This window comes from Amblyomma maculatum, chromosome 8, assembly GCF_055883805.1.
Source record: "Amblyomma maculatum isolate TAMU_Amacu chromosome 8, ASM5588380v1, whole genome shotgun sequence".
Classification (NCBI taxonomy): Eukaryota; Metazoa; Arthropoda; class Arachnida; order Ixodida; family Ixodidae; genus Amblyomma; species Amblyomma maculatum.
The window spans coordinates 111,018,593-111,306,950 of record NC_139351.1 but is presented as its reverse complement, the minus strand read 5'-3'; the positions used below and the strand labels follow the sequence as shown (position 1 = coordinate 111,306,950).

General features: G+C 45.8%; 8 protein-coding genes across 17 annotated transcripts; 4 read left to right on the top strand and 4 right to left on the bottom strand.

The window, feature by feature from the left end:
* Positions 1-13,895: 13,895 nt before the first annotated feature.
* Positions 13,896-34,816, bottom strand: LOC146182207 (F-box only protein 30-like). Its single transcript, XM_084577240.1, has 8 exons — positions 34,542-34,816; positions 34,010-34,199; positions 29,477-29,767; positions 27,715-27,996; positions 22,914-23,167; positions 21,679-21,790; positions 16,611-16,775; positions 13,896-15,043 (listed from the first exon to the last, which is right to left on the bottom strand). Exons 2-8 carry the CDS (start codon positions 34,193-34,195, stop codon positions 14,858-14,860), a joined length of 1,476 nt encoding a protein of 491 aa, XP_084433366.1. The 5' UTR covers positions 34,196-34,199; positions 34,542-34,816; the 3' UTR covers positions 13,896-14,857.
* A 3,951-nt stretch (positions 34,817-38,767) lies between these two features.
* LOC146182206 (uromodulin-like) lies at positions 38,768-51,626 on the top strand. 2 transcript variants are annotated; one of them, XM_084575976.1, is made up of 6 exons: positions 38,768-39,026; positions 42,286-42,395; positions 44,219-44,239; positions 47,796-48,005; positions 48,770-48,934; positions 51,127-51,626. In XM_084575976.1, exons 2-6 carry the CDS (start codon positions 42,338-42,340, stop codon positions 51,216-51,218), a joined length of 546 nt encoding a protein of 181 aa, XP_084432102.1. In that variant the 5' UTR covers positions 38,768-39,026; positions 42,286-42,337; the 3' UTR covers positions 51,219-51,626. The 2 variants fall into 2 exon arrangements, with proteins under 2 accessions (XP_084432102.1, XP_084432103.1); XM_084575977.1 differs by lacking the exon at positions 44,219-44,239.
* Positions 51,627-58,878: 7,252 nt separating this feature from the next.
* LOC146182205 (uncharacterized) lies at positions 58,879-71,005 on the top strand. The gene is made up of 6 exons (XM_084575912.1): positions 58,879-59,032; positions 62,353-62,405; positions 63,168-63,263; positions 65,731-65,778; positions 69,719-69,772; positions 70,865-71,005. The coding sequence occupies exons 1-6, from the start codon at positions 58,879-58,881 to the stop codon at positions 71,003-71,005; spliced, it is 546 nt and encodes a 181-aa protein (XP_084432038.1).
* A 15,237-nt stretch (positions 71,006-86,242) lies between these two features.
* Positions 86,243-116,442, bottom strand: LOC146182204 (CAP-Gly domain-containing linker protein 4-like). Of its 6 annotated transcripts, none has more exons than XM_084577232.1 (13): positions 116,246-116,442; positions 104,541-104,856; positions 102,873-103,128; positions 101,551-101,694; positions 100,243-100,463; positions 99,093-99,228; positions 97,622-97,768; positions 96,014-96,145; positions 93,331-93,487; positions 91,948-92,030; positions 90,559-90,619; positions 90,309-90,403; positions 86,243-87,140 (listed from the first exon to the last, which is right to left on the bottom strand). In XM_084577232.1, the coding sequence occupies exons 2-13, from the start codon at positions 104,802-104,804 to the stop codon at positions 86,929-86,931; spliced, it is 1,908 nt and encodes a 635-aa protein (XP_084433358.1). In that variant the 5' UTR covers positions 104,805-104,856; positions 116,246-116,442; the 3' UTR covers positions 86,243-86,928. The 6 variants fall into 6 exon arrangements, with proteins under 6 accessions (XP_084433358.1, XP_084433356.1, XP_084433359.1 ...); XM_084577230.1 differs by lacking the exon at positions 116,246-116,442 and adding an exon at positions 107,870-108,084; XM_084577233.1 differs by lacking the exon at positions 116,246-116,442 and adding an exon at positions 107,870-108,083 and having other exon boundaries at positions 93,331-93,454.
* Positions 116,443-116,926: 484 nt separating this feature from the next.
* On the top strand, positions 116,927-126,505 carry LOC146182203 (uncharacterized). Its single transcript, XM_084577226.1, has 4 exons — positions 116,927-117,776; positions 118,512-118,635; positions 120,480-120,638; positions 123,151-126,505. The coding sequence occupies exons 1-4, from the start codon at positions 117,585-117,587 to the stop codon at positions 125,556-125,558; spliced, it is 2,883 nt and encodes a 960-aa protein (XP_084433352.1). The 5' UTR covers positions 116,927-117,584; the 3' UTR covers positions 125,559-126,505.
* Positions 126,506-126,896: 391 nt separating this feature from the next.
* LOC146182202 (WD repeat-containing protein 76-like) lies at positions 126,897-158,401 on the bottom strand. 2 transcript variants are annotated; one of them, XM_084577237.1, is made up of 14 exons: positions 158,233-158,401; positions 158,056-158,166; positions 155,314-155,394; positions 152,513-152,596; positions 152,062-152,120; positions 147,243-147,339; positions 143,525-143,688; positions 141,125-141,278; positions 139,465-139,617; positions 138,037-138,152; positions 135,751-135,849; positions 133,937-134,086; positions 131,800-131,853; positions 126,897-127,817 (listed from the first exon to the last, which is right to left on the bottom strand). In XM_084577237.1, exons 1-14 carry the CDS (start codon positions 158,275-158,277, stop codon positions 127,562-127,564), a joined length of 1,623 nt encoding a protein of 540 aa, XP_084433363.1. In that variant the 5' UTR covers positions 158,278-158,401; the 3' UTR covers positions 126,897-127,561. The 2 variants fall into 2 exon arrangements, with proteins under 2 accessions (XP_084433363.1, XP_084433362.1); XM_084577236.1 differs by having other exon boundaries at positions 143,525-143,691; positions 158,233-158,400.
* A 188-nt stretch (positions 158,402-158,589) lies between these two features.
* LOC146182201 (trafficking protein particle complex subunit 13) lies at positions 158,590-161,193 on the top strand. The gene is made up of 2 exons (XM_084577239.1): positions 158,590-159,249; positions 160,124-161,193. The coding sequence occupies exons 1-2, from the start codon at positions 158,752-158,754 to the stop codon at positions 160,874-160,876; spliced, it is 1,251 nt and encodes a 416-aa protein (XP_084433365.1). The 5' UTR covers positions 158,590-158,751; the 3' UTR covers positions 160,877-161,193.
* A 1,766-nt stretch (positions 161,194-162,959) lies between these two features.
* Positions 162,960-287,644, bottom strand: LOC146182200 (tetratricopeptide repeat protein 39B-like). Of its 3 annotated transcripts, none has more exons than XM_084577228.1 (20): positions 287,508-287,644; positions 285,823-285,999; positions 281,887-282,438; positions 183,966-184,000; positions 179,646-179,765; positions 179,470-179,545; positions 178,481-178,604; positions 176,999-177,131; positions 173,966-174,065; positions 173,730-173,795; positions 172,885-172,996; positions 171,735-171,802; positions 171,535-171,594; positions 170,069-170,160; positions 169,421-169,582; positions 166,610-166,727; positions 165,970-166,081; positions 165,755-165,872; positions 164,799-164,915; positions 162,960-163,239 (listed from the first exon to the last, which is right to left on the bottom strand). In XM_084577228.1, exons 3-20 carry the CDS (start codon positions 281,962-281,964, stop codon positions 162,960-162,962), a joined length of 1,971 nt encoding a protein of 656 aa, XP_084433354.1. In that variant the 5' UTR covers positions 281,965-282,438; positions 285,823-285,999; positions 287,508-287,644. The 3 variants fall into 3 exon arrangements, with proteins under 3 accessions (XP_084433354.1, XP_084433353.1, XP_084433355.1); XM_084577227.1 differs by having other exon boundaries at positions 285,823-285,983; positions 287,508-287,641; XM_084577229.1 differs by lacking the exons at positions 281,887-282,438; positions 285,823-285,999; positions 287,508-287,644 and adding an exon at positions 232,803-233,299.
* Between the last annotated feature and the right edge of the window lie 714 nt (positions 287,645-288,358).

Sequence of the window (288,358 nt, the reverse complement as noted above, 5' to 3'; positions counted from 1 at the left end):
AAAGGACTGACTGTAAACCTGTCTCACTGTAATGTTTAGTACGACTAGAAACAGTCGCTCCTAGAGTGTGGCTGCCATTGCACTTTTGGCATGTTAAAAATACACTATGCAATACAGACAGTAACTGGCACGATTACAGACAGTCTGGCACAGTTCAAGCAAAATATAGACAGGCCTCGCCAGACACAAGGCCACTGCTGATAGCAGTTATCTCTTATCTTACATCTGGTTGAGGGAAAGGAAAGCTGTTGTCAGAAGTGGTTCATGCAACATTATGTGTGAGTAGGAACAGTAGTGAACATTATACATCAAAGCCTGAGTACAAGTTACACAACATTATTACCACTGCACATAGATACAGTGCAAATTGCTGGTTGCAAGGCTTCTTTATGTTAAGAAAAGCAGAAAAAATTGTTCCCCCTTTTCCCCAAAGAAAGCCTATAAAAATATACTCACAAATTTCAATGAACTACACATTCCGACCAACCACAAACCACAGAGAGAATTAAACTTACCAGCTCAGAGCATGAATCAGTGAAAGTCATCATAAATTTGGTTTAGTCATATAGCTCTGTATTCCGCAGTGGAACCGTCCCTGTCATAACCTCTCAAGCCACCATTTCCAACTCTCTCCCTGTCTTTCTTCTCACATTTTCTCTCCCCTAAAACTGTACAGGAGATCAAGTTTAGCAATACTGACAATTGGGCAAGTTGACTAAAGTTCATGATGAAGAATAATGCAAAGGAACATGAAGACTGAAAGAGACAACAAGGAAAAGCGCCAGACTTGCTTGTCCTCGTTGTCTCTGTCCAGCTAGTCTTCATCATGAACTGGAGAGAGTTTCACTCCCTCACACTGCAGGAAGCAATAGACCCTTTTTCAGTAATGTCCATGCGCATGCACCAAACCTCCGCAGCTATTTTTTCCAACCATGCCAGGCGAAAACAGGACAGTTTGCTTGATGTGCTCCTCCATAACCGACAGTTTCCTCAATAGACGAGAAGACGACCTGCTGGTAAACAATTAGGCACAGTGCTAACATCTTGTTCACTCGTTTTACAAGTTGTCATAGTACTACAAAAAGAAAGGGTGATTCAAGCATATCAACGCGACACGCATTGCATGACTGTACTACTAGGTTCATATTCCAATGGTAGCAAAGACAAGTAGTGCAATGAAAGGACCAGGTTGTCGTAAGCTTTCGTATCACTGCAAGTGGCTTACGAAACAGAGTACAGACCCTCACAAATGCACGCATGGTCCCCAACTACTTAAGCCTCAAGCAAGAATAAAAGGCCAGGTTAGCCAGCATCCTTTTGTTACAAAACAAAAAAAATTAAGTGTGGCACGAAAGTTGAGTCCAAAAATGGCTCGCATCTTTCTGCACTGGCTAGGCAAAGCCAGCATTTCTCTGAAAGGGATTCTGGAAAGTTATCTATTTGCATATTCTAGTGCAAAAAATCTGTAGATGTGGTCCTCAGGAGTATTCAGGTCAAATTTAAAAACTTTGCATAGGCCCTATAATTTAATAATAAATTTTAAGTATTCCTCCTGGCACCCGTTCACCACTGATTAGGATGGCACCTCACTGTGCATTGTTCTTAGCCACCTCTGCACATTAACGTGAACTGAGCCTTTGTGGGTGATGCAGGTAGAACGGGGCATTGTGGGATGACGTTGTGACCTGTTTTGGTTATTTTTCTTGTAAGTTGGTGTGTGCTGAGTTGAGTGGAGAGAGAAGGGGCATCATTTTTTTATCACTGACATCTACGATGCTATTGAAGCTAGCTTAAATATTTTTGTAGTGTAGAAATGATTGAGTAAACATCAATATTTCGGGTCCGCCTCCTATCTTTAGTAAATATCTTTCATGGTCTGTTTAACTACTGCTTTAAGAAAAAGCTCATGCCAACATGGTAAATTAACTTTGACGGGAAAAATAGCAAACACATTTTGCCTGGCAACAGCAAGAAGGGCACGCAACTAGAAGAATGCCCACTTAATTTATTTTAACCTTCGTCAATATCATTGAACTGCCATCATCTTATCGTTAGAAGTGACAATTAAGATAACTCAATTAGCGTTTCCTCCCCATTGTTGTAGGCTTTAATGAAAGAAGATCAATCACCATCTCCCCACTGTGGCAGATGTCAAATTTTTGAAATAAACTAATTCAATTGCCCCCTGCTTGCCGCAGTAAGTGGTAGGTGGCAGTTAAATTAATTCGCTAAGTAACTGAGGTTTTATGCTTGAAGCTGTAGGTTCCACTGTAGAATGTAGAGCTATAACGGCTATACCAATCCTATAAGTGCTTTCCCTGTAAAACACTGCCAAGTCCTGACTGAATGTGAAACAACAACAATACATCATAGTATGACATGCGCAAGGTACCAACCAGAGCAGTTTTACGACAAATTCGAAATACTACCACAGATAGGAGCAGGTCTTATCACAACTGGAGCCACAGTGTAACACCAAGTGAGCACTACACTTATGATACATAGACAATAAATAAAAACAGAACAAGAAAGTTGAAGTGAAGAGCTTACATCAAGCACAGCTCCACTAGATGTCCTCGCCCCACAATCCATACCCAGTAAAATATTTCATACTTATGATGATGCAAGCCTTCTGTGACTAACCACCAGACCAGAGTCACTCGACATGTTTTCACATCTGTTCCACACCTGCACCATCTCAACAGTTCAATGATAGATGACTGCCAGAAACTATCTCGACACACTCAATGCTTTCCTGCAAAAGATGTCAACAGGACGAAGCAATAAATGCTTACAGCAGTGCCCATACCCTCACTCATGAGCATTGATTGAGATTATGGAAATGTACACACAACTTGTGTTTGAAATGATGCACAAGATCTGATGCCTCATGACATTTTCCTTAATAAGCATCAGCTATCACATCAAGAAGCTCTAGACTGCCTACACTCACTCCACACCACACTCCGGCCTTCTTAAGGCACAAAGACAGTGATCAGGAGGGCAACATCAGAATTAGTGTACTGCAATAGCCTGTAAAAACAGTGAGCTTCACTGCTGTTCCATCCACACCAACGAGTCCTATGGCCAAAGCCACAATAGCTGCAAGCATTGCCCCTTAGCGAACCATAAGGAGCTAGCACTGAGCAAAAACCAAACCTGAATTTACGTCTACTGTGACATCTCACAAAAGGCTCAACAAAGGCAAAATGGTGGGCTTTGTTCTACCGCAGTGCTGCCTTATTCATGACACATATGTTTTTGTGAAAGTTCGCAGCCCACCATGACAGTGACTGGAGCAGGGGAGATGCCACACTCATCAGAACTGAAGTCACAGTCTCCCAAGGCCTCACCATCAGTAAGAGCACGAGAGACATGCCTCATCCGCCTATGCAACCTAGGTATACCAGCGAGCAGAGCTACTAACAGTGCTCCTGCGGAGCATTTTATGCCCAAAGACTTGTCAGTACGAAAGGAAAACAAAACATAGGCAGTGTTCGATGGTAGTAAATGCTAATCTGACCCCAGTACATGGCAGGAGACGAGGTATAGCTGTAAAGGCCTGCCAAATTTGGTACAAGTTTTAAAATAGACTAAATACGAATCAGAGGATTGAGCACGTTCTAAGTGGTGAAATAAAGATTGTCAAAAACGCAAATACAAAGGCATGAAAAAATATTGACAGCTTTAAACATGCAGCTATCATAATGCAACAAAGGCACTGCATTGCTAACATATGGTTATTTTCATACACAGCGATAAAAGCTCAATAAAAAATCAGGCAGCATTTTTGTGGAAGAAGTCAGAGTTACCTTGCTCATTTAAACGACTTTTTCAGTTACTGAAGCCAACTTTTGTTATGTAAAGCACACCAGTCTTTCATAATCCTCGTATAGTTGCTGGCTTGCCACACTGACCCACTCGTGATAATGCTTCAACATCAACACAAGGCCATGGCAGAGAAAAACCCTTACCTATTCTTCTAGAAATGCTCCACAGCACTGAAATGCCATCACCGTCACAGAACAGCTAAACAGGTACACATGATGCCTTCAGGAACAGGTTCTCAAATGTATAGAAACAGCTAGTAAGGATGCAGCTCAAAGTCGGTGTTTTTAGCTCAACAAACACAATGCTGTCCCTCTGCGAACACACTTTCTCCTTCGTTTCTGTTTCCATCAAAAGTAGAATCTCTTTCTCGAACCATGCCTGAAGGAGAAATAGCAAGGTAGCCACAGTTCGTTCATTGTAAAACAACTACCGTAAAACATCCACATTCATCTGTAAAATGAGAGGATAGTATCGGTTTTCAAGGTATACCAAGTCATTTACAGCACCAGATATATATCTCAGACACTAGGCTACACGATTGACAGCAGCGCAACCAACTGAAGTAGAGGGGTTCAAAAATTATGCGACCTATAAATTCAATTTTCTTCCAAGGCTATATGAATCCAGTGAATTTGATAAGAGGAATGTAAAAAAATAGCACCGGTGTTAAAACACACTTTGTCCACGTGGACACGCATACGCTGCTCCAAAAAACCGGAGCTACTGCAAACATCACATTGTTCTGGAAGCTACTATAAATAAAAGCACTAGCATAGCACAACTACACAAGAAAGAAGAACAAGAACAAATAAATAGGCAACACCTTACACATAATAACGATGAGATTCATAAGCATTTTGATTTCAGATGTTCCTGCTGGATTAGTTACAAGCAGAAAACAACAGAGGGGTATAGACTGCCCTCAAAAGACATTTTCAGGCATCCTTCAAAACTGCTAGTGTATACAGAGGAATCTCTTTGATATGATTCTCAGGAAGATTGAAAACTAAAATGTGTAGTCCAAAAATCACATTATCAAAAACGGGGCCTAAGAGGTTGTGAATGAAACGTACTTGGCACAGAACATACTTCTCTAACCGTGCTTTGAATATTTGGTCATTTTGCCATTTTGCACTGGACTTTTTGTCCAGAAGCAAGCTTTTCTGAAACTCCGTATTAAAAAGGAGTTGGTTTGATTGCTTAGCTCTGCACTCTAAAAAAAGCCCCCCAAGAGCATCTAAAACTTGGCAATTTGCCCAAGAGTGTCACCTCTACAGATCTCCTCAAAAGATAAACACATGGAGGTGTCATCGAATGCACCTTCTTGGCAGGCTACCAAGGCTGCCTTGGACTGCAATAAGGGAGAGTAATATTCTCCACTACAAAAGTAGGAGGAGGTCCATTAAGAGAGTAAATAGGACTCAAACATGACCCACAAGCACTACATTTACTGCGGCACTTTTTCGCACCTTCTAGGATGAAAATTTTTCCCACCACACAATTCGATCGTATCAGCCGTACAAAAATAGACTGCTTCTATATAGGGCGTTAGCCAGGAATGAAAAAAAAATTGTGCTAAAAAAATATCCAATGAAAAAAACGAGATTTCACTGTATACTCACACAATGAATGCAAGTGCTGCTTCGTCTGCCAAAATCAAACTTGTTGCTAGATACAAGAGAGCATGGTTTAGGCAAGTCATACCCTGTATTCATCTTGTTCATGTCTGTATGGCTCAGTCCTCCTCTTAACCCTTTCAGGCACTTTGTACACAGGGGTGGAAGCAGGCTCTAGCCTTTCAGAGCCTTTCAGAGCCTGGAGCATGTTTGGAGCAATTTACGGGCTATTTCAAAGCACTTTGGAGCAGGCAATGGCATTAAATGCTACTAAGCGCATTTTCTCCTCACACCCAAAGAAAGCTCTATTTAATTTGGCCTCCAATAGAGCAGAAAGAAATGTTCGAATTAGCCTAAAGTTTGAATTACTAAATGAAATAAAAAAAAAATGTCGAAAACTGTTTGTGTTACAGAAATTTCACCTGCCTGACAGCTGTCTGCATTTCAGATGAAACGCAAGTAAAAACGACAGTTATTCTGAGTTTCATCAAACACTTTGCTTTGCAAACGCACGCTGCTGGGAAGGTTGAAGGATTGCTTCAAAATCGTAAAAGCCTCCATATCCTTTCGCAGTGCTACTCAGTTGTATTGATGCCTCTGCACAAAGCGGCCCCTTCGCATTTTGAGGATGCTTCACCGCAGAGTTGCATGGTGAAGCACTGCGGCGAAGCGCGCAGTGTGGAGAAACTGCATGTGATCTGCTGGAAGCAGAATGTGGACGCATGCACGATACATATGTGTACGCATCAGAACAGCATGATGCGTACACATATGTGTATGCATCATGAATATGTATCACTTCGTATACTTAATTTTAACAATACCGGCCGCGCATGAAATTTTCGAGCTTGTATTGAATTCCTATTCTTTTGTTTTTACCATATTGTGTTCGCCGGTTTTGCCTCTTTTGACTGCTTTTGCTGTACCAATAATATTTTTCATAAGTTTATACATCCATCCACAGGAGGTCCCGATACAGCCTTGAGCTCTGGGACCTCCTTCTGTATTATTTATGTAATACCTGTTTCATGAATAAACAAACTTCTTCTTCTTCTTCTTAAAAAAAACAAAAATAAAAGAAAGTGTCGCCCCGAGCAGGTTCCGATGCATGCGCCCAATGGTAGCCACGGGATAGCACAAAGTCAAAGCGAATCCAAAATTATGCGATTGAGCTTTATTTGGGAAATGGCAAGCTTCCAATTGTCGTCATACCTGCCACAGGACACGCAATGTGCGTGGGCACGACAGTTACATGCAATTCAGGAAGGGGGAGGGTGATCACTGGCAGAGCATGTCGTATCTCAATGTGTCGCCGGACGCCGGTGCGTTTGCCGCACGCCGCCTGTTGTTGACATCTACCCTGCTGGACGCATCTATACTCGTGAACGCAGGCGATGAGCTACGATCGGTCGTCGAGCCGCAGCTAATCACACTCGCCTTTAGCACATGTGGCACTTATAAATGGGCATCAGCTGTGACCTCGCTACTAGTTCAAATTATCTGAACTTCCGAATTAACGAGGGTCAAAACAAAAAGAATTTGCTTGAGTCCAAAAACTGCATGAAAGCACAATTATTTAGGAGTGCAATGATTCCAAGATTTTTGCTCAAGTTCATGAAAGAAAAATAGACAAATGACATCTACTGCAAGCAGCAGTGGAATTGATTAGCTGCTATTAAATTCAATTCAGAAAAGTTTGTGCCAACTGCCTTTTGTGAAAGTCGTGGCTGGCATGGCAACAACAGCTTTATGACAAACGGTGAACCAACCAATGCGAATGCGAATGCGGCTGCAGCTGCATGCTTTTGTATGGCGAGCACCAGTGTTGCTCCATTGATGATAATAATCGGCTACATTTGGCGTTTTACACTTGCGATGGTCCATTATCATGTAAATTGCCTATTTGGCGCGTCGCTTAGCACAACAGATAAGATTGGCACAGAATGGTGCGATTGGTACAGCACTTCCACCCTTGTATAGCCAATTGTACCAATTGTGAATTCACTGCTATTTTTTTTTTTTTTTTTTTTTTTTTTTGCGAAGTTTATTGCCTCAGGGCATAAAAGGAATGTTATGATGGATGAAGGGTGTGGTCAAATAAATGAAAAAAGGTTGGCTGATGCAATGAAATCGAGGAGTGAACGATGATGCGGTCCCAGTGTCCAAACAGCATATGACTGCGGATTATGGGGGGAGAGGCCAGCTGCCACCAGGTGCCGGATCCGCGTTGGCTTCAACGCTGGACAATCCCACAGTAGGTGATGGATATCAGCTTCTATATTTCTTGACTTGCAGATGGGGCACCCAGGGTGTGGATATAAATACCGAAATTGTGGCCACTTTCGGATCACTGCTGGTGTTAGGGCCACCCCAACTCGAATCCTCCGAAGCGCCACCTCCTCTGCACGGGTTAGACCGCGGGGGAGGCTTACCGTACACGGAGGTATAAGAGCACGTGTACGGCGCCGGAGGTGCTCCTTTCTTGTTAAAAGCAGGGTGGCAATGTCCAATTTTATGAGGTTTGGCGATGTCGATGTTGAGTTTGAAAGGCGGGTAGCAGAATCTACTTGGCTTTGAGCACTTAAAAGGTCACGTGGGGTCCATTCAATACGAATTGGATTTGGTATGCGAGCCGCTAGACTGTGTGTGTTCTGGCAGATTTCCGGGCTACTACTAACTCGTCTAAGTAGCTTTGTCACCTGGAGAGCATCTGTACGTATGATAATATGGGCCGTGGGAAGCATGGGAATGGCGGTCACAGAGCGAAGCGCCTCTTGCACTGCAAGCAGTTCCGCACAAAAAGAAGATGGAGGTTCCGGTAATTGAAATGTTGACGTCTTGTTCAATGAAGATTTGCTAGGACAGTAAACTGCTGTTATCACTTCACAGGCTTTGATGCTTGCGTCGACGTAAATTATAATGGAACCATGTGGCAAGCGGGCGTCTTGTTCCATAATTCGGTCGCGAAGTGACGACGCCGTTTCCTGTGTTCTTGGTCGGCGTAAATCAGTTGGCTTGTTATTGCTCAGCTGTACAAAACGCCAAGGAGGAAGAACTGGCAGTGGCGGTGGTAGTATTGAATGTTTCGAAGCATAAGCCTTCAGAGCGCATGTTGCGTGAGAGAGTGTGACCTTAAGCTTGCGTGCATCACGTCGTTGTTGTACCAGTTCATCTATTGTGTTTAGTTGTGCGTTTTCTTGCAGCGCCACGACAGGTGTTATGCGAGGGAGGCAGGTGATGACCCTCATTGCCTCTCGATTTATAGCCTCAAGTCGATCCCATTGTGCCCTTGTCAAATGCTGAAATAGGGCTTGATAAACAAGGCGCGGTTGCACAACTGCCCTCACCAACTGTCTCGCAACATCTGAGCGAGCGCCGCCCATTTTTGGAGCAATGCGTCTAATTAAACCCAGTGTTTGTAACGCCTGTTTTTTAGCGCCAGACAGCCATGTAGTTCCAGTTCCTGACTCATGAATTGTTAAGCCCAATATTTTTACTGTTGGACTTTCCTGAAGTGGGGTTCCGGATAGATGTAGACGAATAGGAGTTGCCGATAGTTTACGGCGGCCCCAGCGGTTGGCGACTGATATGAACGTAGTTTTACTGGCGGAAAGTTCAAGGCCAATGGAAGATGCATATGTGCACGTAATATCTAAAGCTGATTGCAGGGCCGATGATTGAGTCAGTAGGTCATTGTGTGTGCTCCACACCGTGATGTCATCAACGTATATTAAGAATTTAACATCAGAAATTTCATGTAACCGCCATGCAAGTGAGATAAACGCAATATTAAATAATGTTGGTGACAACACCGATCCCTGGGGCACGCCGCGAAGAGGGACAAATGATCCTATAGCCTCGTTGTTGAGGCGTATTGCAAATTGTCTACTTTCAAGGAAAGATTTTACAAAATTGCGTACTCTAAGTGGTAAATGAAGCATGTCAATTGAATCCAGAATGGCAGCATGACTGATATTATCGTAAGCCTTTTCTACATCCATGGCGAGGACGGTGCGTACATTGTGGCTGCGTGTTGATGATAATACGGATGACGCCAAGACAGCCAATCCATCTTCTGTGCCTATAGATGGTCGAAAGCCAATCTGGGCCGGGTGGTAGAAACCGTGATGTTCAAGCCACCACGAGATTCGTGTGGCGAGCATTTTCTCAGCAATCTTGCAAATTGTTACCGTTAAGGAAATAGGTCGAAAGTTGCTTAGGTCTGTTGGGGCTTTCCCCGGCTTTGGAATAGGGATCACAATAGCCGATTTCCAGCTGTCTGGTACATCGCCGTCTAGCCATACCTTGTTAATGGTGTCAAGGAGTTGAGGAAGTGCATCACCACTGAGGTTCTTGTAAACCTCGTATGTAATGGAGTCCGGACCGGGCGCTGTCTTTCGGTTGGCTTCATCTATAGCTGCAAGCAATTCGGGCATGGAGAATGGGCTCGCGATTCCCTCGGTGTCGGCAGCAGATGGCAGCTTATCGACATGGGATGGCATGCCCCACAAATGAGGTCTTGTAACTGGTGCAGGCAACACGTCGTACTTGGGGAAAAACTTGCTTGTCTTGCGAAATCATTCGGAGACAAGTTTGCTGCAAAGCATGCTGTGGCCGCTGCATCAGGACGACGACAACCGTGCTGCATGGCATGGAAAGTTCGCCAAAGATGGGCATTCGATGACTGTGTGGAGAACTGCTCGCACCACAGGTACCATTGTCGTCGAGAGAGATCACGCTCATACCTTCGAGCCTTATCAGTAATGTAATTTAGTCTTGTACGTGCATGCGCAGAAGTTGGGTCTCTGGTTGCAGTCAATTCCGCTTGTCGACGAGCAGCCCACAAGTTGAGCAGAGGCACATCCGGTGTTGGTCGACCAACCTCCACCCAGGTAATGGTTGTAGCCTCATTTAGTGCTCTTTTTATGCGGTCTAGAAGCGATGGTGCCGACTCCACAGAGTGGTTTTGAAGAATGGAGCGGAAATTGTCCCAATGGACAACTGTACACTTGCGGCGTAATCGTCGGGCCTGTGATGGATAGAGACCGATGACAATAGGATGATGGTCACTGCCCCAGCAGTCCGGCTCTAAGTGCCACGAGGGGGTGCCGATTCCTGACCACCACGTAAGATCTGGAGCGTATGTTCCACTCCTAGTATGAAGCACAGTCCTTGTTGGTGTATCTGGATGGTTCAGGAGAATAAACAGCGCATCCGTAAAGGCGTCTCGCACTCGCCTGCCGCGAGGACTTAAGGTGGGGTATCCCCAGTACGGGTGAGGCGCATTGAAGTCACCCCCAACTAAAACTGGACATCCCGGGTATTGTTGCCTAACATTCAGTAACCATCCCAGGTTTATGCGGGAGGGAGAGCCACCACCAGGTCTTACATAGACTGACACAACTACAACAGTTGCCTTACCAAATTTGACTGCCACTGCAACAACCTCCTGATATGAAGTACACCAATTTTCCAGAGCAAGGCGTACCTGAGGAAACCGTGTGTCAACATACACAGCCACCTTTCCCGGAGGAGTATCCGTGTGCACACGTCGGTCGTCCATGGAAGGAGACACGTATCCACTGAAACCAGGAATGGGTGGCAACGCGTTCGTCTCCTGCAGTAGCATGGCCCATACATGAAGTTTGTTCATGCGAAGACGGGATTTGAGCTCTCCAACCTTTGTGGAGAGCCCTCTACAGTTCCACTGAAGCACACCGCGATATCTTGTAGTCGCCATCTTGATTATGAGTCCAGATGTCGCAAAAGCACAGATGTCAGGTTAGATAATTGAGTGACCATAAACCTCAGTAACGATTTCGAAGAGTTATCAAGCAGGGCAGCAGAAGACTTTTGGGAATCAGTGAACGGCATGGGAGTGTGGGACATAATCGTTGGCGAGGCAGCCTTGATATTCGCGGTCTGAGATTCCGTTGCTCGCCTACGACGAGCAAGCAGTTCACGATGTTTGCGGAGCTTATAGACCTCCGCTAAAAGCCTTTCAATTTGGTCGTCAACTGCTGTCACATCGTCCTGCGGAGGTTTCGGCATGTCCTTCCCGTTTGTACTCTGTTTGTGACGACGTTGTGCACTCACATTAGCGCTGTAAGCATGTGGTGTACAGATTTCCGGTGGCTCTGTCTCAGATAGCTGTGGCCATTCATCGTCATCTAATTGGAGAGCCTCGAATCTATTGAATGTCTGAATCGGTGGTGAAGTACCCTGTTGAGACCATTGCCTTTGTATTCCACGACGGACCTTTTGAGTTGCTTTCTGCTTTGTTGGGCAAGTTGGAGAGGTGATGTCATGGTCATTAGCTTTGCAAAATCCGCATCGGTAAAATACTGTTTCTTCTGGCATAGCGTCATCTGGTGTTGTAAAAGGACAGGACCTATGCATATGTCCAGGAAACTGCTATTTTTATGACCATATAGTGCTATTTTCCTATTTTCAGGCAAATTTAGCACAGTTAATCTCGCCATTAGGGCAATTTTTATGCCTACTACAGCACGCAGCAAACATTATTTCACAAAACCGCTAGGTTGGTAGCATGTCTCCTGCCATTTTATTCTATTTTTTAGCTTTTTCCATCTCTACCAATGTCTTAATTTTAGGATTTCCTCACATGTGCACTTCCGGAACACAAAACAATTAGACAATCTCGAAAGTGTTCATATGATAGACCCTAAGTGTTAATATTAAGGCTTCCCACTGATTCGACAGTTTGCAGCAAACTTCATACACTCTTTTAAAAAGTTATCTACTGCTAATTTTTATTCAGAAACTAACCAATTGATTTTGGTGAGCCTAGCAAAAGCTATTTAGGCAAAATATCACTTGTTTGCTGTCGAAATGCCTGAAAAGGTTAAAAGGTTTACTGATTCAAGTAATTTCCTTGAAAAGAAAATGCACCTATTATACAAATAAACACGACATTCTGAAAGTCGTGCATGAACCAGCCTAGAAAAACCCTATGCAAGGTTTCCAGTACACCAAGTGGACATTATTCCATGAAACCGGCAATGAACTCTTTAGAGATGACCCCTGCAGAAGATAAGCAACAAAGCCATGCAGGTAAGGAGAGGAAGAACTAGAGCAAAGAAAAAATGCCTTGTGCTTCAGGTGCGAAGGGTTCTGAAAGACAGCTGGCACTGTTCATATTGTACATTGTCAAAAGAATTTTGTAACGTAGTCACCGGAGGTAATAAAAAAAATATGCAAGATATCTTGGCACACAACACTCGAAGACTTACAGGCTGCAAAGCTCAGCCATTATCAGGTGCTTTCCTGTCTGCAATGCCATTAGCACGCACCTGAACATGTGGCAAACTGACTAATGCAAAAGTATTCCGCAAAACTGATTTGCTGTTACAGTCGAACCCGGTTATATCGAACCCGGATATATCGAATTTTGGTTATATCGAACTCGCGGAATATCCCCTTGAAAATCCCATGTAAAAGTATAGGAAAGCCGCGTCATATATCGAACTCAATTTCACCGGTCGTTCGGTATATCGAACTCCGCACCACGCACTGGAAAGTGGGCCTTCCCCAAAGACGATCGCATCACCCTTGGCCGTTTGCCAGTTGACGTTTTCAAGCCACGCGCGGAAGGAATGAGGGGACAGTTCGGCGACGGCTGCTCAGGGCAGCGCCGCGCCCATTCCTCAAAGGCGCGCGCATCTGCAGTTATCGTTTCCCGCGCGCCAGCACATGACGTTTGCAAGCCATGTGCGTGGGTGTGCCCATTCTTTTGCTGAGCTATCTCTTTCCTTCAGCACGCACTACGCATGCGCCAAGCCAGCTCAGCCCGTTTTCAGACAGACGTCGGACGCTTTAGCGTGTGTTGCGAACCCCCTGCGCGCGGCGGCTGACGTGGCTCTCTCTCTCCTTTTTTTTTTTCTTTTTTTGCGAGAGTCATCCATTTTTATCGGCGTGCTATACGCGTGGCGTAGCGTAAGATATGGCGGTTGCGGACGTTGAAAAGCGACAGGGCTTTCTTTTTTCTTTTTTTGCGGGAGTTGTTTATCCTTGCATGCATGAATCAATGACAGCACACGGTCAGCTGCTGCGATCATGATGCCCGCTCCAAACGCGGCGTGATAAATCGAACCAGGCTTGTGCAATCAAGCCATCAGCTGCCAAGTTCGCTCCCCGTCATCGCAGGAGCTAGCAAAAGATAAACACGCCCTGGCGTTATCGCTGCGCAGCATCTTGGCACGCTGCCAAGAAATGAAATGTGGATGAGAGGACCGATACGGAGTGACGCGCGCCATCGACATGCAAGCGAAAATGCTCGCGCTGCCGCGGCGACACAGAAACCTTGTTTTGAGCTGCCGCGGTGGCTCGAGCAGCGAGAGGGACGCAGTTCCAAGTTTGAAAATTTTCGCTCTATCGCTGCCGCATCGTCGCTGAGGTCGCTCAATCGCTCGCATGTGAGCGAGCTGGCCTTAACGCATTTTTTTTTTTTTAAATTCTCGGGTGCAAAAGTGGAGGGTGGGTATATTATGAGAGTGGGTTGATTACGCGACAAATGCGGTATCGTTTTTTCGCATCGCAAGTGCCGCCACAAGCCGATTTCTGCATATTGAATTATCGATATATCGAACTATTTCGCGATCCCCTTCGAGTTCGATATATCTGGGTTCGACTGTATTATCAGATTAGCAGAGCTGTACGAGCTTAAATGATTCATCTAGTGCTCAGAGCTATTAACTATACAACACTCTCAACGCATAGAATCGCATAAGTTTATCAAAGGGTATGTTCGTTTCCTGCCATTAGAAAATTCTATCATAGCTAGACGGCCATACACTTCTTTGCAATACACACCTGCATTTTTCCCTACCTTCTATTTCTGCCTTCACCAAGTTCTCTTCAGGCAAACAAAACAGAGATGCATAATGATGCATCTCTTCCTGATCATCAACTGACAAAGCTTGCTAATCAAACACTTTAACTGGAATATCTGAAAATCACTGCTGAACGAAAAGCAATGCCACATATCTCAGCTCTACCTCATTTGTTTCAAAAACACAATGTGCAACGATCCTTGGCATTCAGATCGCCAAGCACGTGAAACAATGACTGCAGTCTCCTACTAGGAACCACACAGCAATATTTTACTGTTTTCATTCACACACCTGAAAAGGCAGAATTATGCCGCAAGTCCCCACGTGTTCCCGCTTCGTTCACATACAACAGAACAGAAATCCCTGGAAAAGCCAAAGCGGCAGCTCACGAAATCATGCCTCCATTTGACCACAGACAACAAAATCACATTCCCAGCACTACAGCCTACTAGTATGTGCTGCAGTTTCTCTCAACGTGAGCCTACAACTTGCCGCCACTATTGTACCTTCATGGCTTCACAGAACCGGAACCTGAACCAAGCCTGGCAATACAGCCTTCTACAGGGCCAAGTGGAGTAGTGTCTTGGGTTTTGGAGAGTTCCCAATGCCAAAGCAGACAGCCGTGGGCATTGTTTTGACATTGCGGTCGAAGAAGCTACACTCCCTGAGGTGGTTGGACATGTGTTCCTCGTCCGAGAATGCCCATTTCCTAACTGGAGTGAATCCGTTGCTGAAGTACCAGCTCTGAAAATGATGGCAAAGTCAGCTCAATCAACTCCATTTACCATACCAATCAATACAATGGCCAACCGATTTTTTGAACACCCAATTTTCCACACATGTCCAATCATTCGGACTCTGCTGTGGCACCAGCACGCGCTCCATAGAGTCGATGTATAACACCAACCAAAATTTGAGACGTTTGAAACTTCTCTTGTTCAATTTTCTGGACTTTTTCTCTCTAATGCAGGCCAAAAGCTATGAAAAACTACCAAAACATATTTGCCATCTTGCTTTTCTGCAACCTCAAATCCGCGTTGCATGTACCCCACATACCCACTGCACTCTCAACAGCAAGGCGCCGCTAGCTGCACACTCCTGCAACTTGCAAGTTGCTGCAAACCATCACACCAGTCACACGCCCATCAGGTCTCATTCTCAAAGCCAACTTTTTCCCTCCATCCTCCGTCGCACTGGAATCTGATGGAGGTGGGGAGTTAAATGACGGTTAATTCCCAGAATCAGCCAGCCTGCACTGTGGGCCCCTGTACCACAGTTCCGTTCACCGGGGAAGACTGAGCTTCACCCCATGGAAGACAAGCCAGTCAGCATGAGTGTGCTTCTATCACGTGACTACAGATCATGGCTTGCATGTATTAGTCAACTATGGACCAAATCTGACAGATTGAAGTTCCTATTTCAAATTATTCATGACCAGGTTAAAATTAATTTATATGAACCCTACATAATATCAACAGATCCGGCACAGTTTGTAATATACCCACCCACAATGATGCATTCAAATACAGCTTTTTTCCATGAGCAATTAGTGAATGGAATTCATTACTAGATTCTGCCATCACAGCCCTCCTCCATACGCAATTTTAAAAAATGGTTGGAAAATCTGATCTTTTCTGATGATCCACATCCTAAGCTGTATTTTCTTTATGAAGGGAATGAAACGAGTTTTTCAGTGCATGGCAATTTTTAATGATGCATATAAACCATTGAACTGTTTTGTTGTTTTTTTCAGTTTCATGATATGACCAGCCCAATTTTGTACCTTTTGTTCATCCACTCCTGTATTGGTCCCTTTTAGGGCTTACAATATAATAAGTAAACAAACAAAAACGTAGACTATATGGGTGATACAAAACACATGAGACAAAATGTGACCAAGGAATCCCAGTAGCCTTTACGAAAGTATGCCACTTCCGCCATATTTTTTGCTATGCAGCTCGGATAGCAATGGCCTCTCCTATGCTTTCCTTCCTCCATGCTCTTTGCCATACGCACATGGAGAAAAATGATGCATTTGCATCTGTTTGCTGTCACTCATTATGATCCTGACATACAAAAGGGCAGCCAATGCCCTTGTTAGCACTTTTACTTATGCAGCTTTCCGCTTTCTTTCCTGAATAACATTACTTACAAGTTCCTATTTACTAAGGTTGTTCCATGAACCTGTAGCTTTATTCAGACTGCTAAGTCATCAAAACCTGGATGAAACGAAAATCATGACTTTACGAAATTTTTTCCTGCTAGTGAGACTTTGTTATGTTGAGCTTCGACTGTATGAGGAAATACTTACCTTTGAGCAAACGGTCCAGCCGTCAGTTCCACATTTCTCCCATTGGAAGTCCACCATTCCTCGACTTTTGAGAAGGGAGCATGAGACGTCCCTCAGACGCTTTGAGACCAGCGAGAAATTGTTCAGGCTAAAGGCATCCAAGTAGGCAGCTATGTGCTGCAGCACCTAGAATGAAAGCAAAAAAGAAATGCTGCCACAACATCACTTCCACATACCCACTGTACTTTCAATAGCAGGCACCGCTAGCTGCACGCTCCTGCAACATGCAACTTGCAACAAGCCATCACACCAGCCATACGCCCGTCACTGTGTGAGCACACAGTGGTTGCTTCAAGAAGCAGGCCTACTTTACAACCTGAAGATTTAGAAACTTAGATTTAGAACTCTCATCGTGCCGATGAGAGGAGAAGGAGGGCACATACCTACTTTTCAAGTCTCCACGAATTTACCTTTTGCGACAAGCTTGCTCACGTTTTCACAATCACAAGTGAAATTCATGTCCAGGAGAGTAATGAGCTAAAACTGCACTGGATCACAACTTATTTTTGTTATTATCTTGCTGTTGCTGATATTTCCCGTTTTAGAAACTTCTGTCAGTTAGCTCAATGCAAGCCCTTTCACCACCAGCAGACTTTCGAGAGTTTTCTCAAAAACAGATGGGCAAAACTCCCAAGTTCCTTTTTTTTGACAAAGAGCAATATCCTCTCAGATACAGCACTACTGTGGGGAATGGAGAGGATGCAAAGCATAACCAATGAAATTCTCTAGAAGCTGAGCGATTCAGTGACACCTCAAATGCTTCCCAATTGTGACCACTGCATGTCACACCTTGGCTCATTCAACAGATCTGCTGGAACCTGGTATGCTTGCAAGATAGCATACTCCACTCACTCGAAGTGCATCTATTTCTTCTTTTAATTCACCACTCTGCTGAGGCAGAACAGCTAACAACACCATAATAAAATGATGTCCACTGCTGAATGAAGCAGTTTCCAGTGCCTGCACTTAGACAATTTCAGCCATCTTGAGGGTAACGTCTTCTAGCGGCAACTTGTGGTGAATGTGATCACATGCTGCTGTGAAGCAGAAACAAACAGCAGAGAGGAACTATTCTTTCATGTGCTCAGCATCTCAACCACAGCGTATTTTGTGTTGTCCTAATGTCTTCATTATCTGTTTGGTTTTCTGCAGCTCCGCAGGCAATTTCCAGCTACGGATGGCATCCCTTGAGAAAACCTGGCCGCACAAATCTAGTCAAGAGATCCTCAAAAGGGTGGCTCAAGAGACCCCTCAGTATATGCACCTAAGAAACCTGCACCCGAAGAAGGCAGTATGTTTTCTTCAAAAGAGGTTTTAACATTTAGCAGAAAAAGACAGCATGCTTCGCTTAAACCTCACGACGGAAAAAAAAAATATAAGTGCTCTTCACGGGTCACATTGCTGGCTTCTCCAGATCTCTTGGTATGAAATTTCAGTTTTTTTTCATTGCGGCACAGAATGAAGTCCTTTTCTTTTTAACCAGAGTCCATCATCATCAGTGCTTTTTTCTTTTTTTACGATGCCTGCAGCAGTCTTGGGATGGCTAGCAGCAGATTTGGACGCTGCCAGGTCCTTGGCGGTTCGTGAAGAAGTGTTTGGAATCTGGTACGACTCCAAAAACAAACTCTGCTAGCTGCATTGTTTTGTTTCAGCAGAAAGATAAGATGTGGTTTTCACTGCTCTAGAAGACTCTTCAAACAGCTTCCTCAAAGACAGCCAAAATGTCAACAGATGCTTCAACGTCTTCCTGAACTCAATATCATGCAACCTTTGAAACTCTTTAAGTCAATCTTTCCATTCCGAGCTTTTCTCTAGGTAAAAGAAGGATATCAACCAAAGCTTCATCATTCTTTACAGGAAGACATGAAGCTCATTTCTGGGCGGCCAAGCTGCTGAGGTGGTCAAGGTAATCAGCCCCAATAAAGCCTGGTTGGGCCTCTCTCAATACTGTAGCAACGGTTTCTTGCCAACCATGACATTGGCATCATCAGAAGATATAGCCAACAGGCTTTCAAGAGGCAAACTACAGGGCTTCACCTCGTCCAGTATTAGATTTCCAATCTTGTGACCGATCACTTCCCCTTGTATTGTTCCGAGGTGAAGAGGGTGGCTTTCAACTCGACTGATCTTCTAAACGAAATATGTCGCAACTATAGGGTAAAGCTGAGTATTCCTATTGCTACCCCTCCACAGAAATAAAATATACCTGCTATTTATTTTAAGGCATCAAGAAAAAATGTGTCCACACTCACGGACATTGACATCGGCTTAATTCATCCACAAGCGTAGCGCTTGCTTTTTTTGCACTTAGGGAACAATTTTCAGAAAAGTAATCTAGAATGATCGCTGACACTCAGCAGGATGTTGGGTTCAACTAAAAGTGCAGTGAACAGGTATTCTACACGAATAGTGCGTCAACCTGCCTTCCTCTCTTGTGTCTGTCCTTTGCACTAACTTATTTCGCACGAATCACACCGAGGTCACTACCACTGCATGCGAAACTTGATAGGCTTGGCTGGCTCTCTGTGGCTCGCAGGTATCACTGGTGCTTCTTCGAAGTGGTGCGGACCTTGATGTCAGACTTGCTGCCATGCAAGATGTTCACATTACACGTGGTGCACACATTACACACAGTGGTTCACATTACAAACTTGTCTCCTTTCTTAGAAGGCACAAAGCATAGAAATTTGTATGCGTACAATTTCAAAAACCCGTGGAAGTACTGCCATGACTTCGAGCCCATCATTGCACTGCAAAGCCGCTAAACCTAAAACATCACATTCACACTATCAGATGCAGCAGCTGGTCACACAAGAAACCGAAGACAACATTGAAATCCAAATGCATGCACAAAGGTTTGCGGAGGGCTCATAGAAGTCTGGCAAAGGTGGTATTGAGTTCTGGATATGGATTTGTGTCCCCCTAAATAAACGACAGAAGTCACTACAATGTTGCAGCTGCTGATGATGACATCGCAAGTAAGTATTGACCTCACGGGGCGGTGGTGAAAGGAGCCACTGTGTAGTGTTAATAGATTTCCGTCTTTTTTTTTTTGTCAAATAAAATATTTTTCATACAATTTCATGCAAGATTCGTAAAATCCTAAGACTGATAAAAATTCGTGCATTTTAAAGAAAATCCGGAAGAGTTGGCATGTAGGTCCATACCATATTGGGCCATTTAGGCTTAGCAAGCGACGCCCAAGTGAGAGTAAGAACTTTCTGTGAGAGAATTTTACTTTTCCCGAACAGTGCACTTTCAATGTAACTCGCCCTTTCAATGTAAAGGGGGAGCTGCGTCTCACCCGATCATCCATAATCTCTGACGGGTGCAAATAAAGAGCTTTCTCTCTCTCTCTCGCCTGCAAATGAACTCAAAAGATTTTTCAATAATTTTTCAACAGTAAACTGGCTACATTAACTAACTAAGAGGAAACAAGATGCATATTCTCTTCCAACTCCCGAATAACTGTTTGCACTTGCCTAGCACCTCTCAGGTCTCTGCTCTTGTGCTAACTGTGGGGTGCACATGCCAAAACCGGGCATGGATCAAACCGAGAGGCTTTCACGGCATGAGTCTGAGCTGATTGTAGAGCTTCCCTCCTCCGCATAAAATTGCTAATCAAGCATGACCATGGGCCACATGAAGATGCGTGCCCCTTTCCGATATGTATGATGCAGGATGACGCAGGGCGCAAAAGCATGTAAGGTGCATCTAGGTGTCTTTTCAACAATAACAGCTGAACAGCGACACAAATACAATTAAGACCAGGAGTTGGGGGTCTGACCTTCCCCATGAACACATCCTGTGTGCGTGCATCTGGGTTTGCTGTGCTGCATGCATCAGCAGTTTTAAAGACCTAGCTAGATGTCACAAAATCGGCGCACATTTCTATTAAGTCAGTGCAGCGTGAAAAAAGCACACGCGCAGCGTCGCATAGGGAGTTCGAGAATGTTGGAGAAACGTCTCCTCCTCTGCACGAGGAGAGACCATAGCCTTGCACGTATCAGCGTCACCCCTGCCTCCTATACACTCGGCGGAGAAGGTTACTCACTCGGCTGCAAAATGCGGATCGTCTCGAAAATGTTCTACAGCACCTAAACGATGATGCGTGGCTCAGCGAGAGGAAGAGAGGACGCTAAGAGCGAAAGTTATGTGTATGTGCGCGTCAGTCTTGACGCTTTGTAACAGGCAGATGCGGCGCACCCTATTTATTCAGGTCGCGTTGCTTCAGCACCCAGCCATTGTTAGTGAGTGTTGCAGCAGTTTCTGTGGTGCTACTGCTCAGCTCCCGAGATCAACCCGCTGTTCGGCAAGCCTGAGAGATCTGCGAGGGAGCGGCACTCGTCTGCAGGATGGCCACGTAGTGACTCTCCAGACGTCAGTCTGCAACAGTGCCCGGTGAATAATTTGGTGTTTATTTGCTCTGTACCATCTCTTGCTGTGTATAAAGTTTGTTTTTGTTTGTTATTTCTGACTCCGACCCTCACTCTGGCTTGAACCGGTGAAAGCTGGGCACCAAACGGCCACCCCCTTCTGTCAATACAGGTAATTGACTTCTGGTTGAGCTTGCCACGCAAGTCGAGGGCATCTTCTTTGAGACCGAAGCAGCTACACCCCCTCACTCTAAGGGTGTTTGGGAGTGTGTGCACCAATAGTGGTGCATAGGTAATAACATTAGAATAAGCCAGACTGTTTACATGACGACTTCTCACAAAAACCAGTCAAAGGAAATAAAACTGTAATCTTGAACCCAGAGTTCAATCATAATATCAACATAACAAGATCTTGTTATGTTGTGAAAGTGCATAAATGAGATTGAGAAAGTGAAATTTTTTTTTGCAAAACCTGGACATGTTTCATCCCAGTGGATAATATTCGCAGCTGAAGGACACATGCATGCACGCAAGTAAGAACATATGGCTTTGCATGCCACATACAAGTTGCAACACCTTTCTTCATTTTATAATTTCATTTTTAGTGGACGAATAAATTAGCCGGTAACTTGCACTGACATGCTGGGTCTCACCTCAAAGGGAAAATCAGAGAAAGCTGGGCCATTGGGAGCTGGGGAGGCAGTAGAGGATTCGTCGAGTGCACCATTGGAGTGTAAGTGCCCATTGGCTAGGTGGTCTCCTGCCCTAAAAGAAAGAAATGCAGAAATCTTTTGTCACCACCTGTCTGACAACACTCACAGCAGGGTAAAGGCCTCTCCCATATCCCTCCCATCAACCCGGTCCTATCCCAGCTGCATCTACTTTATTCCGGCAATCCTCCTAATCTCCTTCGTCCACCTAAATTTGTGCCAAGCCCTGCTACACTAATCTTCTCTTGGAATCCAGTCTGACACCCTTCGCGACCAGCATGTCTTCGCATTACCAGCCCTGCCCATGCCCGTTTTTATTTTTGATGGGGCGCTCGCACAAGATTTTATGGTAAGTCAATACTGAAAGAATAGAAAAAATCTCACAACTAATGGCAGTGACCAACAAGACCAAGGTGTCGCAAAACCCTAAATTACGATTATCAGTTAGGTGCACTGAGGCTTTCCTCAACACCTGTTCATTTTACTTCTAATTCTGTAAGAATCCCATCTCTCTACCCTCTATCAAATGAGTTATCAAAGACAATTTGTATAGTACCCTTGACTCAATTTAGACAGGCATCAATGGCCACATAAGTTTCAAGCTTAGATACTAGAGGGTCTGCTTAGAAGGCATGTAGAGGCACTCCTTTAGCACTAGTAGAAGTTCTTCCCATCGAAAAGGGTAGGACAAAAATTAGTTGTGGTTTAGTTCTGGTTAACCTAAGTTGAATTGCGAAAGCTTTTTTTGCCTGCTACATTATTCCTTTACGTGCCTGCGTGTTGTAGGGGTAACGAGAATGCAAACGGTTCTGGCAAGCCGATTCTGATATCACCCTCCCGTATGAAAGGAGCGACCAGAATTGGCAGCTCCTGCCCGTGGCATAGGGGTAACATGAATTCAAACTTCATGGCAGGCTGATTTTTTTATGAGGAACCCCGCACACGGCACACAGCAACGAGCAGTTTGACCTGGCGTAGTATTGCTTTTGCAATAAAAATCCCTCCGACTTCCTACAGATTTAGAACTCTGGGAATGCATCACAAGCCACATGATGTGGCTTCGAAAAGAACACTCTGAGCTCTTAACTTTTGACAAAGACTGCACACCAGTTGCATTTTTAATGTAATGCATGCTTGAAGGTCTTGGTGTAGTTTCACAGAAAAACGCCACTGCTTACTCTTCCTGAGAGCCGCTTTTTAAAGCCACTTCTCCTCCATGTAGGGGTTCCACAGGAAAAGCCAGCCCAAAGCTTTCCAACACCTCACTGAAGACGAGCTGAGAGCCCGGAGGTACCGGGTGAAAACGCCGCCTCGAGAAACTGCAGCCGTACTGCGCCAGTGGGCACCGGTGCTCCAGCCAGCCGTTGAGGCCACAGTGGATGTCCCTGTGCACATTCTGGTAATGCCAGGCATATTCGTCCCGCCGAAAGACCTGCAACGTCCAACGTCCAACAAAAGCCTATATAAAGCTCCAAATTCAGGCCCTGGCCAGATCTAACAATTCGTACACGAAAACACTGTGAGGGTTCTACAAAGAAAGGGCACCTTTTCTTTAGAGGAATGATGGAATGCTCAGCACTTGCACAAAAAGATACCTGCTTAAATCTAGCCCCCAAATTTTGCCCATGAAAAAAATTAAAAGGATCAAGGTGTACTCAACCTAGAGTCTTTTTGAAAAAGCAGATCCCCAAGCTCTATTTTTGCATCCACTTTTAAGATGCGCTACTCACAATAATTCAACCTCTAATACTAATTTGAAATTTTGTTCAATTCAAACAAATTTCTAAACTTCACTGCCTATATTTTCCATGCATTTCAAAGGCACCTAACGCTGGGCGTGGATTCAATTATTTAAAGGGAAGCTGAAGAGTTTTTCGAATTCATTAAGATGCTCACGTGTGGATGTGGGGTCCTCATAAATCATGCGGGTGAAATTTTTTTGCAGATTCATTGCTTGGGAGCGACGTAATCGCCGTTTAAATTTGCGCGGTAGCTCCGCCCCCCGCCGTCCGCCGAGCGCTGCTGATGACCCTGACGATGCGAGCCGAAACCGGAAACCGTGGAGTGATGACGTCAAAACTGGTGATCGTCGCTTCGCAGCCTCCGCGACCGTACTTCTTTCTGCGTGTGTGCCTGCATAAGCTGCTTGGAGCTGCACTGTGTTTCTGTATTTGTGCGTTTTAGTTGTAAGGTACAGAAACGTGTACAATATCGAGTGACGCGGTGGACCCATCATGCCGGCGTTCTGCGCAGCCTTCGACTGCACGAACACCGGCGCCCGCGACGATGTGATCTTTCACTATTTCCTGCAAAATAAGAAGCTTTCCGCGAAGTGGGTCACTGCAGTTAAGCGAAAGGATTTCAAGCCGTCAAAGACAACAGTGCTATGCTACGTGGATCAGTGTTATACTACATTTACTCGCCTCAAAATTCACTCATTACCAAAGGACGTTTCCAATACGTGGAGGTGCTGACACTTCACTTTCGTTCGAGTCAAAATCACCGCTTGAGCCAGCATCGTTTCTTTCTTGGGGAGGTTTGCTCTGCATAGACCGATCCCACCGACCGATTTGCGCATGCGCCGGGTTTCCGCTTGTTGTAGTCGGCTGCTCAGCGCGAGCACATACGACTACACTCTCCGCAATCTCCGCTTCACATGAACTCAACGCATACTTCCCATACCTCACTGCCGAGAAAAATTCGTTGTCATTATTACAGTGACTGTTGATGTTACAGTGACTGTTGATGCAAAGCAAGCGCTCTAGGGGCCTTAATTTTTGTTCAACCAGTAGCCTCCGATTCAGTTGTGAGGAGCTTGTCGGAAATAAATGAGGGCTGCGTACAAAACATCGTATCACGGTAATTTATGGTTCTGGTAATTGATGGTTGATTGGTGTATGATAGGTGATGGCGAAATAAAGAAATTATTGTAATTATTTGATGAATTAAAGAAAGAAATGAATAAATTGGATAAAGAGGGGTTCAACGGTGTCAAAATGCTAAGGATTAAAAGCCGATGCATGATGATGCTAACAGAAATTTTAGATTATGTAATTAATCAATTATTTAGTGACCTAATTGAAAAAATGAGAAATTAGAAAAAGGGGTTTCAATACTAACAAAATGGTCGTAATCAAAAGCCAGTGTTTGATGATCTAATAAAGAAAATTGAAAGTGTGTATTTGCTCAAATATCTGAAGTAATAAAAACAAAAAAAAAAACAATAAATGGGGTTCAAATGTGCTAAATTTCATAAAACGAAAAGTCAATGATTGATAGACTAATCAAGAAAATTTAGAAGGGGGAACTGACCAATCATTTATTCAAAATAGTGGAAAAACTGAGATTATGAAGATGGGTCAAATACACAAAATAAAAGTAACTGCTTGATGACGATAATGAAAAAATTAAAGCATAAAAGTGACCAAATAAATATCTCAATGATTGTATGAAATGAAAAAGTACACTTAACGATGTCAAACTAATTTTGACACCTTTGAACTACCTTTTTTAATAACTCAGGATTTTCAATCACTTCAGTTATTTTTGATCAATTACGCACTCTAAATTTTGTCATTTAGTGCCCTCTAGCATTGACTTTTTATCCTGGGCATTTTGACACCTTTGAACCCCCCTAATTTTTTTAATGTTGACTTCTTTCAAGTATTTCAGTTAATTAACCAATTACATACTTTAAATTTTCTTTTTTAGTATCATCACGCGTTGGCTTTTTATTTTGAGTATTTGACACATGTCAACCCAGATTTTCTAATTCTTCATTTTTGAAATATTTCAATACTTAATAGATCAATTAATGGCATGATCAAGCATTGGCTTTAAAGTACAAATAATTTTGACACCATTGAGGCCCTGTTTTTATTTTTAATTTTTTTCCATTTAATTACACTTTGTAAATTTTCATAAACAGAACCATCTAGCACAGGCCTTTTATTCGGATAATAGAACACACAAGTTTTCATTTTTCAATTATTTCAACTAATTAAGTGGCAAATTACACTAAATTTTCTAAGCATCATCAAATTGTCTTTTCATCTGAGCGTTTTGAGACTATCGAACCATCCATTTTCCAATTTCTTTTTTTCTTATTTAATCAATTAATCACATTGATTCCATTAGCTCATCGTCACCTATCAAATACCAATCAATTATCAGTCAGTAGAAGGACAAATTACCAGTGTAAGGATTTTACGCAGTACTCCTTATTTCCGACATGCGGTGCCAACAACTATTACTTCTACTACTACAACAGCGCCGACGGCTATTCGGCCGAACGAGCTGTATAAGCTATTGCATAAATACATAACACTAGAGTAATATATGTGCTATGTGCTGTTACAGCACCCAGGAACGAGACAGATGAATTTTCCCAATGCACTAAGGCATACACACGAACTAAAAATTGTTCGGAAACACGGCGCGCAGGCTGTCCGGGCGACTGGAGCAACCGGTTGACTACATGTACCAGCATGCACCGCGACAGCGGCAGAATCGTGAAACTGGCCGGTGGGATCAGTCTATTGGTTCGAACATATAAGCCATGACACCAAGATCCTCTGGGTAATCGTCCATGTGTTTCATCGTCATATAAGAAGCAAACCAGCAGCATCAAACCACCGTGCGCCGCGCTTAATATGCAGCGGCGCGACCGCGCCGGGGCCCACCAAGCAAATACCTTTGTTGACGTCACAAGAGGCCCAACCAATCACAGGAGGCAGCGCGGCGCGCGAAGTGGCCCGCCGCTGCTGCTGGACTTTTCACCAAAATAAAATAGGTTTGCGCTTTCCTTTGCCTGATTTCGATGAGAAATTCGAATTCCGAGGGTGGAAAATAGTAAAGTGCACCTCTTCACTCACTTTTTCTGGGAAACCTTTCAGCATCCCTTTAAAACCTTTAGTAAGCTGGCACTAGATGAATAACTAGTGATAAACCCATTATGTATACTGAAGAAGCCTATGGCAGTTGGCAAATGGCATAATCGGCCATTGATTGGTGGGCTGGTTGTGTGACATCGCAGGACCACATTAGGTGGCAGAGCTGCCAAATCGGGTAGCTGCTTCGAGATGGGAAGGTGAGGAGTATCAAACCCTCAGGACACTTGGATCCCAAATCAGACACTACCTCTAGGCCATACAGGCACACTTGTACTGCTTGTGTGAAGTGAAGCCAAAGTCCATCACCTGGTTGCGTTATTCAGGACCAAATTAATGCGAAAACCGATTGCCAACGACATCAACTAAGACAGTTCACTTGAAAGGACATTTAAACATCAAGTTTAATTGAAACTACTGAGTACAAAACAAAGAAAGAATAAAAGTTGCACTTAATGAGCTCAAGTTTTAACTTTCTAAAGACAGGATGCGGCATATTTATTTTCCAGCAATTATGCTTCAACTTGCTTTTAAGCAGCCTCTCTTGCACGGGCTTGCCTGTGTATCTCACTAGTGATAGCATGCCTGTAGTAAAAAAGGAAGGAAACCAATGCTTGCAATCATGTTAGAGGCCCTCAAAAACCAAACTGTGCAACAGAAATATCTCCTAGCAAACATGCACCAGGTGTGATGGTAAAGAAGCATGAAAGAACTAGCAAACAGGCAGGCAATACACGAATACAGAAGGCTTCAAACATTCACACACAAGAATGTGAAAACAACAAAAAGGCAAACAGTCACACGTCACGCAGCTGCTGATTACCCTAACATGGCTTTTGCACAATTTTGCTTTATTCTGCAGCATAAAAGCTCGAAGCTATTACAAAAAATGATAAAATAAATTACTTCTGCTCTTAAAGCACCACTCACACACAGCATGTTAACTGTTGAGGTTAATAGAATAAGCAAGGTAGTAAAGCAGAGTCCTTGCTGCCCCAGGATCCCGTTAAGAACTACGCACGACCATCATGCACTATACACCAAAATAACAGCAAGGGTGAAGAAGAAGCAGTCATGCACATCCACACACCTGGCCGCAGGAAAAGGTGTAGACCTTGTCAGGCTTCAGCTGATACCGCGTCAGGAACTCGACACACAATTCAACGTTGAGGGCGACTCCGGGCTTTGACGCATAGCAAGCACCAGCCACGTGCATGAGTCGGTAGTCCACATCACTTGCGCCTTCCTCGATGACATGGCTGGTGTATCCATTCAGGGTGCCCTCCAAAGAGCTGGGGCTATCGAGGGCATCGCCTTCATCACAACTGCCGTTACACGGGCAGGGAACACTGTGGGAAATGCCGATGTCCCTCTGCAAGAGAACCCTGGTCTTCTCACACATTTTTTCCCACCTTTGTGGTAGCCACATAATTATGATGCACACAATCTGAATAGCAAAAATTACTTCCACGAAGCATGCTAGTGGAAAGTCAGTTGAAATACATGCTAGTCGAAGCTCTGCACTGTGGCATAAATTTCAACATGCCCATTTTTAAGCATGTGAAAACGCTTGCCCTAAAACACACCTAATCATTATTAAAGCAAAGTGCAGCGTAGATAGCTTGTAAGCAAACTGCTGCCAGCACAGCATGCTAACTGTTCGAAACACTATAGCAGGATACAACTTAAAAAACATCAGTTGCTAACTATTGGCTATCGTACACGTCGTGTGTATTACTTCATTGAACAAAAAACAAAATCAGTCTTTAATATTTGACTATATGAAACATGCCAGAGGTTCCATTTCCACATGCCAAAGCTGCACATGCCAAAGCTGCATGTTTCCAGCACAGTTGGCGACCACAAAGTCACCTATGTGCAGACCCCCCGTCAATGCACGTCAGTGCATACAACACATGACTGGCGATCTCAATGACAACCATGTGTAGGCAATGCATAGAGCTCAGGGCTGCACCATGGCTGGCACATTCTTATCGCCCACAATGGCGTAGCAAAGTGTTCAGAACGCCCTACGTTCTGCACACTGCAAAGAATGCACACTGGACAGGGAATTTCAGGAACTGCATCATCCCAAAATTTGTGGCAACTGGGTTTGCATAAACAAGATTCTACTGTGGGTGCATGCAACCAATGACAAAGCAGCAAATCTGTCCCTGCTCTGTAAGCGGCCAGTGACAGTTCTGTGTGCTGGCTTCTAACGTCACAGCACTGAACCAGGGAAAAGGCAGTGCTGACAACTGGGGCTTCTCTTCTTTGGTTGCCGTAAGGCTGTGCATACCACTCAGCCTGAAAACTTGGCATCTTTAAGCAAACACAGACCTAACTCTCTTCAAGAAGGTGATTTGCCACTTTTACGGCGTCTAAAATGCACAAAGTGAGAAGTTGTGACTGCTATCTGTATAAAATGCTATGTAGGCGAAACCGCAATGCAGTGTGGCCTAATAGTTAGCCATTTTGTTGATGGAGAGCAATGTCAGAAAAAATGTAGAAAAGGGTACTTTCTACATATCTACTTGCCTTTCATGCCTGTGTTTATTAACTGGTTAGTTAATTTTTGAGGAAACGAAAAGTTCAGTACCTGCCACACTTCCTGGTGGACACCTAAGAAGATAGAGAGAAAGAGATGCCGCAGTGGAGAGCTACAGAATAATTTCTACCTCCTAGGGATCTTTTAATATGCACCAACATCACACAGTGCACAGACGCTTTTTGTATTTCGCCTCCATCGAAATGCAGCTGCTGCAGTCGTGCCACTATGTTTTCAATGTATAGTTTGTGATAATGAAACGAGGAGAAGCCGGAGATTCAAAGGCAATGTCTTGCATGCTTACAGGTGCCGTGGCCACTGGCATTCTGTCCTCCCTGCTGCCTCTGCAGAGCTTTCCAAAGTGTCTGTCGTTTCTCAATGAACGCAAGTCCCGCATGGCCAGCGCAAAGTCGAGCTGCAGCTTGCCTGACCGGTCCACACAGTGCGGTTTGCCACTTGCATCCCCCAGCCAGCCCCAGCGGTTCCACTCGGCTGTGCAGTACACAAGGCTCGCTGGGCAGTGCTGTAGGTGGCTGCCCACCTGACTTCGCAGCAGCCACACTGGGCAGCCGTTGATGGCATTGGCACATGGCACCTGCAGTCAGAACAAGCCATTTCACATTCTTGGCCATGTAAGAAACTAAAAGAAGGCACTTCATTGGGCACACTTTTAAAGCCTGTTACATCACCAAATAGGCTAAATCATTTACTATCTCTCTCTGTAGCAGCCAGAAAAGTTGCACATTTCAATGTCATGGTAAAAGCACTTCTATCACTCGTAAGAGACAGTAGTACACTCTCAGAGACAAACACATCAGAGAAACAAAGGCTAGAATTTTGTTTTGTGCCTCGGATATGTCACAATTTCCATTGCACTGTGTATTTTCTAGTACAAAATAAATCATCTGAAATTTAACAAACGACACTGGAAAACCAGTCTTCTGTACTCTAATTGTGATACCTTAAACATAAGAAAAGAGAACTAGAGGGCATCTGCCACTTTTTCTTTTTTAGTTGTATCCAATTATAGAGTTTATCCTCAACTAATGAAGCGTGCTACCATCTCCCAAATCAAGAGATCTCTTATTTTAAACAGTTACTTTCATTCCAGTGAGGGTGAATTCCGTAAATATTCATTGTGTGGTACACTTGCACTTTTCACAGACTACTTCTAACAAAACTTCTAACAAAACTTTGCCCAACTTGCAGATTCAGTTCTTTAAGACTCCAAGAAAGCTTTTCATAAGGTTCCCCATGCATAGTCAGCTTTTCTTGAAACTTTCATGGATAAACCTTAAGCCCTTATTATTGGGTTGAATTACGTATATATTTTTACTAGATGGCATCAGCCCGTTTTTCCGAAAAACCACTGTGCCTTCTGTCTCCAGTGATTCCTTGAAGTACCAAAGGTTTCATTCTGAGCTACCTTCCATCTTTACCTAGATTAATGACCTTCTTTAATGAAATCCCTTCAAATATGTCTATTTTCTGGTGACTGCATTATTTACCTCATTCTACAACCCAATTTAAAATCAACAGAAAAAATGTGGTTAATGTACTTAAATGTCAATGAAACCTCAATCACTTTCCACTGCCACTAATATTTTGCAAAACATTAAGTAATTCTGTATGTGGCTGGGAAATATCAGCTGCGATGTCTCACAAAAATAAAAAATGTAGTATAGCACAATATGTTTAGTGGTCCTCTCCCAAAGTGAAAATGACAAGTATAAGGGCATCCATGGCTGTCTGCGGCGCAATCTGAAATTAGTCTTCTGTAAAGACCCTTCCTTCTGCAAGGCCCAAGCTAGGATATGTACGTTCAGTTCAAGACCCTCATTATACTAATCTTAATCTTTCTAACATCCTTGAATCTATCCAAACTATGCAACTCCATTTGTTTTCCCCAACTAATATTCCTATATCGCTGTCACAGAGCTAATTCTCATACATGTCTTCCCAAGCTAGAAACAAGGCCTAAAGTACCCAGGCTATTCGCATGTTTCAGGCCTATACAGGGCACCACCAGATGCGCAATATAGTAGGCAACTCGATGAATGCGGTTGCCGCACAGCTCCCATGCATCCATTTTTAAAATTTCTTATATTTCAGTCTTTCATCATGAACCTTGAAATTAGATCACTTACCCTAAAGATAAAAAAGGAAAGGAAACAGACGCAAATCGATGAGGTTAATACAAACGCTCATTCACAAACACCACACATAACTAGAGAACAGAACACCGAAAGCTATCGCCGCTCGCCCATAGAGAAACATACGTAAAGAGCGGACACTCGAGCCGTTTCGCGGCTGAGCAAGTAAGGGTCTGACCACCCGACAGGCGGCATAGCAATTCAATGTGTGCTGCCACTTCCTTTCAAAGATAGACAGCTCATCATACGCCCCGGATTGCATCCAAGCGTCCCATTTCTGTATAGACATGGGTATTGCGCCGGTCATATGCTGCCGGTGCCGCCCACCTCAATGTGCTTTTTAACGCGTTGCCTCATCTTTTCCGCAAGTTGTTTTCTTTTGCTCGTATACAATCAATTTTGGTGTTTCTTAAGCTAAGAACATGCTAGCAGATTGTTTACAGCACATGTATTTTGCACATGTAACATAAAATATGAGCCCATGAAGAAGATTTACCATGCATCCATCCGTTTGTTCTTGAGCCGTCTTCTACGGAAGAGCATGTGCATTACTTACAAAGCATAATTTTCGAAAAGTCATTTACAACACCTTCCATTTAAAACCCAATTTGTTATCTACACTGATTCGTACCGTAACAGAATCGTTTTATTTGACGGTGCTCGAACAGTGTAATGCGCATTTGAAGTCGTGTTGTGAAGGCTGTTTACCCCGATGTATATGAAAGATGCATGCGCCTTGGCTAGTTCGCGAGCACCTGTTTTAACTTTATGTGTTGCTAGTAATTTCTAAATCATTCTTGTACAGGTGGCTCTTGGTAATAATGACGCAAACTATTGTAATCTTTATTATTTGCTGCGAACAGCCGCAGTCATATGGCCTTATCACTTTGTTTGTAACATGCAGAATGATCTAAGCAATGCATGCTGAAGCCATCGAACAAGGGTCTATAATTTTCCCCGTTGCGCTAAGTGCCCAAGAAATATATAGAATGATTGCAGCCACTCGCGTCTGTTTTTTTTACATTGTTTCAGGTTGTTCCAGGCTTCCAGCTTCCAGATCCAGGCTTTGCTGTGATTTCTTTCTTTCTGATCTTTGTAATATGATGCATTTCATAATTTGGTTCAGTGTTTTTTTTATGCAATTCAAAGTATAAACAAGAAAAATAAACTTTTTGTATAGAACCACTGCCTCTTATTCTGTGCAAGTGAGAAAAGCGGCTAAATAATGTCAAAAGTTACAAAGAGAACAGCTCTGACCGCATTATTCCAACTTGCATGAACTAATTCAGCCTTGCTTAGGTCCTCCGAGAAGCTTGGTGGCATTTCCAGTTAAAAAGGTTGCGATCTGCGATTTCATTACATCTATTTATGGCGTGCTTAGAAATTAAATATTAAAGCCCTTGCGCTCTACTTCAGACGATGATGTTGAATATTTTAATAGCCAAATGTAAATCAGTTTCAAAAGCATTGCTATCGAAACCGAGACAGAGCGAAAGCACGAGCCTAAAATCTCGGAGGACGAAATCAGTGGTCTGACCAGTGCTTAGCGCTGGCGGCAGTGCAGTAGCTCGGTCGCAGGGCCCTACGGGAGTATCCACTCTTTACGTAAGTATGTTTCTCCATGGCTCGCCGCCACTACAGCCGATCATCATGGAGAGAGGAACACTTTTTGCCACGTGGTGGCGCATTGGTCTGTGAAACACGTGAATAAGTTTCATCCTTTTTCCATTGGCAACAATATCATATCGCCCAACCACCACCATTCATTCAAATTCAGTAAGCCCTCCATAAGGCACAAATGATCACACCAAGGCACACAGCATCCACAAACAACAAAAGACATAAATGAGCTGCCTGAAAATCGCCACACTCTCAGGACTGTCACTGAACACCTTGAAATCGGCCACTATTCATGTAAAATACCTCCACTGCGGGGTATTTGAAGAAGGACAAAAAAAAAAATAAGCTTAAAAAATTTTCTGCTCCCACCAACTATGCACTTCAACTATAACAAAATATGGCGTAGATACAATACTAAAATCTGGCTGAGCCCAATATACAGGAAATTATGCACAGTTAACAGCACTGAGGTCTTAGCCCCTGTCTTCGCTAAATTTCCTACAGAATACCTTCATAAACAAAGTCAGCTACTCCATTCAGGATCCCCTTGCTTGAAAATAGCTACTCTCAAGATATGTGGCGCTAAAGGATAACTGGAATCACAGCTTTTAAAACATCTATACTCAAGGCAAAAGATGCCAGAGGTATAGTTCTCTTGCAAGTATTCTACAGAAGCAATATTGACTCCTATTGATAAAAAGTTAATTCAAAATTTGAGGAGAAGCTCTCCAAGGAGGTTGGTATGTTGGCTAATGCATGCATGATGCAGTGTCTAAGTGAAATCTCACAAATGAAAGAACGAAAAGATGTGTCTCGGACCCTATATAACAAATCTATATGTGATGTGGCGCAGGTAATCAAATCTACAATGACAGTTACTGCAGTGCTGTGTTAAGATCAACATAACGCAGCTCTATGTGATGGTGATCTGCTCCGATACACAATAACACACGCTGTTCGACATAGGCGCTCGCAGTCGCGACTCAGAACCTTTACTATTGAGAGACAAATCGCTAGCGTGAAAAAAAGAAAAAAGCGAAAAGAAGCGCCCAAGCAGGCCTTACCTTCACGTTGGGACACAGCAACTGATGTTCTTGGCACTTGCACGCGTGGAAACTGGCTCCGCAGTCGAGTTTACAGTGCACGATTTGGCAGCTCGTCCTCTTCTCCAGCCGCGCCGTACATTTCGCAATGCTCACACAGTTGAGGCAGTGAGAGTGTATGGGATCACCGTCTTCGTCCACTGCCATAGACCTGTACAGCCGCGCAAACGCCATTTCAGGCAGCACGACCACAAAAGATCACGAACACATACACAGCCCGGACAATGAAGCGGCAGTTACCGCTTTGTCACGCCGGACTCATTCATAACGCAACACGGAACGCAAAGGAACACAGTAAATGGCCAGCAGGGAATAACCCAGCAACCGGCCAACGCCTTATCAGTTGTCAGTCAAGACAGAAAATCGTTATCACGGACTATGCGCGAAACTTGATGTCGAGAAGTGACATTCGCGAGCAGTGAATGCTGGAGAAACACTGTGTAGTATGCTTCAAAGTGATGGCTACAAAGAAAGACAACAAACTGCCACATACTTTTTTTAAGGGGGAGGTTGTTGGTCACAAGAAGTAAAGGCGACACTTCCGTTTGAAACAATCTCCCGGCGAGTGAGTGCTAAAGTGAAGCGAATTTATCGCATCGCAAGCCGACAACAAAACCAAGAGAAGTTTGACAAAGGGATTAAAACACCACACACACAGCTGATGGTGCATCGTTGCCAAGCGCACAAAAGCATTTGACTAATTTCGGCGCAAGTAATTTTAGAGACATGATGCTGATCCAGCTGCAATGTGAAACACATTTTTTTGCCAAAGTTAAAGCAGGGTGGCTAGTTAAAGTGAGAAAGAAAAATTACACTTGGCTTGGATTCCGCTAGAGTTTAAAGTTTTATGCTAATGACTACCACACATCCTTCATGCGGCGCGATGTTTGAAATTGCGTTTCAGAAGGAAATTTTTCTGAACGCTGTGCCTTTAGAATTGCTCTCGTTACTCCTTATGACATTAAGCGCCACCCCTTAGTTCATTAAAGGTCATTATCAAGAAGAGAACAGGTTCACAACACGAAAAAAAAATTGTGGAGGGTGTAAACATACATTTTTAACATAGTAATAGAGCGAAACCTGTTTGTGTTGCAGCGATATTAACACCCGCTTTTCAATCTGATATATTTTCATTATTTTTATTTAAATTTGTTATTGGAGAAAGGGAATAATAATTGGTCCACAGGAAGGGAAAAGCGCAGTATCTGTCACACTTGCTTCGTGGATACCTGAACCGCGCCGTAAGGAGGGGAGGAAGGCGGGAGAGAAAGTGGAAGGAAGGATGAGCCGTAGTGGAGGGCTAAAGAGTATTTAGACCACCTGGGGATATTTAACGCGGGCTGACATGGGAGGGAGGCGGGGAGGTGGTGTAGGGTGGCAGTTCCTGGCCCTACGGGGCTGGGACAGGGACTTTAGCTGGGACGGTAGGTCAACGCCGCTTGCGGCGGGGGCTAGCCAGCCACCGATTTTTATCTGTTGTGGTCCTTCATTGCACCCATCACTGCTTCGGTGGTGGACAACGGCTGTTGTAGCGGCGCGTCTTTCTCTCCCTCTTCTTTTTGCTTTCTTCGCTACTTTCTCTCTTCTGTCCGCCGCGGCAGCGGAGGCGTCCGTGTGCTGTGCGATGTCAGCGCACGTTAAAGATCCCCAGGTGGTCGAAATTACTTCGTAGCCCTCCACTACGGCTCCCCTTTCTCTCTTTCCACTTTCACTCCCACCTCCCTCCCTTCCCTTACGACGCGGTTGCGGTGTCCACAGAAAACAAATGAGACAGTTACTGCGCCTTTCCTTTCCTATAAATAAATCATTAAATTAAAGTGGCTCAGCTACAGAGCCAGTAGCAGGCCCGTGCATTTTCTTTTCCTTCTTCTTACAGCCACAACAACAGGCTGACATAGCAGAGCACACAGAGGACTCCGTATCGCCTCCATCGAAACGCAGCAGCCGGCAGTCGGGATCGAACCGGGTACTCTGGCACAGTAGTCGGGCGTATTTTTACACCGTGGTGCAGGTGCAAGCACTGTGGCTGAGCATAAGTACGGTAAATCGTGTAAATCGTATACTATTCTACAGCGTAGCCTCCGAAATCGGCAACCCGCGGACAAGAATATCAGAATATTGGCAAATTAATGTCAATTCTTCGAAGGTTAAATATTTGAAGTCGAAGGGAATAGAGAAAGAAGGCAAAACTTTGATGGCTGGAATAAGTTTCAGTCAAAGGAAGATATATGACTGATGTGATACTGGGAAAAGTTATATGGGTTTCAAAGCAAGATTTTTTTTTTTTTTTTTTTTTTTTTTGGAAGCGTAAAAACGCGCCCGTCTAAAGGGAATGACGAAGAAGTGGAAGCGTCCGAATTCTGAGAGGGCGCAGAACAGTTGCCATACCGTTCACCATGGCCTATGGTCAGTACAGCCTGCTGTTTTTATTTTCAATATGCGCGCTGTCAACTCGTTTGGGCAGTTTTTTGCTCCTTTGATTTGGCCATAGCGTCAAACGGTGACAAGCGTGTGATGTAGTACGCATGTTGCTGCGCAGCTACCGACAGGGACGCGATCGCTATTCGACATTCGTTCCTTTCCTAGTATTAAACCGACGAAAACACGCCCGCAGCTTCTACCTGTAGACAAGTTCTAAATTATCAACCGCGTTACCTGTGTATCCACCTGTGTACTGCTGTTATGGCTGGCTTTTTGTTTATACGCATAAGAGAGAAATTACGCTATTCTCCCATCACAAATCAATCAGTCAACCCCGTTCTCATCGGTTGATATTTCCGCCGGTCAAGGTCGATCAATAAGATTGGGGCTAAAAGATATTTTTCAGGGAGTTTTTGTGACACGATCATTGCGTAATTTGACCCCCCCGTCTATCATGAAAGCCCGCTACTATTTTTAAATAATTTTTTTTCTTTTTTTTTTTTTAGATGTCAGCACGGCTATTGGGGCGCAATACTGCCAGTGATAACGGATATAAGAGAGGGGAATGGGGCTAATAAACTGCTTAACTAATTTCTGATAGTTATATTTTTATTATTGTAGCCAGGCTTCTGGTCTCAATACGAGGTTTGTAGCTGGTCGTTAGCGATTTTTTTAATTGGTTCACAGGAAGGGAAAGGCGCAGTATCTGTCACACTTGCTCTGTGGACACCTGAACCGCGCCGTAAGGGAAGGGATGAGGGTAGGAGTGAAAGTGGAAAGAGAGAAAGGGGAGCCTAGTGGAGGGCTACGAGTAGACCACCTGGGGATCTTTAACGTGCGCTGACATCGCACAGCACACGGATACCACTTCGTTTCGCCTCCATCGAAACGCAGCCGCCGTGGTCGGGTTCGAGCCCGGAAACTCCGGACAGTAGTCGGGCGTCTTACCACTGCACCACACCGGCGGGGCTGGTTAGCGATAGTCATATCAGTTCTTAGAACACGTTTTTTAAGCGATAGTCATATCAGTTGTTAGAATTAAAAAAAAAAGAAGTTTGCTTTCAGCGATGTGGCTCAGAATATTTGGCTACCTTAGGCGAAAAAAAAAAGAGAAGAAAGACGATATTAAAGCGCGGGTTTCAGACCGTAAACTCTGTTCTTCGCATTGCAAGTCCCAGTTTCGACCATCTGGGTTCTTTAACGTACACAGACCGCGTAGCTAGGCGGGGATCTAACGTTTAACTGCTCCACCGGCGCTTGGTTGCTCACTCTCGCCATGTGTGAGATGCGTGCCGGTCGGAGTGCGTCAACGCTTCGGCGCAGGCTGAATTTTAACTAGTTTACGCTCGGATAACTAGGTTTAACCGAGATATATTCCCGCACTTTTTTTTAGTGCGCGACACTACTAGTCGCAATCACGGATTTCGCCGATGTCTGTCCGAAGCCGCTCACTCTCTCTCTCTCTTTTCGTGAACTCGAAGTGGAGGAAGCAGTGGTAAGACGCCCGACTACTGTGCCGGAGTACCCGGGTTCGAACCCGACCTCGGCGGCTGCGTTTCGATGGAGGCGAAACGAAGAGGCGTCGTGTGCTGTGCGATGTCAGCGCACGTTAAAGGTCCCCAGGTGGTCGAAATTACTCCGTAGCCCTCCACTACGGCTCCTCTTTCTCTCTTTCCACTTTCACTCCCACCTTCCTCCCTTCCCTTACGGCGCGGTTGCGGTGTCCACAGAAAACAAGTGAGACAGTTACCGTGCCTTTCCCTTCCTATAAATAAATCAGTTTTTTTAAATCAGAGAAGGTGGCGACGCACGCGTCGCACGGCTCAGCAGGAGGCGGAGTGGTCGCATAGCTGCAGCAGAAGCCGCGCTCTCTCTCTGTCCATCCGTCTCGCCCTGAACTTGAAGAGGAAGAACGGAAAAAAAAAAAAAGTGGCGAAAGTCGCGGCTTAACACTGAGTAGGCGGAGCGGCCGCATAGATGCACCCAGTGAGAGAGGGAGCGTGTCTGTTGCGGGTGTGGCGGCCGTCACTGGGTAGCGTTGCACAAGCATGTGCTACTCCGAAATGAGCAGTTGTGTGTCGCTCGCGCGTCCTCAACTTCGGCATCTCTCCCCTCGCATCAGTCACACCTCTGCCTTCACGAACAGCAGACGTTCACGGGCGGTACTCCCTGGATCTCAGCTCCGAGCCGCTCGCCGCGTCGTGAAGCAGCTCGTGCTCACCTCCACGCCTTAACTGGCGCTCGCCTTCAAGAGCGCTTCCCTCTCTCTTTTCTCATTATCTCTCCCTATGATCCCACCCTAGACATTTCGGCCACAGAGCAGTGCATTGGAAAGGGGTACCTTGCGCCTATAGTGTAAAATGTGCCTGTTTTCATTCATTTCTGAAGATGGTGTAAGAAAGCTGGGAAAGAGAAAATAACGTACAGCTCGTCTTACATGCATTTTTCCAGGCGAAGCGTGTGTTAGTTTCACACGGCTAACACTTTGCTTTGCGACATTCTGACGCTCTCAAATACATGCAGGGTACCATGACTCCGGCTTCGATGACGGCTACGGGTAAGTGAACTGAATCCATGCTGGGCTTTCAAAGTGTGGAGTATTCGAAAACGTACCATAACTCCAGGTCGAGACCCGAATTAATCTTTTTCTTCTGGTAGTTTGAGCCATATTGGATGCGTCTAAGGTTTGTAATTGAACGCGATACCACAGCCTCCGTAGTGCTGCGTGCGGCATGCTTGGAAACATACATTTACTGGAGTCTGACTCTGGTACCGTGGTTTCAATGCAGCCGCGTGCAATTCTTTGTCTCGCATGTACAAATTACAAACAACAATGAAACAATTTGCTTACTAGTTTTGTAACATATATGTAAGAAATGAAACTTGTTATTAAACTTGTCGTCGCAGCTGCTTGCTATCACAACGACGCGCCAATGTTTCTTAATAACCTTAGACTACTATTCACGTAATGTAGATTAGCCCAGAATGTCCACAAACAAAAAGTCTGATGGTCTCCTTTTGACAGAGTTTTATACTTGCAATAGAAACCCCTTAGTTTCGTTCAAGTTATACGCTCCAAGCTGTTTAGCGTTGGGTGAATATGGCATAACGCTTCGGCGTTGCCTGCCGTTGCTCAGTTTGCGAAGCAGCTGCGTAGTCCCACTTCTTACCGCTGGCTTTTGCTATCGCGTCCTCAAAAAAACGGCATAACTGTACGTACCTCCATTGGCAGAGTTGACTGCTAATCGGATGGGCGTGCTGTTAATTTCAGAGGAAGATTAAGATTTGCAATCTGATTTTCCATCCCGCGTTAACAGCTCTACTTAGTGTAGGATATGAATAGCGACGGATTCAACGAAATAAAAAGAAAAATAAGCATCGGGACGTGATGAATTTGCCTGGCCCTGTTTGTTGCTTTCTTTTTCGCTTGGGCAGCTTTGCGCTAACAGGCGTTGTGTACAACACCTAACCATGATGTACAGGGTCATCTACTCTTATAGGGCGAACACGCGACCACGTAGCCGCGGTCTTCGGAGCGCCACCACGTCCACAGATATACAGCAGATACCGATAAACATAACGTACCAGGTGTATGTTTGCCCGCGCCACTTTGCTCTCAACAACGACTGTGTCGGAGGCATGCAATGACCCCCTGAAGAGCACGACCACGCATGCACTCCCGTGTTCATCCGAAGAGTGGACGATCCTGTGCTTGGTATAGCAATATTCAGTGGCCACTAAAGGTGACGCGGGATATATCTGCGCTCTATGCTGTTTGCCTGTGCATGCCGTGTACACACTGCGCCATCGCAGGCTGCTCCGCTGGCACAATCGCGCCAACACTATATCTTCACAACATGTAGACGTCCTTTTTGTTTTCGCTTGCATATATACGCTGCGACGCATGCGCACGAGTCTGCCAGTGATGCCTGACGCCGCTGTACAGCTCAGAACGTACATGCAGTGAAGGGCGTAAATTGATACCTTGAATTGCAGAGGCCTAATAAGACTCTAGAGAATAGCAATCTCATTTTCCCTTAGATTTAATATAGGGCAAATTAGTAGGTTTTAACACTCTGCAACTTCATACACGTGGGCTGTCAGAAGGCCTTGTGTGGAGTGATCCGGATTAAGTTCGACCCTCAGAGTTTCTTCAAAACACACTGACACTGTTTACTGTGGCGATGCTATTGTGTGCCGCTTCCGTCAAACTTAAGTCGCCTTGGTTAGGGTATGACTTACACCCTTGACCTCAGTAGCCAAAGGCCATAGATATCAGGCCACCGCGGTGGATGATTTTTTGAGGTTTTATTTAGCCCCTCAGAAACGGTGGTATAGTCATAGCAACAAAAAAAAAAAAATCGAGATCGCCAGGTAACACTTCGATAACAATAAATTAAGCACGAAGGACTCCGCATAAACATCAACCAAATTTCCGACCGTGTAAATAGGCGCTTCTGAATCACTACTGCTGACAAGCGTCAGGCGAAAATCAACTATACTCAGTGCAACTGCTTTCTTTTTTTTTCAACCAGGAAGAGCTACAAAGGCTATAGGAAACGTTACATGGACAGTATTGCCTGTAGCGTAGTAGTAAGGAGTTCGAGGAATAGCCATGTAAAATTGTATATTTTAAATAGTAGGTTAATATTACACCATTGCATGGTACTTGTTTTTGTTTTGTTTTTTCGCAGTATAGTGTCTTATCGGTATTGCAGAATTTAAATTAAACACAAGTTAGCTTCGCATAGTGTTGGACAGTGATGCTCTCAGACACCACAACCAGCTCCTGGGCCCTATACAGCAACGCTTTCAAAACGAACAAATTTGACGCTTTGATGTTGTATTCTTAAATATTGAACAGATGGTGATCACCTCCATCACCCCTCCACCATGCTTTGTTCTGTCTGCTGGGTCGTCAATGATGACCTGGTCACGGTGGTGCCACACTATGTATAGTATTCAATCGTTTTGTCAAAACACTTCGTGGAAGTGTGGCCGAAGGTGACGTTCTATATTAGCTTTGTAATTTAACGGGCAGACACAAACTAGGAATAGTACTGCGTTGGCAATTACCGGCTCTGCATAGGACCACTGCATTCCCAAATCATTTCACTATTAGGCCCATGGTTCCTGCTGCTTCTGTGAGCGGTTAGGATTGCGACATGTGGAAACTGACGTTCCTCGGCGCTGGGTAGATGGTGGACAAGTCTTTAACATTAGTCATACGTGTCGGGGTTTATCGACAACACCAATACATTCGCTGTTGGGAAGTTCAAGAAACGAGTAACTATAACTGTAATTCGTAGTCGTCGCTACTCTTTTCACGAACAGTTAGCGCATGCGTGCGTCGAGTTCATCACATACTGCAGGGACATGGAGTATATATGACATCCCGCTTTGAGCGCTGATTCATATCTGTCTCTTATATCTCAGCTATAGAAATACGTGCCCTTAACTTCTAGGCACACGTAGTAAATCTCACACAGTCGCAGTGGCCACAACAAGGAGGGAGCGTGGACGGCAGAAGCTGGCCAAGGCTAGCAGACCCCTCCGCTGCTTTCAGAAACCGCCATCTGGGGGATATTTCAGTGGCGCCACCTATAAATGTAATTAATATATAACGCCCCCTACAGGCGCCCTTCATGGCGTGTAGAGGTGTAGATTCTTCTCGTATAGTTTGTGATTAAATTTAGAAGCCGTTAAAGACTATAGTGCATTTAGCGAGATTATGATGCGTATCATTATTCGTAAAACTTTCACGAAATTAAAATGTACAGCTCCGCGGATTATTTCTTGTCGTCTCATTCTTTCAGGCACAGGAGGAAAGCCCGCTCGGAGACCGGCGCTTTTATCGCGGTCTTCCTGATGTGCGTGACATTTTGTGGATTGCTGATCGCCCTGCTCATGTTCCTCTTCCACAACAGTGAGTATACACTACAGAAACTTGCGATGCGCCAACACGTTGAGCTTTGCAGAGGTGACTACAACTTTAAGCCCATAGGGCCATTCAGAGTTGCTTTGTAACTGCTCTGAAAAATAAATGAATTAAATTGAATTGAATTGAATGCGGCCCACTTGCAACTGGTGCATTATCCCGCGATACTCTCTATGACAAAAAAAAAAAAGAGCGAAATTGGACTAACAGGAGCATGGATTTCGCATCAAAGGTACGCTGCCTTAATCCCACTGTCTTATAATAATGTTGAGCTGGTCAGCGAGCGTAAAAGCTGGTAACAATGGCGGATGCTGTGGGCATGAGCTTGCTTGTTAAGCAATAATCACTCCTATCGGCGACTCGATATATGGCTCAATCTCAGCGATGCTCATGAATGACTCATTTTCGACGCACGTTTACATCAGAACTTCAAAATGAGGGGCTTACTAATGTTAACATGCTTTCCTGACCGTGACGCAAGGGATCCGGTCGTAAAGAACAAAGGTGTTCTTGCCGCGCGGGTGGCTTGGCGGTGGACGCATTCCTACCACCGGATGACGCTCGAATTCGATGCTGTCGCACCGTCGGATGGCACTCTATATAGACACAGTTGTAAACAGATATTTTGGTTTATTGATTCCTTTCCTGCTTGTACATACAGGTAAATTTGAAGAGAAAGCTTAAGGTCTGGCAAGGCCTTCCCTCCATATACAGTTTCGGCAGCTTTGTAATGAGATGTTGAAAATACGCTTGCTGATACAGATAGGGAAATAACGTCGTTGATACAGTCAGTACAGTAGATGTGCACAATTATGTCATGCAGTCTGCCATGAAATGTACACAAGTACCATCTTTGCCAAAGCAACCAGGCTGCATGGTTGATTTTCACTCGTATATTGCAAAACCTACGGCACTCCTTCAGGTTTGAATTCGTACATATCAACGTAAAAGAGCCCACGTGTGTCGTCACCATTTGTATATCGTTAGACGTTTATGGACGGGGTAGGGTATCCATTGCAGGCGTGGTAAGAAAGCTATGCAGCCTGGTTACTTCTGGCAAAGACAGTATACGTATAACAAGCATATTGCTACACACACACAAAAGTAAACAAGATCAGGCCTCTCCCTGTCGAAAAAAAACAACAAAACTGTATCAAAACTGCGATAAAATATTCTTTATTTCTGTCGTAACGCCACAATCTTCTTTAATTTCATACTTCTTTCTGTAGAAATTTTCTGTTGTCAGCAGTTGATACATTTACAAAATCCTGATGTCACAACAGGTTCACTGTTAAAAGCCGCGCATAAAGTTTATGACAACAGCAAGTTTTCTGTAGTTTTTACGACTAGGCTTGCTGATAATTAACACATAAACGAGGTCACACCAAGTTTAGAAAAAGGAGTCACTGCTGCAAGTACTATACGAAAACGCATGCCACTAGCAACGATTTTTTCTCGATATTCAACGTGTTAATAATTCTTTTGTTCGTTCGGTAAGCGCAGTAAAACAATAGTATTATTAATATCAATGGACGTTAGTAGTATTGAAGGACCCTACTATAAGTCAGCCAGCCCTGTCGAAACGTTATTTGGCTGCGTCGATCCATGAGCGAGTTGCTAGGGCGTGAAATATTAACTGGTCCAAATAAAGCCACGAGAACAACGGGACATATGTATTCTTTCACATTTGGAAATAACAAGCATGAGAAAGGCACTTTTCCTGCAGCCAGCACAGCTGCAGTCTAAACCGCGTACCCACGATGTCGAAAGTTCGGTGTCAACTCACTGCCTTATTTTTCTCCTCCTTACAGTGGCCAGAGAAGAACACATACGTAAGTGAAAACAGGGTTTTTCTGCAGCGCGCCGTCCCCAATACAAAACACCTCGTTCAACTCCCTTATAAAAATAAAGTTATAGGGGACACTTAAGCTCCGTCTAAGCCCCGCGTTAAAGGGCAACTCCGGTGGTTTTTTCATCATTTTGTGTTTTTAATTGAATTACATTCCTCGGCACGTCCTGACTCCAACACAGAAAACCGTTTTCCAAAATTCCAATTAGAAGTATTTTTAAAAAAGAAAAACAGCAAATCGAAACCGAAACTGCTTTCACGGCCAGAAACGACGTCCCATTTGACGAAATGGTGACGTCACACTCAGTATTAGAAAAACACTCGTACGTGCGTTGAATGGTGAAAATAAAGTATGGACATCATGACGCACTACATAAAATGTCTGAGGTAGTTCAATATAAGCCTCACAATTTCATAATCACGCGGGAAGTGGACATTAACGCCTGTATACTGTTTGTGACGTCAGAAACTCAGTGTTGCCCGCAGAAATATTCTCAACTTAAGCCATGAAAACGGCATATTTTAAAGCCGTATTGCGCGTGAACGGATTATCGTACGGCGCCAAAATTTTGTAGAATGCGTCAGGTCGGAGAGAAGAACCTGTGGTAAAACTTTCACTACAATATTCGAATGTCAAAAAACCCCCGGAGTTGCCCTTTAACCGAGTCGCATGAACGTGCCTGCGTGGCCTAGGGGTAATGCGAAAGCAAAGGTCCTCAGACTGATTCTATTGTGGCTGTAGGAAGAAGGAAAAGAAAATGCACGGGCCTGCTACTGGCCCTGTAGCTGAGCCGCCTCCGCTGCCTCGTGCAGACAGAAGAGAAAATAGAGAAGAAAGAAAGACGCGCGCTGCAACTACAGCCGTCGTCCACCACCGAAGCGGTGGCGGGTGCAATGACGGCCTACAACAGATAAAAATTCGGTGGCAGGCCAACCACCGCCGCAAGCGGCGGTGACCTACCTGTCCCAGCCCCATCAGGGGAGTACATTGATTCTGGCATCTCCCTCCCATATGAAAAGAGAGGCCCGAGTTGACAGCTCAACATAACGTCAGGCAACCCTACGTCTAATCAGTGAGCAGTCATGTCAGCTGCCACCTGCTAGCGTCACGCTCGTGATTTTTCACTCACAACACCAACGCCGGGTTTTAGGTGAACGCCTCTTTAACGCTATCGCGTAAAAAATATGACAGTCCGTAGACTGTCATTAACTCACGACCATAAACTAGGCTTAGAATTTTTGTCTATCGACAAATGTAAGGCTATCAGTAGATAGTCTACAGATTGTATATAGATAAAAGGACTACAGACCTAGTTCACAGATAGTCAACACAGAAAAGCAATATATGTCGAAAGGATGTCGATAGGGTCGACAAATCTCTATAGACCATTTTTTATAAGGGAGTACACGCTTCCAAGTTTTCTTTCGGTGTCTTTGCTGAAATTATCAAAAGGTAGACGTCAGGAAGAGCTGCAAAGAGTGGAGCGGATAATTTGTCGTCTCGTAAAGTGGAAGAGGCGCAAAATGAGTATATCTTTAGTCCAGTGTGAGATTGGGAGAGAGGAAATTACACTAAAAGTTTCGGGTATGGTTTCCTTGATCAAGTATAAGCAGATGTAGGCTGACATTTTGTATCGAATCGCTATTACCCAGCACGCAGGTAATATGCGCCCAATAATAATACAGCAAGTTGGTTAAAAAATCATAAACGGCAGCGGAGAGCAGAACGACACTAAAGAAACACAAAAAGATAATGCTGGCGGGAGAGCTTGGACCAATCGTTAAAAATTCACCTTTCGGCCCCGCTACGGCGGCCATGTTCGCTGTGAACGAGGCCTCCGTAGCGCGAGGCCGAAACGTCGTTGTTTTTATCTATTGGTCAACGCTCGTAGCTTTTCCGGCATGAATATATTCGACCAGGCGGGTTTTCGTGAAATCCTGGATTTCAAGGACGATATGCCGCATCGTCCTTGTCTGTGTGTTTTTTCGGTGTCGTTGCTTTCTCTGCTGTTGTTTGCTGTTGTTATTTATCCTTCAGTGTCTAGTATCTTGTTTACTGTTTTTCCTTTTGTTCACCTGAACTACCCACTCCTGCCAAATGCCTGATAACAAGGCTGGCAGTACCTGTAAAATAAATAAATAATAAGCGCAACCTTGAGCAGGCCTCTCTCCTAGGAAGAGGAGGCATAGCGGTAGAGAAGGTTGCAGGGGAGGTAGTGTCGTGGTATTGGGGCAGATCATTGCACAATATGTCTTGCCTACGTGAAAAGCCGTGTGCATATGTATCTGACAACGGGAGCTGCCGTGAACTGTTGTGTGATGATTGTAAAAGCCCCACGTTAAGATGTGGTTGGACGACTACTGCGATATGGAGATTCCCGTCGATAGGGTTTCTAGGAAGAGACAAAGAGGCAAGACAATGCTAAACGGAAAGTTTCAGAAATGCCCTCTTCCCAGTTGTGACGGACTAGCTGACGGTTCCCTTCATCTCGAGGACGCAGAGTAGTCCTGAACCAGTGAGAAGTAACGCGGTAGTCATGTATAGTGAAGCAGCTTACTCCTTCGTCGTCAGAGGCATATATACAGCTAGCGGCTGCAGGGAAAATTTATCAAGCATTATAGTTAACGCTTATCCAGTTATGCTTGATGCCCAATTAAAAAAAAAAGACACTTGCATCTGAGCTACACCTTCTAGTTTAGACGTCACGATCCAAGGTACGCTTATGGTGATAGCACTAGCGCGGAGCTGTCGCATTCGTCGGAGCCCGTCAGCCTTTGAGATTATCGCGGTCATTAAATGTTCTCCTTTGGGGAAGAATCAAGAATTTCGGAGTTCTTTTCTCTGTTCTGCGCGGAATCTGCATTTCGTTGTATTTTTCGTTGCCTACAAAATAATCTACTACATATATACAAAATTGCACTTCCGACATCGGATGTCATCTGTAAGGTGAGACGCTAACTTGCCCTGCTCAGCACAGGCTTCAGAGATGTGTAGCATCGCATGTTCATTAGCCGACGTTTTTCTACCACTGCTTCCTACAGTCTCTTTTCAGTACTTATGCTATTAGAGAGATTTAGCTTACCGTGACCCGCGATCCGCCACGGTGACCCTCTACCGTGCGTGGGCGGGGCGAACAAGCTCATTGGTCCCGACGCGGCAGGTGGCATGTGCGGACACCCAGTATGTGGCGCCATCTATCCGCGTCGAGGGGGTTTGGGCATGCGCAGTGTAACGCGCGGTGGCGGATCACGGTAAGCTAAAACTCTCTATTAGAGAGATTTAGCATACCGTGATCCGCGAACCGCCACCGTGACCCTCTACCGCTCGTGGGCGGGGCGCACAAGCTGATTGGTTCCGATGCGGCGGGTCAATGTGCCGACGTCAAGTATGTGGCGCCATCTATCGGCATCAAAATGATCTGGGCATGCGCAATGGAACGCGCGGTGGCGGGTCACGGTAGCGGATCGCGGATCACGGTGTGCTAAATCTCTCTATTGTCATGGAAAGATGGCTGAAACCGCCATTTTTGCGCGCGCAGAGAACATGCGCTGCGCGAAGCCGATCGTGGTGAAGCTGGCGACGGGCATCCGCTCAAAGACCACCATGATGGTGTCCAACGACAACGGCAGCTGCGACAACGAGCTGCAGCAGGCGTGGTACCGCTTCGAGACGCCTTTCGGTAACCGCATGCCCGAGACGCCGGCGATGCCCGGCATGTGCAACACCATGGTGCCCTTCTGGTTCTACGGTGAGTAGCCGAAACGAAACCCTTTGATATAACGGTATAGCCACCGCGATGGCTCCGAGGGTTCGACCCTGACCGTTTAACGCCAAATGAGTCCAAATCCCTACCGAAAAAAACCTATGAGTCACAATAACCTCATAACGATTTCTCATATTAAACTCATACAAATCCCATACAATCTCGTATATTTTTCATACGCTGAATGATATTTGTATGAGATTATATGAGATTTATACGAGTTTAGTATGAGAAATCTGTATGAGGTTATTGTGACTCAGGGTTTTTTCGCTGGGGATGGCTCACGTACTACATGTAATTTGTGTAATTGTGATAATTAGTAGGCATCCTATGCTTTTGCAGCGACTATTGTAGGCATCCTCGGTTTTGCAGACAGTGTAGACCCCCTGGAAGCATTCAACCCTGTTTACATAAAGGACCCGACTGCGCGGGTAGAATTAGCGGTTGCGGACTCGACACTGCCGAGCTTACATAAGCCTTCCCCAACGAACTGTGATTGCGGCAGGGGTACAGTGAACTAGAATATTCTAGTTCACTGTAGCAGGGGCTAGCGTTGAAGCGAAGATCTAGCAGATGGCACGGCGGTTCCTGTTTGCGTCCGGTTTCCTCCCGCCTTTTTTCTCGCGCGCTGCTATCTCCGCTCCTGTTCCTTGTCTTGATATCGCGCCGAAAAATATTAAGCGCGCGCGTTTCACTCGGAGTGATCGTTGACTGCATGCTCTCAATATGTCTCGTGAATGACGACGCAGGCAGCCACCCACAGTACCCGAGCATGCCGATGCCCGCGGTGGCGTGCGGCGCGGACGAGGACAACGCGTGCAGCTACCACGCCAATATTCGGGTGCAGCACTGTGGAAGTTACATGGCCTACTACTTGCAGCCGCTGCCCAGATGCTTCATGGCATACTGCATCGGTGAGATCACTGCCGACCTCCGTTGTGGAAGCACGTTGAACGCAATGTCTTATCACCAAAGACCCAGTCGAAAAATCTACAAAACCATGCCAAAAAAAAAATCAAAATATTATGTAGTTTCGACGTTTACGACAAAGAAGGAGGGTTGAAAGCTGGGTCAGTTGGTACATTGTCTTAGAGAATAATAACAAGCCAAGGGACGAGCTACCGTGTGTACTTCGTCTTTCTTCGTCCTCGTCCCTTGGCTGGTTATTATTCTCCAAATTTACGACAAAATCTCTGTCGTCAACATCAGAATTTTCTGTAGTACTTTTCTGTTGTAACTACAGAAAATTCTGATATGTTACTAAAGAATTCTTGTTGTCATCAAAATTATCACGAAATAAACACAGCGCGAAGAAACAGGACAAAGGAAGAAGACACATACAAGACGGGACTGGCGCTGACTACCAACTTAGTCAGCGCCAGTCCCGTCTTGTATGTGTCTTCTTCCTGTGTCCTGTTTCTTCGCGCTGTGTTTATTTCGTGATAGTTATGAACCAACTAGCCCAGGCCAAAATCTTAGTCATCAAAGCTAACAGTCATAAACCGCACAAACATTTTGCCATAACAGAAAAATTTGTTGTTGTTTTTTCCGACTGAGGACTACGCCCCGCCGCGGTAGTGCAGTGTTAACCACTGCCCGACTACTGTGCCGTAGTAGCCGGTTTCAATGTGCTGCGTTTCGATGGAGGCGAAACGAAGAGGCGTCCGTGTTCTGGGCGGTGTCAGTGTACGTTAAAGAACCCAGGTGGTCGAAACTTCCGGACTCCTTCACTAAACGGCCTCTCATAACCCGAGTCGCGCTTTAGAACGTTAAACCCTACAAACCAAACCAAACCGACTGGGGACTAATTAGCTGTTTTTATTTACTGACCTAAATAACAAAGTGTCAATGTAAAAGTTTTAGATCTCGATAAACGGCTAGCTAAGTTGTTTTTATCAAGCTAACACATGCATAAATATTTATACCGGCCGAAAACTATTCATTGCGCAGTAAGAAATCTTCCTCGTCACAGCGTCGCCGCTTCAAAGCCCCGAAACGCGTCCCAGATAACACAATCAGCTTCTCTCTGCAGCGCTCTCTCCGATGAAGCTTTGTGCGCTCACTGGTCGAATGATCCAACCACATACAGTTAAGGTCGTGGATCCAACGTAGCAGCTGGTCAGGTGGCAGCTTCCGTTGAAGGCCAATAAATAATACTACGTCAATCGTGGCTTGATAGAAACAACGCCGTTTGTCGAGGCTATCTACAAATTCTGCAGTGACTTTTTTCTAGCTAATTATTATAAAATAACTAATTAGTCTTTAAATAATAATTACGTTTGGCAAACTATACTGCAGATTAGGATAAACAGTTCTCAACATTCGCTGGGCTAGCTAGGTCTCGCCGTATTATTTAAAACATTGGTTACATTTAGTTAGGGCACCCTTTATATACTGGAGTGCGGTGACAAAATATATATATGTGCCTCATTACCATGCATGTGCGCAACCGCGTGCATGCAGGTCAGGCAGACACCACAGAACCCCCGGCCTGTAAACATCGCAAATAAAATTTAATGTTCTTCATAACTACAAATTGCTGGTGGTGCCTAATACAGAGTGATCCACGGAGTCAAATGCTGTTCAATGCAAAAGCATTCATACTTTGATGACAGCCGGCCAATAATCATGCCCGATTTTGTATGTGCCGCTCGATACAAACCGAATTCTAGCCGGTCAGATTCGAATCCGGGTTCTCGGGTTCAGTATCCCAGCGTTTTAACCATTGGGCCGCCACAGAGGCGGTTGCTTTAGCCCCCCATAACCGCGTTTAATTAGGGTTAAAGCTCCACCATTTGTGGCGACGGCTGACACAGATGGCGCTACATGTATAGCTGAAACTGCAGCACACCAGTGCCATAGCCACAGAAAGTTTGTGGAATCCCGCTCTCTCACGATATATTAGAATTGTAGCCAAAATTATCTGCAATTTGAGTTTGGTAAAACGATTGTATGGTTATGTTTCACCGTCACAGCCTGTAAAAGCTGTAGAAAAAAAAAAAAAAAAAAACGTTCTTTTCGCACTATGATCGATGTAATTGAGATGACCCCCGCCAATTTTTCGGTACTGTGAGTGAAATGCTGGGATGCATCAACACGTGCGCAGGGGAACACGAAGTGGCGAAGAAGCGTCGGAACGGATCAGACTACCTGCTGCGCTGGAACCTCACCACCGAGTTGATCACGGACGTCACGTAATCAGGTGCCGGGGCCTTGTCGTCATCCCGCGGTTCTACGCCAGCTTAATATTCTGCCGTCACTAAAATGTTTCCTCGTGTCTGTTTTCTTTTATTTTTCGCTCTAAACAGAATTCATCCTCAAATCAAGCAATCTGTGCGCGGCGCTTAACAATTAACGTTTCGGCCAGAAAGCAATGGGAGCTAACATTTTAGCTGACTTATCACGGATTTAATTTAGCATGGGCACTCTCTTGCACAACACTGTAAAAAACATTTGTTTAAAAATACAGAAATTTTCTGGCAGCTGTCCTTCCAGAAATTTTCTATTCTTCATGTCTACTGTTTTTAATTTTTTTTTTCTGTCATTTTACAGTTTTTTCTGTTTTCAACTGATAAAGAATTCTAGTAAATTGGCATAAATTTTCTGTTATACGGCGTTTTTTTTTCTGTCGCAGTGAAAAGTATGATCCAAATATATCTTTTTTTTTTCCTTACACGTTTTTTGTCTGTAACAACAACATAATTGCGTTAGCCGCCAATTTCTTTAATGAACGCCATTTCTAAGGCGAAACCCTTGCCAACTCCATCTCACAAATATCACATGGCGCTGGAAATAACCGATAGCACCCATAAAGTTGGCCGCCCAACAGTCGTTGCCGAGCCACCGAAAAGAGGCAAGTGAAAAATGCATAACACGTACCACTGCAGCAAGGAGCCAACCAACAACGGACCTCAATGTGGCACCACTATTTATATTCTTTCGAATCGAAATTGTTACGCAGCCGTTCGTCGGACAGCGCCTTCGGAGTTGTCATAATATTTCACTTTCCATTCAGCATTAACCTACTATTCAAGTAAAAATGAGTTTCGGTAGAAAATAAAACGTGACAAAAATATATCGAATTATTTGCCTTCCAATTGAGGTTCCGGCTGGAAAACAGAAAATTGCTGTTTTTTTCGTGAACGCGTATTTCGGTACATGAAGTAGAACAGATATTCTCTGTACGGGGACAGAAATTTTCTTTAAAGATACCTGTAATCTTACACACATCTTTTACAGTGAACCTATATTTATAAAGTCTTCATTCCTGCTGCTTATAAGCATTGCTTGGCGGTGTTTTCGGGCGGCACGGGAATAACATATCTCGTCGTCGCTGGTCCGACCTGGACTGAAATGCCGTCGAACGGAGAACGTGGATAATAAGAAGCAAAACTTATTCAATCAATTATGCACGGTGGACGCCTACGTGACTTCTGCACATCATACTCGCGGGAAGCTTTTTGTGGCTCTGTCGCAAAGGCTACCTGTAGGGGGCCGTGGGCAGTGGCCTACCAGGCATCGTCTCTCCCCTATTCTCCCCTCCCCACTCCTGCCCTTAACAACGAATAAACCACAGTCTCATTTCAAACACCTGTGTTTTGAGGGTGGATCTAGGCTGCAGTGGATTAGGGGTGCACTCCCCAAGGCACGGGTACAAAAGCCTGTCGCTGTCCCTTTTACGCATATATATCCTTCGCTACAGAGCCACAGAAGGTTGTCCTCAAGATAGCGTGCAACCCGAGAGTGGGCATTCCGACGTGTTACGGTGGAATGTGGCTGTACCCATTACGGGTTTCAAACCCGGGTTGAAAAAGGTCCGGTCTACCCTTGCCGCGCACTTACGTGCGAAAATTTCTGTGCGGTTTTTGACAGTGAACCTGTTCTCAGCAAACATTTCGGCAGTAACAACAACACAGTACTACAAAACTATATACGAGAGAAAAGTACTGAAGAAAGAAGTACACAACTGCAGAAACTCCTGACGTTAAGACAGAACTAAAGAATACTTCTGTAGTTTGCTTGTTTGTTTGTTTGTTTGTTTGTTTGTTTGTTTGTTTGTTTGTTTGTTTGTTTGTTTGTTTGTTTGTTTGTTTGTTTGTTTGTTTGTTTCACCATTGTTACACCTAGGAGGAATGATTTTGGGATGATCCGGCATCACCCTGATGCTGAAGTCCGGCGATGCCAGCCATGTCCATAGTGGACAGCGTGCCCTCTTCTCACGTCTGACGTATTGCTCTCGATTTCTTATGTGGAAAGATATCTGGGAGATTCGACCAGCAGAACCCGCTGTAAAGCATCCATTATTGAAATTCGGACGCTTGGAACTATTTCGGCAACGCGGCTACCATTGTAGCATGATTTTAAATCAGCACCCATATCCTCCGTTCCGAAATCGCTCGCCTGCGTGCGTGGCTGCAAAGGACAAAACCAACTTGTTCTCAGTTCTACCGCGATAGCGCTAAATGTCTAGCATAGTTGGGCATTGCGCCAAGGTTGGTCGGTATACGGTCGTGACGTCACACGGAATGAAAACCTATTATAACATCGGACAAATTGTGTTATAAGACAGCAGCGTTATTCAAACGTCGGTACGTAAGACTGTAAACTGTAGTAAAAAGAAAACTGGAACAATTAGATCGGAATGGAACATATGCCTCTTAGGTCAAGTGTCAGACCCGCTGCCCTTTGACCTTCGAGGCTGTTCTACTTCGTTAAAGCGAGACCTTGTGCTTCTTGTGATTAATAAAAATTAAAAAAAGAATGTCCACGTCTGCGAAGTTATATGCAAATTAAGAGAACGCCAGGTCACTGAAAGTCTGGTGGGCATTTAGACTCCACCTTGAATGGTATGACGCGACAGCGAGAATGGATCTCATCTGCCGGCTCCTCTTGTGGACCCTCATTGGCGTACGTGCACTGTATGATACTCGCTTGACCACCAATACCCTAATCAGGGCATCTAATCTCACAAACATACTCTAATCTCATAAGCATACTCTAATCTCACAAACTTACAGTCTAGCTACCACCGCATGTGAGTGACCACCCGACAGAGATTTAAAACCACGCTTTAATCAAGCCGTAGGAACGTGCCTGTGTGCACCTGTCAACTCGACCACGTCATCCGATCTCGTGACGTCACACATACCACCGACCAATCAGTGGCTGGCTGTGTTACCTGCCAACTACCGCCTGCCAGATGTAAAAGTTAATTATTTTGCGCTCACAAACTTACAAAAGGGGGACCGTTCAACGCTATCGGTTTAGAAAGACCTGGACGAGTTGGTTCATGTTCTCGTGTCTTCTGACCTTACCATCCTGCATTTTTCACACTGTTTTAAAAGACCTAAAGACCTTTACACTGAATTCTAACCTACTGTGTGGGGACAGTCCCGATGGCATAATGGATGCACAGTACGACTGCCATGTTCAAAGTCTCAACGTTATAATATCAATACAGTTCAGATAACCTTACGCGATCTTGTGGTGCTACAGTTAAGTCGTGTCTTCAGATGAGTGTATAATGTTCGCGGTTCACTTAATTTATGCTATCCGGCGCATTTTCTTGGCACAGCGGGACACGCACTGGTCTTTGCTGGACAGCGAGAGTGTAACGCAGTGTCTTAGCTTGGCCCTTCGCACAAACGTAGGGTCGTCAAAGGGTTGCCTTCAAAAGTAACAGCATAAATCAGTGCCTTCGCTAATACTGCTCTGGCAGTGTGGAAGCTTACTCCAGGTGCTTTTTGAGTTTGCTTTGAATAAAATTTATGCCCGCAATACTGCCAGAACGCAGAGCTAATATATAAAATAATGAAGCCTCTTTTGAAGGCTACCCAAGTAAAGAATAAGGAGAGAGCTTTGGAACGCAGATGCCGGCTCAAAGCAGCAGCTCCAGAACGTATAGCGACCTAGTAGAATGACGCATTGAAGTTGGAATGCGAAAATAGAGAAGAAAAAGTCGACCAGAGGATAGCCAGTAATATAATAAAAAGAACGAGACAGGAAAGCGTGTGGTACCGGAAAGAAAAGAACAGTGGAGAAGCTTGCGGCGCCTTTCGAGCTGATCTCGGCAATTAACTTCTCGAAGGACCGTCACCGGCATGAAGAATGGCGGCTGTAAATTGCTCCCTCTCCCTCCGCACCGCCACCGCATGAGGGCGAACCCTGCCTTGTTCTCGCTCTATAGCGTCGCCAGCACAACTGACACAGCTGCCTGCCATACCACGCGCCCGGTGTGTGTCCCCCGAATGACTTTTCCTTATACGCATGACAAAGAACAGTAAGTAGGGCGCTGCGACTTGTGGTGGAGATAAAGTCACGTTAAAGCGGTTCGGCCGGGACGCGAAATGGACTCGTTTATTTCTCCCCGAATGAGGCGTAGCCTAAGGCCTAGCAAAAGAAGGCGACTATAGCCGTTATATACTATTGCCAACCCGCAAACTGTGCCTCCAGTTGCGCGAGAGAGAGCTGCATTTTAGATATTCCACTTTCGGTGATGTCCTCACTCTATTTATTTATTTATTTTTTTTTTTGCGCACGCAACAAGACCGCAATAATGTAAGCAAGGAATAAGACGCATGGCAGGTTAGCCCAAGCTGGATTACGATAAGTGGTACAGAAAATGAACGGGCCCCTATGCTCACTTGAAAATTACTCGCCCGTAGTGGGCAGATTTAAAATATCATGCTAGACCTTGACCTTTAAGAGCGTGTGAAAAGATTTATTTTGCAGTTGGGGAAGACGGCAATCTGCTTATGAGGCAAACATGTGATTCTCAAAAAAAGTCGCTATCCTCGGCTGCATACCACGTGACGACGACCTGGCCGTCGGCGAGCACTCAACCGAGCACGGAACGGACCGCTTTTTAATTCCTCAGAGTGACGTTTGTGCACCGATGGTTTCCGAGTGTTTTACGGGAACCAGATGATCGGCTTCGGGAAAACAAAAACAAAAGGGAAAGTTGATATACACAGGTAGGGGTGACAAACAAGTTTGTACGCAAATATTCGACAAGAGTTAAGAATAATCACGACGCTTCCATCGTGAATGCCTATGGGTGGAAGCAAGTAAACATAGTGTGCTCAGATAACTGAGTTACAATAATTACTCTGGAGCAAGAGGGGCGGCCGCACTCGTAGGCCTCCTCCCCTTGACTACCACTGCTTTGTAGAGAAAATTCGGGGCGCAATGACCTGGTAACAGTCTTACATAATGGTAAACGGTAATGGTTACCACAGACAGCACGTCCGTATAAAACTTTTACGTTGTCAGTTTGTTCACAAGTAAAGATACATCCTGTCTGAACAGATTTTAAAGCTCTAAGTAGTACATAGTGAGTTTAATTGCCTCGTTTTGCGCAAGCAATCTCGATCGCGTCAATTGCCCCGCATGGAGGCTATATCACATTCTTTGGAAAAATGTACGGTGAGTTTCTGATAAACAGTCGGTCACTTCGCGAATCACGCTCATCAGGTATTTCTCATATGATATCAGACTCGAGTTGCATGCATTTCTCATTGTAACTAGCCAGTGAATTTCTGTTTGAGACATAATATATTTTCTTTTGAGATTTTTCATTTATTTGTCATGCATACAAGTTTGATTCATAATGAATTTCTGCGGGGCCTAATGATCGCTGACTTTTACAGAAAATGCATATAGTTTCATTTGGGTGCTTTTAACACCGCAAATTGTGATTGGGGGCCTGTGATACCGTGATCCATACCGTGATCCGCGATCCGACACCGTGGCCCTCTACCGCTCGTGGGCGGGTGCACAAGCTGATTGGTTCCGATGCGGCAGGTCTGTGTGCCAACATCCAGTATGTGGCGCTATCTATTGGCATCAAAGTGATCTGGGCATGCGCAGTGGAACGCGCGGTGGCGGATCACGGTAGCGGATCGCGGATCACGGTGTGCTAAATATCTCTAATATTCGCGGAAGATTTGTTGCGCATCCCCCATCTACTATGAGTAACTAACAATTATTAGAGTGGGACAACTTCCATCAAAACTTTGAATGAAGGAAAGCCACACGTATCTTTTGATAAAGTTGCGAATAACTCAGTTAAGGGGGCTCGGCAGTTGTATGCTAAACGCATAGTATCCATAGCGCGTGAGGGCTAAGAGTCCTGTCATTTCTCCTGTGTACATGTCCGTTTTGCGCGCTTGATACTACGACTAAAAAAGTTGCCAATTAGCCCATTTAAAAAAAGCCCTCGCAGTCGTGTGATGGTTTAAACATGTCACATGTTTTTTGACCAACCCGTTACTGCCGAGCCGCTTCAAAATGTTTTTTTTTATTTCTTCCTGCATTTTAAAGTTATCTCTCTCTCTCTCTCTCTTTCTACATTCGCCTTCATCTGCTTTTTCCTCTTCCTGCGCTAACGTGGGTATCAAAAGATACTCGTGGCTCAATAAGTATTATTTGACTCGATCACTCCAGATTATTTACGTGGATGATCCCATCGCGTGACTGACACGGATATATTCGCGATGCTGTCGGTTCATACTACACGAGTCGGTAATAAATAGGCAATGACATTTGGTCGACAACGGTGGACGGTGATCAACCCATCGTTTAGGCACTTTTTAAAAAAGAGGAAGGGGGATCGAGGAAATTAGAAGCAAAATATGTCGCTCATAATGGACATCTGGACAGCGCTGTCAGTGCGAGGATGAAAGGCACTCAAGGGAGCCGTTATGGGATATCGCACGATGCATACCGTATATGTAATCGCATCCAACGCGACGTTCATGGCGTACTTCATCTGCCGATTTCATCTAGTGGACGTCTTATGGACGCTGGAAAGGTACGTGGCTAAACTGATAAAGTATGTACAGCGGACCGGGAAACAAATATGCCGCCAGAATATTTCACTTCAGCAACATTGAGCTGCTTCTTCTTTCTTTCTTTACCGAAGCACGGGCTCAAAAAACTTTCTCGTTTTTGAAGCATGTACATGCATCTGAAGACCTCGTTGTGCTGACCTCTGCAGGAATATAGCACGTTTATCCAGCATAATTGAAGTGCCTCTTATTACGATGTCTTAGGAACGGTTATTTGATCGACCCGAGGATGCGACCCAAGCCAAGCGCTCAGTTTCATGAATGGCGGTTGGCAAATGTATAAGGCGATTAAAACTGTCCGCGGCACAGATTCACGTGCTGGGAATTACGTGCGGTGCAAAGAGCGTCCAGTCGGCGTCGAAAGAGGTAAAATATAACAATGTGAACCTAAGAGCGGTTGCGAACGCCGAGTAGGGAAAGGGTGTGTGCGCAGAGGTCCCGTCTGAGTCATCGTTTGCAGGCGTCTGTATTGCAATTAAGCTCTCAACGCTGGACTGGTTTGTTACAGAGAGCAAAGATACTTGTAAAGGTGCAGATTTGCCGACAGCAATTATTCGTCACCATTAGTGATGTGTTACGCAAACCTTCAATGTCGGTCGATGTTACGCTTTGCGTCATCGGTGCGCATACAGCAAAGCTACCCTTAGGTGCACTGTAAGGCTACAAGCCGTCCAATGAAAGCGAAAGACATTACAAAAATATACGGCCGGAAAGAAAAGGAAGGAAACAAAAACAAAGATGGCGGTACGGCTCCAAAAAATACTCGCTATGGCCCCGGCGCGCCACTGAGTGCCGGGAGGAGTAATGGCTCGCGCCGGCGTCATCTCGTTAGCGCGAGATCACGTTGCAGGCCACTTCTCCCGGGCATGCGTGTGGGCGAAGCGAATACTTAAGGCGGCGACGGCGCGCCGCGCGGTCCTTAGTCTCTACTGCTCGCTGCCTTCGAAACAAAGGACACGCAGCGGCCCAGAGACAGGAGCCAACGAATACCACAACCACTCAGAGTGGCGATGAACAACGACATAAGACCCGCCACAACAGCCACCGCAGCGTTGACCTACACCGGGACAGTTTGGGTGTCGGCCCTGTTACTCCTCATAGCCAGGGTGGCCACCGTCTCCGGTCACACCCCAGGCGGGGACATCCCGCCGTCGTGCACTTGGTGTAAGTGCGCCGTCAGGATGCATGTGTTAGCAGCAATAGAGATGCCAAATCCTGTTCGCTTTGTGCAATCGTGGTTGTTCGATTCGCTGCATCTTACTCATCGCATAGTTCTTGTACTGAAGACAAGTGTGTCCATGCAATATGTTCCCGTAGGTGAATTTAGATACCTGCACCCTCGGCGCAGCCAAGTATAACTAAGTCCGATATAGGAAACGTACATTAACCCCATTCATCCAGTGATTGGTCAATAGTCATGAATGATAGCCGCACTATTGTTTTTGTTCCAAGCAGTTTTGCTCAAGACTGATAATGTCCACGAGTAATTTTCAACTTTAGTGGAGAAGTAACAACAAAATTCATCCTTGTATGAAAACTGACCGTTTATTTTCACGTTGAATCTACATTCATAATATGTGTGCGCCTGTATCGACTTGAACCCGGGTGTCTATTGTGGGACTCGCACAATTTCGCCATTTTTCCAGACGAGTTTGTATCAACAGCTGCCCGTAGTTCACGTGGTACCTGCACGCTTTAGAATTTTGCGCTAATAACAAAAAAAAGAAGTCGAAGTTTAGAACGCAATTCGCTCGTACGACATCACAAACGGACGGCATCCTAATGCGAGAGGCAGACGGTGGTACGAGCTGCTGTAACAGCAGAATATTGGGCTGGCAGGCTGGAGGCTGACCGTAATCGTAAGAACGTTAAGCGCACCGTCACGTACCGATTTCTCATAAACACTGGTTTGACCGCTTTTGAATGAATGAATGAATGAATGAATGAATGAATGAATGAATGAATGAATGAATGAATGAATGAATGAATGAATGAATGAATGAATGAATGAATGAAGCCTTTATTTGAAGGAAGGGATGGCTCTCGGCCGCTGTTTGTGTAATTAGGGAGCTAGGAGGGATATGAGCGTAGCTTCGTCTTCACGGTTCTTCAAGCTGTTGCTCGTTTACAAGCGTTGAAGTGCTGGCTAGTTGGTAATACATTTTGGATCCTCGTCCTTCGCGCTGTTATTCCAAAATGTTGCTCGTTGCTTGGCATGCTGCCGATCTTCGCGCTTCAGTCGACCTCTCTCAAACTACTCGAAGCAGGCCGCTCTCACTGCCGTATGTATAATGGAATGTTGTATTGCGGGGCTTAATAGAATCAGATATGCTAGGAGTGGGCATGTCGTCGTGTGGAATATGAGCAGGGAGCAGAATTTTCTGCTTTTTTTTCTTTCTTTTTTTTTCTTTTTTTTTTCTTTTTTTTTTTTGCAGCCTTTTCTCTGTAAAAGGCTCCAAATATTTTTGAGCACCCCGTGTATATATACCCCAGTGAAACCATCCGAGGGCTGCAGTCGCGTGACCTAGTGTGTAGTATTTCTATCGTTCTTTAAATTAAATTTCGATAATTTGTAACTACTTATTAGCTATAACGTATCAGTATAGCGTATAGCGCATGCATCGGCTGCTGCGCGCCGGGAAGAGGCGGACAGGAGGCTGCATCTCGTGCGCGTTCACAGCTGCCGTTTGCGGATATCTCATTAAAGGGGCCGACAGTGATCTGTGCGCGACGATATGCGCGCCATCCCTCTCTGCTCGCCTCAGGACGGCTCCACAGCTCCACTTGAACGATGTTCATTCGAGCCATCCCTGAGCGAGCAACTTCCGGGTACCATACTTAATGAGCGGTCGTGATTGGAGCTATTACGCCGCCCTGCGTTTGTTTCGGGGTGCCTTTTTGGCCGCCGGTGAAAACGTCCCTTAGCACCGCAACGAGTTTCAGAGGATGAAATGTATTGTGCAAACGTACAATTGATCTCAGTCGCCCTGTCGGTGCCGAATGTGTGCGGAAAGGCGATGAAATTAGGTCAGTAATTGACAACGTTTACTTGTTTCGAAAAATCAATAATTATCCGCCCTTTACTGGTACACATTAACTTTAAAATAAGTCATGGTTCACCCAAGCACATCAGTACCCTTATATGTCGTAAGATAAAACTTAAACTTTCATCTACAATTTGTCCATGTATCTTGGTACAGCAGGGCGAAGTTTAGGGAAAACACGACGACAAACACACAGAAAAGAGCGCTCTTTCCTCCGTGTCTGTCGTCATCTTTTCCCTAAGCTGTTCGCTGCTGTACAAGATGCCATTAACCAACTAGCCCAACAAGTAACATATGAAAGAGTCAATTTATTTTATAACTTCTGCTGGTGCTACACTTCAACTTTCTTAAATCTTCAGCGTAAACTACTCCGGACGACCAGGAAGTTTTTTAGTCGTCTGGCTTTAGTCTGCACACCAGCGCTTGGGGTGCCGCTTCCGGTCCTTGTTCTAGGAGTTGATAAATATATCGTCGTCTGCGGCTTCAAACCCGTTGTATGCACTTTCCGAGGTAGCCGTAAGAACTCCTGTGAAAAACAGCCTCTACCCTAGACGCTATGGCAAGAAAATTAGACAAATGCGATAGCACATTTAAGACCATCTTTTCATTCCACGAATTATATTGTAGCATTTCGTTTTGATTAACATGGTTTGTGGGGAAAAGAACGAGCAGTATTCCTTCGACTTCTCGGCGGACACCTACACTCACAATTAAAGGCATAAAATTGGAGGAACGTATGTTGTCGAATCGAATACCTGTCGCGAACTATCAGTCAGTTCAGTCGTTCAGTCGTGTCCGACTCTTCGTGACCCTATTGACCATGTCACGCCACGCTTTCCGGTCTCTCACTAGCTTCTTAACATCACATAGCTTCATCTGCAATGCCTCGAGAATGCCATCTAACCATCGCGTTCGCTGCCTACCCCTTCTCCGGCGACCCTCAACCTTTCCCAACATCAAATCTTTCTTCAGCGACTCCTCTCTTCTCATCAGATGACCAAAGTAGCTGAGCTTTAACTTTATAATTTGACCCTCCAATGAGCAGTCAGGGTTTATGGTCGACAATATCGACTGATTTGATCTTCTGGCAGTCCAAGGAACTCTCAAAAGTCTTCGCCAGCACCACAATTCAAACGCGTCAATTCTTCGGCGGTCAGCCTTTTTCACAGTCCAACTCTCGCATCCATACATCACGACTGGAAAGACCATAGCACGAGTTATACGGATCTTGGTTGGCAGACTAATGTCTCTGCTCTTTACTAGGCGGTCAAGGCTAACCATTGCTCTCTTTCCCAGAAGCAGGCGTCTCCTAATTTCATGGCTGCAGTCTCCTTCCGAGGTAATCTTGGCGCCCAAGAACAGAAAATCTGTCACTATAGCCTCTGAAAAAAAAGCTGGAAATGACCGCACACTTTGAGCTCTCTTTCTTTCTCTACGCAGTGAATGCCGTCCTCGAAGGCTGCTCAGATGACAGCTTCGAATTCAAAGACATCGTAAGTCGTCATTTGTCTGCTTAGCTTAGTAGTTGTGTCTATACCAAGAGTTTTCGTAAGAGATCTCCAGTCTACGGGAGTTGCTGCAGAGACGCGTGGAGGGAGAATTTAGGCAAGTTAAGGAAAAACTCGACAGATGAGGAACCTTCGAGAAGCTAGAGTTTCTGTGGCTTCACTAAGTTCCTCATTTAACTTCTCGGCCGATAAACCCCGCGAAATAAGACAACCCAGTCGAAAATTCCAGGAAAAGTGTTCTGTAGTCAAAACAGAATTTATCCGTGGTTAAAACCGTGAATATGTACTGACAACAGAAATTTCTCTTGTGACATACACAATTTGCGTAGCTATAACAGGAAAGTACTACAGAACTACAAAAAGCGCTACAGAACAGAACTGCCAAAAAGTCTGCCGTTACGACAGCATTACAAAGCAGTTTGTGGTATTTTTGGCGCGGTTATGTAGTTTTCCTTCCTTTTTTTTTCTTTTCATTGCATACATAAGCTATTGATCATTCTGATCATTTTGGGGGCTATTTCATAAATACTGCCGCAGTTTGCAATTTTTGATGTCTCCTTTTTAGTCGTATTTCAGCTGTTCAGGTGGGTTCCGATGGCAGCCAAGTTATAGAACATTTATCCCTGGACTGACGAGTATCCTGGAAGTAAGAAAATTAAGTGAACTTAATTCGACCGAACCTGCAAATATCGTTCCCTCGGGACGTATTCTTGCGTAGTAACTGACGTCATGACCCCCTGATCGCAGTCAGGCTGGGACCTGCTGAAGCGAGACTACTTCGCCTGCCTCTACTCGCGGGTCCTCCAGGCAGACACACGGGAGACATGCCAAGACGACGCCCTGGTGAGAGCCTGTCCCAATCGGCACAAACTATAGCCGCAATATTGGAATCCGTTGACAGTGTACCGGTCCAATGTATGGCCCAATGTTCATGTTGCCTGAGAAACACCCTCGGGCACGAAGCAATCGTTTCAATCAAAACCGCGTAAATATGTGCAAAAAAAAAAAAAAAAATATTCCAAACAAAAATATAAATTCAGCTTAACGTCAATACTAAAAGCGAATTTATAACTTAAGCAGCCAATTTTACATTCAGATTTTTTGAAATTTTAATTTTTAGATTGTGGCTGTTTTTTTGGCTCGAAACTAACATTAGCAATGAACGCGTGTTGCCGACCTTAAAGCTCTGGAATTTGGCATCGCAGGTTTAATTCCATTCACAAATTTAACATTCGCATGCTCATTGCTATCAGCACTATCACGTAGACTGTACGCCTGTCGAATCCGTCCTTTTTAAACGCTTCAGCACATGCGAGCAATCCACAAAAACTTTCTTTTTGGTAAGGCGCAGTTTGAGAGCTGTAAAGATTACTGTTCAAATTTTTAAAATCCTCCGATTTGTGCAATTTTCCTTCAAAACATATCAGGGACCTGGCTTAAAACGCTGACCTCGTTAGTGTATACAATTAGTTTATTATTTTTATTATTATAAATTTTACGCATGCAGATACACATGAGAAGAAAAACGCGTCCAACACCCTCGGTTGGATCTTAAATCCCGAAATAGAGAACTCCTTGGAGCAAGAACAGCGACGCTTCTTAATGTCAGAGACAACGTGGAATTATTTACTTCAGATACTGTAAACCTCGTTAGGAGTTTCACAGCACGGTCAAATTACTACAGCCACCCCATTTTTAAAGCACCCAGCGCCGTCCGTCTTGGTCAGTGCTCTATGACGGAGCGAACTGGCAAACTCGGCGAGTTGCAGCATGTGCACAATCCATAAGCCGACCGTCAACTTCTAGACTGTAGACTGTCCCACTTCAACCCCCCCCCCCCCCCCCGCCCTCTCCAAGCTTTGGTTTAGAGCTTCAACTCTATTTAAGTCGAAAACTGAATAATTCCATCGCAGCGACCTTCATCTCGACCTTCACTGCATATTTCACTAACTTTTTCTTCAAGAAGCCGAGGGTTGGGAAAAAAGACTAGGCCAAAATGTGACTTGGCCTGCCTAGCAGTGAGTCATACATGCCGGTGCATTATTCTTAGTTTGTATATGACCATTTGAATAACTAACCAGTTTACTAATTACGCATCGTAGTTAATTTCAGTTGATTAGTTAACTGCGATTAAAAATTGAATCGTAGACTGCATCAAATCATATATCATTTGACAGCTCGTACCTGGCACGATTGCACTATAGTTACAGGCCTTATATATTACCTCTAATGGCTATTCAACTTTACGCTACGTCATTTATCGTTGAAAGTATGCCTCAGCGAGCAGAACCTAAGATTGTAATACGGGAGTAATTAATTGCTCATTTGCATCCACCTAAGCGCACCCAAACGGCTACAAGGGAAGCCTACAGCTTTCTCGGAAACTTCGTAGTTAATTAGAACAATTCGTCATGGTCCGTAGTTCGAACCCTGATCAGGACAACCAGCACCGTTCCCATTTCGAGTTACTGACTTACTCGCTCTCGCCCTACCATCAGACCTGCTGACCATCCCGGTTAGCTTAGTTAACAGAGCGACTAGCTACTCCGGACAGGCGGTGGTCCAGAGTACGAACCCCGGAACAAGACGCATGTTTCTTTATCTACGAAATTTCGGAGAAAGCTGTATAGCTTTCCTTTGTAGCCGTATGGCTGCGCTTGGACAGATGTCAATGAGTAACTACTCCCTTATTACAAATCAACTCCACTTTAGGGGATTCCCCTAAACATTCGACCAGAACCCAAAATTAAACGCTAACCATGCAAAAAATATGTAAAACCTATAGCTAAAGCTCGTCTAAATCGGTTCAACCACGGCTTGGTTAACTTCAACTGCCATATCTTTGTTATTTTGCTTATCGCGCTGCTTCATACCAGTACCATGCACAGTCGGATGAGAAAGTGAAACCGACAGGTAGCAGCAGGCTTAGCATTTCTAAACTTGTAGACACCTTTCTGCGGTTCTACAGCGAAGGCTAAGCAGGTAAGGGAAGGCGACAAGCTTTTGTCCAGGTTCCGTGGGAAATGGGCTACCACAAAGCCTACCGACCCCGCAACGTTTCTCCGACTCCACCGTCACCCCACCGCACACCTTTTAATAAGAACAATACATTCCACGGTAGGAGACAAATGCCGATCGCTTTTTCTTTCCTGCCATAGCCTTCGCTGCAGAGCGAAGTATAATATGACGTCATGCAGTCTATTTTAATGAAGTTTCCTTATAAAGATGAGGCTGTAAAAATTTCAGAGTTCATATTTTCATAGTGTTGCACCTGCCTAACCCGCTCATTTTCTTTCGCCAACGTTTGCAGCTGAGTCAGGTGCAAGACTGCAGGGTGGACGCCTACCTCAAGTTGAGGGTAAGCCTGTTCAAGCATAGGTGAAAGAGCGTACGGGTTTAGATAAGTTGGGACACTGCCCTGAAAAGCTTGCATAACGGAAACCCGGAGGCGTACATTACTCTACTAAACATAACCAAATACGAGTAGGCAGCTTTTTTTTTTTTTTTCTTTCCCGACCAAATCGGACACTAGAATATTTGCGAGAATATTCGTACAAAGCGAGACGAGCAACCGTGCAAAAGAGCAAAGCGCAAGTAGCTGAGTTGTGGCACAGCTCCATAACTTACGGAGCTTAAGCTTCGGTTGTAAGATAGCGCACCGCTGATCTCCACTAGGCGGTAGCAAAGCGAAGCCACTAAATCAATGTGATAGCATTTAAGCTATCGTCGATAGGGAAACCGTTGCGTTCTGTATCACGAAGTTCCCCGATTGGTAGAGAAAGTACTGACGTCACTAATACCACATGGCATCGAGGAACCAGTCACGATGAAAAAGTTCAGAATGGACCAAACATCCCAAAAATAGGTAGGCCCCCAAATTTGGCGGGTGGATCACCTAACAAAAAGTTTTCTCGGCCCTCCAAATCGGTTGGACCACTAAAACATTTAGGGATTAAGACAGATTAGTGGGTGCATTAAAGAGGATTACGGGGTCGAGTTAGTATAAGTTGTCAAATTAACTGAAACTTTGGGGATTAGGAGGGATAGTGGATGCACTAGAGTGATCGGCTTAATACAGTCTGTCAAGTTCTCAGAAAGTCGGATTAGTGGGCGGATTAACAGGTAGTGTTTGTATACTCCCTCGGATTACTCCAATGGTAGGTCCTAGAACATTCAAATAAACAGGTGCATCGCACATGCTATATGTGCTATCATATCGTATTACTTCTCTAAAGAAAGACACCAAAATTTTCTACGCGCATTCAATAATGTACGTGAATCATGACGCGGAACTCACATAGAACCGTCCCATAAAGTACAACTGCTTTTTCTTGTGCAGTTTCAGTTTCAGCTGCACGCACCAAACGGCGGCTGTGACGTCACAGGCGCATTTTCATCACGTTAGTCACGAGAGACCTACGGTATAATCGCTGCTTATTCATGTTTCGTTATCTTAACCTTTGGTCAGGCTTTCATAAGGGGCGCGCGAATAAAAATTATCAAAGCGGCGACTATATGAAGTTTTTTTATGCCTTACGTGACCTCATTTGGAATTGGAATAGGTTTATGGATTCCTCGTACAAGCGAGAGGAGACAGGGACTAAAGGCTATGTGAAAGCCTGACAGAGGTCCCTGCCCCGACACAGATTCTTGCATTAAACATTAAAAACATGTATCAGTAACAGTTTGTCATTTCACACACTGTTAGGATAAAAATGCACATAATACCGACAGTGAAGTATGGTTGCAATTACTTCTACCATATACTAATTCGTCTGCGAAATCATAGCATTCGTTCGGATGGTAACCGAAATACAAACTGCTTGGACGAAAAGATTCAATTATAAATTATTTAGTTTTTTTCGCGGAATCGACGCCGCTATTCATGTTTAGTTTTTTTTTTTGTTTTTTTTTTTAACTCTACCACCTTCTGGTTACCCATGTATAAGGAAATTACCAATGCAACAGGTGGTCCAACACAGTGAACTGGAACTGTATCTGCACACACGAGATGGGACGATGAGCCATGGCCTCCGGGATTAGGTATCACGTTAGTGCTTACTGAACTTGCCTAAGCTCTGTCATGTAGTTAATACTAGAGCTCATATATATAAGCATTATGGACATCGCCAAATACTATGAACCGCTTCGCGGAGACGAACACTTATAGGTATTCCCATCATGCATTGGCGAGGGCCCTTTCGTAACTAAAGCAGTTTGAAATCTTAAAAACATATTTACATTCATTTTTCGTAATTTGGAACCATTTTATTTCATTGACGAATCCAGTAAGAAAGGAATATTCGATTCGCTATTAACAATCTTCGTACACTTGCACACCCTTGGTAGAGTATATTCATGCTCAGCTGGGACCCTGAAAAACACTAACTTAGCTCGCAACGCACCTGAGAAGCGCCTTCCGTAGTGCACGACTTAGTACAGGATCGTCCAGTGTTAGTGCGAACACGCGAGCAAGTGGTCATTCTCTGCAGCAGTTGGTGACCCGGAGGGGCATCGAATAAAAGTGGCTACTATTCAGAAATGTGGCGCAACAAACACAAACACAAGAGAAGAGACACAACACACGCGCACACTACCAACTGTAATAACTATCTGAAAACACTTCCTCTTCACCACTCCTCTTCTTCTACACTCAAGTACATCTCATCTTCCTCTTCTTTGCCAAGGGGATATTGGCACTTTCTTCCTCGCAGAACATATAAACATCGTCCAAGCATGGCAGTCACCAATTCTACACTGTCTTGTTTCTCCACACCTCTGCTTTGCCCAGAAACTCATACCATGCTGGACAGTCACAAAGATCACCACATAGTCACATAGTCACAAACTAATAACCACCACCACACATGTACATTAGGACATGTCCATCCACAACACAACACTTGTGAATTCCCTATGTATTGAAAAAAAAAACTTTAACCTGCTACCGTCTACAAAGCCACGAAGTCCATGTACTCGAGGGAAAAGATTCTTTAAACTACCATGGCCACAATACGTGAGAGGTGTCCAAGAATAACAGCTTTAGGCCAAGAATAATAGCTTGAGGCCCGATAATAAACTCATTTCTCATTTCTCAAGAGGATTGCTCAATAAAAGTAAATTCTTTTCTACGTAAACTCAACGAAGCTTCACTACATCTGTCTTCTTTCTTTTGTATCCAGTACGCCTCTAAAATTTCGCACGCCATCTTATCCCGACTCTTCCCTAAAATGTTAAGCCTGCTAAACAACGGCTCACACTTGCACTTCTGACAGTGCAGGGGTAAATTTGACCCCTTCCCATTTTCTATGGACTTCTCGTGTTCCCTCATTCTATCATTGATACATCTTCCAGTTTGCCCTATATATACTTTACCGCACGTCAGAGGAACCTCATAAATCACTCCCACCCGACATCCAATAAAACTCTTTACATGCTTCTTTTCGCATTCTTTCTTTCTCCTCCCTATTAATGCACATAACCCACCCAGTTTTTCGGGGGCAGAAAACACAACTGGCACCTCAAACCTACCTGCCAACTTTTTCAGGCAGTGTGCAACTCTTTTGAAATATTTTGAAATAAAAGTGGCGCATGCGCAGAGGGGCCTGGAGGCAGCGCTGTGCATATATCCTGCCACTTGGCTTCATTGCGCAACCGGGTAAAACGACCACCCGCTCGCGTGTTCGCATTAACAGTGGACAACAACGGTGCACCGTATTTCATAATCGGTGAGATATCGACACCAGCACACATGTAGCGATCTCAAACATTTTCACCATGAGCCAGACCCACAGAGTTGATGAGTTTTGAACAAGGCTCAAACCATGACGGTGGTGCCCTTGGAAGGAAGTCAGGCGCAGTGAATGTAAACGTAGAAACTGCGCCGACTCACGCCAACCGTTTTACACTAGGCAAGCTTTCTCGATTCCAGCGGTGACGTCACCATAGGCCATCGGCAGATGCGCGCGAAAGAAGGCTCGAAGGCTCGCGGCTGCCATACGCCTCCTCGAAAATGCGATCGGAGGCACGCGTTCTCAAGGTGGCGCCTCACATGATAAGACAGCGTATATGCGAAAAGTGTAAACATCCGTTAGAAACGAATACCGTCCCGGTGTAGCCTTTTCTTCACAGTGAAGCCGCTTCTGGCGATAACTATCTGCATGTGTCGTGGTACAACTTCCAGACATTTCAGACATCGGCATGTAAGGCACCCATTCAAAAACGAAAATATATATATATAAAGCACCAGCTTCAATCGTCTTGCACACAACTAAAATTTGCCTTCTCCGATTTTCCAGCCTGATGTTAAGCTGAAAAGTCCTCCATTCGACAACTCAGTTCAACTCTTCAAGGTACGAACCGTCTTCCATATTTTAGCGCGAGAATTAAGGGTTCCGTGTTGTTAGAATATCCGGTGTCATCGGCACAGTTGAACATCAGCAATAAATCCCTACGGGAGAACAAAATTTAGGAACAGATCAAAAATGTTCCCATCGATTTCTCAAGGAGGTTCCCGTAACCAAAGGAGACTAATTTATGGCTTGTTTTGGCTTATGTTATAGGGTTTAATGTCACAAGCCGAATCGGGCTATGTGGGACGCTGTAGTGGAGGGCTCCGGAAATTTCGATCATGTGGAGTTCTTTACCGTGCACTGACATGACACTGCACACGAAAGCTAATTGAATGGAAAAGAAAGTGTTTCACTTTTTTGTTGGGACAATTTGTGTTGGAACCTAACCAATGACTTTTGGAATGACTGGAGGGCACGTAAGTCACAATTACTCATTAGTGCAAGCTGAATAAGCATGTCCTTATGCTAGGTTTCTTTTTTTTTTTTTTCCAATGAAGTTACATAGAGTCCCGCGATGTGTTTTTAAAGTCGCTTTCAATATTTAGAGAAATTCGGCCATCTATTTTAATCAATTATCCCAAGTGAACGTCAGGAATTTCTCATTCAGCGGGCGATAGCTTCATTTCGGTTTCTCAAGCAGTGTTCAAAGTTGCGTGCCAACCATCACGTTCAGTTTGGCTACCGAACCTGTTGCACTGGTTGCGCACTGAAAGTGCTTTCGCAGTGATGCCAGTTAATAGCGACGCAAATTACAAAGGGATTTGTTCCATCGCACGAATGTAGGATCTCAATCTTGATTTCAAGTATAAGATTAAACTAAATACCTATTTCCGCCTCTTTTCTGCCGCTCTGATGAACGGTTATTCTGTACCAAAAAGAGGAATATCACTGGCCATTTATAAGTGGCAGTAAATGCAAGCCCTCATACCACTCATGCTGAGCGTTTTACCTTGCAAGGGGTCCAAAAACGTCATTGCACTGACGTTTTTGTGACATTTCAGCTGCATGCACTTCCAGAAGTGCGTACATTTTGGATTCATGCTAAGCTTTCAAAACCCTGCTTCGTTTCCCTCACCTCTTCGAACGACGCAGAACTGCATGGCAAACACCCTGGGCAAGTTCAGAGAATCCGGTTTGTCCGCCCTGCGAGGTTTCCGGGTAGGACCGGACGTTGGACCACTGCCCTTCGAAGCCAAACCCAACATCACCGTCGAGTACGCCCACTTCGTGTGAGACGGAAATAAACTTTTAATAAAAGTCACATGAGTGTGGTATGTGCTAGATGCAAAGTACATCATTGCCGGTGAAGCGGTTATGGCGGATGTAGGAACCGCGCATACGTTAGCGATATTAATCAAAACGAAAAAATGCGTTTGTATCCTGTTGGCATGATTTGGCCAGTTATATCCAGAATGTTAACAAAAGAGCTTAAAGGGGGAGGGGGCAAAGGTAATTAATGAGACAGAAAGAGGGCATTGGCTGCAATCAAGATGTGGAAACGTAGGCATGTATATAACCTAACGCTTTGTATGGGTGATGCAGTGACGGCAGTGGTAAAGGCTCCCGTTTCCGTTATTCGCGCCCTATCCGCAACTCCAGATCATTCCTCGCCATTTTGTTATATGGGCCCCGGCTGACTCTCTCTACACCGTAGCACTTGCACCCATAACACCGCCTGGGAAATGAGCCTTCCGGGCAAAGGCAGGAAGAAATGCCGGGAGTGCCCACTAGGATGCTCAACAGCTACCCCGAAATAACACAAGCGCTACCGATTGACCCGCAGACAAGACGTCCAAAGACCAGGAGCATGCTTGGCGTTGCCAGCAGAACACATACCTACCTCACTCTGTATGCCCACATCTACCCCTAATACGTACAGCACAAATACGTGCAAGCTTTGCAGAGCAAACGCGTGGCACAGCCGCGTCCCCAGCTTTCCTTACACCATCTTCAGAAATGAACAAAAACAGGCACAATATACCTCTTTACAATGCGCTGCTCTGCGGCCGAAATGTCTTGGGTGGGATCATAGGGAGAGAGAATGAGAAAAAAGAGAGGGAAGCGCTCTTGAAGGCGAGCGCCAGTTAAGGCGCGGAGGTGAGCACAAGCTGCTTACGACGCGGCGAGCGGCTCGGAGCCGAGATCCAAGGAGCACCGCCCGTGAACGTCTGCTGTCCTGTCCGTGAAGGCTGAGGAGTGACTGATGCGAGGGGAGAGATACTGAAGTTGAGGATACGCGAGCGACACGCGACAGCTCACTCCGGAGTAGCACACGCTTGTGCAACGCTGCCCAGTGACGGCCGCCACGCCCACAACAGACACGCCTCTTCTCTTACTGGGTACATCTATGCGGTCTCTCCGCCCCTTAGTGCTAAGTCGCATGATGCGGGCTTTGCCACTTTCCCTTCCTCCTCTTCAAGTTTACGGAGGGACGGATGGACAGACCACCGTTTATAAATGATGGGACAGACAGAGAGCGAGAGAAAGCACCTTCTGCTGCAGCAGTGCGGCCGCTCCGCCCCAAGGCTGAGCCGCGCGACGCGCAAGTCGCCACCTTCTCTTTCTCCACTTCAAGTTCACGAAAAGAGAGTGAGCGGCTTCGGACAGACATCGGCGAAATCCGCGCACTACGCACTAAAAATATCACTTGATTAACGCATTTGTGCTCCACGATTGTGGTGATCTCAATAGTGGTCGGAGTGAACGAAATTAACTGCGGCCGGACTCAACAACCAGCGCGGTGAGCTCGCTGCGACTTGCACAGTCATGTGCGCCGACTGCCTGAAGCGGATGAAGGATCGCCACAGACATATTGGCCTGCCGCTGCAACGGGATCGTGGAGCCGAGGCCGCGCAGCTGATTGCGTTCACTGAAACCCAGGTTGAGAGCAGCGCAATCATGGCGCACGAATGCGCCAGTCACGTGATAGTTTTTGTATTTCGCGGGCTTTCTTTAGAGCTTGAAAAAACGATACACGTGAGGATTTTTTTTTTTTATCGGAAATAAATGGAATGGAGGATTTAGGAGCTGCTTTCCAACTTCGGAAATTCATTTACTGTCTAAAAGTAATAGTAAATTACACAAATTTTAATTATAGTTAATTTCAAAACAAAATAATCCCTGAGGAGCGCCAGATGGCTGGTAGCTGTATACAAGTGGTTTCTCTCGCTTACCTCAAATGTTTCATACATTGTTTAACACTTTGCTAACGTTAGCTTGGACACCCTGCTGAAGTATAGCACATCAAATGAGTCTCATCAGGGACCCAGGTCGAATGGCCATCATTGTTGTGGAGTGTTGCCAGATATAGCATCCGGTCCAAAACATGGCAATATATACCCTCCCTATATCACATCACTTGGGAATGCTATAGAAACAAAGCATTCCAAAAACTAGAAAATCCGAACGCGGAACAGTGGGAGAGTATGATCTCTAGCGGCAACCCAATCCTCCAACGAGGATTGGTCATCCATGCCCAGCGAGCAGCAAGCCTAAGTGGTGCCCTGGAATAGGGGTGCCAACCCTGTGAGACGGAGCCAAGCCATCGACGAAAAAAATGGAAGAACTCCGTCGGCAATATATCTAAAGTACAGCAATAAAGTTTATCCTATCAAGTTTAAAAAAACTGCTGAGTCGTTTTCACGACGTCCGTGCTCTTCCTCCTTCACATGGTCAATTAGTGTCAAATACAGATATCTGTCTCCTGCTAACCCACGGCATGCCCGGGTCAAACACATTGATGTCATCTTTAATAAAGCCCTTAAGACTTGGATAGTTACATCGCACATTGAGCGCTGCTCCTCGAGAAACTAAGCTTTTGACATATAAAACACCAATTCGCCCTATCCTCCAATAGCCTATCGTTTGCAATCTGCATTAAGCAGTGTGACATTATTTCATTTCTTTATTCGTTTTTCGCGCAGTACAAAAAAAAAAAAAATAAGAGCAGATCGCACTCTCGTGTAAGATTGATGACACAGCGATGCGTTTCGTCCTACTATATTTCGTCTCACAAAGTATCTGCAACACTGGGAAAGGCAGATGAGCCCTGGCAATTGTGCTCCACCCCCCCCCCCCCCCCCCAATTTGGGGGCGAGAGGCGCGTAGGAGCACATTTGCCCATTGTAATGCGCGTGATCCTGATTGGACCAGGGTGCCTCTGCCTTTCGCAGTGCTGCGAAATTCTTGTGAGACGAAGTATAAGTAATCCGTGATTATATTCCGAGACTCGTCATTTCTATCCGTTAAGGCGAGAGCCTTTAATGGCTCCTATACTGTCGTCCGTTCGCGAGAAGTATACTTATTCTTAACAAGATTCCGCGGGATATCGCGAGATTGGGACGTCATGACCTGGTGACGTCATCGACTTTGACGCAGATCATAATTTTTCTTGTCTACCATGAGGGTCGGAGATAGTTAAAAATAAATAAATCTTGTCTCCAACTGCGCCACGCCTCGGATCGTGAAAGCTCATAATTCCTCTTTACCGTGAGGATGACAGCGAGATTCCGCGAGTGACAGATGCTGCGTCTTACCTTCCCTATAAACGAATTATAGAACGCCGGTGTGCGTGGCACGAACGCTCCGTGTATGCTATCTTGGACGTATGTTGCCGGGCGCTCCACCTCGGCAGCTTGTGTATTGTGTCGCGCGCGCGATATGCCTGCGATAGGACGTTACGTGCGCTACATTGTACACAATTGTGGTGGCCGCTCGCGCGCAGGCATTTGTGGACAGTGCTCGGACACACGAGTGCGCGCGAGCGACGCGAACTCGTTGACCTTTTGCATTTTGTAAATATGTACAAAGCTCCCCCTGTCCTTTCTTCCTATCGTTCCCCTCTGTACTTCCCTCGCTATCCTCTCCCTATCCCCTTTTCTTGCCCGCCGGCCGCCGCTCAGGTGCCTCAGATTTTTAGATAGCAGTTGCCGCGGCCGGCAACTCTTTTCCTTCTTTTTGATTATTTGATAATCAACCACTACCGCCAGCTTTAACGCGTTCAATGAATTATGTTGGTTGTGTTTGACAAGGGGCGCGCGACGTACCGTCACGACTAGTCATGACGTCACCAGGGGAATCAAACGACCGAAGCATAGAGGCAGCTGAAGCCGCGATCGCTCTGGCAATAGCGCATGGAGATGTAACGGGACAGAACCTCACTACAGTGATGGACTCCAAACACGCGTGCCGAAACTACACAAGGGGAAGAATTGACAATCGCCGATCGTATCCTACAAACGACGACAAGACATATAACGAACACTAAACGCAGTATAGTATGGGTTCCGGGACACGAGGGGATGAGCAACGAGGCATCAAATGAGTTAGCTCCAGGTATCGTTGACCGAGCGAACTCAACACTCTGCACCACGGGCACCTTTGACCCTGTTATCGCCAAGAACTCTGATACACTAGATCATTAAAGAGGCTAGCGAAAACGCCATCCGGCCCCACACAAAAGGCTAACCTAAAAGGAGGCAGTAGACTGTCGCAGATTAAAAACCGGCACTTATCCACACCTACACAAATTACACAAGATTTTCCCAACGCAATATGAAGATGAATGCTCACTACTGTGCTGGAGTACCGGGGTTCGATCCCGACCGCTGGCGGCTGCGCTTCGCTGGAGGCGAAACGAAGTGGCCTCCATGCTGTGCGATGTCAGTGTACGTTAAAGATCCTCAGGTGGTCGATTAATTACTCCGGAGCCTTCCACTACGGCATCCCTTTCTTTTTCCACTTTTACTCCCACCTTCCTCCCTTCTCTTACGGCGCGGTTCAGGTGTCCACAGAACAAGCGTGACAGATACGGCGCCTTTCCTTTCCTGTGAACCAATTATTCATAACGCCGCCAACTGCGTGACCGCGGTTAACCCTGCCCGTGAATCAGGGGAATAACTGGCACACTGACCGTCATCGTAGCTGTAAAAACTGAATTCTAACAGTAAATGTAGCATATTCTGACTCGCTGCTGCTCTGGATGTCGCTAAAATCAACCACAGACTCGGCGAAGTCGCAAGCAAAATGTTTTCGAGCTGACCATTGTTTACGGCTTAGACACTACAGCGCCTTCTGAACGGAAAGGTAACACTGAAAACGAAAATTTAGATGTCCGATACTTGCATCATGGGCCATACCTGATGGCTCAGCATGTCCATAAGCAACGCGGAAACCTCCGAAATTTGCGTGGAAGTCGTCGTGTACGGACTAATAGATGTACCGTCTTTGAGGCGCGTTCAAAAAATGGTGCCCTGAGAAAAAAGAAAACTGCCTTCCAAATTAAACTTGAGCTGGCATGGCGCAGCGCATCCATAAGCAATGATAAAGGCTCCGAAATCGTATCGCGAAGTTATGCTCAATAGGCGCATTAGGAAAAGTTGAGAGTATCTCAGCTAAACAAGTTAATTGGTTCCCGTTAAGATTTCGTAGCGCAGCTACATTGGCCGAGGTTAAGCAGTTTCGCGTGGTTCTTGGAGAGCCGTGCTGCGCAAGCGCGAGGAGCAGTGACGTCACACGCATGCAGCTGGTGCGCCGTAGTGCGCCGGAGCCACGCGCTCCGCCACCGCCGCGCGGCGCCTCGCTGGTCTGCGCTTGTGTTCCTGTATAACACTCGTGTACGCATTCCAGAGCGGCAGACGCAATGACGCCGGCGCGTGCCGTCCGACGCTGCCCGCGCATTCCACCACCGCCGCGCGCGCGCGCACCTCGCCGGTCTGCGAATTTCAGAGGAGTGACGTCTTAGCCATGGCAGACGCACTGCCGCCGGCTCGAGCCCAACTGTGCGCCTCTATTGCGTAGTAGCCTAACAGTACGTTTATCCTGGCACAGCCGAGCTAAGCCACTGTCATTTTTTCAATAAGAATTTAATGGAACCAAGTGGAACTGATCAGGTTATCAGGCTTCTCAATGTCGCTCAAATAGGTTCCAGTTATTACCAGTTGGCATTGCAATAGGAATTTTAAGCTGGGATGATGCGCGGAGTAATTGGTTACCTTCAAACTGACAATGCAAGAGCCACAAAACATTTCAAGCAGGCGCCATATGTTAGGGCAGCGGCATACATATCGCGAGGGAGCTCCAATGGCTGCCGCATGTGGGCACCATTATGACACGTAAAAAAAAAAACTAACATACAGTTTGCAGCTCACCCAATGGCATCCAAACTATGGCGGACATTACGTTACGGCGAAGCTCTGTCCCGTGAATTTCAAAAACTGGGTTGTTTCGGTGGTTTCACTTTGGTAGTGGTCACATGTACGGTTTCAACTTCTATTTCCTTCAGACTAGCACCCAGATCTCTGGAAAAACTGTGTTGTTCACTGTTCTAAACTGCAACAACTCCACTGGCATGGGATATAAGATGCTCCGAGTGCCGTTGAGTAATGAAAATTCATTGCAATCTGCTGGCAGACTGCCGGCGCCGAGCTCCATGCGCAACCCTAGGATTTTCTACCAGCAGTTTGTTAGCAGTCAGCGTTTTATAGCTTAGTGAAAGCTAAGGAATTCAGTAAAGTTGGTTGTCTCTCATTCAGGAGCACCAAGTTCTCTCTCTGACTACTTCGCCTACCTATTGCATGTTCTCACATAACGATGGCAGCAGCGCGAGGCAGTTCCACGTCTTGAAAATGTTTGTAATAATGTGTTGTTTGGCCTTGGTCAGTACAGCACTGAACGATTTTTCAGGTATGCTGGCTGCTCAATAAAACAGTCCTATGCGGCAAAGCTATAATAAGCTCTCGATCTTTGGTCTCAATGCCTGACTGCAGGCTGCGGTGTTAATCTATCCTGAAAAGCTTAACTTCAGGATAAGACAAATTAGAAAAAACTAGCAGGCGACAAAGTCTGGCACTTTTTCTCCTTTCATTATACATCATGTAGGAAAACTGGCAGCTGAAACAAAAAGTATTAAACTAGGTAGTTGCTGCTCAGCAGAGCTTACTAATGACCTAGGTTGCTAGGCACGAAGGCAAAAAGTAAATGAGTGTCTACATTTATATAGATCTTCTGAAACAGAGGTGAAGGATGCTGCTATATTGGGTAATGGGCTGTGCTCGTAGCACAGAACAGTTGAGGAAAACATCCTTGAAAACCTTCCCTCAAAGGTTTGAAAATGTTTTTCCCACAAACTGCAATGCTGGTCTGCGCATAGTACCACACAACTCTGCCCACACTCGTATCATGAAATATGACCAATTTTTCTATGCAGGAGCACAAGCCTGGAAAGAATGCTATCCACTCGCTTAAACATGCCTATACCGCAATTCAATCACCAGGCGTTCAAGAAACAAAAAGATGTACATTGGGAGAAGCACATACTTTCTTTACTGAAACAAAGTGAATGAACAAATTTCACACAATGCAAATATGTACGAAAAATTAAGGATCTAACAGCAAAATACAATACAGGTCCAACACATCAATGCACGGGTTCTTCACATCAGTTAAAAGCATGTTGTGCACATTTACCACTTAAATGCACCTACTGTCTTTAAATGCAAAGTTTTTCAGGTACTCTGGCCATTGCAGGGTGTACTAAATATTGATAAGAAACCAGGTACCATGCAAACAAAATCATGCTCTGTTGTCTCACAGCCTAACTATGAGAGCCATCTACAAAAGCCAAGAAAAGAAGACAACAAAAGCTAATTCTAATAAAAGCTAATAAGTAGGAGTAGTACAAGATGAGAAGCAGGTGCTTCGACTTTAACACATCAAACAGTATATTTAAATGGCAGTCAAAGATCAGTGACATTCACGGAAAGAGCCAATAAGAGTTTTAAAAATGCATAGTCTGTGCCTTGAAAGAGTAAGTGGCTTCTTTACATTTCCTTCCTATGCAAAACATCTTAGCAGCATGCTTTTTTTTTTTCTTTTGGTAACCATGTTCTTTGCCACAGACACTCGGAGGAGATGAGGACTATAACATTCTCTTCCAGGAAGAAACTACAGCTCATAAACTACAATGCAAAGCTACCATCTGCTGTCTTTGGCATGACAGCATTGAGGATTACCTCCCATTCAGTGTTAGGCACAACTATATAGTATTGGGTGTTTTTTTCTTTCATACGTTATAATTGACTGCAACGAAATTGAAATGCAATCAATACATGCTAATTTATCAACCTTTTATATAAAAGCGCACTATAACAAGTAACTTGACTCGCCAGATAACCATACCTCGAGATTAAACCAAAAACAGCTGACTGGATAAAGCAAAACACCCAGCATAACTTCCTTGGAAGCACAGCATTCTAATCACACACAAAAAAAAGCTAGCACATAATATTGCCAGAGTGGTCCAAACGACTGGAAGTGATGCACATATATCCAGCAGGCATTAATGATCCCTTTGGTAAGATGTGCAGAAAAGAATTAACAGCACAGGCTTGAATGAAAGTTTACAACCAACACACCCTGTTTCAATGTAGTAAGTGTACTAAACAACATTAAACCAGAGGAACTTAATAGAGAAAAAAGATATGTGCATATGTGTATAATGACAACCACAGGCTCTCATGTATATTAATTCTTAATTTAAGCCTCTCGCTGCACAGCAGGCAGACTATGGCAGTAATACCAGCCTAACAACCCTGTCACTGTTGCCATGCCAGATTCCACTACCATCACCACATGGCCAGGTAACAATGCGGCAGAAATCCCACTAATACCACCAGTAGTCTGGTAAAAAATGTGGCAGAAATTTTGTTACCATCTCCGGATGATCTGGTAACAATGGCGCACAAATCTCACTAGCTTCAACAGAGAGGCTGGTAAAAATGGTGCATGAATTCTGCCGTCACCACATGGTACGGTAATAATATGGTAGGCATCCTGCAGCCATCGTCAGAGGGCCTGACAACACATGTAGTAACCCCACTACCACGATCACATGGCCTGCATACAACTGCGTTCGCGTGCAATGTGGTCTGCAAGCTTTTATGAGTACTTAGAGGATGACCCATGCACTATTCAACTTGTACACAATTTGCCAATAAAAAAAAATATATTTTTGTATATTTCAAAAGCCATTATAAGTTTTCAGGCTAGAAAACAAAACCACAAAGCCCACTGCAGCGCTGCTTTCACAGTCCTAGCTTTAGTAACGAGACCTGGTCTATATGTCATTTGTAAACAAACTTTTGAGTGCAAAAAAAGGTTGAATAAATAAGCATGTCAAGTATACAACCTGTGATGCATGAAAAAGTGCAACCAAATACAACATGCATAGACAAGTGTTAGAACGACTGCAGACAAGACAAAACAGAGAAACAACACAAATATTTCCTCTTCTTTTCTTTGCAACACATGCTATAGAAGAAGCTCCTTAGCTGAAGCATTTTTTTTCAGCACCACACCATGACGTTGCCCATAGACTACATCAAGACACTGCACATGATTTCATCTTTACAATGCCTTAGGTATCGTACATTTTTCTGTTCACCGTCTTCCACACAAGCTGCATTCATCAGCCACCCTTATAAAAATGGCCTAAGACTCTTTATAGTGCCTAAGACTCTATTATCAATTAAAACTACTGCTTTTGTCTATAGATTATCTATAGACTAAAGTCTATAGTTTTCTTCATTTCCTTTCATCTTAGACAGAGACCTTAATGACAGAAGTTTATAGACAGTGTATACTTTGTCTTAGAAACAATTTTTGCAAGGGCAGACAGGCCCAGCAATCACCAATCACGAAAATGCGACAAAACAACATGGTGATTGGCAATGATGGGTCTCCAACCTCAGCAAATAAAAGGACTGGAGTTCTAAAAACAAGTACGAGTGCCTTTCTGAATGAAGGCCACCGTATTCCACTCAACGTGGAGTGGCGTAAAGCAACCTCCGCTGGTAGCCAGATAGCCAGGCCTGTTTAAAAGAATGCCCTCTAAATTACCAGCGCAAATGAGTAATGCAGGCACTTAGACTTGATAGGATTCTCTGGTACATTACATAAACACTTCGCTGTTGCAGAGTGCTGCACCCGACTGTCAGCAACTTTCTCACAGAATTGAATACACATGGGCAAAAAGGAGGAAAAACTGCTCAGAAAAAGGAGCAGTTCACCTCATTTGCATCAATATGTTCCACCTTTAAGCTAGAATGTTTGCTTCCCTCCACACTGGATTCAGTCGTATATGCTACTGTTTTGATGTGAACTCTATAGTTTCACACAGAAAGCAACTTCACTTGTAATTTCAGCCACCAGCATCACTATGATGGTCACTTCCAGAAAAAAAAGAATGGACACAAAAAACTAGAAAAAAAAAAGCACAAATATCCCTTAAACTGCCATAACACTCTGCACATCCCAGCATGGAGCACTGGTGATTTTATTGCCAGCGTTACGGCAAGAAATGTTCTCTAGCCTCAGGTAAAAACTTTTTCAATACCCGTAGGAAAACATTATGTAGACGGCTTCAACCCTCGAAACTTCTGAAGCTTCAATGGCTTTAAATATCAGCCCACTGACACTGCTTGTTTTGAATAAAGCTTCAAGAGACTATATTAATATTCTATATAGTTGTAATCTCAAATACAGCGGCTAGAATTCGCTATGTAGTGCGCACTACAACACTATATTATCCACACTACAACATAATGCGAAATTTTAATCGGTGCTACTCCAGGAAGCTAAAATGGTTCCACCATCCCGCTCACAAAAAGTTAGGAGAACCCGACCATTGGATAAACTTTGGTCCACGCATCACGCGTTGAGAGGTGGCTATGCACATGGTGGAAAGAAGCAGTCTCGCTCCGCTGAGAAAAAATAGGCACTGAAACAGTTGAGTAGAGGAGGGAACAGAAGGTAGTTGAATGGGCATAAAGCTGGGCAGCACAAAAATCCAGCAGGGGTGGCCCAGTGATGACAGCTGTGGTGTGGGAGACAGCGTGAATTAACAAGCTGAGGGCTTAGCTGCAGCCTGCAGCTGATATTGCATGTATTTCTGAGGTGTTGCCTCTGAAATAATACCGAAGTATCCACGGCTTCACTCCTTTTTGCGAGCCGATGCCTTTCTTTTCTGAACTCTCAGCTGTAACTGGCATAAACAACTCGTGATCATTTCATAACTGTAATATTTTGTTTGCCTTTTTCATGAGATCTCAAACTCCTCCCTCGTGTTACATTCATGGGCATGTTATTTGGGTGAAAATACGGTACAAGCCTTGCAATAAATCCTCAAAAATCCTCAAGTTCAACTCTTCATTAATTTTTGCAAAGCTGAGCATTGCACTGCTCAATGCCTTTATCCTGAAAAGACAGACAATGTTAGAGAATGTTAGAGTAGCATTCAGTTTTAGACTAGTACATAGAAGTCCCAAGAACATGCATGCATTTATGTCGCAAATGGCTGATGGCTTATGGTAATACAATTTTTAAAGCTACATCAAATGGCAAAAAACAGACAATCGGACCATAAATGGTTAATGACTTGTGACAGTGTGAGGCAACCTGGTACAATCAAATAAGTTGTCACTTAAGTGAACGCACTGAACACTGCTACTTGTTAAAGCCTTCCAACAAGCAAATGTCAAAAAGTTGTTACACGTTTCTAAGTATGCATACAGCGCCACACTGTACAGCTCTGCATTTCAAATAATAACTAACAATTAATTGTAAACTAGACCCGTCTCAAAACAAAATAAATGACAACTCAAGCTGCCAACTACGGCTCAGACAAGCCAGTGCCACAAGCAAGGTTAGCACGCTAAGCTAGAAGCTTCACTCTGTGAGGACCCTCAATGTATTATAGACATGAATAACCAACAAGTGTTCACAATCATGCTATGAACACACGCCTAAAATCAATTTGGGCTATGGTGAAATGCCATCTCTGAAAAAATGCCATTTCTCTTAAAAGCCAGAAGGTTATACTTAGCAGTGGAATGCCACAGTAGCATCTTTACAAGTTGAGCGAAAATAGAGGAAAGCTGCCATAAAAAGGCCTCAATCACCGTGAATTATGCAGCCTTCTACCTAGGCAAATAGTATTTTGTCACTACAAGAGATTCTAAAAGTTCAGGGCTTGACACATAAGGCACCCCAGCCCTTTCACCAAAGAATGAATTACCCCTTTCTCGCCATCTCAGCAGAGCACCTCAATAAAAGCTTTAAATGTTCTTTCCAGCCCACTGATGACAGCCTCTAGAACTCCTAGCCATTCCCCACTTGCGTTAGAGAGGCTTGCACTACAATCGCAGTGGGAAAAAAAAATGTGCGACATGACAATGTATGACTGGTCAAGCATGTGGAAAGCTTCCATAAGTGGAACTGGGCATGTCAAGAGCGGAGTTAATATCTCGTAATAAATAGCGCCACCAATAATATGTCACAAAAACCCCTTTATACGTGCAGTGCATCAGCAGCACTGTAATCATAATGTCCATCTTCTGCAACCAACGGATCAAAACTTCTCACATTGAAACCGATATCAGTATACCCATCATTGCATTAAAGTACTTCAAAGTGCAATAGAAAAAAAAAAAGATCAGCACCCTCGTCAGTGAAGCCTATGGAAGCACATAAACGAAAAAAAAAAAAAATAACTGCTCTAAAAGTGTGTATACTGTAGAAAAACAATATTAGGCAAAAGTTTACAGTGATAATGCATATCGTGGCTCTTCAACCATGCCTAATGTTTAAAAAGAAAAAGATAGCACTTCACCAGGTGGCTTAAAATTTACAGGTGCAGCTATGGACGCACAGGTCAAATGTTAGGAAAACACCACCGATGCTGCTGGCAGAAGCCACCTATCAAAAGTCTCACAGGGTGCGCCAGCACAGAGAAGCTGCAGCACAACCAAAACACACCTTGCCACTGGTCACCTAACTTGAGCCAGCCCCTCAAAGTGGTTTTTTCTGTTATATTTCACTTTATTTAAAATTTTGCCCTGCCTTTCAGGCCACCAGCCAGCCATCATTCAGTGCCCTCATGACAGAAGAAGAGGACAGGAAAATAAATGTTAAGAACAGAACCTTACTAAAGCACTTCTTGTCCGTTGCACAGCAGTTCAGGCACTCACCAGAGTAAGATTGCTGTAGCACTCTTCCTTTACAACCAAACCTTACGCAACCTCACTAAATGCACTTATTTGTGACTGCGCAGTCTTCACAGTGTTGAGAAACACTAGCAGCTTCCACTGTTTACAGGTTGACAGCGATTCCGTCCCACGCACTAGTCTCGTTTTTTGTGGACAAACATATAACCACAAGATTAAGGTCTGTAGACAACTCATGCTGTACATGCCAGAGATTACAGGACCACTAGAATGGCAAGACCATGGTTCCCAAGCCACAGAAACAGGTCGTCAGTGGCGCATCAGCACGTGCCTGCATATTCAGTGGCACAGAACCAGAACTCTGCGGCTGTCATGCAACGATACAGTAGATAGATAGATGAATTTATTGAAAGGGAAGGCAAAGAGGTTGGCCTACAATACAGTAGGCGCACTGTCAAACGACACAGTGGGCGAGTGTGCGGGAGTGCTCAAATTCTTGCTTTTACTTTCCTGCAGGAAAGCAAAGTTGTATGACCTCACTCTGCAGCAAACTATCTTCCCGGTTCTGTATGCCTGATTGTACAACCGGCAATCCCACTAGGTCATTCATCTGTCAGGCATGCAGAACTTATTCACTGCTACTCGTGTGGCCACCTTACTCGGAGCTAGTTGGTGCCATTGCTATCTCGTGTGTGATCCTCATTTCTTCATGCTAGATCACTTTATTACTGTTATCACATTAATAAATGTTTTATAATGCATTTACAATAAGACCCCCTTTTGCATTCTGCCGATGTTTGTCTAATCCTTCTCACAAGCATGTCTCAGGCAGGTGATTGGTGGGTGGTTTGTGTGACATCAGCAGAGGGTGTGTCAAGGCCAAAATGATGAAGCTGCCACCTTTGGCCACGCTTTTAATTTGGAAGTCGAGCCTACAGTGACCCTTAAATCCCGAATAAGACACACTGGCAAAATATCGGTTCAGTCGAAATCATCTGTGGAATCAAACTACTCCCAACAGGTGCCATGCACTTATTCCATCCTCGAAGCACTTTCTGACCAAACTGCAGATATCCTGGAGCCGTGAATGATGGCCGGAAGTATAAAGCCCCTCCAAAAATAATCGCGAGCATTGCACATTGACGCATCGACCTAGCGGCGACTGCCTCAAAGCATGTTTTTTCCTCAAATATGAAACCAAATAATGGAAGCACAATAGCGATGTCAAGCAACCCTGTGGCCCGTCATATGCTCTCGCGGGCTTGTGGAAATGGGACATACAAGCAGTGGACAAATTTTTTTCAGGAGCAAAGCCATCAATTTAGGAAGCCACTTTTTGCATCAAGGTCAACATGACATGACCTTGAAAACAGACTTTCAACACTTACTTTTGTTGCCCAGTTTTGTGTTGAAAATCAGTTTTCAAAGCCACATCATTTGGATGGCTTTTGAAACAAGCTTGAAACGTGACTCAAACTTTAGAAGTCCATCAAGGAGGCTATATGGCACCGACAGGTGAACAGAAATTTTAAGAATGAAGCCACCCAGGGAATCCCCGAAAAGCGGCGCAGCTGGTTTGGTTTTATTCACGTACCACGTGCATGCAAGAACCAACCATGATTTACTGACTGTCAACTGCATCCACACTTTATGGTACTAGTCACGGTAAGATGGGCATGATGGTTTAGCTCTATTAATGAGATTCAACATCACAATGCGACAAACATTTGCTGTAAAGGACGCCATAGTGGAGACCTCCAGAAATTTAGAAAACATGGTTCTGGTTCCTTTATGGGGTTTAATATCCCAAAGCGGCTTAGGCTATGAAAAACGCCATATGGACGGCTCCGGAAATTTTCAACCCCTTTAAAGTGCACGGACATTGAACAGCACATGCGTGGCTTGCTTTCTGCCTCCATCGAAAAGTGGCCGCTGTGGTCGGAATCCGATCCCACATCCTTGGGCACAGAAGTCGAGCACCCTAACCACTGCGCCACACGGCAGGGCAAAGTAGGCATGAGGAGTCTCGAACACCTAAGTACCAGAACAATTAATGAGGAAAAAAAAATCTTGGAGTGTATCTGCATGCCAACAAATAAAATGGACACACTGAACAATGTTGTTCAAGTTGTCAAAACATCACATATGCTATTTGAATGTCCGCATTGTCTGGGGTGCAAGGAAGGAAAAAATTTTCCCCTATTTCTTTACCTCCACTGCTGCCTCTACAAAAGCCTTTCACATTTTTACAAAATGTAATTATTTTCTTTACTTTACAGATAGCAAAATTTGCCCCATATTTTACTTTTGTGCTTGCAGGCGTTTCATTGTATTGAAACTGCAGTGCAGAACTACTTCATTAAACAGAGGGAAAGAACACAAATTTGAAAGGAAGCCAGAAACTGAAACAAAAAGAAGCTTGCAGCATTGCTAAGTTTATTATAGTATTGAGGTTCAGTTGTATTTAGTAAAAAGATGCTGAGGAACTTTGTGTCTCTCAGTCTTCATTTATTCCTGCCTGAAACACATGCAAAAGGAAAGCATGTAGGTGCATTGGCCCTCAAAAGAGGCCGAAGGCCTATTAATAGTGACTGGATGTACGATGAAACACTGTGATGCCAAGGGTAATTACAGTACGGTTAATTCCAAAATAAAGAAGCTAAACAAAAGGTGAGGCTGAAGGCTGAATTGACCAGGTGCTCAGGGAACCTAGGCCCCAAGCCAAGGAACCCATGGGTTCTGCAGACCTCAGATCCCTTCACTAGACAGTGCGAGGTTCCAAATTAGCAGCCCATCCTGTTCTAGTCTGCTGTGTCATCTTTGCGCTTAAATAACTATAAGTATGAACTAACTAGCCCTGCAAACTCATATTAATGGAAAAATAGATGTGGCGCACTTTTGTCAAGGGTGCTGACTTGAGATGGAAAGGCAGCTTTCGAGCTAGAGGTGACCGGAAGTGAAAAATTTCCAGTTGGAAGCAAGAACCACTCCAGCTGCCATGATTTCTGGTTCAACTATCCAGCTGGGAATGGCATCATTTTCCCCCCTATGTTGTTCGACAAGTGCATCAGCCACAGAGGTCCAGCTCTATGCCACTGGCTATGGCGGAGTCAGGCCTGTTGCAGCACACCCGAGCGAGCTAGCTGAGCTCTGCCCTCACGAGTGTGGCTGTTCCTCAAACAGCTTGGCACTGTTGATGCCCCTCACGGTGACCTTGTTGGGCCTCACAATGAGGCCATGGTTCGGTTTGCACGTGAAGTAGCGCCTCCCCTGGACGCTGCCGTCGTTGCGCCCCGTGGGACCCCGAAGCTCCACTCCAAGCCAGGTGCCCTCTTCAAAGTGTACCGGTCCGATGTACCGGATGACGCCTTTGTGCATTTTTGTTTCGAAGAACAGTGATGCACGGTGTGGGGAAGATAAAAAACATACATCAGCATGCACTTCGTTGTCAAAGGAAGACACTCTGCTGAAGCAAGTCCTCATTAATAGATGGAGAAAAAAAAATAAAATCTGGCTCGATAGCAGTAACAAGTGTGGTGGCCTTTTTCCTTCGCTGGCAACGGTTAGTCAAAAATTGACACACCAACAGTTTTGCTACCCAAGTAACACGTCAGCTGAAAACCTGCGTGTAGTGCTTTCTGCACTTAACGTTTTTCTTCAACCAAGAGAAGACTTCCTATAGTTCCAGGTGCCAAGATACCTTGAAGCTAAACCTTAAGGATCTGAACCATTTGTATAATATGAATAAAATTAATAACCCTATATGCACTTCAGCAAAATTTTGCTTTTCTTGCACCATTTCAAAAGAAAATGCAAACACTCAAGCAATAACCGAGAATAGGATTTTCTGGTCTGAAATTCTGACTCTCTTAGCATGGCCATCTAGCCGCTTAAATAATAATTTTAATGCCAACTGACAGTGATCCTGAATTTTCTTCTTTCTTTTGCAACAATGTTGCAAAATGCCATCCTTTTTGGTAATGCACTCTTGCACTGGCTGCAAGAAGATATTCTGTGTTTTGTTCTGAAGTCCAAGCGTACTCCTAAACATCCATTGTGCCGAGTGTTCCTTGTTCTGAGTAAGAAAGGTACATCCAAGACCCCATCAACCTAATGATGGTGCTTGTATACTACTGCTTTCATGTTTTCACAGTGGTTTCTAGGTGAACGGTATTCACCATACACCCTCCACAAGTGTACTTAATCCATCATATTAAAGCGAAAGCCTTTAATGGCTCATGCTGTCGTGGACAAAATGTGTGCCGCTTTTGTGGTGGCTCTGATTGGCAGAGGCAGGATGATATCACAGAGGTCTCGACCAATCACAGAGCACCACCACAGTATGTGCGAATGTGTGCCTAATTAATGACTAATGAACAAAAGAATTAATTAAGTACTAATTGATGACTGTTTAAGTAATTCATTAGTTATCTAATTAACAATTACTTGATTAGCTGCTAATTAGCATCAGCTGCAAAGCAGAATGCGGCACTCAGGCTTTCGCCTCGCACTATACTTTAGTCGCTAAAGTCTCTTGTAATTATCAAGCAGCACTGTGTGGCTGCACTCTCTCGCACATACTGTTTCCATAAAGCCAGAATGGTTTACAGTATTTTTACCTGTCTCTATATATAATAAACAAAACACATGAGAGGTCTGATGCACAAATGAGCGTCCTAATAGTGCCTCATATAGCTTATAGAAGAAGCAGTCACAATAGGACCTTGATGATACAAACCTGCTTGGTAAAAATTTAGGGACGATACACATTTGTGGAATTCCCTGGCAAAAGTGCACTGCGCATGATGTGCAGATATTCTGATGTTGCAAACACACTTCCGTGCCACTGCGAATGATACGATAGTGCGAGCCGCAACTGCAACATCATACTGCCTGCACATCATTGACAATACGATCGCTAGCCACGCTGCATCCCACACATATTGCTGCCATGATCAAACCTGCACATTGCTGACACCGCAATCGCTTGTCAAGTTGTACTCACTGATACTAGCAGTGGGGCTATGACTAAGTGGCTGTGAATAAATGCTGTCAGCTGGGAACCGATACGCGTGAATGCTTTTCTCAAGCACCTGGACATAAATTTTGTCCATTTCGGATGGCGCAAATGTTTTTTGCAACACCATGAGAATTGTATCATCGACATTCTGTTGCATAAACAAAATTCTTGCAGAGTCACTTTGAGGGGTAAATGAATCAAATGAGTTACATTATTTATATTACTGCTTGCAAGGAAATGCTAGCACTGCTCTTCAGCTTTGTCTCCATGCCTTTTCTGCACTACAGAGCTATAAAAGTCCACAAAGCTAGAATGTGATTCTAGTTTGTAATTTCAGTCTTGGGAGGAGAGGCACACTTGTCAGCCAAATCAACACAATTTGTCTGCATAAATTAAAACCTGCAAGACTGCTACTAAATTACCAGTGCTAGCTAAAAGCTCATGATGGTGTAAGCAAATAAATATATGCTATAAAGCTTAAGCTGCCAACTTAAAGAAGAAAAAAAAAAAGCTGTGCAAAAAGAAAGACAGTTAAGCAACAGAAACTAAGCAGAGTCCACAGTGCATTATAACAGACTAGATGTAAAGCATTCTTAAGGGGTAGTGGTTTTAAACTACATGCCACTACGGATAAGCAACTACATATGAGCAACTCAAAGGTAAGCTGCAGCAAGCACAGAATTACATATTTTCAAAAAAGAAATAAGGATGTTTACAACTTTACTGATGCACCAAATAGGCCTAATGTTTAAAATAAACCTGCTTGCTACTCTTAATATACAATAAAGGGATTAACTAAATCTGCATATCACAGCTTTTACACACGGAAATATAGTATATGCATACTGCCTTGTAGGGCGTCATACTGTAAGGAATACAACTCATGACAAAATGATGAGAATTATGCAGCCTTCCATTTTAAAGTCTATAAACGTTAATATGGATACTAGCGTGTAGCAATAGACAAGTAGGCTTGACAAGCTAGCCACGCCTTTTGTTTGAATCAGCATGAATGTTGAATCAGCTGAAAGATTTTCTTGAACCCTCAGTATGACGGCACATTTCAGCTGCACAATCTATCGGTTAGACACACAATCACAAGGACCAAACTTGCATTAAGCAGCCCGAGATGCTCATTCAGTTAGTGACAAACAATTTGTTACAGGACATGGCACTGTAGGGACCTGCATCTTTCTTCTGAGAATCCCTGAACAATATGCTGCAATGAACAGTTTGTGCTCCAATCACATTCAGAGGCATCACTCTGCAAATGAATGTTTTCTGATAACTGCTCGCTGCTACACGAGTAAAGGAAAGCGAGCTAACTATATGGGTGTTCCCATCTTCGTGGCATTTGTTCTGTCCCTCATTAAGAGATGGTAGCACTGGTCCTTTACGATGCGGTAAGCCACTGGCGCAGGCCAACTGGGACAGTTCGCCTACAGTGTCGCTTCCATTGCAAGAAAGACGCAGGTCCCCCGTAGACAAGAGAAGTGGCCTGTGGGGGTTGGCTTACCAAGTTCATTGCAGACAAACACATTCATCCCCACAGTCAGCCAGCAGCCTTTCTTGAGCACGGTCTGCACTGTTTTAGCATGCTGGGGCTTTGCGCTGTTTCGGCCGCAGGCAGAGGAGGGGAAACAGGCAGTTAGGGCTATGGCGCAGGTTGGCACACTAATCTCGTGCAAGTGGCAAAAGCATGTGAGAAGTGCGGCATCAAAAGGATCGCTGGAATTCAAGTGGTTATAAGCGATGCAATTACTCACGGCGGCTTCTTCTCAGCGGGATTCGATCTCTGCGATGCAGGACTGCCTCCCGAGTCACCGTCTGCATAAAATAATAGATGCATGAAGACACTGAAACTTGCAGTGGTTTTCAAAAAGCATTTGCAATTAGACTCTATCTGCACTGCACTTTCGCTGTTGAAACCTCAAATATATTCGAAAATTATGATTTTTCTAGCCCGCCCAAAGTGACAGCGAAGCGTTGAGACATTTCTGAATGGCAGTATTACAGTACCTTACACTCGTGAAGCAAGTTTACCTTGCTCTTTTTGAGTCGATCGTCAGCAAGTGGCAAAAGCCTGCATGCTTTTATGCACCAACGATCACCGAGAGCCACAAGACACAGACGCTGCATGCTCACGGCTCACGCGACTCGCCACTGCGTGACTCCATGCAGCTCGTCGCTGAGTCGTGCCACAATGCAGTCGACAACTGGCTATGAATCAAGCGGCAGCAAGCTCCTCATTTTTACATCCCCACGATAAGAGACACAGACACACATGCTCTTATGCAGCCGCATTGTGACGACTGCTCCCAATTTCTGCACTTAGAACCTAGACCTTGCACATCTTAGGCCACCATGGACAAGAAAATAGCGCACAACAGAGGCATGGGCTCAAAGCAAGCCCATGCAACTAAATCACATTACATTCAGTGCAGTGTGCGTACGGGACATCTAAAAGCCTGAGTTTGCTTTCGTGCCTCCGATTCACGACAGCACTTGGGTCCATCACAGGGCTTTCGATCGAGTGAAACCGATGCGCAAGAGCTATGTGCTTTCGTTGGGGCAGCATTCAACAACCAGACCTTTGTCTTCAGGCGTCACTATGGAGAGTGGAAGGCTAGCACCACCTGAATTGCAGCTCAAATTGCTACTCATGTGTCTGTTTCGTGAGTCACTTTGCAGCAGTTTACTAACAGTGCCTAACACTCTGCCCAATCAAAAAGTATGGTGATGCTTAGTAAGTCACTCCGAGAATGAGAGCATCAGAAGTGACACTGCTGCAACAGGCTTCTGCCACTGCAACTGCGAAGTGCTTGTCCCTGCTTTTTTATTTTATTTCTTAGCACTTATACAGTAGGTAGTGCATCCAACTCAGTGACATTGGGTACTACTTCCCCTACGGCAGATACATGTGGCGCTGATTGCGGATCAATTCTGACCTGATATGCGGAGCTGTCTAGACACGTCTGCACAGAAGCAAGCGCAGCTGCCAGCTGCTTCCGAGCCTGCCACCACTCTTGGTCATGTCCTCTAATTTTTGCCACTGAGCATGCTTTTTCCACCACAGATACCTTCTTCCTTCTGGCATGAATGCAATGCTTATTCTCAGAAGTGCACCACAATTTTCGTTCGCGGTGGGCAGGTACCTGTAGAGCTCCTGCTAATGGAGGTGTTGAGGTCAACCAAAGAGTCCAAGTCAGACGCTTCCTCATCTGTGCCCGGAGGTATCCTGCAAAAAAGGCATGACTAAATAAAGAAAGCAATGAGAGGCAATAAAACACTGCAATAAAGTCTGGGCCCAACATACTCAAAATGGGCATATAGACTCCCTGGCCTTGAGTAAAGAACAATTTACTAAGTAGATTAGCAGTATCTGCTGCTAGGAAAAGGAACTAAGCTTCACTTTAAGCTTATATGGCCACATCTCTTTCATGGTAGCTCAGTCAAATGCTTCATCAAGCTTCTACTCTATGGGCAGCCTTCAGAAATGGTCAGTGCTTCTTTTGTTGTGAAGTTGTACTTTGGTTAAACTGTATTAACACCTTAAAGCCAATGCAGTACATTCTGAACCCCAAGGTTTGAGACATCAGTAAAACTCCTGCTAACCACCGTTACAGAACTAGCACAAAGCAGTCAAAGCAAAAAAAAAGTGTAAAGAAAAGAAACATTTATGTGGCCAGATATGAGCAGAATTTTTCCTACTTAGTTGCGAAGTTTGCTGAGCTTCCACCATACTTGATTTTTGAAATCAATTAAATAAGTATTTTAATCTTAAAATAGATTCGCCTTTTTTTTTTTTTTTCAATTTCCTAGCAAAGAAATACATGCATACACTTCAAAGTTGCCGGCTACACTTTTCACCAGCTGGTAGCATCTGGACTGTCAACAGTCCACAAAGCAAGCTAGATAACTGTTGGCATCCCCTTTTAATGGGAGTAGTGAGTGCCACCTTTCACAGTAAGCTAAAGTAACAGGTGGGGGAAGGTCCAGTTGTAGAGGAGGAGTTGGGTAGGGCAGGCTGAGAATGAGTCAGCAAAAATGAATCAGAGATGATTACAAATATAGATAAAAAAGAATAGAATTATGATTGGAACAGACTTGTGAGAGAAAGACAAGAGAAGGTGGAATAGACTGACGAGTGAAAGAAAAATGCCTCCACATTTCTTTTGCGTAAATCTCAGTGATACTTTTTTTTTTTAATTCAAATGGTTTTTCTTTCAATTTTTTTGTGACAGATGAAGCGCAAACAGATGAAGCAAACTTTTCATTCTGCTTTTACATCACCATTATTCTAGTCTTCCCAGCTCACCAAGCTTTGCGTTCATTACCCAAGAAAACCAAAACTACTATGGCACAACTGAGCTGTGTGTCAATGGAAAATAACTCTGGCTCTAAAGCTTTTATATTAAAATAATATTTAGCACCATTTTCGCATTTTTAATAAAAACTGCATGTCTGCTTTCTCTACTGACATTTAGATCGTCCCGTGTTGACGGTGGGAAGGGAGAGAGAAACCAGCGAATCCTCACCATTTCACCTTGGAAGGCAGGGCGAAGACACCGTGGTTTGGAGGGCAGGTGAAGTAGGTGACACCATTGACAGAGCCATTGTTCTTCCCCTCTGGCTTGGCCAGTTCGATACCACACCAGTACCCTGTGCGAGCGGGCGACAGTGGCTCGCAGAGAGCTTCTCCCACAAAAACGCACACACACACGCAAATGCAAGGAAGAAAGAGAAAACATGCACAAATTAAAATCATCATTGCTGGTTCCAAAAAAAAGAAGAAAGAAACCGCACATGCATGACAAGGACTGGTGTGCAAATACTCAACGTTTGTAACTTAAATAGGAGCAACCATCAGAAGACTGTTCTTGTTTAGGAATCTGGTATTCATGATACCTGAAGTGCCGAAGTGTTTACTTGCTGCTCAAATACTGATACAGCCCCCATACCACTTTTCTGACAGTTGGAAAACTGCGCTGGCATCATATAGGTGATCGTTAGAGCTCACTCCGCACCGCGCAGTTTTCCAATTGTCTCTTATCTAAGAATGTTGAACTCTACGTTCTCCCTTCCTTGCAAGCCAAAAATATTGAGCCTTCTTGTGGTATGTACAACATCCCCTTTTACACTAGCGCATAATCTATCACACTCTTCTAACACTTCCACCCATGTTAGATTTGTTTCTACATTACTGTTAAAATTTAGAACTAAACTGCAGCAATTCAGCATTCAGGGTTCGTTCGTACAGGTGCCACAAGAACTCAAGGGCTTTCAAGGCCATTCTAGATGATTTTCAAGGACCTATTATAAAATTATGCCAAAACTTTGCAACACCATAAGCAAATTCACAAATATATAAGCTTTGTTTTCATTGCACTCAACGAAAAAAGTCAGCCCATCCACTAGAGTGACCATACTTCTCGACGTGATGGCACTGCCTTTCTACGAAGAGTGTTACCGAAGCATCTGTTATAATAGAGCAGTTCAAACCTTACATCCTTGTGCCATTTACCATCCTTCTCAAGCAAGTGATGATTTGCTGAAGGATCTGTACGATAGCTGTTAGCGTTACATGGTAAAAATGTGATACATACTAAGAGGCGACTTCAGCTCCTCAGATTGACAGGAATAGCCCGTTACGAAGCTCGGCTTCTGCAACCCGCAACTAGACATAATGTTCTGTCTCGCTCTTCATCAAATCATCAGAAAGCCCTCTTGTGGAAATTAAATTTCGGACTCGTTATTTCTTACTGATAATCTTCTTGGGGGCATCATTTCTGTCTTCACCACAAATTGATGCCTTTCATTTGTGAGACTGAAGCTCTGAACTCAAAAAAGAAACACAGTCAGGGATTATGATTAAGGACTACAGCAGAGTTGATGATGTCACAATAACTGATTACTTAGATGAGCATTTTTTCATCACTTCATGCTAAGTTAGGGGCCTGTGGCAATGTTAAAAGAGTGCATGGTTCAGTTTTATATACTACTACAGATTTTGTCCTACTGAAGATATTAAAGAAGCACAGTCAGAGCCCCAGGACTACCCAGTATTTTATACGCACCTAAAGCAAAATAAAGTGGCTCAGAAAGCAAAAACGTCTGACAAAAATCAATTTATGAGACCTAAACAAAAGCTCTTAACCAAAGTTAACCAAGCTAGGCACACTTTCTTTAATGAAAACTTTATTAAATTCATTATACTGCATCCAGAAAAGTTCTGGAATTGCCTCTGTCAGACTAAAGAGCCATTAAAAATAGAAGTCTAAAACAAAAAAATACTTAATGCAACTGAGATCGCTAACCACTTTTAAAGCATGCATATACCTTTAGATTGAGATAATACTTTGAGGAAACGTCAAAGCAGGTTTAGGAAGAACATGCCAACTGTCACCCAGTTCATGTCTACTGTTTATGAATCCTTGGAAGTGCCTGATGTATTCGAATTAATGTGTTGTTCTTCGATTTTCGTAAAACTTTCGGCAAGCAAGCAGACAAAAAATTACATTTTAAATTAGAAGGAGCTGGACTGCCATGCAATATAATCCAGTGAATATGGGCATATCTTAGCAACAGAACTCCGTTTGTTGATATTGCTTGTTGTTCATCTGCTTCAATGCACGTCACTTCTAGTGTCCCACAGGGCAGCGTGTTAGGACTGATTTTTTAAAATCTATATTAAGGATTTATTTTACATAATGCATAAAAATGTGCCTCATTAACTGCAGATGAGTGTGTTGTTTTCAAAAATTATATATCCACAGACAATCATGCTCTGTTTCAGAATGCAACTATTGAGATTGACAATGGGAGCAATTGAGTACTGTAAGCATTTTCGCGTCGCACTTATGAACACTTACGTTCCACTGTTACACAATAGTTTGTCATATGCTATTCCAGCTGGTGTTATACGATTTCTTGCTGCATACAGCCCACCTGTGCTAGCCAATTTGGAGACTAGCCCGCGACAGAGATCTGAACCAATGATATATGTACTCAGTGTTCATATATGCGTGTTTAAACCAAGGTTCGAGTAATATTACATAGAAAACCCATACAAAGCCCATTATTTCACCAAGGAAAAAGCCAAAGAAATAGATGCTATAGCCATAAATCCCTTTCCTTGCCTTTGCACAACATTCACTACGAAAATTTCACAATTCATGCAAACTAAAGTGAGAATAAGTCAGAACATGAGAAGACAAGAACCTGGTGCAAACTGCGTTTCTCCTAGAAAACGCACAACTCCCTTGCGCTGGCCGACAACGACGGAGTCGCCGATGGAGAGCTTGTTGTTCTTCCGATCATACAGGTGCTGCTTCTGCCTCAGCGTTGACAAACCTGAAACACACACAATAGCATACAAAGTGTCACATTTCTTGTCCATGCTAGCACATATTACACAGCAGAATGAAGGACTGTACCTCATGAACACAGAGCCAATGTCCCCGCATGCCACCCAACACCTCCACCAACCCCCAAAGGGTCAATGAGATACACTGGTGGCCCAATAATATAAATGCTTTACCACATCACGCGGCAAATGACAAAAGCCGCCTGCATTAAGCTTTCAAACCATCTACTTCATTTACACAAATATAGTGCAAGCTTTTTTTCTCTCAAGTTACTGGTTTCAAAATGTTCTAATGACATTCTATTCGCCACCAAGGTATGAGCAAAAGGCAATTGTTTCTTTTCTCAGTGCTGAAGTCAGCTACAGTCCATTTCATCACGGCACTTGTAAGCTGCTTATAAGTAAGCTTTCCGATAGCCTTTGAGAAGTGCTGCGCACGCAGATAATGGAGAGGGCAGTGTGAATGAGGAAAGAAGGCAGAGTGGTCGTCTGAGAAGAAACAGAAAGTTCGAAGGACAAATTGAATGGAGTAGAAAAAGCACAAAGGGCGAACAGGCACAGAAGTGGGCATCACGAAATGCGCACAGCAGCACTGGCATCACAGCAGTGATGTCAACCCCAGCTATGTGGATGACAGTGGGCGGTAATGCGTCGGAGGATTTGCTGCGCCTGACGACGTCGCGCAGGTTTACAAAGAGACACCTCTCAAACAACAATCACGTGTCTGTTGCTTCTGCATTGTTGTGTGCCTGTGCCTTCGGCGTTTCTTCCAAATCATCGGCTGCAGCTGGTTTGAATAAGGAAAAATCACCACAATGGTTTCTTTTTTTTTTCTTTTTTTTTAAGGTCGCAAACTGTTTCGTCACAATAGTATTCGTAGCCACATTATATACGCGTAAATATACTAGCTTTTTTCATATCAGCGTCCTCTTTCTGAGCCCCATGAATAGGCGCCCCCTATCTTTACCCCACAAATGGCGTGAAAGGCAAAGAGCTAGTTACAAACACGGTCTGGGCAATCACCAAGCAGATGAAGATGAAATGAGAGCACACACAGGATAGGCAGAAAAAAATCTGTAAAGGAGAAATTTCCAAGACAACAGCTGAAATAAACTGGCAATAGTTAATTATTTTTGTAAGCAAAAGCAATAACACATTATTTAAAATACCTCGAATTAATTAAAACTTGCTGAAATCTCAATAAAGGCGCATTTCAGCATTCTGCCTTCATACAGATAATGACGCTATGGCCAACACCAAAACTGCAAATTTGTGCAGTTTACTGCCATTAATAACGACTGCCATTACTAATGAGAAACACGACATTAGATACAATTTTGTGTTTTTAAACAGTTCATTATTGCAGAATTCTCTTTTAGTAAACCACTGACAAAAATCACCAGCTAGTAAACTGATGAGTGACCTTAAAATGCACTAAAGCATAATGGATTCCTTTGACTTACCAGTCTCAATCTTTGAGGAGACATGAGATATGTCTACTTTTGGGTATGAGATGCTCTTTGGCGGCCGGCTCGGCTTCGTGGGTGATGCTGCATCCACCTGGGTGCTGCCATCATACTTCTGAATCTTCGTGATGGGAGCAAATATTCCTGCCAAATATACAAGAAAAGAGTCACCTGCATTAGTAGACATCCTACACACAGGCTTTTTGCATTAGTCCATTCAATGTCACAGAACGAAAAGAATTCTGTTAATATTTTTCAATTCCTATATTGCTGAGTGAGAGAAATAAATGACAGATAAATATTTTAATGTGTTTTCACCTGCAGAAGGGAAAATACAGTGCAGCTCGGATATATCAAATCCCAATATTTAAACCTATCGGCTATGTTAAGACAGACTAAACAGACTAGACAGACTATCCCCTTGAACTTTCTACGTGAATGTATAGGAAAGTCACACTCTCGCGACTGAGTCTGCTTCAGTTGAACTCAACCGGAACTGCGGAGTATGCAGAAGAGCGTACACAGCAGACGAAATAAATTTGTTATATACGAATGAAAAAACTAACCTCTATGAGCCACCGAGCTTTGGGTCATTAAACGTAACATATATTTGTTAATACTGGCCTTTTGCTGTAAGCTGCGGTGATGCTTATCTAGAAAAAGTTTTGTTTTTTTTATAGTAATTGATGTACGGCCTACACCTTCTGGACTTCATGTTGTGTAGGCCAGGGTGAGAATATAGCATTCCTAGTGCCCGTGCCGCCATCCACCGAGCACGAGGAGGCAAAGCCTCATTGTTACGGCGTCACTTGGTTCTGGTCACATAAAAACAAAGGTGACATAGCCCCTATGTCACGCTTACGTAGAGTCCTCACCACAGTTTTTATTCATATGTATTCATAGTTGAGCCCACATATACCAAACCCGATTATTTAGGATGAGTGCCTTTGTCAAATACACAGCGGCGCTCTCCCGCACCTCACTTGGCAGACGAGGGTTCGCATGTGTCATAGGGAACAGCACAGGCTGCCCTAGAGATGCCACGAAACACCACATCATATAGAATTGTACTATCAAGTTTTAACGGCACAACTACATATATCAAAAACCTGGATGTAACGCACCCTTTTTTTTTTCAGGTTCGTTATAGCTAGGCTGAACTGTACTTCAAAAAATTAAAAGCAAAATTGCGACCAGCATAAGTTGTTGGACGAAAAAAAAAAATAAGATTCAGCCAAGCAAAACTGAAACAAAGCTAGCTTCAGGAGCAATAATCTTCCTCCTACCGTAACTCAGTGTTAGGCCCCAGTCTTCAGAGATAAACGCAGCAAAAATCCCACAACCTGGGTTTATGTGGCTCCTACTGTGATGATGTATGGCCGCATCCTTGCACTGTGACAAGCACAGGATTGCACAACTAAACCAGATACACCATGCAGCAGTGGAAAAAAGTGCAGCAGGCGCATACCATGATTCATGGGGCACTGGAAGTAAGAGACGCCGCCGAGCGATCCATCATTTTTGCCCAGCGGGTTACACAGCTCCACACCTGCCCAGATACCGGTGGCAAAGTGGATGGTGCCACAGTAACGCAGTGTGCCCACCTGCAAAAATAAAAGGAATAATGGCTGGTTCCCTTTATGTTTCACTTCAGCTCTTCCACACCTACTCAATGTTTATAAAAACTACTTCAGAGCACTTTTTGCACTGCATAACAAGGGACATAGTTAATCAAAACCTGCTGCGTGCCCACATAAACAAGCTTAACCCCCTTCTCTTTCACTGCGCAATGTCAGTGCACAATGAAGAACCCCAGGCTGACAGCATTCCTCAAGAGCCCTCCACAACAATGACCCTCACTCACTTTTATCCAGTCTCCTTCACTATCCAGCTCAGAATATTCTCACATTTCCCGAGTCTAGTCTAAAAGCCTTTACAGGACCGAAAGCTAAATAACTATATACAGTCCTGCACAAACTGTGGGGCCCTATAGAGCTGCATGCACCAATTTTCATTAACTTTCTGGCCATTAAGGCTATTTCCCCATTTGCCTGCTACGATCATTACAACAGCTGCTATTTTAAGCGTGAAATTTGGAGTATATTTACTGCGCTTTTCTCAGTCTCTAAAGACCACCAATGAAAAACACTCATAACGACAACTTTTCCTGCCATATGACAGAGATTGGTTGGTTGGTTTGTTCGGTTTAACGTCCTAAAGCAACTCGGGCTATGAGAGATGCCGTAGTGGAGGACTCCGGAAATATCAACCACCTGGGGTTCTTTAACGTGCACTGAGAAAAAGGTGTCCTCCCACTTGCTCTCTGTCTTGCTGTCAGCACCACCATACCTGGCTAGGCAGATGGATGACAATTACGTGGACAAATAATAAAAATATCCCCTTTGAAATAAAGTGGTAGAGGAGGCCATTTCTGCCAACTTGTATTATACTTATCAGCACCAACTCTGCCAGTGGGTTTCTATTCTAGCGGCAAAGGGCATTAAATTGGACATAAATCCTGGAGGGGTTCCATCTGAGAACTCTACTGTACTTCAGTGGGTTTAGATCGGACAAGGCAAGCGGAACCGTCACTCAGAATGCACGTTCCAGCAGCCCACCTTGGAGCCACCCACGGTGACTTTGTCGCCAATTTTGAGTCCCAGCGACTGCAACAGGACGCGTCCCGTGGATGGAGACGCGGCCGTCTCCTGCTGCTGGGCGCTGCTGTCCGAGCCATGGGCACCAGATGGAAGTGAACAGCGCAGCAGGTCCCGCATGTTGCACGCCGTGCTGACTTCGTTTGGCAGCGCTTCGCCTTTTCTCATCTCTGGAACACACTCTGCAAGGACAACAACGGCAAGGACGGTTCAAATACAGATAAAACTGGCTGATGTTTTCTCTACAGCGCGATATTCAGCGACAACAATCTATGGTGTCGAACGTGCGGCATCTGCTGTGCAACTCAGAGCTCTTTGATCATAACAGTTGGTTCGTGGAAAGTCAAACACACTTATCCGGTGCTTATGAATTGTAGCACCATGTCGAAATGGCTAATAAATGATATCTGCTATCATCAACATTGTTGTCTCTTCAGTCCAAAAATTTCCCTACTACAATTTTGCAACTGATTTTGTAGTCCAGTAATTCTGAATTTTTATTAACAATAAATGCAAATTTCCACACAGCCTAAAATGAATACTTACTAATTCTGAACATGCGGATTATACAGTGCACCTTCCAAACAAGTAATGTGCCCTGAAACTTACATTTTTAATTTTCTTTTTTTCAAAAAAGTTGCACCGCCTGAACTTTCAGCAGTGGGTGGAAATGTCCTAACATATAGTACATATGTAAGGACTATGGTGGGTTTGTACATCTAAGCATTTACAGTGCCGCTCAATGTGAAAGGGAAAAAAAATCTGAGCATTCAGAAAATTACTACTCTGTAATTAGGTGTGACAAGCATACATTTTCCTGTTTGCTAACTGAAATTCCTCTTGACATACTATAACATGCAAAAGTCATTTTCGACTTAAGAACAAAACTAACCAATAAATATTTTTCCACAAACTGATTGTTCCCTTTCATATTGGGCAACCTTGTACATGTGTATGAGTAGGTGGTTTAGTAATCAGAAATCAGTCGAATTGATGATCAAATGGTCAAAGGAACTACCAAGCCTTTTCACCTCAGTCAATGGGAAGCAGCCACAGTAGCAGCTGTAATGCACACGATATCCCCCCCTAACCCCCTCTCATCACCGCAATTCCTCAACCAGAAGCATCACATGACCTCAGATGGTGCACTCTTCAAAGGATGCCCTAATCTACCCCCCCCCCCAGGATTTTACCTGAGAGTTCATATGGAGCCTCATCCAAGTAGCCCCGTAAAAAGTAAAAGGCAAGCTATTTCTCCGGCATACTCACCGAATGGGATTCTTCCTAGGTTATCAAGACTGGTAAGGCTGGCACCACAGTCTACAAGAGTCTGTGCCGCCCCAAGGCACAGTGTAGCAGCTGCTATGTGAAGTGGCGTTCCACCATCAAACACCTGGCAGGGGCTGTCAATATCTGGCAAGCATGAGAGAAGCGTCCCGGAAGTAAGGACAGTGAAAATCCATTCTCCTGGCCAGACTTCACAACCACGGGGCACCCCTTGCTGTATTACATCTACATGCAGTAAGTAGACTCCTGTCTAGACAAACTCAGTTAGGACCAATTTTCAGAAAAAATTATCAATGTGATACTATTGGTTGGTTTCTCATAGGACTCAATGTAAAAAAAAAAAGTCTGCTTAAGAGAAAGTGTCTTATGCGTCCTTCGATTTAGGATTTTCCTGGTGACTGCAAATCGCAGAACCCCACCCAACAGCAATCACAATGTGTCCACATGGTACAGCCAAAGAAAATAAAATCACAGGCGATCAATTACAGTTGGGCGGTATCTACGCGTGAGTATTAACTTTCTATTGTATGCGGCATGAATAAGCCATCGCCAATGCTAAGAAATGAGAGAGACATTAATGCTCATTTACGAGTCATACTGGTAATTTCCTTCTAGGGAACTTAGACCGTGTGGATGTTTAGTAGCCATTGACTTTTGTTCTGAGGAGAATGCTTCAATCTCGAAGGGACGGACCATCACAGCCTTGTGGTTAGGAGAGAATAAAGCATAGGTATAAAGCCTTGCTTTAAACAGTCCATTTAGCCTAAGAATACCATAACTAACTTAGGATCCAAGAATCTCAGTGGGTTTGATCCTCCATCGCAAAAGAGCTGCCTCAGCTGGCAGCTCCAGCCAACTTGATCATGCCACATCGTCTTGTGACGTCACACTGCCCGTAAACCAATCAGTGCGTGGCTATCACCTGCCAACTACCTCCTGTCAGAGCCATATGCTCATGAGATTTTGAGGCACTATTCGATGCCTGCTGTGGGGTGGCGTTGGATCAGAATGTGCAGGGCACGTTACGTCTTGTGGGGTAATGACGAAATGGAGTGCAAATAAGTACTTCGGTGATCTTTCCTCGCTTACATTATGCGCGGATGAAAACGCTTCTTTTCAGTTTTTGCTATTCCGAAATTGCATCTGGTATTATATGTAGGTTTGTATTATAGACGGGTTTTTACGATACTTTACTGTACAGTCCCAAGTATACTTTGGTTCGCTGGTGGTATGATCAACTCATGTCCCGAAAGCCTAGTCCCTAGCTCATGTGTTCCAAGTGTCAGTGGTGCGTTTGTCCTCACCTGACTTCTTAGTTGCCTTCAGCAGCAACTCGATAACAGGAGGTACATCAAAGTATGCCGCATAATGGAGAGGAGTCATGTCGGTCCAGCGACAGCGCAAGCTCGCATCCGCACCATAGTCCAGTAGCATGCCCACAGTCTGTGTGGAGCTCGTCAAGTCTCCCACTCCGGTGGCCCCCGACTTGCAGGCATAGTGGAGCAGTGTCATATCCGTCAAGCCATCACGGTCATTCACATGAGCGCCTCTCTTCAAAATCTGCATCAGACAAGCAAAGCAAGTCATTAGGCTCAGTAGAGAAGGACTAGCTAGCCAGTTTGTCTATATCTAGAAACTGCTGAGACACTACACTCTCAAAATGGTGACAATAATGCTAAAAAGCACAACAACAATGCACCAGACAAAGCTTAGCATTGTTTTGTAATATTCCTCATATCCCAGTCCCTAAGAGCACTGGTCCATCACGTGAATAATCCTCCAATATGAAGGCTCACATTTCGGGAAGTTCGTAGTGTTGCCATTAATTGAAGAGAAAGAAGGCCCCTGAGACTTACAGCAAAATGAACATAAACTCCCAACGCTGCAGCACTTAGTCACAACATGAAATGAACAACCAGACCAAACATGACTGTGTACACTCTTTTACTCTTCAATCAAGCTTAAGCTCACATGTTGAGAAGACCCCATATATAGACGACATCTTCTGGCAGATGCTATACTGGCCTCTACATGTAAAAAAGTCAATGCACTCAAAAACGTAGCAGACTATGCGTAAAACAAGGAGAAAAGAGACGGGACACACACGTGCACTACTAAAAGCTGAAAGTCTACCTATTACAAAACAAATAAATATATACTATTCGTTAGTAGATGCATGTGTACGCATCTTCTCTCCTGCTACCATCTTTCACACACAGTTAGCTACTTCTAGCATCAACTGTTTGCTTTAAATAATTGAACACTGTTTGTAATTGTACTAGGATACCGCCATAACTTCCCACAGGTGCACTTCTCCAACATCTAACATCAGTCCCGACATCTTAAACTAGGACTAGTCAACAGCTGCATGGCATGACCTCGTTTAGTGCAAACTCTGCAATTCTCGACACTCACAGTTGCTAGATTTAATAAGACAATTATTGCCTCTCCAAACCTGTGGATTGCTTACATTAAATAAATAAAAAAAAAAGGTATCTATACTAAACCCTCCATAATGGCACTTCCTCCCTGGTTAACCGAGGCCAAGTGGCCACTAATGGCACATTCTCAAGGTTGCCCCAACCAGCCTCATGGAACTCCTGTGGCCACTTGGAACCCTGTGACCCCTACGCACACTACAGCCTCTGTGACCACTGTGGGGAATGACTTCCTTGGACATATTGTTACGAAGAGGGTTTGACGTCGGAGCGCTATAGGTATAGGATAGGTGGCACTTATGGCATAAGAAAATGTTCAACCCACATTTCCCACATTTGTACCCCCCCACCCCTTCCCCTCGACACAGCATGGCACCAAGCTAACAATTTTCGACAGGCCCAGATGCTTTTGTCACCAAATTTTGTACACACATTCAATAGTAAATAAATTGAATGGAAGGTACCTTGCGCAGCTACTGCTACTGAAAGGACTACACCAATGTTCAACCATAAGAATGCAAACAACTAGCGTACCTCCGAAGCGAGTGTCTTGATGTCCTTCTGAGTGCGTGGCACCCACTGGCGCAGTATGGCGAAGATCTCGGGCACCGTGGCATCATCACTGTGCAGGATGTTGAGGCAGCTGGGGCAGTCAGTGTCAAAGAAGGGCACATCCAACATGCGGCACTGGGGACAGGCTGGAGCATCAGTCGGCTGGTACACAATGGCATGCTGCCTGGCCACGTGGCTTCCTCTTCTGGCCACATCCCGGCCGTCTTCCACCTCACTGACACCCATCCAGGCAACGGCCCTTCGAGGAGGCAGATGCACTCACAGTGAAGTCGGAAATCTGTAGGCAAAAAAAAAATTTAGAGGGACACATTTAAGGGTATGGCGCAATAGCAGTAATGCCTCCCATTTGCCATGTCTCTTTGCAGATCCTTGTTCATGTACATGGACTTTTCTGCTCACCCAATTAGTAATCACTTCATTTCTTCATCTAATATCTCGCAAATAATCTATCATACAACCACAAGCTACCAAATTATAGAAAGGGCCACATCCCCCCTTTAACCAAGCCAGAACATACCTCTGTGACCTAAAGGTAGCGTGTCTGACTCAGAATCCGAGGGTCCTGGCAGGCTGATTCTGATCTCACTTTCCCATATGAAGTAAGAAGACCGAGTTGGCAGCTTCCACCAAATCAGCCATGTCATGTGACGCCAGGCAACCCTATGTCCAAGCGGTGCCTGGTTGCACCACCTGCCCACTGCCAAAGCCATGCCCGTGATTTTTTGCTCCCAATGCCAGCACCAGATCTTCTGGGGAATGAGACCTTAAATCCTGACACGTTAAAATGCCCTAGTAAGTATTCACGCTGTATTAGATGAGCATGACAATAAATGTGCAGGTGTCAGTGTCAGTAAAAGGTCTAACTAATTTTACTTTGTAGCAGTTTTCTTTCTTCTATATATAGATGCACACATGTGGAGGAGACAACACAGGTGACCTGTGTTGTCTCCTCCACATATGCACCTGGGAAAAATGGTATAAAATCAGGTTAGCAAACCAGGACCAACTTGCCCAATTTGAGTCTCTAGCCTATTCCGAGATAAATAAACTTTGTCAAGACATGATAAACTTGGTTGACTGTACAATGCACTGAAATAATATTTATTTGTGGCAACCAATTGTCAAATAGCCAGCTTGCATCTTTGCTCAGTGATCTTAAATTGTAAAATGAGAGTGCAAGTATGTATCATAGGGCTCAATGCTTAGAACAACAGAAGCTATGACGAACTATGGCTCACCAGTAAACAGAAGTGTTTAATAACAACCTGAGTGGAACTTTAAGCGGCAAAGCAAAGAGTAAAACTATCATTTTAGCTACTGACGGGAATACTCACATTATACTCCACCTTCAGCTTCACAATAAGCATCTAGACTACAGATACAAAGCAAAATAAAACTTTCAAGAAGCTATGTATATGGACTTGTTCACTTCTTCTTCTGCAGTTAGATCCAAAAGCAACAAACAAAACTGAATCTTAGTGCTTCACCTGTACCTCCAAGTGCCAAAACAAAGATGAAGGGCAGAGACATTACTTAGGATATTTGAATTCTAGCAGAATGTTTTGAGATACAGACAAGACTATGCCAGAATGCCTGAATTATATATGTGCAATGCAATTTCTATAATGCAAGCTCTATTTCAACTGGCACATTAAAGCAAGCACATATGCAACATGCCCGTGCTGTGGGCCTGCTATTCTCATCATGCTAATTTTGCGACAGGTGTTCAAACTGAGTATGATTATGCTACTGATTTGCAGTGAAGTGGGCATCAATGTGGCATCTGTTATCCAGTGCACGTATCGATCAAGTGCAAACTGCTCAAGCAGCCCACCACACAACAAGCAAAGCAATAGCTAACTGCTATAGACAACACTTGTGCCACATACACCTGCAAGACAGTTGGCCACAAGAAGACTATCTTAAACACATCGGCTGCTGTGTCAAGTAACTTCATTACTGAGAAGTGCACACTCCTTGAGTGCTCAAATTTGATGCCAACTATCCGCAGCATTTCCACCCCACACACCCACCATGGAGTTTTGAATAAAGAATCATGATCAGCCTGACTACACCCACTGCGCGGCCAAGCCCTCTTCCATATCTCTCCAATTAACCCAGTAATACAAAGAATACTCGAGGAATATTTGGAACTGCACAGCATGCACACTAGTAATGCTAGCCTTAAACAGAATTGTCCCTTCTTGCACCAGGAATTATGGGGCTAACCTGATATTTAAGAAAAGCAGAAAACATTCATATTCATTAAGCTAACTTGCATGCTAAATGAATTGTTTCCACATTGCACCATCAGATAAGAATGACGAACAGGACTGTGGCACTTTGGCGAAACCTGGTGGTACCCACAGATACCAAAAACATGTGCACAATCAGTTCACCTTTTCCTTTTTAATGTACCGTACACAGCTAGGTTAGTTCGAACATGTCATGAGTTCTTCAAGTGGTCAAAATTAGCAGGCGATGCGTCACGGTAATCCAGCATAAATCATATTGCATATGCAGATTAATTAAGATAATATGACAAAGGCTCTATACTTGGCATCACAAAAGGGTCTGCAGCCACCACCAACAAGCACTCAAACTGTGCGCCGCAGGTTATATTTGTGAAAAAGCATGCATGGCACACAAGTAAAATAAAAGCAGCATGTAGTGAACACATTTGTTGTATTTCTCCAGCCCATACGTGCGCATTCGCTAAAACCTCAAGCACACACAAGAAATAGAACTTCCTAGATGCACTCGAATTTCAGATCAATCTAACATGAGTCCCCCAACCTCATTCACTTTGTGGCAGAACAAACAGTACGTGCAAAGCTTAAAAAGAAAAGCCTTTCCACTACTGTCCTTTTGCTGCATTTAGCACAAGAAATGACAAACCCACATGCACAAAACATGTGCACTTTCAGCGTATAGCACTAGGAAAATTACGCGAGAAGGCTGCGAGAATTTCTTCTTTGTCATTTGGCGTTTTAGAGGTCGCTATTTTACTGGATTTAAGCCATTAATGCGATTGTGTTGTGCAGCCACATTCGCCACCATTCACCAGCGCAGAGCCACAAAAACAGCAAATACACCGCACGCTCACTCTCACGAAAGCGTTACCATGCAGTCGCGTGGGCCTGCGGCACGCATGAAATGTTTCCTACAGATTCCGAGGAGCGCAAAATAACACACACCAAGAGCATAGGTAATTCCGAAAACGGTGTAGCTCCGAACACGACGAAATGCCAAACTTTAAGCGCGGTCACTGCACATGCATTGCTACTTGCCTAGTGCCTTCCGGTGTGTGGAAACCGCGCGAGGACCTTGCGCCAATGAAGTCGATGCGCCGGTGACCCGTGTTTTGCCAAGTTGGTCAACAGCAGCCACGCATTACATGGCGAGGTCGCGTGCACCGTGCACCGAGAACCCAGCAGCCGAGCAAAACGAAAACAGGCCGTCGCCCGCGACGCTCGTCGCATGTTTAGAGCATCAAACGACAGATGGCGCAACCTTCATCCATCCACTTATGACCACGGCCGGTCTCGAGGGAGAGCGCGCTTCTCAGCGCGCTTCTCTTCTCTTACGGCCTCTCCAATGGGTCTATTTCCACCGCTCGCCGCGCCTCGGTGGGGTCGCCACCGCCCCACTTGCTGCTGCTCCGCTACAGCCATTCAAGGTCCCCAGAAAGGGGTCACCAAGAAGGGTAAACAACGCCATAACACTGATAGTTATTGAACCACCCATCATTCTCCCGCAAAAATTTTCGATCTAGCTTCTGCAACACCAGAGATATCGGCGATTAAAAATGACCCTTCCAATTTTCCCCCTCAACTCGTACGCCGAAGGGAGCCATAAAAAAACAAAGAATACAAGCAAGTTCAAAGCTCCGCCCAGACATACGTCACTTCGACGAACTTCCGGTTGCCGCGCGCTCGCTCGCTGGCGTACTCGCTCCAACCCGTCCTCGCTTGCACACGCCTGAGGAGTTCGCCAGTTCGCGCAGCGACGGTTAGTGTAACCGCGAACCCGTGGTTATCCTATGTTACACGGCGGACCAAACCATGGTTGCACCACTAACCGCGGTTACCGCAAACCGAGCTTGACGACCTCGGTTTGCGTCGTTAACTGAGGTTATGACGGCGTCTGTTGACGGAATCTACTCGTCGGCGCCCGAGTGCGCGAAACGTACGAGCGGGTCTGCTTCACAAAGTTATTCATTTGCCCACTGTATCACGTTTAAAGATCGATGTATAGAATATGGTGCCGCCCGAGGTCTTCGATTACGGCCGACAGCGCAGCGACTGCGTACTGAAGCCTTGTCGTGCCTACAGTATCGTTTGAACGGCTTGTTGCTGAGCAGAACGCCAAAAAATACGCGGCCTTAGCTATGAAAGTACACGAGTTTGCAACGCCTGCAGCACGGGATGCCGCGAGCAGGCTGAGGTACGTTACACAATTACCGCGGGGGTGGAACGTGCGAGCGCGGCGAACGCCGGCGCCGTGCGTGACCGTCCCTAGTCGTCGCTAGGCCTATTGTTTCGCTTCGAAGCCGCGGCGGTCGACGCTTTGGAACATGATCAACGCTGTCGTAAATCGTCTACTTATGAAACTGCCTTATAGTGATTCCTATCCTGCCATAGTAAAATAATTATAGGATTAACTCTGCCGACGCATTAATTGCAGAGCTAGTACGAGCAGATCGGATCAGCCGAAATGCACCAGCGGCAGCTGGCTTGAGCAGAAACTAGCTTGTATCACGGCTATCGTTCTTACCAGCAATTTGCTGCTGGTCAGCGATCCTCACGAGGGCTTCATACTTGATATTCGGCTCAATATTCCAGACGCCAACAAATTTTAGCACGCTTTATTTCGGACATCGGTGCTAACGATCCGCCGTGTCGGTCGCGAACGGTATGCGGGAGGAGGGGCCACAGCGGCGGCGTTTACGGCGGTCAGGAGGTGCTGCCATCGTGCGGTGCTTGACCGTGCTGTTGACGCCTCGTCGGACGACACTCCGATACTCCTGAAACCACGTTATATAAATAAGATATTTGTAAATGAAGCTTCGTTCTGCCGATCCCTGCGTCGCTTCGGTTGCACTTAATGGGCAATGGCCACCTAACCGATAAGGGCGGCGAGCTGTAACAGCCCGCACAGAGTTCGAGCAGCGCACGAGCAGACGACTTTCGCAGCTACCGGAAGTGTGTCCGTGACGTCATGGCTGCAGTGGCCGCAGCGAATGGCAGCTTCTGGCTTGCTTGCCAGTCAACATGCCCGTGACGTCACGGTCCTGGGAAATAGTTCCATGCGACACCGCCAAACGACATCCTCTGTGCCCGCGAATTTCAAAAAACGCTGTTTTTAAAAATTAATAATAAATCACTGGCTTTGTTCTAAGGAGTTATACTTTGGTTTAATGCTCAAAATAATTCGTTCTACACATTGAACGCGTTTATTAGTGTCTTCTTGGGGGCCGTTTCCGTGGACCTTTCACGCGCAAGGGAAACGCGCGCGCGCTTTTAGCTTCGCCCGCGTCAGTTGCAACCGGCAGGTCCTGACATCTCGCTCCTTATGGTTTATACAAAGGCCGTAATCAGAGTCGAACATTTATCGTGTACGAGAAATAAAATACAGTCAACAATCCGCTCACGGCGCGCGCGCCTTCGTCAGTGCGGCCGTGCACGGTCGAATGAAGCTTCGGGTACACTTCAACATTTTTTACCCCTAATTTTTGTACAAAAATAAATTTACCAGGCTATGCAATGTGCCTTTGAATGTTTTAAGCAGGTATAGCGCGACCTGACGTGAGTGCATGGTGAACTGTCGGGCGGAGATTCTGTCAACCGTTAGCGTTTTCGTTTAGATCAGAAGAGGCACCGGCAAAAATTCATGGCGCGTCGAGTAAGGAACAAAAATTTCCTCATATAGTAAAAATTTCACTTGTCTAGTGGAGTGGGCTGTTCTAGGTTCGATCAAAACACATCAGTCGGTTGAAAGACCGAAGATATATATGCATAGCCTCGCGACTACTTTAATCAAGGAAACGGGCATAAACAGTTCAGCAAGGTAATGGCAACCCACTCCAGTATTTCCTGCCAAGAAAACCCTATGGCCAGTCACAATACCATGCGTGGCGTGACATGGTCAATAGGGTCACGAAGAGTCGGACACGACTGAACGACTGAACTGAAGAGTCAGAAAGAGCGGCACACAATAAAATGTACACATCTCGAGCGAGGCTACCCATCGCCTCGCTCGAGATGTATACACCCGAGCGGCCATAGAGACCCCGCTACCCGGAGACAAAGACGTACCCCCTCATGACCTAAGGAGCTCTCTGAGACTCCCAGACTCCCAAACTAAACCACCCTAATAACCTATCCTAATACCCTCAAAGATCTATTCTAATACCCTCAGAACGCAGGGCCTGGCGAAAAATTCAGGCCAATCGTTTCTTTCCTCATGTTACTCTGCATATGAGTTGACAGGGGATCCAGAGGCTTGCAATCTCTGCAACGTACCTCTGAGTCAAAATCACCTAATCTGGCAATGCCCCGATTCTCCGGGAGCTAAAGAAACTGATCCCCTTGATCAAATTACCTGGGAATCCTACATCCGCAGCCCAAATGTGGATGAACAAAAGATCGTCCTACGCCTGGCGGAGGAGGCTTACTTCAAGACCTTCTCTGCGGCCACGGCACAGGAGAGCCGGCAAGGAGACCCTCCCCCTGGCTGAGTCCCTGCCCCGAGGTCCATGTCGGTGTAAATAAAGTCTTCTCACTCACTCTCCCCCTGGCTGAGTCCCTACCCCGAGGTCCACGTCGGTGTAAATAAAGTCTTCTCACTCACTCACTCACCCGCGACGATTGAGAAGACCGTAAGAAAGAGCGTGCGCTCTCCCTCGATAACCTCGAGACCGGCCGTGTTATGACATGCAAATGGCTAGGGTGCACATCGTGCCCCCCCCCCTTCCCCCCCCCCCCCCCCTTCCTCTGATGCAAAGGGATAGTCACATATAATCATCATCACTTGGGCGCGGCGGCGCAACATGTAGACTCCCTACCATCCACCATCCAAAAATATAATGAAGACATACAAGAAAAAAAAATCTTTAGTGGAAAATGCTGGTTTGTGATTTGTGGGGTTTAACGTCCCAAAGCGACTCAGGCTATGAGAGACGCCGTAGTGGAGGACTCCGGAAATTTCGACCACCTGGGGTTTTTTAACGTGCAAAAAAAAAAAACGATAATAATAATAATAATAATAATAATAATAATAATAATAATAATAATAATAATAATAATAATAATAATAATAATAATAATAATAATATTCGCCTGCACACTCCAACTTTAAAAACCCCGGATGGCTTCCGAAGCCCTCCACTATATGGCGTCTCTTATAGCCCGAGTCGCTTTGGGGACGTTAAACCCCGTCAATCAATCAATCAATCAATCAAATTTCAACTTTGCAAATAAGAACGACTGGAAGCATCTTTTCCATACGACGAACATTATGACATTTTTGCTTGTCCAAGCACTTTCACAAGAATATCACCAGCAACTTAAATCATGTAGTGCCTTTGAATAGGACCTCGAATCCTTGTAAATTTGCTCATAATTGTAAAACAGCGCGAACAACGGTAGACAAGAACGAGAAAGACACGGGACGAGCGCTGTTGTTCGCGCTGTTTTACAATTACGAACGTCTACCAACTTGCCCAAATGAACATTCTGCTTGTAACTTCGCCCATTGCGCTCAACACTAAACTTGCTAAACCTGCTCGATGAAACAAACGTTGGAGGCACCATAGTCAACGCGTAATTCACAGGTTAATGAGAATGCTCTCATTTCGCTCTCATATGTGGCTTTATAAAAGAGTTGCATTTGAGGAAGTAAAATATCCACGGGCTTGCACCGAAAATTACGTGCCCTCTGCTGAGTTATATTCATATATGCCTTGAACCTTATTTATTCAAGTGCTCATCGCCTTATTCTGCTCATTTTGCATCCCTACTGACCATTTTCACTTTTCTACTTTAGGTATATTGATCACTGTGTGCGGTACGTGGATATTTAATTTGATGTTCGTCAGGTTCTGATATATCGAACAACTTTCATTAAATGAATTCCGATAACCTGAATGGGAATTGAAATACTGCGGGTCCTTGTAGAGAGTTTTTCGATGGTTACTTGCTTTCTAGGACCGATGATGAAGTAGTCGCTTGTTGAAACTCGTGAAACTGAAAACCGAGAAAAGCGTGCCACTTCACAAGTCCGGTGCTGTATCGGCAACACAGCGCTTAGCGGCTCGGTACGTGACAGCTCAGGTAATTGGAAGCAGGTTTTGTGTCATTTTATGTACGAACAGATGCTCTGGCAGTGGAATGAGCTCTGGCAACGCGGCTTACCTGCGTTTGACGTAAGGTCACACGCACTTACAGGGGTGCAACAGCGATTTGTAACAATTTTTGAAACACAAAAAAAAAAAAAGGAGAATAAACTGCACTTTACAGCTCAAATTCAAATTCTGGAGCCGTTAAACAGGATAAAAACATAAAAACCTCTTTCGGCACAAAAAAAAATGAAGAAATGCGAATATCGGACCGTATGAATGTGATCCAAAGGAAATTAGCAAGGGCCATGCACCTATCACCGGCGCTTAGTATATTTCCTCTCTCTCTCTCTCTCTCTCTCTCTCTCTCTCTCTCTCTCTCTCTCTCACACACACACACACACACACACACACACACACACACACACACACACACACACACACACACACACACACACACACACACACACACACACACACACACACACACACACACACACACACACACACACACACACACACACACACACACACACACACACACACACACAAAACCTATTTTGACCTGTCTCAGCGGCTCGAGCGACGCAGTTCCAATACCGAAATTTTTCGCTTCGCCGCTGCCGCTGAGTTCGCTCAATCGCTTACATTTGAACCGGCGCTTCACCTGCTGACAGTCGAAATAAAATTCATATGCATCATCTAAAGTTATATTATAGCACAAAAACAGAAGCCATAACTGGTGCACCTCCTGCACTATCTGATGATGACGGGAATTGTGAGTATATATCGACCAGATAGCATAAAAACAGCCTTGCTATAATGAATGGCCCAACAAAGTACCGAAAACTTCCAAGAACTGCACAAAGAACTCGATATACATCCATTAAAGCCACGCGGCGCTTAAGGCACGGTGTTGATAGTATTGCTCCAAAATCAAGCGTACCACAGCGGCCCTTTTCGCAGTGCGACGCTGTAGCCTTGGCCCCTTTGCAGTATGGGGATGCTTCACTGCACGAGTTCACCCAAGCATGCTCAAACCGCAACGGTTCAGCGTACTCGAAGAGCGGAGGAAGCACGTGATGCAAGAGAGAAAAATATAAGTATGCATTAGAACGAAGTGACGCCATATCAAAATAAAATTATAGGCGAGTGCACGCGCGCTGTAGTGTCTGAAACGTCGCGACTTGGCATATCACGGCCGCAAAAAGTTATCCCTGAATATGGCAAACTTTAGCGGCTAGTCGAGGCATTTTGGCGCCATCGTGGCACAAATTGATCAAATTTCACGTTTATGGTGCAGCTTGGCGCAGTACTATATGTAGCTGCATCAAAATGGCGCAATTGGCGCAGCTGTTGCACCCCTCACAAGAGTCATAACACAAGGCTGCTTGTCCATCGCGAATACGTTTTACGCACCTCTGGCACAAGAAACGAGGTGGACCTGCGTTCGGGGAGACGTTTCAACAGAAAGAAGTCATCGACGAGAGAGGCGAACATCAGAGCCAGGACGAGGACGAACTGACTATCAGGGCTGGTGTTTGGTCGGCACAATGCGTAGCGCCGTTGAGGTCTATAAGAGGCCGATGGAGGGGTGCCGCGCGGCAAGCGTAGATGCCGCTGTCGGTGGGGAGGATGTAACGGCACTTGTACGCCTTTTCCGGCACAACCGTGTTCGTCATACAGCGTTCGGTACGTTGGTGTCATGCGCTCCTCGTTGTCCATAACATACGTTTCTTAATTGCAGGCTATCCGCGACAGGGGCTCCAACCGGCATATGACACATAGTATGCGTCATAAGCAAAAAGGCAATTATACATTCGTCATACAGCGTTCCGGGTGGTGTCATAAGATTTCCTGTTACATGTGCACATGGCATACTGCACCTGCTAGTCAAGTTGGGGGTTAGTTTGCAACAAGGATTCCCAGACCTCCATGCTTTCGCCTTCACAGTGCCCTCCGTAACTTTTGACACTATTTGGCCGAGTATATTTAGAGGGAAGACGCATTAGGGTAGTTTTTATAGTGGAAGTACAGTCAAAACTCGATTTAACGAAAGTCCCGATTTAACTAAGATAGCTCGATTCCCCCTCAGACGCTCATATGGTCCAATGTTTTGAGTAACTCGAAATAACGAAACTAATTTCGCTATCCGTCCCAATTTAACGAACCTTTCGCTCAAAAATGAAGGTGAAAATGTCCATTTTTGGCCTTTTTTTTTTCAAAACACTCAATAATGTATTGACTGCGAGCCAACGGTAACATCGTGACGCAACTACGTCCCGCTTTTGCCAAACTGCGCGGTGCGAAACGCGAGTTATATTGATTTTAATTCACGAGATTAGCAGCGGTACCGCATGGCAACACCGGGACAAATTGTGATTGTCCTTAATCTGCTGCGAGTTTGTCGCAGCCCGAGGGAAGAATTAAAGCACGAAAAATCCTGACAGATGTTCAACCGCAAGCAAGCATAGATCAGCGACGTCATTGCTAGGAAATAAATTTAATCCCCCGGGACCCTTCTTGCCTATGTAAAAATTTCGTTGCTAATGTCCATACGCGCTGTCGGTGGTAGCGCGGGCTACAATTTCATTGCAGCAACATAGCACAGTGGACAAGTTGGTATTGCATTTAAAAATGACGTAACACAGCTTCTTTACGCTTTGCAAATATGATGCCGCGGTACTTCCTTGATGCCACGACACCATATTATAATCGACTGTATCGGATTAAGTGACCGAGAAATGCCTCCCTCGATTTAACGAAGTTCCCGATTTAACGAAATATTTCGCGGCTCCCGTCAACTTCATTAAATCGAGGTTTAACAGTATATCATTACACTTACCCACCTGAGCACACCTATTACATTGCAGCAAAAGAAATGCAGCTTTTTCAGAAACTCTGTAGTTGCAGAAAATTCGTTCCGGTCAACCACTGCGCACGTTATACACAGACGTGCAGAATAGTAAAATAACACGCAACATGCACTGTTTGGTCTCAAGCGAGCTTCGTGAAGCGTTGGCCGCTAATGCACGACACCGTAATATATGCTGCATATGGTACGTCTGCGACGGAGATGCTCGGCGATATATATAAGGCCAGCCTACGTAGAATGACTGCAAAATCTTCCAGTGAAGCGGCGGTTCCGATGGTTCTTCAAATCTCAACTTCGCGCAGTTCTTTTTCAAAATACAGATTCCAAATATACTGCACGGTACACGTTTAAATATACAATGACACTTCATCTGAAGATGCATATGATGTAACTCAGAAACTACGTTTGTTACTGAGCAAGGTACTCAAGGAAAAACAGCTAGCATATACTTACTTGCAGCTGAGATGCGCCGCACACGAGCTGGAAACAGCGAAGACCGCCGTTGAAGAGACTAAATTTAATCTCAGACGGTGCATTGAGTAAAGGATCCGAAGCCCTGATCGTGACCTCACGCCATTATAAGCTCGTCTGCAAGACCTCGAGAGCGTGCATAGCGTGGCCTCGGTGAACGATCAATTGTTCGCGGTCGTGAGCTATACGTACCACGAAAAGACAAAATCAAGCTGAAATTCCCCCATCTATAATTATTGTCGCCAGCTCACGAGATAAAAACATGTCGCTTGCCTTTGTACTGAAAATCATGTCCCTGCGCGCGACTTGAAAACGGCGCTCAAATTTCGGGTCAGTGACACTGATTGAAAACGACGAATAATCAAGCATTCAGTTGCACTGGGGCATGCGCCAACAAGGCTTTAAGGTCTGACAGGTAAGAAAAAGGGCAAAGAAAACGCAAATACTACATATATGAACGATTGTCGTCGTGTGATCGCACGCGGCGCGTGTCGGATCAGCGACGTGAGGTGGGTTTTCGTGCTCGCAAGCAGCTGGTATTCACTTTTGCTTTTATTGTTCCCAAAGCCTTTGGCAGATGCGAGAAACAAGGTGTTCCCAATCCCGTTCTATTTGCGTAACACGCCCGGCGGCAAGGGAAATAAACGCACAGCTGCCCGTGCACCAGCGCCGTTCTCCCTTTTTGGGGCTATCCCCGCATTTCGGCTGCGTCGGCGTAGCGGCAGCAGCAAAGGCGACGGCGCAGATGTGTCTCGGACAAGCTCGTACGTGAAACATTGAGACAAACAAGCGAACGACAAAGAATAATGCATTTACTAAGGCTAGCGCGCCGCCAATTCTTTTCCCAGCGACCTAACTTGGGAACAAGCTGTGAGACGTCGAGCAACACTGCATAACGAGGGAGAGAAAAGAGCGTGAGAGAGAAGACAGTGAGCTTCTTAGGCAGCAGGTCCACTGCGGCTCATTGCGCGTAATCAACGAAAGAATGGAGGCGTAGTTCACTTGACCCAACCCCCACCAGCGCAGGCATCGATTATAATTTGACTCGCCTCCAACCGGCGTGGAAAGTCACCGAGAGCCTCATCCAGTGACCCTAATCTGTGTGCGGAACAGTTTTGTTACCTTTTCCTCGGTGCGTCGTGCCGCATTTACGACGATGCTTAACGTCAATCAGCGTTTTACTGCGTCAGGAGCGAGTGGGCCCGTAACGAGGTGCTGAAGGAGCCTTTCCATCTGTGCCGCGACCGTTACGATGTGAAGAGGCGCTTATTTGGGGGTCACCGCGCACGAGCGATCAGACGTTGTGTAAACACAACTCAATATGATGGCTTCGACGAGGGACTCCTTCCAGCGTAGCGACGACGAGGAAGAGCTGGTCTTTGATCAGACCGGTCTGCTGACGAACAAGCTTTCGTCTCGCCACGGCTGTGTGTCCAGAAACCACGCCGTGAACTCTGGAGGCCGTTTGACGGTCGCCCGGACTGTCAATCTGTGTCTGTCGTTCTTTGGCTTGGTGAGTCAACCGCATTTACGCAATCGCTAGCTTGCCGTTGCCCGTAACGATAGCGACGAGCGGCGGCGTTCCACGGAATACCGAAATCGTACACTGAACTTCTTAGTGTGCGCCGGAACAGTGTAAACTGTTAATACATCACGCTTGCTTAATATTGCCCGAGCGGAGATTGAACAAGTGTTTAGTTTAGCTTTGTACTAAGCAGCCTTGTTCGCGACCGATATGAGTGATACCATATGCACGCCCCAATTTTAAGCCCAGTGTCGTGATATCTCAAGCAGAATGTCCAGGGAATGCCGAAAAACAAACCGTTCAATAAGTCTTTTAGAATGGTGACCGATGAAAGAAGAGCAAAAGATTTCAGCCTGCAGGCTATCAACTATAGGCAGCCTGCTGTCAAAGCGCCCTCCAATCTCGCCTTATAAAAAGCCCATTCCATTTTTCCAGCAGGCTTTGTAATCATGACCACTTTTTGATGGAGGCAAAAAGCAAGGCGATCATGTGCAGCGTAATGTCAGTGCACATTAAAGAAACCCAGGCGTTTGAAATTACATGCAGCCCTCCACTTCGGCATCCCTCATAGCATGAGTCACTTCGGGACCACATTTTAACTAGTTATTCATGCTATTCCGTTATATATGTACCTAATCACTTTGCGCATCTTGGTTCCAAGATTAGAGTGCTTCCCCATATTCATGCTAACATTCCATGAAATGCGTTTACTAAATTTTGCAGGGACTCTGCTTTGCCATACCAACTGCAACAATTCAAGACCTTCAGAAGAGAACCAATGCCGAGGCTGACATAAAACACATCTATACTGCACGCTATGGCGGATATATATTTGGCTGCCTTATAGGTAATATATACTATATATTTTTTCAAATAATGTTTTATAGAGCACAGCCAAAGGATTTTCTCAAAATATATCCATCACGTTCGCAGTGCTTTTTGTGTTGCCTTTTGCAGGGCAACACTTACATTGATTTCCTATTTTAATGAGATAGTGTCAAAGGCCAGATTCTCCACAGAATTCTTGTCGGTGTTGAGCAAAAAAAATCAGGATCATGACTTTGACAGGTGGTAGTTGGCAGGCAAGATTAGACAGGCTGGCTGGTCAGAGAGTTGTATGATGTCATGAGACCATGACATGGTCGAGTAAGCAGGAGCTGCCAACGTTGGCAGCTCCTTTGGTTAAGGTGGGAATCGGACCTAGAACCGTTAGAAACTGAGTCAAACATGCTACTCCTAGGCTACGCAGGCATGTCCATACGGTTTGGTTAAAACGAAAATTTATTTATCTTCTGTTGGGTGGTCTCTCACATAACTGAGTAGCTTACAACTGTATGCTAATGAATATGTGCGACAGAGGCAGAGATTAAGGAATTAGTGACTACGCGGATGTATGCAAACAAGAATTCGGAAGCGTCGACAGTCTTATCATACCCACAAAGGTGGACCTTGGGTATCCCCAAGATTTTTATTTGGTGTATGGTGCTAGTGGTGAAGCACAAAATTTTGGAGCGAAATGCAAGTGTTTAATTTAAATTGCGTTCACATGTCACAAAAGAAATGAGAGTGCTATGTTGTGATGGGAACCAAACAAGGGTTGAGGGGAGCCTTAGCTGGCTAGGAGTCAGCTGGTTAGCGGACTGAGGTGCCCTCTCAACCATTGTTCAGTTTCGACTTTTTTTTTTTAACATCTTCCTCACCTTGTTCTACCCTGAATGCTACGTTATGTGATTTGGCTTACGGTCATGTATGTCCATGTTTCTAGCTTTGTGTGTTATCCATATTTTTTAAACTGTGATTAAATGCAAAGTGCTCGTAACTTTTGTTTTGTTGTAACCAATATTATGAGAACCTGTGTACATAACGAAAGTGTGTGCAGGAAAAAAAGAAAAAAACACACAACAGGAATTGAACCATCCATCATACTCCTGTGCCCCCTTATTAGTGCCGTTGAGCAAACCAGTGCAGTGCTCACATAAATGAAATGTTGAGTATTATAAATCTGATTCACAATAAAAATCATACCTTCAAGCAAGGGGCAGAAATTTACTTTTGAAGGGTGCTCACTGTCACTGATGCAAAGCCCCTCTACATTAACCACGTTTGACCTGCATTGTGCACCTATCCATTAAATAGTAGAACTCTGAGTCACGTGGCAATGTCACAGGTATGGTGCAGTCTATTAACTGACAATGCTGCTGTTGCACTGCAATTGATGCACACAGAAGTGGCAGAAGTTCAGTGTATGCCTGTTTTAGGCAGACATATCGAGGTGGCTTTGGAACAAGGCTGTGCATGCACATTTCTTCTCCCCTGCCCTCTTCCATGCTCCATTGGTTGAAAGCAAACCGCCAGGTTGTTGTACTTTGGCGACTGGTGCCAGCAGCCGCAGGCACACATCTGCTTCGCATCCACAGTTGGTGCTCCGTGAAAGTGGATCACATGTGCAGTGTTCACATGCGTCCATTTTCAACCACTTTGCTGTGTAACAGGCAACCATTCATACGCTGCTAAAAGGAGTGTCACACCTCGTAAAGGCTAATATGAAACTTGCTTCAGTTATAGTGTTATCTGCACATAGAGGGCAAACTTCTTTTTTTTCTCCAGAAAAAGGAGGCAGGCTAGAGTTTGTTTACAACTGCAGAATGAGTAATCATTGTGCAACTTTTCCTTGCGTTTCTCTCTCTCCAGGTGGATTTTTATTCGACTGGTACAACAGACAGTTCCTGCTGTTCCTTAGTATTTTCGCTACGTCCATTGGCATCATAGTGATGCCCTTCTGTGCTCAGCTGGCAACCCTCATGGCATGTTCAGCCATTACTGGCATCACCATGGGGTTCCTAGATACGGGTAAGTGCGACACTTTCGTTTCTTCTTAAATTTGAGTTGACCTTCCAATGAATCTCCACTGTCCATGTGCTCTCTACAGTTTCATTCCTGTCTGGATTGTATGTGGCAAATGTAGGCTCATGCATGCATATATGAGCAGCCGCTTTCAACTATGCTTAACACTGAAGGTGAAAGATTGTGTTCAAGCTCTTGCATTACCTCAAGCCATACGCTTTTTTTTCTTCAACACATGGTAAATGGCAAGCTACAAGATGTGTAAAATACCGTTTTATGTGCATTAATTCCCCAATTTTCATCATAGCTCAGCAAAAGAAAAATGTTTGAAAGTTACGGCACAAAAAAAGTTTTTGATACTATTTGCTACTTTTGCAAATAATCATACAAAAAGAACCATAGTCTGAAACACTGAAGTGTCAGTGCCAGCGCTGTGGTGCTGACTTGTGTAGTTAAAGCTGCAGCTGCTAAATGATGCAACACTTTTGGTCACAGCATCACTTAGAAGTGCAAAATTATTTTTTGAACAGTATGGTTGGACCTGGAATTGATAGAATTTAGCTCACTGTCCAAATATCAGCTGCCATCCTTTGAAGCGAGGTGCCATCTAATTCGAACGCAGGGCATGGAGTCTAATTCAATTCACTAGAGGCATCACTGTCAGTGTGAAGAGAAGAGACAGTGTGTGCCGCCATAACGCCATGTTACCAAGCACCCAAACAAATTGAATGAAACTCTATCAACTTGGGGAACAATAACATTCTGTGGGCATCAGTAATAAACAAACTAAGCAGACTGCCAATAAAGATAGAAATCAACATTAGCAAACTCGGGTCAACCTGGAGAGCAATAATAGACCATGGGCACTAAAAACAGTGCCAATAAAGACAGAAATCAGCATTCGTGGGTGGCTGCAAGAGAATGCCAATAAAAATAAAATTTGCGTTCCTGTTGTGATCGCACAGAGAAACAGAAACCACAGAAGTGTGCGTTCCCCTACTAAATATTAAAATCAATTCTCCCCCACTCCATGCAAGACAGTTTCAGAAGAAACTTTTCTAACACATCTTAAAAGTCCTAAAGGGTGGCAGGACCTCCTAGTGAGAGTCTTCTGTAGGATGTAAAATTTCACCGTTCTTGGGAGTACGGCAAAAAACGTGCGAGACAGATATCTGCCACTATAGATGCAAGCAAAAAATCCCCATATGGTCAAGGCGGAGCTTAAATATACCCTTAATTCTTTTTTCTTTTTAAATGGGTAGCAGTTAAACCAAAATATGCAGCCAGGCTACCACCAAAGCTGCCCACAAGACATGCTGTGGACACATGGGCCTCAGCATCAAGTCGTTAGTAAGGGTGTGCAAATAGTACTTTTTCCAAACCAAATCGAATAGGAATTGCGTAGCTTCCCTACTGGATTGAATAGGAATAGAATATTTGTACTATTCTTTGCTACTTTTGCAAATCATAAAAAAGGAATCGCAGTTTGAAACAGTGAAGTGTCAGTGCCAGTGCTGTGGTGGTAACTTGTGTAGTTAAAACTACAGCTGCTAAATGATGCAACACTGCCTTATCAGAGTCTAGTTAAACATTTGGAGACATTAATTTTCTTATTCATTACAAAAAAATGAATTAGAGCCACACCATACTGCACTATCCACTGTTAGAGGCTGTGTACGAGCATTATAGACACTGCCCCACAAATGGAATGTGCTGCAGCACGGAACCGTTCATCCCACGCATAATAACTGCAGTATGGCACTACGCATTGGTGTAGGGTGTTTTATGAACAGCCGTCGAAGAAAAATGCTACGACAGGGCTTCTTCGAACCGCGTGCCAGTTGCTCGAAAAAGTATTCAAAAAGTTTTTAACATGTTCGATTCACTATTTGAAATTTTCAAATATTTGCATGCCGCCTACCTTTAGCATCCATCAATGAATCCAGCCCATACCTTTTCCTTTAATCTATGCCAAAAGAAGAATCTGTGCAATAAGAAAGAGAAAATATCTAAGTATGCTGAAAACGTAAAAAAACCAAGAACGAAATTGCAGTAGCTGGTTTGGTTCACGGGGTTTAACGTCTCAACGCATCTCAGGCTATGAGAGACGCCATTGGGGAGTGCTCTGGAAATTTTGACACCTGGGGTTCTTCAGTGTGCATTGACATCGACCAGCACACAAGCGCCTTGCTTTTAGCCTGCATCGAAAAGTGGCCGCCGCAATCAGGATTCAATCCCACATCCTTGGGTACAGCAGTCGAGCGCCCTAACTACTGCACCACCGTGTCGGGGCAAAAATGTAGTAGCATTGAAAACGAAGCAAACTGCATATCAAGTGCCAATGTTTCGCGGCTTATGTACCAGAAAAGCAGTTTCGAAATGTGAAGAACATACAGTGCGGCATTAACGGCACTGTACAGCAGCTTTGCTAACAGACGCGGCTACTGTTCAACAGTCTCATTCTCACTGCAGTATGAAGCGTGCTGTTCACATTTGTTTTGGAATACTTTCGTTGCAGGTGGCAATGTCTGGTGCCTGGACTTGTGGGGTCGTCACAGTGCACCACTAATGCAAGCCCTGCACTTCTGCTTTGCCCTTGGAGCCCTCGTTGCTCCACTAATTGCAGAGCCATTCCTGTCGCCTGTGTCGCTGGGCGGAATATCGCCAACGCACAGCCTTGGCAACGCCTCCCTTTCGCCCGAGATATATGCTCGTATTCCACCAATTGGAATACACCATGGTATTGTGGTCACCAGACACCATTCGCAAGTTACACCACACTGGGTGAACTCACCGCCACCGCCGGACATTGTCTCGAGACCACGGCGAAGCCTTGGTGAAGAGTCGCTAAATAGCACCGACCTTCAGTTTCCTCCCTTTACAAACACCTCCACGCACAATGAAAGCGATAGTGTAGAAGAAACAACACAATATACATTTAGTAATACAACCAACATAGAATCTAATGACACTTCAAGAATAGAAATCAGCAAAGGCAACAAAACGATTTCTTCAACGCCAGCGCCAAGCTCAACAACGCCAGCCAAGAAACCAACCAAGCCATTCTATGCCGAAGGTATTAAAAAAGAAGACAAATGGGATCGCAAATCTCAGAAAACGGCAGCCAAAGGGCCTACAATTTCAGCGAGCTCCAATTCAACGAATTCATCGACACACACTAATGCAGCACCTCCAAAATCAAACTCAACTACCAGCTCAACTCCAGCGCCCACGTTGAAGCAGAGTTCAGCAGTCCCTGCGATGGCACAAACATTGCTACCTTTGCAGGCATTGAATGAAAGCAGTACTGCACACAGTTCCAATGAAAATGTTCCAACAGAAACAAATCTCCCAAAGAACTCCAGCGAGATTGGAGGTGAAAGTATACTCCAAGAAGGCACCAATGCCACTTTGGATGCACCATCAAGCAAGGACCCGATATCACCATCTGCAACTTCTAACAAAGTGGCAATCGGTAATCCAACAACCAGCAAACCACGCATTACCCAAGTGACAACCACCAAGAAAATGAGCATTACCACAAATGTCGAGCCAGCTGTGGCATTAGTCACAGGTCTACCACCAAAACAACATGATTCATACATCACAGATAACCAGTCTGATCAGTTCACAAAAGGTGTGGACACAGCTGAAACGAAGAGCACAACCAAAGCTATGAACATACTCACCACGCAGGGCAGTGTGATGGACGCAGCACGAGTGCCTGTCACTCCCGAGGAGACGATCACAGCCACCACGCTAACAGAGAGCGAACAGTCCAATCCAAATTATGGGTCAGGCATTGAGCAGTTGGCTGCTGGAAAACCAAAGCAGCATGCTTCGCTCGAGCCATTGGTCTTGGCCCCTCAAACACCCAACCCAGAGAAAGTGTTCGGGCCTACGCAGCCAGCAGTCGGTGCTACCGAGGACGATGCACCGACTGGGAGCATCACAGAAACCACCAACAAGCTACCCTTGTTTACCACAAAGTCAACATTGCTTGCACATGCATCACCAACAGGAGAAACGGGCCTCACCTCGTGGATCACCCACAAGTTCATGGAGAACAGAATAGGGAAGCTCGAGTTTGTCTATGCCATCCTCGGAGCGTACCTGTTTGTCGTGTCTGTGGTCTTCCTTGCATTTCTGTGCACAAGTCCGCGTGACTCCCGGTCTCGCCAGGAAGAGGACAACAAGGTGCCCTCAGGCAAGCGCAGTCTCATCTTGCTGAGTTCTCTCTTCTTTTTCCTGTACATGGGAATGGAAGCAGCCGTTGGTGAACTTCTTCAGATATATGCGAGTCACCCTGGAGGCTATGCGCTCACCTATGTCTTCTGGGGCAGCTTTGCAGCAGCACGGTTCCTCGCCATACCCATCGCAATCAAGGTGTCCTGTCGGAACATGCTTCTTGGCGACCTCGGCATCTGCTTTCTTGCCTCCGTTCTCCTAGTGGCCGGCGCAGACAGGATGGAGTCTCTCCTCTGGACAGGGGTCGGTGTCCTAGGTGTTGGCATGGCATCAGTCCTGCCAACGTCACTTGCCTGGCTGGAGCGTCACATGCGCGTCACGAACCGTGCTGCTTCCGTCGTTCTGCTTGGTGCTGCCTTTGGGGAGATGGCACTGCCATTCCTCGCAAGTCACCTTATCGAGCGTGAGCCAGCTGTCCTGGTGTATGTGAATGTGAGCGTTGTCACACTGTGCTGCCTCAACTTCGGTGCCCTTTGGCTGGCAGCGGCAAAACGTGGCGAGAAATATGCTCCAGACGGGGGCCCACCAGACCGGTCGCTGTACCAGCTGGCGAACCTCGATGATGGCGAGGATCAGGCTGACTTCACTCTGCTGAGACCACTATGCGCTAATGGAGAGAATGGCCTGCACTTCAATGGAAAGCACAAGTTTTCACGGGGACTGAGTGCAACATCTTGAAGACCACCTCTTCCTTATTGCCCTCGGATAGTGTGTGCACCAGCTGGCACGAATTTTGGAAGATGGACTATTTAGCAGTTTGGCGGAACTCGACAGTCTACAACTGCAGCCAAATGTGGTGTGTTAGGTACTGTTATTGAGCAAGATACGCTGTATTGCCGTGACTTACCATGGCTTCGCACAAGCCCTATGCCTACTAGAAGCTGTGCCGTTCAGGTTTCGTGTGGTGATTTATATGTAACCTTTATATTGAAGGAACAACTGGACTTGCCAAGAGAGGCTTCCAAGTGCTAGTTGCGTTCCACACATTGAGATGAGTCTGACGAGCAGTGAGTGAGCTAAAGTCACAATGCTGTCCAAGTGCAATTTTTTTAGGTTTCAGAGTCAAGCTCTGTATTATGTGTAAGATTGTAGCTATAGTATACATTGCAGTCATACTGTGCCAATAGTCTTTGTGCACTGTTGTATATTGCTACCACTTTATCACACTCTACATTTCATAACACAATTATCTATCCGCACACTCTTGCTGTGAGAAACAGCCTAGTCAACCACCTCCTTCTTGGGGATTGAGTCTTAGGAGTCTTAGCATTTTGAATTAAAACTTATTCCTGTCTTCATACTCTTTTAACTTTAGTGATAAAATTAGTGCCAGATGTGTTTTCTTCGCAAAGCGTAGTTATTTTCCTTAATAAAGAGTAACCTGAGATGGAGACATGACAGCACTTTCTGTTATTTTTCTGGTGCTTTGAGAGCAGGGCCTTTTATGTGACAAGGCATCTATCACTGCAACAAACAATATGAACCAAGCGCACTTCAAACCTAGAGTCTTGCAACGCCTGTTTTGTGGATGCATTGAGTGGATGCTGGTGTAAAAAAAAATGCTATGGAGAGATTGTGCCGTAAGAAGTCCAAAAGATTATTAATAAAAGGATACAACAAAGGCACCAGATGTTGTTTCATATCGACATACTTGCGCGCATTTTTGGTGACACTTCAATGCTGCCAGAATTTTTAGTCCTGTGTACTGGATGTACAAATTCTCAGTTATCTTCTGCAAGAACAGTGAAGAACCTTTATTCATTAAAGGTCAGAGCAGTTGGCCGAGACACAAGTAAACTGTACATAAAATGACATGTCATGTGAAGTAAAGGTGCACAAAATGCAAAAATATATATGTTAATCAGTTCCTGAGGTGCAAAAAATGAAAAGTAATGTACAATATAAACAAAACACACAAAAAGAAACATGGAACCAGCATAGAATGCACAGCACTCAGTTTGAACTTATCCATTCTCTCTAGATTTGTTCTGCTCTTACAAAAAAAAAATAAAAATAAAAAAAAATAAAAAAATGTTGCTGACACAGATATTATCTATGCTACCTGCCTTCACAGCAGATTTTTTTTTTTGTCTTCGTGACTAAAACAATCTTTCTTGCCTTCAGTTCTGTGGCTTAGTGTAGTTGAGCTTTAATATATATGATGGAAAAATACAAGGCAAAACTCGCAAGCAAGCCAATGAATTCCCTTGCACTGCACATTTGATACTGCAACAGGGGCACTGATATTTTAGACACTTCACCAAAAAATGCGATAAAAAACTGCAAGTAAAGATGGCCTGAAAGAAGACGGAAAAAAATTCATACTTCCAACTGCCTGAAAGCAATGCAGGCAGTTATGTCTAAAATTTCAGCAAAACTAAGGCAACGAAAAAGACAATAAAACAGAACCTGCCTTCATACTGGGACCGCTTTCAAAGCTACAGCAAAGCATCTGCCATGGCTTGCTGTACTTGCGAGAAAATAGGAGCTGACAAGGTTCAAGTTGGTCCTAATCACATTTCAGCTACTTTCCTGTTTTTTTTTTCCTTTTTTTTTTAAAAACTGGGATCACGGGATTAGCTTGATATCCACAAAGTTCTGCTTGGACTCTACGCTTCAAAAATGACCAGGAAAAAAAAGAATAGCGTGCATAGTGATGGGTGCGTAGAGCAGTGTTTCATTCATGGCTCAACAAAAATCTGCACTCTGCCACTTGAATTGCCACCTGCAACAACAAGACGTTCGGGATGAACATCCACGAGCGAGGAGACTGACGTGACGCTGTCGCTCATCAACTTGCACAGGAGTGACCCTTGATTGGAGTAGACCTCAATGCGCCTTGGGTACTCCATGCTGCCGACTAGGAACAGCTCGTCGCAGCCAGGCATCCAGACTGCCTTGAACGGTGACAGCCATCGGCCGGTAAAGTTGTTGTGCCTTTCAGGACGAACAATAATAATTGTGCATTAGCAACAGGTCGTTTGAGTTGCATAATGTAAATCAAGAGACACAATATTTGTCTCCGGCCTTTGGAGAAAAAGACCTTGACGCAATACCACTAAATGCCCTACTCTCCAGAAAATCTTGCGTCAGCATTTTGAACAAAAAATTGCGGGTATGGCTCGAGCAAATGGTATGTAGTTGGCAGATGACAAGGCCAGGCACTCGCAGACTCATCGACAGACCGTGCGAAGTCACGAGACCGCCTGCCAACATGGCTAATGTTGGCAGGCAGTGCCAAATCTGACTTCACCTTCGTGACAGGAAGGCGAGATCGGATGCTAGCCTCCGAGGACCCTTTGATTCCAAGTCAGACATGTTAAGACACGTTACTCATGGCCACACTGCCCACGCAGGCATGTTTGTACAGCTTGGTTAAGGCAGAGATTTATTTCTATGCTGGATGGTTTTTCACATATATTTTGATATCTTACAACTGCACACGAATTTAAGCACAAATTAAAGACAAATGACTATACAAATAGCATACTGAATGGACGCAAATCAGAATCCAAAAGGAAAGCCAGAAAATAGGAGCCATTAACCTTCTTGCATTAACCCCTTTAACGTGGAGTTTAAGTGTCCGCCAATTTTTCTTCATCCTTCTCAGAGTGTTTCTGCACCTTTTCCAGACAATTTTTGAGCCATTTCTTCCTTTCTTGCATAGAGCTCTGATGTTATTTTCTATATGTTACTCACCTTTCTACAGGCCAAGGCTTGTGTGCTCTTTTTCAAATATACTCTATTTCGTTGAAACCATTTCACAATATTTTGAATTCTCTTTTTCTCAATCCCTGTTTAGAATATTTCTTGTTTCATTTCTGTCTGTCATCTTACAAAAAGTCCTTTGACATTAGCGTGTTTGCTCGGCACCATTTGCAGGCAACTGAGTGGAGATGTTGCAAATATGTAGAAAATTTGTCGCAAACTACTTAAAGTTGAGCCTCGGCAACACAGACAGAAAGGATTTTGATATCCCAAAGCACCTCCCTCCAAGCCGAGGACCGTCCGAACCCTACCATCATCTGAGCCTCTTTGTTCTCAAGAGTTAAAAAAGACCATGTGGGCCAACATCATCGCCTGCCTGTACAGATTGCACACACGCTGGAGAGTTTAAAACAAAGTCACCTACACAAACTCCACGGATGTTTCTCAACCCATACTGCTCTCCCCTCTCTTCTAAAATTACACATGCTGTGCCATCTCCAGTCATTGTCTCAAGCTTTCTTGCGAACATTGCGAGGCTCGTCAGTAGATGAAACTTAACAACAATCCTCCAGCGAGGCCTCCTCGGTTTGCATTTCTGGCTGTTCCAGGTAAGTTTTTCAATCTGACATCGTCAGATAACTTTCTTGAGTACATACAGCAGTTTCTTGACGATGACCTTATTTCATTGGTGGTCGATGAAACCAATCGCAACGCGGCTGAAAAGCTGTCGTCCCTGCGAACACTCTCGCCTCGAAAAATGGGTACCAGTGACAAAGGAAGAGATGTGGGTGTTCCTTGCAGTCTTGCTATTGCAAGGTATTATTCACAAGCCCCGAGTTGCGTGGTACTGGTCCAAGAACAAGTTGATCATGCCAATTTTCGGAGAAGTGATGAGCTGTAACCGGTTACTTCTAATAATGCGAATGCTGCACTTTGTGGACAATGCCAGCGTCACTGACCTTAGTGGCCACCCACAGCCAAAGCTGTGCAAGATATGGCCCTTTTTGCATCGGCTGTTGAAGAATTACCGCTCGGCATACATTTCAGAGAGGGATATATCGATAGACGAAAGTCTCACGCTCTACAAGGGCAGGCTGGGATGGGTGCAGTACATCCCGCTGAAAAGAGCAAGATTTGGGTTGAAAATTTTCATACTTTGCGAGGCATCATCAGGATACGTGTGGGATGTCCTTATCTATACTGGAAAGGGCACAAATCTGGGCCCCCCGCATATCTTGAACCCCATTCACCAATGGGCACCAAAGTAGTGATGTAGCTCCTCGAGCCCTTGCATAGACAACTTCTATACATCGCCAGAGCTTGTCGACCTTCTTATCCAGAGCTAAACGGATGTCTACGGCACAGTGAGACCGAACAGAAAAGGCATGCCTCCAGATTTTCAAACGCATAAGCTCAAGAAAGGAGAGGTACAAGCCTACCAGCGCGGCAAATGTGCTGCTCTCCAATGGCGGCACAAAAAATAAAAAAGTAATGTCTGTCATGAGTACAGTGCACACTGCAAGCATGGAGACTTTCAAAGATTCGAAAGGGAGAGATGCTACGAAGCCAAGCATCATACATGACTATAATCACACGATGGGTGGAGTGGACAAGTCAGATAAGATGCTGGCAAACTACCCCGTCCCCAGAGAACGACAGAAAATATACAAAAAGATTTTTCACCATCTGATTGATGAAGCTACTTTCAACTCGTTTGTGCTGTACCAAAAAGACGGAGGAAAGATAAGCCACCTCGACTACCGCCTCGCCCTTATTGAGATGACCCTGAATAGGTACCTTGATCCTTCGAGAAAGATAAAGCGCGGCCGGCCGTCTGATGTCCTTAATCCTGTACGTCTCAAGGAGCGGCCTGCCTGCCTTTCCTGCCTACTATATCCCTCCAAGCCAAACCAAAGCAGTGCCAATGAGGAAATGTTTCATTTGCGGTCGGAATCGTGGAGAAAATGGGAAAAAGATGAGAAAAGAAACCCAGTTTTTGTGTGGGCGCTGCAACAAGCCACTCAGTGTCATTCCCTGTTGTGAAATTTATCACAAAGTTCCGAAGCTTCCCAAGTGAAATACCCAAGTGTTGATTAGCCCGCACAAGTGAAAATGATTAGACATTTGTGACTGTTTTCTTTAAGTGTTTTTTATTGTTTATTACCGGCAAGCAGCTGGTTTTGTATGCAGTGTTGACAAGCTTTACTTTAATAATGTGACTTAGCATGTGGTCCAATTATTTGGTCAAGATTAGGAAGTTGCTTTGTATTATTATATCAATTGAAATGAGCCATAAAAAAAAAATACGCAGTTTTGGTTAGAAAAATATCAAAAAAATAAAACACTGAAGGGGTTAATGTGCAGTGACAGCTCACAGGTGCTTATTACATTTTGCGCTGCAGGTTTGACCCAAGTGGGGAAAAAAAAAAAGAAAACGTGCCCATATGTGGCAGCAGCAATATGCCACACTAACAATGTGACACGCTGCAGCAACAAAGAAGTCTGAAAGTTGGTCATGCAATTCATAACTGTGAATGCCAATACAAAGTCACACTACGTATATCTGAGAACGGTTAGCAGCTGGGCTAGTTAGTGACTGGAAAAACATGACTGGAAAGCATGACTGGAAAACATGACCAGAAAACAGTGCCCAATATTACAGTCGAAAGTAACTCAGTTAGACCACACAAACACATATCCCATAATGTTTCAGCATCACACTGTCAAGATAAAATGTCAATACACAACATGTGAAAAAAATGATGGCAGATTTAGCACAGTTAGGCCAAATGCGAATTTGGTGGGCTAGCAATTTGGTTTTTAACATCACTTTCGGTTTTAGATCACAGATAGTAATCAGCACACAGTCTTAGTCTACCACATTATGTGAAAGCTTTGCTTTAACCAAGCTGTACAAATGTGCCCGCACGGCCTGTAAGAGTAGCATGCCTGACTCGGGAGAGAGGGGCCCAGATGGGTTCGATTCCCATCTCAAAAGTGCTGCCCAAGTTGGCAGGCTGTGCCACAACTGGCTTCAGTCAGACATTGGCAATATTGGTGAATGGGAAAAAAAAAAAAAGACACTACAAACATGCTTGGAGATTTACAAGCATTTCAAACCAGTGAAAGCCCCTATTTTCCTTTCGCACTGTGATCGCTACACTCGACTGAAGCACAGTGGCCAATGATAAAATAAACAAGGAGTGCTTACTTGAGTGAAACCAGCTGCTTCATCTCTCCAGATTTTGAAATGTCATTCACAATTCTACAAAAAAAAAGAAAAAAAAATAGAAAAAGCATATAGATGTGAGCAAAGGAAGAAAAACAAAGAAAAGATATAAACAATGGCTTTTGCATTGGCTCAAATATGACATCACTCATAAATTTTCTACAGCAAAAGCTAACCAGGAAAGAAAAGGCAAGCTTTTGTGCATGTCGCAAGGCATCTGCCTCGCACTTTCGAGGTACCGGGTTCGATCCCTGGTGCTGCCAGGTACATGAGGCGGACTTATGATTGTCCGATGGCGGAAAGAATCATTGCCCCATCGGCGCCACTTTCGTGTGGGCAATGTGCCTACCTCGGGCCTACCAACCGGCCCTACACCGCCTCTCGAACCCTCCCTTCACCTCACTACGCCCCTGCTCCGGACAATACATTGCAGTTCAGTTCGTCATTCAGTCGTGTCAGACTCTTCGTGACCCTATGGACCATATCATGCCACGCTTTACTGTCTGTCACTATCTTCCTAACATCACATTCCAGAGTACAGCAAAAAAGGCCTGTCTCCTTCCCTGTCCAAGCTGGCCTTCACCCCTCTCCCTAAAGCGAACAACAAAAAAACTCATCTCCTTCCCTTTCCTTCACAGCAAACCACATACAGCTCGAAGGTTAAACACATTTCCAACTACCAGCTTGTTGCAGAAGTATTATTAATGACAAGATCAATGAATTAATAAGCCTGATGGCAGCACAGGCACAACAAGAGAATAATGGCAGTGATGCACTTCATTTGAAATTAACAAAAAAATCACTGCCATCAGAAGTGAGGCTCATTAAAATCACGGGCACCTCACTGTGAAAAGCACCGGCTCCATCTATTGCAAGAAACATGAAGCACATAACTCAGGTCAATTAAATTGAAAAAGGGATGTTCAATGTACATCTGCTCAGCCATACAGCTTTGCAACTTTTCTAGCAAATGACATGACTAACTTCCATGCAAGTTTCCCGTTTGATAAAACTGGATGGTGACACATTTTCCATAGATAGACAAATGTAAACATTCAAAGAAAATGTGCCGTACGTAGATTATAAGTTGGCATCTGATTTTTCGGACTTGGCGGGAGCCAGGAGGTCAGAACAATCTATCGGTCAAAAAAATCCCCACTCTTAAAAAAAACACACACACACACACAATAGTACAGCCAATTTTGCCACACCCCACTATCCAGTTTCAAGCAATAATAAAGAGAGAGAGACAGAGAGTGGTGCAATCTGCAATCCCCTACCATGATCCGCTTCCACGTGTTGTGAGGGTGCACGCACTGATTGGTCCCAACACTGAAGTGCACCTGCAGTGATGCTCAGTGGACTGCGCTATGCTAGCTCGTCACACTTTCATCATGTCCGCACCACCTCAGGTCATGATACCAGACAGCGTGACGCAGCTGCAGATCATGCTCTGAAGTGCCCATGCGAAGCAAGAACATTCCGATTCAGTGGGTAATGATGGTCGTGAAGACGGTGGCATGGAACCCACGGCAAAGAAGCGAGCAGAACGAGCGCCTCTAAATACACTCCCTCCACCTGCGTGGCAGGCGTTGCACCTGTCTTCTTTTCAACCCATTCCTACGCTCTTCTCTGTAGGCCCCGATGGCAACAAAGGGTGCACCATTATATGTGCTATCTCCAGAGACTATAAATAAATAGCCAAGCCCATTCAAGGTAATCCATCCGAACGACTCCGTTTAAATCCAAGATAGCAATTTTCATGGCCTTGCAAAACTGGTCGGCTGTTACAGCGATGCCCACTCGCATCGAAATTGCACCAAAAAGACGAGCTTTCCGTCAAGAAACAGTCTGCAGAGTAATGCTGACACATATTTTAGTCTGGAAAAACATACTTTTGAGCTCCACAGAGCTCAAGATATTGGAAGGGTGATGGCTCCCAAGTGAAGTATAAAATATAGCGCGTTCAAATGACTGCAGTCAGAGCAATCTGTCGGCTAATGATTACCTCATCGTGAAACTGATTGGACAAAGGGAAAGCTGCTGCCAATGCAAACCTTGGCACTATTCAACAGGAGGAAAAGGCTGGAAGAACATGGCAATGATGAAGTCAACATACTTCAGGGTGTCATCAAATGAAGTTGTGACGATCCTGTTGCCCTCGACTGGAGAAAAGAATGCCGAAGTGCAGGAACGGTTGTGCGTCAATATCGACAGTGGTGTGGGTCTCTGTTTGGACAACATTCGGCAGTCCCACAGCTTCACTTGCCTGAAAAAGTGAGATCATAAGTGAAACAAAACAGACTTGAGGATGCTCTCATAATATGAGCACAAATGACAATATAAAACCCAAGCAGAAGAAAGGAGGAGTAAAAAAAGATGACCATAGAGTGCTAGCAGTACGTTACTCAGCGGCCAAATCTGCAATACCCTTAGTCATCTCGTTTTAGCCCACCTCGTCCATGTCCACAGAAGCAACAAGCCTGTAGAGGAGAGCGGTATAGAGACAAACATGCAGACCATGAGCACTGCTGCAGTTGCTCCAGTTCAACTGCTTTGACTGTTTTTCAATTTTCGTCAGAACATAAAAATTGTGCATCTTAGGCACAGTGGTCAAGAAAAAAAACTATATGACAGAACCTTCAGGGTCGAAGCAAGCCCACATAACTGCACCTTGCACAGTTGACGAACGCGTACGCTTAAGCACTTAATGGCCTAGTTTCGTTTTCGCACCTTCAAGGTTTACAAGTGTATTTGCGTGGTTGAGGCCCATCACGGGGTTTGCAGTCCGGCAAAATCAATATGGGACGGTTAAGCGAGCTATGTATCATGAATGCTGTGCTTTGGGCAGCATTCCACACGATGCTTTGTCTCCAGACATAGACAGGGAACGTAGAAGGAATGGTTCCGCTAACAAAACTGCTCTGATAACTGCTCTTATGTCCATTTTGCAACCTGTCTTGTGTTCTGCCAGTGCTTTGCCTTGTTATTAATCCACTGCAGATTTCACTCTTCCAGCAAGGAAAAATCCACCCTTTTCCAAACAGCCTTTGATAAACTCTTTCCCATCGGGAGCAATAAGCTAAACTGTGACTTTAGAATTTTTTTTTCTTTTTTTCGCAGCAACAGAAATTGTTATCATGTTATCAAATTAAATAGGAAGCAAGGTGTTACTACATCATTCCCGCTTTCTTATTTCTTTTGTGGGGCCCCGCAGCCCCTTTTAGTGTTTCAAACCGCGCGCGCTGTTTTCTATTTGTATTGGTGCTTGTCCGGACAGCGCGAGTGCACATGAGCAAACTACGATTGTGGGGCGGCTTGTTATCGGCGAGGAAACGAGGGGCATCAGAAGCAAGGCTCAAGGCTTTTTGCCCCACGTGAGGCCGGGCCAGCGAGATGTGCACGGACGACGGAATGGAGACTGGCCTGGGCAAAGACTGAAGCGGTGCCTGCAGGAATGCGTTAGGCGTATTTGCGTGAGCTGCTGTTACGCAAGGAGCAATGTTTCTTGTACCACCATTAGTGCTCTGGCCATATCGCTCGCCCTATTCGCGCCACAGTGTGTTTTGCCTTGCTGCGTTAAAAGCCCTGACCGTCATTCTGTTTCGAAGCATTCTTAAAATTCACATCATCCCGAAATTCGTATCAGCTGTAATCATATCATTGAGATTCTAGTGTATTAGAAACATAATGGATTCCAATTTCACCCAGTTTTTAATTATGTGTATTCTCTTCGCATTACTATTGACACAGCCCGATCAAAAAGCTAATAGATAAAACATGCTCCACTGAAACCAAGTGACATAACCAAAACTTTGGAGAAGAGGACAACCACAAGTGAGTGGAAAAAGTATTCATTAACCAAGGCTTACTAAACGCAATCCATAGAGCCTATACATCAGACTAACTTTCCAATCCTTCAGTCATACTCACGCATCTGTGCTTCCCGTCAGGAACCATGAGCTGTTTGTGGGATGGACATCGATGGTCCTCACTTTTCGGTTATGCAGCTCATACACGCCAGTCTGCTTCCTAGCAAACAGAAAAGTTGGAGCAACCAGAACTGAGTGAGAACCTCACCGGAAGAAGTGGTAAAGCAGCGCTGTGATTTTTGGGGCCCCTGCTTTGTAGCAAACCAAAAAAAAAATGCTGAAAAAAGATTAAAAATTGTGTTCCGAAAGGAGATTTAGATTCGAGCACCAGCGTAACAAAGCCCCGCATTGAATCCTTTGCTGATCAGCAAAAGTAAAGCACATACTGACAACTTTTGCGTAACACAACTCGCACGAGGTGCGAGGTACGCAGAGTCACTAATTTTGTGGGACACCAGGGCTCCCAAGAAACACTTTCTCGGTTCCCCAGGCACCTATATCCATAGATGCCTTGTTCCCCACTTTTCCTTCACCCAGTTTATTTTGGGACTGGCCATGCCGAGATTCATTATAGCAGGCTTTTTCACTACAAACCTAGTCATTCATTGAAATGAGGCATTTTTTTTTAGTGCTATGCAACTGCATACAGTCGAACCCGGATAATTCAAATTTTGGTTATATCGAACTCACATAATATCCCCTTGAAAATGCCATGTAAAAGTATAAGAAAGCTGCGTCGCATATCAACTCCAATTCCACCAGTCATTCGATATGTCGAACTTTGCACCATGCACTGGAAGTTGCACCTTCCTCAAAAATGATCGCATCACCCTCGACCGTTTGCCACGTAAGTTTTCAAGCCATGTGCTGAAAAACGAGAGAGAACTGGTTCGATGATGGCCGGTCTAGAGCAGTGAGCAGTGCCATACCCTTTTCCCAAAGGCACGCATCTGCGGCGATCGTTTGCCGTGTGACAGCATGCGCAAGCCATTAGCATGAAAGAACGAGAGGGAACTGGTTTTGCAATAGCCGGGAGAGGGGAAACAATGAGACAGAGCGAAGCACAAGGGTGTGCACATTTTTCTGCCAAACTTTCTCTCCCCTTCCTCCCTCCTTCCCGGTATTCATTCGCAGCAGCATGCACTAAGCATGCGCTGACAAGCCAGCTCAGCCCATGGCAGACAGGACGCCAGACACTTTCCCCAATGTGTCGTGAACCCTATGTGCGCAGCAGGTGACATGCGACAAGCGTCATTGTGCAGCGTAGCGTAAGCTATGGCGGCTGCGGACATTAAAAAGCGGCAAATAACAGGAGTTGTCCATCCTTGAATCTATGAATCAACGAAAGCATTTGGTCAGCTGACATCATGACGCCGGCTTTTAGCATTGTTCGCTTCAAACGGCATTTGGTGCTATCACGCTTTCCAATGATTTCGTGGCAGTGGGCACCACCCGCCCCAAGCTTGGTGTAATAAATCGAACCAGCCTTATGCAATCAAGCCATCACGGGTGATGTGGCAATAGGGAGGGGGAGCAGATTGCAAGGTGCTAGCGACTGAGGCGTGGATTGTTCTTTTTGAAAAATCGAAGAATGCTATCTCTGAATGAGAGAAAATATATTTTGCAGAAGAGTGGGCAATTGCAAGGGCTATTGCTGCCTCTTCTGCTTCAAAGGGCTGGGTCAAGGGCTGGGTCAAGGGCTGGAGCTGGGGGGGGGGTATTACTATATGTTCAGACTTGAGTGTCGAACAGGACTGTCCTATACTTTGGGTGTGTGTGGTTGCGACGTTTACTGCTTGCTGAAGATTGCACTCGATTTCACCGTGATTACCCGTGTTAGTCCAGATTGTGATGTCATCGGTGTACAAAGAGTGATAAATCGCCGGGATTGCTGCCAATTTGCTTGCTAGTGGAACGAGGGTAATATTAAACAGAAAGGGGGACAGGACTGCCCCCTGCAGGGCTCCTCTGGGTTCCAGCACACTGCGAACACCCGGACAACACAGCCGCGCCCACGAACAAGCCCGAGCTCTCGTCAACCGAACAGTGAACGGCCTACCCTCATTCTGCAGTGCGAAGGACTACCTCACCTACCACTACAGAACTGTGCATTATAGAAACTCCCGCAAAATGTCACGATCCTTTTTGAATTAAATATACCCGGGTTCAACTGTATATCCTTCTTTGCATTCACACTGGGCAACAAGGGACGAAGACTAAGACAAGTGGGCTTCCTCAACATCCATTTGAAACCCATTTAGTTTCCCTATGGCAAAAAACAAGAGAGGACCACTGATGAACACACAGCACAATGTTAGCAGTGGCCAGAATGAAGAAGGAACTCAACTCTTCTGCTCTGGTGTCCACAAAAGAAACTTGGCCATTGCTATGGGACACAATCATAGTTTTGTTGTGCATCCAGTCAAAATGCATCACTCCGGCATCCGGGGCACAGCGGAAGAGCTGCAAGAGAGCATTTGAACAAAGGGTGAGCACTGGACATCGCCTTCAGGTATGCAAACAAAAAGCTCAGATCAAGCATAGAGAAGTTTTGATAGCGCCCAGCTGTTTGTGCAAAAGTTTTTATTAATTAAGAATGAATTTCAAAAACCTCTCAATGAAGTGAAAACTCCAGTACGACTCTTTCGGCTTGATGACACAGTGCATCCAGCCAATTCCGTTACGATATCACAGCAGTGTTAAACAAACGGCTGTGTGCACGAAGTGGTCGGATAATTAGAGTATGTTCTTGCCTGCTTCTAGTCTTGAGTATAGAAGAGCACCAATGAAATGAAAATCCCATCAAAACTGAATTTCCACCTAACAAACAAATGGCGAGTGACGGCAGATACCGAGACGCCCGTCCCTCGACAGCCCGCGTGGGCCGATATACCATGTCATCTCAACAGCTGCTGACCACACTAAGTCTTTTAGGACATCTGCCAGCCTGGAGCACTGTTTTAACCTTGGGCTATTTGCGTAGCAACGATTGTACAGTTGCGTTTACAGAAGTGCATAAAATGCTTGGGCTGATAACCAGGACCACAGCATGAGAGATTAAAAAAGAAACAGAGTCCACTGCACCACGCATGAGGAATAAAAGCCCTTCAGACAGAGTACTTTATTAGATAAATATGAAACAGTATTTGATAGCCTCAGTACGGCCATTTTTCATTTGTTTTTCAAACTTCTTCCCCAAATACTTTGCCAGTATTCTTATGCAAATGACGGCATAACAGGCAGGTATTGTCGTAGAAAAAGATAAGAGCACCAAATAGAAAGCAGAAAACTAAAACTGCGACGAAAAAACCGTGCTGATGGCTCATTTCGTGCACTGTCAAAGGGGGACTTCCTGGACAAGGCTGTCCACTTCCAGTGGCTTCACTTTTGGGTGCCCAATGTGGAACCAAGCCTCTTAGAGGTGGTCAGCGACACCGTGGGATGACCGGAGTGAATTCCTGCATACTGCGAGCCTGTCTGGCTTCCTGTTTTCATTACACGTGCCGACAACGGTCCCAGCCAGCATGATTCCCACCACTATATTTAAACTAAATATCGACTGAAGAAGTCTAAGAAAAACCAGATTTTCAACCAGTGCTACCAAATGCACATTTAAGATTATGTGTGCTGCCCGAGAATTCTATTCTCACAGAAATATGGACTTTTGGCGCAGGCCTGATGCAGATTACTCTTATTTTTAGCACAGTTTGGAACAATTTGCACAGCAATCACACCATCGACTTCATTACAGTGAGGTTTACCCGTATGTGATTACCTCATCAAAAATGCCTCTCTCAATGTCGGCACACCTCAAGGTGTCGTCATAGCTGCCCGAGTAGATCTTCTGAGGTTCGTCAGGACGGATCTTCAGGCACATCAGGCCCGATGTGTGCGGTCTGTATGCCTCGACCACATTCTCACCGGTACCCTGAAGACAAACAAAAAAAAAAAAAATCAAGTTCGGCACTTAGCTCTAACAGTGAACAGCTTCATGCAGCGAATCCTTAATATATTGAATTCAAAGAGGGTTTGCAACATACTTTGATAATTCAAAACATAAAATATGCCTGTTGGAAGCTTACCTAAAAGCTCCGCACATCTCGGACAGTTTCCAGAGATAATGAGAAATGGAATTTACTGAACTGTTCCACCAAGGCACTAATAAAATGGATTCATAACGCAATGACCTCAGCACTTGACTTTGAAAGAGAAAAGGTCTGTGACCTTTGCCTGCGTCTTCTTCTGTGTCATAAATTTTATTAAGCTGTCCTCAAGCCTGCTGATAGTGTTCAAATGAGAATAAATGCCGTCCATTGTGCAAAAACAGCGCTACTAAAATTTTGTGAAAATTTAACTGCGGTGCATGGTCGTTGCGTCTCTTTGTCAGAAACCTTAGCCGCTAGTTGGGTATATGCACTCTGCACCAAAAACGTCAGTCACAATTTCAGCGTTAGCAAAATTTGCGACAGCTTCTACACCATCACCAGCCCTGAAAAAATCGCGGCGCGAGCCTGGAAATGCCAGGAGCCTGCAGAATTCACCGTTCAGGCATCTATACTTGCGGACAGCTTTCTGTGGCTCTGCAGTGAAGGTTAGGCTGGAAAGGGAAGAAAGACAGGCATTTGTCACTGTGCTGTGGTGTACATGTTCAGAGTAGGAGTGCGGTGGTGAAAAGGGGATTTGGAGAGACAGTGCGGGATCAGTAGGGCTGAGGGAGCCCCGCCTTCTTCTCTTTCCTTCTCAGCCTTTGCTGTAGACCACAGAAAGTTGTCTGCAAGCATAGCGCAATCGCTTTCTGTGTCTGGACACTGCTGTCTAGAGCTACCAACAAAGCCTGCTTTGAGAAAGCAATTAACAATTATTTCTTCACGGCATTCCAGGTGCCAGCCAGTATTCAACAGCTCCAAGGAAGCCCAGCTTGAGCTTGATTCTCAAGCGAAAATTTTTTAGGATCATTTGCACCAGTAGTTGTCTGCAACCAACCTTAAACCCTTTCAGAATGTGTTGACTGAGAGTCTGAAGCTTTGCAGCAGTGTCTGGTGGCAGCAATTTGACAGTGATCCATTTTAATCAGCAAGCATACCGTAAACCTCAGCCAGATTTATCCAGTTCAGCACATGGAGCCACTCAGTGAAAAGACTGCGGGTCATTCAAGCATTAAGATTCTAGCTGATAATGAACGGCCGCAATTTGCATGGACCATCCATATTTCCAGCAAGCTTGCCTAATAGTATGCCATGCCCAGTAATGACCATCTTGACAGCCACGCAACATTGAATCAGTAAACTGAAACACACTGAAAGAGGGTTGGCGACACTTCTGATCGCTGCAAATCACTACCCTCCCTAACAACCCTCGTTCAATGTTTGCCCTCACTGCTTCTAGAGCAACACTAGGCCATCAAATGTGCATCTGTGAACGAGGGATCTCCTCACCAGCTTTAAAAAGCCGAAATTTCCCAGTTTGTCACCAACGAAGACAATGGTGGCAGTCAGAGAAGGGTGCACTGCAATCGCTGTGATGCGAGATGTCAGCACTTTCTGAACGGTAGTGTCATCAGCAACCAAGTCTGAGAGCCTGCTCAAAATCCTGAAAAGAGCAACAAAACATTCCACTCAATTTATACAGAGGTTCATGTAGTGCAGTCACCTTTATTAGTCGTGAGCAACAAGTTTCTGATTACCCAAACCTGTAAAAAAAATTTTCTTTTCCTCCTGGAGTCACCACCACACACTGCCAGCATAGCAGAGTGCACAGCTTTCCACACGGCGGTTCCCCCATACATCATTTTTCAAAAGCACCCACTGCAGTGGCTCAGTGGCTGAACTCCTAGCTGCAGTGGCCATACTTGAGATCGAATCAAAAAGCAGAAGAACCCCCGGCGGTCTAAATTAATCCAGAGGCCTTCACACTACAGCATCCCACACAGTTTCTTCAGGATATTTTAATGCCCCTATGCCATATCAAAATGGCAAGTTTCCGTGGATTTCAAAATCCCCTCTTTAATATAAGTGAGGAAGAGGGCATTAGAAAACTAATTAAGTAAGGAAAAGGGCATCTGAAATGAAATGAAGTAGTGAAGTCACAATAACGAAATCTCAAAAAAAAAAAAAAAAGGTAGTTTGGCACGCCGATTCCAAGTATGTAATTTCACTTTTACGTGAAAATTCTTTGTGCACTTATGCGATACGATGTGCAACATTTCGCCAAGGGTTCCTCAAAAAGTTTGATGCGTGCCATTAGTTTCTGAAAGTATGCGATAAGGGTATCGTCCTGCCTATTGTCGCATAGCAGCTTTTCTAAGCAGCACTAGATGCGCATATAGATTCCGTGTTCGCGCTCTGCCTTTTGTTGCCCCCCCCCCCCCCCCCCCTCATTAACAGTTGCTTACGCGCCTTCTAGGCACCATACAACAAGAGGTCAGAAGGCTCTCACCCTGATGCTGTGGACTGACGATGCCTTTCATTATTCTTACAAGGTATTCTTTTGCCTACACAACCTAGGCCATCGAAGACGTCATATGACGCTTTTAACAGGCACAGATGCCATGAAGTAAAAAGTTGAACCAGCAGCGAGGGGCACCACCGGCGGGACCCATCCCCCTTTCTGGTGGGTTCCAGCATGTATCCCCAAAATGCTGGGAAAGGTATAACAGAAGGGTTGTTCAGCATCAAGGGAGTTGGGAGTCAGAGTCGGTCTCGAGACCCGGTCGTTCCTTGAAAGCTCATCTCCAAGCATGTCGCGCACTCCTTTGAAATCCTGACTGTTTTGCCCTTTCGTATTGGTTCTATTCCTCAGTTTAAATTGTGTTTCGACTTTATCACTAATAAACCAAGTGAACTTAATGTTACTTATCAAGCCTACTATCTCTTTCTTCAAAGCAACGGAGCTACAATCTCACAGTATCGACAACACCGCTCGCTACAACTGAGTTACACTATCACAGAAGTTGAGTAACAGGATGTCGAAGCTGCCTCTTCAGAAACAAAAATAAGAACTTTTCTTCCTGTTTCTGAAGTCGCATCTTCAATACCCTGCACCAATTCAAGCCCTATTAAAAGCAGGTTGACAATTTTACCCTTTTTTTTTGCATTTCTTGACATTAAGAGGAATAAATGGCATGCATTTTAGCAAGTTGTCTGCAGCAAAGTGCCTTAAAAGTTCTTCAAAAAAGCTTCTGTAACATATTTCATGTGTGCTCAAATAATTGTTTTACATAAAATTGAATTGCACATTTAAAACGCACACAAAAATACATGTTCCCTGAATATTTCAAATTGTGACTGCAATAATAACTTTTTTTCAGGACTCAACACTCCTCTTAACCACAGCAAAGTGAACTTAAGCACTATCCCCTCCCTATTCTTCTAGCTAAAATTCCTTAAACTTATCAAAGACCAACCCTTTTGGACAACTGCTACAACTTGTTTACCTTCAACATAGTGAATGGCGCACAAGCTGAATGTCCACATGGCTGGAATATGTAGGGCCGTCATATAAAAGGCTATCTTGCCCCATTTTAGTTTGACGACATCTTGTTATAATAGGCATATTTATTTTACACTTATTTCTATTTTTCCTGCGGTGATATAAAGCCATGTGCCGCAAAAAATACCACAGAAATTGAACAATCGCTAACAAAGTAACACCCAAATGCAGAGACAGTGATGAGCTTGCAACAGAGAACCCAAACGCATGCCTGAGTCACACACCACTGCAGTGACAGGAACCTCTTTCCAACATTCTCTGACGCACCACAAATTTCTTTTGTGTCACGACAGGTGATCCGTGCCATTGGGCACAAAACAAACAAAACATGTAACAGGAGTGCAAACCTTTCAGCATTTCTTGTCAAAGGCTCTGGGTCAACCACACTCAACTCCTCCTGTATTATGCCTTCACAGAGGCAAGATTTGGAGTCTTCACCGTCCATACCATGAGTAAGAACCTTGTTAAACTCCAGGGGTCCTGTCAGTATCTCAGCTGGCTGCTCCTGCTGCTGCTGCGAAAGGAAAAAGACCAAGTTCAAATACAAATGACAGAAAATGGGGGTTCTTCATGAAGTAGAAATGTTTCCTTTGTCAAGGCCAAAAGAAATAAACACTTAAATAATGTTGCCAGTGGCTCGACTTTTTAATACTGGGCAAAAGAGTGCCAGAATCTAGACACCTACTACAGTCAAGCATTGTTAACTTGAAGTCACTGGGACTGCAAAAAATATTCAAATTAGCCGGGTCTTCACAGCACACAAAGAAAAAAAATAAAGAAGGACAGAGGCAAAATACCTTTTTGCGAGAATGCACTGCATATAAATGTCCCCAACACTTTGCTCCCCCACTTTGGTGAGATAGTGCGGACGCAACTAAAAGCATTAAATTATATGCACATTGCAATGCCGGCAGAAATCAAAAGGGAAATGGCACTCGACCCTGTGTTCCACACCACATGAAAGCAGCCCGAATGGATTGTGGCAAACCTGCACTGCCATGTAGTTTTGCATTCCCCTAATGTATGCATGCCCCGATATTATGATCATAAGGTGCTCTAACGCTACCCACCGCTCATTCAAGGGAGCGACTGCCAGCACTAAAAAGCCATGCAAACAGCGCAAAACTAAAATTTCCAAAAGCACTGCAGATCTGCCTACAAATTATCAACTTCCTTTTACGCATGGAGCCCCATACATCTTGCCTGGAGCAGGCACCTTCACATGACACCTATTACCCACTGCTCGTCCAAAGCTACCTACACCCCGCAAATAGGTCGGCCAAGTTTTGAATTATCATTTCCCTTGAAGAAAAGCTGAATTTACGCAACAGTACTTAAAATAACCAAGGTCTTGGTAACATATCCATCCTGTCATGGCGCATCATTATAAGAAACTGTGCAGGCCGGTATAGCGTGTAGTCGAACTGCCACAGGCATCGAGCAAGGATGGTCCTGTAGTGGGACACCCACTGCCGCTGCTATGGGTGGAAGGAGCTTTGAAGCCACCACCTCCACGATATGCTACCTTGACCATGGCCATGCTGGGGAGAAGAGTGACGAGTGCCCACACTGTTGCCCAGAGTCCAGCCGTGCCTTGACAAAATGCCGACAGCAAGTTACGACTGCAGAGGCACTTTCTTTGCATCCTCTACATGCCATATGTACTTTGAAGCTAGCCCATTGTGCTTCATGCAGGATAGGCTCGGAAACATTATTTTTACTTCTTTTATACTTGCCCACACTAACTTCAGTACTCTGAAGCTGTTTGCAGTGAAGCATGTCTTCCCTGCAGGCATGTTCTTCAGCGGTATGCCCGTGATACTGCAGTTTTGAGTGCTAAAGCACCAGCATCGTTTCATAGTGCCAATAGGTTGTTATTTCAATAGTTGCAAGAAAATCTACATTTAGAATTCCCGTACAGCAACAAAAATGTTTGAATTAACCGGTCTGGTGCAGACCACCACTTCAAATAATCCGATCAATTTTTATCCGAAATAATGGGACCACAGATATTGTTCAAATTATCCGGGATCTTGAATTAATTGGGTTTTACGTATCTGTATGAAGGTTTCTCACAAGTAAAATGTAAATCCGGGCGTAAAGACTAGTAGACAAAAACTACTTTGTTCAATAATACATCCCAAGCCACCATACTTATTCAGATCTGACATTGAGCTGACAGTTTTCCTCAGAACACAAAGTACGAGACTCTCAGGTCAGCTTAGATTGAAAACCCGATGACACAATGAAACAGGAAAAATGACATGCAGATGGTGCTGCCACAAGACTCCGCTGAAAGCAAGCACTGTGTAGCTGTCATTGTCCACAGTCGTATCACACAAGAGTGACCCCCTTTTTGACCATGTTTACTGTTTGCATCATGTCTAGAATGGAAAGTGCACTAGTTTTGGAGTTGTCCACTGACTAAGCACCAGCATAATGGCATAAAGCAGGCAGTGTCACTACAGTGCCGCCTTTAAATGGAAAGTTAAGCTTTCAGCAGCCTGTGATTGATATCCATATGATGCATCTCATACATCTGATAGAGCTGAAGATTGTGAACTTTTATAAAAAAAGGACAAGGGGCGACAAGGCTGCCAACCGTATAGACAATATTAAATGAGCTGGCAACTGTTCATGAAAAATAAATGTCATTTTGTTTTTGTAGCTACAGCAACTCTCAATGTTCAGCTAGGTTACACCTGAGCACCTATTTTTCTGTGTTTCTTGTAGTGTGAGCTACATTTTGCGAGGTTTAAGAGGATCTTTTTAAGGGGATCTCCGGGGCAACCAAGGCAAGAGGAAATGACGGCATGACAGCTGGATGCACAGAGCCCTGAAGCCAGTCCGTAGCAAGAGTGGGGGCGCGCCAGCATGCAAGGCACATGCAGATGCCTGGCTACCTGGTGCAGATGAAAGCGAATTCCTTGTGGACCAAAGCAGCGGTGTGGGTGGCAAGTTTATTGCTTCCACTCTTCCAAACACAGGGGCAATGTAGGAACACAATAAAGTAGCACTCGCTATCCTTATTGCCCTAGGTTGGCCTTATCCTTCAAGGTGCTACTTGTAAGATGGAGTAAAAAGCGCTGGAGAAACTGAAGAAAAAAAAAAAAGGTTACGACGCTTTGCCATATTTGCGGCCGTGACCTGAAACGCAACACGCAATATGCTTTGGGCACAGTCCCAGATGTGCAGCAGGCTTAGACGCATGGAGCAACTGCAGACGTTCAGCTTTCCAACAGCAAGCCACACAACTAAGCGACCCTAAAACCAGTCAGGAGAGCCTGCATTCAATGAGGTTTATGCCTGCCAATGCCCAACTCGAGAAGATCCAGGTCCGAATATCCCTGCGGAAGGCACATATTGTGAAGAGCAAGCACGAAAACTCTCCTATCCCGAGATTTCACGTGCACTAGCTCCACATGGGTCAACGTACACAATGTTAATGTGGAACTAGCCACCATGGCATCTCTTGTAGCCCAGGACCCATATCCTGAAAGCATCCTCCAAAATTAATAGTGCTGATATGAGGCACTCTTTCCACATGGACAGCCTCCCAATTTAAATGCGCCCCGCCGCAGTGGTGCACAGTGGCTAGGGCGCTTGACTACTGTGCCCAAGGATGTGAGATCGAATCCTGGCCGCAGCGCAGCTTTTCGATGGAGGCGAAAAGCAAGGCGCCCGTGTGCTGTGCTATGTCAGTACATCTTAAAGAAACCCCGGGCGGTAGAAATTTCCGCAGCCCTCCACTACAGCGTCCCTCATAGCCTTGAGTCGCTTTGGGATGTTAAACCCCATAAACCAAACCAGTCAGTATAATATGCAGGGTGCTATGGAAACAAGAAAATGAAAAACAAAGGTGAAATTTCAACTTCCAAGAAATTAAATTTCTGCATTTGAAGCATGCTTGAGTGCAGACACCATGCCACTTATATCAGCTTTTCTTCTCCATTTATGAAACTCCTAAACTAAACCTCTCAAAGTGCAGGCAAGTTACTGTTCTACAAAGAGAGTTCTGTGCAGCCCCAAAACACGAGAAAGCGAGAGATATTCGAGAGAGGTCACCTGGTACCAGCTGTTCTGAAGAGGCAAGGCTGGCTTGTTTTGCAGTCGCAGACTTTTCCGTGATGCTACAGGCTCAGCCACTGTCCGCTGTTTTCTCCTAGGGAAGAAAAAAAATGGGGGGGAAGGGGGGGGCACCATTCGTATGATTATCGCAACCCACCAAAGCTAACTTTAACATTAGCAACAATGGACAGTTTTAGCACCAGCACTTTCCGAACACAGCATCTTCACAATGCTGCAGTTACCAAGCAAAAAGCAGTCATTTTTAGCATCTAAATTTTATGTATAAAAACTTATATTGTTAGCATATGTTAACAATATCATAGATACTGTTAACGCATGGCCACTGAAGTCATTCAGCAGACAAACAAAACCTTTAGTGCTAAATTCAGTTTGAAGAAATGCAGCACAAAATATACTGACAAATTTTTTGTTGTACTTTTCCTTTGCCTGAATAAGCAGCTACTGATCCGGTCATATTTGTGGTATCGTCCTTTTGGTTTCGGTTTCAGAACCAAGGTTTGCGCAGTGGCGACCCCACCGTACTCTTTCTACCGTCCTGCATCCTTTCTCAAGAATTAAAGTCAGTCTGCGTTTGGCTGTCGTGGAGTACGGCTGTGTGTTTCTTCCTGCACGCTGCCGTTCAGCAGGCCACGTGGCGTCCATGGCAGCCACGCCGACAACAATATTGTCAGGAAACATCCGATGCCAATGCTCAGAGAAGAATCCCCCGACTGAGCAATGCACTAAGTTCATACCAAAATAAAACACGACAGCAGCCGTAGGTTAACACCAACGCCAGTGTTTGATAATTTGAAAGGGCTCACTCGACTGCAGGAGATCTAATACCGCTGTCACACGGGCAGTTTGGATCGTGATCGAATCGATCGAAATCAAGCTTGATGCAGATCCAGCGGTGCTACATGGCGAACTCGATCGCGATCACCCACGATCCTGCCCTACCGCCTCGACCGCAGTCGAGCTGTCATTGCCAATACCGTTCGCAGACATTAATCAAATATGCCAACTTAAAGTAGATTACTAAAAAGTATTACAAAACATACAACTTAAAAATAAATAGCCCATTCTTTAAATTTATGTGATTTGAACGGCAAAGCTGTGTTCAAACTGTCGACACCACGTGCGTGGTTTGCAGTGGTAAACAAACGTGCAGGCTTGACCCCGCTTGCCAGTTCGTGCTTTCTGCATGTGCTAGTCGCCTAGTGTCCTGCCTGCATGCACAATGAATGACACAAGTGCTACTGGTCCACAGAAGCTGTGGTCAGAAAAGAGAGAACAAAGTTTTAATCAAGTTTGTGTTTTTATATAACAAACAAATCACGATGCTCATCGTGCACACAGTGCCATCTATTGTGTAGCGATCTAACTTGCCAATCAGAATCGATTGGGTACTGTAGAATAGTCCATCTTGACTGCGCTTGAAACTGCAATCACGATCCGAAGTGATAACGTGACAGCAGTATAAAGAAAGTTAATAGCAAACTCGGCCTACACACTGCACACACTTTTCAAGCGGTTTCTCAGCAGAGAAGAAACACTCATGCACCCACTGTCACTAACAGTGTACAGCAGACCTACATCCCCTTAGATGGCACAGCATACCTTTTTTCATAAGGAAGACACCACATTCAGCATAATTCCACATGACGACTCACCCACCTTAGCACACCAGAGACAATCAAGCACCACAATACAACATGCCATTGCAACATATGGCAGTGAGAGCAACCTGCTTCGAGCAGGGAAAGAGAGGTCAACTCACAACACGTAGGTCTGCAGTATGGGAAGAAGCGAGAAGCTACATGCCCATCCCTCATAATTCCCTAATTCTTCAAACAATGGTCTAGAGCCATCCCTTCCTTTCAAATAAAGGCCAGATTCATTTAGTAGTCCGAAGCAAACAGATAATTATTACATTGGCATGGCCAGACTGTTTCTAATGAGAAAACCAATGACTCCATGATGTTACAGCATTCACCAGTATGGTAGACTACCGGTAAGATTAACTCAGTTACGATGGGCAGTGGCCATACATATTTCGACATGTCTATTAATATCTCTGCCATTTCTAAAGAATTGAGCTGAAATTTGAGGCTGTTTGAATTGTAAGCCTAGAAGCCTGTGAAATATGGAAAAAATTTTTTGAGAACTTTTAAAATATTATGAAACTTTTTATATTTTTCTTATCTGCTGGAATTTTTATAGAACCACCCCTGAAACTTTTTCTCGGTGAAAAAATGTCGAGCTTTCTTCTGAACCAAAACAATAATAGTGGCTGTAACCGTTGCTCTTTGAAAAGTATGTAACATAACAGACACTCAACTTTGAACTCGTTTCTGCAAAGAATAAGTGCCAAGAAAAAACAATTACGACATGGCATTTTCTTCGGTTCGGAATGTTCTGTTATCATTCAAAAACAACTCACAAGAAAAATGTTGCAGCAACTTGAACGAATGAAGAGAAAATGTTCCTTTTATCATCGCAAAAGGTTTTTTGAGAACTCGCGACTCAAAGTTACCTTCAGTCATGCGGTCCTAAAATGCCTCTGATACGTAATCTTTGCCATTCTTCACTTCGGATCACTTGGTAAACGATTTTATTTTAGTTTTCTTCACCTTCCTTCTTTTCTTCCTTTCAGTAGAGGCTTGTAGGCCTGCCTTTTTTATTCTAAATCGGTTGACACCTTGGAGCTTGTTTCATGCATTTGTTTCCGCAGAATTTAAGCTGCTTGCGTAGGTTAGGAGACAATCGAGACATTGCTGCTTGCAAAGTAGTTATCACACAGCACCTATGACACCGCAATAAGGTAATGAATTATGCGCGCTAAAGAAAATTACCAAAAGCCAACAAGACTCACCAGATGTAAAACGTTTTGCGCCAAAAGCATTTCATGATGTTAATGCAGCACCTTTGCAGTGTTACAGAAAACACCGAAGAAGTTCTAAATATTTTTTCTAAAAATTTATTGAAGTAGACGCTTCAATGCACTGTTAATAATAACAACGGAAACACCACTGCCTGTTGCATAAAACATGTAGTGAGTACGCAGGGCCACGGGGTAGGGGCATGTTCGGCGCAGTTTTTAAATGACTCTGGTGCGTATCTGAGGATTACTATTGGTGGAAACATGTTCTAGGTATGATGGCATTTTGGGAGTGTGGGCCACGCCTGGTGCACTAACCTTTCCCTCCGCTACCTTACATCCCGACCCAGAATATTTGTGTCAGCGCTCCTCAAAACAAAGTCGAACACCACTTCTGCTAAGGGCCTCATGTGACCAATCCTAACCTACCTTTGCAAAGGTTGGCTACAACTCAAGCAAACCAGCAATTTCCCCCGAAAGAAGGTCCTCATGCCAATGAAATCTACCTATTGTCATGATGTTGCGGTCAACCTTCTTGCTAATGCCGTGGGTTGGTGGGAGACCCATAACATCCCGACATTAAGCCGACGCCATTGGTAGGTTGTGAGAGGCATTTGCCACTTCATCCTTGAGTTGCACCCAATTATGGCAAATGGTTAAAACTGTCCAATGTACAAAGAAATCTCAATTTTTAATACATAATTCCTGTCAGTGCTCATGTGGCACCCCCACTAAAAATCTGATGATTTCACAATGTTCTATGGCAATGTCACTTTTCCTAAGAATAATTTGGCAGGTTCTTTTCTAGTAGTAGGTTCTTTTGCACTGCTGCATCCATACTTCCAATTCACATGCTTGCACAAGGCACACCTACTGAATTATTTAACGGTATCACGCGAGCGTCGACCGTTCACTTGATCAGCGCCCTATGACGGAACAAACCGGCAAGCTCGCCGAGAGTTGCTGCATGCTCACCAAGACCAGGCCTCGTTTGCCGTCGTCTGCTAAGCTGTTCGTGAAGCTGCACGCAGCCCTCGACCATTTTCTTCACTAGCCGCGCTACCTGGCACTGCAGCCGCTAACACAGCAAAGAGGGTAAGAGAGACTGCCGACAGTAGTAGTGTAAGCATTCCTCAAATTTCACAATCTGCGTTTAGCGCTTATCAAAATCGTGGGCCACAGCAAACAAAGGATTGATCGCAAAGTTTGCTCAAGGAACACTGAGTACGCTGGTTATAGCAGGGCGACATGTGGCTTCTCCTGATTATCGGGGGCGCATGCCAGCAGCATTACAATAAAAGGAAAGGTTTAGGAGGTGCACGCAGCTCTTGGAACAGCGAAGCAGGTGACGGCCACAGTGGCCTAGTATTAGTGCGCATGCTGCAGCTCTCGGCGAGTTTGCCTCACCGGTTCGTTCAGAATGCTGATCAAGCGAACGATCGACGCTCGCGTGATATTGTTAAAGAATTGGGTGGGTGTACAAAGCATGCAATTTGGCTGGAGCACATTTCCCTTTTGCACTATAAAGGCGAGCGGCCATATTTGCCATCACTGCTTTTAACTGTCAGGAGAATGGTTGCTGCTAAGATGAGAATGCTTTGAGGGACGTGTGATGCGGTTAGGAAAAATCAAGTACGGAATGACCAGCAGTGGCATGGTTAGGGCAGCAAACACAGAAACGTAGCTACAGGAGTTGAGGCCCCGTTTGGTTAGCTGCGCAAGGGAAGGATGAATACCCAAAGAAACGAGATAGGCATCAAAGGTGGGCACTGTGATGGCCAGTGGTAGACCTCTGGAAGGAGACTGCTCAGGGCAGGAAGAAATGGAGAACACTCATCGGAGACAGACCCTACAGAGCCAGTGAGGTAAGCTGAAGGAAGACACAAAATGCACAAGTTGAGAGGCGAAACACAGCAGTTACAAAATAGCTCTTACGCTGATGGCGGTGGCTTGGTGGATACCGGTACTGGAGGAGGCACTATGGATGCTTTCAACTTGAAAAGAAAAGAATTACGAGTGTTAACCGAGCATGCTGCAGAACAGCGGTCCATTTCCACTTTATGAGCTCTTCAATCTTTTTCAAAAAGGCTTAATGTACTTGAAATACCTTTCTCTCCATTGCAAAATTGTCTTGCTCTTTGTAGAGCCACTATGCCTTCAGCATGAGTGCGCTGCACACATCACATGATCAGCACAAAAATCGTCGCAACTAAAAAGTCACTTGATGACTAGTCATCTCGTGCATTCCCCAGCACTGACTCAGAACCACTTTGCATCTCAGCCAATATCTTTCGGTGAGAAAAACTGAGAGCAAACGATGTATTTTCAAAGTGAAACATTACTACGAACGGCTACTGGAGAACCAAGGTGCAAATCGCATACATACGTCATCAATGCCAAGGGATTCCAGGAAGGCCATCTTTTCATCAATGTTCTTTTGAATCAATGACCGGTAGGTCTCTTCCTTTTCCTGAAAATTAGAAAATGGTTTTAACAAAACCTTGGCACAAGGCACCAAATGTGCAAAATACACACGGCGAAGTGTACATAACAAGCGAGAATATAGAATCAACATGGCGAGACGTGCATGTCCAACTCTCGAGTGCAGCGTGATCTACGTTACCCTGCCATAGACTCCATGTCTAATAGATAAAATGCTGCCTCCATGTGCCAATGAACACTGTAAAAGAGCTGCCACTACCAGCTCTGTCCACATGTGACAGAGCACCTTCATATGCGTGTGAACTGAAGACCATTGTCAGCTGGCAAGCTCAACTCAGACAAACTGGCTGAGCAAACTTTGATCAGTTGCCTCCTGTTGCCTCCAAGCACAATAGTGTTTCATGCATCCCTTGACGATTACGAGAAAACCGGGGAGCACTGTGGCTCGGTAAACTGAGATACAGCTGTGGAGAGAAGAAGCAACAGTCATGTTCCTCCATCCCACCTGATGCCAACACCCGAAGGTTGCCTCTGACAAGCTATCACAACATAACCTCCATTGCTTGCAAGGAGTTGTCATTCCAAGAAAAGTTAATATTTAAATGTGCCAACATTTTCAGTTCTCCCTAAAAAATGGCATGTATGATGCACCAGATGTGCAAGTTGCAAAAACACAGCAATGAACACTGCTCTGCCTGAAAGTAAATAGCATACAAGGCACAATACAAATGCGCCCTTTGACAAATCATGCCACAGCAGTGTACACGACTGCTCCAATGCCACACAGGAAACACTCCTGAAATGCTATCTCGAGCGTTAAATCATGCACGCATCTGATCATCAAGCATTCCATGACAAACTGCTCCATTTTATGGATCATCAAATGTGTCAGAGCATTGTTGACATTTCCTTGTTTGTTACCATTTTCTGGTTATGCCTGCAACACCTGTATTGCTTCTACAACTACTCCATGAGGATGTATACCTTATCAATGTCTTGTTTTTTAACCCTTTCGTGGTCACAAACGTACCAGTACGTTTTCGCTCTTTTCCTTCACAGTGTCACTGACGTACCGGTACGTTCTCTATTCTGCGTTCAAAACTTCGTGCCTGAGTGCAAAGCTGGCGCACTTAGACAGGCTGCACCATCTGTAATATCTTTCTACAAGTTCGTATTATGAAGAGTATGGAGCGACCGCACCCACCCCCGCCACCTTCTTTGCTGCGGGGCGCAGTCGCTCAACGGGCGCTACTCTGTCGCGCTAAAGGCCCGTTCACACTTGCGACTAGCAGCGGTCGCGCGACCGTTTTGGTCGAAAAGCGACTGCCGCGGGCCGATCGGGCACTGCTCGAATTTTCAGTCGCACGACTACTAGCCGCAAACCATTTCACCAATCAGAGAGGTCCCGGAGTACTCGATCGAGCACCTTCTCAATGCAATTAAAGAATACCCCTACCTTTTCAACAAACGGCACCCGGAACTCAAAGGCAGGGAGATAGGATATGGCCTGGGAGGAGATTGGAAAGATATTTGGACTATCCGGTAAATACCATGAACTTTTGAGAAATGGGTTTTTCACACAGGTGCAACATTTTATATTGACACCACGGTGATTGACATCGTCTATTCGTCGTCGGCGTTCTCCTGGAAACACGAGAGCGCGGCTGCGTACCGGCTCGCCTGAAAAAGCTAAAGTGTCTGGCAGGCGGCAGCTACCGACGTTCACTGTCATCGCCCAGCAGCTCTCCTACTCCCAACTCGTTCGGAACAAGAACAGAACGAGAAGGCGACTGTCGCAAGTATGAACATTGGTAGTGGCGAGCTCCTCTCCTCTGGTCGCGCGACTACCAGTCGCGCGTCCTCATCTAGTCGCAAGTGTGAATAGACCTTAAGTGATCATGCGGCGCGCGCGTTTCCCGGTGCATGCGTACATTTCCGGGTTCAAGGGTTGTTCTGCCATCTGCCGCAGGTTTGAGGTTTTTATTTTGATTGTGTTGGCGTGTCTGCTACGACGCGTCACGTTCAGGGACTTGCACCGTTACCTCTCCAGTAGGTTGACACGACTCGATCGCCGCTTTCGCTCTCTCTTGCCGCGCCCTTGCTTGCGGCCAGCAGCAGCAAAGGAGGTTGTTTTAACCTCTTTCCATCTCCCTCTGTCACCTTGATTTCACAACGTGCCATCTCTCTCCGTTGTGCGGGCCATCGGATGTGCGCCCTCCGTGCGAGCGGTTACTTTCGGATGGCTGCCGGCACGAGACCTTCGACTGCGGACTGGAGCGATGGCTCTTTTCATTATAAATATGAGCCGAGCTCGGAACAAACTGTCAAGAAGTATCGAGAAGTTTTTTCGTATATTATACTCATTTATCTATTTATAATCAAGCTGATGATGACAATGATGATGATGTTAATTAACAATACCTACACACTGAAATGTGCATATTCTGATGACTATGTTATTTGTATAGCAATCATAATCAAAAATAAATCACTATGCTCGTTCCCTGATACACTCGTTCCCTGAAACCAAGCCGGCACTGAGGGTGCGTCACGGCGAGAAATGCCCGACAGCAAAAGGGGTTAATGTTTGCTATGTTAGTCGTACATTCCAGTTTTATTATAGGCATGTAGCCCACGTTACCTACTGCCCTGGGACTGCTAAATAAAAATAACTATTAAAAAAGCCTTTGCCCCAACCAAAGCCTCAGAACACGTCACTTTTGCAGTGGGAACAGAACAAAATACCTGTTTGACGATGCCTTGCGTTGCACTGCTGTTCTCGCTAGCAGAAGCCTTATGTTTCTTGACAGAACTTTCATCGCCATTCTGAAATAAGAAAACAAGGCAAATGCTTAGCTACATGAACAGATTAGAAACAGAAGAAATGATTTCCAACCTCCACAATTATAAGTAAGGGGCAGAACAGCATGTAACACAGCCTTCCTTCTTCAGAAGCACCAGCAGTAGTCTTGTTTGGTTTGGTTTATGAAGTTTAAACATCCCAAATTGCCTCAAGATATGAGAGACATCATTGTGAAAGGCTTTGGACAATTTCAACCAGCTGGGGTTCTTTAACATGCACTGACATTGCACAGTACATGGGTGCCTTGGTTTAAAAATGTGCTTTCCACAGCCAAGCTTGATACTGTGTGTTTCCTCAGCTCAGTAGTCAGAAGCCCTAACCACTCAGTCACTACAGCTGGGAGCAGCCATCTATCACTACAGCAAAACTTGTACTTTCTGTTCACTGCTTATCCTCGTGTTAGGTCCCGAAACTAGAGACGAAGAGATAGTAACAAAGAGCATAAGGAGACTACTCCAGTGGCAACACAAGCTCAAGTGTTAATACTGTGTTAGTCATTAACACGATAGTTAAAAAGGCCCCGTTAACCGAAAATTAGTGTCGGTGGCCATTCGCCGGTGTTGGTGGTGTGAATGAAAAATCATGAGCATGGCATTGGCACGCCGTAGCTGGCAGTTGACATGGCCAAGCAATAACTTGACACAGGCTTACCTGACATTACGCTTGCCAAGAGCTGCTAACTCGGGTCTCTTCTTTCATAAGGGAAGGTGACATCAAACTTAGCCTACCAGAAACGTCGCATTTATGTTACCCTTAGGCCACACAGTGTTGTGCTCAGGCAAGCCGCCTGGATTTCGCACGACCAAACTTCAAGCTTTTTAAGGCAGCGACGCATTGCCAGGAAGCATCGGCGGTCAACATGTTCTAACACACCTGAAATGCCAGGCACACGGGCGCTGGTCCCCTGGCCGCGAGTCACCTTCACGCTGCGGCAGATTTGAAGCGAGCGATCGGCGCGCTCGTTGAATGAATCTCTCGGGCCGCCGTCACATGCTGCCTCCGGATTGAACACTTTGGTGTCAATGACTTTTTCAGGCTATATAAGCGAGCACACAGCATCTGGAGATTGAGACCTACGAGCGTTCGTCAAGTGCCGTGTCGCTTGCAAGGAGGAGATGTGTCGTGGTCTCCCTGGGTGTCTCTGTGCGACTACAGTTGTCTAGCTAGTATCCCTCAAACTGCATGCCGATATGCTGTAAATATGCCCCGTGTATAATATATAAAAATGCTTTTGTTCATCTCTTCGACGTTGACTTGGTTTCATCGCTACAGCGAAGGGAGCAGAAAGCTCTCCATCACGAACAGGTAATGTGAGCTACGGGCCATACTCCTTGCGGCACAACAACAGGAATGTTCATAGTGTGGGGCTTTAATATGCGGGCCGGTGGCCTATGCTATTGCGTTATTCACCTCAAAATCAGGTGCATTAATATATAAAACAAACCTGATGTAAATTGATGCACAGATCAAGGGGAACAAATGAAACTAACACTGCCGTTATTAAGATAAAGTGCTTAGCACAGAATATTTTTTCCAGAAACCTCAGCATATTTAATATGTTGCACTGTTTACGTGAGGTTTTCACATATCTTTCCCTGTGTTTCCCACATTACTGTTAAAGAAGCAACCATTATCTCAATTTAAAAATGCCAGTTTCTACTGCTGGTAAATCAAAAAGTATCAATACAGCCGCATTTCAGCCCACAAGCCAAAGTGTCTCGTCAAAAGTGCAGATAAAAATAGCGCCGTGTCTGACTGCCAGTCACGACTGCACCGTTTGGTACTAACCAAATTTATAACCAAGTTACTACCTGTTGAGCATGGGAAGCAAGGACAAGAGTGTATATTTCATTGGAAAATAAGCTGTGACAAGCTCAGTTGGTGGCAAATGGTGACAGTGAAGCAAATGCCACTCAATTTACGAAGGAACTGCGCAAACAGCATTAAATCAAAGCATCAAGCAACCAATTACGCTCAATTTACTCATTATAATGTGAAGGGTATTGCTTTAAAAAACTTCATGCAACATCAAGTCAATGCACTGAAAACCCCTCCTTGTCCTCCTCCCCTCCCTGATAACTGAGACCACAGCAGCAGTAAGACGCGGAAAAACTTCACTTTTTACCAAATAAATAATTACACTGGACGGGCTTTTATGCGGTATAGCGTTTCATAAAGTAGCACTCCGTCCAACATGTACATGGCGTTCCAGGTGTCAACACAATTGCACTAAATATACACCGATAATAAACACTGGTAGGTAATACAATACTCATTAGGGCAGCAGGCTGTGCAAATTTGCGACGCCGCTATTGTGAACAAAGCGGTAGTAACTGTCGAGACCTGTGTTTCTCATTCTTGTCTAACGAGGCAGAGTCGTAATTAAACCACGTAAGCACGATGCCAGGAACGTTTGCAGGCGAGGTTTCGTTACCTTGGCCGACTGACACATAGAAGCAGAGGCAGACGCAAGCTCCTTGGAAGATTTTCGAAGGCCTTTAATGCAACTTCACAATAACTCTGCAGGTGTCTTCGATTTTAACGCATGCGCGTTATCTCCAGCAAGGGCTCTTGCAGTGACACTTGACAGGCTACGTGGAATGAAACCATGACGAGGTACTCACCAACTGTTTTGCCGTCCGTTTTGCAGCTGCAGACTTCTTAATACGAGCAGCATCCTCTTCAGCTTCTGCCCTTTCTCGGGCTTTCTTCAGGCGCTTGAGTGTCAGACGCGCCTGTCGAACGAACCAGAATGGAGGCCATAGAGCGAAAAATCGACAATGCTTTCCGAACGAACTCACCGAAATCCTCGTAGAATTGCTGTAAAAAGTCGACACGGCGTTCATACCGAAGCCTGATTTTCTTTACTAAACGAAAGCTGGAAACTGTAGGACGTCAATGTCAGTACAGAAAGTTTAGCAGCTAAGTTTCACACGTGCGACATTACAAGCTGAAGCTTGCCGCGCGTTTTTACCGCGTTCGTGCGCACAAGGTCAGAAAGCGGTGATCACGTGACTTGTTTCAAAAAGCGCGCACTTGCTCACATAGCAAAGCGCGGAATTTCATTTTTACTTGCAATAACTTTCAGCTCCCTTACAAAGAACAGAAGTGTTTAACCTGACTGTGTTACCATCAGTGCAACGTTCCCATCACTGCGAGTCGCGGTCGTCGCATCAACATGGCGGTGGGCGTGTGAGTTGGCTAGCGGCGTTATGCGGCGTGCTTTATGTTTATCGACTCAGCGACTCCAATTCAGTCATCGAAATATACGGTAATTCACCTCGACAGTCGCGTGTGCGTGCCCGCAGGCAAGCAGCGCGATGGATCACAGGGAGCAATTGCTCGCGTTGAAGGTTATGCGTCTGACGCGGCCTTCCCTGTTCACGACTGTGCCAGTCGTGTGCGATTCCCGGGACATTCCGGGCAGCATGTGGATGCAAGAATTGAAGCAGGACCTGGGAGCTCCGCTGGGCCTTGAGCTTTTCGGGATGGGCAGCTTTCTCATGCTTCCCCAGAGCTTCGGCAACATCTACCTCGGTGAAACCTTCTCCTGCTACATGAGCGTCCACAATGATAGTCAGACTACGGTGCGCGACGTGTCCGTCAGGGCCGAGCTTCAAACCGATTCGCAGAAAGTGTTCCTGACGGGTCGGACTGACGGACCCGCCGTAGTTGCTGAGCTGGCGCCCAACTGCAGTATCGACGAGGTCATCCACCATGAGGTGAAAGACATCAACACGCACATCCTTGTTTGCACCGTAAACTACTCGACGCAGGCTGGGGACAAGATGCACTTTCGCAAGTTCTTCAAGTTTCAGGTTCGGAAAAGTTGTCGATCTCTTGCGTGATTCGGAACAACTGAACTATAGTGGCAACGTCCTGTGCAACTTTTTTGTATGGCCAAAATTATAAGGGGACGAAAATGTTCAAGTAGTGTGCTACACTGTACAGGTGCTGTCTACCCCTTGGTACCCGCGTTATCTAAATACCGTAATGCCGGTCTGTTTTGTTTGAGCCCTACTTCGCAAGGTGTCGCCACAAATTCCATCTCTTCATGCTGTCTATCCGCATGATTACAATGAAACTGCAGTACCAGTGTCATATAGCATAATCTTGCTGCTTTCGGTTTTCGTACATTGCCGCAGACTGACCAGTTCTGAGCATCGAAAAATATTGCTTTAATGCACCGTGTAGCACAAACGGATTGGAAACCAAATAGCCACTTCCGCTAAAGTCATAAAAAAAGTTTGAAAATTTTATGGCACAACTAAATGCACTGGTTGCATTTATATCGGGGCACTGGTGGCAACTAAATGTACTGGTTGCATTTAAATGCAATATATGGTAGCCCTCATATGTTTGAGACCAGGGCCCGTATTTTGAGTTTGTGTCATTTTCAAAAGTGTCGTTAGCTCTCTGACCTCAGGTCATTCATTGGTGGAAATGCCAGAACTGGGAGCGGTAATGGCATCAGATTCCTGTCTTTCCGCTAATCACATTATCCGATGTCACGGAGAGAACAACTTTTCTGAAGATGACGCAAACTCAGAATATGGACCCAGAAGCTTGACAAAACCCATGCATTGTTCTAATCTGCTTACTTTCACCTGATCTGTGCATTGCGCCACTGAGTAATAAATGCTCGACTGTCCCGACAGTGTCGTCCTTAAAGAGTCATATTTTTGCTTGCAGGTTTACAAGCCACTTGATGTCAAAACCAAGTTTTACAACGCTGAGTCGGATGAAGTCTATTTGGAGGCGCAGCTACAGAACATCACTTCAACGCCCATCTGCCTTGAGAAAGTGGCTCTTGAGCCGTCATCGCACTTTAATGTGTGCCAGCTCAACACATGCGGAGACAGCCAGAGCGTGTTTGGGTCCGTTAATTTCTTAAACCCTCATGACACGCGGCAGTACCTGTTCAGCCTATCACCCCGGTTGCCACCCTCTGAACCAAGCAGTTTGGCCGTCCAGCCAGACAGACGCCGGAGTGGCATCACGAGCATCGGAAAGCTCGACATTATCTGGCGTTCCGCAATGGGCGAGAGGGGTCGTCTGCAGACATCGCAGCTCGAGCGGATAGCCCCCGGCTACGAGGATATCAAGCTTACAATCGAATCAGCGCCAAGCACTGTCAATTTAGAAGAGCCATTCGAGATTGCCTGTTCTGTGACAAACACATGTCAAAGGGTGATGGACCTTGTCCTTGCGCTGGAAAACGCGCCGTCGTCGGGTCTGCTGTGGCAGGGGACATCAGGACAGAGCCTGGGAAAGCTAGAGCCTCAGGCCACCGTAAACCTAAAGCTGGAAGCAGTGCCCTTCAGAACGGGCCTCCAAGGTGTCTCGGGCATCAAGTTGTCAGACACTTACCTGAAGCAGACTTACGACTACGACGACATTGCATGCGTGTTTGTGTGCGCGAATGGAACAACAGTTTCGTGCTGATTGCGACTTATTCCTATGCTAGTTTCGATTTAGTTGTTTTATATTCGGGGGAGATTCAAACAGCACGCTTATGGGATTATTGTGCATCTATCTATGAACAGTTGTTATAAGTGTAATACATATGTTGCTGTTATGCCGATTTGTATTCATTCTGAGTGCTTATAGTAGCAGTTATTTATGTATTAAAAATTAGTGCAATTACAAAGACATAGGTGATGCAGTCTGATGAAGTTTCACATACCTTTTATGGGCATACGTGTCCCATGTGTGCTGACCGATATTCATAATAAATAATGAGGCACCAAATTGTAGAGTTCTGGTTTTATTGGCTAGAGATATAAGCATGCTTGTAAGACTGGCCGACAAACTTGAACTAGACATATATCTCTCTTCTCTTACAGTAAATCTCTACACTGAAGGGAATGTATCACAAAAAATATACACAAGAATGAGGCATAAAGAAACACTTAGTGACTGCTTCTGTGGAGCAAGGATAACATTTTCCAAACCAAATCAAATGTGGCTTATTGCTCTTGTTTTTGCACAAGCACAGGCAGAACAAAGTGGTAAAAAAATAGCACATTTTAAGTGGAATGATTTTTGAGTGCATTTTTTTGCTGATAATAGTAGCACTGAACAGTATAACCTGTCACAAATGCACAGATAACTTAAGACCACTGCAAGCATGCAACAAATGCTGAATCGAGCTGTTACAGTGCTGTATAGAGTGCCTGTTCAAGCACTCGACTGTTGTGCATTACACATTCTTTGAAGTCATCAACACTTATCCAATTCAAATGTGAACCTAACATCTTTGCTATTTACTGAACCAATGGTTGGTTTACACAGTTCAGTATAGTTGAAACTGCAAGCTACACATTATGTAGCAGTGTAAGTAAAATGCACAGCTTTTATTTAGCCTTAACTGAAGTGAAGCTTCAATCATTTTTTTGCATTCACAGCCAGAAAAAGGGGGGAGGGGGGCATCAGACAGTGCGTATATGTAGACACTGTCTTAAATGCACATGCTTTTCATTTGTGCAATTTTTATAATGATGAATTTCCATATTGTGCTCCAGTTAGCCTTGCCTCATGATACACTGAGAGGATTCGTTATTTAGAAACTAACTTCAAACAGCTAGTGATCGTTTGTCAAATTAGTGATTTGTGCATAAGTGAGATTACCCTGGGTGCAAGAGGGTTCCAGATTTAAACATTAAGTACGCATACACATCTTAAAAGAAACTGCAGTGCCCTTGTCACAGAAGGAGTCTTTAAAGTGTAATGCACTTGTCTGATGGAATAGAAACCTGCAGGTGTTTTCATCTTTAATTAGCGCTTTACTTAGTTACTGCTGTTGACTCAAATGTAGCAATTATTTGTGTCCTGTAGGGTGTAGTTCTCCAGACATCAAAATTAAAGCTCAAGAATGCGCTATCTGGTGCTGTGTAGTTTGATGGCTGAAAGGCTACAGATCCAATCTTCAGCTCATTACAGAAATCGCAGCTCTCCTCTGTTTCCTCAGTATCAGCCGAGACCTTAAGCCTTTCCAGAACATACAATCTTCAAGGACCGTTTGCTGCAACAACAGTGACATTTTTTTTTTCTTTTTCACATACCAGGAAGCGCAGCGATTTTTCACAGTTGGTTCGTGGGCACTATTTGGTGCCAGTCAAGCATGCCATTGCACGAAGGGAGACAGCACAAATGCGGATAAAGTATACTTTTCTCAGCATGCTTGCTATTCCACAAAACAATGCTCTCTCTTGTGCCAACATCAGAGCACAAAAGGTGCGGATAACATGTTGAACAATGAAAGAAAAAGTAGACGAGTGCCATCACTCTGATCACAGAGTTGGAATGATTGCGGTGATCGAAGTTTATAGCCGCGACGAGTTTTGCCACACACTCTTTAGCCTCCTTTGCCTTAGGCTTGACTTTGATCCGGCCTTTGCACAATCGAGCCATCAAGCCAAAAAAAATGAAGGTGCTTTCACACCCAGCTGTCGCTGGCTAAGTAAGCATGCTGAACGTTGTGTGCCGTCACGTGTTGAGGCATTTCTTTGAGATTGGCCGTAGAGTCTCAATCAGCACCGACGATGCCTTCCTCGCCGGCGTTTGGAATGGGGGCGTGCATCACTTTCTTGGTGATTCCTGGACTGGTGCTCAAGAACGGAAAGCTTCCGTTGACCATGACGCCATGTGTAGGTGTGTTCAAGGGTGATGGAAACGGCGAGTTTGTAGGCGACGGTGTCGTTGGGTCAGACCGTGGGGAAAGGTGGCCTCCGGTACGGAGCGTCTTGAGCGCTGAGTGAATTCGGAAGTGCACGAGAGATTCGAGCAAGTAGTCGCGGTAGTTGTTTCTGTTGGTAGATCAAAAGAAAAAGAATTAGCCATTTTCAATGAGAGTATACAACAGAACACTATAGCAGTTATTGGAACGAAAGAAGCAAAGTTGCAGATGCTTCGCCAAATTCATGAATAGCAGTACTCGTAGCTCTCCGAATCTTTCATGCCCACATTTGGTATTATTGCTTGAACCTTTTTGCAATTTCAGTGCTTACTATGCTGATTTCAATCCTATATCAATAGCTTTCCTTTTTATGTATTCCATATCCCAAGCAATGGCCCTTTAACACGTGCAACAATTTGCATTTTTTTCCATCACTTTATCACTGTGTCATTCCTGTACCTTCAATTAAGTGCCAATTACACAGTCCTGGTAAAGGCCAAGACCATGGGATATCTTTCCAGATGATATTTTATTGCGAAAGCAATACTAAGCCAAGTCTAACTGCTAGTCGCTGTGTGCCGTGTCCGTGGTCCCTCATAAAAAGATCAACCTGCCAATGACATTTGAATTCACGTTACCCCTATGCCATAGACAGGAGCTGCCAACTCTGGTCGCTCCTTTCATACAGAAGGGTGATATCAGAATCAGCCTGCCAGAACCGTTTGCATTCTCATTACCCCTACGACACGCAGGCACATAGAGGAATAATGTAGCAGTCAAAAGAAGCTTTCATCGTTGCTTTCGCAATCCAACTAGGGTTAACCAGAGCTAAACCACTATTAATTTTTTCTTTTTTTTGTACTAAATGAAAAAACTTTTCTCGAGACACACGTGGGGACATTAAGTGCACACATTGTATAATATATTTTAGCAACGAATTCGGTACTAATCACTTTGATTTATTTTGCTCTGAAGTCAAGTTCTTTATGCCTATTTTCACCAAATAACAACTGGTCCTGGTGGTAAGAAGTGAGCTGCCAAAGGAAGAATAAGCTGATACTCCCATATATATGACGGGGATAATTGCACATGCTGTAATGAAGATAATTGGCACCTTGTTACAAAACGAACCAAATAAATATATAGAATGCAACTATTAGAGAAGAAAAGGATGTCTTAAATCTGAGTTGCATTTTGCTACAACGTAATCATCATGCAACTGAAAACCACACAAACAGCAATGAAGGCATATTTAACATCAGGTGAAAGGAGAGGGAGGTAGCTGGTGAGCTAGCTGGTGAGCATAGTATATACAACAACAGTTGGAAAATATAAGTAGCAAAAATTTACAATAAACTGCTTAGTCCTTTCTGAATTTCCTAGGTTTGAAAAATATGTTTAAAAAAAGAATACTTTATTTTCACCACTTATTTTCAATCAAGTTTCAGTCTACAGGGAAAAAATGCTGCTTCAGAGGTCTAGGGAGAAATTTACACTTACCTTCTTGGCTCACTATTTGATGCTCATTTTTAACTCTCCTCACTTTTCTCCTTACCTTTGTTGACCTCTCTTCCCTGCTCCTTTGTGCAAGATAACACTTTCTTCTGGTTAGCCTCCCCACCTTTCCATCCCCATCGTTAAAGCTTGCTTCTCTATTTTGATGTGGTGCAAGCACAGGTTGGTAATTACCTGGCCTGGTCCAGCCACTCCTTGGCCTTTGTGTATTGCTGCTGCTGCATTGACAAGAAGCCCAGCTCAGCAGCGGCAAAAGGCAGCAAGTATGTGTCCTCCAGGATCTGGTCTTGGCTGTGGGTGAAAGTGTGGAAGCAGCATAATTACCACATTTTACCAATATACTGAATACTGCAAGTCAAAGGAATAAAGCGTACATGAATAGATGCCTAAAGTACCACTTGCACAAACACTGCAACTATGTGCAAGAAGTATAAACTGACCCTGTGAGAAGACGGAAGATGAACCTCTTCTGCTACTAGCACAAGACCTTCCTAGAGAATTTAACGTATTCCCTATCCTATCCTATCAATCGGCATGTATTTGCTGCCAATACTGCTATGACTGTAAACCAGATTTTGAGCACTGTGATAACGCTAGTGATCTACCTTACTTTGAAAATCATCGTCTTTCAACATTTTATCAAACAAAAAAAAAGCGCTTGCATAAGCATGCAACCTGTGTCTTTCTCAGACAAGGAAATTGTATTTCTTCCCACTAAGAGTGAAACCTTATTTACTCATAATAAGTGTTCTCAGATTAAGTTCTCGATAATTTGTCTTTCTTGCATCTTTTTTTTTTCTGTTATTGTGCTGTTCAGCTGTTCAGCAGAAAGTGTCAGGAAGAAAAAGCATGGCTGTGCATGCCGCCATTTACCCACTTCAGGAAAAAGTGGTTAATGGGATGGTTCTAGCACTAACTAAAAGCACTCCACCCCCAGTTTGAGGGCATTTAGAAACACTGGAACAGTGCTAATTTCAGGGATGTAATGCTTGGGGAAAGCCTACCTATCTCTGATCCACCTTGAGAAGGCCAATTACAATAGCCCTGGCACTTTTAGGTCAATTCGCACTTGTGCCATTAAACACCAATCAAGCTACCATCATTTAAAGCGTAGGGGAAGCTGAACTCACTACTTGAAAACCTCCAAGAAGCACTCCTCGGACTGCAGCGGGTGGCCCATGTAGCGCATACACACACCCTTCAGCAACATCGCCAGACAGTAGTCATCGACGTACCGCTCGTCCATCTCTGTAGCATGGAGGAGAAAAAAGCAGGCACAAATTTAGAACTAGATGTTTGGTCCTTTGGCTGTGAGGCAAGGAAAAGACGTGCAACACGGTATGACCTTTCTCTCGGGAGACTTCGGGCAGGGCGTTCTCAACCAGTCCCAAGATCTGCAGCAGCAGCTTCTCGTTACGCCCGATCATAGGAAAGCTGTTCCACATGTACATGATTTCCTGAAAACAAAGCAAGCTTGAATCCACTGATGACTCAGGGAAGGGACTGTGAGCACCCTGTGGATGTCCATGAAGCTAAGGGCTTCGTCACACTATGGGAGCTCTCAGTTTAATGAAATAATTAGCAGTTACCATGTGCTGAGCAACCACATTGTTGTGTGTATAATCAGTTTCAGCTATGGCAGCTCCGATTCACATCTCTGATATGTCTGCATACACTGAAATAGCCCCAAAACCATTACCTTTAAGGACACACAGTATAGTGAAGCCCTATGTGCACTGGTACAATTTTTCGAAGGTAATCGAGTGCATTGAGGTCATTTCCTGAAGATGCAATATGGAATAGATGAAGCATCATTTCAGTGCCACTTCAGCAGGAAGCTGTACAAGCTTCTACATATGTATATTTTCATTAGTGGTAACTTGGCAAACTATTGCAATCTAGATATGCAACTGAGACATTGCTTCTTGCTCTCTTATGTAGCACAGCATGCATACTATCAAGTGTAGTGTTTAGACTTGACTTACCACGACAGGCAGAGTGAGCCTCTGGCCATTGTCAAAGAACTTTTGAGACTTTTTGACTACAAATTTTTCAATTGGGATTGATTTGCCAGCAATTTTCTGCTTGAGCCCAGGAGCTTGCCTGAAAAGAACAAGTCACAAGCATGACATCGCATTCATATATATTGGCAGCTTTGCCTAAGAAATGAGCCAAATACGGAACTGAACAGAGACCGGCCGACAAAATATTTTAAAGCATGCTTATCGCCAAACGTTTTACAACAGCAGTACTTTTACAACTGCAAATAACACCTTTTGTCAGTCCTTCCTTCATGCTGTCTTGTTATGTACGAAGTGCCCTAGCTAAATGCAACCAAGTTTTTACAAAAGACGGAATGTCTTAAACCAGTAAAATCGACTGACAACTGTTGAGAGTCCTTAGTCTGCAGTGTTTTGTTCCATTCTGAAAAATAAACAACAGTTAAAACTTATTAGGTGCTAGCTTCAAGAACAAGGTGTCAGTTTATTGTAGCTTGTCTCAAAAAACAGCTGGCTGCTATATTTGCACTAGGGTACCTACGCAGCTTTATTTACCAACTGCTGACTTATATTTTCTGACCCTCATCTGGGAAATAACTCTAGAGCAAAGCGAGTTTTGTCCTCTGAGACGTGTCTCACATGGAAGCTTTTTATTGTGCGAGTTATCTTTTTAGGCTGATAGAAATCTTGGGGCATACTCGAGTACCCAGAAGAGTTGGTGTGATACCACTGCTGTATGGACATTGTGCATTGTTTCTAAGTATTAGCCTTTAATTAGATATTAATTATCAGCATTAGTTAGCAGTGCTAATTAGTAGGCCCAAGAAGCAGCCCTCAGATGGTTTTGTTGGCCTAGGATGCTCCTTTTGTTTTAAAAAGCTTACATAGTTACCCTTTATTCGACCCTCGATATATACTGTTTAGTTCTGCTACTGTACTTTCTCCATCTTTAGTTCTCTGTGCTCCGACTCTTGTTTATTTATTTCTTTATCTGTCCATTTGATAACTCATCCAATTATTTATTGACAGCCTCGAGTCTCCTAGTAAGCATTTCTGAAGCATAAACATGACACATCAAGCATAAATAAAGAATACACAATAACATACTAAGGCAAGTGATCAATGTTCTCTGAACATTTTCCTCTGTCCTCAAGTTTCTAAGCAACATTCTTTCCATGAACAATTCTGAGCCCTCCTTAAAAACGAAATGAGGAGTTATTCGCATGTTTTATAGACTGAGGCACCGCCACATGGTGAAAAGTGTCTCTGTCTCCGTGATGATCGGCTGTAGCAGCAGCGACCGGCGATGGCTTTCGGCATTCTTTCTCTAGTTATGTGCGGTGCTTGTAAGTATTTTCCAATTGATTTACCAGCCAGATTACCATCAGAGTTACTTCGTTAGTGAGAGGAACCTTAATTCTGACAAAAAAAAAAGTATTTTGCTTCATAAGGAAACAATCTATCGATCGAGTCGTTAGCGATGCATAGACTTTGGTTGAGTGCGAAGTTTTATGAGTGGCGAGTGGTGAGCGTTTGTATTAACCTCATGGCGTCATGACTCAACCTTTTGTATTAAATTGTGCAACTTCAGCGTTCAGGATGACAAAGGGGGAACAGTATAATTGAAAAAGAGATTGTTCTAACACAGAGTATGTATAAGCAAACTTTGCTTAGAGAGCGAAATATGTTCTGCTGAAAACGGTATACGCTCCACTGCTTTCTTTTTATAAATCATAGAAGTCACTGCCCACTGTGTAGATTTATTATTTGGTAAGGAACATCTCGTCTTCATTCACCACAACATTTTCACTAGAGCTTTGTTCGGACAATATTATGCCTTGCGCTTTTATTGGGAGGTTCAAGCTCGACGAGATGACTGCGCACATTCACCTTTCTTTCCCAAATATTATTTGAAGTGGTCAGCAATTATAAATAAAGCCGATTACATCGGGATCGAACATCCACGAGGTTCGCTGCGCTAACAGCTTACATCTGCAAATTCTTAATTAGTTTGAGCGTTGGCGAAAACAGTATGTGCGTGCATTTAAAAGTTACATACTGCATTTTTTAATGTGTTACATCAGCTTGCGTTCATACAGCTGGTAGCTGGAAATACAAGTAAATGATAAATTTCATTTTGAAGGAAAATTGATTAGCGAAGTTGACCTTGGACCGTAGTCAGTGCCGCGGATCCCGGCCTGACTTTTGTTGTAGTAATCACGTGAAAACCTGCGGATTGAACCTTATATGCCAAAGTTGCGGTGAACCTCACAGTGGGGAAAGGGAGCTGCGAATTTCGGTCATCAGTTGACGCTCACTAACATCGCACACTATGCTTGTCTGTTAAATGCGAGGTCGGCGTGGCTGAAAAAAAAAAAAAACAATGTTGCTCCATCCTGAGCCGCACAACATTTATAATAACAGAGTAGCGCTACAGGTAATTGCAATATTCATTAAATAAAACATCAAGGTGGGAGCAAGGTCTTTGTACCGCTCGACCGCGATTATCCTACGCTGCAATATTTTGTGTATCCGGCTTTTGCACTAAATTTACTTCCTTCACGCACTTTCGGTTTCGTCGAGTAGTGGGGCACATTGGTATATTGTCAGTGCCTTCGATGCGCACCACAAATATAAAAAAATAAATGCACAGGCATTTCATACCAAGCCAGAAAAACCTTTCAAAAATGGATGCGTGGGAGCTGTGAGGCAGCCGCGATCATCCAGTTGCCCGCCATATTGTATGCCTGGTGGCGCCCTCTATAGGCCGTGAAACACGCGAATATGCAGCCCTACCTGAGCAGGTTAGCAATCTCTTCCATGAGTTCAGTGTTGCCTTCTTTGTACTTGGCATAGAGGCAGGAGGCCTGGATGTAGACATAGGTGGCCTTCGACCACCGGCAACCCTTGCGCAAGATGTCCGCTGTTTCGATGGCTCGGTCCCAGTCACACCTAAAGCTGTTTGCAGTTTTGTTCACAGAAGAGTTAGTACAACTGCTCCATTATCATGTGTTCCACAAAGACGTGAGATGCGACTGACTCACTGACATATTCCCCTTAGTAACCAGCGAAAAACATGTAGACTACTTTATTGAGTTTACAAGGTATAAGAGTTCTGTAGTCCGGTCCAATACACAGAGGCCAAACTTAACAAGATGTATGCTTAGCCGCAAGACATTAATATGCCGAGTGTATCGCACAGCTCTATTTCGCACCTGCATAAACATCGAGAACTTTAGATGACATAAACATTTCATTCACCACATGGTGGACTTGCTTGATTTATAACTGAATATAGAAATTGCTTTCTTGAACACCATGGCAAAAAAAAGAAATCAGTATATACCGAATTCCATAATAAAGCACTTTTTACCAGCCCCTGCCATATGTGATCATTTCAAAATAGTGTGAAATTTTCATAGTCACAGAACACATAACACTTACCAATGACACCACAGCAACTCCCAGTAGCAAATATAATGGAATGGAATCCACTCATTTTGTGCTTCAATAGCTTCATAATACTGGTTTATCGCCTGCAAAGAAAAGACGACCATTAGATCTTGACATAAGGCTCTTCAGCAATACACCTACAGCTCAGGTAATAAACACTCCAGTATGGTACTTATGACTAACCACAAAATTCAAGGCTGCATGGACCATCTCATATACTGCATAGACAACTGTGTACGCTGTGACTTTGCAGCTCTTTCTGGAATCGTGTCACAGCTAGCAGCGATTTCTTTGTTTGAGTAACTTTACGCTGTGTCAGCTTTACAAATGAGTTTTCAGTGTAAAAAAAAAAGTTATGCGATCACCCGCTTTTTCAAGTACTCATTTAAAGGAACATAGCAACTTTTTGTTGCATTCTTCTTCTTGTTATTGATGCACGAGACATTACTGTACATGGATCACTTTTGCCTACAACTGTTAAATGATTTATAATCAAATTTCTTTTCTCATGAAATTTCATCACCAGTTAGGTCATCATGGTCATATTTGGCGTCATCGTGACGTCAGTTCCTGTTATTAGATATGGCCGGAGATGATTTCCGGAGAATGTGACGTCACACAGTTCCTGTGGCTATATCGTTGTCTGCATTATTTCAACGCAATTTCGACATTTCTTACTACAGGGTCTTGAATATTTGGGGGCTGGGATTTAAAAAGTTCCTATGCAAAATCTACTGCCCCATTCGAGCTGAAATAACTTTCACAAAGTAGCAAAATATCGTCTACGTTATCTGATAAGTGATCAACATCGGTACTTGCCTAGATTTTCCGAAATCGAGAAAAAGACTGCTCTCGGCGGCGTGCACAATTTTCGCAGAAGAGTGTCGAAAAGCTATTTTAACATGATGCGTCATCTGTCGGGTAGCGAGGCAAGCGCGCCAACGTAGACGATATTTTGCTACTTTGTGAACGTTATTTCAGCTGGAATGGGGTAGTAGATTTTGCATAGGAATTTTTTAAATCCCAGCCCCCAATTATTCAAGACCCTGTATGATTAATTAACTAATTATTCTACAGTCATCAAACTTGGCTTCTAGGTTAATTTTTTCTTGTCTATTTGATGCAACCGTTCTTTTTCTCCTATCTTTATTAGTTCCCACTTAACAAAACTGTTACGGAATGCCGGAAGGATGGAGACACAATCGTGGCCGCGAGCATGAGCCAATTAAAGGCATTCGCCTTAAAAAGTATTCGTTGGTGTTCTGCATTGCACACCTGACCTCATGACTTCTCTAAGTCTTGCATAAATGCATTTGTGCAAGAGCAAATTTCTTTCAAGAGGATTTCAGACAGTGCCTGAAAGTGCTAGGATCAGTGAGTTTGTGCTCAGTGTAAACCTGGTGTGATAATATTAGTTTTTATAAGAATGTCCGTGAAAACTGAACAAAGTGACTTACATTTTCTATCTGGCCTTTGACCTGGTGCATCCTTGCATTGAAAAACAAGCTGAGTACACCCTGAAAGGAAAGTAACTTTATCAAGAAGGGGCCATCACAGTCATTCGGCACAAAAGTACAAATTCAGAATCAAATAATCCTCTGGTCAAACTTGTTCGGGTAAACCAAAAGAAAGAAGCAATTAGTTGTGCCCAACTCACCTTTGGATATTTATGTAGAAGTCCTTTCACTAGCCTCTCTGACAGTTCGAGATCTCCATCACCAAGTCCTGCAATGGAACACATGAACAATAAGCCTTGCTTGCCAAAGGACTATAAAACTTTCATTTGTGAGCCGCACACAGATAAGGCACATTTCTGTTATTCAAAGAGCACAGATATGAAAGAGACAAAAACATTTACTGTAACTAGCTGCCTCAATTTCCTTCTGTTCTGTAAAGATCAAGCCGAGTACTAAGTGCGAGTACAGCTCAACCCAGATAAATGGAACCCAGATATTTCAAATAACTGGTTGTACCAGACATACAGAATTATACAGAAAATAATCAAACATCTACTACTGCTACTTGTTCCATCACATCAAACTGTGTGGTGTTACCCTGCCAAGTGGCATTAATTCCCCAAACAATATTCTTTGACCAGTTTTCATGTTTAGAGACACATCAGCCTTAGGCACAAGCTGTTAAGGTTGCAGCCATGGAACCGTGTAATGAAGTGAGCGTGGGTCTACTTGAGGGTGGCACTTGGTCTCTTGTACTCATTTTGATCAACTCTTTTGCCGTGCATTAAAGCCAACTTGACCAATGGCTACCAGCAGCCCTTGCCTCCTATGGCCTTGCTGCTGAAAGCCTCACCTTCACTGGATCTTAATTTTAATGATGAATTATTGTACTTATAGTGTTCTGGTAATGGTACCTCTAGGGTACTTATAGTGTGATTATAGGGCACTTACCATCTTATGATGTCAGCTTCCACACAGATGCGGAACAGGTTAGATTCTCCTAACTAGTGGTGCTCCGCTAGTATGTCAGCAGGTGGCCTGTTGCTGAAGTGAGCCACTAACATGACTGCATTGTATTCTTACTTTGAGGTTACACATAAGCTTATACATTGTTATTTTCATACATCAAATTCTCAATATATCGAACCACTTAGAGATCCCCTATGAGTTCAGTATATATCTTGGTTCAAACCCAAGGTTCAACTGCACAAGCTTTCTATACTGTTAGTGTATAATTTGCGCAACATTTATTGCTTTTCACATGCTTTGACAGCATAAATTACTGCAATGTGTCCCCCACAACGTGATGGTCTTAACTATGCTGTATACACAAACACATGTGATTCTCACCTAGGATGTAGAGGACAAACGTGTGATATGCCACAAGCACAATACTGCACAAAGGCCCACGGAGGTAGTCTTGCATCATGCAGCCTTCTTCTAGTTCTCGCAACCCCAGCACCTGTGATGTAATATTTTTGAGCGACAACTGTGAAGTCTTACAAAATGTAGGGTCAATAAGGTGATTTTTTTTACAATTGCAGTTATTCCCACAATAATGTGCTTTATGCAACCCAATGTTAATGGTTTCTTGATAAGCCCAATGCCAACTGTAATATGCTAGAACATGCTTAAAATCATTCCAAATGGTTCCAACTGTGTTTCACTTTGTAACTCTTAGATACTAAGCTGACCTACAGCAAATAAAAAGATATGAAGATATAAAGACAAAAAAAAAATTTAAGTGTTGCAATAATGAAGTGTGAAACTATAATTCTTTATGGTTAGTTTTTTTTTTTTGGCATATGCTCCAATTGTCAACATTGAAATATTTTTTTTTTTTTTATTTTTCAAAATTGGTCTGAACATTTGGCACAGGTAACAAACATTTCAAGGCAAATTTTTTGAATGGTTATTGACATGTGTCCCCTTCTTTTTTTAATCCTTGCCACAATATTACAGACATAGTTTATCTTGTGTATATTCTAAAATATAAGGCTCATAGCAACACAGTAAGCTCTATTTTCTCCCAGTAAGTATTGCCACTGACTTTGAACACTTTTTAGGATTGGCTATCTAATAAATGATTCGAAAAACATGTAGTCCTAGACCTACTTGATCCACTAAAGTACAGCGATCAAACTTTGTTGGTCATTTAGGCTGCAGTACACTTTGTTACGGGTAAAAAAACCCACCTTGTTTCCGGAGAATCCTATGAACTCCAAGAGCTTCAAGATCCGTGTTGGGAGTTGAGATATCAGCTGGAATCAAATGATAAAATGCAGCTTTACCTTCCTGTCCTCCACACCTGTGCCTCATCACCAAACCAATTCTAACATTGTTGATAATGCCAATAATATGGTGATAGCAGCTGCAGAATTCATGCCACTTCCACGATTTCTGTAAAATTAACAGAGAAACCGTATCTCACCAAGTTAAATGCTCCGACGCCCAGGTGAACACCGCTTTCGAAGTGTTCCTTCTCTTTTGAACTCTCCCAGTTCCTTGTTGCCAGCATTTGCATGCATTCTCTGCAAAAATAGAAGCAAGTTCATATTTATACCCAACTGTCCGAATCTAAGCTACAACCAGCTTTTCTCGCTCTTAAGGCAATGAGCAACAGTGGCTTGCATGAACGGTTGTCATGCTTAAACCTCTTTTCCAGCCCCTGAAGGAGGAGGAGGAGGAAGATGAGGAGGAAAGGCAGGGAGGTTAACCGCAGCCCCTGAAGCTACTATACAAATAAACCCTGTAGAACAGAACAGGTCTCATTTACTTTGTTCAAACAGCATGGAGCTGCATAGCTAATAAATATTAGTTTTCGCATCCTCCGTAATTTTGGTTGCGAGGTTAAATGATCCGAAATGGTGCCTTTTTATTCAACTGAGAAAGCGCATATCATCATATTGCTGCGTTAAGCCCCAACTCCAAACACACACGCGTCATGCGCTGCCGCGCCAACGTCGTCGCGCGCGTCAGCCGAAGCCGGTCTGCGCATGCGCAAGGCACCTGACGCGAGCATCGAGAGCGCTGACGCTCTGATCTGTCCCTGCCAGATATTTGCCGCGTGATCGAGCGCGCTACACCCATAGGAAACTAGAGAGGGGTTTACAACGATAGGAAGGGACCGTGGCTGTCCCCTACGTTTTTCTTCTTGTCCTGAAGTCCACTTAGCTCCCCCTGCTCCTTTTCTTCGCAGACTGGGTGCCTTTCAGCTCTCTCCTGCTCTTTTCTTCACTGTTTGCAATTTTCGCAGTCAGCGCAAGAGGGTGAGGGAGCTAGTATCAGGCACATGAAGAGGCATTCCCTTTTTGCGACGCCTGCCGTGACGTGACGCCGGCGTTGGCATCGCGGCGCGTAGAAAGTGCTTTGGAGCCCCCCTTTAGATGCATCTGCGCTCGCACGGTGAAGTGATCTGCGCTCGCACGTACGGTACTAGCTGAAGCAAGCCAATTTGTGCTGTAATGCTGCAAGCCAAACAAATTCGTCCCTGTAAAATTTCGAAAGTCTGTGGCATTTATAATTATGTGCTAATGCTCCGCGAGGATACCGGAGAAACACGCCCGTAGTGTAGCGACGCCCAACTAAGCGAAAGTGATGTTAAAGAAAATCAAATTTCCAGGCCGCTCCGAAAATTTAATGAGGCGTGCATGGGAATTGCAGGTTGAGCACGCACGAAAATAGCTGGGCACAAGAAGTGCCAACGGCCGAGGAGGCCGTTCCCCGACCACCGCAGAACCCCAAGCGTGCTTTCCCGCACTATCAGGCTTAGTGCGGAGAAGCCGCACTGCCACGTCAAGTGCGCGAGCGGTTTCTGTTTACAGCATTTACAATTCAAGAAACGCAGTTTTCCTCCAGAAATGGCCACTCCCGGCACCCATTTTGACTGTGCCGCCCTTGTAAGCTGAATATTTGAACGGCGCACGTTCTTGTAGGGGCGTTAAGAAGAATTTGTATCATGTAGTGAAATGCACATATTTTTGTTCTGTCTGTCTGTCTGTCTGTCTGTCTGTCTGTCTCTGTGTGTGTGTGTGTGTGTGTGTGTGTGTGTGTGTGTGTGTGTGTGTGTGTGTGTGTGTGTGTGTGTGTGTGTGTGTGTGTGTGTGTGTGTGTGTGTGTGTGTGTGTGTGTGTGTGTGTGTGTGTGTGTGTGTGTGTGTGTGTGTGTGTGTGTGTGTGTGTGTGTGTGTGTGTGTGTGTGTGTGTGTGTGTGTGTGTGTGTGTGTGTGTGTGTGTGTGTGTGTGTGTGTGTGTGTGTGTGTGTGTGTGTGTGTGTGTGTGTGTGTGTGTGTGTGTGTGTGTGTGTGTGTGTGTGTGTGTGTGTGTGTGTGTGTGTGTGTGTGTGTGTGTGTGTGTGTGTGTGTGTGTGTGTGTGTGTGTGTGTGTGTGTGTGTGTGTGTGTGTGTGTGTGTGTGTGTGTGTGTGTGTGTGTGTGTGTGTGTGTGTGTGTGTGTGTGTGTGTGTGTGTGTGTGTGTGTGTGTGTGTGTGTGTGTGTGTGTGTGTGTGTGTGTGTGTGTGTGTGTGTGTGTGTGTGTGTGTGTGTGTGTGTGTGTGTGTGCGTGCGCGCGCGCGCGCGCGCGCGCGCGTGTGTGCGTAGAATAAGTTCCGAAGGTCACCGTTCTAATTTTTCCCCGAACTCCAGAGTTCCTCTTTCTTATTCAATAATCTCGGAATCAGGAGATATCTGGTGGTGCTGGCGACCTAAGTGGGAATTCTATATACAGTGTTGACTTGCAAAGCTCGCAATACCCCGAGTTATTTATTGATTGTGCAACGCATCCGCAGGGCCGTTTTATGCATTTCTTTTTTTTTTTTTTTGATAGAGAGAACATAGCGTGACCCGTCACCGTGACCCGTCACCGTGACCCGTCACCCGTCAGAAGCGCCCGGTACACCGCTACAGTGTACCGGGCGCTTCTCTTTCCGCGGTACTAAACATGCCGCACGGGACTATACCCTGGCTGACACGTGTTATGCTAAATGTCTCTAATGCTATTTCTACCCAATTCTAGTATTCAGCTCGCCCTGAGAAACGTTATATTGTTTGGCTTGGCGCTAAAAAAACCGCGATACTTTGATGCCGGAAATGACGTAGCTGACTAGTTTGGAAACGCGGAAAGTATAAATGCTGGTGAAAATTTTCAAAGCGCCTTTTGAGAATTAAAAAGAAAAAAGCGCAGGATACGCTAATGAGAGCTTCATGAAAATTAACTTAGCGCTTCAGAAGTAAAGTCGCGTCGTGTAATTATCTTAACTGGACACTGCTGCATGGGACTTATTTTTGACAGCTTCCCAACTTCCCTTCACAAATACTCGTGTGTGTGCTTGCTCAGCGCGTCCACTTGCACGCACTTAGCCGCTTTCTCACGTCTCTGTTTTTAACGCGCTGTGAAGAAGCACAAATGCTTAGCGTATCTGAACAGTGCATAAAAACGTAGTGACAAGAGGTAGGGAGGTGGCTCACTTGTAGGACTGGTAACAAGACCGGATCTTGAGTCCGCCCTTGATAAAGGTCACCAGGCTCTGGTCTTCGACGAAGGTCAGAATGGCGTTCTCCAGAAGGCACTCGGCGTAGCACAGCTCGGCGTGGATCTCCTCTGAAAACGTCACCAGAGAGCGCAAGCTCGTCTTGTGCACAACTCTTTCATCACACCCCTGTTAAAGATGCCCGTAGCTATCATCATCATCATCATCATCATCATCATCATCATCATCAGCCTGATTATACCCACTGCAGGGCGAAGGCCTCTCCCATATTTCTCCACTTAACCCGGTAAGTGGAGAAATATGGGAGAGGCCCGTAGCTATGCTGTAAGGTTAATACGCACCAATATGCTGAACTCTGACTGGCGTAAAACTCGGTAGGTTAGCAGATTGTCGCGACGTCAGTAACATTCAGACATGCTCCTAATACGCCGCTCAAACCAGGGCTGTCGTGGAAGAATGCAGGTTCGTTTAATTACACGTTTTCTAAGCAACCCTGGGGCAGTTCATCTGAATGCCCCAAGTGGCGTGACACTGCGGGATATATGTCCTTTTTTTTTTTTACGTAATACGGATACAAGAACAAATTGGCAGGCATAAAGCGTGCCAAAATATTTCTCTGCACCTGTTACTGTTTGTGCAAAAAACAAAACAAAAACGAGCAACAAATATCCGACAGCAGGGTGTCATCAACTGTCTCCCCTGCTCTCACGCTTTGCGTTTTCTGCGCATTGCGTCTAATGTGGCTGCTAGCACCGCTGGATCATCGCGCCTTTTTCCGCATCGGCGTCTTGCTCTTTCCGCAGTCCATGTCGCCTCAGCAGCTGTCGCAGTTCAGCACGCTGGGCTGTCACAACTTCTTTACGGGGACTCGGGGAGCATCCATCGCAAAGAAAAGCTCGGGTTCGAGGATCGCCACATAGATGGCTCTATCCTCCTCGCACTTTTCCTCACACGGAACATCAGCTTGAGCGCTTTCGTCAGATAATGCTGAAGAAAAAAGCAGCTTTTTTTTTTCTCAAGGGACCCCCAGGTGTCGATCGGTGCTTGGACCTACTACAGCGGGACGACGCGGGATATGGCATATGAGAGGTTCAATACGCATTAATGGGATTAACCGCGGCGTCCTCAGAATCCGTCGACGCCTGAGGGACTGAAGGGCATCCTGTGAGGGCATCTGTCGCTGTTTCTTTTTTTCTTTTTCTCTCGAGTTGTATAAGGCTATAGTTGACTTCCACTCCACCAGCGGCGCTGGGGTGGCGGTTTTTGGATTTACACGGACGGCTTGCCATTAATGGACCCTGTGGAATGCATACGCAGGGGTTCCATGTAGCCGCGTATGGGACATATAGAAGCAACATATGGGGCTAATAGAAGCGATGGATACATGCAGCCCTTGCAGCAGGTATAATCGTAGTGCCCTGACGTGTCGTTCGGACACCCGCATGTGCATATAACTCACGCATTGTGTAGGTGTTGTAGTCCGGCCGGAGCAGCATCCGAGCCACGGCCGAAGTCCTGCGGCGCATCCGGTTGCAGACGTCCACGCCCTGCCGGATGGCCTCCTGTGCACTCTTGATGTCACTCTGCACACAGCACACAGCGGGGGTTACACGTGTCCGTGAGCGGCAATAATAGCTAAAGATACAGAGCAACGCGGTCAGATATGGTGTACATCTGCATGCCCCTCGCGCAGCACAGTGCACTTGTTTCCTTCGCGCACAGCATGATTTGCGTGTCGTTTGCGAAAGAGTTACGCTTTTTTAGTGGCGTAGTGTAGTCCTAACTTAATTACTACGCATTTACTCGCCTCTCAGTTGGAGACATCCTGGTGTACTCTTGCAGACCTTATTGTTTGGTCAGTTTTAGAGCGTTAGCTCTACCGCGTTCATTTGAGAGTCTCGCGTTATGACTGGATCGATCCTTGATTTGGATGTAACGAACACGTGACCTCGGTTATAGCGAAGATGCATGCGTACTAACTCGGGTTGCTCTTTTTTGAAGTGAGAAAGTGGAATAAGAACTAACATTCCAGCGCTTTCGGATACTTAGTCAGGCACGCTAGCCTAGGTGTCCTACGAAAAAGTATGTGATCTCGGATATACCGAACGCGCAACCTCGGTTATAACGAAGTTTCATGCCACGTGACTTCGGATATAACGAATGTGTGACCTCGCGGTAATAAAGAAGATGCATGTATCTTCTTCAGTACCCAGGTCAGCTAACGCTCAATATTCATGTGCGGCAGCGTGTAACTGCTCACTTTTTATTATTATTATTATTTCCAATCTGTTACTCAACTCCTGTCTCACTCGCAATTTCTAATTCCTTTTTTTCGTTCCTGATTTCTTTTCCGAGACGCCATTTTCACTTTGTCAGACACTCAAGCTCAGATGCTTAGCTTGGATTGCCTCAAGAACAGCGCGGAGATGAGGGGTAAGGGCGGCTTACCATGTCTATGGTGAGAACAGCTTGCATGAACATGATGGTAGACTGCCCCAGGGCATGGTACATGCTTTCGTGGGCTCTGCGTTGAGGATTGAAGAGAGGGCAAATGAAAAATCCGTGCAAGAGACAAGCGCCGAAGAGGAAGAGGAGAAAGAGGAGAGCAGGAGCTAGGAACTCACCTGGGCTTCATGCGCTTAAGCGCCTCGCCGAACTGGTTGCTCAGCAGCAGGTCCAGGGCGTGCGTCGCCTCCTCGGCCTCCAGCTCCACGTTGAGGCTGTCCGCCGACCGCGCCTCGATCCTGTAAGGTGCACAGTGCGTGTTAGTTGGCGACGGTTGTGTGTAAAGGAACCAGCCTAACCAAGACGAGCTAATCGAACAACTGAAACCCACCGCAGACCGGGCCGCATCGGAGAGTCCGATCGGTCGATGGATTGATCGCATTGAATCTTTCAATCGCTCAAAAAAGCCTAGCCAGCCAATAGCGAAGCAACGACAACAGTATGACTGATTTGTGACCAACATCGGCGGGCAACGACACGCTCGAGACCTCTTCAGGTGTTTAACACGGGAGTCCGCAAACGACGAAGGCGTTAAGTGTAGAAGCGAACTTAAAAATATGTTTCCATCGGTTAGCGTTGATTTACATTCTCCCTGCATTTTTATTTCTATTAAAGGAGCAACGCATTTCAATCCAAACAAGAATTTCGCCGAGGCGACCACACGCATAGTAGGCGCATTCCAAAACAATAAAACAGTCATTCATACCGACTGGCGCAAAATTTCGGGGTAGAGGTACCCTCGGCGGCATCGAGCTGGTGGCTTCTCCTTGTCTCTCGCGTAGATCCAGAGATAGCGGAAAAAAATCCAAACAGCATTCTGGACATATCCTTTTGCCGCCCCGTGAAGTCAAATGTAACTCTATCTTTTCTTATCTCTCTCTTCTCTCCTCCCGAGTAAATCGAACCATATAACTAATGATTTCAGCTGTTCACAACAGTCCTTGCGATGCGGCTTCTCGCCACGGCGACCAACTCCGTTCTCTCCTCTCGTCTTGACTGGCAGTGCCCTCAACACGCTCTCGGGCCTTGTTCCTCAACTCGAAGAAACGAAAATAAAATAAAAAAATACATGCATTCCTCGGGTACGATCCTCGATACTAGACGCCAGCTGAAGCCCCTCTATTGTTCGCTAGCACCTGGTCGTCAGAAAATGTCATGGAGGAGCTTCAACGTCAAGAAGCTGCCCTCACTCATAGCCTCGTGGAGACCCTTCCCTTCTTCTCTTGTAGCAACCTCCTCGGTTAGAACCTTCTCCCCCCTCTTTCTCCCTACTGGGCGGATGTCCAATGCACTCGCATGAAAAGAACGTGACCACGCTGACGGAACCATTGTGCAGGACCGAGAGAAATCCGTGGAAAAAAAAAAAAAAAAAGTTTTTACTTTAGTCACGGCACAGACAGAACACGCGGAGAAATGTTACTCGCTCATTCGAAATGCACGGTTTCGGTTCAGTGACCCGTAGAAACTCAGCCCGAGTCGCATCTTGATAAAGAACTGAGTGCGTTTGGAAACATCGTGTTTTGTTGCAAGAACTTGGTTGGCCTTAATTGCGACACTTATGTTCGCATATCCAACCAGACAGACGACAGTACTCCGTCAGATATATGTCGTAATGCTCTCAAGAGTAGAGCCTTCATTGTGTATGCGTGAATTTTAGTGTGTCATATGTAAATAGCGTATGTAAATAGCGTTTGTGAGATTTCGTTTTCGTGAAATGCAATGTGTCAAGACCAGGCAATGAGGAAGAAAAAAAATCCGGGGCGAGGCGCAGTTGGTAAAGCGCTGGACTGGGGATCCAAGGGATGGAGGTTCGATTCCCGGTGAAGGTAAGGTTTATTTATTTATTTTTAACTCTCGCCCTCGAAAGCGTGACACCGCTGTTAATTAATTAAATTAATTAATTTATAGGAAGGGAAAGGCGCGGTAGCTGTCTCACATGTTTTCTGTGGACACCACAACCGCGCCGTAAGGGAAGGGAGGAAGGTGGGAGTGAAGGTGGAAAGAGAGAAAGAGGAGCCGTAGTGGAGGGCTACGGAGTAATTTCGACCCCCTGGGGATCTTTAACGTGCGCTGACATCGCACAGCACACGGACGCCTCTTCGTTTCGCCTCCGTCGAAACGCAGCCGCCGAGGTCGGGTTCGAGCCCGGGTACTCAGGCACTGTAGTCGGGCGTCTTACCACTGCGCCACACCGGCGGGGCACACCGCTGTTACAAACTTCTGCTGACAACCTTTTGTCGACAATGAGGCATTAAAGGCTTTCGCCTTAAAAACACGGGTGCCCCCCCCCCCCCCCCCCCTTCCCCCTACCTCTCGGCCGCCAATGCCAACGAGTTCTCGCTGATTAGTGAGAGCTAGGGCGGTAAGCTTAGCTTTACTCACATTTGTTTTTAATGCGTAGCATTACTTGGTTCATGTGGTGTCGTATGCGTTTGTAGATAATGTGCTAAGACACTGGACTACTAAACAGGAGTTTACGGATTCGAACCAGACCGCATGCGGCTGCGTTTCGATAGACGCGAAAAGGATAGGCGTCCGTGTGCTGTGCGATGTCAGTGCACCTTAAAGATCCCCAGCAGGCCAAATTACTCCGCAGCCCTCCAATACAGAACTTTTCTCTTTCCACTTTCACTCCCACTTTTCTCCCTTCCTTCATGGCGCGGTTCAGGCGTCCACAGAACAAATATGACGATACTGCGGTTTTCCTTTCTTGTCAACAATTAACATTGCAATGCGCCTGCAGAGGCTGTGTAGCTAATGCTGATTATAACAGCCAAGAGTGTTATATCCTGGCTAGGTTATGACCAGTATATTGCATTGCAGTAATTGTGGGTCTTAAATAATTACCGGTAATTAGTTAATTGCGTTTATATGTCGCATTATGCTACATCATCACCATATATCATCGGATATATACGGCTTATTCCGGGTGTATAACTGCACTTGACTAATTGTAGGCCTTAGCTATGAATCGTTATATAGTCATTTATTATTAAAACTTGAACTTTACAAAAGGTCGTCATATATCGATCTTTAGATAGTTTGTGCCCAGTATAATTGCACTAGCCCGATTGCATGTCTTAATTGCCGTTACTAGTTACTTGTGATTAAAACTGGATTTTATGCTTCTGCATAAGCCATATATAGTTGTCTGGATACTAGCTAATTACTGTTAATTGTGATTAACACTCGAACTTTAAGCTACAAAACAAGTCACGTGTTTAAAAGGTTGCGACAAGTAGAATCCAAAATAAACCACGCAGAAACCGTGTAAGACCGAGCTAACACTTATCTAACTCGGTTGAAAAAAAAAGATCACTTACACGCACAGGTACGCACGCAGGCACACGCACACGCACAGGCACGCGCGTGTGCGTGTGCGTGTGTGTGTGTGTGTGTGTGTGCGTGCGTGCGTGCGTGCGTGCGCGCGTGATTAAAAGGGATTATCGCTTTCCAGCGCGCCCCAACTGCCAGTGCCCCGTAGAAATTTATAAATTCCCCCTAACTTAAATTCCTGGGGAGCCTCTGTATGTTCCTGTGTGCGTGCACAAGAGCGCACAACGCTTGCATCTACGCATGTCACTTGTACCTCTGCCATTAGAATGTGAAGCACGTACACCCCGTAAACATGTACAGTCACCATTAAAAAAAGAATGCCTCCTTCCCCGCCAAGCAACTGCCTCGTCGTGACTGTGCAGTGCTCGCAACAGTTGAAGCCCCTTTTTCGTCAGTGGTGCAGAACATATGCATAATATTACCAAAAGCAGAGCTGAGAGAGCAAGAACGGGGCCTAACTTATTATGCACGCTGCCTTTGAAGTGCAGAATTCTTTACAGTACGGAATAAACTGAAAAGCAGCATCGTCTTGTATGTGTCCAGTTTCTACCGTATTCAGCACGTCAAAAGCAGCAGCGCCGTATAAACCATGCCGGAAATAATAACAAACCGATATCCCGATCATATTGTGGTTTTTCTTTTGGACCCGAAAGTAATTAGCGCAGGAATAAACTCCAATAAAGCTACATCAGCAGGAAGTTAGGTGGGCGGATGAGGTTAAGTTCGCAGGGGTCAAGTGGATGCAGCTAGCACAGAACCGGGTTAATTGGAGAAATATGGGAGAGGCCTTCGCCCTGCAGTGGGTATAGTCAGGCTGATGATGATGATGAAAGCTACATCTGATCCAGTTAATTATCGACGTAATGTAAGCAAGCTAAATTCTGGCGCGTGTTGCAAGAACCAAAACATGACTCGCAAATTTTTCAGTAATAAACAATACCAGAAATTGAAAAAAACAACAACAAAAAACTGGGAATTCGAACGCTTCACGTTAAAAACACTGCGGAAATATTCAAAAGAAAAAAAAAAGAAGAAGCAGATGCCAACGTTTCGAAATGTTTGCACGCGATCGATATATGCACGTGCTCGCGATGGTGGCTCACCTTGGACTGGAGACGTCGAGTGCATCCTCGAAAACCTGCACAAAAGAAAAGCGACAGAAAACGTTAGACAACAGGTCCCGCAAGACAATACGCACATGCACGCACACTGATATCGAGCTATTTAACCATGTGCAGCACCATCACAGATAGCTAGGTACTGCTCTACTATCCACATTTTTTCATAATTCAGCTATTCACAATAACGAGAGTGCACCACCCGTTCGCTTTCGAAAATTAACGTACACTCATAAAACCTTTTCTGCATAGCGGGAAAAATTGCGAGTCTTCCGGATAAGAAGCACTAAAATTCAGGACCTGAGCTCCATTATTCGCATCATAAGTGGTGGTAGACACCAATATCAGTTGACGACAGAACGTGTAAAAGACAGCATCGCACATTAAACGCCGTACTTCATTATCAGACGTAAAAAAGGAGCCAGCTGGCAATCCCAGCAACAGCCATACGTAAACTAAAGCGATTACTTGCCGCAGAGCCTCCATGCTCAGTTTATTCTTAGCTACACGCTGTGTCCCCCGCGTCGCGCCGTGCAAAATGCTGCGAACTGCGAAGTGTGAAATACTACATACGAGGGAGGTAGATGGGGACGCGTACGGAGGGCGCGCTGGGAGGGAACGATAAATTGTGCGCACTAACACGAGGATCAAAAAAAAAAAGAATAAAAGAAAGAAAAGAAAAGGAAAAATACGTCCGTCCGTGCGCTTTGTGAGTGCCACGGGGGAAAGGAAAAACGAACAGGTGCGACTGCTCGCGATGGGGGTGGCTAGGGAGGCATGAGGGAGGGAAGCAGGTAGGTGTGACTTGATATCCGGTTTTGTCAGAGCTTTCACATGAGCCCGCTAGGTGCGGCGATTTGAGAAATATTCATTAAAATACTTTCCGCTCATTTCTGTTCATAAAGTGGATTGTTTTGGTCACTCCCAATGCGATAGCTACCATCTGCACTGGAAATCTCGGCGGCATTTTTTTTTTTATTCAGTATACCTTTAAAGTTGTGGCTCGGTATTTTAGACATGCGAATATTCAAGGGTCAAAGGTCTAGGGATCATCACTGCGGAGATACAGTAACTCAATACACATGTTACACGGTTAAGAGTTGTGACTTAGAAAAATGGCTAGATTAGACTTAGCAAAAGTGTCACAGTTGACATAGCAGACAAGCATTTTCTTTTCCTTTTGATCTAAGACAGCAGCGCGACAGGTCATCAATACAAAAGTAAAAAAAAAAAATTACGTTGCACTGCATCACTATAGTTTATAGTTTATGCACATTTGCCTGTGGCCCCACTGCTGTGATGAAGTGGTTACAGCGCTCGACTGCTGTGCCCAAGGATGCGGGGTCGAATCCAGGCCGCGGTGGCCGTTTCTCGATGGAGGCGAAAAGCAAAGTGCATGTTAACGAACCCCAGGTGGTCGACATTTCCGGAGCCCTCCACTACGGAACCTCTCACAGCCTGAGTCGCTCTGGAACGTTATAAACTTCATAAACTAAACTGAACCTTTGCTTCTGAAAAGCAAGATACCATTGTTCATAACCAAACGCGATTTTGTTTTTATGCACTGAAAGTAAGAAAATACGCTTTGATCTATCACTTTTCGCCGCCGGCTGGATGTCGGGGGAAAAAAGGAACAGCTGAGCGACCTAGACTACCGGAAAGAACTTTTGTTAAGAACCGCGCCCCTGACCGACTGACATGCGCCCACGGCCAAGAGTGCTAATCGATTGGGCCGCCCGACCCTTCCCTGGCCCTTCAAACGACTCCCGCTTCAAGTCACATGACACTTTGTGCACACTTCGTACAGGAGTCCTGGCCTTAAATCCACCCGGGGTGCAAGCTGAAGTTTACATGTATGAATGGATCAATGGATAAATTTATTTCACAAAATAGGCAGATTGGCGGACATTTTGCTTTTACGTTTCTTGGTCTTCTGGCTCATGACGTGGAGTCGGAACTCGCATATCAATTCAACTGCCGCATCCTTAAGAGAAAAGATGCATGCACTTTCATCGGAATGAAATCTTTTAGAAACATTTTTAAAGGCTAGAAAAGATCACAACTGGGACGTGTTTTGGCGCACGCTATTTTGACAGAAGGCAGCCAATTCTCAACCTGAAATCATCATTGCATTGAACGTTATTTTTCACCGTAACGGGTTCGAATAGACTGGCGGAAAATAAACAAAAATATTGCAGTTTATTAGTTCATTAGGCTGAAACGTGGAGGCTAACCAAGAGAGTTCTCTTTAAGTTGAGGACAACCCAGAGGGCTATGAACGAAAAATGGTAGGGGTAACATTAAGAGATAGGAAGCGTGCAGAGTGGGTCAGAGAAATAACTCAAGTTACCGACATTCTAGTGGAAATTAAGAAGAAGAAATTGGCATGGGAAGGACATGTAGTGCGAAGAGAGGATAACCGATGGTCGCTGAGGGTAACAAACTGGATTCCAAGGGAAGGAAAGCGTAGCAGGGGGCGGCAGAAAGTTAGGTGGGCGGATGAGGTTAAGACGTTCGCAGGGGTCAAGTGGATGCAGCTAGTACAGAACCGGGTTAATTGGAGAAATATGGGAGAGGCCTTCGCCCTGCAGTGGGTATAGTCAGGCTGATAATAATAATAATAATAATAATAATAATAATAATAATAATAATAATAATAATAATAATAATAATAATAATAATAATAATAATAATAATAATAATAATAATAATAATAATAATAATAATAATAATAATAATAATAATAATAGTTCATGATCCAGCAATTCTGCTCTGAATGAACACCGTTTTTTTTTCCTTTTTTTACTCTGAACACTTCAACTGGATAGAGTTGCCTTCAGCGCCCCTCATAAAAAGGTCGCATGTCGTCGTCCACGCCAGCGGGGTCTCTCTAAGAGGAGGACGAAAGGGAGGGGGGAGGGGCAACAGGCGGGCAATCATTGCATTAATTTCCGCAGCGATTAGCACCGAAAGTGAACCGCTCTGTTGCCCTGGCAAAGTCGACGATCGAAGAAACTCCCGCGAAGCTGCGCGGCGGCACCACCAAGTCAAGGCAACACCGTTTAGGATGGCGTTGGTCCAAGACGCCGGCCCTTATCGCGTCCAACGCAGCCAGTGGCAAGCACACGACCCTGAGATGCCATCACTTTTGCTGTCTTTTTTTTTTTTTATCCGCTTCTTTTATCACATGGCGAGAAGACCAACGTTGAACCGGCCTGCGCGGTTGCCGCTACCGTGAGCGACAGGCTAAATGTCAGCGCAGGTTAAAGAACCCAGGTGGTCGAAATTTCCGGAGTCCTCCACTACGGCGTCTCTCATAGCCTGAGTTGCTTTGGGACGTTAAACCCAACTAACCAAACCAAACCAATTGCACCTTCGACATTTCCGGGGACATGGTCAATCTTGTGGAACTCTTTATTGCTACATACTTTGTTGCGAAGTGGGCGATACAACCACCGCATAGGATTGGATTGTTCATTTTATCGCGAACATATACAATTACACACGCTTCTGCGAACAAAAAAAAAAAGGGGGGGGGGGGGGCTACAGTACAGCCTCCTATATACTATTTTCGTAGCTCAGGGCATTGACGGCAGGTGTCATTGTCCGGTACAGTAGACGTAACTGGACTGATGGTGACAAGAAAGACAATGATAAGCAAAAGCTCGCCGCAAATCCTCTCTCATACTTGAACCCAATTACGGCCTTCAGTGATCCATCCCCAAGCGGCGACGTCATGAGAACGAACGCTCCTCACGCGACCGTGGCCACTTCGTCTGCATGGCGTCTCAGAGTGGATGCCGCATGGATTGATGGTGCTGTCAAGACGAACATCATTGATGCGAAAGCACTCATACAGATGCCAAAGCCGAGCAAAGACCTTGGAACTCCTTGATTGGCACACCAGATCGTGACGTCACAGCCCATGTACTGGCGCGGGTAATTCAGAGTGACATAACCACCTGACCCTTTAACTTCACCATTTTTAATGCGAAATTACAACTTGACACGGTCAAACCCAACTAAAAATGTTGCGGCTGAATTGCTCATATTAAACAGTAAACTGCAGCATATATTTTTAATATTTTTAACGACAAGAGCAGATGCGACATGAACGTTCGCATGGACGGAGGCGCATACCAGCGTTTGCGTGCGTAACTGCAGGTTGATTTTCTATAGTATGCCTTATGGCAACTTTGCGAAAGAAAAAAAAAGAAAAAAGAAACTGCAGGCCGATCCTCTCAATGCCACGCTGCGCGGTTAGAGTGCGAAGTTCAAGTCTATTCGTCGCTTCTAATCCAAACATTGGTTTCCGACTGTAAGTATCGTTATCGCCCTTTGCGGCCCTAACATACATATTGCGGTTCTCGACGGCCCTAACGTATATCATTCTGTGATAACCACCAACATTGGATCATGCTCGCGTATGTGTGTCCTGCTTCACTCTGTCGTAGCAGTGAAATATAGGCAGCTTGACGATTACGGCTTTGGGTTGCTCAACTCGATCATGACATGCATGGAAGCGGGTTCAAACTCCAACCGTGGCGTCCGCGTTGCGACAGGTACGAGGACCCTTCACTAGGACGACCTCCTTTCTATCTCTTTTCTTTTACTCTATCTTTCACACATCCATCGTAGCGCGGTTGAGGTGTCAGCCCAGAGGTCAGATAGTTTTTCGATCACATTCCCTACCTGCAGGGACTCTATGATGCGCGCAAGTTCTCATATACACGACACACACCGGAGCTGCGTATAGAATGCCGACATTGTTGTAAGGTGAAGAAACTAAACTACACTCCCAAGAGAGGACAACAGGGATGAGTATTCATGCACCTGTTCGATCGGTGTGTTGTAGTATCCCATGCGATGATTTATCCCCTTATCTGAGGGAGTGCGCCCAGCACCTCACCCTGAATGTTCGCAACGTACAGGGCTAGATCGAACCCCTAAACTAACTCGCGCCGTGGACACGCCTTTGTCCTTGTGGGCTTTTGTGCGCGCCACCAGCGTCGACCTTCGCACGTGAATTTTCCTGCCCCAATTCCTGCCCTGATTGTAGTAAACTGATTCGGTCGATCAGTTTATTACCTCGCGCCTTCCTCTCTATCCGCTGTCCCTCGCCGGGGTGGCGCCGTGGTTACGACGCTCGACTATACTGTTCCCAAGGACGCGGGATCGAATCCCGGCCTCGGCGGCAGCTTTTCGATGGAGGCGAAAAGCAAGGCGCTCGTGTGCTGTGCGATGTCAGTGCACGTTAAAGAACCTCAGGTGGTCGAAATTTCCGGAGTCCTCCACGGCGTCTCTCATATAGCCTGAGTCGCTTTGGGATGTTAAACCCCACAAACCAAACCATCTCCATCCGCTGCGGACAAAACATGGCCAATGCCAACGGAGCATCTTACAGTACAGGTATCCAGATTCCTCTCAAAAACATCAGAGATGCTTTACTCTCTTGGACTGTATAGTTAAAAGACACAGTCAGATGGCAAAACTATGCCAACTTCCTGCCAGCAGAGCTTCGAGCTCCGGCGCGTGACATGGGACGCCAGCGAGGAGGTCGGTGGCCCTTCCTGACCCTCTGGGGCTGGTGTGTTCAGACATCAACGTACTATTGCAACGTGACCTTACGAACATTTAAACTTCGTTAGGCCTATTATGCCGAACTAAGCCTAACAGGCAAACACTAAGATGCGTTAAACCTGCATTTCACATAGGTTTATTCAGCGTTAATTAGACTAAGTTAGATTTAGCCTTGGTCATGGCACTCGTGGTCATTCATAGTATAGCCATGTATAACTCACCGGCTTGGCAATATCAAAGCTGCTATAAGCTTTGGCTCAGCTCCGCAGGTTTCTCCTCCACCTTGGTCAAAACCGTCTACACTAGCCACCCTCTGGTTCTTCCTATTGCAGATGGCAATGAATCAATTCATTTCTATTCATTTTCAACGTGCCCACTGAGACAGGTGGGAATTATTTCAATTCAATAGCCGCCTGCTCACCGTGGCAGGTCACTATTCAATAAGTAATTCAGATATTACAGTTGATGTTGTAGATCCCGAGGTAGAATGCAAAGCTAATCATATTATCGATTTCGTTGTAAAAATACTACACAAGTGAAAGAGTGCTCGATAAAGAGAGGGCAGAGACAACCAATATGAAAGAAAGCAACCAGTTCTGCAAAATGGAAGTGGAGAAGTATTACCGCAAAGTAAACAGAAACCGCGGAAACTATCTGGCGGTCTGACAGTGCAAATCAGCGGTATAATAGAACGTGTTATTTGCTGTTTCGCTCAAGATAGCTCTACGTGAAGACATGCTGCAGACGCTGCTTCGAGAATCCTATATACACCGCTCAAATGAGTCGCGCAACACCCCCTACGAGGAAATTCGTGTCTTCCTCGTGTACTATTGGCAGTATTTCTGCGGAACTGAAACGCTATACGCGAGCGTTCGCAGAAAGCGAGCAATAACCATACGCGTCGTGCCGGATCTCAACAGTTGGGTAAACACACGATGTCTGCCTAGTCGCGCGCGTATGTACACCTGTACGCGCCCCAGACGGCGGCGGTCGGGTCGATGAAAACCCGCTCGAGTGGCAAGCGCCCACGTGCTCGGAATCGACCGGGGCCCAGGAAGGCTAGATTAACCCGACAGCTGTGCGCGCGACAGGTCTAGTAAAGGTCACCAACACCAGATTACGCCAAACGCGGGACTCTGAGCAAAGTCCTGGCGCTCGCCGTGCCGTAACGAGGACGCGACGACAATGTACGGGCCTCTCTCAAGTGTATACCACGCAGAAGGGGGACAAAGCTTATAGAGCGTAGGTGCGTTTCCCGGAGCAAACAATGGGCTCTGCGAGAAATGGTCGGACAGAGAAGGCTCCCTGGGCGTTATATGAGAAGGCCAGAGTGAGTACACGCCAAGGAAGTAGGCCGGCAAAGACATGCTCGCTTTCGGAGCGAAAGCATTAACTTCATTCACGAAGTTTAATCGGTGCATCGCCAAACTGAACCAAGTCGACAGCACCTACACATTCGCAAACAGTCAGACGTGGTGAAGGAAAAGTGAATGCATTGACGTCTCGGCCGCGGGACCGGCTTTCGTTGGAAGAACACCGTGTTCTCAACGTGTTCTCGAACCGTATTCTCGAACGTGTTCTCAACGAAGCCCAAAGACAGCTTGGTTGCATCGGGGCTTTATATGCATGTTGTTTCTGGAAACTTGGGCAACCACGATCCCCCTCACGAGCATGCCTGTGACAGGTGACATGTCCGGGCACTAAGTGGGTGGCAGCTTCTGCGACGCCACCTGACTAAATTTACTTGCCTTTGTGTCTGCTTGCAATCAGCGTGTGTGTGACGTCATCAATGACGTCCTTGCGGCAGCCGTAGGAAGCTGAAATGCGCCGCGCCAAGCGGCGTGGACAGCAGCGGGCAAGAAGACAGAGACAACGCCCTTTACATCTGCCATCCATCAAGATAAACTACGCCAAACTAGTGATGTTATATTAGATTTAGCCGCGTTAAACATTTAGCTCTGCAATTCTTTTTACAGTTCAGTAGTTGCGGTGACGTCAAGGTGCAGGCGTTCTTGACATTAATTCACGGAGCAAAGGGTACTAAAACGCAGAATAGACGACAAGCGTGCGATCTCATACAGTGCAACAACCGCGTCATTTCGGCGTGATATATATTCATGAGCTTTGTAAGCCCAAGTGCACGCATTAACGGTTAACCTGCAGGTGTTCACATCGACGGATATAAAGAAAGACCACAGCATGCTCCTTCCTCGTCGTGCTACGTGCAAAAAAAAAAAGATAAATAAAAATAATAATAATGACTATGCGTCGTAGAAGAAGCGGGCAGCACGCCAACGGGGCGAAAGTGACCCCCGCGCGCGGCGGCGCGGTATCGACGTCCTGCCAGCCAGCTACAACTGCACTGAATATATCCTTGCAAAAACTGTTCTGTATACGACACTCTACAACCGCCTCGCCCGTGACACATGGCACGCCAACCGAGGTCGCTGCAAAGGCCAAGAGCGAAATAAGCGCGACAGAACAAAACAGCGCCCGCAGTCCAAGTTTTGCGCGGAAAATCGCGCGCCATTATGGAACGCATCTCCACGCAGCAGCCGCCACATAACGGCCGATTAGGCACGCGTTTCGCCCTCGGCTCATTTTCGCGCTCTGCATGGCTTTCTGTGTTTCCTCTTTCCTTCAGTGCGTTTTGCTCTCCTTCAATTCCCGGGGCTTCCAACGTTCTCTCCCTTTCTTCTTCCTCGTTTTCCCAAGCCGCTGCAAGAGTTGCCGTACGCGTATTGGCAATCGTGATAGTGAGAAATAAGAGCACCTGGCAACGAATCAAGCCACGACTGCTGTAAGATCCTGTAAGATCGACGGCCTCTCTTTAGAGGCAGTTGCGAGGCCGTTAGTCCAAAAGCGAGGTGACCCGACAGCCCTTCACTATACAGGGCCTCAAGCCTAACGATAGAAGCACGGCTTTGCGGCCGTACGTGGAAACTAAATCGCCTCTCGTGTTATATTCGCCTGAAGTCTTTAATTTCTGGAGTTTGTTTATGACCAGTTCCGTTATGAGCTCGTTCTGCGTTCGGACACCGTAACGGAACCCACAATCGTCTTTCGTGCGAGCAGCCGTGATTGATTGATTGATTGATTGATTGATTGATTGAATGTCCTTTATTGAATGGGAAGGCTCATGGCCATGGATGGGGATAAAGGGGAGTAGACATAATCTTCATTGTTTAGGTCGTCACTCGAATCGCATTGCTCTAGCCAGGCCACTAAGCGAGCCATGCTTGGCAAATATCATCTGTGTGTTAGCATCGGTTTCTAGAAGGGAACGGTAGTTCAGGCGGTAGGGTTTGCAGCCGTGACATCAGGTGAAATCTGAAGCAATAAGCACGGCTTTGCGGCATAGATAGTAAACTGGAAGTGATATCATATACGCAAGAAGTCTTGGAACTCATGGGGATTGTTTGAGGTGTGCAGTCAGGCGGCCCATCCCAGGCCGCAGGTATTCTGGTGTGGAGGAAGGCTATTGTACTCACCATTAATCTGCAACACTGTTCACGATGGTAAAAAAGCAACACGAGCAAGCGGCCAATGCTTTCACACATTTTTCGAGAAGCTGCTTGCCAAACGTATTAAGAACGTTTTGAAGAAATATGCAATTCTAAGCACTGGCCAACGTGGATTTCAGGAGTAAAGATCTACTACTATTGCAATCTTGTCTCTGTCCGAACTCGTTAATGACGCACACAACAGCAACTTTATAGCAACAGGCGTGTTCTTGGACATAAAAAAAGCTTTTGACACTGTGAACCATGACCTATCCAAAAACGTGAAAGACTTGGCTTTAGAGGTTTGGTGTTGCAGTTTCTGAGAAGTTATTTATGTGACCGTTCTTGATGACAATGTCTCAAATGTGCTAACGGCGCACGTGGGCATTCCGCAAGGCTCGGTTCTGGGACATGTTCCTTTTTCCCTATATGTGAACGACCTTTCTTTATATGCACAAAACTCACATGTCATTGTGTATGCGGACGACACGGCTATGGTAGTTACCGCCAAATCAATATTGTGCCTAACAAGGAGCTTCAATGCATTAAAACCTGGTTCCAATCTAACCGTCTATCGCCGAATACTAAAAAAATAAAAAAAAATAAAAAACGAAATATATTACTTTCAAATTGCCGCATACACCCACGTGCATATCACCCTGCAGCTTGCGTATTGGAGAAGGTGAGTTACAGCAGGTCGACACCATCTCATACTTAGAAGTGCTCTTGGATGAATATTTTTAACTGGCACCACCATATTGATTTCCTGTGTAAAAAGCTGTCATATAAAAGTTGTAAAAATCATGAGTGCAAGTTGATTACATACTTTCAACGTATCCGTCTTTGCCAAAAGTAACCAGGCTGCATGGTTTGCTTCTCGCTTGTATCATAAAGCCGACATGGATTCCCAGAGGACCACAACTTGTTAAGAAGGGAGGACAAGAGCTCATATTTACTTAGCACAGATATACAGCTTCAGAAGTGGTATGAATTCCTTGCTGTCCGAATGTAAAGCGGAACACGAAGTCTGGTTACTTTTGGCAAAGACAATACATTTGAGGCTTTCGGCAAAACCGCGGACTCGGCAATAACCCTGCACAAACAACTTCGCCAGCTCGTCAGGTGGCAAACACATCAGCAATGTCGGGCGAGCATCAACCTTCCGACGTACCAGCGCAGAACGTCAAAGACAGCGGGGATACGTTTCTTTGGGAGCGAAGTTTTCGTTACAGTGTTACTGCGCCAGTCGTTCAAGCATTTTGCCCCGGTTTCTGTTCCATTTCTGCACTGAGGAACCTACATACGCGGGCGCATGCGCGTCGACGCCCAGTGATGTTTTCTCGAAGGAAACTTTCTCTTTCGTGGTATGGGTTGGGGACGGGGGGACAAACTACTGCCCCTCATCTATTCAGTTTTGCGTCCTCCTGGGACGGGCGTCCAAAACAGGCACTCTCAAAGAGCCGAGCGCTCGTCTGCCACAAACATAGCGCAGCGAAAAAAAAAAAAAAAAAAAAAAAAAAACTCGAACGCATCATTAGAGACGACCATCATAGAGAGCGAGCAGCGTCAGTCGCCAATTGCACCTAGCAGCTAGCCAGCACCCTCGATTCCCTGCTTCCCATCCTCCCAAACAAAGTTCCCGCGCATTTCGAGCAAAACGCGGCGCCTCACTCCGCGTGCAAGTGCCGTCATCACGAGGTGATCACCATTATTAGCGCATGCGCGTAGGTCGAAAATGCGACGTGCTTCTTGGAGGAGGGGTAAAACAAAAAGAAAAGTCGCCGTCGGGTTAGGGGCGGTGCGCGAGCCCGATCTAGAAACTCCACGTGGCTCTGATGTGTGTGGCAGTGCCTTCGTCGGCTGTGCGCATGTATATATAAATAGATCGGGAGGCGCAAGCGTAGCCTTCGGAGACGACCGCTCGACGGCCGAAGGCAATAATCAGAAACGGAGCCGTCGTCGACAAATAGGGAAAGGAAGAGCTAAGTCATCACGGCGGAGTCCCTGCAGCCGAATGGTGTTGAGCGATTCTCAAGACGTCGTGGACACTCCCTCCATGGACCTGCTAGCATGACATCTCAGATGAAAAGGGGCTCATAGAATCCCTGTTGTACGGCTTATCTGGGCTTGGCCGGATTAAATGCGGTGTCATGAAAATCAGTCGACGGCTTCAACCGAAAGACCCGATTTGAGGAGTATCAGCCACGTTTCTTTTTTTTTTTTTTGTATCCTACTTTAGAGTCAGAATATGTGGTTACTTGCTTGGGTTGGTTTATGCGGCATCGGCACCGAGGGATGTCTCAGTGGATGGCTCCAGAAGTTTCAGTCATCTGGTGTTATACTGTATAGAACAGGTATGAACCAAAGCAAGGGGAACAAGCTATGACCTTTTGACATTTCTCACCCGCCACCTAGTTTAATGTGCCAGCTGTGGTATATGCACGAGCTGCATATAGCAGGCGCTAGAGTGCGCTTTCTCGGGAACGGATATTTCCTCATGTCCAACAGGCAAGGCACGGAACTGCAATCACAACAAAATTGAGCGCTCCCTTTACTTATACCAGTACCTGTACTTGCTTCGTTTATCATGTGTACATTGTTCGTCAAACACAACGGTTAAATACCAATATTTGCTAACTTACCGGGAGCTTTAACATGGATAACGAGGCTTCGCCTATAAAATCAGTGGTGAGCCGCCTCCAAACACACAGTTCAGCCATCACATGTTCGACTCATTGCGCCCCATCATGGTGGATTCTGCAGCAAAGCGCCGGTTTTTGCGCCAGACCGGCAAAATAGATCCCGCGAGGCGCAGTGGCCCGCGAACGCGCGCTTCCTGGGTGCGGTCACCAAGACAGAGCTGAAGAGACGGGGCATCGTCCGAGATCGGAGTGAACGCCGGTGTAAGCGCAGTGTATACACCTTTTACGTGTCTATACAATGCACGGCACCTATTCTCTCCGCAGAAAGGGAACGGGTGATGTGGGTGTTAAAAATAGCAGCCCCTCGTGCGCGAAAAACATGGTGTGTGTGTGTGTGTGGGGGGGGGGGGGGGGGGTAAATTCTTTCTCCCATTCCCTCTTTCTTTTTTTCCGTTTCTTTCAGCTCGCCTATGACATCTCTTTCACTGTTCTCTGAGGTCGTTCTTCTCTGGCTCCAGCAAACACGTTTACGGGGGCCTTCCTTGTCTCCTCTCGCACGATCCTTCTTCCGTCCCGGCGATGACGTGTGGTGAGACGTGCGTGTGCGTGCGTGCTTGTTAGAAGCCCATAGAGCCCGCAGAGGCTGCGGAGGGCCATTGTATACTGAACCCGCAGCCATTTCTCTGGAGGCGCACGCCTGTCAGATGACAAGCTCACGGCGGGAGCTGCTGCTGCTGCTGCTGCTGCTTAGCGGAGCTCGACGACGATTATGTGTGCTAGTAGCAGCTTACAAACACACGGGAATGAGCAACAGAGAGGCAAAAGAAATGAACGAGGGAGTGGAATCTGCTCCCAGCTGCTTACTGCGCAGAGACGCCTGTGCAGTGGACGGGGAAGGACACGACTACAGGAAGGTGTGCCATGCACCTCACAGTACGCTGCGAACCTTGGAAATTTCTTACAGATCCAGAGTGAAGAAGACGCGTACAGCGCGCTCCTGCCTGTGTTTTGTTGCCCGTGGCCCGAGCTCAAATTTTCGAGCTGTATCAAAGGAACTATCACGGGATAGACGGAGACTAAACAGAAGGATCTATCCACCCAAGAGAGCATTCTTCACCTTTATCTATCCACCACCAAATAGGTCCCTAATACCCTCAGAATGCAGGTCCTGGCGAAAAATTCAGGCCAATCGTTTCTGTCCTCATGCTACTCTGCATAATGAGTTGACAGGGGACCCAGAGGCTTGCAATCTCTGCAACGTACCTCTGAGTCAAGATGACCTATCTGGCAATGGCACGATTCTCTAGAAGCTAAAGAAACTGGTCCACTTGATCAAATTACCTGGGAGTCCTACATCCGCAGCCCAAATGTGGATGAACAAAAGATCGTCCTACGCCCGGCGGAGGAGGCTTACTCCAAGACCTTCTGACTGAGCTCCTGCCCCAAGGTCTATGTCGGTGTAAATAAAGTCCTCTCACTCCCTCGCAACTGTATCACGGTAGGTTGATTAACGTCCGCCCAATGCGCCGGAGTCAGCCGATGTCGGCGTGGTGTAGGGCTCAGGAAAAGACATACGAAAACACTGTGGACGTCGCTTTTGTGGGCGCTATTAACAATGACAAAATTCACATAAGAAAGCACATTCGCCGATGCAGTTGCTTATAATTGTTGTTGATTTTGATTATCTTTCTGTTCACTGCACCGTTTCCCCACATTCTTTCTTGTGTCCACATCATTCGTGGCACAAGCATCGCGACAGGAAGAAAGCACCAACTCTCCATTTCCAAGCGGAGGAAAATTTTCATATTTCAAACGATTATTTTCGCGACCGTTATAGAAGCGCGCATTCGTAGCCGAGTCGCCCAACTGACACACGCGCAAATTGACTTCTCAATCATCGGGGGCATTAGATACAAAAGAACGCGCAGCCGGGGGAAGACGAAAAAGTCCCGCAGCGTCCCATCAGCAGCGGTCAAACCCGGCAGGGGGCCGCACAACAAGGAAACCCGACTCGGCGCACGCACCCCCGTGCTGCAAGCCCATCGAGATACCGGCACGCAGCGTAAGCGGACGCTTAATTTCCCCTCGTCACGCAACCACCACCCTTCTTTGTCGATTACGCCCTGCCTCGAGGCTGGCCTAGCTATTCCGCACAAAGCCGCACTGAGCGTGGATGTATACATACACGCCGCAAAACGCATCCAAGCCGAGCCTTTATTTTCTCCCTCTTTCCACGTTTCGTCCCATATTTCCCAGGCCTCAACAACGCTGGCGATCAACTCGCGGTCGCTGTTTCAATCTAAGAGAGCTTTGTATTAAGACTTATTTTCCGCGAAACATGCAAGAACCAACGGCTCGACCAGAGGGCACTGTCTAAGTCACGCGAGTGACCCTGGCTTTCGAAACGCGAATTCTACACGGTTGTTAGCCCTCTTACGATTACTGGTTCAGTTCTACACGGTGGGTAGCTCTTTTACGATTACTGATCGTTTAATCTATTACTGGCACAATGGACTCAATAAGACAGTGACAATTTAATACACGTATATTCATCTTAAATAAAAGTAGACGCAGCGCAGAAAGCAGGGACAGAAGAAGTGGACACAAACAACAGGAATCTCTGTCCTCTTCTCTCCCTGTTTTTAGCGCGGCTTCCACTTTTACTTAAGGTGAACCACCGATAGCTCACGCCTATATTTCGATCGACAAGCATTCAGATCGTCCCACTGATTCGTATTTTGCCCTTAGGCCATAATATCGCAGGTGGCATGATCTCATCGATGCATGTAATCGATCGCGACATTTTAGTACGCAGTGGTATTCCGCGCTGCGGCATACTCACCACCATTATAGAGTAAGAAAAAGAAGAAAGTGTGAAATAAATTGAGCACAAAGAGCTCAAAGGGCTCAAAGCAGCGTAGGAAATGTCTGAACTGTGTGTGTCACTCTATTCGACGCAGTGATGAGTCACCATATAGGAAGATATATTACAGAGCGGACTCTAAGGCAAACTGAACGGAGGGCCTCGAGCGCTGGAATTCCCTGTTCCGACGACTAAGGGGGCAGGGTTAAAGTTTGGAAAGGGCAAGGAATGGAGTGCAAAAAACATATCACCCCCCCCCCCCCCCCCCCCCCCACACACACACACACACACCATTGGCTGCTTTCGTAAGTAAACTGCGATGACGCACACATTTGTAAATATTTTGTTTTATTTCTAGCGTGCATCGATGAGATCAGGCTATACGTTTCGATTCAGTTCAGTTCAATCATTCAGTCGTGTCCGACTCTTCGTGACTCTATGGGCCATATCACGCCACGCTTTCCTGTCTCTCAATATCTTCCTAACATCACATAACTTCATCTGCAGCGCCTCGAGGATGCCATCTAACCAACCCGTTCGCTGCCTACCCCTTCTCCGGTGACCCTCAACCTTTCCCAACATCAAATCTTTCTCCAGCGATTCCTCTCTTCTCATCATATGACCAAAGTAGCTGAGCTTTAACTTTATAATTTGACCCTCCAATGAGCAGTCAGGGTTTATGGTCGACAATATCGACTGGTTTGATCTTCTGGTAGTCCAAGGAACTCTCAAGAGTCTCCGCCAGCACCACAATTCAAACGCGTCAATTCTTCGACGGTCAGCCTTCTTCACAGTCCAACTCTCGCATCCATACATCACAACTGGATTACCTTCGATTAACTTCCAAAAATCACTCAGTCCCCTTCCTGACTGAAGCGACGGTCTTCAATCCCGCGAAGGGGTTGGGGGAGAAATACTCGAAAACGACACGAATTTCATTCATTTTCTTATAGGTGGAAGGCGTTTTTGCGGCCGAACAAACGTCAACAGTCACTAAGCACAAAACCTTACGAGGAACTTTAGCGACTAAAGTAGTGAAAAGCGAAAGCCTGAGTGCCGCATTCTCCCACGCAACTGATCATTAGGCAGCCATTCATTGAACTAATTAGTCATTAATTAGTAATTGTTAATGAGACATTGATAACTGGTCAGTAACTAGGTAGTTATTTAATGCTGAACTGATTAATGTCTAATTATTCAGTCATTAGATCATTCAGTCATTAATTGATATAATTTGTCATTAACTGAAAATTGGGCATTAGTCGTTAAAATTAATAACCACAGCATTAATTAATTATTCATTAGTCACTAATTAGTGGCGTCGGGAAGGAAAAGGCTCGCGGACTGGACATACCGCGTGGATATATGCCCCGCGATCGCGCCGCATAAGGACAGGGTGAATTAAATGAAAGAGTGCCTGTACAGGCGCAGGCGTAAGTAAACGGGGCACACCATTAGTGGGAAAGTACTAATTCAGAGGTTGAGAGTAAACTCTTCTAACACTTGTATGTTCAGAGGATAGCAAGATTAAAACAATATAAAAAAAAAAAAAGAACGCCGGAGAGGAGCTGATTCCGAGGCGAGTACGGTGCATCTCGCAGTTATCGCCACAGTCGATGCCCCCGCGTGTTTAGCTGCCATGTGTCAGGCTGTGCATTACATGTATTCGTCAACTTCTAAACACGAAGCAAAGCCACAAAACGACAAGGCTAAGCACATGTTTTCACGGTTTACTTGTTTAGGTACGTCAAAAAGCACTATCTTTCATACTGCAGTCACAGCAAAGAAACGTTGTGCGTATGCTGAGAAGCTGTGCCAGCGACCACTATCAGAGTGCATACGCACCTTCTTCATCGCGCGCAAGCGCAAATCTGACAGCTGTGAGTGCCTGCGTAATACACGTGCCTAACACCTGCTCTTCCATACTGTCACGAACAGGTGCAGATAACTTACCTTACCGCTATACGCCGTGCTGGCACCAGTTGAGCATTCCGGCGAACAACGCGGTGGTGCAGAATGTTTTTTTTTTTTTTTTTTTTCCCTGAAAGCTCGGTTAAGCACTTACAAGATAGCGAACTCGTTTACCAATGCACGCCCGCGCAATGCAGAAGTTCATGGCATTGAAAGAGCTGAGTCGATGGTCACACAGAAACGACCAGACCTCCACCGTCTTACAGTTTTGAGAGCAAAGCGAAACTTATCCCCCATTTCAAATATGTTGACAGCATATTTATTGACAAGTCAACAGTATATCTATCGCCCAAAAGAAAAATATGCAAATGAAGAGCGATCAGCAAGGTGATTATAAAAAAATAACGCATAGAGAACGAACTGTATTCAACTGCAGCGGAGAAGGTGAATAAAGGTTATTTATCGAACGTAGTTCAAACATGAACACACGGACGTAAAATACGCACCCACAAAGAAAAAACAATGCGATTACCTATTGATTCACGCCAAGAATATAATTCTAGGCGGCAGCTATGTGCGGTATAGAACAAAAGCGATTCCCCCAAGTAAATATCCGAAGGCACCGACATATTCAAATACAGCAAGAAGAGAGAAAAAAAGAATCTCATGATGGCGTATAGAACCACACGCTTATCATGCGATATTTTTCAAACCCCCGTTTCAGGGAGCGTTCAATATCCAACTTTAGTGCCCCATAAAGCCATCCCTAAAATGTACAAACATTACACCCACGCTTTCCGCTTCGCTGCAAGACGCGGAGGAAGATTTACAGTAGACGGTATATCAGTAAGCCAGCCGGCTGAGGAGATTACTTTTGTCTGCGTAAGCTGTATTGGAAGTGCTACACTTGCTCAACTCCTTGACAATCGGCATGTCGATGTTAGTTTATGGTTTCGTTGCCTCCTCTGACCGTGGTCTATAATATCCTGTGACCCGCGTCAGATTTCAGCATCGCGCACGGCGAGAGCGCGGCCAATGCATAAAAAAATAAATAAACAAGAAGAAGAGGAGGAGGAGGAGAAAGCGGAGATCGAAGAGAGCCATTTTCGAGCTCTGGCCGATCGCCAAAGATGTTATGGTCTACATTGCACAACAGCGCGCACCCGTAGCAGCACCTGTAACGACCGCGCTGAAAATAAAACTCAAAACTAAAACTGGAAAATGAAGAAACAACATGCATGAAATCAGCGAGAAAATGTAGACAGCTTTCATTGCGTCAATCGACCCAGGGTTCACAGAGCTGGGCCTCCTTCCAGCACTGCCCTCGGACGGCCACTCGCTACCGAAGCGGGGCGTATATTGTATTTATCCTGCAGACGATGACTCCGCTCTGTCCGGGCACGAGTTCACTTCGCATCAGTTTATTACACTAAAGGGCAAATCCGGATTTTTTTTTTTTTTTTACCAATTCGGATTATAACCAGACTTTTACATTCCCTTCTCCTCAAGTACCGATCATTTGTGCTAAAATTCACAGCGTTTTGAGGTTTCTTTAGAGCACAAATTATTATTTTTTAAGATCCCATTTCGTGGCCTCAATCGGGGAGATTCTACGGCCGAACAGATAAGTGAAAGCGTTTGTGTGTGTGTGGTATGGGGGCTACGTTACGACGTACCACGTCTCCTGGAGCTATGAAATAGGCTCCTTATTACCAAAAATCAATAGCCCTAGTCTAAAGCATGCATAGGAGGCCTTACTAATTGTCTCCGACCGAGCACATGCTTATGCTGATGTCGAGGGTCAAGGAAGCGGGGAGGCCAGCGGGATCCTGGAATATAGAAAACCGACCACTGAAACTCTAAATATATATTCCCTCACTATACTACGCCCTAACTCTTCTTTTCCGAAATAAATATTGTTACTACTAATCTACGGGCAACATTAGGAGCGTGACGCTACTGGACCACGGCCGTGTATATTCGATCTGCGTTCGCTGAATGACAAAGTTTTGAACTCGCTTTATGTAGTTGGGGACAAATAGGGACTAAAGCTGTAACTTATACAGTCCCTAGTACTGACCATAAACACAAACCCGACACATTTTGCGGCAGTATCCGCGACGTCATAGGTCGGTATGTCGCGGCGTCAAATGTTAATCAAAACCATGCTCTCGGGGTTCAGTTTATGCTTTTTAAAATACTTCTACTTGGTATTTTTAAAAACTGCCTTTTGTACCACCGAGAGGAGACTCTAAAGTTGTGATGAGTTTAAAATTTCAAAACATAAAAAAAGAAAGCCCAGAGCTGCCCGTTAACAAGGACCCGTGTAAGATTACTACATTAGAGACAGAATTACAGGAATAGCAGAGAAAAATAAAGGCATTTAACGTACATTACACAAGTTTCATTGTCAGCTAAGCGTGTGAAGAAAGAACACGGCAGAAAGAGAACTTGTTAACGAGTTTATTTAACTGCAACGGCAAAGGCTAATGAGGCCCATTAATCATGTGACCATTGATCTATGTGACCTTGCTATTAGTTGACGTCATGTCACCCGAACCACGACCATAACACGTTTGGTAGTCTAGTTATGTATATATATATATATATATATATATATATATATATATATATATATATATATATATATATATATATATATATATATATATATATATATATATATATATATATATATATATATATATATATATATAATGAGCACTGTGTGGCGCTTCATCTTCCACACGGCTGAACGTGCTGCTTCACCTTCATCCTGCTCCCTCTTGTAGATACCCATCGTCATCGCGGAGTGTGTTTGGCTGCAGTGTGCGACCAAGGCTTCAGGTCTGCAATAAAGCCTGATCCCCCAAGCCCAATCTTCGCTTTACCTTACAATATATATATTGTAAGGTAAAGGAATATATATATATATATATAGAAGTGAAAAATTGCTTCATACTGTTTCCAAGTTTATTTGGAGTCGACGTTCTCAAGACTCAAGGCAGGGCTCTTGCCGAAACGTCGACTCCAAATAAACTTGGAAACAGTATGCAGCAATTTTTTCACTTGTATGTAACCTCTAGCAACCAAGTACGTCTATTTACTTATGCTATATATATATACATAAAGCTGTGTACAGTGGAGTGAGTGAGTGAGTGAGCGGAGTGGAGTGGAGTGAGTAATGGGCTCACGATTTCAGCGTGGAAAATCAGTAAATATATTCAAGTCTGGTTGCAGCTACGTGATCATGAAGTAATAGTTTTTGTTCTCCTATCGAGAAAGCGGTGAACTCTGGTTGCAAAAACTTCTGAAGCCGATAACAATACTCGCTAATGCAAAATTTCAACTGTATTACTCCAGGGTTCTTTTTTTTTTTTGCGATATATTGAAGCAAAAAATTTCAGAGATACTTATATTTATCTGTGTAGAGTTACAAATCACTCTTTTTTTCAGGAGCCAGAGAGAATCTTTCAGGAAAAGAGAAAGAAGAGCCACGAGCGAGCGGCGCAGAGTATTACGTCACCTACAACGAATTCCGGCCAATCCACCACTGTGGGTATGTGTCATTATAACGAGGTAGAAGAAGAAGAAGAAGATTGCTCTTCTTCCTTTTTTTTTTTTCTGAGAAATCCTCTTTGGCTCGTGGCTCCCTTTCGCTCGTTTACACCGGAAATGGCATCACCGACGACGCGACTCAACCGTCGGCGCGTAGGAGCTGAACTCTGAAATTTTCACGTTGGTTCCAACCGTGTTTTTGTACCACTTCCTGAAACCCACTCCTGTAGTGACTCTTGACGGCACTGGAAGAAATCAAAATGAATGCATAAAGACGGTAACAATCAGCGATCACTTTTCTTTTTTTAATTTTTGTTGTTTCCATGAATTTGTAATGCAATAACCTTTGCGGATGAAAGTCAGTTTAATTGAATGCAAAATGTAAGAAATGAAATTTCCAGACGCCCCGCCGGGGTGGTGCAGTGGTAAGACGCCCGACTACTGTGCCGGAGTTCCCGGGTTCGAACCCGACCTCGGCGGCTGCGTTTCGATGGAGGCGAAACGAAGAGGCGTCCGTGTGCTGTGCGATGTCAGCGCACGTTAAAGATCTCCAGTTGGTCGAAATTACTCCGTAGCCCTCCACTACGTACGGCTCCCCTTTCTCTCTTTCCACTTTCACTCCCACCTTCCTCCCTTCCCTTACGGCGCGGTTCAGGTGTCCACAGAAAACAAGTGAGACAGATACTGCGCCTTTCCCTTCTTGTGAACCAACTATTATTATTATTATTATTATTATTATTATTATTATTATTATTATTATTATTATTATTATTATTATTATTATTATTATTGCCAGACACACTTAAAGCTGCTTACGTGTGATAATGCGAAAGCATCTCTCTTTGTGCGGCCGAAAGTTTATCTGCGAATGTTTCCAAATGCATCAAAGTTCGTTCTTATAACGTGTTTGAATGTCTGTTGCACACCAGGCGCGGTGATATTCGAACCTTTCTGCTGCAAAGCGATGATAGTTTCCGAGTTTGCAGGGTCTAGTAGCAAGACGTAGCCGAAGTCCATTCGGTGTTTCGTGTGTTTACTACAAGCAATGCTTCAGTGCGTCGAGACCTGTCACCATTAATCGCTTCGTACGCGCGGCCACCGGGCTCCCCGGTAGAATTCGACGATTGTATCAGTACGCATCCAAAACACAGTTAGTTAGCTACACATATACCACAACACGTTCACGTTCATCAAAGCAGTTAAACTAACGCTTTTTTTTTTTTCTTCGAAAAGTTTGCCACAAGGCATAAGTTGAGAAAGAGGGAATGGGATGCAGGAGATAGAAAGTTAAAAGAAGGAGTGAAGTCCAGTTGCGCTTATGTATTCGCAGAGGTTGGCAGTGTAGCGATTGTCCATTGTCCACTTCTCATAATCGCAATTGCGATTCCACCGCAGGCCCACCTTCAACTAACTAACTAACTTGTAAACTAACGCTTACAAGCTTATAAACTTTCACAATGTCGCGTAAAAAAAGGGGGACCGATAAATGTACGATTGTCAACTACATACAGTTAACTAACGAACAAATATTGCAAAATAAAATCGAAAGTGGAGAAGGCGAAGGACGAGAAAAACGCAGAGTACAACTGTAGACGAAGAATACAGCGCTCCTTCAAGCCCTCGCTAAGCCTAACACATCTTCTTCCTGGAAACAAAGAAAACAAGAAAACGGGCACACGAGTGTTCCGCGAGTTCGAAAAGCGCGTCCCGTACACGCTGGTCTCATAAGCTCTGCCGTCACCGAATTAAACGGCGAAAGACCGACACCCCCCAGCGTCCGCAATTGCGCAATTACATCGAGGAGCAACCAACGCGGAAGTAGTCGTCGAGCTACTGATATTCGCCCGCGTGTATGCCGCCCAAGGGCGAGCCGAGATTTGACGAAGACGACAACGCTGGCCCTACCCGTTGAGGAGTGGGTTGTTTTACTTCAACGAGATAAGTATATCTGCGGACGCCGCTGCTAGCTGAGCCCCATCCTCTCGCTATATCTGTCGCTGGTATCTCATTTCTTCCATTCTGGCTTGCAGCCCAAATCCCGACAAAAGAAGAGCGGGTGAAAAGTGTTATACAAACTGCAGACTGAAAGACCACGTATACATCATCACACAAAACAGTACAAAGCGCGATGTCAGAAGTGTTCTTACGCAATAGTGCAAAGTATACTAGGCATTGTCGGACGCAATACAAGTGACATCGATAGCGACAAAGACTAGTGATGAACACATATTTGATGCTTGATAATGAAAGGCATCACATCACCATCATCATCATCATCAGCCTGACTATACCCACTGCAGGGCGAAGGCCTCTCCCATACTTCTCCACTTAACCCGGTTCTGTGCTAGCTGCATCCACTTGACCCCTGCGAACTTCTTAATCTCATCCGCCCACCTAACTTTCTGCCGCCCCCTGCTACGCTTTCTTTCCCTTGGAATCCAATTTGTTACCCTAAGCGACCATCGGTTATCCTCTCTTCGCACTACATGTCCTGCCCATGCCCATTTCTTCTTCTTAATTTCCACTAGAATGTTGGTAACTTGAGTTATTTCTCTGACCCACTCTGCACGCTTTCTATTTCTTAATGTTACCCCTACCATTTTTCGTTCCATAGCCCTCTGCGTTGTCCTCAGCTTAAGCAGAACCATCTTGGTTAGCTTCCACGTTTCAGCCCCATAGGTGAGTACAGGTAAGACGCAAGTGTTGTGTATACTTTCCTCTTGAGCGATACCGGTAAGCTGCTAGTCATAATCTGTGAGTGCTTGCCAAATGCGCTCCTTCCCAATCTTATTCTTCTTGTTATTTTGAAAGGCAAAACAGAACAAATTCGCATTAGTACAGCTGAACAAGGCGTACTTGTTTTTATTGCGAAAATACGCTGAAACGTTAGCCGAGCAAAAATATTGCTGCAACTCTGACGCCAGTCGTTATCGAGCCACTGAAGCGGCGAGTGGACCAACGATAGATATCCCACGCAGCAAGGCCCCTCCATCTATCGTCTGGCTCGCCACTGGCTCGTAGAGCAAGGTCAGATTTCCCCACTTTCCTATTAAAATTGTAACGCATCCGTTCTTTGTGGAACGTCCGGTGTCTTGCCGCTTTCCTTCTCACTTAGCATGCATCTGCAAGTCGGGTTGGAAGCTCGCGTGCGAGAGGAATTCGAAACGACGCCAACGTGCCTACATTTGCATGTCGTGCAATTAAGACGATCGACACAACGCCAAACTCTGTTCTTCCATTCCCTCAATGCTATAAACCGAAAAGAAAAACCATGCTAAACAGTGCTTCGGCGCATTTTCATTTACAGCGAAGCTAAACCCTGGCTAATTTTGATTACTTGTATAGCAAGTTATTTGGCTGCTTCATTTACGTTATATATAATTTCGATTTTTAGCACCCACCCGATGGTCCCGTTACAATGCTTTACCCTCGAACCACCGTCTGCATACTTCATGTAATTAAACATACAGTGTTAACTAGTAATTATAATACGTAAACTGGACTTGAGTCTCGAAGCAGTGTGATATAGGACGCTTCTTAGGCAACCAGCGTACATATCCGCAAACACATCATGCACATTATAACATCTGCTTATCTTCTCGCAAAGGGCACGGTATTATACGCACTGATAAGAAAGCTCCACGTATCGCATGTAAGCGTAGGGCTTACAGCACTGGGGAATCTTTTCCACCGAAACACAGCGCGTATGCTTCGCGACTGACTACACAGTGACGTCACGGAGCATATCATCGATTCAACACAACTCGGTCATTGGCAAAAGGCAGTGAGAGGGCCTCTACGAAAACGGGGTTGGTCTGCCTTGGCTTATGGAGTTTAACGTTGCGAAGAGCCTCAGGCTATGCGAGACGCCGTAGTGGAGGGCTCCGGAAATTTAGGTCGCCTGTGGTTTTTTACTGCACACTGGCATCGGGCAGCACACGGACGCCTTGCTTGGTTGGTTGGTTGGTTTGCGGTGTTAAACGTCCCAAAGCGACTCAGGCTATGAGAGACGTCGTAGTGGAAGACTCCGGAAATTTCGACCACCTGGCCGGGGTTCTTTAACGTGCACTGGCATCGGGCAGCACACGGACGCCTAGCTTTTTGCCTCAATCGAGAAGTGGCTGCCACGGCCGGGATTCGATCCCGCATCCTTGGGTGCAGCAATCGAGCGCTTATAACTACTGTGCCACCGCGGCGAGGATCTACGAATGCTGTTTTACCGGACGTGTCCTGAACAAGCTTTTATAAAAGGCGGAGTGTCATTCCAGTGCAATCAACGAAGGGCTGTTGGAAGTCGTGGGGCACAGCTCAAATTATATCTACGTTGACCCTGCAGTACATATTCTTCTCATAATCGGCCAAATAGAGAGGCGTAAACGATAAGAAGTATTTCAGACAGCTGTTTTTCACGAAGATTACATTTTCTTTAATTAGAGTTCTTGAAGCCAGTAGCTAAATATAGTCAATTAATCAGTCCTAATTAATTAACTTTCATCGGTGAAAAAATACAGTAGACTAGCCCACGCTCTCTCAAAAGCCATGAAGCGAATGCTTTCTCAGGAAAAATTTTGCGCACAAGTCCGTGTCTTTTTTCTTTTTTCTTGAATGGCGTTCAGAAAATGCACTGGGAAAAGTGCCCCTTCCATCACCCCCATCCTAAACTCTACAATCTTCTCTGCAACGAATAATTTGTTCAAAACTTCATGCAAATATAAATCGGCTCTCCCTCGTAGGCGTAGAAAATGACGGTGCCGCACCACCTCCAAACCGATTCAGCTGCCGGCGATCCGTATTATAAATTTACCTAATTTACGCGAGAGGGGATTCTCGTTAATAGAGAGTGTTTGGAATTCGGCCAAGTTGTCGGGCTGTGAAATCGTCTCCATTCCAAACTGTTCGAGACTGGCATATTTTTCAAATAATTTGTTAGCTTGCTGGTTATGTGCGATATCCAATAACTGTCTGAGAAGTTAGAAATTGATATATTTCAATGCAATGGCGGAAAGTAACACCGAAGTGCGGTGTATCTAAAAATTTTGCACATAAGTCCGTATAGCGGCGATTATGTCAAATACAGCCACTTCAACACGAAGGAAGTTCCAACGTGCTCGCTTCGACAAGGTGGCCTCATCTGCGTTTCTGTTCCCCTCCTCCTCCTCCTCCTCCTCCTCCTCCTCCTCCTCCTCCTCCTCCTCCTCCTTTTCCCCCCTTCCCCAGTGTGTAGTAGCAGGCCTGGGTCTCTTTACCGCCGGCCGACCCTCTTCACCTTTCTTCTCCTTAAATTAGTCTCTTTCTCTCTCTGTTGGCTTGATGTTGGTGCGACGCAGCCATTTTTCGAAGCCTACACGGAAACAGTGTGCACAAAACACAAACAAACCCCTGTTTCGAAAGGAAAAAACGAACTGGGTCCGAAACCACAATACATGTGGGCGCCGGAAAGAGTGCTTCGCCTCGAACGTGACCTTCATTTATCCACAACATGGCCAGGATACAAGAATGTACCTCACAGAAATAAGGAAAAGAACGTCGCGAGGAATCGTCGATCATCGCAGCGAGCGGCTAGAGCGCAGTGCAATGTTCGGTCGGCCCACCTAGCGTTACGATCTGGGTAGAACGCGACCCTGCGAAGGTCTTGTAAAAGATCGCAGTATCAATAAATAAAAATACGCCTCTAACGACCCATAACCGGCCATTTCTTCGGCGATTATAGGGCCCGGCTTCATGCCACCTATTGATGTCCTCTTATTTTATTTCTTCTGCGTAACCTTACCTGGCTCGCTGTGCGGAGGTGGGAAGACGGAGGGTCCGCCTTTTCCTGAAGATGGCGCCACCATAAATAACATGCCAGAATGTAAATTGAGCACGCTCCCCCAATTCATGCAAGCCATGCCGTCGCTGATCGCACAAGCGAGGTTACTGTAGCCGCATTGGTAGTTATAGTGAATAGCTGTCATCAGTATGTGGCGCACATTATTTATACCGTGCTAAGTTAACAACCGCTGACGTACGTTGGCTGGGATCTAAATCGCCTCGCACGACAACCTGGCAAATTCCCGCAAGTGGGGTACAGACCCTTTACGCTGGTGGCATTACCAAGGAAAGCGTAGCATGGGGCGGCAGAAAGTTAGGTGGACGGATGAGGTTAAGAAGTTCGCAGGGGTCAAGTGGATGCAGCTAGCACAGAACCGGGTTAAGTGGAGAAATATGGGAGAGGCCTTCGCCCTGCAGTGGGTATAGTCAGGCTGATGATGATGATGATTACCATGAGACGAACAAGGGTTCGTGCACACATCAAATCAAAGCCTCACAGGAAACGGTTAACGAGACAACCGAATTCGCGAGAGGAAGTGGCCTCGAATGTGCACCAGAGAAATCGGTCGCCGTCTAAATAAAGGGCAAAATAACACATCCTATCGGGAGAAATACAACTCGATCCTCCTCGAAGAATATGAGACCCCAGAAGTGGACAAAGTCGGATACTCGGAATGTGGATCCAGTCAGAAGACCGAGCAGACCACGCCATCCCCAGTCAATGCACCGGATCATCCCAGTGGCGTCCAGACGCAACCTCAAGACCGTCGGCTCAGCGGGAGCATCCAGCTGTGATTAAATCTGTTACTGGCCCTATTTCGTGTGTGAATCCTGTCTCCCCCCCCCCCACCCACCCACCTTTAGAAAGGGACCCTATAACCCTCGAGCATCAACTGTAGAACCCAAAGTAGCTCACAGCTATCGACACCCTCCTTAGAGGCACTTTCAGGTCGGATAGAAGGTACCTTGTACATCTATAATACATTCGACAAGCAGACCACAGGTTGCTCTCTACAATAAATAAAAAAAAAAGGCCTTCGAGGTACTAAAATCGTCCTTCAGCACGTCCGAGACGACATAACAACCACGTCCAACCCTACTCCGACGCATAACACTCAACACCAAGGCAGAAGGCAGGAAAGAAAACCGCCCTATGACTATGAGAGCAACTAACCCACGGCTCCTAAGACCTATGCATGGGCGTAGGGGTATATCTCACTTCAGACGAGTTTGCTGTGGCGCTAGTGAACTCGGAACATAAAACAGTACTACAAGCATGTATCCGCGCGGAGAATCGTCGTAGAGACCATGCACAGTCGCACTAACAACCCTTCACAGATAAGAAGTTAGTTTAGCATCTACCATTGCAATCGAACCTCAAGCAGCATGTATAGCAATTTCACTCACGACCGGTTTCCCCAAAAGCGGTAGTCATACTCAACTTGACTTCAATCAAACAACGCCACCGCGTCGTTGGGACCCACGGAGACGATAGACAGGAAGGGAACGAAGTGGCGCGCGGTCTAGCCCGAGACCTTACTATAAGCGGGAGGGTCGGGCAGAATGTCTCGACGAGCGGAATGCAAATACAAATGCTAAACCACGCAGAATAGAGCTGTGTCAAATCTAAAACTTGGTTCAACCATAGTTAAACCGCTTCCAGTTTTTTTCTTCCCACCTCCGTCGAAAAACGGCCTCTGCGAGTCGATAGCTCGTCCTGGGGCACACCTTTACGCCATCCTGGGCTGACACGTTCATAAACTGGAAAAAATGGCTTCAGGGAAACTGCGCAATCAAAAAGACGCTTATTTGCGTTTTCTTCGGGCCCCTTTCTACAGTGCACTCTCTCATATAGGCAAGATAAAAACCTCTTGTTTGTATTTTTCAATTGCCTCTAGAGCTCATGGACAGTGGTTTTGCTTACAAGGTCGAACCATGGATAAGTGCGCTATCTCAATGGCGTAAAGAAGCCACATGACCGCTGCGAGCTCCAAGATAACAAAAGAGGGCCTTGGTGCTACGTATATACCTCCTGAGAACGACAAGCCACACGCAAAGAAATAGACGCGTTCTTTCAGTTTCACTCTCACTGGTATGTATCACACTTTGCTATGATCCCCATAAAGCCTACCTCACCGTAATTTCGCTAATTTCTTTTGGCTAGCTCCAGCTACAGGTTGTGTTCACTTTTTCGCAGAGCCCCGCAACATGTCGAATCGAGAGGTGAGTGTGTCGCTTGTGCTCGATCCGACGAAGTCCATGCTTTTTGGCGGACAACGCTTTCGCCGTCCAAGAGTTAGGTTTTTCCTCTCGCTACACAAAATCGGACGTAATCTTACCCTCAATATTACCAGCGCATAAGAGGGCGCGTTTGTTGAGACCAGAGCTCTTTAATATATCGCTACTTGTGAAACTTCCCATAGGGCCCGTATGTATAAAAAAACGATTATACAAGTTGGTCAGAAAATTATGGGGAACACTTAGCTCAGTCTTGAAGAGCATGACACTATAATGTAGGCTACCAGCCCATATATACAGCCCCGCTTTAACCAAGCCGCATGAACGAGCCTGCGTGGCCTATATGTAAGGCGAATGCAAGTGTCCTGGCAGGCTGATTCTGATATCACCCTCCCGTATGAAAGGAGAGCTCTGAGTTGGCAGCTCCTGTCAACCGTAATGTCATCCAGTCAGGGCTCGGTCATGTCAGGTCCCACGCTCGTTGAACGGGGTCTTCAAAGCTATCACTTCAAAATTCGAGTGTTTAGAGACAATGGCGGCGCCCGCGGTCATCAAAGAAAGTTTGTAGATTTGTAGGGTTTAACGTCCCAAAGCAACTCAGGCTATGAGAGACGTCGTAGTGGAGGACTCCGGAAATTTCGACCACCTGGGGTTCTTTTACGTGCACTGACATCGCACAGCACACGGGCGCCTTGCTTTTCGCCTCCATCGAAAAGCAGCCGCCGAGGCCGGGATTCGATCCCGCGTCCTTGGGAACAGCAGTCGCCGTAACCACTGCGCCACCCTGGCGGGGTATCGAGATCGTTGATAAATGCACAACCACCTAGCAACAAGATCAGTTGAAAAGGTGCAGCAGCAAAAATGTTTAGACGTATAACAGCTGCAGAAATAATCACGATAAAAAAAAAAAAGAAAAAAAAAGAAGCGCTTTTCAGACGACGTTAACATCAAAAGCATATTGGGCACTTGTACACGCGCTACAGTGAATAGTACTTGAGTAGGGAATGCTAAAACTAGTCAACACGTTTTGAAACGGAGTTTCCCAACTAGCACAATTAGAGAGTTCTGGTTCAGACGACAGCTGGTCAGCCGCGGCGGCCCAGAAGAGTGACGCCAATGCGCCAAAAGCGACCTTTATTCGGATCCTCGTTGGCACAGACCTCTCCACCAAGAACGACCCTCCACGCGGCCCCAGCACACCAAAATGCAGCCAGATAACCTTTGCCCTTTCCCCTTTTACGAGCGCTGCCCTCCGTGACAGCTGTCCGTCCGTCGCGACCCACGCGGGCCAGCATGCGGTGGACGACGACCTCGAAACGCTGCCTCTATGCGCTGGGGTGCTGCATCTTAGGCGTATGCTGCACAGCACATCACCTTACGTGCCATCGTCTCGGTGTTTTATGCGAGAACGCGTGGATCTCGTTCGGTAGAAAAGGCGTCGCCGTAACCCAGAAATGGGGGAAAAAATGTGCCAGAAATAGTACCCCTCTCCTCGTCGTTTACAACGCTTTCGCAGCCATTGTTGTCCCGCACTTCTAGAATGCCGTAGTGGCAACGTTTTCAGAAGTATGCATCGTTGTTGTTGTTGTTGTTGTTGTTGTTGTTGTTGTTGTTGTTGCTGTTGTTTTTGTTGTCCAAATAACTTATGGTACATACCCACAGAGGGGGATCGGCCAAGAATTGGGTAGCAAAGAATTTAATTTTTATCATTTTTTTTATTTTTTAAGTATACTTGCATAAAAAAAAATGATATGAGGGGTAGAGGAAAGGACACAATACGGGAAACTAAGTGAAATATAAAATGAAAAGTGGTAACACTCACGGGAGATTGACACTGCAATTGCAGAACAAGCGATGTTTAAATATTTAGCAAGGCACACGATTTGAGTCCAGTAAAAAATTTTGCATGGCGGTAAAAACAGACCTGTGACAGTGCCCAAGGATGGTGGCGCCAAATGATAACAATGTCGGGCTGCTTAAACTAAGGCCAAGCTGTTGCATCGCCTCGGCCGAGAGAGGAGGCGAATCGCTCATCGTCTTCGTCTCCAATTTCCATCTGTTTATTTTGCATCTAAATTGTGACGCAGCTTTCTCTGTGCAGCATTCATGATAGTGTCCTACCATTTCGCTTCTCATTTAACATCCAATATATGGTAGCCAAGTTGGGCGCTAGATTGCGATAGGAACTCGAACCGGTGACATATGTGCCTCCAATTTTATCCCGTTCAGTGTATAAGCGCAGGTGTCCACCGTGAAATCAGACAAGAACTGCGCCTTCCTTTCCTCTTAAACCAAGCAAATAGAAGCGTTCAGTAACGCCTTTCCAAACTCTGTGCCAATCTGACAACGCCGAAAATTCGTGTAATGAAAAGCCGGGGTTAAAATCGCGTACACCCTAAGAAGAAAGCTTATGCGTCCTCCTAATTTTCTGCGCGAAAAAGAAGTGATTCCGCATCCACGGAGCGGTGAACTGCAAACCTCTAACGCGTGACGCTTATTGAGAAGAAAGCCTTAAATGGCGATATTAGTGGGGCCAAATCAGCGAAGCAAAATATGACGCCACGAGGCTCAGCGCCGTGTAGTATAGTATAACTTTCGCTTGTGGCACGGTTCAGTTGTCCACACAAAAGGTGTGACAGATGCTGCGCCTTTCATGTCCTGTGAACCAAGTGCTAATGAGATTAGTAGGCTGTAATAAATATGATAATTAGTGATGGTGATAATTATTATTAATAAAAATAATAAGTAATGACGAATACAGTCAATTAAAGTGGTAAATAGCAAGTAAAAGCAAACAAAAACGAAAACTAAACATAAATGAAATAACACAAAAATAAGAATACAGAAATGAAATTAAAGAATTTAAAATAAAAAATAACCACATTACAAAGAAAAAAAGCAAAAATTACAAAAACGTCACGGCAGCGCTAGTGCTTTCGCATGCTCCCAGTGCAGTTTCTGCTGTCACCGCTTTTATTTAACATGCTCTTCGGTCAGACTGAAACGCGAATGTCTGGATTGAACTATCGTGCGTGGGGCGCACAAGCTGATTGGTCCCAACGCGGCAGGTCTATGTGCCGACATCCAGTATGTGGCGCCATCTATCAGCGTCAAGGGGGGGCCTGGGCATGCGCAGTGGAATGCGCGGTGGCGGATCACGGTAAGCTAAAACTCTCTATTAGAGAGATTTAGCTTGCCGTGACCCACTACCGTGCGTGGGCGGGGCGCGCAAGCAGATTGGTCCCGACGCGGCAGGTCTGTGTGCCGACATCCAGTATGTGGCGCCATCTGTCGGCGTTAAGGGATCTGGGCATGCGCAGTAGAACGCGCAGTGGCGGATCACGGTAGCGGATGGCGGATCAAGGCAAGCTAAAACTCTCTATTTTGTCACTACGCGGAAGATAGGATATATATTTCAAATGAATGCGAAATTTTCACTGTCAAATAAACGCCCACGTCATTCTGGAAAAGGTCGCGCTATAGACCGTTTACAGCGAGTAGTTCAACTCTTCCCTAAAAGGTGGCGCCACAAGGACGGCCGTCATTGCTGGCCTTCGGAACGCATCGGCGCGCAGTGCTAAACTGCTGCTGTGTATCTTGTGTAAGAATACCAGCTGACTTTTAAACAGCGCTGCTTTGATGCAGGTGTCATCTGTATTATCGAAGTATTCTGCGAGGAAGTAGAGCTAATGACCCTATTGTTTATTGGCGGAATAACAGAAGACGATAAGGTGCACATTATGGCCTAGGCAACCGTTTTTCTGGGAGATGTATCACGAGTTCATGTTCCTTTCTGGGACAAGAAAGCGCCTGTGAATTGAAGAGAATGGCTATACCTCACGCCCCAGCTCGTTCTAGCACCGGCAGTAGCCATGGCAATGCGAGAACGACCCTGACGTACGTTTTCTCAGGAATTGGATATTGAGTCTTTGCACTGCTGCCGAGTTTTTTTCGCAGGGCGAGGTACCTTGACGTTGCTATTAATGTATATGCAGTTATACGAATTGATTGCGCAGAGAAGGAAAGTTAGTGTGGGCATGTAAGTGAATCTGTTTACTTTAATTAGGTACTATTCCCTAGGATATGCGGGATCGAATCTCGGCCTCGGCGGCTGCTTTTCGCTGGAGCCAAAAACCCAGGCGCCCGTGTTTTGTGCGATATCAGTGCACATTAAAGAACCCCAAGGGGATGGGAATTTCCGCAGTCCTCCACTCATAGCATGAGTCGCTTTGGGACGGAACACCGCACAAACAAAACCAAACTTTAATTAGACAAGTACTGCTGAAATACATGTAATAACTGCTGCTTTTATGAAACTAATGCACGGGCCAATGATGAAATTTACCATAAGATTTTTTTATATCCCCGCTTGCTTGGGCTGCGTACCGTGCGTTCTGAATTCCGGTGCAGTTTCCAGTCGCCTTCGCCCGAGCGCAGGTAAACGCCGCTGAGCGCCTGATGCGGCCTTCAAGCAGCGTAATAGTTTTTTGAAGCCAGGACGTTTACAGGAGATAAAATTATATCTTATCAATTGTCGGGGATTACACGCGCGTCCATATTGAGCAGTAAGTATTGTGCACAATGTTAAATGAACATTCATAATGCGTCTCAGCCAGCACAGTCTGAGCATGCGTTCGCCCTTTGCGCAAGAAAATTAAAAAAAAAATAAGTTTGAGGGAATAATCAGTTTGTAATCTATTCAGTTTTACAGAAAGTCACGTTTTCCACAAAGGGCACTAGAGAGGGAATTGATAAAAAAAGCAAAAAAAAAAAAAAAAAAGAGTCGACGGCTGATGGGTTTGTCGAAACGTTCTAGCCAATGCAGACATTTAGGAGGACGCAATAAATGAACTACGTGGTTAAACATTTTTTAGCACCTACACATACTATAGCCATTCACATGAAGTTTATTGCCTGTCTACCAGCTCGTTGTCCCCAGCGATAGCGGGTACGCCGCACCGTGCAGCCGAGTACTAGCGCGCCGAAAGCCGTCAAACCAGAAGGCCCGAAGGCCAGCGATGGCGGAAGGGTCACATGATCAAATATGGCAGCGCCCATGCGCTCGCGCTGTAAAGGGTCTATACGCGGTGCCAGATGAACGCTTCGTCGGCGCCGACTGGGCAGGGATGCAGCTTCAGTTGGCATAGCGCTGTGCGGAATTACGCCTTTGCTCTTTCAGCACACAACCATATCTGCAGTCAGCCAAGTTTCGTCTCATTCTCTGGGAAAATAACAGGCAGAATGGGAAGGCAAATAACAATCGCACTGGCAACGACACTGTATATTTCCGCAGTTTCCGTGCCTCAACTCTTTTCAGACAAGGAACTCGGAAGAAATAAGCAAGGACAATGACAGCACGCCAAGTCGGCTATAAATGCGCCCGCACTCTTTTCCGTTCCCCTTTCTCTTTTATCTCTTCCTCGTTCTTGGAGAAAACGAAGGGTTAAACGAGTGAATGCGGAAATCATACAAGGAAGAAAGCAAAAGCGATCACGCAGTCGGCTTGGCTGGCCGCAAAGGGGTCGCACAAAGACCGGGGACGCATTTCCTCTGCACGTGTATACGGCTGTGCCATTCATTGTCCTCGCCCATCGCTCGCACATTGCGCTGACCGCTCTGCCGTTACTCATACGCAGAGACACGCCGCTATGCCAGTGCCCGCGGATTCTTCGTCCCCTACATCACTGACCATGCCAATATACTCCGGTTTAGGAAAACGATGCAGTGCTGAGGAAGCTGCGAGCCACGATCGCAGCCACTTGGGACGGCCAGCACGCAGTCCCCATCGCACTCAACTCGGTACATGCTATTTTAGGATTGAGAAACAAGTGTTGAAAAAAATACGCACGTGATTTCATATCAAAATTCTGACGCATGTCCGTTTGTGTGTGTGTGTGTGTGTGTGTGTGTGTGTGTGTGTGTGTGTGTGTGTGTGTGTGTGTGTGTGTGTGTGCGCGCGCGCCCCCTACTTTACGCCAACTTCATGCGAACGTGTCGTTATTCTCCTTGTAACGTAAGGACACTGGAGGGCGCCAAGTGGAAGTAACAGGATATAAATGTAAAATTAGCACAATAGCAAGAAATAAAACAAAAAATTAATTGTGGTTTAACTCTGGTTAACCCTAGTTGAATTGCGATAGCAACGGCGGAAGCTTCTCTTGCCTGCTGCATTATTCCCCTGTCACGCCCTATCGGTGTAAGGTGCTACATTATTGGGGACACTTAAGCTCATCCTTTAAGAGTATGACGCGAGAGCGTAAGTTTCCGGTCTTCTTCTTCTTCTTCTCCTTCGTCTTCTTCTGCTCCTCCTCCTCCTCGGCTGTTCAAGGTCAAGCGTGGCTTCCGCCGGGACGGCTCGAAACCTGGTGCAGTATTGCTATCGCAATAAAAATAAAAATGACGGAGCGTATATATAGTGTCGCAATAGCAGCAGCAACGCTCGGGCTTTTCCAACACTCCAGTGCAGATCCTGCAATGCCCCCAAAGTTTTGTCCTATCGTGTATAGGATGGGCAAGCCGGTCGCTCCTATACACGAACTCCTGTCACGGACAAATGACGGCCGGTCAGCACAATCACGAGAACAGTGGCATTCAGGTTGATGGACGTCAAAGTGGTAACCTATAGGCACATATTTGACCGCGAAATATTTATATTTCAGCGCTATGCAAAGCGATGTTGTTGTTTTTTTCCTTGTTTGCTTGGCGGTATAGTATGTAACTCAAACCAGCCGGTCTTGATAACAAAAAGCGGTTGGTATATATATCCCGGCAACGGCAGATGCTTTTCGATGGAGACGAAACGCGAGGCGCCCGTGTGCTGTGCGACGTCACCGCACGTTAAAAAAAAGTTCGCCAATTTTTCCGGAGCCTTCCACTACGGCGCCTTTCATAGCCTAAGTCGCTTTGTTTGGGACGTAAAACCCCATAAACCAAACCAAACAAGAAAGCCGTCGCGGCAAGGATCGCCTATAACCATGCAATGCATTAGATCATTCAAATGCTTATTTTAGTTACCCTTGGTAAAAATGTTCAAGGCGTTCCACCATTTCATAAAAGCGCTTTAGCGCATATACATCTCGAAGAAAAGTTTCGGCCGCTATATATAATCCATGTTACAAAAAGCTGACACTTCCAGTGAAACATTGTAAATATTTCTAACGGCACTGAAATATTCCTTTAAAAAAACGATTTATCTCATTCGCCCTAGTGTCCGCGTAAACAGTTTGATAGATTTCGGTGAGTCTAGAACGTACTGAATTATGCTCATCTTAATTACGCTACAACGCGGAGAGTTGGGATGTTTAATTCCGCAGTTTCATTGTCTAGACATCGCACAGCGTGTAAAAAAAAAAAAAAGAAATAAAACATGTACGCTGAATTGTGCGGCTGGACACCATACCATTCAGGAAAAAACGAAACATGAACACCGTTATAGTGTCACTGTATATGTCATTGCCGACAGACAAGCGTCGGCGCGCCCATAAAAACGTCCCGTCCATTTAGCGTCAGCATCGCCCGGCACTGCAAGCGCTTCGACTCGACTGCACATTAAATTACAGCTTATCGCAGGCATACCAGACATTTTCCGAGACTGGACGAGCCATTACACGACCATAAAAGAGCTCACTGCACACTGGGGCGGGCGGGTCAAGGTCCTCCGAATTTTGTGCTACATTTTTAAGTGCCGCCCCGCTCTGCGCACAGCAAGCAGTTGCGAGCTCGCTGAATTGAAGAAAAACTATATGCGAGCTCGGGAAGAGGTCTTCTCACATACGGCAAACGCACACACCGCTCCATACGCGCAGACAGCCTGAACAAGTCACACCCATAAAATGATAACATAAACGAAAAAGTTTCTGATAAAAAAGTTTCTTTTTTCTTTTTCCTGAAATAAAACACTTTTGCTGTCCCGGAAAGAATATGAATTTTCAGGAGTATTTGACGCTCACGGTTCCCACGGTATTCTCCTATCTCCTTCCCATTTATAGAAGTCAGCACGTGCATTCGACTCGTGGCTTTGTTGCTTTGTTATGTTAAATGCAGATCTAATGCACTTAGAGGCTGCCCTTCGAGGTTAGCGTCTCTATACGCGGAGTTCTTGAGCGCGAAAATTCCAAAAGCATGTCGGCATGTACTTTAAGCCCTCTGTAAAAGGTTGCAGCAGGCATCATCGACACGTTATCTGTTACAGTCATCTAACAGACAAAGATGTAAGCGATATTAATTAGGATGATAGTTTAGCACTCTTACTAAGTATAAATGGCGATAGCGAAAGTTACCATTTCAAACTCCTGTCGTCGTCATTATATCATAATCGTCATGTAAGCGTTATTAATTAGGACTGTAGTTTAGAACTTTTACTAAGAATAAATGGCGATAGCGAAAGCTACTATTTATTTCAAGCTCCTGTTGTCGTCAGTACTATCATAATCGTCATGAGCTATCATTATTGCCTTGCTCAGCACCTGGCACAGATTCAGCACGAGCTATTGTCCTCGTGGGTAGCCTTCCCGCAGTAGACATGAGCTTGCTCTTTTCAGTGCGAAAGCACTAATACAAAAGCTGAGAACCTAGAAAAATTAGAAATAGAAACGCTTCTAGGTCCGATTTTAGTCTGTTAACTTTCAAAAACAAACAAAAAACATCGGGGCGGATTCGGGCCCAGGAAGTTTTCGTGAGAAGCGAGTATGGAATGCCATAGCTTAACTGCAACTGATCATTCCACGTGCAGAACTACAACACACTCTCCCGCTGTGCTTTGGACGCCGTTGTCCTCATCAGCCTCCATGCTGTGCGATGTCAGCGCACGTTAAAGGTCCCTAGGTGGCCGAAATTACTCGGTAGCCCTCCGCTACGGCTCCTCTTTCTCTCTTTCCACTTTCACTCCCACTTTTCTCCCTTCCCTTACGGCGCGGTTCAGGTGTCCACAGAAAACAAGTGAGACAGTTACCGCACCTTTTCCCTTCCTATATATCAATCAATCAAACAATCAATCAGTCTCCATATCTGATCAAAAGAGTTCACACGTTCCACTCGGTTTAACTACGTAAACCCCTGCCATTTTTATCGCTTCCCACCGTATACCCCCTTTTTCCGTGTGCACACGCAAGTGCGTGTACGTGACCGCGCCTGCTCTACAGATTCTGCATCGCTCCACAAAGGGCCGTCCTGGATGCAGCGTGTTTAAGTAAATCATTCCTAAAGGGAAAATGGAACGTTCTATGGGCTCATCAAAAACGGCACGGCAAATATTTAAGAGGCTACCTAAGCGAAGTACTGCGTTAGGATCAGTGTTCTTTGCGAAAATCAAGAATAGATTCTTTTGGCGCCAGGTAGCAAAATTTTTTGTGTCATAGCGCGAAGACAGTCGCGTCTTCGAAATTTCGACCACCTGGGGTTCTTTAACGTGCACTGACATCGCCCATGTGCTGTGCGATGTCAGTGCACGTTAAAGAACCCCAGGTGGTCGAAATTTCCGGAGTCCTCCACTACGGCGTCTCTCATAGCCTGAGTTGCTTTGGGACGTTAAACCCCACAAACCAAACCGAAATTCAAAATATTAATATGGCTATAGCTAATGATCAGCTACAGACTTCAAATAATTGGAAACATATGCCTAACTGTAACATTGTTAATTTGCTTTTTTGTTTGTTTGTTTGTTTTGTTTCAAGGGGATTTAAATGTCTCAAAGCGACTCAGGCTATAAGAGACGCCGTAGTGGAGGGCTTCGGAACTTTCGGCCACTTGAGGCTCTTTAACGTGCACTGACATCGCACAGCACACAGGCGCCTCGCTTTTCGCCTCCATCGAACCGAGATTCGATCCTGCATCCTTGGAGCACAGTAGTCGAGCGCCCTAACCACTGCACCACCACGGCGAGACCTTAGGAAGTTAATTGTTAGAAATTAGTACATCAGCTTACTATAATTATTAATATCCGCTTCTTTCCTGATGTGCGCCAAAATTTTAATATTAGAGGCTTTTAGTTTAGCGTTGCCGCTTACTGCGGCCGTCTACCGCTACCGCGCACCGTAAGCACAGCACGCGCTGATTGGTCTCCGCGTGCGGTGTCCGCCGAAATTTGACAGGAACGTGGCGCCATCCGTCGCCAACTGGGTGATCTGCGCATGCGTATTGACGCTCGCGCGGTACCGGTAGGCGGTAGCGGTAAGCGGTAGCGCTAAACTAAAGGTCTCTATTGTGCCCCCGTACAGCGTTCATAGATCAAACAATTTGCAGTGGTTGAACTCCTCCTAATCCATTAAGACGTGCGTTTGACATGTTTTGACATTGTTTTGCTATGCGGTTTACCGTTCAGAGGCTGTCATCACAGAGTTTGGCAAAGTGTTAGGCGTCTTCATTGCCCGTCATACAATTGAATATCGTCGGTTCCAATCCTCGTCACAAGCTATCCTTAAATCTGATCAGCACATGGGCACTAAATGGGAAGTGAAATGGTATGACATCCTGAATGCTGAACAAAGAGTGGCTACGACACAATTTTCACACGAAGTCACATATGTCTATCTTCGTGTGTGACTTCTCACATATGTCTATCTGCCCCGCCGGGGTGGTGCAGTGGTAAGACGCCCGACTAGCTGTGCCGGAGTAACCCGGTTCGAACCCGACCTCGGCAGCTGCGTTTCGATAGAGGCGAAACGGAGTGGCGTCCGTGTGCTGTGCGATGTCAGTGCACGTTAAAGAACCCCAGGTGGTCGAAATTTCCGGAGTCCTCCACTACGGCGTCTCTCATAGTCTGAGTCGTTTTGGGACGTTAAACCCCACAAACCACAACCACCACCACATATGTCTATCTGTTCTCACTTCCTGTGGACACATTCTGTGGACACATCTTGTGGTCGCCACATAAAGAGCCGAGGATACTGCCTACGCCTTAAAAATGAGCAAATCGTCTCTATGAATAAGTATATCGCACAAAAGCCCGCGCGCTTCTGTACGGCATGGACAGCGACGGCACGTTCAAAACTCGCAGCTGTCTGCCGGCACACGTGGTACGTCACGGGATCAGCGACCCAGGTCAACTCCTTCTCGCCCGGATACGCCGCAAACAGTGCGACCTGTTCCGGCGGATGATTCGAAGGAAGGCTGCCGGTTCACGGTCGACGGCGCATGCGGGTGAGGCTATCCGAGAAACCGCAAGGCCAAACAATAAACAGAAAGCGATTCGTGTACGCAAGCGCTTCAATGTCTACAAGACTGTACAAATATACTATGGACTGGCGAATACACAGCATTCGTAAAAAGTGTACAATCAAAGGGGTTTGGCTCTAAGTGAGAAGAGCTCCCGTGCCCTCTGATAGAGCTGGACCGCTCGAGACACAAAGATCGTGCCGCACATGATCCACAAGCCAATTACTTGGGCTGCACATTTTTAACAAAGGCTGCACACCTGCGTTATAGTCAGAGTGGGGTAGATTAGCAAGTGGCGCATCGTTTTTGTGACGCACCACCACCTAACCAAATGTACCTTGCTTTAGTCACTATAACGCAGCTTCGCCTTAAGGGTAGCTCAGCAAAGTAAGTACGGGATTTCTCAACACCTTATAAAAAAGCATTCATTCATTCATTCATTCATTCATTCATTCATTCATTCATTCATTCATTCATTCATTCATTCATTCATTCATTCATTCATTCATTCGGCCAGTTATCACAGCCGCACCATGCACGGCATGGGCCATCCCTTTCAAGTTGCCTGGCCACAATCACACACCACTACCTTTTCGGCTTCGCTATTTTTTCGAGCAGCAACGGACTGGAACGGCTTTTCCCGTGACATAGCCAATATCGCTTAGTCATTCAGTTTTCATGAACATGTTCGCTGTTTTTGTTTTCTTTTTGTTTATTCTAATGAAATCCCCCCCCCCCCCTCCACCAATGTAATCCCCATGGCAGTAGTTCATTACCGATACCACTTCTTGCTACTCTGGAGAGCAAAATGTCGCAGAGCTTCTAAGGCCCGAATGTCTACAAAAGTTTACAGCACGTGAGTGTGCTGGAAAATTTTTTTTTTACTTCAGTGCAGTCACGTAGTCCGGTCGCGAGAAATTCCTCGAGGTATGAAGAGGCCTGTATGCCTCCTCTCATAACTATAACATCACTCTCTCACCACCTATAACATCAACTATAACAATAACATGCGCCTGGAGTGCGAGACAAACCTATATTCTTTTTTCTTTTTTTCCAGGGAAGGTGCATCCCGTACGTTTTTGCTGCCGAAGCCTGTACGCCCAAGACTCGGAGAGCGCTCACGGCCTCTCTTCGCGCGCTCTCCTCCCGCAGCACTGCGCGGAACTATAGTGAGGGAAAACGCCAGCCTCCGTCAAGCGACGCGCGCGAACCTGCAGAGCGGTGCACGTTTGATCTCGTTTACTTGTTGCTGAGTGCCTATACCTGCGCGCCCGTTCAGCCCCAGAGAGCGCGCGTGAACTGGTGCGTGAACAGAGGGCGCGTGTCTATGCGTTCGCGGATGATCGCGGTCACGAGACGCCGCAAAAACCGGCCTGCGCTGTAAGAACGACAAGAAGGTTCCCGCGTTTACTAACCTCAGGGTGCGGAATCGTGGCTTTTTATAGTCACGTGGTAGATCACCTCCTTTTGTTCCCCGGCCATGAAAGATGTGTGCGATATAATCATCACCACGCCCCGCCTGAAACCACGGAGCAGTGAACACCAGCTGTGTCGTGGTGTGTGCGAACGTCCCTAAGTGGTGCAGGGCTCTGGAACCGTTGCGACTACCTGGTGTTCTTTACTGTGCACTGACATCGCACAGTATACACGGGCTCCTTGTGTTTCGACATGCAAAGAAACAACGTCCTCGGGTTCTGTAGTCGTAAGCAATAAGAACATAAGGAGGAAAAAATAAACACACGATCTGTTCCTGAGAACAATGTTAGCGTGGTATCACTCAAAGGACTCTTACTGTGAGGGTACCGCTGCGACGCTCTCTTTAAATGCGAGGCTAGTGCTCATTAATGAACTGAAAGCTCAACTTTACTAGGAGCCCTGGATGAGTAGGAATCGACATCTTTCTTCATGTGCATTCCTAAAGCTCAACGGCAAACGCAAACACAATTCGTATATCAAGCGCGACCGATAGAATTCGCGAACTCCATAAGGGGAACTAGAATAACGGATGTGCTCCTTCTGTTAGGTTTACGCAGGTAGAAATAAACTGGGCTCTACATTAGCGGGAACACGCAAACTGGATGGAGCGCGGAGCCTACTGTCATTGGTACCAGCTCCCTGAGACTCGACAAGCGCTGTTTGTCATTATATGTTTTCTCTCTTGTCTAGTTTATCACTCTGTAGATATAGAACATTCCTAAGACTGTTTGCTATATAACACTGTGTGCGCATGTATGCTCACAGATTGTAACGTCGCCGGCAAACGTTGTCACCGACGTCACAGGGGGCGACCATTTCGTTTCTATGGGAGCCCGGCGAAAGCCTGCTCCAGCGTGCATTGCTGAGTTGATTCATGCCGGATAACGAAATGATGCCCTTGGTTTCACATGAATGCCCCTTGTAGGGACCTATTAACTGGTCGAGCCACAATTGTCCTACTTAACTTACGCAGTTATGGGCTTGACTGTCAGCAGTGGATAGATTCACGAGGGTAACCATGGTTACCCTCGGACAGTGTGTACCCGTATGCGTATCTGTCCTGCTTCTGTCGCTATCGACGGTTGCACAGTATGAAGTTTTTCTCAGTATGAAGCCCGCTGAGGCTGCTGCTGTTAAGAAGGTATGAATGTGGAAAATCAACTCACTCGCCAAGCACGGAAGAATCAATAAAAGCTACCGCAGCGGTGATTATAGCCGGAAGGCAAGGCAAAAAAAAAAAAAAAGAGACGGACCGATTCCTCCAACCAACCCAGTATCGTGCGAAAGCATTTATCGTCCGTCCACATTTAAGGACACTTAATAAGAGCTCACCGCTTAAAAGAGGATCACCGGAAAGTATGGAACATGAGAGAGGATAGGACAGAAGCGCAATTTCCAACTTCAATAACAGAAAAAGAGTTGATACATGCGCACTTACACATCTGCTGATACCGAGATAAAGGCCGCATGTCAGTGCGTGAGCCAATAACAAAACAGGAGGAAACGAAGACATATCAACACGTGCCGAATTTCGAAAAAGGCATGTTTACATCGGCTGAAGAAATATGGATAACAAGATGAAAAAAAAAAATTGTAAACAACGTGAACAAAGATAGGGAAAAAATACGCGTATGTAGAAAGATGTATGACAGGTGAGAATGAAATAAAAACCATGTAAATGGCGGCAAAGAACATGAATACATATTAAAAAGCAGTGAAAATATAGCAGAACAACATAACAGTCACGTAAAAAATATAAAAGCGTGCAGGCAAATGGCACTGACATGGATACGAGGACAGATCGATGTCACCATCTAAAAAGGACGGCTCATTATTAAATAGGTGAACGGACGTTGCGCTTCTGTCATATCCTCTCTTCTCTCATACTTCCCTGAGATCGCCTTTTAAGTGCACAACACTTATTATCATGTACCAACTAGCTCGCCAGAAAGTTTTACTTCATTTAAGGACATTCGGACCTAATTGTCGGGATCTGCCAAGCAATTATGGGGGTTGGGCCAGGACGGTTTTGAACGTGGGCCAACTCAATCTTCATATGGTGCAAGTCAATTTTGGTGGTGTGCCACCAAAATTTTGGAAGTGCGGCCAAATTCATTAGTCATACCTTTAATGCAAATTAAGAGGGTACATGCGATAGCGGTGTGCTTCAATCAACTGTATGTGTACACAGGGAAGTTGATGAACACGATGACAATGCACATCGCGAGAGAAGGGCAGTGAAACAATCATGGTGATCGGCTGTGGCGATATCTACGAGGTTCCGTGCTCTCTTCCCGCGAGAAATCCCTGGGTCCGAATCCGTTTCAAAGTGTTTCTTTATCCCTGATCTCGGCAAAGGATTCGTGGTTGGGTCCGACCATGCTAAATAGTGCGTGCGCACTAACAACAGCAGTACAAGAACCTGAGAAAGTATAAACGCTGCGATGTTGCGCATGTGCACTTATCATACGCGACAAATGAGTCCATGCGCTCACCAGCTCCTTTTTCTGAGTTCATGTTAGAGCGTGTGCGTGAATTTTTCTTTAATTATAACTAGTCGTAAAATTAGTGATTAACCTTATACTGTCGTTCTTCGCTACAGGTGAAGGAGACATTGCATTCCCTCTTTCTGCCAGACCAACTGGTGAGTGGAAAAAAAGGAAACATACGGAGAACGATGAGGGGTTGTGAATGCGCACTGCGCTCCATAAAGTGTGCCGAATGAACCGACGGCGTACAAATGACCATATATAACAGACATGCAAATTGCGCCTGAAAATAAAGAACCAGCGGCGCTGCGCGTACGTCATACGAAGAGCCAAGATCCGACATCACTGGTCTGAAAAATAAAGCGCTCCGCTTACTGTGGAGAGTCCTGCTTTATGGGCCGGTCGAAATATTGGGCACACGATAAAAATGCTGCGCACAAAAATAAAAAAGAAAGAAATAGCGAAATAAAGAAAGACAGAGAAGGAAAAAATAAAGGAATAGAAAAAAAATAAAAAGAAGGAAGAAAATGAAAGTAAAAAAGAACAAAAATTGAAACAAAGGGAAAAATAAAAAAAAAAAAAACGAAAGGGCAGAAAGAAACCACGGAAGAATGGTGGAGAAAATGAAGCAAGGGAAGTGAGAGAGAAAGAATACAAAAAAAGAGAAAATAGGAGGAGAGACGGAAAGAAACCGTGGCATATCAGTCTTCCTTTATGACACACGTACACTGCAGAACGGGTCCGTCGGGGGCGTGTTTTTTGCAATAGCGGTCACGTTCTCTCTTCTGTGCCGGACATTGAGAAAATGAAACCGACGCGAGAAAGAGGAAGAAAAAGGGCAACGAGGAGAAAATGCGAGTAAGCCAACGTAAGAGTAAACGCGACGTAGAAAACCACTAGCAAGAAAACAAATAAGGTGAGAGCGAAGCGGTGACGTGTGCCCCATTCATCAACGTCTCGCAGCCGCCTCCAGGGGCTGAACTTGGCCAACTTGGCGCTCGGTGAGGCCCGAAATAATTACACCTACAGGTTGGGGACAGAATAAGCAGATATAAAAAGGCGGTCGCACAACCGGCAACAAATGCAGTGGGGTGATACCGGAAAGGATTTTACGTTGTACGGGTATACGGTTGTACGGTTGTATACTATGGTTGTACGGTTGTATACTATGGTTGTACAGTGCGCAGCTTCAGCGGTTCAGGCGTTAGCATACACGCTGACGCTAACAAGCCGATTAGGCATCAGCTCAACTTTTCGCCGTGGCGGACACTGCGATGTCGGTGCGTATGGTTCCTCCAAGCGAAACGCCAAAAGAAGAGCTGTAGTAATCACTAGATTCACTACGCAGCAATGGCGTCCACCGTGCACCGATTGTGTCCCTCAAAAATTGCGCTAGTGACATTCTAACAACGGTTCAACGCAACGGTTACAGAACAACGTTAGAGAGAACATCTTATTGCCAGTAGCGAGCAAAACTGCTGATCTATTTCAATGATCGATATGGATTCGGATCGTGACTTCTGATCGGACCAAGACTACGGTCTCTGGGATTCTGGGCATTCGAGAGCGCTCCAGATCGCCCAAAGCAATGGGCTCCTCCCTGAACCTCTCACACGTGGTCTATGTCAGTCAGGAAATTTATGCGTTGATTGGGTGAGAGAATGGCTGGGTGCATGTTATAGCTATCAACCGTCACTGTAACTACTTAAGTGTTTCCCTTAATACGCTTGTGTGCACGGTTGCCTCGTCATTTTCTTTTTTTCGCAATGCAGGGTCCTGACAAGCCGTATTTTGCTGCAAAGATCCGTATATTCTTAATTACATAAAACAATACTACGCAAGTCTTTACAGAGATCCTGAAATTATTTTATTGATGCTACGGTGAACGGGCAATGATTGGCCCGATCATGTACACGGAAATCGTTGCCTCCATAGAGCGGTCTATTCGAGACACACTACTCCACAGTATGAGGAACTCGCGGTTCCTTCGTTAGAAACGAAGAACTCATTCCACAGAACTCATTCGCGTCGTTCTTTAACGTGCACTGACATCACACAGCACACGGAGTGGCGTCCGTGTGCTGTGAGATGTCAGTGCACGTTAAAGAACCCCAGGTGGTCGAAATTTCCGGAGTCCTACACTACGGCGTCTCTCATAGCCTTAGTCGCTTTGGGACGTTAAACCCCACAAACCAACCAACCAACCATTCGCGTCTTCTTCGGCGACTTATAGAAGTGGAAGTGGATCTTGTGGAGGAGTCGATACCTGGACATACCTCTCACTCGCGTCGACAGCGCGAGATCAGCGACAAGTCGCAAACGAATCCAGCCGCGTCAAGGACGCAAACTCGAGCGTCACCATCAGCCTCGTTAATCATGCGACTGTCGGCAGCTGCACAAACGGCCGCGCCAGCCGTTCGTGGATCGGTCTGCAGCACCTGAAGGAAGAAGCCGCAGGAGACCCTGTTGCCATGGCAGCGAGTCGCTGCAGAAGAATGGCTGTGAAGATTATGCAAGCTGCTTGAAATGAAGACTCCACTCACTGCCCCCCCCCCCCCTTTTTTTTTCTTTTTTCCTTTCTCTTTTCTTTTTCTTTTTTTTTTTTTGAAATAAAGTTTTCTCTCTCTCTCTCTCTCTCGCTGCTCAAGGCGCAGACTTTTGTATCGTCGAGACAATAGCGTCGTAAAATTTATACATGTATCAGGCGTCGGCGTTGTAAGGGAGGCATCACGGGCACGGCTCTGGCGGGTGACAGTGGCTGGCGTGGCCGCGAATTGTTTGTATACTACAGGGTAGTCTGACGTCATATGACATGGCCGGTTTAACAGGAACTGCCAACTCGGGGCTCTTCCTTTCAGATGGAAAGGTGAGATCAGGAAAAGGGGACCCTCGCTTTTGAGTCAGACACGCTGCTCCCATAGAACACGCATCGCACAGTCGCATCGCATGTCGAATGGCTTTTCACTGAGGACTGTACGATAAAAAGCGTCTGTGAGGTATTACAGGAACAAACTCAGTTCAGTTCAGTCGTTCAGTCGTGTCCGACTCTTCGTGACCCTATGGACCATATCACGCCACGCTTTCCGGTCTCTCACTATCTTCCTAACATCACATAACTTCATCTGCAGTGCCTCGAGGATGCCATCTAACCATCGCGTTCGCTGCCTACCCCTTCTCCGGCGACCCTCAACCTTTCCCAACATCAAATCTTTCTCCAGCGACTCCTCTCTTCTCATCAGATGACCAAAGTAGCTGAGCTTTAACTTTAGAATTTGACCCTCCAATGAGCAGTCAGGGTTTATGGTCGACAATATCGACTGATTTGATCTTCTGGCACAGGAACAAACTAAAGGATTACTAATTAGGTGAGTAGCAAAGCCCATACGTGCAAACGAGGATACGCAAGGAAAGTAGGCAGGCGGAAGCCAGCAATACCCTCAATCGGAGATTGACTCCCCCCCTCTATATATAGAATGGTAGTGAGAAGACATGAGAGAGAAAAACATATACGTTCCGTAAACTGCTTGCGAAAGACTTCCATCAGCGCAACCACATCCGCAGTAGCAGGCACCCAGTAAAACGGGGGAACCGTTCCCTTTCTTTGTAAGGAGAGTAAGAAACTCCCTTTCGAAGCCGACAAGGCAATTCTAGTCATTACCACAGTGGTGGCCTAGGCCGCCTAGATTCGACTCTCCAGAGCCAGAAGGGTTTTGTGCTCTCGTGTTCGGCTTCTTTGATGAAACCACCACCCACCCCTACCCTCACCTTTTGCAGACAGAAATACGTTCGCATTGCCGTTATTTGGTTCATGCAATGAAATATTAAATCACAATTATAATTATCGAAATCATCGTGGCATAAAGAAATGCTGCTTCTGGTAGAAATGTTACACGCCGAAGGAAAAACTAAATTGGGAAAGCTGGCGATGCAGGTACAATCATTATTGTTATTCTGTTATTACAGGCTCGGGCATTTGTGCTTATATATGACGACACAGAATTTACGACGGTCAAGATATTGCGGAAATATACTATACGGACAATGAAAGCTATTTACTATTATGCGTGATGACGGCCAGCATGACAGATACCGCCAGTTTAATTTTCTAAACGACAAAAAAAAAAAAAAAAAAAAAAAAAAAAAAAAAAAAACATATCACACACCAAGTGCAGTTAGCAGTATATACCGTATGTACTCTTCACTGTGCCGTTGTTACAACAACGTTTGTCTAACCTTCTGGCTGGGCTTTATTTCCATCAACTGTGCTCTTCACAATCGCGTAGCTGCTTTGTTAAGAAGATATATAACAAGTCAGCAAACATATTGTTATAATCGTCATGGTTACAGGCTAGAACACAGTGAACGCGTATATCGTTCTTTGCATGCATTAAAACTGCATAGAGAAGTGAGCTCGAAAAAAAAAAGAAAAAAAAAGATCTCATGCCACCATTCGGAGCCATGCAATAGGCGAAAAACTCGGAAAACGAAACGCATTACTGTGTACCATGAAGTTGAGGAAATTAAAATGGAAGACACGGGAAGAAAAAAACGATAAATCAATTAGTAGCGGAAAGCGAAAAGTTGCTGATCGGCTTTGATGTACAGCCATGGAATCCAGGCACAGTCCGAAGAATGGAGAAACAATGCAACGGCGGCAAAAAAAAAAAAAAAACAATGAATCGAGAGAGGGGCGGAGTAGCAACTGTCACCGGCACAGACGAACTGTCCCAATTAGGGTAAGACTAAAGCAAATGAAATAAAAGAACAAACAAAACATGGGAGGAGAATGAATGTCATCGATGACGACCAAAAGGCATTCCTCTCGTCGAAAAAAAAAAAAAAAGTGATGGGCTAGAGAAAAGCAAGCAAGAAAAAAAAATAGAAACTGAGCCAAGGTTGCTTGTCGGAAGGCGCGGTGCTTTGTTTCGTCCAGTCCGCATACGCAATTCACCGCGGAGAAGCGACGCTCGGAGCGCGCTCTTCGAACATGGGCATATATATTGGGTGAAAAAAAAAAAAAAACAATAATAATAACTACGACGTAGTACAGCGATACGTGCTACAGAAAATGCCGCTTGTACACTGACCGTCATGCCGAGCTTCGTAAAAAGGCCAGTTTAGAAACAGACGTACTTCATTTTTATTTGAGTTTCTTCGATCGATCGAGAAAACACGCTCCGTTCCGAGGAAAAAACCTTAACGACGTGGCAGATTCTTGCGATAACCTGACGCTGCAACATCGCAGTGAGAATTCTGCAACGCGAGACGCAAGTATTGAAGGACCCCGACAATTGTTTCCGCCATATCATTGTCGCGCGCGACGCAACGAAATTAAACCGACGAAGTCCATCGCTGCCGGATCATTCCATTCAGCCGCACCTGCGCCCAAAGAATACGACGAATAAAAAAAGAAAAACACAATCTTGATCGTACACACGACCATTTATCCGCTCCTGCCCGCGCCGCAAACACGTTTTGCGCCAATGTTCGACCAACTCATCTGCCGTTTCTCTTGGAACGAACCCGGTAGTGCTTTGGATCAAAGCCCGCCGCAGCTGCGGCAATTTCGGAGTGGTCGTTCGCTCACTCCGTATACTTACCTCAGGCTCGTTGTCATCCTTGGCGTCCTGAAACACTTCTCCGCCTTCCTTGGTTGCCATCGTCGACGCGAGCAAGACGTCGCTTCACTGCAGGGGCGCTCGCTGATGCGCCAGGCTCTCCCCGTTGCGCTGAGGAGCCGATCGGCGAAGCTGCACGGAGTACAGCAACCACGCGCGCTCCGTCGCAGATTCCCCGCTAGCGCAGTCGGAGATGGTAGCAGAGCGCGGCAGGACCGCCAGCGCCGAGCGAAGCTGCCGCTGCGGCGAACGCTTTCGGAAGCATCGCTGATCGGCTTTTTTTCCCTACAGAACCGCGTACTGAAAGGCAGGGGCGATAGGACGCGATGCCTACAGCGTAAGAGGGTGTGCTGCTCACTATTGGGTCGACAGCAGCGCTGGCCAGCGTTCAACACCGCCGGCCGAGACGACGCCAGCGTTGGCTGCGCCGGCTGCTGCGCTTGAAGCTCGACGGTACCGCGCTGGCTTCGTAAACGGAACGGGTGCGCCGCAGGGTGCCGTCTGCTCCTCCCGTACAGATTTCGCTGTTAGACCGCTAGCGCCATCCTGTGTGGGAGGATTCAAGTCGAGCGTTATTGAACGTGAGTCTGGAGGAGAATGGGGAGGAAGGTGGACAACGATGTGACGAGAGGGCGGTGACACCCATGCGTCGCCGAGTAGCGGGGGCGCACTCAAAATGCTCTAAGGCGCATGCCGCAGCATCACTAGTGGCTCTTCCGTGGCATCAGCTCTATTTCGTGGTGCATACTCCGAGGATGATGGCACAGCTGTGCAAATCACCTGCTGTGAACGAAGGCCACCAGTAGGCTGGAAAATGTGGTACCTCAAAGTCTGTCGTTGTCGATAGATGCATCGAGACAGGAGCGTAAAGCGCTGATACCAGTGTGAGCCGTCTTACGCTTGAAAAACTAGCGCGACTTTCCAGGGGAAAAGAAATGCTGTGCTGGTGGAATTAATCTGCTTGGTGGCATGGTGCTCCGCACCCGATTTGCCCCCGATGCCTTTGCTCCGGCGTTTGCCTGCTGTATCCATGGGATCGAATCCTGGTCGATGAAGGCGAAATGCATGCATATACGATCATGTTCTATGCAATGCAAGACAACATTAAAGAACCCCCTTTCACCTAAATTGTGAGGAGGGTTCCGACAGAGCTGATAGCATACGAGCCCAAAGAAACGAATGCAACATCAAAAGTCCGGTATTGCGGTCGATCGGGGATATATATAATCCGGGTATATCGAATTATTGCTCACATCGAACTTTCAGTATACCCCTTAGAAATCCTGCGCAAAAGTATAGCAGCGGTGTTCGCGTTTATCGAACCTTCGTTAAGCGGGCCATTCGGTGTTCAGAACTGCGCGCTGTGCCCCTGCAAAGGGCGCTTCTCCGCCCCGTCCCAGCGATCACTTTTCGCGCACGGAGCGGTGCCGGTTGCGAAGCCTTGGGAACCTGCTGACAAAACTAACTGTAAAGCCGTGTGGCGGAGTGAGCGTTGGGTCCTATTGAAAGTAGTCTTCAGTCTGACGTACTGGTTTCCAACCCGACACTGCAGACGTGGTCAAACCGCTGCCAATTTTCTGATGAAATATTATATGATAGCACGAAGCTTCCGGCATAATATCGACGTTACACGCGTCGCAGTACTGCGGAGTTAATGCGGTAGAAAAAGTGGGGAGGGTGGATGTATTCAGGAAAAAGAAGCGAAGAAAACAAAAATAAAAGCAATGCTGGAAGAAAGTCAAAAATAAAGCTGGCAGCCAGCTTACCCCTTTAAAGCGCGCACATGAGCGATGTCTATTAAAAAGTAACGACATAAATCGTTTAACATGCATTTAATAACGGAACAATAAATTTAAATAATTGAATAGACCCTTGTTCAAATCACATGACTGAAATTCATTGGAGCAAGAACAAAAAAAGTCGGAATGTTAGAGACGCTCGGCTTTTCAGTCAACTTCTTTTCTTATCTTCTTTGTTTTAGCTGGTCGCTGGAACATCATCACCATCAGCCTGACTATATGCCCACGGCAGTACAAAGGCCTCTTCCCTATATCTCCAACTAATCTGCTTCTGTGCCGCCTGCGGCCAACTAAACCTTGAGAACTTGCTAATCTCATCCGCCCACCTTACTTTCTCCCACCCCCTGATACGCTTGCCTTCAGTTGCAATCCACTCTGTTACCCTTATCAACCATCGGTTATCCTCCCATCACATTAACGTCCTGCCCATGCCCATTACTTTTCTTCGACTTCGACTTGAATGTCATTCACTCAAGTTTGTTTCCTGACCCGCTCTGCACGCTTCCTGTCTCTTAACGTCACACCTGCCGTTTAACGTATCATATGTTGCAGATTCGCGAAGGAATTTCCAAGAGGAATCCGGATGACGAATATGAGGTTTGGGAATTGGGGGCGCGCGATAGAGACGGAGTGCCATCTTGCCACATTGACAGCCGTGGGGACAGCCGGGGATTAAACGCAGTCAAGAGGCGGCCTGGTGTTTGCCTTCCTTCGTCTATACCACGACCCTCTGCTTTGTCCTCACACTAAGTAACACCGTCTTCGTTGGCCCCCACGCTTGTACCCTGTAGGTGAGTGGCGGTATAATACGGCTGTTACGTACGTCACCTTCCGGGGACACTGGCAAGCTGTCATTCATGATCTGAAACTAAGGGTATACCATGCCAAATGCGTTCTCCACTTATTCTAGTTATACTATACCTGTCTTGGTAGATGTACTCCCTTACCACTTACAGCGCCTCGCCATCTTGAACTGCTGTTCTCTACCGAGGCTGCTGACCATGACTTGTTATCTGCATATTTGTAATTTCGTTAGACCTATACTATTCTTCTTTGCGTCTAGGTGATTCACGTTACCTCGCTGAGACAAATATGCTAAATCACGCCCAGTCTAGTATATGCCCCCTAACTTATTTCATGCTTTTAAGAGAAACACATACCACAGTTGCTATTCCACTGAACTTTCTTTTTCCTTTTTCCGCGGTTTCTGTTCTGTGTCCTCAAAGCGGCCTGTCCTGTCCTTTCTTCCCGTGTTATGTTCCTTAAAGATTCCCAAGACTGACACAGAAATGTATAAATCCTGTAAATTAAGTAAAGAACAGAACATTAACATGGAACATGCAAAACAAAGGCAAGAAAAAACTCAGCTGCGGAGTCAAGGCGGAAAAGAAGACTGTGAAGCGCCAAGAAAAAGCACGCAAAACAGAATGGCATGGTGTGTATCAGTGCGGGTAGAAGTGGAGGCTTGGTTGTGGTGGCCTATAAATACACCCAGCGAAACTGCGCTGAGCGTGAATGAGGCAGGCGGTAAAGGAGACGGCATTTGCGCGTTATGTTCTTTTATTTTATTTTTTTTTTCGCCTACGATATCCTCTTTTAGGAAGAAAAGTTTAATAATGACCGCGTTCCGTGCACACCGATTAGAACTCTTTCAGGCCACCCGAAAGGTAATGTAGGAGGCTGGCTAGTTTAGCTTCGGTAAGGCATGTGGTGTCAGGCTGTCCTGGCCATTAAAAAAGCGCGTCGAAAACTGTGTCTACAGCGGTCATTTTGGTGGCAACTAGGTCTTAACCCGAAAGCCTGTTGGCAGATGAGTCAGCCGCGGATTTTTGTCCGCAGAGAGAATGGTTATGAAAAATTGGTTTACAGGAAAGGAAAGGCGCAGTATCTGTCACGCTTGTTTCTGTTGACACCTGAACTACAGTCTGAACCGCGCCGTAAGGGAAGGGAGAAAGATGGGAGTGAAAGCGGAAAGAGAAGTGAAGGGCTCCGGAGCAATTTCGACCACCAGGGGATTTTTAACATACAGTGATATCGCACAGCATACGGTGCGCGTTAAAGATCCCCAGGTGGTCGAAATTATTCTTTAGTCCTCCACTACGACCTGTTCCAAGCAAATTTAGGGCATGCGCTACTCCTGTCGTCAATACATGGCATTATAGCGCCCGCCGACGCTATACAGCGGAGGCGCTGAGATCAGCGTTACCAGCCCGTGTTAGAGAGAGCGTGCTCGGAGCGCTATCACAGCACGGGCTGTTCATCTTTATTTTCCTCTAACACTACTACAATCCGCACAAATGCAACTGGCTGCAGTAGAAACTTCGACCCCGCTTAATCAGGGGCAGTATAGTGTAGTCTATTGTATGGTCGCGCAGAAAAGCACTGGTTTTATCCCAACCTTGCCAATTATGAAAGTATTGTCCAAGAGAAAACAATTCGTTCTTGTCGAAAGTTTGTCCAGCAGGCTGACCAGCTACCGCGATCCTTGTTCATCCTGTTTTGCGCTTTGAAAGCACTTTGTTAGACACGCAGAAAAAAAAAAAAACACAAAAACAACATGGAGAAAATAACTGTGGTAGCTTTCATCAGAAAAGGAGGAGGTGATTGACGCGTTGAGCTACCAAAATCAAAAAGGAAACACTGATGCAGAAAGATTCAGTGCGAAGGCCGCGGCATAAGGCTGACTCCCATTAAGCGCTGCCACGAGGAAAATCCCGTCAACATTTTCGGCAGCCGAACGAGGGATGATATATCGCTCCTGTGCCAAGCGTTCTTCCGCAAGAGATTAATGATTGTTTTGTCGAAGTAATACATAATCCGAGCCATATCGCACAAACACCGACATCAGGCACCGCAGCTGGTCGAATCACGCGCTGAACATCGGCAACGAATATGCACACACTGAGGGCCGGCACAACAGTGTACTCCCAAGTGACTTGGGTGCAGTTAATTTCCTACGTGAAGTTTCTCTTTTCCTTTTTCCTTACAGCAATCATCGTATCTACGAACAAGCTATTGATGACGTCCTCAACGGTTGTAATGCTCCTTCTCGTACCTGTGTATGAGGCAAATCAACGACCGCCCGACATTGCTTGTGAGACGTTTTATTTTCTGCATCAAAGAAGGCATGAGCCGGCGAAGATGTTGAACACCGGCCTCAGCTGGTCAGCAGCCCCAGCCGCCTCAAGTGCCAGCCGCCTCAAGTGCCAGCCGCCTAGTGAGCACGGCGTGCCAGGGCCTTTTGGGCTCCGACCGACGAGCACCCGATGAGGAAGGCCTCCCAATCCTCTTCAGTGGAGGTGGGATGGGGAGGAAAGTGGGGACTAGATCGACATGCCCACATCTAGTGAGATAAAGAGCAACGGCTCTCTTCACAGTGTGGGCATTCGGGTTTACCATTTGAGTCGTAGCGAGCAGCATAGGCCACATACCAGAAAGTGTTGGTCTGCAGCTGTCGCAGAACGCTTCCGTCGGTCTTCGACAGCCCCTTCGCCGGATCGAGGTGGGTACCGCTGGTGCCGAGTTTCGCAGTCGTCAGTAATTTCTCGAAACCACAGCAGCGGCCGGCCTCATACAGATTTCTCATAAAGACTCATACTAAGCTCATACAAATCTCATACAATCTCATATATTTCTCATACGTTGAATGATATTTGTATGAGATTATATGAGAATTAGAGATTAGTATGAGAAATCTGTATGAGGTTATTGTGACTCATCGAGTTTTTTCGCTAGGGGGAGGATGCCCGGATGATAAGCGCGCGGGTATCGGCGTTTGCCGCTTCGTTCCTTGGACCACCGTCGTCTTGTGGTGGCCCGAACAGGCCGGACCAGCCGCATCGACGTAAAGACCCCTATGATTTGGAGCCGTGTTTAGAGTGCAGCGCCCGCTCTCGAGTTATGCGACGGCCTTGTGGAGGTCCGGATTCATATTGCGTATAGGACAGAGTGCACCCACAGCTTGTGTCGCCAACCCTCGGGGATACGGAGAGTTTCGTCCTCCGGAACACAAGGTGGTGTGATTTTGAGGCACTTGAAAAAATGTTGTCCTGGCGCTGTTTGCGCCAAGCGTGTGTACTGGCTAATGGTATGGGCCTCCTGCAACTGCCAGAAGGTTGTTGTGCCGCTGGGGTTATCACACAGTATTCCCCCGCCAACAGAGTTGTGCCAAGGAGTTGGTTGCGTAGCGCTCGTCACCCGTTTCGTGAACGAGGGCTGTCAGCTCCCTGGGCGGTAGCGATGAATCCGAGTCGGCGCTGGTGAGATGAAGAAAAAGCTTTATACACTATTTACAGGCATTTACACAAAGAGATCGGCTCTGGGGCCGAAAGCTAACATAGTAATGTGCGACTGTTCTCGCGCAGCGACGGCCGAGGAGATTCCGCCGCGTCCGCTCTCTCTGGGGTCGAACTGCTCCCGATGGACGCTAGTGATGAACTCACTCTCGAGCAGAAGCACTTGAGTCTCCGTAACCAAGAAACCGTTGACGCTCAAATGGTCCAATCCGACGGCAGCACTTTCACAGGGCCAATGGCAGAGCTTGCTGCGCTCTTGCTTCAAATATTCCGTGGGGCGAGAAGGGGTCCACCGCCAGGGCCACGTCGCCGAGCTGTCTGGATCATGGATGCTCAGCTCATGTTCAAACACGTCGCTTCTCTCCCCTTGCACGGCTCGCCTCCAGTGCATTAATGCTTTGCAGAGACCGGATTTTGTGAAGGAGGCGTTCGCCGGAGAAGTTTGGCGTCCGGCCGAATTTCTGGGCGGCTTTGGCCGGGCACAACAAGGTGTAAAGCGCTCCTAGTCCGAGAAGTTGGGGACCGCCGGGCCTAAGTCGCATTATAGATCGCGATATTGGACGAGTCGAACAGGAAGCTTTTCTCTTTAATTTTTTTTTTATTCGAAGACTTGCCTTGCCGTCTATCTGAAGACTGTGTGAGGAAGCCGTATGCCCGAACTTAACTCATGAAGTGCGACAGATAATTAAACTATGCTCATATCCTACAGTACATGCATCATGTGAAATGAAAGTAGGCGTTTACGCTAAACTGCTGCGATAGAAATGCCTTTTAGCGATTTTCCGTTAAAAGAAAAGAAGAAGAAAAAAAAGCAGTAAGATTTAAATAACTTTTTATGTCCCGTGCTTTGGGGCACTTTGTGACTGTGAGTATTTGAATTCGTGAGGAAGGTGTTGGACTTGTTGTACTTGGAAATTTGCATGCGTTCCGCTGCTGCTCGTTATGGACTGGTTGTTGTAAGTATAGTGGTTGTTATGTTCCAGATCACCTCGAGTGATGACCACTATCGCACACTGGTTGTGAGCCAGTTTCACAGTATCTCCTCGCAGATTCGGATTGCATCGCATTCAAGATCCAAACCGGAAAAATGGAATCGCCACTGAACAAATTTTATCCCGGGAAGTAACGCACCTGATGTTAACTACTCTGTTAACAAATGCAGAGCTAATTTGAGAAGGGACCTCTTAATTAAACTATATCACCACATTTCTCGCAAAAATGCACGTTCATTCCGCGAAGAAGAAAAAAACGGCAATTTTTCCCAGTTTACCGTTACTCCGAGTGTCTCAGTTCCTTCACAGTCAGAGCGTTACAAAAAACTAGTACAGCAGAATGCAGATCCTGGCATGCAGAACGTACCCGGTTCCCGCTTCCTTCACATTCCACCACGCTCTACACACTACTGTGCACTGCTCACTACACCACCACATTTCCTGGCCCCTCGCCGAACCCCCGGCTTCGGTGACCCCGCAAGAACAGTCACAGCCAGCCACGGCAGCATCGGGCAATCACGTGCCACGAAAGAGTAGAGGAACAACCGGGCGCGTGCAGAGGGGGGCGGGGGGGGGGGGGCGCACTGTTTTAGCCTAGCCTTCCTTGCATTGCAGGCCAGCGGCACCACTCGGCCAGTTTCCCAGTGCAAGGTAGCGTGCGCCACGCGTACCAGGACGCGGCAGTGCTCGTTTAGTCGCCGCCGCTGTAGCGGGGTGGCCTAGTTAACCCTTCCAGCGGTTCCTCTACTTCTCCGCTGCGGGTCATTTCCCTCCTCAACCGAGCGACGGCCACACAAAGCCAAAAGCAGCGCGCGCTCGTCAACAAAAATAGACAGCGGAGGCAAGCGACTGTAGACGGAGCGAGGGAGAGAGTGATAAAAGAAAGACCGAGAAAAAAAAAAGTAAGGCGAGGAGGTAGCGAGACGCTATCCCTCTCGTCTTCGACGAAATCTGACCGGCACGTCAAGAACCGCTACGCCGCTGCCGGAATGATGCGAGCCTGGCGAACCCGTTCGGGGACGAGGGAAGACGTCTTGTCGCTGAAGTAGGCAGGCTGCTGCTACGTCACATCGGTGCACCGTTATTTATAGCTCGGAGCGTAGTACGCGTGCAGCGCTGGTGGGTTGCACACTCCGTCTTTTGAGTACAGCCTGTCGCTTGGGTGGTGCGTATTCCTTCCTGTCAGAACCGATTTTCTGTCTTCAAGCTGGTCTGCTCTCTCAGTCTTGCTTCTCCCACGTGGTCGCTTGCAGACCATGGAGGAAGTGAAGCGGCTGTTCCGTTGGTTTGCTAGACCGATCCTTTTGGGAGCGTGCGGCTATAGCTGCTCCCAGGAGGGATTACTGCGTGTTTTACACAAGCTACGTCGGATGACATGTGCGAAGTGGGCAGTGTTCCTCTGGTTGCTGTAGTCGTCAGCTCGAGCAGTCTTGTCGGCACAAGAGGCTTTATGCATTGAGGTCACTATATACACTGTAAACAAAGTCGCCGCTCTAGCTATGCTACTACTGCCTTAGAAATTTACGTTTGTATAGCCCGTTAACCTCGGTTGCTTGGTTGTAATGAGATAAGGAAAACTTCCTCGTATGACGAATACCTAGCTCTTTCATTCATCCTTTAGTCCACTTATTAATTCAGCCGTTTACCCCTACATCCCTTCTTTCGCTTGTCAGCTGCCATCTACCACTGAAATGTAACGTTTTGACAAAGACAGCAAGAATTGTACTCCTTATTCACTGAAGACTCTGCGCGAATCTCATTCGCTCATTCATTGATCTTCTGAAAACAAAATAAAATGCTGTCCGCACTTTTCATTCGAGGTGTGCAGATCGGGAAATTGCTTCCGCAGCCAACGTGGAACGTGGCGGCCATGGCCAGAGCGGCCTTCGAGAGTTCCGGTGAACGGGCGCAGCGATACCTTTGGGGGAGCGGAGTCGCGTTCTGCTAAAACTCCCTACGCTCGATGCTCGAAAGGGTAAGCTTGGGAACGCGCAGCGAACAGTAAACTACAGCACTGGCATTCACGGAAACAGCATGCGGTGCAACATACTTGGGTAACGTGCATTGCACTGGCGTCGCGTTCTCCTCCAATGGCATCCAATCTAGGCTGTGCGCGATGATACTAACCCCTCAGTAACTGCAGCCGTCGCCACAAGGACGGACGCCGATGGATTTCGGCACGGCTTATGCACCATGTTGGCTTGAAGAAATGCATGTGAGACGTGCCATTCTCCCCGGGAACATAATCAGTTAAGTTCAGTCGTGTCCGACTCTTCGTGACCCTATGGACATTGTCACGCCACGCTTTCCGGTCTCTCACTATCTTCCTAACATTACATAACTTTATCTGCAGCGCCTCGAGGATGCCTTCTAACCATCGCGTTCGCTGCCTACCCCTTCTCCGGCGACACTCAACCTTTCCCAACATCAAATCTTACTCCAGCGACTCCTCTCTTCTCATCAGATGACCAAAGTAGTTGAGCTTTAACTTTAGAATTTGACCCTCCAATGAGCAGTCGGGGTTTATGGTCGACAATATCGACTGACTTGATCTTCTGGCCGTCCAAGGAACTCTCAAGAGTCTCCGCCAGCACCACAATTCAAACGCGTCAATTCTTCGGCGGTCAGCCTTCTTCACAGTCCAACTCTCGCATCCATACATCACAACTGGAAATACCATAGCACGAGTTATACGGATCTTCGTTGGCAGACTAATGTCTCTGCTCTTTACTAGGCGGTCAAGGCTAGCCATGGCACTCTTTCCCAGAAGTAGGCGTCTCCTAATTTCATGGCTGCAGTCTCCTTCCGGGGTAATATTGGAGCCCAAGAAGAGAAAATACAAATGGGTGAATATGACTATGGCCGTCGTTTCGGATATAGAACCACACTCAAAGCCCCTCCACTTTCGCTATACGCGCATGCACATCCTAACGGCTTCGCAAAAACGAGGTTGCCGTTTCGCTGGGCGGCGCTTTCATTGTAGCGGCCGCGCAGTCCAGTGGCACCGCATGGACGAGGTCAACGACACGTCCTTTCGCCCGACGGGCAGGCGGAGGCCGTTGTGCCGTAACCGTTTCCCCCCTCTCTTCATTGTTTCGTGAGAAAGCAGGTCAACCACCGCCGGTGCCGAAGGAAGCCTTGTCTTTCTCACGATACACGCCAAGGTGTGTCTTTTTTTTTTTTTCTTTTCTTTTCCGTTCCTCTTGTTTCCTAGCTCTGTCTGTCCGACCACAGCGCGCCGGCCGTTCGTCACCACTGCGGAAGCCCTCAGTCATGCGGCGAAGTCCGCCTTCTCTTTTCTACGGGTTGAAAATGAGTGCGAGTGTTTGAAAACACTTTCTGTTGGCGCTGCAAGTATAACTATACATCCAGGAAAGTGCATTATATTTCACACACTCCCATTCCCCATTCTGATGCGAGCACTCGTTCGCACAATAATGCAAAGCATTTTTAATGAAATGGTAAAAAAGAAACAAAACACTATTAACTGCGTGCGACAGCAACTCAAACAAGAAAATAGCCACCCCGGGAAGGAGATTACCTTCATATATGCCGTGATCCACCATGACAGGGAGACTTGAGATCTACCACATTGAAGGTCACTGTCGTTTATTTATAGCCTGCAAACATTCACTTTATAACGCGAAAAATAAAAAGCCTTTTCTACAAAAAAAAAAAAAAAATGAACACTTAAGCTCCGTCTTTCAGACTATGATGCGATATCGTAGGACACCCAACATATAAAGCCCCACTTTAACCAAGACATTCTACAATTCTCGCGAATGTAAAGCGAGGTAACTGTTCCAGTAAAGGTCGCAACTGTGCACGTTAAAAGCGTATGCTTTAATGCTGATGGACACAGTACGTACGGTGGCCTACAAGAGCACAGCCTGCCAAATACAAAATGAGATGACGGTCGATGTTTACCCTCTTCAGATGTTTACGAAAAGAGATTAACTGTGTCTTGGGCGCACACTAATTAGTCGATTTCGAAACCAGTCCGTAGGTTTCGTGGCAGCAGACTGGAAGGAGAAAATTTCGTCATTGTAGCTGTTGGCAGAAGTTAAAAGCACCGCGCACGTTAGTGCGAAAGCACATGTCCGGAGGTTCATCATCATCGTCAGCAGCAGCAGCCTGACTATACCCACTGCAGGGCGAAGGCCTATCCCATATTTCTCCACTTAACCCGGTTCTGTGCCAGCTGCATCCACTTGACCCCTGCGAACTTCTTAGCCTCATCCGCCCACCTAACTTTCTGCTGCCCCTTGCTACGATTTCCATAAGCAACCGGAGGTTCACGGTGAGGCAAAATAGCTTAACTTATGCATGTCCGGTATGCAAAGAGTTTATTTCTTTTTTTTTTTTAATTAAAAACGCATCTTTTTTAAGGCGCAGTTATTTCGTTATCAATAATCTGCATGTTTCCAGTGTGAACCAGCTTTTGCACTGCCGTAGTCGCGCGCTCTCTCGTGCCGCACTTTGGGGAGCTGCTTTCGCGTCTTATATGCCCCGAGTAGGTGTGGAGGAAAAACGCCAAGCAATGAAATGACTTCCGCGGAAGCTGCTTCAGCGTCGCCAACGATTCTGCGTCGGGAAAGAACGTTGGCAGGAGCAGTTTACCGTGAGCGGCGCCCAACATGCATAGGCGTCGTTAATTTTCTGTGTGCGCATGCGCGAGACGAGGAAAGAGACATACGTGTGCAGGAATGGGGCCGCCAGAGGGAAGGTGACGCTTGGACGACGCAAAAGAGAGGGTGGCACTCGTGTGCGCTTATAAGCAGGTACTACGCCAGTGTAGCGCATATTTTCTCTCTATATATACATGCTCGTGAGCGTGCGTACACTCAAAGAACGGCACCAAGACGGTATAGGACGGCGTACGTCTCGCTTGGCTCCGTTGGCGCAGCTTCCTGAAGTGTGTCTAAGTTGATTAACGCTGCGACATTAACGATGTCTTTAACGATGAAGCAAGACAATGAAGACAGAAAAAAAAAAAAAAAAAAAGGACGCGGGAGGCGAGGAGGGTCGGGGCGGTCATATTTACGAGCGCCTCGGCCGTTGAAGGCAGGTTAACAAGGGAACGTGGCAGGAAAAAGAAAATTCCCTGAGGCGCAGAACTACAGTTGTTGACACAATACTGGGGATGAGTAATTCTTTCTTTCCTTCTTTCTCTCTCTCTAATTAAGGACGCTGTCACACGCGTTAGAGATGCCAACGGTTGACATGCGCTTATCTGATCTTCAAAGAGGCTCACCACGTGCAAGACGATATCCGGCATGCAAACACTACACGGGCTTCCTTCTGCGGAAACTTTCTCTATCCTAGCCAGAGTTGTACATAAGACACTACAATTCACTGATTACTTGTAATCAACTTCATTTTCATGTGATTTGGTTGTTAATCAACTACTTTTAAAGCGTAAACTCTACTACTTGGGGTGCAATTTTGGATTTCACCTCGTTGGGTTAGAATGATCTTAAGTGCAGACAGATGCCACGCCTTCTTTTCCCAAAAACCAATTTAAACATCAAAAGAGAAAAATCGCGAAATGAAAAACAGCGTTAAGGGCGCTCTCGCGACTATTCCTGAGGCGAAGCCTCAGCGCCCCCTAATTCAAACCGTCAAACCATGCACAACATTGCTGAACCACGCAAAAACGAATGACTAGGCTCAAATCGTGCTTAAAGCCCCCAACATTTTGTTTTAGGCGGTAACGTTCCAGGTAATATAATTACTTTTTCTGATTTCGATGACTGGTAATCAATTACTTTGTTTTCCAGAAACAGATTGTAACCATCGGTTTACTTTTTTGTACTGTTTCTGAAAGCAGACTGCGCCTTCAAATTCTGTCCCTGTGAGCCACCCTAGTTCGAGTTCCATGCCCAATGTCTGTTTCTGCTATTGGTTCACTGCCTGCTTCCCAAACTACCATGCTAAACACCGCCGTTCGGCTCAATCAGTCACAGAAAGCTCGTCAGAAAGACGCAGCTCACATTTATACACCTTCTGGACGCCCGGCTCATATCATGCGAAAATGAGCCGCAATAAATCGCTTTCAACGGAGACTATTTGAATACTATTATGAAAAATAATTATACAGTATAAAAAAAAAGTTAACTGGTCGCAGCTTACAGCAATAAAACACAAAAAAAAAACATCAACATCGAAGCATTGCGCACGACTACGAGCTAGTGCGCAAGATATTCATAATCCATAGCTTTCCCTCTAGCGAATGCATTGAGTGAGTGTTCATCACACCTGCTAATCTCTCTACGAATAACGAAGTGAGGAAAAATGTCGCCAGTAACTTTGAACTACAACTCTACATAGTTAACATCACAAATTTGTGTTATGGCAATCAAAGTTCGAAGTCAAGTACGCAATATAGTAATCGACTATATCTTTCCAGTAATTTTTCAGTTACTCTCCGAAGGTCGTAATTCGCGTACCACTGCAATCAGTTACATACCACATAAAGTAACTGTAGTCGGCTACTTATCTATAACGTGTAAAAGACTGATCCTGGCCGATGGCAAGAATATGGCGAATGACTAGACGTCTTGCACGGTGAGCACTGTCTTTCGAAGAAACTCTATAGCTCCGCACACGAGCAAAAGTATTTCCCGAGCTTGGCTGAATAATTTGTGGGTGTCCCCGCACGTGAAAAGTTAGGGGCGCTCAAACTTAGCGTTAGGGGTAGACGCGATAGTGCCTTTAGCACTGCCTATTCATTCCGCAATTTGAAACATATTTTTGGGTTCAGTTAGCGGAAAGACTCAGTACCTGTCTCACTTTTCCGAGGACATCTACGCTTACACGGCATGCAATAGGAGGCACATATGCCGCGGGTCCGAATCCCTATCGCAAACATGCATCCATCTCTGACTAGCATATTCATGCTCAATGGGAGGCGAAATAGTAAGACACCATCTTGAACGCTGCATGAAGATCGGCTGCGTCATAATTGCAGTGCAAAATCACGCGCGTATTTTCGCGTTAAAAGCGCCGACGCCGGCTTTTCTGCGGTACGGAGTCACTAAGCTATCGCGTAAAATTCTTGAACTGAACCCTGCCCCCCCTGATCCATATCTGTCACGGGCGCCCTGTTCACATTTAGAGAATCACAGGTATTGAGCGGCATGCAAGGTAGGTGTGCACATGGTCCCGATGGCACTACCAACCATATGCTGCAAAACCTCTTCTGACCACAGGAAGCCGCTCCTGAGGCACTCTAATCAAGTTCCGGAGACCGGCGACGCTCCGCCGTGAGGCGGACGGCGTGGTCTGCATCCTTTATTGCGGCAGCGAAGAGAAAGATGGACCCGGCCTCGTATCATCCTTTGTCGCTCACATTGTGTGCTAAGCTGATGGAAACGCTGGCAATTAAGTGCGCACTTAAACTGGTGGCTAGAAGAAAGTATGGAACTTGGATATATCTAACATAACCGGACTCGAACAGGCAGTAATCATCCAGAATCTTTTTACAATTATAAACATTGGTTTGGCCTCGAGGATAGTTCTTTGTAAAATGCCCCAGAACAAAACCACATTTTTTTACCCTAATAAAAATGTCATATATGGCTTCCGGTGCGTCAAACACAGGGCAGACGGCAATTCCAAGAGGCAAAAACTCCTTTCTTGTGATAGCCAGGCTGTGGCAAGCACAACTTCGAAGTGCTGTTTAAAGAAGTATATTTTCGCGCGAGAAAGATTTGGATTTGTTCTTTTTTCCCTGACTTTTAGACCAAAGTATTGGGAGCAATTAAAGTAAATGCGAACACAGTATTAGGATCAGATATTTGTAGAGCTTTTTACACGAAAGTACAGGTAGCCATTAGAGAAGCCAAACATAAAAAAAAAAAGCAGCATCAAAACAACTGCTGAGTTGCTTCACACGCTTACGACGTAGAAATATATGATCGAACGCTCCAATAATCGGAGGAGATGTACCAAGGCCAGCCCGCCGGCACAGACGGGCCTGAAGACGATATCCTCTCCGCAGTGTCCCAAAGACTATATGAAAGTCGCAGTACAGAGTAAAGCTTTGTTCCGGAAAAGACGTCTCAGGCCAGCGTTCCGCCAAAAGAGGGTGAAGAGCAGAACAAGCCTGTTCCGATGGCAAGCTTTGGAGCTCAGGAAAAGGAGTTAACGACTTGAAGCACACTGTTAGCACGGCAACGAGACAGCCGTCATTACAATAACGAAAGAAGGCAGTTATTAGAGCTCTACTTCTCCAGGTGGTATAAACCCGGGAACCGCTTATCTCGTGGTGACATTGAAGCTGAGCCAAGGTAAAACTGAGACAGCCTGCCAGCGACAAAGTCTCTCCCAATGTGTTAGTGCTATAGTGAGCTGGTGGATGACAACATGACTAACCTACCATTTAACCATGCATAACGATCTTTCACCTTGCAAGGTGACTGATTCTCAAATAACGTCAGAGATCACGTGATAGACGCGCGAGGACGTCAGCTGAACAAGCACGTGGTATTAGCTAGACCAAGTAAAATAGCCATCGTCGTCAAATCTAGTTTAACCGCATTTAACCAGTGCTTATTTTAAGCACACATTTCGGTTTTGCAGACTCCCCAGTAGACTTTACATCACATGGCCATTTCGATACTTTCTACTATCAGATGTTAGAATGATCCAGCTGAGGTGGGGTTGGACAGCTGATGGGCTCGATATTGATCTCAGCTACATTGGTCGCACTTAGATGAGGCGAAATGCTAAAATGCCTTTATGCTGGTATTTCGGCTTTTGCGCTTTGTAACAAAAGAACGTCAGGTGTTCAGAATTCGCCTAAACCCTTCAACGAATAAAGCATTCCTCGTATAGCCCACATCGTTGCTTTTGTTAGTAAAAAAATGTCCACAATACAATCACTAATATATCAATTATCACAAAATAATTTGACGCGTATTAACCATTACTCAGCAGATTTGACCCTGAAGCTAAGAAACCCGACAGTGACAAAGTAAACTATATTTTTAAGCCAAACTAGCATAACATGTGCAGAAGAACCATATGAATGGCAGGACAGCGAGAAAGCAACAATGCAGGTAGTCAATGCGATGGCTATATTACCTGACAGCAATCAGTGAAACAAAAACGAAGTGCTTCACACTAACACCTCCCCCCCCCCCCCCCCCCCCCTCAGATATTAGCGTCACCCACTATCTTTCACTGGTCCCCCAGACATGTATCGCCGCCTAATTTCGCCAGCGTCACGAAGCCCAGCACTTCTTCGTTTACAGGAAGATACCGAGGTAACGGCTCGACGCACTATCGAAGCCAACGAACGCCGCTACAATGACGAACGTGAACATACAGATTACAATCCCCCCCCTTCCCCCTTTCCCCCTCGTCGTGTGTATGTGCAGGGAAGGGGGGGGGGGGGGCGTGATAAAGGCTCGCTGCCTTCAGACTTGCTGGCAGGCATGCAAGGCCGAATTCGGAGCTGCCACAACCATCACGATTAGCCCCTCGGCACGTTTTTCGCGGCCACCGGAGTACGCGCGATTCGATCGTGCCGACGAATATACGCACGATCTTTCGGAACGACTGCCCGTGGCGGCGGATCGCGAGCAATTTGGGTGCCAAGGAAGAGGTGATCGAAACGGTCAGAAAAGGGCGGCGCCTCGAATTGTAGCGAGAGGGACTAGCAGGAGGTTCGCGATTGTTACCCAGTGCTCAGGAGGCTGAATTAGGACCAGTGCACTTAATTCTTTCGATGCCCATGAAGCCGCCGTTTCTGGGCCTCTTTATCAGAGCACGAGGAAAAGCAAAATTGAGAGACTGCCTATGCTATTGCACACGGTGTCCTTCCCCCCCCCCCCCCCCCCCCCCCCCGAACAACTCGTGACCACCGCCATGTTGATGGAGAGCAGGCATCTAAGGAAAAAGGCATTCTCTTTTTTTACGCTGATGAGCCGCCGAACGGAGTGAGTCGGTAGTGCAACTGATGGAGTGCAACGAGTACAGAGTAAATGCTGAAAATGGAGTGACTGAACGAGTGGACAGAATTGAGGAGATGAAGTGAGTGAATAAACTTGGAGAGGAGCTGAGGTATACCTCTCTTTCCACCTTAATGCATAATGCGACATGATCAGCGCAAGGGACTAAACGAAAAACAATCAGTAGAGTTAGTCTTACGGCTTACCGAATGACTAAGCCGTCATAGATTAGATTTAGCCATGCAGCCACGCATATTTCCCTAGTAACAACATTCCGGTCGCTGATTCTGCCGTTCTTGTCACAACCCAAAATTTCATCCACTGCTTCCACTTTAACCTCCTAGCTTTCTCCTTCGCACAATTTACCCCTAAACAAACGAGCAGTTAAAATTCAATTGCCTTTAAATAATTTCATAAAATTCAATATCAATTAACCTGCGACAATTAGAACATGGCAGGAAGCAATTAAATTAATTCACTTAGTCCTACTTCCGGCACTGTACATTTTACGCAGTTACTTTTTTTCCGAGGGGAGGGGGAATTTTTAATATATTCGTAAACCCCTCAATTCCCACTTAACGCACTAGTGGAAAAACCAAGTTCGAGACAGAGAGAGAGAGAGAGAGATCTTTATTTGCACTCGTCAGAGTATGGGTGATCCGGTGAGGCGCAGCTCCCCCTTTCACCGTCTGTCTTCCCCCTAGACGTCGGCCGGAATCAGTTGTCTTCCGGCTGACAACAACGAGAGAAAAAGAAATTAAAGGTTTTTTATAACATGCGCGAGTTGATAACCGAGATAAGTGGTAGTAGTGCCGAACGCTTTGAGACCGACGGGGTCTCACTGTACCCAACCGAACGTTCCTATCAAGCCCGCATGCTCAAGGCCTTGCTCGAAACAGGGCTTCGACAAGCAGGAGGTTCATTCTACGAACGGACGAGTTCTGCACTCAATGTAGGTCAACCAGAGCACAAGTAGATGCCCGCCGTTTCTTCTCCTCCTCCCTTCCCCCATGGAGATGAGCGCTCCCCTCTCAACGGGCGAGGCAAACCCCGAAACCGGTAGCCCCATCACAAGAGTCTGCATGCGTTCTTGTAGTACACCACAGGTTTTCTTTGTTATTTCGTTGTATTCTTCATCGCTGTTTGTTGATGCTGTTGGCGCATAATCGCGATGGGAGGCGACCGCGTATGCGTACGTTTGCGTGTCGCGCTGTACGCGCTGGCGTTGCTCGTCGAGACAAAAAGAACACCGCACGGGTGCGGCAAGATAGGAAATGGTTTTGGGCTTTCTGGCATGGACCATGCGAACGGAGATATTCCTGACGTGCGTACTATCTCAAGTTTTCGGTTTCTTTGTTTGTTTGTTCGTTTGTTTGTTTGTATCTCCTCGCGCTGGTGAATTAGAATCACAAGTCGCGCGCACTTCATTCACTACAGGGCCATGAATTCTTACTGTTAAACCTCACCTCACACACGAGCGCAATAAAAAAATCGAGGACATCAAAGGAAATTAGAAATTAAATCAAAACTCCACCCCAAGAGCAAGAGCAGCATAGATTCTCCACACATCTTTTATACACTCTATTGCCATCCTTTAGGTATATTGCATTTGTATATAGATTATCAATACACTAAAGTTTACAGTCATCTTTATGTGCGTTCGTCTACAGACAATCTACAGACTATCTATAGGTAGTCTAAAATTTGTCTATGAACGGTCTATAAACAAAACTTCAGGCGATGCAGCGCTACGGCACGACGCCTAGACGACAGGGGGGGGGGGGGGGGATACACAGCACCCTTCTCTCGTCTAGGCGCCGTGCAGTTGTGGTGCATCACCTCAAGCTATGTCTGACCAACAAGCCCACCATTTCATGTCATATAGACAAAAGTCGAGTGTGCAGCCATAAATTTATATCAGGTCTATATAATTTTTTTTCTTTTTTTGTAAGGGGTAGGCCCTAAGAAAATCGCTTGCCGATAAACCAGCGGCATATACAAGGGTTTTCAAACACGTGGCATGCGGAGCGCTCTGTCGCGGGCCGCCGGCTCCGAAACTCTCTACCTTTGTTCTGGAAGGACACGCCAGCTTCACGAGCTGGGTTTACCAGCGTACACTTTGTCCAACTAAAGCCGACTAAATGGCTCCGGACGGTATACACGCTCTTTGTGCAAATGAAAATAGGCATTTGCCCCTTTCTGCGCAAAATTCGGAAGGACCTCAGCTGCCTTCAAGAGCTATGAGTCGAACAACCCGACCTCTATTTGATTTCCAAGATAAGCGCCACAGTCACTAATCGTCAAAGGAAACAATTGTTTCTTGTGAGGACAAAAGATTGCGGTGCTTATTAATCTTTGTTCCTCCGTAACAGTGAGGCCCGTCCCGCGTTTAACCAGGACCGAGCACGCACCACTTTTCCCACGAAAAATAGGAGCTCGTTGAACGAGAACGGGACGTTTCAGATTTATTTATTTATTTTGTTCTTGTTTATTAATTTCACTTCCTTTATGCACTTTGTTTCTGTTTATCTTTTTTTTTTTTCATTTTCTGGGTCCTAGCACATGAAGGACAGCGTTTTCTGAGTGCGGCCCGCACAGCAATACGAGTTTGAGACCTCGATCTGGCCACAGTCGCACTCAATCGTACGCGGCGCGCCGCCGCCTCTTGAGTCCGGCCGTGCTCTGGCAAACGTATAGAGACGCGTCGGCAGTGGTAGAAGTAAACGGCAACACCCTATGGTACGCAAACCTAAGGACTGAATGCATAGTGGAAGCCAAAAAGGTGGCATAGCGTGTGCGACTCGCACTGAAGGAACTAAATTTAACGTTACAAACTCTATGTCACCACTGAGGACTTCCTTACCGTAATAGGTATAGTCGAAATAGTACGGGCCCCAGGCCACAAGGTATAACCTCGGCAATGAAGCCCGCTCAGCTACATCCAGCCGGAAGGGCAGAATTCAACAGGGAACCAAGAAAAAATGTGGGAGGTGGTGAAGGATGGCAGTTCCTGGCCCTACGGGACTGGGACGGTAGGTCAACGCCGCTTGCGGCGGGGGCTAGCCAGCCACTGATTTTTATCTGTTGTAGGCCGTCATTGCACCCGCCACCACTTCGGTGGTGGTGGACGACGGCTGTTGCGGCGCGCGTCTTTCTCTCCCTCTTCTTTTTTTCTTTCTTGTCTATTATCTCTTCTGTCCGCACAAGGTAGCGGAGGTGGCTCAGCTACAGAGTCAGTAGCAGGCCCGTGCATTTTCTTTTCTTTCTTCCTACAGCCACAACAACAACTACATCCACTTAGTCATGTACCCTCGTTATATGATGCAAACGAAGCTTTCATGCAGGCGGCGATCACGAGATCTATTCAAAGCGAGGTGTGTTGAAGTTTTAAATTTTCACTCCGCATTTTATTTACTTTAAGAGAAAATAAATGCATGATTTTGGAGGCACATTGCAAGGGAAGCCGTTGAATTTATGGCGCAATCTAAACTATCTGTCTCAGCGCTGCCGTGACTGAGCTTCCATTACCTTTATCCCCCCTTTTTATCTTCTCTAACACTGAGACTAGTTCTTCATTTAACACTTTAACAGTACTCGTCAATATTAGAGATTTAGCACACCATGATCCGCGATCCGCCACAGCGCGTTCCACTGCGCATACCCAGATCCCTTTGATGCCGATAGATGGCGCCACATACTTGATGTCGGAACATAGACCTGCTGCATCGGAACCAATCGGCGTGTGCGCCCCGCCCACGAGCGGTAGAGGGTCACGGTGGCGGATCGCGAATCGCGGTATACTAAATCTCTCTAATGTACGCATTAACAAGGAAGTAAAAGCGCACCCGTAGGGCTACAAAGCCGCACGGCTGGGTGGATGCTAATCAGGAAACACTACTACGCGATAGGGTACACTCAGCTCATTCGGTCGAAGATGCCTCGCCGTCGTTGTATATATAACCCATACTTGAGAAAAGCGTGTCGGAAAAGTACGCACGTGCTTTCGTAACAAAATTGTTAAGCAACTGTTACGTGTGCAACGTTCAGGGTGACGTCATGACATTTCGCTTCCCGTTCAGCACCCATCTGCTAGTCACGTTGGAGCCTAATCTGCGACAGGCATTCAAGCCGAAGACATCTTGTGCCGTTAATTGTAAAGGTATAGGTGTCTAGCGAGAGATGGTACAGATACGACGCCTTCCATTTTCGCGAAAAAAACAAATTAAGCAAACCAATTTACTAAAGATGCTTAACACTTTGACAAACTTTGTGCCAGTCTTTCAGTGTCAAAAATACGCGGAATGAAACGACGGTGTTAAAGGCGCTATCGCGTGAACTCATACGGTGAAACTTATAAGCGTTCTCTCAGTTTTTATAAATCTGCTCCACATTGGGGGATTCCCCTAAAACATTGGACACATGCAGCCTTCGAACTGCCGAAATGACCTCTGACCCTTCGCAGCCCGGTATGGGAGGGGCATATATTGTTACGGACGACAAGGAAGAAGAAGCGGGCAGTGGCGCGGACAGGAGCGCTCGCGCTAGGCCCGCGAACATTCATTAAACGTCATCTACCATCGTCATCGGTCATGTTCTGTCTCCTGTCTTCATCGGCTTGCCGCTTCGTAACATTTGGTTGGAGGTGTGGGGTACGGCATCCCCACCCTCGCCTTGGAGCATCGACGCCATCTTCAAGCCGGGACCATATCACCGAGGGCCCAGGGACATCTCCGAGCAGCTTCGCCCCAGCCCTTCAAGCCCAGACCTGAACAACTACCACCGCCCAGCCCCCAGCCCGGACCTGAAGACAAGAAGAACAGACATACCGATCAGAACCGAGATGAAGGACCCGAAAGACCCGAAGGAACCGATGGACACGAACACGCAACCCCCGCCCAAGCTGCCCGACGTGACCTCGAGCCATCGGTCCCATGGACTCTGGTGACGGATGGTTGACAGCTCCAAGGGAGGCGGATCACCCATGCATCAGACATCGTACCGGCAAGCCGTTCTATTCTTCCTCTTCTTCTTCAAGCATCCAGAAACGCCCATCATCACGCCATAAAATCATTAACATCGCTAAACTTCCTCGTCCACGATCGGGACGATCGCTCGGTGGCTCCGGGTCATGTTACGGACGACAAGGAAGAAGAAGCGGGCAGTGGCGCGGACAGGAGCGCTCGCGCTAGGCCCACGAACATTCATTAAACGTCATCTACCATCGTCATCGGTCATGTTCTGTCTCCTGTCTTCATCGGCTTGCCGCTTCGTAACAATATTGTAAGTGTTCATATTTTCGTTCGTTAGTGCGAAGGTCGGATTGTCTGGATTTCATTTTTTCGCAGTCAGCACACAATTCGAGCAACGGGAAAACGACCGCATTTCATTGCAGCTGAAATATTTACCAACTTATTGGACTGTCGCGCGTGGTGAGACAGCGCCAGGGTCCTCTACTTCCCGCTGCACGCAGCGGGATCTTGCAGGATAGTTCTCAGATGCAGCATTGTTGTCGCGTGAGAACTGTGTCAGCCAAGAGACTGCAGAAGCGCGAGAGACAACATCGCACACCGCACAGCGCAAGCGCTGTCGTCAAGCTCTCTCCAGGGCGCCCGAGGAGAGCACCGGTGAGAGAAGTGGGAAAATCGGAGGGAATACTAATTAGCATACACGTCTCTAATAATACAAAAATAAAGACAAGCGAGCGAAGTGGCAGGCACGCTATTGAATCGAAAAGAAAGAAACAAGCAAGAAGAGAAGCAAAAAAGGCAGGAAATAAGAAAAATGAAGAAAAACAATGAAAGCAAGAAAGGAAAATGATGGATGATTTAAAGTGCTTTGGCCAAACGTGAACCAAATGCGCTAGAACATCTTAACCACTATTATTACTTTGCTCGTTATGAAAGGTTTACGCTTTGTTTTGTCTTCATATGAACGTACCGCGTGGTGTAAAGGTACGCATTATAGCGCGTCTTATTCGATATCTATGTCGGCCGTCATTGCACACGCCACCGCTGGTGGTGGACGACGGCTGTTGTCGCGGCGCGCGTCTTTCTTTCCCTCTTCCTTTTCTTATCTATATTCTCTTCTATCTGCACGAGGCAAGGGAGGTGGCTCAGCTACAGAGCCAGTAGCAGGCCCGTGCATTTTCTCTTCTGTCTTCCTACAGCCACAACAACAACATTCCACATGAATTGCCCGAGTTGTCAACTCCTGCCAACTTGGCCACGCCATAGTATCTACTGACGTCACACAACCCACCGACCGATCGGTGCCCGGCCATGCCACCTGTCGCCTAGCAGAGCCATTCATGCTCGTCCAAGGCCAAAGACCGCAATGACAATGGCGACATCAGTGCGCTGGCACAAAGAAGAAAATAATGAAATAGCGGCTAAATTGAGGGAGGCCACTCTCCCACCACGACGCAGTACCGACGAAGAGTCACGCTAGAGATCGTTGACAGAGCCGGACGACCACAAGGCCGCTCCGACGCGGCTAGAACGGTCTGCGATAAGCGGTCACTGTCTCCGTCATTTTTCTTTTTTTTTTTTCTTTTCTTTCAGAAGTCCTATGCATCTAGCCAGGACGCGAGCTTTCACTTCGTTTCTTTTTCCTTTGACCTTCCATTTAGAGATAGCTTTTCCTCGTGCACTGCGTCCTCGACGTACTCGAGTTACGGTCGCGCCGGCAGAAAACAAAGCAAATCAAAGTTAAATTAAGACCACGATGGGCACTCAGCAGTGAATGCAGGACAGTCTTTCCGCGAGAGGTCTGAGCCACAGGCGATACGCCCGCCCTTATTGCGCATGCGCACCGGCAGGCTTCCACGTTGGCTAAATTTAGCCCTTATTTACTCCTTCCTCGCCATCCTAAGTTACTCTCCCCTCGGCTACCCTCGTGTCGTTTCAGTACACCGGCGAGACGACGGATCAGACGAAAGGCGCGGGGGTATTGGTAAGCACGGCAAGATGGACTCCCCAAACCTTTTTAGAGGGGAAGCCGCGTAGTGAAAAATGAAAAGAACATGAAAAATAGTAATAATTAAAACAAAATAAGAAAAACTTCGCTACCACGTCAACTCCTAGATGTAGCATAAGCGTATCCCAAATTCTTCTAGCTTTCGCCCCTTCCCCAAATCTCGGTGATGAGGCCCTGCGCTGCGGCTTCGTTAGACACCTTGCCCTTTAACCAGCGCTGCCGAAGTGGTGACAAGAGCACGTTGGAGTGGTGTTTGATAACTCCGACTAACCATTCGCTGAGCACGAACTTTCTACCACTGGATTGATGAATAAACCGCGCCACGTACTATAGGACGAAGATCAAGAAGCAAATAGGACGGGCGCTGACTCGCAACTGAAGTTTATTGAATTTGGATTGGAAAACATTTGTTGTCAGTAATGAGCGATTTTTGGGCGCTACTCTTAGATGGTCTCAGGTCCGTTGCTCTCGGCGACCTTTTGAGCCCACTCAGTAGCCCGAACTTGCGTTAACGGGTCTGAGCTGGCCAGTATAGCCTCCCACCGCTCTAAAGAAGAGACTGGTAGTAGATCCGCTGGTGGCGGCGCTTTTTTGCAGCTCCATAATATGTGATCGTATCCTGTTATTTCGCCGCAGTGTTTACAATTTGGATTGTATTGTGCTGGGTACACGTGCGCTAATTTAGAAGGGCTGAAGAAGGCACGCGTCTGGAGCCGACGCCAGATTACTTCCTGCTTTTTGTCTAGTTTCTTGTCTGGTGGAGGATATATCCGCCTTTCTAGTTTAAAGTGATTAGTGTAGTCATGAAATGAGATTAGTGCATCTCTCGAGAAATTGGGGGAATCAACCTGGCTCACTGCTCGGCTGACATAACCTCGAGCTATACTGTGAGCCAACTCGTTTCCTTTGTTCCCCGAGTGTGCCGGCACCCATAATAAAAACACACAATATGAATATCCAAGTCAAGCCGCACTAAACCACATATTAAACAAAAGCCAAGTCATGGTGACCCAGCACACACACAGCACGGGCGCTGACTCGCAACTAAAGTTTATTGAAAAAAACACACAAAAGTTTATTGAAAAAGCACACAATATGATTATCCAAGCCAAGCCGCACTAAACCACACATTAAACAAAGGCCAAGTCACAACCACATGTGACTTGGCTTTTGTTTAATGTGTGGTTTAGTGCGGTTTGGCTTGGATATTCATATTGTGTGCTTTTTCAATAAACTTCAGTTGCGATTCAGTGCTCGTCCTGTTTGCTTCTTGATCTTCGTCCTAACCTGTAGCGCTGTTCATTCATCATGTCACCGTACCAACTCGCCCAGATGTCTCTTCTATTACCATTGGTTCTTCGCTCATCGCGGTCCCAACGGTCTCGGTACATGCCACTCGCCAGTACTTGCGTACTCTACATCGCGCGGGCTATCGAAACCGCCAGATCGAGCCGAACAAACCTTTTTTTTTTTCCTCCCAGAAATGACAGCGCACGTCCCCTATGCAAAAGCTCTTCTCTCTCGAGGCCGCGGGCCTTTTCGAAGTAGGTCCTCCTGTACGACCGCCATAGTGCTTGCTTGCTTGCTTGTATGCCTTCATTGGTCGCATATATATTCTTAGAACATATATAGCCCCTCACCCTTGTATCTCTGTGGCGAAAGTTCCCCGCGTGCTCCGGACCGGAAGTGACCCCGGAGGCATTCCAAACGCAGGCTTCAAGGGGGGAAACCCGGAAGCATGTGCCGGCCACCGCTGGGTACACCCAGCCGTATTCCACTCTCCCTCCCATACACATCACGCGCTTCGGTTCGGTCGGTTCCCCGAACTGTTGACACGGCCGAGATGCGAGCCGAGGAAAAACAGCTTCAAACGGAATTAAGACGGGGAAAAATAACGGCTCTTCCTATACTTCTTTTGCTTCCGTTTCGCACCCCCTCTTTTGCAGAGGCCGCTGCTATCTTCTATTCAGTAACTCTTCAAGGCAAGTGCATAGCGTTCTAGAATAGGAAACGGGAGCTTCGGAGAAACAACGAATAGGCCAAGAGGACGGCTGGACGGCGCAAACATATAGTAATAGCCAGAACGGCTCGCTGGTCGAGTGACAAGTGTAGGTGGCCTGTTCAATCACCCTCAAACCCTCGTTCCTCTCACCTATGTCTTTCATTCGTTTTTCTAGTAACCGCTTCTGTTCTCCGCGTCTCCTGCGTCTAAGAAGGCGAAAAAAAAAAAAATGAGGGCACTCTATCACCTTCAAGTGACCCTTATGGTATGACACTCGATCTTATTCAGCTATTTTGTTTCTGACGTAGTGACGCGTACACCTTGTTTCTTTTAGCGAAAGTGTCTCATTGCGAGAAAAAGCGCCGTTTGGAGCTGTGCCCGAAAAATGACAAAAATTAAAAAGAAAAGGCAAATAATGCAACAATTATGACGTCATAATCTCGTGACAGAGGCCCATCCTAATCGTGTACATGTCGGACTTCAGTATGGTGCCACTTCTCACGACTTTCATATGAACATTACGCAACATCTCCTCGTACTAGGACCCGGGTTGCGGCATGCGATTTCTCGTTGCGTATATGATAGCTCTCCTGGTCAAATTGGAGGTCAGCCCGAGTCTGAAATTCGAACCAACGACATGTGTACCTCCAATTGTATGCCTTCTCTCAGACGCCGCGTGAAGCATGGCAGTCCACGTCGATTACTCAACACATAGTATACGGTACCAGCAGAAAGAACTTTGGCATTTCACCAACAGGACTGTATGTGGGAAGGGTGGCTGTTCCTGGCCCTACAGGGCTGGCGCGGTAGGTCAACGCCGCTTGCGGCGGGGGCTAGCCAGCCATCGAATTTTTATCTGTTGTAGGCCGTCATTGCAACCGCTACCACTTAGGTCGTAGACGGCGGCTGTTGCGGCGAGCGTCTTTCTCTCCCTCTTCTTATTCTTTCCTTCTATACTTTCTTCTGTCCGAACCAGGCAGCGGAGGTGGCTCAGCTTCTTCTTCTTCTGCCTTGATATTTGGCACATACCCACGAAGGGGGATTGGCCAGAGTTCAGTGTGGACTGCCAAATGTCCTACACAAACTGAATTTGTGTATTAAAGTAATTGACAACTAAACAAAAACATAATATTTAAGATCACAAAAGTTATTGAAAAAAAATGTGAAGGTGGCTCAGCTACAGAGCCAGTAGCAGGCCCGTGCATTTTCTTTTCCTTCTTCACAGCCACAACAATCAGCAGGACTGTTATGCTCTCGCGTTCATACTCGTAAATAATCTGAAGTGTATCCGCTGAATTATTTTCGTTTGCTAAATTTTTTCTACGTGTTTTATCTGTTTCTTTGTGTTCGATATCGCACCGTCTTTTCACTGTTTCCTTTTCAGATCTCCCTTCTTGCTGCGCTTTAGCATCGCTGGGCGCTCGCTTTCGGCGGCTTCATCTCTCGCCCTTCACTGCATGCCCTTACCACCAATAAATGTCCCTGTCACGATGCTGGCCCAACGCGGCAGAACAGAAATATTATATATATATATATATATATATATATATATATATATATATATATATATATATATATATCCCGCAAAGCGCGGCGGTGACGTGGCGGCGAGGTGCAGGTCCTTCATTTTTTTCCGGGTTCGGAGTCAATTCCTTCGCATGGATGCCAGCGGCATCTCCTCATTCACGGATGGCAACGGGGTCGTCAACGCCTCACAGATCGCTTCCTTTTTCCAGGGAAGGACGAGAATTTTTCTTTCCTGCTTGCCTGCGTAGTCATCCAGTTTTCTCTCTATACATGTAAAGAAAGGCGCCGAAGCCAAGCTCGAAGCGAAATATAGCTCGGCGGAACTACTTAGCGATCGAGTCTTTGGGAGGTGAAGTCGTCGTCTGACGTCGACAGCTCCGGGCCTCTCAGCGCTACGTAAAAAGGCGCGAATCGATGCGAAGAAGGTGCCCTCTAAAGGATGACCTCGTTTGCGGACGCAAAGCGCGCGACAGCAAAAGACGAAACGATTGGCAACCCTTGCGTAAAGCACAATCGTGAACCAGCAATGGAGAGTTTTAGTTTACCATGATCCGCGATCCGCTACCGTGATCCACCACTGTGCATGCCCAGATCCCCTTGACGCCGACAGATGGCGCCACATACTGGATGTCGGCTCATAGATCTGCCGCGTTGGGACCAATCAGCTAGTGCGCCCCGCCCATGCGCGGCAGAGGGTCACGGTGGCGGATTGCGGATTACGGTAAGCTAAATCTCTCTAATATCGTGGACCAGTCCGTATATGCTTTGTTACGCGTTTTGTCAGTGCTAAAAAATGAAATCAGAATCTGAAAACCCTCTAGCCCGTCTACAAGTTATTTTGAACAATTAATACAATGAAATTTAATGCCCAAATAGTACGATATGGTGCACTAAAGTGGACGAACATGCAAGGATGAACATGTGCTGAAATATGTCCTTTCGACATTCAGTTTGCGTACGGGCACAAAGAGGTTGGTGCACAAAGTCATACCTATTTTGCTTCCAATTTAGCGTCAAACTGCTAATTCAGTAGGGGGCCAGTTTGCGATAAGGATTAGGGCCGACGACATACATACAGTCGGCCACTTTTGTACCAGTATCACTATAGTATCGACCAAATGGGCCCTGCAGTGGCCTGTTACGAAACGAAGTGGCAATGCAGCGAGAATAAACACATTCACGCTATGTTCTTGCTGTCTTGCCTCTCTACTCCCTCACAGAGCGCTACCAGTCGTTTGTTTGAAAATGCCATGATGCTGCTAGAAAAATGGCCGACTGCACCTTCAAATATATGCCATCAAGTGTAAGTGCATGTATCCATCGGGAAGTGAGAAAGATACTGCCCCCTCCCCCCCCCCCCCCTCAAACACACACAGAAAAAAAAACTGAAGACGTTTAACGCTTTGCCATACTCTGCGCCAGTCTCTCAATGAAAACATGCATTCGCTTGGTTAAAGGCGCTATCCCGTTCTCGTTTTTTATATCTCGCACAACCTAAAGTGCGTGATGGGTACAGGTGCAGTGTTCCATGACATGATTAGACCCTTGATACACCTCAATTTACACGTAGCCTAACCCGTAGGATGACTTATAAAAATATGAATGAGCAAGCCTTTCAGTTTGCAGAATTAGGGGGGGGGGGGGGGGATGCACATTGCAGGCTGTGCAACAGACAGTGACTGCAGTTGTTTGAGCTTTCTGGCATCAGTAGAAAGCACCCATTCAACTATAGTCATATGATTACTTTGAATAGTAGAATCAATTTCAATCAATTTTCCCTAATAATAAATAAAGGGTCATATATTCAATTGTCGTGAGTTCGGGCGACATGTTTAAATGTGCCATCCAAGGCCACTCATGGATCTTGCAGCTTCCTCAAGTGCGCGACGCCACAACCAAAATATATAAAATGGGAAATTTTTCAGTTCATGATTTTTGGCGGCCATGGCTATAAAATTTCACAAATGTTAGCGCTGCGAAAACCACCGAGCTACTTTTGATGTCCGGTTTACCCACGTAGCAAGGCGATCATTGCTCTGTTTCACGACAGGACACACTTGAAATAACGAGGGAGAAATGAGCAGCACGGAGAAAAGAAGGGCGCAGTAATAGCCTTGGCCATGATGTACTTACACCTGCAGTGGGGTGTAGAAGGAAAGCCATGAGAGAACTGCTGAATAAAGACCCGAGGCGAGCAACTATAGGCCTTACGCGTGCTAGCTAGGCGACAAAGTTTCTCCGCTTATAAGATGGTGCTAGAGCGCCGAGACGACAGACAGCGCGAGAGAAAACAGACCGGGCAATCTAGGCATGCGATCGCGAATAACGCGCGCTCGAATCGCAGCACCCAAATGCGGTAGCAGCCATCGGCCCCTGCACGCGGCACTCTGCGAAGCCCGCCCTCTTCCCGGACACTTCCCGGTCAAGCGACGGCAGAAATTGGCCGACAACATTTTTGTATATGTATATTCAAGCTCGGTAGTCCAAGGCTACAGGATCTGTGGGCAAGATGCCACATCACCCGCAGCAAATTGCCTTTTTTTTTCTCTCCTTTTTAGGCAGCATTCAGGGTTTTAGGAGGAGGTCGCTTTCACCGCTTGTCTCTTTTCTCCTCATTCCTCCTTCTCCGGAGTTTCTCGTAGACCCAAATGGTTTTGCGGCGAAGAAAGGAGTAAGCAAGCAAAGTGACCAGGAAGAGACAAAGGGAGCGATATATATACCGGCTCATGCACTCTCCGAGCGCCTTTCCCCGTTCAGTGGCCGCGCTCCACTTCACACGACAGCCCAGCTTCGAGAATTGGGCGAAGCAGTGTTCAAACATAGTGGGTACATGGTCGGATCGGCAGGCCCATGAGCTCGGGTCATCGCCCTGTGGTTTACAAGGTGAATGGAAGGTAATGCAGGGGGGGGGGGGGGGGGGGGAATTAAAGGGTAATGCGAGGAGGAGTAAGATTCGGTGCTTGCGATAACGAGAGCGGTTTAGCGAAACAGGGCCGGTTAAGGAGGCTACTATGCATGAAGCGGTTCACGCTGCTTCGTCGATGTAGGCTGCGCTTGTACTCGCAGGAAGTTTCAAGTTATACTCCGTTTTGCGTTAATTGAAGGCGATGTGCGAGGCGGCGACGAAAGAAGACAGTAAGAAATTTGGTGAAACTTTTAGTGAGTCTGGTGCTCTGTGCCCTATGTCACAAAACAACGCAAGAACCATCATTTCTGCACCAAACTGTACCGAGATACCGAACACAAATGCTGAAAGAATGGTTGTCATCCTCCAATTTCAGCCAAAAACTAAAACGGACGGTGGAAACCTCGTAACGAAATAGCTTTAGGTCTCTCGCTAGAGCTATCTTTTTGATAGAAACCGTTTGGTAATTGACGAGGCATAAAAACGAATGGCGTAAAATCTTCGACTGTTCCCTTCTTCCAACTGAGCGAACCTGGAATGATGGAGGTACTATTTTTAGGAAGAGTAGGGGATCCATACCACCGCGCGCTGAACCATACAAAACTACGCCGCTTCTATGTAGCGCGCCGCCGTACGGCGGAGCTGGTATCGAGGCACCCTATACAAAACTGCATGTGGACGCTACGTGAAAAGGAAGGGTGGCAATTCCTGGCCCTGCGGGGCTGGGACGGTAGGTAACGCCGCTTGCGGTGAGGGCTAGCCAGCCACCGAATTTTTCTGTTGTAGGCCGTCACTGCACCCGCCACCGCTTAGGTGGTGGACGACGGCCGTTGTTGCGGCGCGCGTCTTTCTCTCCCTCTTCTTTTTCTTCTCTAGTTTCTCTTCTGTCCGCAAGAGGCAGCGTAGGTGGCTCAACTACAGAGCCAGTAGCAGGCCGTGCATTTTCTTTTCGTTCTTCCTACAGCCACAACAACAATAACCTGACGAAGCACTCCTGGTGGTGAGAACGGCGCAATGGCCATCTAACGAAACGCTCAACCGGCCGCTTCGCCAATCTCGAAACCGGGAGCGCTTCGTCGGGGCGCTGGCGTCCTGCTCGGCGAGGCTTCGGCAGACGATAGCGGTCGTCTCTTACTCGCAATAGAACGTCACACTGGACCCGAAAATCCTGAAAATTGTCGGGATTACATTATAAGGATAGCTGTAAGACAAGCCCATATATCTAGCAATCAAGAATAGAATCTGGCCGTCAACGCCGTCAATACACAACTGTGGTATTGTATTGTCAGAATATACGTATATAGGCAGGACGAACTGCGAAATGCCAAACTGCCTTTCGTTCCCTTGATATCCATACAGGAAAGCCAAGCTGAAAAAAGAGGCATAGATAGACGCAATCAGGTTTTAAAGACAAGATGGACGGCGAAGCTCAACATCGTTCAGCTTAGGCCTAGTGATTTCCCCAAAACGAAAGAAGCGCAAAGCACAATATATACCTACTGTCGCACGAACTCAACTTCCCACCCAAACCGATGGCGCTTTTTTTTTTTTGGCCTATTCGCTAAAGAAAGGATAAGGGTACTGGAAAAAAAATATGGGAGAAAAGTATACCAAGAGAAAAGACAAGCAGTAGGGACTGGGGAAATAATCGTAACCAGTGAAACGAAGTAAACAAGGAAGTTAATAAGCGATAAGATGGCAGGAACCAATACACGGAAGAAAAAAAAAAAAAACAGCGAAGAAAAGTGTTCAGCTAGCCAGCAGCCATTGGCGGAAAAAAAAGTCAAAATGAACTCGACACCCCCTATTGTTAGCCGCCGCAAACAAACTAAGAAGCGGGATCTCGGACCCAGCCATACGCTTCGCGGCGCTGGCGTCAGTCCAAGCCATGCGCTAGAGCGTCTCTGTTAAGCTTGCGGGCGGTGGTATGTATAAATGTAACTCTCCCACGCGCGCACGCACACACACTTTCTCTGCAGCAGGTCGCTTCGCATTCGGTACACGGGTGGAAAACACAAACTTCCTTTTTTCTCTCGAACGCGGAGAATGACTAACGCTGCCACAAGAACGGAAGAAAAAAACCTAAAAGAGAAAGGTAGTCCGATTTCTTTTCTTATCGGCTGCCGTAACGGGGCGAGGGCGGCCAGGAAGCGGCCGCTAATGGTGGCACCGGAAGTGTTCCACAACAACGCTGCAGCGTCTGTGGCGGCGGCCATTTCCCTTCGCGGGGACGTTTACTTCCGGGCCGCGCGCATGGCGAGGAACGAGAGGAATAATAAGACCAACAGAACCGAAGAAACAGCGGAGAGCGAAGCGGTAGCCGCATACTTACACAACAGGGCCGATAAGCTCGCCGGCCATTCAGCCAGCGAACAGTGCAGGCGCAGCTCATCGAAACGGCAGTTCTTCCATGAGCTCATACCGCCCTCCTCCTTCATGAACCTCTCCTTCTTCTATATCTCGCTGGAAAGCGCTGTGGAGGTCGCCGATCCATAATTCAAAGGAAAGAGGGTGAACCCCCCCGCAGCGCCGAGTCGCTAGGTCCGGACGAGGAAGCATCGAGCACACACACGACCGACCGACACGCCGGCCAATAACGCTCCCCCTTCCCGACTCGAGAGCGTTGTTACACGGGATCACGCAATCCGTTTACGAACGAAGATCGCGGACAGCGGCATCGGTTACGCAATGTGTTCCGGTTCCGGCGGCGATTCTTCCTTCCGCACTTCCGCCCGGCGCGATCGGTGGACACGGCGAGTGGTGCGTGAGCAGCGGCAAGTCGCGCGAAGGAATAGGAAAGGGGTAGGAAGAGGGGGGAGGACGGAATGGCCCACTTGCATGACATTGTCGCAGCAATCCTCGTACCTTCAACTTCTATTTGCCGGTGTACGGGGAAGAGTGGCCATTGTTTGACGACATTCGCCGAAATGGGAGCACGTATGACACAACCCTCTAGACAGCACAGTTTTCCTTGCAACTCACGTGATTTCCTCGATCAACGAAGAGCTATTCCTTGACTTTCACTTTTTTTTTTTCTCTTTTTCTGCTTAAAAGGGGACAGTAAGTTCTATCTGAGCCCGGTGCGGGCCGTGAGTCATCCATTGCGCATGCGCACAAAGAAAGTCAGAAGAGGGAAGATGATGGCGCCCTTGTTACTGTTCTTTGAGCTGGTAGCCTTGAACATCAAGAGGGAACAAGGACTGAAAACGAGAATTTGAAGCCATTAAAAGCCCCTCGACAACACTGCGATGCCCACGTAACGAAACAGCGAAGAGAATGGCGGAGCGTAGCAAGCATACATGCATCCAAACGCAGCACAGACAAGAAAAAAAAAAGCAAATTGGCTTGTTGGGCGAGTTAGTTGGACATTATGTTGAAACGTGTGTGTTGTAACAATATGTGTTTATCTTTCCATCTGTCCGTGTTTCTAGCGCTGTTTCTAGCGATAACGTTATCGTGCCATTGTAATTTCTAGAATGACGATCACAGCGACATATCAGGGCATCTACTTTTAATTTGTACACCAGCGATACTCGCTTCAGATTTTTGAATCTCTCAGTCACCAATCATCATCATTACCACCGTCATATTTCAGACGCACTCTGCCCATTCAAACCTGTGCGACCACCGCCGCATGTCCGAATGAACAGAAACGCGGACAAATACTTTCGAAGTAACGAGAGTCTTACGGCACATTCGTTTGACGGAAGCGGAATGGGGGGTTTGATTGCCCGCTTTTCCAAATTAACGAGGTTTTACTGGATTAATTTAAATCTTGGGTTTCACTTCCGCAATGAAAACACCGCATAAAACTTGAAGTACGCCATTCCAAGTACAGGTTCACGAAGCGCAGGAGGACTTGTATACGCATTTCTCCTTGGTAATAGTTGGTTATTCAGATCTCGTACTTCACTTTCGCACGAGCCTGAAAGTGGATTTCGTCCCAGGTAATGTGTAAACGAAGGAATAATGCACACAGCCCCCTCCCCCCCCCCCTCCCATTTCTTCCCGAAAAAAAAAAATTAAACACGCCTGAGCTCATTCTTTAAATAAATTATTCAGATATTCATGCTAACGTCTGCAATGAGCCTGGTCAAAAGTGATCAGTAAGCTAAGTTAATAAAGTAATCATCTTACGGTCCCTCTCTTCAATAAACAAAATTCTTCAAAACAACTGTTCAGTAAACCTCCAACCGGAATTCTTCACTGAACTCTCTAATCAGTTATCCAATAAAGTTTCCTTTCCGCTCTCTTTACATGCAGCTCTTCAGAAACATCCTTTCAGAAATTATTCACTGGTTTACTTGAGAAAATATCGTCCAGGAAGTTAATCAATCATCCTCCTCCAGTCCTCTTCACACACTTTCTCAATGAAGGTTTCGATGCACTCTTTTGACCCCTCTCTTTTCGGAAGTCTTAGTTTAGTGAGCAAGAATACTTAGTTCAATATAGTTTAGTAATCAATCAATAATAAATCCTCCTCTGCTTCCTACTTATGCCCTAGCTGTCCTGAACCCTGCACTAACATTGTGCATCATCTGTAAACATGAACAGTCGCCACATTTTCACTCAATTCGCCTGACCTACAGCCTCTCTCATGGAATACATGGGCGACCTTAGTTAAAACAATAAGGATAAGATTGGATCCATGTACACGGACGGATTACAGCATTCTAACGGCAGAACACTTTCAAAACGGCGCTTTCATAAGATAGTGAAGGCAAAACAGTTAAACAGAGACATCGCCGCCAGCGGCCGGTGTTGACAACTGCGGTAATGTCAAACCAAAATTTCGAATGCGGATAAGTTCCTTTCACAACTAGCAAAGTTCTGATGAGTGCACAAAGGCGATGTACCTTCTGACGCTACTGATTGTGGTGCCAGTCTTATACCGTACGCCATTTCGCGTGTTTATCGTGTGTAGATCTTGCGTACCCGATAAGAACGTTTCCACCTCAGTTGCGAGCTTCAATGCCCTCGCTTCGGAGTGCGTTTTTTCTTTTTCTTTTTTTTTTTTTTCTTTTTTTTTTTTTTCAGAACGATCACCATGCATGAATAGGCACCGGGCTCTTTCTTCGTCTCGCTTACAAATAAACATATATGAGGGACAAATGTGCTTCATAGGCGGAGCACAAGTTTGTTGACAAAAAGAATGGTGCCCATTCTAAGAACCAGATGGTGCCACTAGGCTGAAGTTATTAGGGTGCCTCGGAACACTAGAAGTTATCATTTCGTCTTCATTTGCCCACGCTGAACAAGAAAGAGCCCTTCAGTACCAGCTGAACTAAATGTGCGCACGCTAAAAATAGCACAGCGTCTCGCAAAATGCTTGCGTTTAGCGGAAGTACTGCTTATCGTGCTCCACCGATTGGCCGAGAAGCTTTGACAGTGATGCAATGCACTATGAGATTGAGTATATGTTACAATAATACTGGCTTCTCTGCGAAGGTACTGCAGAGTCCCTTTGAAAAGCGGGATATATATGTCCACAGTATCCGACTAAGGCGCTCTTTCCTGAACACTACAGTTAGTAAAAAAGAAAGAGGAACTTAATACTGTGCTCAGTACACAACCCCAGCTTCACGAAGAAGCAGCGTCATCCTGAGCTGAGTATAAGATCATTTATCAAGTGTAGAGATGGACGAGAACGCGGCATCTTTTCCGCTAGTCGCGCGCGGTGGCCGCTCCTCGGCAGCTTGTGCATTCTGCGGCGAGCTACCGCTGACGGGTGTGTAACAGCCGTGCTGCCCGACGAGTACGCCCAGGACGAATGTAAAAGTGGGTTAATAACACCGACTGCACTCTGCCGCCGCGCATGTGCTCTCGTCAAGAGTGAACGACCCGCTTTTGGACTCGTGAGTGCGAGCTTCTTGCACGAGGAACGGAAAATCGAGATGCGCGTTGTTCTGTTCATTTGGAGTCACCCAGCCATCCACGAAACACTTATTATACGAGTCCACAGGAAGGCGAAATTCGCCTTTCTTTCTTTCTTTCTTTCTTTCTTTCTTTCTTTCTTTCTTTCTTTCTTTCTTTCTTTCTTTCTTTCTTTCTTTCTTTCTTTCTTTCTTTCTTTCTTTCTTTCTTTCTTTCTTCCTTTTTTTTCTTTCTTTCTTTCTTTGTTTCTCCTCTTGCGTTTTCTCTTCCTTTGTTTCTGTATTTCTTTTTTGGGCCTATTTAGTACAGCCACTACCGCGTTATTGAAATCTTCAGGTTTTTCGCAAATGCCTCCCTTACGCAGCTCACCCCCCCCCCCCTCCCCTCACCACCAAAAGAAAAAAAAAGAAAAAAAAAAGTCTTTTGACGCTGCATATACAGTCTTTGTCAAAAGTATACGGCCCAAGAGGTTCGCTTCTAAGCACTGTAATGCGGCTGCCGGCAGCAATACTAGAATATGAATGTAAGCTGGAGAAGACTGATGACGAGATTTGTTATCTACAATGTTTCGAACGCTAGAGTTGCTTTAGGAGCCTGATTACTGGCCTTAGAACAAAAATCTTTGGGCCGTATATACTTTTGACAAAAACTGTACATCAAGTGGCCCTGCAGCCTATATAATATACGCTCAAATGTGGCATTCTCAACGGTGCGGTCGGTGTCGCGCTGAAGCGTGCGCTAGCACGTGTGCTCGACACGCATTAGCACCCTATCGACCCCAGTAGAGCAATCAATTAAACCGAAGGGATACGCCCATCGGCCGGCGCTCGCAAAAAGCACCTCCCGGAGGTATCTGTAGGGGCCGGGCTCTCCCATATTCTCGAAGGGCGCTATCGAAGGAACGAGAAAAGGCGCGTTAAACATGCCGGCCTCGGGACAGGGAAAACAGGCCCCGCTCTACGGAAGCGTGGTGCGTCGCGACGCCGTAGCGCTAAAGCCGGAAAGAAGCTCTATAGAAAACGACGCAAGCGTGAAAAAAGAACGCAAAAAAAAAAGGAAAAGAAAAAGTAAAAAAGAAAACAATTCAACGGCGCAACAGCGCGGAAATGCTGAAGTCGGACGAAGGGGACGACTACGACGACAGTATCGAACGACTCGTTTCCCTCTATCCCTGCGCGTATAATTTCTGTTCTTGGGCTTTCCTGCTCGGCGCCGGTTTCTTTCCTGGAGTTCCGGGCCGCTTGATGAGGAGTTGAACTTGGTTCGCTGCAAGCACAGCCCATTCCCCGCCGTCTTCTCTCTACCCGTATAACTTGGCTTCCATTTCCCCTCCTTTACTTGCATCCGCTGTACGGTTTCCGTCTTCCCTCCATTGAGCTTGCTTGTGAGAAGCCTCGCAGATTTGTTTGTAGTTGTTTCCGCCTGCACTGGCCTGTATGCGCGTCGTAGCGTACTTCTTAATAGTTTTTCCTTCCTTCAAATGCAGATCGCGGAACCGCGTGTCCAGCGGCAACGACGAAAGAGTCACTCACATAAGGCCGGGAATAGATGCGTGCCTTTGTTTTGAGAAAGGGTGTTTCGCTCCGCCTGAGGTTTTGGGAGGAGGGAAGAAGGGCGGAGTAGAGCGTAGAGCTCGCTGGGGAGCACCGTTGGTTACTGCGATGAAGTTCGAAAAAACAAACCTGGCGGAGGTGTTTCAGACTTCCCTGTAGCGCTGGGCCGCTGAAAGATGCGATCCAGCTTCAGATGCTGCCTTCCAGACGGTGCGGCCGAGGTGGAACGGGCTCATTATTCTGTAGCGCGCACCTGGTAACTCTGTCGATGTGGGCGATGCACTGTGGTGACGCATTCGCTGAATTAGGTTCAGCGGCAGCTGGTCTATGCCATAACGTGGAAGGCCTCGAGACGCAGAACGTAAGAGTGGGGTGAGAAAACGCGGCCTCTTGGAAGGAGCGCCCGCTTGGGACGGAAATTTGCTCTGGCATCTTGGTCCTTGTAAACAGCCAACCATATGGTCCAAAACGGTGATCTTATCTTTGCGGAGCAAGATAATCTTCAAAAGAATTCCGTGGCGAATGTTGTACCTTTCTAGAAGCGTTTCACCCGACAGGACACCCAGCGTTCATCCCTTCCGTTGAAGGGACAAATCGCAGTTGGCAACAACTCGCGTGGTTGGGTCACTAAAACAGGCACGTTTCCTTGCACCATAACACGGGTGCTGCATTAACCCTTCGATTAAAGCCTCCCCACATAAGTGAGGATAAAAGCAGAGCGTTGAGTACATGATATTTCTGTACGGCCTCTCGCCCCATCCCTTCGAACGATAAGCCGAGACGGGCCGGCGCCCGCAGCCCAGGTTCACGTGGATGGCTGAGGTGACAGATGACATAATCAGCGGCCAGCAGCAAGGTGAAAGTGGAATTTATCTGTCACGATAAATTACACATTGTGCCATAAAAGGGGCCCATATAAAGGACGGGCATACAAGGAGTCATCGAAGCACGCAAACCAAAGTACGTAAAATCTCGTGTTCCCGCGGGAAGGATTCTAAGAGAGAGAAGGCCAGTGTAGCAGGGAGTGGCGCATAGTCAGATGGCAATTTGGTGCGAAAGTGGTAAAGTGAAATGGGAGTTGTGTGCCACTTTGACGCATCACACGTTTTGGAAATGTACCAAATTAAATCAGTTCTTTAAGGGCAGAAGTCCGGAATTTGAAGGTTTGTGCACTTATTAGTGCGTCTATGGCGTACGAACAAATTGTTGCAGCGGGTCGTCAGGAAATACTGAATATTCAGGGCAGAAGCAGAGATACCTTCGCCTTTTTTTTACATAGTTTTTCTTTTTTTTCTGCTACCATCTGCCTGCATTCATCGCCGGTTTTGGGGCTAGCAGACGATCATACACCGCAAAATTACTTTTGAAAATGAATTAAATTGCATTACTAATTATTTGCTGAAAATCGCAGAAAAGTAATTAAATTACATTAAAATTACTTCTACTGAGCAATTCAATTACTTTTAAATTAGTTTACATCAATGAAAAAAAAACTAAGTAAAGCTAGCAAACAAGACAACTTGTTCTCCAGACACGAAGCACACACATTCTTTTGTTTTCCCGCCAAGTTCCGTGCCAGAGAGCTATCCCTTCCCTCTTTCCTACAGCACTTGCCATTAAAAATAACAAGACAACAGAAAAAAAAATAAATAAAAACTACAACAAAAGCAGGAGCATGGTCGAACGATCGTGAAATGACCGGCGAACCCAGCGTCTTGCTGGCCCGGAGCTGTCTCCGCCATTTGGAGAGCCTGAAGAATCTAGGTTATTAATTGCTTCCGCAGTTCCAAGAGTCGACGTCGGCACTTTGTGCTCACTGCTCAGTAATGCTCAAGCCACGGTGGCTCACGCCATGGGCCCTTCCGCCTAGATCCACCAACCCTAATCCTCCATCGCCCCATGGTGACGAGTGTAACCAGGCACCACTGTGCCCTAGCCGACACAACAAGGAGTGCCACTGAACCGCGCTCCCAACGAGTTTCCAACCAGCCTTCTTGTGATCATCTTTCCCTTCGTCATTCCCTTGACGCCTTGTATTCTGTTGCTTGGAGAATGGCTGCAATGGGATAGCCGCACTAAGTGACCCTGCTACACACGAGGTCTCAGACGCACTGTTCTGCCGATCCGTTAGGCTGGCTTCGGCTTGCCGCACGTCGTTCCTGCTTTCGCGGCACTCTGCTTTGTTGTCTATTGAAGGAGTATAGTGGAGCACTTTAGTAAACGTAATTCCGAAAGGAATTAATTACTTTCGCTGAGAAATTACTACCAAAAAGTAATTCGTTACATTACTTAATTGCCAAACCGAAAAAGAAATTCATTACATTACAAATTACTGAGAAAGATATTTGAATTACAGTAATTCCATTGCTGTAATTCAATTACTGCCATGTCTGCAGACGATGCCCTCGTGAAGCAACAGAACGCTTGCGAAGAAAGAAGGCTGTTCACGGCGGTATGGTATTTCGGAGTCGTCTCGTGGACCAGGATTTTTTCTTTACAATTATTTTACGCTAACAGGGTTTTAAAATTCTCAAGATGCGTGAGTTCTGATTAAAGTTACAAGAACCTTTGCGATAAAAAATGATGCCATTCGACGTTTCTTGCAATGTGTTAATCCGTGCATCTGAAGCGGTTCCACTACTAGCTCAAGTAACCGTTCTTAACTGGCTGACTCAAGGTGTGTCTAACAGGCAATTAAACACTGCTGGATATTATTCCTAATAGATTAATGATAGAATACCGTATACCCACCGCATACCGCGGTATGCGGTGGGCATACTGGAGCCGATAATGGTTAGGCTCCAGTTTTCGTAAGTGCACCACCCTCGCTAAAATTTAGTTTCAACACTGGTTCAGGCTGAAGTTTAACCCTGCGCAAACTGGTTATAAACATCGAAGGCACCCGCCGCAGTGGTTCAGTGCTTAAGACGCTCGGCTACTGTCCCCGGGTTCGAACCAGAAATGTTCGCATCAGCTCCGCTCCATTGTTTTTCTGTTTGATTTTAGACTAAATGCGGACACGCAAGCGTCAGACAATTTTGATAGGCTCTGAACCCCTGGATTAGTGTTTAACATTGATAAACGCGCACACTCGATTAAAGAGACGTCACAGTTTCCCACAAGAAGGCTGTAAAGTATAACAAACGCCAGACCACACCACTTTCGCGCATTACAGCTTCACACAACAGATAGCTATACACGCCTCCTCACACAAGCAAGTATAGCACAAGCGTCGTCGATGCTATATACGGTAATACACCCCTCCGACCAATATCGAAGCCCGCGAGGCGCACGATCTGAAGGGGAGAGCCTCACGCAATGCGCTCATCCTCGGCGAGCTAGGAGAGCTTCGACCAGGAAGGAAGTGCAGCTCCGTGGCTCCGTCGTCGTCTTCGAACGCGACGACGACAAAGATTGCGACGACCCTGCGGCGCTTCCGCGGCGCATCGGGCAACACACCCTTAATAGGCCGGCGCGGCTGACTTCGCACGAGAGCCCGGCAGGCATCGCATGAGAGCCCGGCAGGCATCGCACAAGAGCCCGGCTGACTTCGCACGAGAGCCCGGCAGGCGTCGCATGAGAGGCCGGCAGGCATCGCACAAGAGCCCGGCTGACTTCGCACGAGAGCCCGGCAGGCATCGCACAAGAGCTCGGCAGGCATCGCATGAGAGCCCGGCAGGCATCGCACAAGAGCCCGGCAGGCATCGCACGAGAGCCCGGCAGGCATCGCCGAGAGACGCCGTGGCGACTACGAAAAGCGGACGCGCCACCGTGTAAAAAATAATAATAAACGAAACTGCGTGTCTCCCTCCCATCATACCCTTTTGTGTTGCGTGTAAATACACGCTAACGTACGGTGTAGGAATCCGAGTGTCGAAGCTGAACGTGAAAACTGACCGTGGAAGAGTAGTCGTTCCGCTGAAAAAAGCGGCGCGCCCTCCAATTTGTTCTCAAAGTCACATGTTATGTGATTCGCAGAGATCGGCATCAAATTAAACGAGAACGACAGAGTGGGATTTAAGCTAAGCGGCAGTGACACTATATATCGTGTCGATATTCTATTCAGAGATGCAAAGACCATCATTACAGGAGGTGTTTACGAACATACCCTCTATATTCATTCTCCGGGAACTGGCGCGTTTCAGTTATCCCCTTCAAGTTCCTTTTGGCGGTGATGGCGAGTTTATATACTTTTTGTTTGTTTTTGTGTCCGCTGTTGCTTTATACTGCTGATAAGATCCCCGTCACACGGAACATATTATCGCGTTTTCCTTTTCATGATGACACGCGCGAAAAGCCTTGATATCAGGGCAATATAAGCGCCACGGCTGCCGAAATGAAATAAGGTCGTCCTGGCAAGCTTCAGCTAGTGTCACTGCTTTCCCGTCGTTCGTCGAATCGCCCGGAAACCTAACACCACTCAGCTCAGATGTCCTACGTGACGCGAATGAGGCTCCGGGACAGGGGGGGAAAAAATACCGCTAGCGACAATATACCAATAGCTACAAAAAACATATATTCAACACTGCAGAGGTCGGCAGACACGACATCACTTTACACGCTGTGCAAGCTTTGTACGGACATACCGATGCATACACACTCGATCGTGCCAATCATATCTGGACCATGGTCAGTTAAATGACGCGAAGCATCGCTTCAGAAGATGGACGAATCACGGTTCCGTGCACGTTGTCAGCGAAGTTTCTCGTGGCGCGAAAAGTGAGATGTCACGATGCAGGCTCACGCGACTTACGCAAAAAGCCGTGTCATCGACATCGTGAGCCACTCCGTGAGAACGCAACTCCCGTCACAGTTTTATATTCAGGTCATCCGCGTGCATAGAACGGTAGCAGCGGCAAACAAACGCGACGCCACAGCGGGCGCTGACAGAGGAGGAAATGCCAACTCGCGATGGAGCTCGACGCCGTCCCTTCTCTGGGTCACACGCTCCGCACAGGTCCCCTAATAGATCTACTTACCCCCTCACCCTAATCACAGCCAAAATCATGTAAACTGCAAAACAAATGTATCCTCCACTGAGAGAGAGAAAGAATGAAAAAGGTGGATAATTTATCTGAAGTTTCAAACCCGCTGACTTGATATTCTGAGCAGGGAAGGGAATTGAGACAACAAAGGAGAGAAGAAAAATGTGCAGGGAATCGACAAAAAAAAAAAAGAAAAAGATTCTGAGAGCGCTGTGGAATCTGCACTGCAGAAATGCGAAAGCCTGAGCTTTGATGCTGTACACGGTGCATCACGTTTGCTCGGACTATCATCATCATCATCATCAGCCTGACTATACCCACTGCAGGGCGAAGGCCTCTCCCATATTTCTCCACTAAACCCGGTTCTGTGCTAGCTGCATCCACTTGACCCCTGCGAACTTCTTGACCTCATCCGCCCACCTAACTTTCTGCCGCCCCCTGCTACGCTTTCCTTCCCTTGGAATCCAGTTTGTTACCCTAAGCGACCATCGGTTATCCTCTCTTCGCATTACATGTCCTGCCCATGTCCATTTCTTCTTAATTTCCGCTAGAATGTCAGTAACTTGAGTTATTTCTCTGACCCACTCTGCACGCTTCCTATCTCTTAATGCTACCCCTACCATTTTTCGTTCCATGCTCGGACTATCATTACCAACTAAATGCATCGTCTTTATCATCGCTACTGTCGTAATTGCAATTATCAGTAGTGACAGCGCCATTATTATTGCGACTATCATCCTCACGGTAGAGAATTATGATGTGCGTTTCACGATCCCGGACGTGGTGCAGTTGGTTAAAGCGCTCGGCTGGGCATCAGGGATTGAGGTTCGATTCCAGGTGGAGACAGGGTCATTATTTTTCAGATGACGTCATCAGGATGATTGACAGCTAATTTCCTTCCTCATACATCCGTTCTTAGCAAGTGACACATCAGCGCACAGATCTCGCGTACCCTCGCTCACAACTCTCGCGCACAGGATTTCGTTCCATAATACTTTGTTGGACGAGTTTGTAAACATTCATTGTTAATATAAACAGCTTCCTTTTATCTTGTCTTGTGTCTTCCTATTCGCTCTGTTTATATTAACATTCGATCCATGAGCCATGAAAGGCTTTCCATGGACGGCTTTCTCCTTAAACATCAACAAAAAAATCTACGAGGCCATCGAATGTGGAATGAGATTTGGTATGCTAGAACATATTTAAAGGTAGTGCGCAATATATGCTGCAAATAAGCTAAATACAGTGTTGGATGCTTAGATACTGTGCAGTGATGGGGTGAAGGTTTGAAGAGATCGCTGGCACTGCTGCGTTAGACCACTGCGCCATCTACGTTGCATATGTACCATATGTGAGCTGCTCTCACACCGGTCTCCAATTATGGGTTGAACTTCACCTGATGATGAATTCACCCTACTTCGCGGTTTTCTGTCAACGTTAAATAGCGCGGCACCATCCATCCATAGTCAAAGTGCTGCTTTTGAAAAATACGCAATAATAACTTCACAGAAGAGTACTGGAGTCTTACATAGGGGCACAGGGAAGGGAAGAGGGCTACCGAGAGTTGGAGTCACGGGTTGGCCAAAGAAGTGGAGATCACTATTAGAAGAGACCTTTAAATTGGGCTGTACTCAATTGAACTGATAATGATGGTAGGATTCGGGCTTGCCGCGGCTGTCCTTTTTGCGGCCGCCGCCCGCTTCCCTGTTGTTCTTCTGTTTCCCTTTCTCCCGCCTTAGGCGGCGGAGAAATGTCCGGACGACTTGTCACTGTAGTTCGGCCACAGCTCCGTCCCTGCGTCCCGGTGGCTTATCTCATTGGCGCTTTGGCGGGAGCACGGCACCACTTCGACGGCCGCGCTCGCGCGACCGTCCGAGCGAGGCCCAAGGAGAGACCCATCCGAGACATCGCAAGGTGCGTACGCTACTGTTCTTGACTGCCAGCCTTTGCCGCGCAGACCAGTGTGTACTCGAGTTCGTCCGCTCCGGGTCGTACCTGAGAGCGCAGCTCGAGCCTGTCGATCGTGCTACAACGATCCACGACAGGCGTACCCTGCGGTGATTGCCCACTCTCTCTCTCTCTCTCAAAGAAACCTTTTGGTCACCGCGAGAGAGAGATCACAGCACGCCCTTGCGTGTTTGCGGCGCTCAGGGTAGCCTTGCTCCTCGCGCGCTCCCGGGACACAATGACTGAGTAAGTGTGTGTGTGTGTGTGTGTGTCTGTTTCTCTGTACCGCTGAGGGATGGCGTTTCAATAAACGTCTCCTTTGTGAACTTGGAGGCTGGTGTCTTTGCAGCGAAACGCTCTCCCCTCTGCGGAGGTTGAGTGCGCGCTGCGGTGTTTCAGTGTGCGCGTGGTGACGGCTGATCGGGGCTTCGGCTCGCGCGACGCTCAAACCCGCGGTGGTTGGTGGCCTATGACCACGCAGAAACCACATGACTCACGATCCCCATCCCAAACTCATTATGTGAGCTTTCGATTTCGCACCACGGTATTCGCAGACACCAAAGCACGACATAGAGGTGAAATAAGGCATTTGGAAAGTAGAATGCGATGGTGTATGCATAAGCATGCTTAGTTCATCACCGCCTTCAAAAACAGTGACAACAAATGGTTCTTTTTATAAACTACATTGGGGTAATCCTTTAATGTTACAGTTTTGTGTGCACTATTTACGGACTAATGTCTATACTCCTTTCGTCTAAAGGCAATCTATAGACTGTCTATAGACAGTCTTAAATTTGTCCATATAGTGTATAGAAAAAAGCCAAAAAAAGTGCACAGCTCTAAATCTATAGTGTTAGACCTTATTGATAGAAATCTATAGACAGACTATGGCCTATCTAAAAAAATTGAAGCGGTTTGGTAAGCTACCCACTTTCGAGCCTTTCGATCTTTAAATGCGTCCTTTAGTTCCGAATGCAAAAGTAGCAGCAGCAATCTTCGGCCGAGTGTTAGACCTTATTGACAGAAATCTATAGACAGTCTACGGACTATCTAAAAAAATTGAAAGGGTTTGGTAAGCTACCCACTTTCGAGCCTTTCGATCTTTAAATGCGTCCCTTTAGTTCCGAATGCAAAAGTAGCAGCAGCAAAAAGAAAAGCGCACGCTTTCTTCGGCCATCTCCGCAACGACACTCCCGCCTACGCTTACATGTGGGCACAGCTAGGCACAGCGCAGAGCTCGAGGAGAGGAGGAGTCGGATGTAAAGGGAGAATGGCGAAAAAGACAAGAAAACCCGAAACAGCAGAATCGCCGCCAACTGACCCCAGCAGCAGCAGAACGGCGCGACGGCCGCTTTCCGGTTCACTTCCGTGTGTCGACCCCCAGAGTCGGTTGGTTCTGCTCGGCGGCCGCGAACCAGTTAGCTCGGCGCGATCTTCTTTCCCGGACGGCAGGGATCGCGACCGCGACGCTACAGGTGCGTTCGCCGGACCAGTGCCATTGTATTCGACGCAATTAGACTCAGCCTGGTCAGCTAAACCGGTTATAAACAAGCCGGTGGGGACTTACGAAATTGAGTTTAGTAAGTGACGCCCAGAAGCATAAAACCTCCTGTATTTATGAAACTGTAAAGAAGGCTGACCGCCGAAGAATTGACGCGTTTGAATTGTGGTGTTGGCGAAGACTCTTGAGTGTTCCTTGGACTGCCAGAAGATTAAATCAGTCGATATTGTCGACCATAAACTCTGACTGCTCACTGGAGGGTCAAATTCTAAAGTTAAAGCTCAGCTACTTTGGTCATCTGATGAGAAGAGAGGAGTCGCTGGAGAAAGATTTGATGTTAGGAAAGGTTGAGGGTCACCGGAGAAGGGGTAGGCAGCGAACGCTATGGTTAGATGGCATACTCGAGGCGCTGCAGATAAAGTTATGTGATGTTAGGAGGATAGTGAGAGACCGGAAAGCGTGGCGTGATATGGTCCATAGGGTCGCGAAGAGTCGGACACGACTGAACAGATTTATGAAACTATCTAAAGATCGTATTACGATGGGGATGATAAGCAAGTGAGCTGCACTACACGTGGTCCATGCTGCAACGCCAAAGTGGTGGCCAATGTGGCAGAGCTTTCTTATTTATTAATGCAAAGCATTAACATCCCCTCAGCACAAAAGCCGGCGTCCGCCGAAGACACGAGAATCGGATGACGCCTATACGCCGCTTATAGCTCAACTATAAATGTGAGGATGACACGTAGCATGAGGCAGCACTTTGCTGTGTAACAGACTGATAGGAGCAGTCTGTACAAACATTATTTCGTGATTGACTTATAACCATTATAGTCATAATGAAACAAAGCAGGAACATCTTAAAAGCAGTACAAATGGGACATTGCTGTTCGTGTCAAAGCACGCAAGAGACCATGACCTGACGCAGCGCAACGCATTCTTGGCTTGGTCGGCAGGGCTTGTTCAGTGGTCAAGAGTTCCCGACCCGCAAATCACGCAGGTCAGGCGTTCACGTTCGTGGAGCTTTTGGCCAAGCGTTAGCGAACCGCCGGCTGCCGTCACAATTCGGAGACCTCCTCGGACCCCTCTAGACAAGTGTGGCCGACTCTGTACCGGATACAGCCAGGATATGCGAACCGCACGGATATCTGTCACAACGAATGTGCGTGAGGAGAAAGCGCCTTACACAGTTACTGTAATATAAGCCCAAACGTCGTCCAGCGTGCAGAACTTAAATAATTATAATGCGAACGAACGAACTCTTGATCACTCGCTGAGCCAGCACCTCGACCATTTATAGGCTGCAACGCATACGCTCTCGACACCAAATTTGGGAGGAAAGTTCCCACAGCCCGCGAAAAGGGAGTCACTTGGCTGCTACATACGCTTAAAAAGGCCAGTAGCGACTGCAGCTGTGCCCAAATATTTAAGTCGTGGAATTCTTTCTACTGCGGCCAGCTAAGCGATAATCACAACCATATATGCGATAACTGAGTCACCAGTCACTTGCGTGTTGGGTAAAGAAAAGAGGAAAAATCCATTCGGTGTATGAGAGACAATTTCTTCTTTCAAGGAGCAGTCTGGGCTAACGCAGTAGGCGTGGTTCAGCCAGTGACAAAGGATTTTGTACCAGTGAATACAAATATTCCGTTCCTGCGTAATGGGAGGAGAAAGAAATGCGGGGACGTTAGCCAGGACGAGATCCTGGTTTGCTACCCTGCGGTGAGGGTACGGGCAGGAAGAAAAGGAAGCTAAGAGAAATACGAAGTCGTTAAACAATTATTCCCAGCGCGCGATTGAGAGAATGTTATTTCGTTTTTGTGTGCAGGATATGCAACGTACTCAGGGGCATCATCGCATCTACGGATAGCTTCACGCAAGGCTGTAAGCTGTGCGCCAAGCAAGGCTCAATAACCGACGTGTTCCATAAATTTTTGAACGAAACAATGTACGCAGAACATTTGCACGCAGTATTTTACGTAATCAAGAAAAGATTACTCTTGTCATTGCCAGACGGTGCTCACCGATGTAAACTGAAGTGACGCCATTTATGAAACCCCGACGGTGCTGAATAAACTCATTAACTTTGCATCTTAGCTGACTCACTTCTGTTCTAATTAAATGCTTCATTCGCCTCTGTACTCAGAGCCCCGTCGAAGGCATTCTTCCCCACATAACACTTCCTCAAGTGGACGTGCATTATTTTGCTTGATTCCACATATGTCCTTGGATCCGACATTTTTTTTTTTTTTTTTTCAGCACGATCCGAGTTGTCGCCTTCCGGTACAAAATGAGATTTCTCGCACTCTGAGAACGGAGAATTACCCAAGCACACACACGAGCGCCCCTGCAAGGTCGGCCGGACCGGCGCCCTGGCCCTGACACTGCCAACACACGCTCGATGCTTGCCAAGTCGGCAGCAAACAATTAAAAGGCGAGGTTTCTTGAGAACACATTTTGCTGACCGTTCACTTAGTACACTGTCTTAACCGCCAACGTTCCATTCATACGGAGCTGGCGTGGGTCTTCACAGATTTACCGCCGTTCAGGGTGCATTGGTGAAGAGCGGTGAGCGCACGGTTCTAAAGATTTTCGCCTCGTGGCGTGACTAATTCGCGGCTTCATCAGGCCATACATTCGTAAGGAGCAATTGACGCAGACAGCCAAGCATCATATAGCTGCAAAGCTTCACAAACACACATGCACGTACACATAAATATCGGAACAGCGCCAGTGGTTAGCCAGGGCCTCTTACCTCGGAGTCTTCATCAGGACAGGTCCGCACAGTGGAAGCGTCATTGACGTTCTCTAGGGACATGGTCCAAAAAGACATGGTAACGTTCGGACTGTGGAAATCCTCCAGAGGTGATTAACAGAGGAAGGAGAGACAAGCGCGGTGGGGGGCAGCGGAAAACACACCCAGCACACGACGATCCCAAAAGCGTGGAACCAGTCGCTCGCCCCGCACTCGCAAGATAAGAAGCACCGGCGCGAGATGCACACGATGACGGTTCGCGTAGACTTGGCGTCCACAAGACCGAAATACCACACACGTGTGCGTGCTCTTGCGCAAGAGCCGCGGAACGAAGACTCGAGTCACACAACTGGCGGCTGCATGGCGTTGCTTTGAAGATGCTGATGTGCCCGGGTTCGTGGGTGCTGCGGTGGAGGCGATGCGGTGGTTTCTAGCGTCCTGCACTGGTCTCGCCTCTGCAGTCGGGCGGCCCAACTTTTCGGTCCAGGTCAGTCGGGCGAGGAGGTCACTCACACTCCCCCTCCTCCGGGAAGCCGCTTCACTGCTGCAGCTCTGTGGAGAGGGGGACATTATAAAACCGTGGAGAGGAGCTAACGGGACGCGCCATGCAAAAAAGCAAAAACAAAACGAGGGCGCGAAGGGGGGTGTAGTGTGTCTACTACTCGGCGCACGCGGTAAGAGGGACGGAGACTTCTTCAGCAACCTGCTGCTGGCTCCCCGCCGTTTTCAGCGCGTGAATGCTGCCGCTGACGCGGTGGCGCCGCCGGCCGCTGCAGGTGCATCGAGCAGGTTCCACGGCTGGCAGGATCTCCCAACCTTCGCCTCCGAGATCCGACCAGACACACGTTGCGGCCCGTTTAGGAGGATGTTGGTTTCCCGCGCTATTTCGCCGCCTCCGAGATTCATGTAACCGGCTCAATCGCCCCCTTTCGGCGGCTACTGTTCTTGCGAGTCGCACTGGGTAGGTTGTGTTTGTATCGTTTGCTCTTGACAGTAACATCCGAGGTGTCCGACGAAAGACACGTGGTCTCTACTTTCAGAGCTCATTGATGGACACCTGGACCGCGCCGTGTGAGACGAGTTATGACTATGAATTACAAAAGTGATTTAGTATGTCGTAACTAAAATTTGATGACGCTATCAAGTAACATAACCAAGATATGATTCGCAAAATCATTAATAACATGACCAAGATGACTTGCAAAGTTAAATGTAAATCGTAACTATAAATTGATGAAAGTCACGTGATCAAGATGACTTGAACAAGTGGTGTATATCGTAACACGACGTAAGTCGGTCGTATGACTAAATATGACTTGCAAAGTGATGTAGCATTTTGTAACTAGAAATTGATGACGTCTTTAAGTCTTGCGAACAAGATGACTTGAAAAAGTGGAGAATATCGTAACTAGACAGAAACAAATAGGTACAATATGTGACCTCACTCTATATGAATGTTGTGAACCTTCTGTCATTTTTAAAAAAGGGGATGGAAATAACAGCGACAGAGGCTTTCATACTTTACGCGTTACATAGCGTATAAAGTTCGTTCGGACGAAAAGCCGTCGCTGTACCCCCGGAATTGGGAAAAACGAAAAGTATGCACCTGATTTCGTGTCAAAATTGACACAACCATTCTTTGTGCAGCGTTCAGGGTGATGATAGTGCCACGAAACTTCGAAATCTTTATTTTGTTATTTTCAATAGCCGCCAGCATGCTGCCTTACTGTGACTGCATCGCACGGAACTCTATATTGTGTTCTTTGTTTGTTCGTGCTTGCTGTCGCGAAACGCGGCTTTCTCATTTTCTGTTTAGCGTGAGATGTGTCGAGATTAGTCTAGAAGGAAGGATTGCAAGCAAGCACAATTGCTTCCGTGCTATCTAAAACTTTTTGAGTATGTCTCAGTTGACGTATCTCGACGTTTCTGCGGCCGACTTTAAATTGAGCACTGCCGAATGCGATCACGTTTGCTGTTATCGCCACCATCGAGTTGCTTAGTTCTTTTGCGGGCGCAAGTCACCCAAAAATATTACAGACCACTGCAAAATCTGCATTGGGGTGAAAGCATGGATGCTGCTGCTGGTTGCTTGTTGCTTCTAGTTGCTTAATTCACGTCTTGTTTACTCATTTTAGTCTTTGGTACTTTCAAATTGCGCGCCAATCCCTTTCTATGCACTTTTCGGCTGTACTTCTGGTTGCGTGACGTCACATCATCAACGTCACATAATTCACTTCTTGTTTACCCATTTTCTTTGGTACCTTCAAACTACGCGCCAATCCCTTCCTATGCCCTTTTCGGCTCTACTTCCGGTTGCGTGACGTCGCATCCATTACCTTACTCCCTTCCCTTACGGCGCAGTTCAGGTGTCCACAGAACAAGTGTGACAGATACTGCGTCTTTCCTTACATGTGAACCAGTTATTCTAGTTAATTACTCAATTAACAATATTCCTAATTATTTTTTTTAATACAACATTACGTCACCCTCTATCGATTGGCCCCACTCATTAACCTTTACCACTCCTCAATAACTCACAGCTGCTGCGGACACGATTTTGCGGACAGAAATCTGTGAACATAGCGAAGCAATGCTTTCGCAATAATAAAGAGTTGATTTCAGTGCTACGCCCATCTTCTCTTTTGTGCCTGCAGCATTGTCACTACCACGTGACAATATCATTTCGCTTCCCATTCAGATCCAACTGCTAGTCAATTTGGAGGCTAGTTTGCGATAGGGATCCGAAATGACGTCATATGTTCCCTCAATTGTATGCCATTCATTGTAAGCATAGGTGCAGACCGAGAAGTTTGAAGCTTGAAGTTTATTTTCATATCAAGAAGAAATGAGGGACCCGAGACAAAAAGTGAACGTTAATTCACTTGACGGCGCTCGGGCCCCAATACATGGCAACAGCGAGGGTTAGTAATTACAATATCGGTGCATCCAAAATTCAGATTGTGGTTTCAAACAAGAGTTACAAACATCTTCCTTTTCCACATAATTTCAGTCTGCGGAAAAGCTTAATATAACTGCACACCATGAAATATCAACAAGGCCAGTGAATATACTATCAAAATAAATGCGCATGAAATCCAGAAAATACAAAAGAATGAAAGAAAACAGCAAAGCATATTTACATCTGTGACATAAAAAATAAATGTATTGTTCTCTTATTAACCTTTTCAATATCAACTTTACTTTGGCGAAGATAATTTAAAAGAGAGGGCAGAAGATATGCGAGCATTTGCTGGCCAAATGTTGTACTCGCAAAAGGCAAATTCGACAGGTACTGTACCTTTTTTTCCCCCAAAGCCAAACCAACTAAGGACTAGTTTAGCATACTGCCAAACTCTGTACCAGTCTCTCAATGCCAACGCCGCAACGTGGAATGAAAAGGCGGTGTTACGTCGCGCCTGATCTTAAGGCGAATCTAAGCTGCTAAGTTTCAGCGAATAATGTTTCAAAACAAGGTTGCTGAGATATCGAGACGGCCTCGTCGGCATTGCATTATATCAGCGTTGGCTGACATTAGAAAACAGGATCATGGTAACTAGGAATTAGTTAACTAAATTCTAAAACTTTCAAAATTTTTTCGCTGAGGTGTTTTAATGTAATTGGAGACATGTAGCCGGCCTTCAGTAATAACCATCTCCCTTTTTAAAATTTCAAAAACGCGACATTCCTCAGTTCAACGAATGTCGTCCACAACGAAACCACAACGGCTCCGAACACCGTCATTCTACTCCCTACGACACTCAGACAAATGGCCTTACTGAGCGCCTAAACCGGACTCAACATGATGCAGATCGATGTATATATCGTCAAATCACAAAAACTGGGACGCCGTCCAGTGGTTTGTTACTTACTCCTATAACACAGCTAAGCATGAAGTGACCGCATATTCTTTTTTTCCTTCTCTATACGTACGCTTACCATCAATCTTCCTGGACACAGTTCTTCCATTTTCCGTGAACAATGACCCATCCGTGTAACAATATCTCTGTCTCGATGAAGAAGCACGTCGTCTTGCTCGTTTGCGAACCATCGCCTCCCAAGAACTTGTGGTCGGTGCGGGATGAAATGTATGATGGTGGCTGAAACAGAGAGGATCTAAGAGTGGAATTAAAACGTTAAATATTATGAAATAAGCACAGGCGTGCTATGTTTCATGAAAGAGACAGATCAGACAAATTAAGGTTACACTTCATTATGGAGACACTGGCAGTACGCTGATAGTTTGATAGTATGAAACGTGCAGAAACATTTTGGATAGCTTCGACATTAATAATGAGTGTATTGATGTGCAGATTCCAGATTGATGACGCATACTCGAGTTAGGTCGGAATTCGTCAGTGCCGGCAATTCAAACCTGTGATAGTTAAACAAGAGCCCCTGGTCCCTTGAAATTTAAATTAATGAAACTCTACTGTGTCTTCGTTTGAATTGTACATTAAAACTCTTGAAGACCTTATAATTGTGATTCTATGGCAATATTGAAAAACTTAATGGTGTAGAACCCTTTGCATCACGCTAACCCTTTGCATCACGCTAACTAAAATTTTTTGCCAACCTAAGAGGTTTAGAAACAAAATGTCATGCTTCAGATTTCTTCTAAACCAGTGCTTTGTTGGTTCTAACTGCACCTGGAAGTTAACTGCTCCAAGCCGCTCTTAAATCACCATTTCTGTGCTCAGAATTAGAAATTTTAATGCTAAAAAACTGATCCAAATTACAATGTGCAATAACATCACTGGTATCAGTACGAAGTGGCCACTTTCATACGCCAATGCTATAGCACTAAGCTGTGTATTAAATGGTGCACAAATGCGCCTGACGCTTGTCTGCATTTCAACCCCCCATGTATGTTAAGAAAATTGGCGGTACACGCGTGCCGAAAGCACAAAGTGCCGAACACATGACCAATACTGTCCCTTGTCAGCCGAGTATGGCACTGACGACTTGCTCTCGTTTGAGCTGTATGCTTGGCTGAAGCGTCGACGCCGCCTCAGTTACTGCCCTGCCCTGAATTAAGGAACTGCTGTCAACGCCGTTGACCCTCAAGGCGTTCCTGAGGTCGTGACATCTGGTGGAGCTGCTGGGATGCGGCCCATGCACCATACGCCCTCGGACAACCGTGAGCGCACCCAGTGCACCGCGCCAATCACCGGCTCCTCGGCTTCGATCCTGAATTCGGCTTGCTACCGGACAACGCTTCAAGCATATCACACACGCTGACCATGTAGGCTGTCCTAGTAGTGACTCAGGTTGTGCTGCACCAACAATGGGAGCCTCCTACCTTTCATGGCTTTCCGAGTGAATATCCACAAGACTGGATTGAGAGCTATGAACGAGTAGATCGGACAGCCCGTGAGCGCTCAAGGTTCTCGATGAACATGTCACTATACCACCGAGGTCTACGCTGATTTTATCTCTGGGCAACGCAGCTCTCGGCGACGTTAATGGGGTTGTGGGGGAAAAAAAATTACTCTTTGCTGCTTGAGCGTGCTATCTCTGTTGCCAGGGGTGTCGCCCACATACACGCCGGCAAAACCGATGTGTTCATCACAAACTTCAGCGATGAATATGACTAATTGAACATAGGAACAGGCATCGCTTACATCGACGTTATTGATGACATGCGGGATGTGTCTCCTCTTGCGTGTGCCTCGCTCATCAAGCTGGAGAGCCCCGACCTGTCGGACCGGCAGCAGCATGAGGTGCAACTAGCTACAGCGGTACAGCGACGAAGTGCGTCGTACGGACGCACTTCGTGAAGCACCGCATTACCACTGACGAAGCAGCGTAACATTTGCGGTAGTCACCGTATCGTGTATCTCAGACTGAACGCGACGTCATCCGACGGCAAGTACAAGATATGCTCGATAACGATCGTTCAGCCGTCTCGCAGTCCAGCGCCCGTCGTGTTGGTAAAAAAAGAAAGACGGCGCATTACGCTTCTGCGTATAACTGCCGCCAGCTAAATAACATAGCAAAGAAAGATGTTTACCCCCTACCCCGAACCGATGACGCATTCGATCGCCTATGCAATGCCAGGTATGTTTCGTCAATTGACCTGAAACCTGGCTACTAGCAGATTGAAGCTGATGAGACCGAGAAAAAACTGCGTTCATCACACCTGATGAATTTAAAGTTATGTATGCCCTTTGGTCTATGCTCTGCTCCGGCAACGTTTCAGCGACTTGTGGATACTGTGCTTGCAGATTTGAAGTGGCAGACGGGTCTCGTCTATCTCGACGACGTCGTTATTTTCGCTTCGACCTTTTCCGGACACATCCCTTTATTAGAACCTCTGGGTTGGTACTGAAAGCAGAAAAGTGTCATTTCGCTTACGGAGAACTGAAATTCTTGGGCCACGTTGTAAGCCCCGAAGGCGTTAAGCCTAATCCTGAGAAAAACATTGGCTATCGATAACTTTCCGCGCCCGAGAGATCTGAGACAACTCCGCCTA

Bases quoted from the DNA above. Each gene is read 5' to 3' on its own strand.
- LOC146182205 (XM_084575912.1), top strand. From the start codon at position 58,879: ATGAACAACGACATAAGACCCGCCACAACAGCCACCGCAGCGTTGACC. The intron at 62,406-63,167 runs GTAAGTCGTCAT...CCCTGATCGCAG, and splicing joins GCTTCGAATTCAAAGACATC to TCAGGCTGGGACCTGCTGAA. The intron at 63,264-65,730 runs GTGAGAGCCTGT...CAACGTTTGCAG, and splicing joins CATGCCAAGACGACGCCCTG to CTGAGTCAGGTGCAAGACTG.
- LOC146182203 (XM_084577226.1), top strand. From the start codon at position 117,585: ATGATGGCTTCGACGAGGGACTCCTTCCAGCGTAGCGACGACGAGGAA. The intron at 117,777-118,511 runs GTGAGTCAACCG...TAAATTTTGCAG, and splicing joins GTCTGTCGTTCTTTGGCTTG to GGACTCTGCTTTGCCATACC. The intron at 120,639-123,150 runs GTAAGTGCGACA...CTTTCGTTGCAG, and splicing joins CATGGGGTTCCTAGATACGG to GTGGCAATGTCTGGTGCCTG.
- LOC146182201 (XM_084577239.1), top strand. From the start codon at position 158,752: ATGGATCACAGGGAGCAATTGCTCGCGTTGAAGGTTATGCGTCTGACG. The intron at 159,250-160,123 runs GTTCGGAAAAGT...TTTTGCTTGCAG, and splicing joins GCAAGTTCTTCAAGTTTCAG to GTTTACAAGCCACTTGATGT.
- LOC146182206 (XM_084575976.1), top strand. From the start codon at position 42,338: ATGTGCGTGACATTTTGTGGATTGCTGATCGCCCTGCTCATGTTCCTC. The intron at 44,240-47,795 runs GTAAGTGAAAAC...TTGCGCGCGCAG, and splicing joins GGCCAGAGAAGAACACATAC to AGAACATGCGCTGCGCGAAG. The intron at 48,935-51,126 runs GTGAGATCACTG...ACACGTGCGCAG, and splicing joins CTTCATGGCATACTGCATCG to GGGAACACGAAGTGGCGAAG.
- LOC146182204 (XM_084577232.1), bottom strand. From the start codon at position 104,804: ATGGGTGTCAGTGAGGTGGAAGACGGCCGGGATGTGGCCAGAAGAGGA. The intron at 99,229-100,242 runs GTGGGCTGCTGG...TTATTTTTGCAG, and splicing joins TCACCGTGGGTGGCTCCAAG to GTGGGCACACTGCGTTACTG. The intron at 97,769-99,092 runs GTATGCGCCTGC...TATATTTGGCAG, and splicing joins CCAGTGCCCCATGAATCATG to GAATATTTGCTCCCATCACG.
- LOC146182202 (XM_084577236.1), bottom strand. From the start codon at position 158,277: ATGAACGCCGTGTCGACTTTTTACAGCAATTCTACGAGGATTTCG. The intron at 139,618-141,124 runs GTGAGGAGATCC...GTTTGTCTTCAG, and splicing joins ATTTCGGCTTTTTAAAGCTG to GGTACCGGTGAGAATGTGGT. The intron at 135,850-138,036 runs GTTGAGTTCCTT...TCTGTTTGCTAG, and splicing joins GTGGACACCAGAGCAGAAGA to GAAGCAGACTGGCGTGTATG.
- LOC146182200 (XM_084577228.1), bottom strand. From the start codon at position 281,964: ATGTCTTTTTGGACCATGTCCCTAGAGAACGTCAATGACGCTTCCACT. The intron at 178,605-179,469 runs GTAAGCCGCCCT...TGCTGTGTGCAG, and splicing joins CTGTTCTCACCATAGACATG to AGTGACATCAAGAGTGCACA. The intron at 177,132-178,480 runs GTGAGTTATATG...TGACGTTTTCAG, and splicing joins CTACAACACCTACACAATGC to AGGAGATCCACGCCGAGCTG.
- LOC146182207 (XM_084577240.1), bottom strand. From the start codon at position 34,195: ATGGCAGTGGACGAAGACGGTGATCCCATACACTCTCACTGCCTCAAC. The intron at 27,997-29,476 runs GTAAGCATGCAA...GTTCTCTTGCAG, and splicing joins TGCCAGTGGCCACGGCACCT to AGGGACATCGGCATTTCCCA. The intron at 21,791-22,913 runs GTAAGCAGTGGC...TCTTTCTTTTAG, and splicing joins AAAAGCGGCTCTCAGGAAGA to GGCAGGAGACCACCTAGCCA.